Source organism: Canis aureus, chromosome X, assembly GCF_053574225.1.
Source record: "Canis aureus isolate CA01 chromosome X, VMU_Caureus_v.1.0, whole genome shotgun sequence".
In the NCBI taxonomy this organism is placed as follows: domain Eukaryota; kingdom Metazoa; phylum Chordata; class Mammalia; order Carnivora; family Canidae; genus Canis; species Canis aureus.
In genome coordinates, this window is record NC_135649.1 from 5,756,402 (window position 1) to 5,970,777 (window position 214,376).

General features: G+C 49.2%; 5 protein-coding genes, 1 long non-coding RNA gene and 1 pseudogene across 13 annotated transcripts; 4 read left to right on the forward strand and 3 right to left on the reverse strand.

Annotated features, from left to right (window-relative positions):
• The first annotated feature begins 10,357 nt into the window (after positions 1–10,357).
• On the forward strand, positions 10,358–213,041 carry LOC144308597 (melanoma-associated antigen 10-like). Of its 8 annotated transcripts, none has more exons than XM_077889347.1 (4): positions 10,358–10,382; positions 210,880–210,976; positions 211,219–211,312; positions 211,740–213,041. In XM_077889347.1, exon 4 carries the CDS (start codon positions 211,929–211,931, stop codon positions 212,376–212,378), a length of 450 nt encoding a protein of 149 aa, XP_077745473.1. In that variant the 5' UTR covers positions 10,358–10,382; positions 210,880–210,976; positions 211,219–211,312; positions 211,740–211,928; the 3' UTR covers positions 212,379–213,041. The 8 variants fall into 8 exon arrangements, with proteins under 8 accessions (XP_077745473.1, XP_077745476.1, XP_077745472.1 ...); XM_077889350.1 differs by lacking the exon at positions 10,358–10,382 and adding an exon at positions 208,988–209,365 and having other exon boundaries at positions 211,504–213,041; XM_077889346.1 differs by lacking the exon at positions 10,358–10,382 and adding an exon at positions 208,988–209,365.
• On the forward strand, positions 11,670–16,882 carry LOC144308592 (melanoma-associated antigen 1-like). The gene is made up of 3 exons (XM_077889331.1): positions 11,670–11,694; positions 14,810–14,903; positions 15,064–16,882. The coding sequence occupies exon 3, from the start codon at positions 15,085–15,087 to the stop codon at positions 16,117–16,119; it is 1,035 nt and encodes a 344-aa protein (XP_077745457.1). The 5' UTR covers positions 11,670–11,694; positions 14,810–14,903; positions 15,064–15,084; the 3' UTR covers positions 16,120–16,882.
• Positions 23,704–28,360, reverse strand: LOC144308350 (heat shock transcription factor, X-linked-like). Its single transcript, XM_077888713.1, has 5 exons — positions 28,342–28,360; positions 26,346–26,474; positions 25,989–26,099; positions 25,460–25,818; positions 23,704–24,494 (listed from the first exon to the last, which is right to left on the reverse strand). The coding sequence occupies exons 1-5, from the start codon at positions 28,358–28,360 to the stop codon at positions 24,276–24,278; spliced, it is 837 nt and encodes a 278-aa protein (XP_077744839.1). The 3' UTR covers positions 23,704–24,275.
• LOC144308352 (heat shock transcription factor, X-linked-like) lies at positions 65,677–67,761 on the forward strand. The gene is given in 3 exon segments (XM_077888714.1): positions 65,677–65,797; positions 65,800–66,005; positions 66,971–67,761. Coding segments are annotated over 3 exon segments (546 nt in total). The 3' UTR covers positions 67,190–67,761.
• Positions 74,583–79,794, reverse strand: LOC144307634 (melanoma-associated antigen 1-like). Its single transcript, XM_077887564.1, has 3 exons — positions 79,771–79,794; positions 76,562–76,655; positions 74,583–76,401 (listed from the first exon to the last, which is right to left on the reverse strand). Exon 3 carries the CDS (start codon positions 76,378–76,380, stop codon positions 75,346–75,348), a length of 1,035 nt encoding a protein of 344 aa, XP_077743690.1. The 5' UTR covers positions 76,381–76,401; positions 76,562–76,655; positions 79,771–79,794; the 3' UTR covers positions 74,583–75,345.
• On the forward strand, positions 138,748–139,562 carry LOC144308700 (proteasome subunit alpha type-2 pseudogene; annotated as a pseudogene).
• On the reverse strand, positions 206,925–209,327 carry LOC144308598 (uncharacterized). The gene is made up of 3 exons (XR_013375017.1): positions 208,914–209,327; positions 207,823–207,946; positions 206,925–207,361 (listed from the first exon to the last, which is right to left on the reverse strand). It is a non-coding gene; the product is annotated as an uncharacterized LOC144308598 (long non-coding RNA).
• Positions 213,042–214,376: the final 1,335 nt, after the last annotated feature.

A 214,376-nucleotide genomic window follows, 5' to 3' on the forward strand; every position in this document is an offset into this window, starting at 1 on the left:
GTGTATTTTATTTCATTATGACTGTCTCCACCAATTCTCATGGGGTCTTGGTCCAATTACTATTGGAGGACATCTCCGAGGGCATGACTTCCAGTTCACTCGTGAGCTGGACCCCAGCGATGGGAGGTTCCTCACCTCCTCTACTGTCTTTGGACTGTGCATTCTACTTACCTTCCCTGGTCCCAGAAGCTGCCAAAGGACGTAGCCCTGAGATAAAGCATGGTGTTGTGACCATCTGGATGGTAGTTGTGACTGAACCCAGTTACGGCTTCTAGATAAACTCTTGGGGGATTCTGGAGGGCAGATGTAGAGATCGACTCATCTTGCAGCCACCCAAGACAAGCCTTATATATAAGTTCCCTTGTTTATTATACCTGCTATCTCCTGATCTGGAGTGGCTTGCATCTTTTTTTGATCTCTCCCTGCCCTCCATATATGGGACCCAGTTTCTGATTATACCCAGGAATCTCCCGGAAAGGTTACAAACCAACAATTACCTAAACTCATGTTTCCTTAGTTTGCTCATCTCTTAGATAATTCTAGGGATATTCCCAACCTCTTGGGTTTTCAGGGAGGACGCCTTTTTCAACTCCTGTTACCAAACTTGCTTCCCCCAAAGGCTGCTTTCTGGTCCTCCCTGACTCCTGGTTCCTAAGCCCTTTCCCAGGGCTAACTACTCTTTGCCTATCCTTCAGCCTGCCACCCCAGCCTTCTGTCCTTTTATGTCCTGGTTCTTTGGATTCTGATCAGACCTCTCCACACTGCCATGCCCCAGCTTCTTGTAATAATAGGCAGCACAGACACTCACAGTGGCTTTTGCCTCTGTCTTGTCACCCCATTAATTTGTTCAGCCATTTACTCAACAGACTTTTTATAATTATAGTTAATGCGAACCAAGCAGTCTCTCTGTGCCAGGCACCATTCCAACTACTTTACCTGTTACTCGTCACAACATACCCAAGAGGAATTTTAAAAGTTTAAAAAGCATAATTTACTTTTGAAGCCGTGTGGTCCCGAGTGTTCTTGTTGTAGAAAAGGTTTTGATTTAAAAAAAAAGAAAAAAGAAAAAAAAGCAAGGTGTCTGATCAGTAATTCAATTTTTTACTTGTTATATAGGTCTATTCCGACTTGCTTCTTGAGTCAGTGTTGGTTCTCTGTGTCTTCTAGGAAACTCTACATTTATACCTGCCATCTCCTTTCTCAGCATACAGTTATGCATAGTATTTCCATCTAATCCTTTTTATTTGTATATTGTCTACTCCTTCATTCTTGATTTGAATAATTTGACACTTGTCTTTTCTTGAATGATCTGACTATAGGTATGCCAAATGTGTACCCCTGGATTATTCAGTCACTAGCTGGTCCTCGCTTTGAGAAGTGTGTGGTCCTGGCTACAACTCATTGCTTAGTCATTGACCAGGGGCCATCCTTAGAAGATTCTGACTTTGGCTGTATCGTAAAGACAGAACACATAGAAGCTAATAGGGACTATCAGCTAATCACAATATTTGAGGCAGGGCAGCAAGTCTTTTCTTGAAGGGGGAATCTTATAGGCAATGACTGGATTCCCCCTATGCCTTAGAGACTGTAGCTTAGCACTGTTGAAATGTGGGTAGGGTACCTGGGTGGCTCAATGGTGAAGCATGTGTCTTTGGCTCAGGTCATGATCCAGGGGTCTTGGAATCGAGTCCCGCATTGGTACTAATCACTCAGCAGGGAGTCTCCTTCTACTTCTGCCTGTGTCTCTGCCTCTTTCTGTAACTCTCATGAATAAATAAATAAACTCTTTAAAGCAAATAAAAAAAGAATTGCAGCTATAAGAGCATTGCTGCTCCTGCCTTACAAGGCAGCCCATCCACACACTCCCAAATGACATAAATTCAAATTTTTTAGTAGGAGACTGCATCTCATTCTTAGACCCCAAGTAGGAGAACCACCTTCTTTTTAATTAAAAATATTTTTGATTCAGGAATAATTCACATAACTAAATCCACCCCTTTAAAATATGTAATTTAGTGATTTTATTATATTCACAGGATTGTAAAACAATCACCACTGTCTGACTCCAGAATATTTTCATTATCCCAAAAAGAATCATTTCCTTTTAAGGAATGACTTAAAGGACTTCCATAGCCATTATAAATCATTCCTCTTTACACAAAACCTCTGGCAGTAGCTTATCTGCTTTCCACGTCGGTGGATTTGCCTGTTTTGGGGACTTTATTTTTTATTTTTTTATTTTATTTTATTTTTATAATAAATTTATTTTTTTATTGGTGTTCAATTTGCCAACATACAGAATAACACCCAGTGCTCATCCCGTCAAGTGCCCCCCTCAGTGCCTGTCACCCATTCACCCCCACCCCCCGCCCTCCTCCCCTTCCACCACCGCCAGTTCATTTCCCAGAATTAGGAGTCTTTTTTTTTAAAATTTTTATTTATTTATGAGAGTCACAGAGAGAGAGAGAGAGAGAGAGGCAGAGACATAGGCAGAGGGAGAAGCAGGCTCCATGCACCGGGAGCCCAACGTGGGATTCGATCCCGGGTCTCCAGGATCGCGCCCTGGGCCAAAGGCAGGCGCTAAACCACTGCACCACCCAGGGATCCCCAGAATTAGGAGTCTTTATGTTCTGTCTCCCTTTCTGATATTTCCCGCACATTTCTTCTCGCTTCCCTTCTATTCCCTTTCACTATTATTTATATTCCCCAAATGAATGAGAACATATAATGTTTGTCCTTCTCCGATTGACTTACTTCACTCAGCATAATACCCTCAAGTTCCATCCACGTTGAAGCAAATGGTGGGTATTTGTCATTTCTAATGGCTGAGTAATATTCCATTGTATACAAAAACTACATCTTCGTTATCCATTCATCTTTCGATGGACACCGAGGCTCCTTCCACGGTTTGGTTATTGCGGACATTGCTGCTATAAACATTGGGGTGCAGGTGTCCCAGCATTTCATTGCATCTGTATCTTTGGGGTAAATCCCCAACAATGCAATTGCTGGGTCGTAGGGCAGGTCTATTTTTAACTCTTTGAGGAACCTGAACACAGTTTTCCAGAGTGGCTGCACCATTTCACATTCCAACCAGCAGTGTAAGAGGGTTCCCTTTTCTCCGCATCCTCTCCAACATTTGTGGTTTCCTGCCTTGTTAATTTTCCCCATTCTCACTGGTGTGAGGTGGTTTCTCATTGTGGTTTTGATTTGTATTTCCCTGATGGCAAGTGATGCAGAGCATTTTCTCATGTGCATGATGGCCATGTCTACGTCTTCCTCTGTGAGATTTCTGTTCATGTCTTTTGCCCATTGCATGATTGGATTGTTTGTTTCTTGGTGTTGAGTTTAATAACTTCTTTATAGATCTTGGAAACTAGCCCTTTATCTGATAGGTCATTTGTAAATATCTTCTCCCATTCTGTAGGTTGTCTTTTAGTTTTGTTGACCGTATGCTTTGCTGTGCAAAAGCTTCTGATCTTGATGATGTCCCAATGGTTCATTTTTGCTTTTGTTTCTTTTGCCTTCGTGGATGTATCTTGCAAGAAGTTACTGTGGCTGAGTTCAAAAAGGGTGTTGCCTGTGTTCTCCTCTAGGATTTTGATGGAATCTTGTCTCCCATTTAGATCTTTCATCCATTTTGAGTTTATCTTTGTGTATGGTGCAAGAGAGTGGTCTAGTTTCCTTCTTCTGCATGTGGATGTCCAATTTTCCCAGCACCATTTATTGAAGAGACCGTCTTTCTTCCAATGGATACTCTTTCCTCCTTTATCGAATATTAGTTGACCATAGTTCAGGGTCCACTTCTGGGATCTCTATTCTGTTCCATTGATCTATGTGACTGTTTCTTAAAATACTTTGTCTAACTCTTCATCAAAAAACCAAAGCTGAAAAGGAACACAAGAACAGCTATTGCTGGTTTTTTGAAATAGAAGACGCTTCCTTTGATTTCAGAATCCAAACATATGTTCAATCCCACCCCCATACACATATATCTACAGTGCCATAGAGCTTCAAACTGCAACTAGGCTGCAGTAGCCATGAGTCCTTTATCCCTCGATACTTTACACTTGTGCTCCGTACATTCAAGACATTCTTGACTCTCCATCCAGGGTGTGTGTGTGTGTGTGTGTGTGTGTGTATAAAATCTATTTGGGTACTATGGTCTTTTTCTCATACTAAAAGGCAATTAAATGGACGCCTACAAGAACGCAATGGGTGCTTGAGATTACAGCCCCTCTCGATTCAGAACACCTCCTGTGGGCATTGGTGTTTTACTTATCACAACAGTTACTGCAAACAGTGTGTGGGAAACATGAAATTTCCCATTTTAGATAGTTTCTCAAGTTCTCAGAGACGTGAGGCAGTGTCCTCAAGATCTCACCTTAGAGAGCTGGCTCTGGGTGGGACCTCCCAGAGTCATCAATGGTTGGCAAAGGGTTTTGTGGAGGGAGAGTGGGAAGGACCCAGAGTCCAACTGGTGAAGAGAGTGAGGATTAGGGTGGTCCTTTCCTTGGATTCTGTGAACTTGGGCTTTGCTGTTCATTCAGGGATGGCAAGGGCTTTCAAAAGAAGAAAAAGTCTGCCAATTTAAAGAATCCAACTTAAAACATTTAAACAACCTGCGAAAGACCATAACCTGCAGACTACTTTCCAGAGTATCATATGAGACGCTGCAGTGGAGTTAGAAGGGACACAGTAACTCTTTAGGGATGTTTTAAGATTTTACTCTCAACTGTGCAGTCCTTCTTGCTGAGATCTGGGGGTGCCATCTGGGTGAATGAAGCCAAAACCGCAGTTAGGTTTGCTAAACAAAAGAAGCCTCGCTGGCTAGGAAGATGGAGTTCAAGCAAAAATGTAGTCTCGGATTACATGGCTCCAGGAGTGAAGAGGAGGTGAAGCTTGCGGGCAGCGGGTGGCAGTTGGAAAAGTGTCCCCTCCGAGGAAAGCAGTGGAGGGCTCGTGAGTACATTCTGTGTCTCTGTCCTCTCCACCCCCAGTCCCTGTCTTAGTCATGCTCTCAGCAGCTCACACCTGGACAGGTGATAGATTTTCTTTTTACTGATCGGTCTTGTCACCACCAGCCATTCTCTGCCTTGTGCCCTGTAGCAGAGAAGAGTGTCTTGGAATGTCCGGCTAGTCAAGACTCAGCCACACTTGAAAAATCTTCACTGGCCTCTATGTAAGTTTCTACCTCTAACCTGCGCCCAGCGGTCCATCTTCCCTGTGCGCATGGCCAGCAGCTGAATTAAACCCTCTCACCAGTATCCTCAGATCCCCTTGCTCCTTAAATTCATCTGTCACCCAGTTAACAGAAGGTCCAGGGTCAGTGCCACTGTGCCTGTTCTATGGACTCATCTGATCCTGTGTATATTTCTTGTAAGAACAGCCAGACCACATTGAAGGAGACACGAGTTCTGTATCCTAATTAGTATATCTGGATCACAGGAGTAGAAATTAGCAATTCTCTAATCACTCATATGTTTACTAGGTGGGAATGAATAGCAAGCGTAGTTGAGATAATGAGGACCCCGTTGCTCAATATCAGGGAAAACAGTTCCATGTATGGAAAGAGAAAGGCTACAGTGTGGTGGAAGGCAGAAAACGAGGCCAGACGAACAGGCTCGGGCTAGACCTTTAACCCAGCATGTTAGGCCGCGGAGCTTGACCCTAGGTTGAGGGCAAAGGGCCATTGAGAGAAGGGGAAGGTACTCCTTGTTTCCAGCAGATTCATGTTTTCTTGTTTCACAGCATTTATCAATAGTTTTTATTTATTTATTTATTTATTTATTTATTTATTTATTTATTTATTGTAAATACACATAACATGAAGTCATTCTATAGTGTCCAATTCAGTGCCATTTCGTACATTTGCGGTGTTGTACGAGTATCGCCTCTGTCTGGTTCCAAAGCACTTGCATCAGCCCAAAAGCAAACGTCGCATCCGATAAGTGGTCACTGCCCTTTCCCTCCTCCCTCAGACCCTGTCAACCGCTACTCTGCTTTCTCTATGAATATAGCCGTTCTGTGTATTTCATATAATCGGAATTTGCAATATGATATCTTTGTGTCTGGCTTCTTCAACTCAGCAGTTTTCAAGGTGCATCCTGCTAAAGCCTGTAACGGGACTTCATTCTTTTTTGCGGCTGAATATTTCTTTATAGGCCTATACATTTTGCTTATTCATTCTCAAATTGATGGATATTTGGGTCGTTTCATCCTTTTGCTATTGTGAATTTTGGTGAACATTTCTACACGGGTATTTGTTTGAATACCTGTTTTCCATTTTTTGAGCATATACATAGGAGTGGAATTGATAGTCATATAAATTAAAAGTAAAAAATATAAATATAATTTTAAAAAGTTTAACTTTTTGACAAACTGATACACTTTTACCACTGGCAAACATCTTTCACAAAAGCGGCACCATTTTTCATCCCTACCACCAATGTGCCAGACCATATATATATATATATATATATATATATATTCTTTATCCATTCATCTATTGATGGACATCTCGGTTCTTTTCTACGAGGTATTTACCCAACCCGAAGGATACCTACATAATTATCCAAAGAGGCATCTGCACTCCAAATACACTTTCTTTATTTCTTTCTTTATTTATTAGATTTTATTTATTTATTCATGAGAGACGCACAGAGGGAGGTGGAGATGTAGGCAGAGGGAGAAGCAGACTCCCTGCGAGTTTCAATCACAGGACCTTGGTTTCACCACCTGAGCCAAAGGCAGATGCTCAACCCCTGAGCCACCCTGGCGTCCCTCCATATACACTTTGGAATCAGCTTTTCCATTTCTTCAAACAGGATTGTTGGGATTCCTTTTAGGGATTGTACTGAATCTGTAAATTGCTTTAATACAACTGCTATCTTAAGAAAATTAAGTCTTCAACTCCATGAACGCAAGACATCTTTCCAAATACTGAAATCTTCTTAAATTCTTCGAGCAATATGTTATAAGTTGTAGTGTATATGTCTTATATTTCCTTGGATAAAGTTATTTTAAGTATTTTCTTCTGCTTTTACTTCTTTTTTTAAACTTTTTTCCCACTTTATTAGTCTTTATTATTATGACTATTTATTTATTATTTATTAAAATTATTTTTTTGCCTAATCACTCTGGCTAGCACTTTCAGTATAATAACATAAAAGAAGCAAAAGCAGGCATTGTCGGGTTTTAAAAGAATATTATTGGTTATTTATTTTAGAGAGAGATTGAGAGGGAGAGGAAGAGGAAGAGAGACAATCTCAGGCAGACGCCCCTGAGCATGGAGCCCAATGCAGGGCCTGATCTCACAATCCTGAGATCATGACCTGAGTAGAAATCAAGAGCCAGCTGCATAACCGACAGAGCCACCTAGGCGGCCCTTGCCTTCTTTCTTATTTCTTGGCTTAATGGGAAAATTTCAGTCTTTAACCATTCAGTATGTTAGATGTGGATTTTTCGTGAATGCCTTTTATCATGTTAAAGTCTTTTATTTCTAGTTTGTTGAAAGCTTTTTTTTTTTAATGAAAGAGTGTCAGTTTATTTTATTTTATTTTTTTGATGTCTTTGTCAGGCTTTACTACCTCAGTACTGCTGACCTCACAGAACGAGATAGGAAGTATTCCCTCCACTTCCATATTTTGGGAAGAAATTGAGGATTTCTTTCTTTCTTTCTTTCTTTTCTTTCTTTCTTCTTTTTTTTTCAAAGATTTTGTTCATTTATTTATAGAGACACAGAGAGAGAATGAGAGGCAGAGACACAGGCAGAGGGAGAAGCAGGCTCCATGCAGAGAGCCTGACGCGGGACTCGATTCAGGGTCTCCAGGATCACGCCCCAGGCTGCAGGCGGCGCCAAACCGCTGTGCCACCGGGGCTGCCTGAGGATTTCTTTCTTCTTTCAAGTATTGGTAGAATACAGGAGCGAAGTCACCTGGTCTTGGGATGTTCTTTCTTTGACGTTTCTGGTCACTGATTCATTCTCCTTACCTGTTAGATCTGATTGAATTTTCTTTTCCTCTTGAGTTACTTTTGGTTGTTTATGTCTTAAAAAATATATCCAGTTCTTTTAGGTTATACAATTTCTTGGAGTATAATTGTTCAGAGTACTCTCTTACATTCCTTTTTGTTTCCTTAAGACCTGTAATACTGGGGCGCCTGTAATACTGGGTGGCTCAGGGCTTGAGCATCTGCCTTTGGCTCAGGGCGTGATCCCGGGGTCCTGGGGTCCTGTCCCACATCAGGCTCCCCGCAGGGAGCCTGCTTCTCCCTCTGAGTATGTCTCTGCCTCTCAAATAAATAAATAAATAAATAAATAAATAAATAAAATCTTCTTTAAAAAAAAAAAGATCTGTAATACTACCCCGACTTCGATTTTTTTATTTTAGTAGTTGAGTCTGCTTTTTTCTCTCTGTCTTACTAAATGTTTCTCAAAATTTTTATCTTTTCACCAAACCAGCTTTGCTTAGTTGTCACCTCGTGATTTGGTGGAAGTTTCCTTCAAAGTATGGAATCAAAATTAAAATCCTAGTCTTTGCAGGTGTTCTTTTACTTTGTGTTAGGCCATACCACACTACACCACATCACAGAAGGTGACCTAGTATACTGTCTTCATGTCCGGACATTTTGAGAGTTTTTGTGATTACAGCAATACCTTCAACATTCAGCTAGTATTGTCACGGAAAACAATCACACTTTCCACCATAGCAGAGTTTCAAATAGGCAATTTTATGGTATTTATTTAAGGAACATCTTGAGAGTATCATTATTACTTGATTGATCATAATCAATCAAAGTATCAACTCATGATTTCCCATGATGTATCACCTTTAATCTGAGAACTTGGGCACATTTCTCATTTTCTAGTTAGGCTTTCCAACACTCACTGGAGAATGTATATCATTAAATAAGTCGGTTTTAAGGATGAGTAACATATAGCAGGGTTGTCAGCTGTCGAATCTGAGGGGTCTCAGTTTTTCATCCAGCTCTCCTGCCCTCTCTCTGGGTAGAGTCTAATTGCCAGCCTCGAGGAGCTTCCCAGTGACTATTCAAATACAGAATAGAGAAAAAGCACTGAGGCACCAAAAGCTCATATAACATGCCCTGAGTCATAAAGCTAAATAAAGGTGAGGAAACAAAGACTCATCTTGGGGTCCAGCTTACCCTGTAGCTCATGCTCTGGTAGAAAGAAATACTTTCCAGACAGATAAAGAAGACCATACTTAGTTACAGGTGATCTCAACCCCCAAAAGCATCAAAAGTTGAATTGTTCACCAGTTCAGACACTCAGATAACGGGTACTCTTGACCTTTCAAGAGCTCCATAGACAGGGGCCAGGTAGCCTTATCAGAGTCCAGAGGCTAGAGGGCAGGCATAGCTTTGATGAGGTTCCAGGGAGTTCTGGAGCTGAACAGATGCTTAGCCCATCCACAAATTCTATTTCAGCAGCTCCTTCAGAGATAACCATGATAACCCAGCAGAGACAACAGGACACTGACATATAAACAACGTCCAAATCTCAAGGTTTTTCACTGTAGAGGAGGAAGCTATAGTGATCTAGGTGGTGGTGGATTAGAGCCAAAAACATCAGTAAAAACTCTTATGTAGCTTAATGCACATATAGATGATTACATCTAAACTTTGTATATATATGTGAATACACACAGGGTAGTGAACACATGTGTAATTTCTTCCTTGTCAGCCAAGGAGCCCTAGGAGCAATGACCACAGATGCAATGTGTGTACGTAGTGCACAGACCTAGGTTTCGCATACTTTTCTACAGTAAATGGAACAAGGGCTCCATGGAAAAATTGTTGATTCTGGAAATGGGATAGGGAAATATGTAAGATGAGGCTGAAGCAACTTGTAGTGCCTGAAAATAAAGAAATGCTAAAAAAAATTACATTAAAAACAAACTAATGAAAACATTTCCAGGGGCGTGAGGCAGGTATACAAAAAGGGACCTAACAGGAAGAGCGCCCAGTGGCCAAACCTGGAACAAGTTAAACAACACAAATATATACAATTGTGTTGGATTTTAACCCAAAGTGTAATAGAAGTGCCCATGTGTCTGCACTAAGAAAAGAATTTGACTTATTAAAAACATAAATATGGGAAAATAGGCAGATCTCGCAAGTCCACGGAGGATCCGCGAGAGGACCTAGGGAGCCTCCCACAGGTGTCCTCCTACCCCCACCACGCAGAGCCCATCTCCCGCGGGCGTGCAACCAGCCCTTAGGGACCCCTGGCACGGGGTCCGGATGTGACGTGGGCCGACTTCCGCCTCGGAGGTCTGAGGGAGCGGAGGGCCTCGTGTGGGCGGCGCATTGGGGTCCCCTGGAAGGAGGCCAGGCCCGGGCCGGCGGCAGCCAGGCAGCAGGTAGCCCCGGGAGGGGGCTCCGAGGGCGGGGGAGGGGCCCCGGAGGGCGGCGGGGGGTGGGGGGGCCCTTTCTGAACCCTGAGAGACCACACGGGGGAAGGCGGGGCCGCGGCGTCGAGCTGAGGCCTGGATGCCGGGGCCTGGGGCAGTGGCCTGAGAGGGGCAGGGACACAGGGAGTGCCGGTGGGGACGCGGTGACACGGCGGGGACCCAGGAGCCCAGGACAGAGGGGACCCGGCGGAGGTCAGGGCCCATGGTGAGCCGGGAAGGCCGCGGAGGAGCCGGATGGGGCCGGATGGTGGCGGCGGGTGCGGAAGGCCTGGCACATCCGGGTACCCGAGAGCCTGAGGCCTGGTGTGGTGGGAGAAGACGCTGAGGGGGGAGGGGAGGGAGGGTCCCGGGGCTAAGGGGAGGCGAGGGATGGACCCTGAGGGGGACAGAGGGGACCCGGCGGAGGTCAGGGCCCACGGTGAGCCCGGGAAGGCCGCGGAGGAGCGGGATGGGGCCGGATGGTGGCGGCGGGTGCGGCAGGCCTGGGACATCCGGGTACCCGAGAGCCTGGGGCCTGGTGTGGCGGGAGCAGACACTGAGGGGGGGGGGAGGGTCCAGGGGCTAAGAGGAGGCGAGGGATGGACCCTGAGGGGGACAGAGGGGACCCGGCGGAGGTCAGGGCCCACGGTGAGCCCGGGAAGGCCGCGGAGGAGTGGGATGGGGCCGGATGGTGGCGGCGGGTGCGGCAGGCCTGGCACATCCGGGTACCCGAGAGCCTGAGGCCTGGTGTGGTGGGAGAAGACGCTGAGGGGGGGGGGAGGGAGGGTCCCGGGGCTAAGGGGAGGCGAGGGATGGACCCTGAGGGGGACAGAGGGGACCCGGCGGAGGTCAGGGCCCACGGTGAGCCCGGGAAGGCCGCGGAGGAGCGGGACGGGGCCGGATGGTGGCGGCGGGTGCGGCAGGCCTGGGACATCCGGGTACCCGAGAGCCTGGGGCCTGGTGTGGCGGGAGCAGACACTGAGGGGGGGGGGAGGGTCCAGGGGCTAAGAGGAGGCGAGGGATGGACCCTGAGGGGGACAGAGGGGACCCGGCGGAGGTCAGGGCCCACGGTGAGCCCGGGAAGGCCGCGGAGGAGTGGGATGGGGCCGGATGGTGGCGGCGGGTGCGGCAGGCCTGGCACATCCGGGTACCCGAGAGCCTGAGGCCTGGTGTGGTGGGAGCAGATGCTGAAGGTGGTGGAGGGAGGGTCCCGGGGCTAAGGGGAGGCGAGGGATGGACCCTGAGGGGGACAGAGGGGACCCGGCGGAGGTCAGGGCCCACGGTGAGCCCGGGAAGGCCGCGGAGGAGCGGGACGGGGCCGGATGGTGGCGGCGGGTGAGGCAGGCCTGGCACATCCGGGTACCCGAGAGCCTGGGGCCTGGTGTGGCGGGAGCAGACGCTGAGGGCTGAGGGGAGGGTCCAGGGGCTAAGGGGAGGCGAGGGATAGACCCTGAGGGGGACAGAGGGGACCCGGCGGAGGGCAGTGCCCATGGTCAGCCCGGGAAGGCCGCGGAGGAGCGGGATGGGGCCGGATGGTGGCGGCGGGTGCGGCAGGCCTGGGACATCCGGGTACCCGAGAGCCTGAGGCCTGGTGTGGCGGGAGCAGACGCTGAGGGGGGGCGGAGGGAGGGTCCAGGGTCTATGGGGACTGAGTGATGGACCCTGAGGGAAACAGACGGGACCCGTCGGAGGGTCACAAGGGCTGTGAAGCCCCCCCGGGGGATAGGGACTTGCCCTCACGTGGGAGTATGGGTGCTCAGGCTTCCATATCTGGGTCTCCCGAGACACTGGGGGCCCCTGGCGTCAGGAGGAGGGCCTAGGATATGTGCCCAGAGGGGAGGGCCCCGGGTGCTGCTGGGATTCCCGGTGAGGATGCGGAAGATGCCCAGGGGACCCTGCACCCCAGCCCAGAGTCGGTCCCGGGAAGGTCGTGGGTGCGGTTGGGAACACGTGGTGAGGCCCCCCTCCGCATCCGGGCTCTCAGAGACCAGGGGGCTGGTGTTCAGAGCAGGGCCTCCCTGAGGGGGCAGAGGGTGGGCTCATGTCCTGCTGGGTTCCTGGCGAGGATGTCCATGGAGGACGGAGGGACCCCGCACCCCGTCCACAGTCAGTCCTGGGAGGCAGGCCGAGTGGAGCCAGGCAGAGGCCCAGGCACCCAGGGAGCCCCGCCAGCAGGGGGGGAAGAAGGGCCCAGGGAGCCTGTCTCCCGCCCCCGAGCTCAGCCCCCTCTGTGAGCCCTGGGAAACCCCCGGGCTGGGTTGCGGTCTTGATGTTAAGACGGTCACTACCTGTCTCCGTTGGGGTCCGGGCAGAGGGGAGGGCCTGGGTGTGAGCGGCCCAGCCTCCGGACGGCTGCGCGAGGGGCCCGAGGTCTCCTAGGGCTGGAGGAAGGACCCCCGAGGGACTGAGACCCCCGAGGGAGTCGGTCCCCAGGGAGCCCCGAGCACCACCGCCCTGCCCCTGCTTCAGCCTCGGGAGGCTGCAGGGGGTGGACAAGTCCTGAACTTCATGGCCGTTGGTGCGATGGGGCCTCCCACACTGTGGCCATTGGGCTGGAGCACTGCCTCCAGGGTGTGGGCAGCGGTGGAGTCGGGTGGGGTGAGGGGCAATGGCCCACGTGTGGCTGGCGGCCAAGGCCAGTACCACAGGGGCACTGAAGCCCTAGGGACACAGACTAGACTGGGTCCTGGGAGCCCCCGGGCCCGATGACCACCTTGGGCTGTCCTGGCTTGCCAGCCAAGTCTCTCGGAAGGAGCTGGGTAGGAGCCCGCTCACAGCCAACCTGGGGCCTAAAGGGATTGAAGGTAAGGACCACAGGGAGGAGTGACGGACCCTGGGTCCCAGCACATGCAGTCCAGGGAGGGACCCTGGGCCCCAGCACATGCAGTCCAGGGAGGAAGGAGGCCCCCATGCAAGACGAGCCCATGCTTCCATCCTGATGTCCACGTCTGGGTGTTAGAGCCTGAGGGCTTGTGCTTCAGTGGAGCAGGGCCTCGGGGGGTGGTTGGGGTGAGGGTGTGTTTGGAGGGCACTCGGCCTGTGAGGAGTCAGGGTGAGGACCCTGGGGACGCCTGGCTGGCCCCACCCGGCCCGTGACCAAAGAAGCCAGTGCAGTGGAGGGAGGCCCTGCCCTGTGGGTAGCCCACCGAGGATGGGAGAGCGCTGGCCCTCAGTGGCATGCTCACTTGTCCCTGGGGCGGGTGGGCGGCAGGAAGGTGGCCTCACCTGGGGTTGGTATGGTCTTGGTGTGAGGGTCACGTGTCCTCTATGGGAGGATGGGGGACCGGAGGAAGAGCAGGTCCTGGCAGGATAATGCTGAGGACCCTCCCGGGAGCCTGAAGGCATCTGCGCCCCAGGACAGAGGGGCCAGTCTCCAGGCCAGCCCTTCCTGATATTGCTGAGGGATTGGGGGCGGGGGGGCTTTGCGGCTGTGACCTGCCTGGCAGAGGACACAGGACAGGGTGGGGACATAGGACATAACAGGGTACCTCTCCCTGCTCCTCTCCTAGTTCTCAGGGTGTTGAGGACCCCGCTGGGAGAGGTCCCAGTCAGAGTGTGGGAGGAGGCCCACCTGGGTGATAGATGCCTAGGAGTCCCGGGGCCTGCCAAGAGTCTTCTGAGGAACCCCGCCCACCCCACATTGAAGGGGTATATGGCCCCAAAGACAGCCATCAGGCCCAGGAGGTGATGGCCCCAAATATGGGTGCCCTTCCCTGGCAGCCCTAGGAAGGGAACCCGTGGTGCAGCCTGTCCCACGGAGCCCCTGCTCCTCTCCAGATCCCTGGGCTCAGGGAGGGGCGGGCCTGGGCCTGAGGGACTGGATTCAGGTCAGCAGAGGAGGCGGGTGCCCTGCCATGGCCCTGGTCCAGGACCTGGCGGGGATCGAGGTGAGAAATGAGGGGATGCCTCCCACAGCAGGATCCCTAGGGACCATGTGTGGGCCATGGGGAGAGGCGGGACCGGTGGCCCAACTGATTTCTCTGGACTTTGGCTGGTGGGGGGTCGTGGCAGGGGCCCTTGCAAGGAAGGTGCAAAGAGGGTGGCCTCAGGGTTAGCCGGAGGGTCTTCCCAGGCCTTGTGTGGGGTCCAGGTGAAGACACAGAGGCACCCCATCCCAGCCCAGATGGAAGCCAGAGCTGGCCCTGGACTTTGGCAAGTGTGGCCTGGGCTTGGGCCCTGGCTTCCTCCTGTGGAGTGTCGAGGCCCTGTTTTCTTGCAGGGATGTTTGGCCTGAGAAGGACAGGGCCGGGGCAGACCCTTGAGAGGCCTGGGGGGGAACGTCCCACCTGGGCTGCCGGGGACCTCCCAGACTGTAAGCCAACCGTCCTGTACACACTGGGCCCCAGGGCTGGGCTGGCAGTCTGCACCCTGAGGACCCTCCTCCTTCCCTCCTGCAGGGACTTCAAGAACTGGCAGCGGAGGCCTCGGTCTGAGGCGGGCGTCCCTCGGGACACAGAGCTGAGGAGGCACGGGCCAGAGCCACTTGTCCAGGTGAGGTGCATGCTCTCTCTGAGCCTGGTGTCAGGGGCTCTCCCAGCCCAACACGGGAGCCCTCTGCAGGGGAGCCCGGCACGGCCCCCTGTCAGCCCTGGCACCTCGGGGTATCTTGGCCGGGCTGCCCTCTGACAAGCTCTCCCAACTCTGTCTTCAGGTTCAGCCCGAATCTGACACCATGCCCCTGAGGAATAGCAGCGAGCTTTGGAAGCAGGGAGACCTAGAGGAGGCCCAGGGCCTGGTGGATGCTCAGCTGTCTGGGGCTGAGGAGGAGGAAGAAGGGGAGGAGGAGGCTCCACCTACCCCCTCTCCCCCATCTCCCCCGGACCCCCTATCTCATCTCTTTCTGTCCTCTTCCTCCTCCTCCTCCTCCTCCTCCTACTCCTCCTCCTTCTCCTCCTCCTCCTCCTCCTCTTCCCCTTCCTTGTCCTTCTGTGGCATGGTCTGTGGCCCCCCAGAGGAAGGGTGTGCTGCTGCCGGGGCCCTGAGTGCTCCCCAGAGCTCTCAGAGTGCCGACCCCTCCCCCAGTGGTGGGGCAGCTGGTGGCCTTGGCCAGCCCGAGCCTCCTGGCCCCAGCGGCCCAGGGGAGGCGGGAGATGAGGAGCTCTTGGTGGAGGGCAGTTTCCGCATGAAGACGGCTGCCCTGGTGGTATTCCTGCTCCTCAAGTATCGCAACAAGCAGCCCATCAGCAAGGCAGAGATGCTGGAGGTCTTCTCCCCAGAATACCAGGATGACTTCCCCGCCATCTTGAGCCAAGCGTCCATCTGCTTGAGGCTGGTCTTTGGCCTAGATGTGGTTGAAGTGGATCCCAGCGAGCACTCCTACGTCCTCAACCCCATCCTGGGCCTCACCTGGGATGGGATGCTGAGCGATCAGTGGGGTATCCCCAAGACCAGCCTCCTGGGGCTGATCCTGGGGTTTATCCTACTTCAGGATGGATGTGTCCTTGAGGAGGAGGTGTGGGAGACTCTGGGGTTCACGGCAGTGTACGATGGCCAAGAGAACACCATCTATGGGGAGCCCGTGGATCGCCTCACCAATGTCTGGGTGCAGGAAGGCTACCTGGAGCGCCGGCAGGTGGCGGGCAGTGACCCTGCCCGCAATGAGTTCCTGTGGGGGCCCAGGGCCTACGAGGAAACCAGCAAGGTGCAGGTCACGGACTTTCTGCTCCAGATCGGTAGCAACAACCTGGGGTCCTCCCTGGTCCTGTGAGAAAAGATTCTGAGATAAGGAAAAGGGGCCACAGCCCCAGGGGCAGCCAGTCCCTTTTCAAGCTTTTGTGGTTCCGGCATGAAGGGAGGCCTTAGGGTGCTTCCTCCCGGTGTTGTCTCGTTGGATTTGTAAAGAGAAAGTCCTGGGCGTTCTCAGGGGTTAAGGGCCAGGGCATTTTGGGGGAAAGCAGGGCCAAGAGCCTCTCTGGGGGCCTGGGCTCTACAATGACCCCGACATCCAGAGCTTGGTTTCTTTGAGGAAGCTCTCCCTGTTTGTTCCTTGGGATAGAAGGTTCCCGCAGCCCAGTGCGTGAGTGACACACACCGCTTCGCGTTCGTACTTCCCCGGTTCAATATATTTTTAAATATTTATTATTTATTTATTTATTTATTTGTTTGTTTGTTTGTTTGTTTGTGAGAATACACAGTGCAGAGAGAGAGAGAGGCAGAGACACAGGCAGAGGGAGAAGCAGGCAGAGGGAGAAGCAGAGAGCCTGACATGGGGCTTGATCCCGGATCTCCAGGATCATGCCCAGGGCTGAAGTTGGCACTAAACCGCTGAGCTACCCTGACAGCCCCCCAGTTCAAGAGTTAAGAGTTTTGTCTGCCCTGGATACAAGTTGGGAGACCCTCTCTCCTTGTTTGGGTTCTGGATGAAAACACAGGGCAATGGCGTTGGAATCTGTTGGAAAGGCCAAGAGTGGAGCAGGCAAGTGCTGGAGGGTGGAAATAGGAAAATAAACCTTGTTCACTTTTGCTTCTTACCTGTGCCGTGTGCCTATTTTCCAAAGTAACGTGATGTGCGCTCATGCATTCACTTGGTTTTGCTGGAATGGGAGAGAAGGTTCCTGACTGAGGCCAGAGAGCCCTGCTGGCGGCTCCCTCACAGCCACACAGCGGCTGAGCTCTGCTCCCTGCAAGGCCCTGTGTGTGAGCACGGGGGACACGGGGGCCCGTGGTCACACCGCCTTCAGGGACTCTGTCTAGCAGCCACTATCCCACAGGAAGGCAGGGAGGGGTGCCCTGAGACCTGCACTAGCCCACCAGCCCAGAGCTTTTCCTGAAATTGTGGGAGGTCTGCGTTGCCCCCAGTGGGGCAAGAAGCCTGCCCCAGCGTCAAGGCCATTGAATCCTATGTGGTCTGGGAGGGTCGTGTGCAGACAGCTCATTCTGCTCAGTTTCTCTTCGGTTTCCCTTGCTCTCCCATCCTGGGATATGTCACGGGAACAGGAAATTCTTAGGGCAGGGGGTGTGGTGGGGGACGTCACAATAAGGCTGGACCTTCTCCCAACCACTAACGGTCCTCATTTGCCAGTGGTCCCGTGTGCCGGTCTCTCCTGAAATGGGACAGTAACAGAGACTGGCAGGTGGCAGTGCATCAGGGGAAAGAGCACATTGTCAGCCCGTGGACATTTTCGAGGTTCCTGCCATGGGAATTGCAGCAAGGTGCTAGGAGTGAGGAGGGATCGCTGCCCCTGAACCACCACAGCAATGTGAGTGTGCAAAGTAGTGACAATCAGATGTGATCCTGCCTTGGAAGCACCTGCCCCACAGCTGGTGGCTGCTTGGGGGAATTCTGCAGAGGAGCCTCTGTGCCCCGCAGAGAGGGCCGGTGGGCAGTCCTTCCTGCCACCTGACCCTTGGGTCCCCGAGACACGGCCATCAATCCTCTCAGGCCCCGCACAAGGTTCCTTCGGGAGGCCGGCAGCCCGCTGCCCAGTGGGCGGGCCGGGATTGGGGGTGTCCTGCTCCTGGGGCCCAGCCGGCAGCCCCCATAGCCCCTGCTGCCCGCCCTGCCCTGTCTCTCCTGACCGTGGCCTCAGCCTGCAGACCTTGGGTCTTGGTCCTGTCTCCCCACTTCCAATCGCTCTCTCCCCAGTGCTGCTGTTCACGGATGCTCATCTTGCTGTGGGGGTCCCCAGATGGGGATGCCCTCTCTGCCTACCTGTGCTCCCAGGGGTGCTGACCAGGCTGTGCTGCTGGCGGTGCGTGTCCTAGGGGCCAGAAAACTACCCTCCTAGCTGGTGACCCTGGCGACTGTGCCAGGTGGGTATTGTCAGAGAACTCCTGGGTCATAGCCATCGTTCTGTGAAGCTGGTGTCCTCGTGATGGCCACTGCGAGGTTGGCTCTCTGAAGCTGAGGCAGAGACGGGGTGTGTACCTATCAGCCATCCCCAGAGCCGCCGGGACCCTAGGGTCCCGAAATGGGCACTTTGAGCAGAGGAAAGTGTAGTGGGTGACGGCGGTGGTAACCGGGATGCTCCCCCACACCCTCACAGGCCCCCTGGCTCACATGAGGATTTTGCAAGCAGCCGGGCAGGAAGGCCTTTGGGGACCCTGGAGGCAGGCAGTGCAGAAAGTCAGTTGCCCCACGAGAGGGGGGAGGAGGAGCACCCGCCATCCTGAGGCTGGTGGCCTTGACACAAGTCCCAGGAGCAGGCCCTGTGGGACAGTTGCGGCTGGATGCTGGGACCCTGCATGGTGTCCTGGGAGGGAAGTGACTGCTGGGGCCCGGGGTTTGATCCAGGCCACCATGGACTGCTCGCACAGAGCACTCAGGATGTCTGAGAACCAGCATGTGGGTCCTCGGGGAGGCATCTCCGGGGTGCCAGGTCCTATCCCACAATGTATTCACACACAGAGGCTAGGTGTCTGGCAGTTGTCACCAGGCCACGGCCGATTATGCACAACGTTCCCTGTCCCCAGCAGGAAGTCCTGACGTTATGTAAATGCCCTGAGCTGCTGCCCTGACAGGCTGGCACAAGGCACCTTGGCCATGGTCCTGCTCCTCAGGAGACCTCGTTGCTGAGCCATGGCCAAGCCTTCTCTGAATGCACCCTTTGGCTGCTCTCTGACCTGCTATCTGGCCTCCACCTGCCTGCCCTGTGTGACAAATACCACTGGCACCTGCCCTGGGGCCATTCCTGGGCCCGACTTGGGCCTCCCTGCCTGTCTTCAGGCCCGGAGCTGGCCAAGGCAAGCTGGCCCCGCCCCCAGAGAGAGGGGGTGTGCCAAGGGTTCCCAGGTCCACCCCCTGTGGGGATGCAGTGCGGGTCCTGAGACCCCCTGGGTGGGGTATTGACGTGCTGGCCTGCTGGGTGGCTGACGTGCGGCCTGCCTAGGGCAATGAGCCTGCGGGATGACATGGGGCACCAGTCAGCTGGGCGACAAGGGGCCAGACTGGGCCAGGGTCAAGCCTGAACCCCAGGGAGGCCCTCGAGGGGCCACAGCTCCTCCAGCCCCATGCGTGTGGGATCCTCTCCCTCCTCCCACACTCGGTCCTGCCTCCACACGGCCCCGGGGCCTGGCATCCAAGTAGAAACGATGGTGACCCTGAGGCGCTGCTAAGAGGCCGCGTGGGCGGGGGTCCATGTCAAGCTGCGGGTGGCATCGGTGCCCGGCACTCCCACGGTCCCCCAATCATGGGACGTGGAGCGTTGGCACGATGTCCTCCGCGGAGGACAGCTGGACTCCTACTGACGGCAGGGAGGACCCTGAGGCCTAAGCCACCAGGTTTCGCCCTTGGAAGGTGCTCAGCTGAACGGGGCGTTGTACTGCTCCCCCTGCCCCCGATGGACGCTCCACGAGTCTGACCCTGTGCACGGTCACACGGGTCACACGGTCGCAAGGGTGACACGGGGATAGTCTCCCTGCAAGGTCAAGCATTGCTGTGCGTTAGGCAGGGTGACGCCCGGAAGGACAAGGCCCGGTCCACATCGGCGTCCACAGACCCCGCAGTCGTTAGCGTCTGTCTTGCGCCTGCTTTCCCCGGGTGTGGAGATTGGGAACCAGGCAATGCTTGTCTTCTGATCCCCGTGCCTGGGGCGGGGGGAGGTCCTGCTCTCCCACTGAGGATGTGTTACCCAGGCCTGTTCCCCTCCCAGGTCACAAGTGAGCAACGTCTGCCCTGCCCAGGAATGCGATCAGGGGGCGCTACTGGCCTGTGTGCGGAGGGGCAAGGGGTCTGAGTGCTTGAGCTCCAAGGGGCCGGACAGGAGCCCCGTTCAGGGCAGAAGCAGAGGCCGCAGTCACCAGGTGTACAGCCTGTCCCACAGGCACCCAGTGCCGACACACCCCAGGGTCTCCTGTCCCGGTGCCTCCTGCCCCCTGGTGCTCCTCACAGGCACTTACAGCAGGAGGCGCGGGGGCCCTGCATGGGACGAGCGGTCAGCACGGGAAATGCATGACCGCTCTGGGGAGGAGGAGGCTCCTCTGCCCGGAAGCTGGGGGAGCACAGTGGGCCCGGCCCTCTGGGGACCCAAGGCGAGGTCCATCCCGGGAACTTGGCACCCCGCCCATTTCTGAGGACCTGCGCCGGGCCGAAGGCTGTGGCCCAGGGCGCATCCCTGCCCCTGTCACCTCGCCTCTGACCGTGCTGGAGCTGGAGATATGGACGAGACGCCGGCGGGGCCTCTCCGATGCTTACCTACTGGTCCATGGCGCCTGCTTCCCGCAGAGGAAGCAGAGGTCCTAAAATCTTGGCTCCTACCCTACCCCTCTTCTATCCTCCCTGCCAAGAAAAGCCCCACACTCTGAAGAAGCAAAGAACACTTCCTCCCTCCTTCCCCATCTCCTGTGTGGAGACCATTGCTGGGTGTGACTCATACTAATACACTTGTATTTGCATGGAGCGAACCTGCTTTAGTCTCCGGTCTGACGGTAGAGGGAAGCAGAAGCAACGAGGGGAGACTTGCATGTACACAGGAGGTGCGGAAGACCCAGAAAGGGGAGCTGAAGGTATACTCAGGTCACGCAGGAACTTTTACGCAGGTGCTAGAAGCTTCTGTCAGAGTGGCCACAAGGCCCTTTAACAGGCACGGGCCCATGTAACTCCCTGTGGACTGCCACAAACCAAAGCTTTGTGTGAAATCTCCAATTTCTTGGGGTGGTCGGGGCGTGCGTCGGGAAAGCTGTAGCTCCCTGCTCTGAGCCTGCTCCATTCCCCTCAGCTCTGAACTGCAGGACTCTGGGCCCTACGGGGCTGGAGCCCCTCCAGCTCTGGGGAGAGTTTATTTGCTGGGTGATGTTGCTGGGTGGGCACTTCCTTTCTCACCTGCTAGTGTGGTGTAACACACATGATGACCTTTTTCCCTCCTCTCTTCACCCCGGGAAAATACAATAAAAACCTATTGGTACTGGAAAAAAAAGAACCTCAGAAAGTTAGCAAAGAACAGAGGAATGGGACGCCAGGGAGGCTCAGGGTTTGGGCGCCTGCTTTTGGTTCGGGGCGTGATCCCGGGGTCCTGGGATACAGTCCCACATCAGGCTCCATCCAGGCAGCCTGCTTCCCCCTCTGCTGTGTCTCTGCCTCTCTCTGTGTTTGTCTCTGATGAAAAAATAAATTTTTGGGAAAAAAAATAACAGAGCAACCCTCGTATCTGTGACGCCTGCCATGCACAGTTTGCAGGGGCCGGTCAGGGACTCAGGAACCCCAGCAGTGTCCTCCTGTGTTTTGAGGGGCCCCGGAATGTGTCTGAAATGGCATTCCTCAGAGTGACATGGATTCTGTCGCCGTGGTGACCTGGAACAACCATATTGTAACCAGAACTATCATCATGCTTAGCTAGTGAACTGTTCGGTTGGATTTCATCCTTGGGAAGCGGGGGCTGTTCTCCTCCCAGAGGCTCCTGTGCAAACTGAGGCCTCAGGAGCTTCGTGGTATCTAGTGGAAGCAGGACGCGATCCATCGGGTGGGGGTGGGACGGGCCACACTGCAGGCCAGGGTCAGCACCCAGGGCCAGGGAGCCACGGGGGCAGGGTCCTCCTTTGCGTGTGTGTGGGGGCGCTGTGCTGGGCCACGCGGGCTGTTGAGCAGCGCCCCTGGTCTCTGTGCTCCGGCGGCATAGCACCCCTCCTCCTCCGGCCCGCTCCCCAGTTGGGACACCTAGTGTCTCTAGACCCCGCCCCGTATCTCCAGGAGGGAGACCTTCCCTGTGTGGATGGCTGTCTTAGGTGGACCACTGCTTTTGGGGACCGATCTGGGGATTTCGAAGGCCTTGGTGGGGACCGAGGTCTCAGCTCTTGCTGCCAAGGGTCCCGGTGTCGGGTGCTGCTTCGTCTGCCCTTGCGGAACCACGTGACAACCCATGCCTACCTCTGGGGTGACAGCCCGGGCACCCAGTCAGTCCCTATGGCGCTGGTGTTGCACACGGTGACTCTCGTGATGAGCGGGCGCCCCCATCGTCCCCCAGCCCTGAAGGGACCCTGGGACGAATGTGGCGGGCCTGTGTCCACAGAGCATGCACTCCAGGACAGGCGATGCCCGTGCTTTCCTCACCTGGGCTTGGCCATTCAGTGGCCGAAAGGCTCCGATTCCTTCACCTTCCCCCCGTCACCCTTTGGCGCCTTCACCCAAGAAGGCACAGAGAGAAGGGGGGCCTGGGGCTGCTGCGCGGGGGGTCCATCTCCATCCTACGGCCATGCCCCCATGGAAAAGCAGGTGATCCTCCTGATGCTTGTCCCTGCTGGGCCTTTCCCTGTGGCCTTATATGTCAGCCAGGTTCCCCCTGCTGATGTTTATAGGAAAGTGGTTTTCCCAATTGGGTGTTATCTGGCTCGGGGGGCATGTGGAAGACCCAGATCCAGAGGCCAACCCAATGTACCACCTATGAGCTGAGGACTCCCCGGGGTAAGGAATCTTAGGAAAGATGAGGATGTGGGTGTGAGCGTCAGTTCCGAAGGGAGCGGGCTGGGCCGGAGTGATTCGCCGTGGCCAGAGCAGTGCTACACTCAGGGGAATGAGGGCTCAGTGACCACGTCGGACCGTGTGCATGTCCTACGGGCTCTTGCCCCTTCTTGGGGGGACACCCTACCTGCCATGCAATGGAAAAGAGGAGAGGGATGCCTTGTGGTTCTGGCGGGAGGCACCCCTCACTATCCCCTTCTGCCTGATGTCGGAGGCCTCCTGGGGTCCAGGACACTTAATTGCTCTGGGGAGATTGTGGACGCTCATTTCCTAGGCTCCTTCAGACAATCGCCTTTTAAAGAGGTTCATCGCTAAAACAGTGCGTTGTATAGAAGAGGGACACCCCGGCAACCGGGGCTTTGTCCTTCCAGGTTTGGCCCAGAGCACCCTTGAAACATTTCATTCAAGAGAGAGAGAGAGTCCCAGGTCCAGTTCTTGCAGCAAAAGCCAAGCGTAGATGCTGCTGCCCGGGCACCCACGAGCACCCCTGCACAGCAACGCTGGAGGGCTCTGGGGGCGCTTGTCCCCATCCGTACCTGGGCGCTGCATACTGGGGGGCCGCCTTTGAGCCCTCTGCCCTGGGGAGAACTGACCTCTTGGTGTGGGGAACGCGAAGGCCCCGTGGGACCCAGGCCCCCACCGGAGAGGGAAATGGGCCTGCTGGGCAGGAGCACAAGGCCCCGGTTACCCCTGGGGCCCCGATGCTCGGTTCTCATGCCTGCCCAGTGCCTCCACGGGCCTCTGTAGGAGCAGAGGCGGGACCCCGGGCACCTAAGTGCGCACAGGGCCCCGCACACGGCAGTGGCAGGCTGTACTCCATCTTCACCCAGGGCAGCAGACGGAGCTGAGGCCTCCCAGCTGCTCGAGAAGAAACGTCCCAGAGGCCGGGAGTACCTGGCTTCAGCAGACAACAGCCCGGTCACCGTCCGGTTTATTGCCCCGCCCGAGGTGGGAGCCCTCTAGCTGCGGTAGGGAGCGCTGTAGGGGCAGTCTGGGCGCCCAGCCATAGGTGGCAGGTATCCCAGGAAACAGTGGCAGACCAGGCAGTAGGGGAACGGGGCCAGGGAGGAGGAATGGAGGGCATGGGGTCAATGGGCCCTGCGGCCTCGACAGGCACCCACGGGTGGCACAGAGGCATCATCCCGGGGAACACAAGGGAGGAAGGTGCAGCAGCACAGGGGGAACAGCAGCCAGGTCCACGGGCGGCGGTGGATGAGGGTACATATGCAGGGGCGGCAGGGCGAGGCACAGCACGGGCAAGGGCGGGGCACCGCCACGGGTACGGCCACGTCAGCCACGAGAGCCACGGGCGCACCGGTGTCCTAGGGCTGGTACTCGGCACCGCGATGGGTCGGGGGGGCGCTCAGCAGCCGCCCCGAGGATGGCGGGAGGGGCGGACTCGCTCTTGACTGGGGCGGGAGGGGCAGACTTGCTCCTGTCCTGGGCAGCGGGACGGCGATGATCCTGGCCGCTCACCAGCTCCTGTTGCTGCTCCCGCTGCTGCTCCGGCTGGTGCTCCGCAGGGGACAGGAGCTCCTCTGGTGCCCGATGGCGGGATCCGCCTCCGCTGGGCTTCCCAGCCCTTCAGCCTTGTCCTCCTCCTGCCTTTGGGCCGCCTTCACGCCCGCTCTCCTCTTCTTCAGCAGGTGGGGGCAGTCCTTCCTGAAGAGAGGGCTGCTGTAGAACTGTAACTGAGGTTCCGAATGGAAAGGGGGACAGAAACTCCAGGTCACGACAGGGCCCGGGGCACCGGCAAGGCCGCTCTGGGTGCCTCCGGGCTCCGAGCCAGGGGTTCCAGGGCCTCCCTCTCCAGAGGTCGCAGCCCCAAAGGGAAGCTGTGCCCCTGCTTTCCCTAGGCCACATTCGCTGACTTGAAAGCCCCAGTGCCCTTGGGGGAGGACAAGAGCCACCTGCGCTGGGGATGCGGACAAGCCCGCAGGGGAGAGGGGTAGGGGCTTCCTGAAGGAGCATCAGGGCCATCCGACTACCCCCTGGCTGGGTGTCCCTGGCTCTCGGCCTCCGGGGCCCATCCTTCCACCCTCGGCCGGCTGCCCACGGTGCTCGGGGATGACACTGCCCTGGCCAGGCGACCCGGCCCCCACAGAGCTCTGACTCGGAGCTACAGGACTGGGGTGGGTGTGCACAGCCACCGAGGACCTTGTGTGGCGGACCCCCGCAGGAGGGCAGGAGGGCGGGGCTTCTGGGAGTGAGGGGTGGAAGGGCCGGGTGGCACTCGGGGTGGCCCTCCACCCCCAGGGGTTGCGAAGCCATGGGCACGGCCAGTTGAGCCGGTGCCCCTCATCTCACAGGGACACCAAACCGAATGAGAAACAAAGAAATAGGAAAGGTGGGGCAAGGGGGGATAGTGTTTCCTGGGGAGAACCCTGGGGGCCTCCTTCCTTGCCCACTCTCCCTCTCCCGCATCTGCTCCAGGTCACACATGTCCCTCATGGGGTATCTGAACACAACGCCCCACCCACTGGGCACTGTCCTGGGACCTCATCCAGGGCTCGCTCCCCGGTGCCGCCCCTCGGCCACTGGGGGACACGGGCCCTGATTCCCTGGCGGTGGTCCCGGGGTTCCCAGCCCCCCGTCCCTGGCCCCAGCGCCCCAGTGCCCACGGCTCTGCTCGGCGGGGCCCGAGGGGTGCCGTTACCTTGCTCAGGACACGGACCGGCCCCGGTCCCACTCCCCCGGTGAAGCAGTTGGTGAGGCAGAAGGATGTGTGCACGTCCTGGCGCAGTTTGCTGAATCCATAGAGGTTCAGCTGCCGGATGAAGCTCTTCGTGCAGTCGGTCTCAAACACCTTGTCGGGCCCATCCCGCTCCAGAATCTCCTTCTGAAACAGCTTCTCGTTGAGGCCGATGCTCGTCCCGTCCTTCTCCCACCAGATGGACGTGAACCGGCTGCTGTTGAGGAGCCTCCACAGCTTCTTGGGAAAGGGCAGACAGAGCAGGTTGCCGCCTGCCACCAACAGCGCATCCTCCACGGTGCGGGGCCTCTTGAGCAGAGGCTCTTGGGCCAGGGCTTAGAACGTGTTCTCTTCCAGGAGCAGCCTGAAGCTGGGGTCCTCGGCCGCCAGGGGACCGGTCGGGGCGACTCTGCTGCAAGAGCACTGCTCTGCCAGGTGGCGGGAGCCGCGGCTTCTGGCGGAGGTGGCTCCCTGTGCTGGCCCGGCCCCGGGCCTGTCGGATGGCGGTCCTCCTCGCGAGCCATCCTGAGCAGTGGCCCGTCCTTCATCTCTGTACACAGGACAGTGTGGCATGGCCAGCAGTCCCCGCTGACGGCAGGGCTGCCTGGGACAGCACAAAGGGGCTGAGGACACTTGGGGGTGACATCACCAACAGCCAGCCAGTGACATGACAAAGGGCTGGCCGCACGGGCCACCTGGCTGCTCGCCACCCTTTGGGGCCCACAGGGTCGTCCACCGCTTTACAGAACGCGCCTGACGATCGAGCCGAACACTCGCGGGCCCTCTGCCCCCCATCCGGGGGCGCGGCTGCCCCGCACCCACACATGCACATGCTGACTGAGTGGCTCACGGCTCATTCCTTGGGCCCCTGGGCCCCTGGGCCCCTGGGCCTTCTGCACCTCATCAAGTTTCAGGCTTTCCAGCAAGGAACACGCGCCCCGCTGGTTGACCAGGGTCAAGGCCGCGGCCACGTGCTCCTCTTAGCAGGGTCCTAGCCAGGGCGGCAAGGTCCTCCACGGGGACCCTTCCGCACCACCCACTGTGGGTCCCCGGAAGGCACATGGCCAACTGCTCCTCAGGTGCGTGGCCTGGCCAGGTGCCCCGCCTACACCCTGCAGACTGAGGAGGAGGATGCAGAGGCCGCCTTCTCCGTGACTCACACGGCCTGCACAGGTCCTTCCTCCGCACCCCGCCACTGACTCCCAGGAAGGTCCTGGGCTCTCCGTGACAGGGTGGGGGCCGCTGGCCTCACACCGGGCTTACATCACTTGACTAACATAGCAGGGACACCAGTCCTGACTAGTGCCCGGGGTATGAGCTCCGAGATCCTTCTCTGGGCTGTGCAGCTGGGAGGATCAGTAAGAGGTGGCCAGGCAGAGAAGCCTCTCTAGCACATTCTCCCCCTCGTGCACGGCCAACTCCTCCCCAACTCGATTCTGGCTTGGCACTGGATGACCTCCGGAGATTTCTGTGTCTCCAGACTTGAGAGCATTTTTTCTAAAGCAAGTCCTAAATAGTCTGTGGCCACTGACTTCTAGTAAGGCACATTCCGTCACCAGTGGGTGAAAACCCTAGGCTGAAATGCCACCTGAGTTGGCGCAGAGCCAGCCAGGGCGAGCTAGCCAGAAATCACAGGGCATTTTACGACAACGTAAGCGGTCCTCAGCCCCTGGTGTCACCGGGCAATGCCTCGGGACCACCAAAGTGCCCATTTCAGGGTAAACTGTCTCAAGACTCGAGAATCCTCTCAGCAGGCTCCTCAGCTGTAACAAATGGGTCTGTGGTCCCCAGCCAGAGGTCGAGTCTCCAGGGTGTCTGTGTTTCACTCTAAACTCTGTCCGTTCAGGCTGTACCTGAGGATTTATTAGAGATGTTTGGCCTCCTGTGGCTGCCCGAGGCCATGTGCACGCTGGCTGGGAGTTCCTGTATCCTGGACCACGTCTAAAGTACGATAGACACGGTAGCATGTAAATGGAGGAATCGGTTTATTGAACAGCTGCAGGGAGCAAAACTAGTGGACTGTGCCACCTTTGTCACACACCAGGCAGGGAAGGCTTTGCCACTCCAGATGCTCCTCCTCTCTCCCGGAGACAGCAGGTTGCCGGGACCCAGGGACCGGTCGTACTGGGGTGCTGGGCGTCAGTGGGGCCAGGCTGAGACACATCTGCCGCCCCCTGCATTAAACCCTCCCTCCTCTCCTGGATGAGTCCATCGGTGCCCCTGTCCCTCCTATAACAAACGACTGCTTGTTCTCAGGCAGGAGACTCTCAGCCTGGAGGATCTGCGTCCCTCTGTGCTCACTCGCGGCTCTCCCAGCAGCTCTCGGAGCCCGAGGTTTCTTTGGTGGATCGGAAGAGACAGCTGCAGGAGGGAAGAGATGTTACAGCCTCCCGTGTCTATAGCATAAATGTAACTCCAAGCACATCCCCAAGTTCTGACTAAGTCCTGCAGTATAGGTAATGATGTTCCCTGCGCTACAGCCATGAAACCTGTCCACCTGGAGCCATAGTACCCTCCTAACCTTGCCTCCATCTCACCAACGAGTCAGAGGCAGACCACGTTGAGGAACCTGGAGTCCTTGCTCAGGGCTTCAGTGAAAACAGAGCCTACCTAATTTCCCCTTTGCTGACTAATGTCCTAAGGAGTACACACCTCCCCAAGTCCCTTCGGTGGAGGGTCCTGCCCACCAGAATCCAGCTGTGATCCAAGTCCTAGGCGTCTCTTCAATCTTCCCATGTCCCCATTATTCCCCACCTTGAATTCGTACCTTGAAACACTTGAGGTTGACTACCAAATTCCAGAATCCAAACTGTCAATTGACTGTCTTAGAGCAGAATGCTGCCTACCTACCAGGCCATCAGCCATCCCTAAAGAGACATACGTTCATCTGTTGTTCCTTGCTCTGTCCTTGGAGGGTCTGTCTGGTTTCCCCACGCCAGTCATATCAGGACAGTTCATCTTGTGACATCGACCCTGTTACAAAACCTTTGTGAGCTGAGAATATAGTTCTGCTTATGAAAATGTAGGTAAAACCCCACCAGATCCTCAGCAGTACATTTATTGTCTGCCTGAAAAGTTTGTTCCATGTCACAGAACAGTGTATGTCCATTCCTTGGAGCAGTGAGCTTTCAAGGTTATGTTCACTTCAACGCCTGAGATATAATACACATTTAGATATTGGTAAAAATTTGGTATTTCAAAGTCAGACAAATTCTATGGAATAACTTATGAGATGAATCAGATCATTCACTGGAAATCATTGCAATCAGTCTCCCAAGGAGAGTTACCAATGATGATTAGAGGGCTTTCCAAATGCATTTAACGGCCACATAAGCAATGACACAAGCAATGACATCAGCAAAATGTTAAAGAAATAACCTCCTAATATCCCTCTTCCATGAAAGTAATGAGAAAACCGCCAAAATGTTCAGAATCAGGGATGAAAGAGAGACATTACTAATGACCTTACAAGAAAAGAAGGATAAGAGAGTCTACAAACAGCATAGCGAGAAATTAGCTAGGATGAAAAAATGGACGAAGTCCTAGAACAAATGTCCAAGATACAAAGTAGAAAAATTAGCTCAAAAAGAAGTAGAAAAACCGAATGGACCTACAACACAAGATATTGAATTAGTCACCAAACACTTCCACCAGAGAAGCTTCAAACCATATGGCTTCACTGGTGAATCCCATGAAGTGTTTACAGAAAGATGAAAAGAGAACACTTCCTAACTCATTATATGATGCCAGAACTACTCCAAAAACTAACCTAGAAAAAGGTATCACAGGAAAAGAAAGTATAGATCAATATTTTTATGAGTATAAATGCAAATATCCTCAACAAAATCCTCTCTAATTGAATCCGGTAGCATATAAAAAGGATTTTACTGATATTTCCCACTCATTTTTTCTCCTTTCCCCTTTATTCCCTTTCACTATGTTTTATATTCCCCAAATGAATGAGACCATATAATGTTTGTCCGAACTAGGGGTGGTGGAAGAGGAGGTGGGCGGGGGATGGGAGTGTCTGGGTGACGGGCACTGAGGTGGGCCCTTGACGGGATGAGCACTGGGTGTTATTCTAGATGTTTGCAAACTGAACACCAATAAAAAATAATTTATATATATAAAAAAAAGGATTTTACATCATACTGGAATGGGATTTATCCCTGTCTACCTGGAGCCTTGTTACCCTCCCTACCTTGACTCCCGCAGGCCTATGAGTCAGAGGTTGGACCACTTTAAGGAACCTGGAGATTCTAGCTTGGGGCTTCAGTGAAAATTGAGCCCACCTAAATTTCCCCTTTGCTGACTACCAGCAGGATTGTTTCAACACATGAAAAGCAATCAAATAGGGTATATCCACAGAATGAAGGAGGGAAGACACATGATCATCTTAAAAAAAAAAAAAAAAAAAAAAACAACAACTGAAGAAGCCCTTGACAAAATCCAACACCCTTCAGAATTAAAATATTCAACAATTGAGGAATAGAAATTAATTAACTGGAGAAGAAATCGACTGCATGTAATGTTGCAGCTTTGGTAGTTAGAAAGTTCTAACAGTTTGTGGGCTGAAACCTGGACCGAAAGGTGGCCTATAATGAGTGGGTTGGAAATGCCAGGACTGTCTTGGTTTAATATAGAGGAAGGGACACAAAGCTCCAGGGGGATTGTCATCTAAGACCTATCCACATACTGCGAGGTCCAATGGACATGCCCTTCACCAAAGCTGTGAGAAATAAATTTATGAAGGGAACCCCAGCATCCTTGAAGGGCTCTGTGATTGTTCTTCTCCACAGCCCAGACTTTAAGGTGGGACGTGGAGTCACTAAATTGGGAAACCTAAATGCATAGGACTCCTCAGGTGGCAGGGGTCAAGGGGCAGCCCCCAAGTGCCGAAGGCCAGGTGAGTGTGGTTATGGTACTGGACAGCAGCGTCAAGGCAGCTATCAGAATAGTCTGACATGTGCAGATCTATGTGCTGGCTAGTTGATCATGCTGTTCTGACAAGTGAAATAGATAGAAAGCCCGGTAAATTGTCACTTGATTTACAAAACCAGAAAAGTTCTAGACCAAGTCAACGAAAGCAAATCACGAAGTCACAGAGTCATGGCCTCTCAATTCCCAGACTTCAGCCATTAAGAATTTTAGAAAGAGTACAACTCCCGTACCATCCAGCAACTCCGTTGTAGGGAATATATCCAAAGGAAATGAAAACACTGTGTTGACAAGATATCTGCACACCCCTCCCATGTTCGTAGAAGCATTTTTTCACAATAGCCAAGACGCAGAGACAACCTATGTGTCCATCAGTGGGTCAATGGATAAAGAAAGTACAGGATCACCTGGCTGGCTCAGTTGGTTAAGCGTCTGCCTTCAGCTCAGATCATGATCCCAGGGTCCCGGGATTGAGCCCCACGTCGGGCCCCCTGCTCTCCCACCGCCCCTTCCATTCCTACTCATGATCTATCTCTCTCTCAAATAAAAATAAAATCTTTTTAAAACAGAGTATAGAATGTGGTATATACAAACGGAATATTTTTTTAAACATTTTATTTTTGTATCCCTGAGAGGCATGCACAGAGGGAGGCAGAGACACAGGCAGAGGGAGAAGCAGGCTTCCTGCAGGGAGCCCTGTGGGGGACTCGATCCCAAGACCCCAGGATCCCGCCCTGAGCCAAAGGCAGATGCTCAACCACCGAGCCACCCAGGCGTTCCTCCATCCACTCCTTCCCATCTACCACCTGTTACGCACAAATGCCACCTCTGCCGGGCACCACATGGCCCCAGGATGCAGAGGGCAAGGAAAAGCAGAGGGAGTCCCATGTGGGGAAACAGGGAAGGGGCATGCCAGTGTGGGAGATAAAGACTGGATACCTTATCATTTCCACAATGATCACCAGCATTTAAAATTGGGAGATGCCACATCAAAGTCTGGAATGACAGCTTGAGCTCTCTCAAAAGTTAGAAGCACTGACAACACTTGGCCCCCGCTGGCTCAATGTTTCTGCCACAGTTGAACACCTCCCTTCATTTGTATAACCCACCCGGCCCCTTCCAGGACAGCACTCCAGTGATCCTTTCGCCATGCTCTGTCCCATGCACTCTGGGTCCTGGCCACAGAGGGCCCCATCACCACTTCCAAATAGGACGGCCCTTTGCACTTAAATTTTGCTTGGATATTTTTTCCCCCTGCGGCGACCTTCCCCCTCTCTCTCCTATGGCTGCCTCTTCCATGGAGCCTTCCCCTGTTCTGCCACGGAGACCCAATCTCACCCTTCCACCTCTCATCTGCACACCTCTTTTGGGGTGCCTCTGCCCTAGGTGTTCGCGTGCTTTTCTTTGGACTCCACTAGACTCGAATCCTACATTCTGTCTTAGCAATCGCTGCTTTGCCTGCCGCAGCCTCTTGGTTCCCTGTACATAGTGGGCACTTAATATCTAACAAAGTGGATTGTCCCTGGACTGGCCTGATGCGGAGGAAGGGCAGTGGCTATATAAATGGGAAAAGATTCAGTCCAGAAAATCAAGGTAAACTGACTCAGGAAAGCAGCGAGGAATCCAGGAATATGACAGCAGAGACCAAGGAAAAATAACCCTGGCTTGAACTGAGCTCGCCCTGTTGGGAGACATCCACTCTCACAACAGAGAGATCGCATCCGACATCCCAAAAGCGACAGTGGTCTTGGCCCTTCCGACGGCAATGCTCTCCCCACAGTCACTGCTACCTCTCAGGTTGGCAGCTGTGGGAGCGACAGGGGATCTGGCCTGTGCAGCTCATATCCTCAAATCTGACGCTCCTGTTTCTGCCGTCTCCATTTGTAAAATGCCACGTTCCCCACCTGCTACACTAGGCTAGATCGAGTGTGCGGAGTACAGAAGTCACAGATTATTTATTTGCCTGTCTCCACCTGAGAAAGCACCTGGAGAGCAGGAGAAAACCAAGAACAGAGCTTTCAGGAAGGGGGTGGAGGTGGGACTAGAAAGGTTCATTCCCTTTTGGCTGTAAGCTGGTATTTGTTATTCAGCCCTGAAAAAGTTTCTCCTGAAGAGCGGAGAGAATCGTGCTCAGAAGGGATGGAGAAACTCTGGCTTGTAGCACAGGCTCAGTAATGGGACTTTCTACAAAGTCTCCACTCAAGAAATCCTGCCTGATGACTCCTGACCATTGAAGACACAAGGCCCCTATATTCAGCACATCACAAGCTACAGTGGGCAGGGTGTAGATGTGGGGGTGGGGCTAGCTTGTGACCTCCCTGATAGGTTTGTTCCCGAAGTGCTGGAGAGAGGAGGGGAATCGTCTTTTAGGGACACTCTGGGGCAAACGGGGGATACCCTACCATTCTTCGCAGCCTCGGGTCCTCAAGGAGATGCCGAGCCCACTCTGGAGGTGCCCTTCCAGTTCCTGCCAGTCCTCTTTCGGCCCTTAGCTCCTTTAATTCCGACTGGCCCACCCCTCCCAGAGGGTCTCTGCTAGGGGAAACGGAGACTTCTATGTGCCCTAGCCTGCACTGGCCAAGCCTTTGGCCCAGGGCCTTGGGGTGCTGCGCAGGCACTGCTGCTGCCAGGAACGCAGCTGGGCAAGATTCCTCCCCGCCAGGGCTCCTTGCCTGTGCAGGTGCAGGTGGCACCTGGTGCTTCTCTGGTCCTGGTCCCCCCTTCAGGGCCATGGGACACCCCCTTGGCTGGACCATGCAAGACCTGTTCTCCCCCGTGACCAAGGCCATCTTCGTGGCTCTGCTCTTCTTCGCGATCCTGCTCATCCTCTATGTGATCGTCTGGTACATTTCCTGGGAAGTGGACAAGGACTACATCTGAAGCAGGTGAAGTGCTGACTCAGTCCCCTAAGGTCCTATACCTGCGACTTCGTGCTCCTCAGGAATCTGAGTCCCTCCTCAGGACCCCGAGCTTCTACTCTGGACTCTGTTTCTTCCTTTCCTGGGTCCTCAACCCCTGTCCCAATTCCACGTCCCTCCCCACGCTCTGTGTGTGCCCTGCTTGGATACTGTACTCCTTCCCTAGACCCGAGTCCTTCCCTGGATCCGGTCAGTTGTCCCAATGCCAAGCACTGTCTCTCACCCTGTGCTCCTGCCCCAAGCCCCAAGCCCCTCCCCAGGACCCCCTGCCCTTCTGCAGGCTGTTCCTGGATCACATCGCCCTCCCCACCTCCCTCCCAGGTCCTCTTCAAATCCCCAGGACCCTGTGCCCCGCCCAAGACTCTGCTGCTCTCTCCTGGTCCGGTGCCCTTTCCCCAGATCCCGTTCCCTGCCCCTCTCCCAGAAATCTGCTCACTGCACTTTACCCTGCACCCCTCCATCCCACCTCCTCTTCTGACCTCAGACCCTGCAGCTTTCTCCAGACACAGGAGTGCCCCGCTGCCCTACCCTATTCGCAGCCCCTCCTCAAACTGAGCGCAATTCTCCCCAGACCCTGTGCCCTCTCAGGATCCTTGGCCTTCTCCCGAGCTCACACTCTTCCGCTGATCCTGTGCTCTTTTCCAGGACCCCAACCCCAACCCCGTCCCCCAGTACCCGTCTCTAGCTCCTGGCAGGTGCCAGCGGCCAGGCTCACTGTACTGCTCGCATCCCCACTCGCCCATTGGGTTTTGTGTCTGAGCAGTGGGTGACAGAAGGGCAGTGCAGGGACTTTCGATGGCCAACAGGTCTCCTGCAGCCCAGTGCCTGCTGAGTCCCTGCTGCCCTTAACTGTCCTGGCACAGAGGTGTTTTCCTCCCTCCCACAGGCAGGACACCTGGCTTGCTTGAGCCTACAAACCAGCAAGCAAATAATCATTTGACATGTCACTCCTGTTCCCTGAGTTTCCTGGAACGATGTTTGGGCCCACAAAAGGCAACTGGTGTTGGGGTGGGGCGCTGCCCTGGAGATGGGAGAGCACGCCATAGCCCAGCCTGTGGATGTGGAGAGAATACAGGCCAGGCCTTGCTAGGTGGACCCAACTGCTTCCGGTTTTCATTTAGATGGGGCTGGTCCATCTGGGGGCAGGTGGTTAGTCAGGACTTGACCAGGTGGACACCTGCAGCATTAGCCACCAAGGTTGCTTTGGGACAGGGTGGTGGAAGTGTGGGCAGGAGGTGTAAGGTTGCTGCCTTTGGACGTGAAGATGACCCCTGAATACACAGTTGCAATGAATTCACCGCAGATTCTCCCCAGAGGCCAAGGGCGTCAGCAGCAAACACAGCCCCGAGGGATGGAGTGCACCATCTCACGTGGGCCATGTCGATGGGCATTTAGAGGGTGGTTCAGGGGCGGGATGTCACACGGTCGTGAACTCAAATCCCAGATCAGCTGCTTAGCAGTCACATGGGTGGGCAAATTCCATCTCTGAGCATCTGTTCTTTCATCTGTAAAATGGTGTTGATGACACTATCAAGCTCACCATGAAATACTGTATGTAAGCTGATAAACAGGCTTATGCTCCAGAAATCCTCAATTAGAAGTGGTAGTTGCTCGTGAACAATTAACCTTCTGGCGGTACTTATTGTTTTACTAACTTTTGGAGACGTAATTGAGAGACATAATTGACTATCACCATTTTTTATCGTGCAGTTCTGACTTTTGACATTAAACCATGTAACTATCACCACAATCAAGATATAAGAAACTTTAATTGAAAACATATCATTAAAAATCTTTTCCTTTCAATATCTTTCAATTTGAGACACACAGCGTCTCAAAAACAAATATAATATTAGTCTATATTATATTCAATATAAATGTTCAGTACTATCTCGGGGGTTTGAGTTCTTTTGTGTTATGGAATGCCGTTGACATGCCATTTTATATTGTTTCGGGTGTACAACGTAGAGGTTTGACATTTCTGTGAGTCACTCAGTGCTCTCACCATGATAAGTGTGGTCCCCTTCTGTTGCCATGCGCGGTTATTAGAGTATTATCGACTGTATTCCCTATCCTGCACTTTTCATCTCTGTGACTCATTTATTTCGTAACTAGAAAGTTGTACCTCTTCAACCCCTTTGCCCGTTTCTACTGTCTCCCACCCCTTTCCCCTCTGGTGGTCACCAGTTTGTCCTCTGTTTTTATGAGTCCATCTCGGTTTTTCTTGGTTTATTCATTGGTTTTGTTCTTTAGATTCCTCATAAACGTGAAGCCATACAGTTCGGTACTAGTATACTACCTGTCAAAATTCTTCACTACTCTTTTCACCAGTATTCATATTTGCTGTTATTAAGAGATTGCTTTTTGCTATTACCTAAGCCCTAAATAGCTATACCTTCTTGCTAAATAAATAAATAAATAAATAAATAAATAAATAAATAAATAAATAAATAACAAAGTAAAAACTCGTACAGCCCAGAAGTGAATGGAGGAACCATTAACCATTCTAGCCCCATGCTCACTCTCCCAGAGGGGGTAATAGCCACGGTTAACCATTTGGTTCTTCTACGTTCTGCCTTTCTTTGTCACTCCCCACCCCCTTTCTCTCTCTCATACGAGATGCTGTTACTTTTCTTCTTGTTCAATGGGGTTCTACCTGGGATTTCAGGGAGCCAGGAAGGAATTCAGATGCGACATGAAAACCTCCCAAGGAAGGGCCAGAACCCGGTCTCCTCCCTTCCTGAGCCCCTGCGTGGGCATTGCTCAGACAGGGATGTGGCTCAAGAGTCTGTGAGGAAAAGGTTTTGAGCTCCTTTTGTGAGACCCTCTGATGAAAGGTGGTATATATGAAGTGGAAACACTATTTTTAAGAGTTGGAAAGCACTGAGCATTTGCATAGAGGACAGAGGAGGAAAGAGGCCCGCATTTCTTGGGGCTTCCATAAATGGAAGCTTCGCTTCCAGTGAAGCACTTTGCTTCATTGCCCACTTCTTGGCTTCTGACTCCCTCTCAGGGTGGCAGCATGCAAGCCCTGTTGGGGTCCTCTGGAGAGTAACAGAGTCCCCACACAGAGTAAAGGTTCATGTGGGCTGGTCTTCCACTGGAGACGTCTTCCCCTTACCTATGAAAAGTCCAAAGCCTATCTCAGTGGTCCTGTCAGGGCTTCTAAAATTTCCCCAGCTGGTGTGTGGAGGAACATTGCAAGAGCCTGAGAGAGGAGACCAGTTAGAAGGCAAGGAATGATCAGGGCCTGAATGCAGACAGTGCCCAAGGGAGGAAGAGAGCTAGAGATGTTTCTGAGGTAGAATTGGTGGACCCTGATGACTGAGTGAGGTGGAGACACAGGGACTGAGGCGGGTAGGGAAGACGAGAGGGGACCAAAGCTAATACTGTACTGTCTAGCCTAGCAGTGTATGAGGCTCCTGGTGTCGTTCAAACTCAGTGGGTGCCACTGGACAGACCTGGGCTCCCAGATGCCAGCGTTACCAGGCTGCTGGCATTGCCACCTTGATTTCCCCTTCCTCCCATCCCACACCTTGACATGGGCAGATCTATCCAAGGGCCGGGCCCATGGGCAAAGCTCATAAAGTGGTAGCCTCTTTGTATCTCCTGCGCTTTCACCTGTAGGTTTGGTCTCCGTTGGGGCCACCTGGCTTTGTTCTCGTGTGTTGAGGACGTCTGTGCTTGCCCGCCGACGGGGTCTGCACAACGTTTGTGGCACCTGATTAGAAGACGGGTGGAAGTCTGCTCAGAGAGACAGAGCCCTGCCCAGCTCTCCAGGCCATAGCTGCCTCCCCCCGCCCCCCCCCCCCCCCGCAGTTTACAGAGCGGCACCCAAACACAACACGACCCCGTGTCCCAGCTTTGGGCTCTGAGGTGGACTATGCGCCTTCTCTTCCTTCCAACTACGCCTCAAGGACAAACTCATGCCTTGCAGTATTCCACGGGGGATCTGAGTCCCCTAAGCAGGTGGGTCGGGGCAGAACCTCGGCCCGCCCGCCCCCTTGCTCTTTGCCGCAATGTGGTGATCCGAGACTGGCCCCAACCACTTTCCGTCGGTGTGCCTTTCAGGCAGGTCGCACGCACGGTGGCTGATGGGGACCCCGCGTGTTGGGGTGTGGCAGCGCTCCTGACACCTCACTCCAGAGCAATGGGCAGGTGCGTCGCGGCGGCCTTAGGGAGACGCACGCTCTCCGTACTTGCCCTGAGCCACCCAGCAGGCATTACGCACATGGAGAAGCCGCGTGGCCGCCAATTCTGCTGCCCTTTCATGGATCAGAATCCCAGGTGAGCTGCAGCTGTCGCACATGCAAGCAAACTCCCGAAGCACAAGGTGGTGTAGGTTAAACATGAGGAGGAGTATTCTGAAAGGAGACTGTCACCTACGTGGTTGGAATCCTCCTGGTCTCTGTCAGCATCATGTTTCCCTTCCTCAGTAACTTGTGAGCCACTGGGGGAAGTAAGGCTCAGAGTCAGGCACTGGACCACAGAAAAGTGGGAAGGCTGATCTCTCCTCCTCAGGACTCTAGGGGTTGGTTTAGTTTCCTAAGATCTTATTCATTCCTGAAAGACAGGAGGAGACACAGGCAGAGGGAGACGCAGGCTACTCGCGGGGGCCTGATACAGGACTCAACCCCGGGACCCTGGGGTTACCCCCTGAGCCGAAGGCACACGCTCAACTGCTGAGCCCCCAGGCACCCCGGGACTTTAGAGTGTTGTCAGTGCGGCAGGAGAGAAAGAGAGGGCAGGGGAGAAGAGCGGAGGTCAGAGGCTTAGCACCCCCGTGGTCTGGCGGGTGTAACCCGGTCTCTGGCAAGGACAGTGGACACGCTGGCCTCCCTGGGACAGGACCCTCTTTGCACCTCATTTGACCCAGCCTCACTGTTGACTCCATTCCTTTCACTCCCTCAAGTCACTGCGAGGCTTTAGAAATGTGGTCAGTGTTCCTCTGTCCGGGCTGGAAACAGAAAGTCTCTTCGCCCATCGGACCCTGGGAGCCCTTAGGGGCCTGGGATAGTTGTTTTCTGGGTCCGCTAAGAAGGGGTGTAGCCGTGATTAGTGGGGGCCACAGACAGCGGCTCACAGACCAGGAAGGGTCATTTCTCTCTCAGGTGGAAGCCACAGGTAGATAGCTCAGGGCTGGTTTGCTGGTTCTGTTTGCCCACCGAGTGCTTTGGAATGCTGAGTCCTTCTGGCTTCTTGCTTTGTTTTCTCTTTAAGATTTCATCCATCTAGGATCCCTGGGTGGCGCAGCGGTTTACCGCCTGCCTTTGGCCCAGGGCACGATCCTGGAGACCCGGGATCGAATCCCACATCAGGCTCCCGGCGCATGGAGCCTGCTTCTCCCTCTGCCTGTGTCTCTGCCTCTCTCTCCTCTCTCTCTCTCTCTCTGTGACTATCATAAAAAAATAAAAAAAAAATTTAAAAAAAAAAAATTTAAAAAAAAAAGATTTCATCCATCTATTCACGAGAGACAAATACACACACACACACACACACACACACACACACAGGGAGAGAGAGCGAGGCAGAAGGAGGGGGAGAGGGAGAGGCAGAGACACAGGCAGAGGGAGAAGCAGGCTCCATGCAGGGAGCCAGATGTGGGACTTGATCCCGGATCTCCGGGATCACAACCTGGCCTAAAAGCCTGAGCCACCCGGGCTGCCCGGCTTCTTTCCTTAACCATTCATCGGCAGGGTTCCCAAGGTTCCCTCATGGTCCAAGGTTCTGTTCTAGCTCCAGCCATCCTGTAAGCGTCCCAGCCAAGAGGAGTGAGGAGCAACTGAAGAAGCAGGTTAAAGGGCACAGGCCACAGGCTCTTCCAGGAAGGCTGCTGCACGTTTTCCCGAGACACTTTCATGACACCAGTGTCTCCTTGGCCAGAGCTTAGTCCCATGGCGACATTTAACTTACAGGAAGCTGAAAGGGAAGGCTTGAGATTATGGAGGAAGAGGAAAGTGGCTCTTAGGGGGCAGTGCAGAGTCTCCCCTTCATCTTAACACTTGCCCCCAAGCAATGATGAAGTTCTCCAAGATTCTGCTGCACTGTCTCTGTAAGACGAGGTTGTGGTGGCCGTGTCCAATTTGGAAATACTGTCACACTGCCCCTACAATGACTTTTTGCAGAGGTAGGGCTCGCAAAACATTGCTCTTCTTCGTTGCTTCTCTAGGATTTAGTAAGACAATCTCTTTCTTTTTCCTTTTAAGATTTAATTATTTATATGAGAGAGAGAGAGAGAGAGAGAGAGAGAGAGAGAATGGGAGAACATGAATGGGGGTAGGGGCAGAGGGAAAGGGAGAGAGAGAATCCCAAGCAGGCTCCACACCCAGCACTGCAGCCTGACACAGGGCTTGATCCCACAACCCCCGAATCATGACCTGAGCCAAAATCAATACTCAGACGCTCAATCGACTGAGTCACCCAGGCGCTCCAGTAATGCAATTTCTTATAGCATCATTGTTTAATCTTTAAATGTGTGATTTGGGGATCCCTGGATGGCTCAGCAGTTTAGAGCCTGCCTTCAGCCCAGGGCATGAACCCAGAGTCCCGGGATCGAGTCCCACATCGGCCTGCTTCTCTCTCTCTCTCTCTCTCCCATTTAAATAAATAGAATCTTTAAAAAAAATAAATGTATAATTTATGAATGTTTCCTCTTAGGGAACTTTGGAACTTCAGTCAGTCGATCATGGGCTCTTAGCTCCAAGCTTCCCTCCCCCATCCCAAGCCACCTTTCATCCTTCCTGCCTGTCTCAGAGAAGGAGCTGCCCCTAACCTGTTGGCAGTAATCCTGCCTCTGCCCTGGTTCAAAGCTCTGCCAACCTCTCGAGGGACCTTCATGACAAAATTTTTTTGATTTCATATCTTGAACCTTCTTCTATTTCCGCGCAGTTTTCTACCAAATCACATATTTTTCCCTCTGGCCCATGCGTGTTTTCTTTCTCCTCCATCTTCTGCTTTGTTCACAGCTTCTGCTGCATCACTGCTCTTCAGTCCATTGCATTTAATATTTCCACCATTCATATATATGTGAATTACCTGAAGAGAATAGATAATTGGAAACTATTGCAAAGGAATTAAGATGGGATGAGTTTTGAATATTCATCACCTTTGTGTCCAGTGTATTTTATTTCATTATGACTGTCTCCACCAATTCTCATTGAGGTCTTGGTCCAATTACTATTGGATGACGTCACCGAGGGCATGACTTCCAGTTCACTCGTGAGCTGGACCCCAGGGATGGGAGGGTCCTCACCTCCTCCCCTGTCTTTGGACTGTGCATTCCGCTTACCTTCCCTGCTCCCAGAAGCTGCCAAAGGACGTAGCCCCGAGATACCGCGTGGTGTTGTGACCACCTGGATGGTAGTCGTGACTGAACCCAGTTACGGCTTCTAGATAAACTCTTAGGATTCTGGAGGGCAGATGTAGAGATCGACTCATCTTGCAGCCACCCAAGACAAGCCTCATATATAAGTTCCCTTGTTTATTAAACCTGCTACCTCCCGATCTGGAGTGGCCTGCACCTTTCTTTGATCTCTCCCTGCCCTCCATATATGGGACCCAGTTTCAGACTATACCCAGGAATCTCCCGAAAAAGTTACAAACCAACAATTACCTAAACTCATGGTTCCTTAGTTTGCTCATCTCTTAGATGGGTTAGGGATATTCCCAACCACTTAGGTTTTCAGGGAGGACGCCTTTTTCAACTCCTGTTACCAAACTTGCTTCCCCCAAAGCCTGCTTTCCGGTCCTCCCTGACTCCTGGTTCCTAGGCCCTTCCCTAGGGCTAAACACTCTTTGCCTATCCTTCAGCCTGCCACCCCAGCCTTCTGTCCTTCTATGTCCTGGTACTTTGGATTCTGATCAGCCCTCTCCACACTGCCATGCCCCAGCCTCTTGTAATAATAGGCAGCACAGACACTCACAGTGGCTTTTGACTCTGTCTTGTCACCCCATTAATTTGTTCAGCCATATAGTCAACAGACTCTTTATGATTATAGTTAATACGAACCAAGCAGTCTCTCTGTGCCAGGCACCATTCCAACTACTTTACCTGTTACTCGTCACAACATACCCAAGAGGAACTTTAAAAGTTTAAAAAGCATAATTTACTAGTGAAGCCGTGTGGTCCCCAGTGTTCTTGTTGTAGAAAAGGTTTTGATTAAAAAAAAAAAAAAAGAAAAAAGAAAAAAAAAAAAAGCAAGGTGTCTGATCAGTAATTCAATATTTTACTTGTTATATAGGTCTATTCCGACTTGCTTCTTGAGTCAGTGTTGGTTCTCTGTGTCTTCTAGGAAACTCTACATTTATACATGCCATCTCCTTTCTCCGCATACAGTTATTCATAGTATTTCCATCTAATCCTTTTTATTTGTATATTGCCTACTCTTTCATTCTTGATTTGAATAATTTGACACTTGTCTTTTCTTGAATGATCTGACTATAGGTATGCCAAATGTGTACCACTGGATTTTTCAGTCACTAGCTGGTCCTCGCTTTGAGAAGTGTGTGGCCCTGGCTACAACTCATTGCTTAGTCATTGACCAGTCTCCATCCTTAGAAGATTGTGACTTTGGCTATATTGTAAAGACATCTCCCATAGAAGCTAATAGAGACTATCAGCTAATCACAATATTTAAGGCAGGGCAGCAAGTCGTTTCTTGAAGGGGGAATCTTATAGTCAATGACTGGATTCGCCCTATGCCTTAGAGGCTGTGGCTTAGCACTGTTGAAACGTGGGTAGGGTACCTGGGTGGCTCAATGGTTGAGCGTCTGCCTTCGGCTCAGGTCATGATCCTGGGGTCCTTGAATCGAGTCCCGCATCAAGCTCACCACTCTGCAGGGAGTCTGCTTCTCCCTCTGCCTATGTCACTGCCTCTTTCTGTAACTCTCATGAATAAATAAATAAAATCTTTAAAACAAATAAAAGAAGAAATGCGGCTATAACAGCATTGCTGTTCCTGCCTTTAAAGGCAACCCATCCACACACTCCCAAATGACATAAATTCAAGTTTTTGAGTAGGAGACGGCATCTCATTCTTAGACCCCAATAGGAGAACAAACTTCAATTTTTATTAGTAATATTTTTATTTAGGTATAATTCACATAACTAAATCCACCCCATTAAAATATGTAATTTTGTGATTTTAGTATATTCACAGGATTGCAAAAACATCACCACTGTCTGACTCCAGAATATTTTCATTACCCCAGAAAGAGTTATTCCCTTTTAAGGAATGACTTAAATGACTTCCATAGCCATTAGGAATCATTCCCTTTTACCCACAAATTCTGGCAGTAACTGATCTTCTTTCTATGTCTGTGCATTTTCCTGTTTTGGGGACTTTAACTTAGCACAATATTTGAAACTTTGATCCATGTGGAAGCAAGTATCAGTACCTCCTTCTTTTTCTTTATCTTAAGTGTTTAGTTCATTCCTTTTGAATGCATGAGTAGTAGGTCATTGTACGACATAGTACGACATTTTGTTTACCCATCTGTTGATGTACACTTGGGTTGTTTCTGCATTCAGGGTATTATGAAACACTGCTGTGAATATTCAAGCACACAATTTTGTGTGGACGCGTGTTTCAGTTCTCTTGCGTATCTATGTAGGAATGGAATTGTTAGGTCATATGATAACTTTGTGTTTAACTTTCTTTGGATCTTTCTAAGTGTTTTTCAAAGTAGCTGCATCCTTTTGCATTTACATGGGCTCAATCAAAAGCCAGAATCTAAGCCTATTGTGCCTTGTTCCTTGCTTTAGCAAATGAGATTATCTCCATGACGCTTTGTATAAATTGAAAAGTTCTACCAAGAGGTTGCCATTTTTATTGTGATGACAGCAATATACGTATCCTGCAGTAAGTCGGGGTGGTCGTGGACAATCAAATTGCCCGGGATGCTTTAGAGCTCCAGTGAGAAAATGCCTGTGACCCCTACACTGATGAACAGTGCCATGTGATGATGGCAGAAGCCGCTCCAGACATGAAGGAATTTTATTAGAACTGGCCACTGGATCATGGCAAAGGGTGATATTTGACAGATGTTATAGTGCCCTCTGGAGCATTGGGGGATCTAAGGGAGGAGTTCAGGGCCAGCCCCAAAGATGACAGTAACTACAATACCATGTGCTGCAGGAGGCTAAGGGCTTCAGGTTCACCAGAGCTCTATGAAGTACAAGTTTTACCCCCACTTTCCGAACTCTCTGTGACTTGACTGACTTTATCTTGAGGCCATACCTGAGTGTCGAGTGAGGCCAGGATTTGCAACTTTAACGAGTACTCACTTGGCATTTACAATGTGCCAGGACTGTTGTATGTGCTCTACATGGATGACTTGACTTTGTCCTCCTGACGGCCCCATTAGCTAGGTACAACAGTTATGCATGGTTTATAGATAAGGGAACTGAAGCACAGTGAGGTCAGGAGCTTCCTCAAGATCCCAAAGCTGGGAAGTGGCAGTCAGGATTCAAACCCCGGCACCTGGGTCCAGAGCCCCTGCTCTCAGCCATGTACTTGGTTGTGTCCTTTATATCTGAGTCTGATTAAATAAACTATTCTCTCTCAGAAGTAAACACATTTGTAATTACAAATTTTTGTTGTCGAGAAGGATGGGGCAAGATGGCAGAAGAGTAGGGTCCCCAAGTCACCTGTCCCCACCAACTTACATAGTTAACTTTCAAATCATACTGAAAACCTATGACATAGGCCTGAAATTTAAAGAGAGAACAGCGGGAACGCTACAAAGAGATGAGTTTGCAATTCTAACAAGGTAGGAAAATGCAAAAAAAAAAAAAAAAAGACTAAATAAAAAAGAATCCATTTTGGGACTGGCCTCCCGAGGAGCTGGGCTAAGGGGGGTGGTGAAAGACCCTGGGACATGAAAGCCCAGTTCCAGGGAAGCAGAAACTTTAACAATATTCCCTGATGGAAAGGCTCTCGCAAGGAACACGTGGAGGATCCCAGGAGGTGCAGTGGAGGCTCCAGGTTCCTGGGGTCACTAACTGAGGAAGTGCACCCCAGGGGGAGAACTCCCCACACCCCGCAGGCTGAGCGGGGTAAAGGGCAGGAGTGTGCACTTGTCGGGGCCTTGGAGCAGCTCAGGAGGTGGCTCCACGCAGAGGGGGCTATGCGGCACCGGGAGTGGGATTCCAGCAGCGCGAGCCCCGGAGCCCAGGGCAACGGGGGACACAGCCAGGATTCTGCACTACCCCCGGGACAGGCGGAGGCCGGGAGGGGCCAGGACAGGCGGGGCCGGGAGGGGCCAGGACAGCGGGGATATCCACTGGTGCCCCCGAGCTGTGCTGGTCAGCACCCCCAATCTCGGGAGCATCCAGGCCAGTGCGGACTGGGAGCTGTGGTCGTTACTGCGGGAAATGACACCAGGGCTGGAGAGCTGGATGCAGCAAGTGTGGTTGTTCCTCCTGGTGTCACCTGCGACTGGGAGGGTCGGGTTGGCCAGTGGACAGAGTCTTCACCAGGTCAACAGCTCCCACTGAGCCATGCTCCTGGCAGGGGGCACGGCAGCTCCCCCAGGTACACACACCTGAGAATCAGCACAGCAGGCTCCTCCTCAGAAGACCAGCTGGAGAGACAGGGGAAGAGCAAGTTCTCGACCCAGCAGCGCTGGAAAGCTCCAGGGCCAGTCGAGGGATTTACAGTATACAGAACCACAGGAAACCCTGCCTTTTTGTTTGTTTGTTTTGTTTCTTTCTTTTTTCTCTCTCTTTTTTTTCCTTCCTTTTTCCAATTCAACTCATTTTTAGCCACTCTTCACTGAGCAAAATGACTAGAAAGAAGAACTCACCACAAAAGAAAGAATCAGAAACAGTACCCTCTCCCAAAGAGTTACGGTTTTTGGATTACAGTTTAAAACATTATATGTTCTCATTCATTTGGGGAATATAAATAAAAGACATTTAGACAATTAGAGTACTCACCCCTAGTTCGTTTCCCAGAGTTAGGAGTCTTTCATGTTCTGTCTCCCTTTCTGATATTTCCCACTCATTTTTCTCCTTTCCCCTTTATTCCCTTTCACTATTTTTTATATTCCTCAAATAAATGAAACCATAAAGTTTGTCTTTCTCTGATTGACTTACTTCACTCAGCAAAATACGCTCCAGTTCGGAGAGAGAAAATCTTTTTTTTTTAATTTTTATTTATTTATGATAGTCACAGAGAGAGAGAGAGGCAGAGACACAGGCAGAGGGAGAAGCAGGCTCCATGCACCGGGAGCCCGACGTGGGCTCGATCCCGGGTCTCCAGGATCGCGCCCTGGGCCAAAGGCAGGCGCCAAACCGCTGCGCCACCCAGGGATCCGGAGAGAGAAAATCTTAAGCAGACTCCCCACTGATCTCAGGGCCTGACATGAGGCTCAGTCTCATGACCCCGAGATCATGATCTGAATCGAAATCAAGAATAGGATGCTCAACTGACTTAGCCCCCCAGGTGCCCCTGTATTGCTCAAATTTTTAACAAGTCGACTAGATCATTCTATTACTTATGCTACTGGAGGATTTTTATCCTGGTTAGTGTTTCATGAGCTAATTGGATCTGTGTGTGTATTTTGTCTTTTGCTGACGTTAGAAAATCCTTGCCTATCAGCTCTTCAGATATATGGTCTCCCCTGTTCTTTACCTCTTTCTTATTCTGGAACTCCAGAATAACATACAAAATACATCATTTCATATTATCTCACCACTTTTGGACACTCTATTCTATTTTTCAGTTATTGTCTTTCCTCTTTGTATTTCATTTGAATAATTTATCATTTAATTTATTTTAGTTTTACTAAAGTGATTTCTTTGGACAATAGTTCACACAATGAGGCTTTCTGGTAATATGGAAGGTCAAAATGCATATATATTATATATATATATATATCTTTATATGATTTATTTGTAAAATATGTATATACTCAAAAATTACCTCCTAGACACAAAACGGATATGTCTTAAATAATAGTGAAAGGGAATAGAAGGGAAGGGAGAAGAAATGTCTTTTATTTGGCTAAAAATGAGTTGAATTGGAAAAAGGAAGAAAAAAAAAAGAGAGAAAAAAGAAAGAAACAAAACAAACAAACAAAAAGGCAGGGTTTCCTGTGGTTCTGTATACTGTAAATCCCTCGACTGGCCCTGGAGCTTTCCAGCGCTGCTGGGTCGAGAACTTGCTCTTCCCCTGTCTCTCCAGCTGGTCTTCTGAGGAGGAGCCTGCTGTGCTGATTCTCAGGTGTGTGTACCTGGGGGAGCTGCCGTGCCCCCTGCCAGGAGCATGGCTCAGTGGGAGCTGTTGACCTGGTGAAGACTCTGTCCACTGGCCAACCCGACCCTCCCAGTCGCAGGTGACACCAGGAGGAACAACCACACTTGCTGCATCCAGCTCTCCAGCCCTGGTGTCATTTCCCGCAGTAACGACCACAGCTCCCAGTCCGCACTGGCCTGGATGCTCCCGAGATTGGGGGTGCTGACCAGCACAGCTCGGGGGCACCAGTGGATATCCCCGCTGTCCTGGCCCCTCCCGGCCCCGCCTGTCCTGGCCCCTCCCGGCCTCCGCCTGTCCCGGGGGTAGTGCAGAATCCTGGCTGTGTCCCCCGTTGCCCTGGGCTCCGGGGCTCGCGCTGCTGGAATCCCACTCCCGGTGCCGCATAGCCCCCTCTGCGTGGAGCCACCTCCTGAGCTGCTCCAAGGCCCCGACAAGTGCACACTCCTGCCCTTTACCCCGCTCAGCCTGCGGGGTGTGGGGAGTTCTCCCCCTGGGGTGCACTTCCTCAGTTAGTGACCCCAGGAACCTGGAGCCTCCACTGCACCTCCTGGGATCCTCCACGTGTTCCTTGCGAGAGCCTTTCCATCAGGGAATATTGTTAAAGTTTCTGCTTCCCTGGAACTGGGCTTTCATGTCCCAGGGTCTTTCACCACCCCCCTTAGCCCAGCTCCTCGGGAGGCCAGTCCCAAAATGGATTCTTTTTTATTTAGTCTTTTTTTTTTTTTTTTGCATTTTCCTACCTTGTTAGAATTGCAAACTCATCTCTTTGTAGCGTTCCCGCTGTTCTCTCTTTAAATTTCAGGCCTATGTCATAGGTTTTCAGTATGATTTGAAAGTTAACTATGTAAGTTGGTGGGGACAGGTGACTTGGGGACCCTACTCTTCTGCCATCTTGCCCCATCCTTCTCGACAACAAAAATTTGTAATTACAAATGTGTTTACTTCTGAGAGAGAATAGTTTATTTAATCAGACTCAGATATAAAGGACACAACCAAGTACATGGCTGAGAGCAGGGGCTCTGGACCCAGGTGCCGGGGTTTGAATCCTGACTGCCACTTCCCATCTTTGGGATCTTGAGGAAGCTCCTGACCTCACTGTGCTTCAGTTCCCTTATCTATAAACCATGCATAACTGTTGTACCTAGCTAATGGGGCCGTCAGGAGGACAAAGTCAAGTCATCCATGTAGAGCACATACAACAGTCCTGGCACATTGTAAATGCCAAGTGAGTACTCGTTAAAGTTGCAAATCCTGGCCTCACTCGACACTCAGGTATGGCCTCAAGATAAAGTCAGTCAAGTCACAGAGAGTTCGGAAAGTGGGGGTAAAACTTGTACTTCATAGAGCTCTGGTGAACCTGAAGCCCTTAGCCTCCTGCAGCACATGGTATTGTAGTTACTGTCATCTTTGGGGCTGGCCCTGAACTCCTCCCTTAGATCCCCCAATGCTCCAGAGGGCACTATAACATCTGTCAAATATCACCCTTTGCCATGATCCAGTGGCCAGTTCTAATAAAATTCCTTCATGTCTGGAGCGGCTTCTGCCATCATCACATGGCACTGTTCATCAGTGTAGGGGTCACAGGCATTTTCTCACTGGAGCTCTAAAGCATCCCGGGCAATTTGATTGTCCACGACCACCCCGACTTACTGCAGGATACGTATATTGCTGTCATCACAATAAAAATGGCAACCTCTTGGTAGAACTTTTCAATTTATACAAAGCGTCATGGAGATAATCTCATTTGCTAAAGCAAGGAACAAGGCACAATAGGCTTAGATTCTGGCTTTTGATTGAGCCCATGTAAATGCAAAAGGATGCAGCTACTTTGAAAAACACTTAGAAAGATCCAAAGAAAGTTAAACACAAAGTTATCATATGACCTAACAATTCCATTCCTACATAGATACGCAAGAGAACTGAAACACGCGTCCACACAAAATTGTGTGCTTGAATATTCACAGCAGTGTTTCATAATACCCTGAATGCAGAAACAACCCAAGTGTACATCAACAGATGGGTAAACAAAATGTCGTACTATGTCGTACAATGACCTACTACTCATGCATTCAAAAGGAATGAACTAAACACTTAAGATAAAGAAAAAGAAGGAGGTACTGATACTTGCTTCCACATGGATCAAAGTTTCAAATATTGTGCTAAGTTAAAGTCCCCAAAACAGGAAAATGCACAGACATAGAAAGAAGATCAGTTACTGCCAGAATTTGTGGGTAAAAGGGAATGATTCCTAATGGCTATGGAAGTCATTTAAGTCATTCCTTAAAAGGGAATAACTCTTTCTGGGGTAATGAAAATATTCTGGAGTCAGACAGTGGTGATGTTTTTGCAATCCTGTGAATATACTAAAATCACAAAATTACATATTTTAATGGGGTGGATTTAGTTATGTGAATTATACCTAAATAAAAATATTACTAATAAAAATTGAAGTTTGTTCTCCTATTGGGGTCTAAGAATGAGATGCCGTCTCCTACTCAAAAACTTGAATTTATGTCATTTGGGAGTGTGTGGATGGGTTGCCTTTAAAGGCAGGAACAGCAATGCTGTTATAGCCACATTTCTTCTTTTATTTGTTTTAAAGATTTTATTTATTTATTCATGAGAGTTACAGAAAGAGGCAGTGACATAGGCAGAGGGAGAAGCAGACTCCCTGCAGAGTGGTGAGCTTGATGCGGGACTCGATTCAAGGACCCCAGGATCATGACCTGAGCCGAAGGCAGACGCTCAACCATTGAGCCACCCAGGTACCCTACCCACGTTTCAACAGTGCTAAGCCACAGCCTCTAAGGCATAGGGCGAATCCAGTCATTGACTATAAGATTCCCCCTTCAAGAAACGACTTGCTGCCCTGCCTTAAATATTGTGATTAGCTGATAGTCTCTATTAGCTTCTATGGGAGATGTCTTTACAATATAGCCAAAGTCACAATCTTCTAAGGATGGAGACTGGTCAATGACTAAGCAATGAGTTGTAGCCAGGGCCACACACTTCTCAAAGCGAGGACCAGCTAGTGACTGAAAAATCCAGTGGTACACATTTGGCATACCTATAGTCAGATCATTCAAGAAAAGACAAGTGTCAAATTATTCAAATCAAGAATGAAAGAGTAGGCAATATACAAATAAAAAGGATTAGATGGAAATACTATGAATAACTGTATGCGGAGAAAGGAGATGGCATGTATAAATGTAGAGTTTCCTAGAAGACACAGAGAACCAACACTGACTCAAGAAGCAAGTCGGAATAGACCTATATAACAAGTAAAATATTGAATTACTGATCAGACACCTTGCTTTTTTTTTTTCTTTTTTCTTTTTTTTTTTTTTTTAATCAAAACCTTTTCTACAACAAGAACACTCGGGACCACACGGCTTCACTAGTAAATTATGCTTTTTAAACTTTTAAAGTTCCTCTTGGGTATGTTGTGACGAGTAACAGGTAAAGTAGTTGGAATGGTGCCTGGCACAGAGAGACTGCTTGGTTCGTATTAACTATAATCATAAAGAGTCTGTTGACTATATGGCTGAACAAATTAATGGGGTGACAAGACAGAGTCAAAAGCCACTGTGAGTGTCTGTGCTGCCTATTATTACAAGAGGCTGGGGCATGGCAGTGTGGAGAGGGCTGATCAGAATCCAAAGTACCAGGACATAGAAGGACAGAAGGCTGGGGTGGCAGGCTGAAGGATAGGCAAAGAGTGTTTAGCCCTAGGGAAGGGCCTAGGAACCAGGAGTCAGGGAGGACCGGAAAGCAGGCTTTGGGGGAAGCAAGTTTGGTAACAGGAGTTGAAAAAGGCGTCCTCCCTGAAAACCTAAGTGGTTGGGAATATCCCTAACCCATCTAAGAGATGAGCAAACTAAGGAACCATGAGTTTAGGTAATTGTTGGTTTGTAACTTTTTCGGGAGATTCCTGGGTATAGTCTGAAACTGGGTCCCATATATGGAGGGCAGGGAGAGATCAAAGAAAGGTGCAGGCCACTCCAGATCGGGAGGTAGCAGGTTTAATAAACAAGGGAACTTATATATGAGGCTTGTCTTGGGTGGCTGCAAGATGAGTCGATCTCTACATCTGCCCTCCAGAATCCTAAGAGTTTATCTAGAAGCCGTAACTGGGTTCAGTCACGACTACCATCCAGGTGGTCACAACACCACGCGGTATCTCGGGGCTACGTCCTTTGGCAGCTTCTGGGAGCAGGGAAGGTAAGCGGAATGCACAGTCCAAAGACAGGGGAGGAGGTGAGGACCCTCCCATCCCTGGGGTCCAGCTCACGAGTGAACTGGAAGTCATGCCCTCGGTGACGTCATCCAATAGTAATTGGACCAAGACCTCAATGAGAATTGGTGGAGACAGTCATAATGAAATAAAATACACTGGACACAAAGGTGATGAATATTCAAAACTCATCCCATCTTAATTCCTTTGCAATAGTTTCCAATTATCTATTCTCTTCAGGTAATTCACATATATATGAATGGTGGAAATATTAAATGCAATGGACTGAAGAGCAGTGATGCAGCAGAAGCTGTGAACAAAGCAGAAGATGGAGGAGAAAGAAAACACGCATGGGCCAGAGGGAAAAATATGTGATTTGGTAGAAAACTGCGCGGAAATAGAAGAAGGTTCAAGATATGAAATCAAAAAAATTTTGTCATGAAGGTCCCTCGAGAGGTTGGCAGAGCTTTGAACCAGGGCAGAGGCAGGATTACTGCCAACAGGTTAGGGGCAGCTCCTTCTCTGAGACAGGCAGGAAGGATGAAAGGTGGCTTGGGATGGGGGAGGGAAGCTTGGAGCTAAGAGCCCATGATCGACTGACTGAAGTTCCAAAGTTCCCTAAGAGGAAACATTCATAAATTATACATTTATTTTTTTTAAAGATTCTATTTATTTAAATGGGAGAGAGAGAGAGAGAGAGAAGCAGGCCGATGTGGGACTCGATCCCGGGACTCTGGGTTCATGCCCTGGGCTGAAGGCAGGCTCTAAACTGCTGAGCCATCCAGGGATCCCCAAATCACACATTTAAAGATTAAACAATGATGCTATAAGAAATTGCATTACTGGAGCGCCTGGGTGACTCAGTCGATTGAGCGTCTGAGTATTGATTTTGGCTCAGGTCATGATTCGGGGGTTGTGGGATCAAGCCCTGTGTCAGGCTGCAGTGCTGGGTGTGGAGCCTGCTTGGGATTCTCTCTCTCCCTTTCCCTCTGCCCCTACCCCCATTCATGTTCTCCCATTCTCTCTCTCTCTCTCTCTCTCTCTCTCTCTCATATAAATAATTAAATCTTAAAAGGAAAAAGAAAGAGATTGTCTTACTAAATCCTAGAGAAGCAACGAAGAAGAGCAATGTTTTGCGAGCCCTACCTCTGCAAAAAGTCATTGTAGGGGCAGTGTGACAGTATTTCCAAATTGGACACGGCCACCACAACCTCGTCTTACAGAGACAGTGCAGCAGAATCTTGGAGAACTTCATCATTGCTTGGGGGCAAGTGTTAAGATGAAGGGGAGACTCTGCACTGCCCCCTAAGAGCCACTTTCCTCTTCCTCCATAATCTCAAGCCTTCCCTTTCAGCTTCCTGTAAGTTAAATGTCGCCATGGGACTAAGCTCTGGCCAAGGAGACACTGGTGTCATGAAAGTGTCTCGGGAAAACGTGCAGCAGCCTTCCTGGAAGAGCCTGTGGCCTGTGCCCTTTAACCTGCTTCTTCAGTTGCTCCTCACTCCTCTTGGCTGGGACGCTTACAGGATGGCTGGAGCTAGAACAGAACCTTGGACCATGAGGGAACCTTGGGAACCCTGCCGATGAATGGTTAAGGAAAGAAGCCGGGCAGCCCGGGTGGCTCAGGCTTTTAGGCCAGGTTGTGATCCCGGAGATCCGGGATCAAGTCCCACATCTGGCTCCCTGCATGGAGCCTGCTTCTCCCTCTGCCTGTGTCTCTGCCTCTCCCTCTCCCCCTCCTTCTGCCTCGCTCTCTCTCCCTGTGTGTGTGTGTGTGTGTGTGTGTGTGTGTGTATTTGTCTCTCGTGAATAGATGGATGAAATCTTTTTTTTTTAAATTTTTTTTTTTTAAATTTTTTTTTTATTTTTTTATGATAGTCACAGAGAGAGAGAGAGAGAGGAGAGAGAGGCAGAGACACAGGCAGAGGGAGAAGCAGGCTCCATGCGCCGGGAGCCTGATGTGGGATTCGATCCCGGGTCTCCAGGATCGTGCCCTGGGCCAAAGGCAGGCGGTAAACCGCTGCGCCACCCAGGGATCCTAGATGGATGAAATCTTAAAGAGAAAACAAAGCAAGAAGCCAGAAGGACTCAGCATTCCAAAGCACTCGGTGGGCAAACAGAACCAGCAAACCAGCCCTGAGCTATCTACCTGTGGCTTCCACCTGAGAGAGAAATGACCCTTCCTGGTCTGTGAGCCGCTGTCTGTGGCCCCCACTAATCACGGCTACACCCCTTCTTAGCGGACCCAGAAAACAACTATCCCAGGCCCCTAAGGGCTCCCAGGGTCCGATGGGCGAAGAGACTTTCTGTTTCCAGCCCGGACAGAGGAACACTGACCACATTTCTAAAGCCTCGCAGTGACTTGAGGGAGTGAAAGGAATGGAGTCAACAGTGAGGCTGGGTCAAATGAGGTGCAAAGAGGGTCCTGTCCCAGGGAGGCCAGCGTGTCCACTGTCCTTGCCAGAGACCGGGTTACACCCGCCAGACCACGGGGGTGCTAAGCCTCTGACCTCCGCTCTTCTCCCCTGCCCTCTCTTTCTCTCCTGCCGCACTGACAACACTCTAAAGTCCCGGGGTGCCTGGGGGCTCAGCAGTTGAGCGTGTGCCTTCGGCTCAGGGGGTAACCCCAGGGTCCCGGGGTTGAGTCCTGTATCAGGCCCCCGCGAGTAGCCTGCGTCTCCCTCTGCCTGTGTCTCCTCCTGTCTTTCAGGAATGAATAAGATCTTAGGAAACTAAACCAACCCCTAGAGTCCTGAGGAGGAGAGATCAGCCTTCCCACTTTTCTGTGGTCCAGTGCCTGACTCTGAGCCTTACTTCCCCCAGTGGCTCACAAGTTACTGAGGAAGGGAAACATGATGCTGACAGAGACCAGGAGGATTCCAACCACGTAGGTGACAGTCTCCTTTCAGAATACTCCTCCTCATGTTTAACCTACACCACCTTGTGCTTCGGGAGTTTGCTTGCATGTGCGACAGCTGCAGCTCACCTGGGATTCTGATCCATGAAAGGGCAGCAGAATTGGCGGCCACGCGGCTTCTCCATGTGCGTAATGCCTGCTGGGTGGCTCAGGGCAAGTACGGAGAGCGTGCGTCTCCCTAAGGCCGCCGCGACGCACCTGCCCATTGCTCTGGAGTGAGGTGTCAGGAGCGCTGCCACACCCCAACACGCGGGGTCCCCATCAGCCACCGTGCGTGCGACCTGCCTGAAAGGCACACCGACGGAAAGTGGTTGGGGCCAGTCTCGGATCACCACATTGCGGCAAAGAGCAAGGGGGCGGGCGGGCCGAGGTTCTGCCCCGACCCACCTGCTTAGGGGACTCAGATCCCCCGTGGAATACTGCAAGGCATGAGTTTGTCCTTGAGGCGTAGTTGGAAGGAAGAGAAGGCGCATAGTCCACCTCAGAGCCCAAAGCTGGGACACGGGGTCGTGTTGTGTTTGGGTGCCGCTCTGTAAACTGCGGGGGGGGGGGGGGGCGGGGGGAGGCAGCTATGGCCTGGAGAGCTGGGCAGGGCTCTGTCTCTCTGAGCAGACTTCCACCCGTCTTCTAATCAGGTGCCACAAACGTTGTGCAGACCCCGTCGGCGGGCAAGCACAGACGTCCTCAACACACGAGAACAAAGCCAGGTGGCCCCAACGGAGACCAAACCTACAGGTGAAAGCGCAGGAGATACAAAGAGGCTACCACTTTATGAGCTTTGCCCATGGGCCCGGCCCTTGGATAGATCTGCCCATGTCAAGGTGTGGGATGGGAGGAAGGGGAAATCAAGGTGGCAATGCCAGCAGCCTGGTAACGCTGGCATCTGGGAGCCCAGGTCTGTCCAGTGGCACCCACTGAGTTTGAACGACACCAGGAGCCTCATACACTGCTAGGCTAGACAGTACAGTATTAGCTTTGGTCCCCTCTCGTCTTCCCTACCCGCCTCAGTCCCTGTGTCTCCACCTCACTCAGTCATCAGGGTCCACCAATTCTACCTCAGAAACATCTCTAGCTCTCTTCCTCCCTTGGGCACTGTCTGCATTCAGGCCCTGATCATTCCTTGCCTTCTAACTGGTCTCCTCTCTCAGGCTCTTGCAATGTTCCTCCACACACCAGCTGGGGAAATTTTAGAAGCCCTGACAGGACCACTGAGATAGGCTTTGGACTTTTCATAGGTAAGGGGAAGACGTCTCCAGTGGAAGACCAGCCCACATGAACCTTTACTCTGTGTGGGGACTCTGTTACTCTCCAGAGGACCCCAACAGGGCTTGCATGCTGCCACCCTGAGAGGGAGTCAGAAGCCAAGAAGTGGGCAATGAAGCAAAGTGCTTCACTGGAAGCGAAGCTTCCATTTATGGAAGCCCCAAGAAATGCGGGCCTCTTTCCTCCTCTGTCCTCTATGCAAATGCTCAGTGCTTTCCAACTCTTAAAAATAGTGTTTCCACTTCATATATACCACCTTTCATCAGAGGGTCTCACAAAAGGAGCTCAAAACCTTTTCCTCACAGACTCTTGAGCCACATCCCTGTCTGAGCAATGCCCACGCAGGGGCTCAGGAAGGGAGGAGACCGGGTTCTGGCCCTTCCTTGGGAGGTTTTCATGTCGCATCTGAATTCCTTCCTGGCTCCCTGAAATCCCAGGTAGAACCCCATTGAACAAGAAGAAAAGTAACAGCATCTCGTATGAGAGAGAGAAAGGGGGTGGGGAGTGACAAAGAAAGGCAGAACGTAGAAGAACCAAATGGTTAACCGTGGCTATTACCCCCTCTGGGAGAGTGAGCATGGGGCTAGAATGGTTAATGGTTCCTCCATTCACTTCTGGGCTGTACGAGTTTTTACTTTGTTATTTATTTATTTATTTATTTATTTATTTATTTATTTATTTATTTATTTAGCAAGAAGGTATAGCTATTTAGGGCTTAGGTAATAGCAAAAAGCAATCTCTTAATAACAGCAAATATGAATACTGGTGAAAAGAGTAGTGAAGAATTTTGACAGGTAGTATACTAGTACCGAACTGTATGGCTTCACGTTTATGAGGAATCTAAAGAACAAAACCAATGAATAAACCAAGAAAAACCGAGATGGACTCATAAAAACAGAGGACAAACTGGTGACCACCAGAGGGGAAAGGGGTGGGAGACAGTAGAAACGGGCAAAGGGGTTGAAGAGGTACAACTTTCTAGTTACGAAATAAATGAGTCACAGAGATGAAAAGTGCAGGATAGGGAATACAGTCGATAATACTCTAATAACCGCGCATGGCAACAGAAGGGGACCACACTTATCATGGTGAGAGCACTGAGTGACTCACAGAAATGTCAAACCTCTACGTTGTACACCCGAAACAATATAAAATGGCATGTCAACGGCATTCCATAACACAAAAGAACTCAAACCCCCGAGATAGTACTGAACATTTATATTGAATATAATATAGACTAATATTATATTTGTTTTTGAGACGCTGTGTGTCTCAAATTGAAAGATATTGAAAGGAAAAGATTTTTAATGATATGTTTTCAATTAAAGTTTCTTATATCTTGATTGTGGTGATAGTTACATGGTTTAATGTCAAAAGTCAGAACTGCACGATAAAAAATGGTGATAGTCAATTATGTCTCTCAATTACGTCTCCAAAAGTTAGTAAAACAATAAGTACCGCCAGAAGGTTAATTGTTCACGAGCAACTACCACTTCTAATTGAGGATTTCTGGAGCATAAGCCTGTTTATCAGCTTACATACAGTATTTCATGGTGAGCTTGATAGTGTCATCAACACCATTTTACAGATGAAAGAACAGATGCTCAGAGATGGAATTTGCCCACCCATGTGACTGCTAAGCAGCTGATCTGGGATTTGAGTTCACGACCGTGTGACATCCCGCCCCTGAACCACCCTCTAAATGCCCATCGACATGGCCCACGTGAGATGGTGCACTCCATCCCTCGGGGCTGTGTTTGCTGCTGACGCCCTTGGCCTCTGGGGAGAATCTGCGGTGAATTCATTGCAACTGTGTATTCAGGGGTCATCTTCACGTCCAAAGGCAGCAACCTTACACCTCCTGCCCACACTTCCACCACCCTGTCCCAAAGCAACCTTGGTGGCTAATGCTGCAGGTGTCCACCTGGTCAAGTCCTGACTAACCACCTGCCCCCAGATGGACCAGCCCCATCTAAATGAAAACCGGAAGCAGTTGGGTCCACCTAGCAAGGCCTGGCCTGTATTCTCTCCACATCCACAGGCTGGGCTATGGCGTGCTCTCCCATCTCCAGGGCAGCGCCCCACCCCAACACCAGTTGCCTTTTGTGGGCCCAAACATCGTTCCAGGAAACTCAGGGAACAGGAGTGACATGTCAAATGATTATTTGCTTGCTGGTTTGTAGGCTCAAGCAAGCCAGGTGTCCTGCCTGTGGGAGGGAGGAAAACACCTCTGTGCCAGGACAGTTAAGGGCAGCAGGGACTCAGCAGGCACTGGGCTGCAGGAGACCTGTTGGCCATCGAAAGTCCCTGCACTGCCCTTCTGTCACCCACTGCTCAGACACAAAACCCAATGGGCGAGTGGGGATGCGAGCAGTACAGTGAGCCTGGCCGCTGGCACCTGCCAGGAGCTAGAGACGGGTACTGGGGGACGGGGTTGGGGTTGGGGTCCTGGAAAAGAGCACAGGATCAGCGGAAGAGTGTGAGCTCGGGAGAAGGCCAAGGATCCTGAGAGGGCACAGGGTCTGGGGAGAATTGCGCTCAGTTTGAGGAGGGGCTGCGAATAGGGTAGGGCAGCGGGGCACTCCTGTGTCTGGAGAAAGCTGCAGGGTCTGAGGTCAGAAGAGGAGGTGGGATGGAGGGGTGCAGGGTAAAGTGCAGTGAGCAGATTTCTGGGAGAGGGGCAGGGAACGGGATCTGGGGAAAGGGCACCGGACCAGGAGAGAGCAGCAGAGTCTTGGGCGGGGCACAGGGTCCTGGGGATTTGAAGAGGACCTGGGAGGGAGGTGGGGAGGGCGATGTGATCCAGGAACAGCCTGCAGAAGGGCAGGGGGTCCTGGGGAGGGGCTTGGGGCTTGGGGCAGGAGCACAGGGTGAGAGACAGTGCTTGGCATTGGGACAACTGACCGGATCCAGGGAAGGACTCGGGTCTAGGGAAGGAGTACAGTATCCAAGCAGGGCACACACAGAGCGTGGGGAGGGACGTGGAATTGGGACAGGGGTTGAGGACCCAGGAAAGGAAGAAACAGAGTCCAGAGTAGAAGCTCGGGGTCCTGAGGAGGGACTCAGATTCCTGAGGAGCACGAAGTCGCAGGTATAGGACCTTAGGGGACTGAGTCAGCACTTCACCTGCTTCAGATGTAGTCCTTGTCCACTTCCCAGGAAATGTACCAGACGATCACATAGAGGATGAGCAGGATCGCGAAGAAGAGCAGAGCCACGAAGATGGCCTTGGTCACGGGGGAGAACAGGTCTTGCATGGTCCAGCCAAGGGGGTGTCCCATGGCCCTGAAGGGGGGACCAGGACCAGAGAAGCACCAGGTGCCACCTGCACCTGCACAGGCAAGGAGCCCTGGCGGGGAGGAATCTTGCCCAGCTGCGTTCCTGGCAGCAGCAGTGCCTGCGCAGCACCCCAAGGCCCTGGGCCAAAGGCTTGGCCAGTGCAGGCTAGGGCACATAGAAGTCTCCGTTTCCCCTAGCAGAGACCCTCTGGGAGGGGTGGGCCAGTCGGAATTAAAGGAGCTAAGGGCCGAAAGAGGACTGGCAGGAACTGGAAGGGCACCTCCAGAGTGGGCTCGGCATCTCCTTGAGGACCCGAGGCTGCGAAGAATGGTAGGGTATCCCCCGTTTGCCCCAGAGTGTCCCTAAAAGACGATTCCCCTCCTCTCTCCAGCACTTCGGGAACAAACCTATCAGGGAGGTCACAAGCTAGCCCCACCCCCACATCTACACCCTGCCCACTGTAGCTTGTGATGTGCTGAATATAGGGGCCTTGTGTCTTCAATGGTCAGGAGTCATCAGGCAGGATTTCTTGAGTGGAGACTTTGTAGAAAGTCCCATTACTGAGCCTGTGCTACAAGCCAGAGTTTCTCCATCCCTTCTGAGCACGATTCTCTCCGCTCTTCAGGAGAAACTTTTTCAGGGCTGAATAACAAATACCAGCTTACAGCCAAAAGGGAATGAACCTTTCTAGTCCCACCTCCACCCCCTTCCTGAAAGCTCTGTTCTTGGTTTTCTCCTGCTCTCCAGGTGCTTTCTCAGGTGGAGACAGGCAAATAAATAATCTGTGACTTCTGTACTCCGCACACTCGATCTAGCCTAGTGTAGCAGGTGGGGAACGTGGCATTTTACAAATGGAGACGGCAGAAACAGGAGCGTCAGATTTGAGGATATGAGCTGCACAGGCCAGATCCCCTGTCGCTCCCACAGCTGCCAACCTGAGAGGTAGCAGTGACTGTGGGGAGAGCATTGCCGTCGGAAGGGCCAAGACCACTGTCGCTTTTGGGATGTCGGATGCGATCTCTCTGTTGTGAGAGTGGATGTCTCCCAACAGGGCGAGCTCAGTTCAAGCCAGGGTTATTTTTCCTTGGTCTCTGCTGTCATATTCCTGGATTCCTCGCTGCTTTCCTGAGTCAGTTTACCTTGATTTTCTGGACTGAATCTTTTCCCATTTATATAGCCACTGCCCTTCCTCCGCATCAGGCCAGTCCAGGGACAATCCACTTTGTTAGATATTAAGTGCCCACTATGTACAGGGAACCAAGAGGCTGCGGCAGGCAAAGCAGCGATTGCTAAGACAGAATGTAGGATTCGAGTCTAGTGGAGTCCAAAGAAAAGCACGCGAACACCTAGGGCAGAGGCACCCCAAAAGAGGTGTGCAGATGAGAGGTGGAAGGGTGAGATTGGGTCTCCGTGGCAGAACAGGGGAAGGCTCCATGGAAGAGGCAGCCATAGGAGAGAGAGGGGGAAGGTCGCCGCAGGGGGAAAAAATATCCAAGCAAAATTTAAGTGCAAAGGGCCGTCCTATTTGGAAGTGGTGATGGGGCCCTCTGTGGCCAGGACCCAGAGTGCATGGGACAGAGCATGGCGAAAGGATCACTGGAGTGCTGTCCTGGAAGGGGCCGGGTGGGTTATACAAATGAAGGGAGGTGTTCAACTGTGGCAGAAACATTGAGCCAGCGGGGGCCAAGTGTTGTCAGTGCTTCTAACTTTTGAGAGAGCTCAAGCTGTCATTCCAGACTTTGATGTGGCATCTCCCAATTTTAAATGCTGGTGATCATTGTGGAAATGATAAGGTATCCAGTCTTTATCTCCCACACTGGCATGCCCCTTCCCTGTTTCCCCACATGGGACTCCCTCTGCTTTTCCTTGCCCTCTGCATCCTGGGGCCATGTGGTGCCCGGCAGAGGTGGCATTTGTGCGTAACAGGTGGTAGATGGGAAGGAGTGGATGGAGGAACGCCTGGGTGGCTCGGTGGTTGAGCATCTGCCTTTGGCTCAGGGCGGGATCCTGGGGTCTTGGGATCGAGTCCCCCACAGGGCTCCCTGCAGGAAGCCTGCTTCTCCCTCTGCCTGTGTCTCTGCCTCCCTCTGTGCATGCCTCTCAGGGATACAAAAATAAAATGTTTAAAAAAATATTCCGTTTGTATATACCACATTCTATACTCTGTTTTAAAAAGATTTTATTTTTATTTGAGAGAGAGATAGATCATGAGTAGGAATGGAAGGGGCGGTGGGAGAGCAGGGGGCCCGACGTGGGGCTCAATCCCGGGACCCTGGGATCATGATCTGAGCTGAAGGCAGACGCTTAACCAACTGAGCCAGCCAGGTGATCCTGTACTTTCTTTATCCATTGACCCACTGATGGACACATAGGTTGTCTCTGCGTCTTGGCTATTGTGAAAAAATGCTTCTACGAACATGGGAGGGGTGTGCAGATATCTTGTCAACACAGTGTTTTCATTTCCTTTGGATATATTCCCTACAACGGAGTTGCTGGATGGTACGGGAGTTGTACTCTTTCTAAAATTCTTAATGGCTGAAGTCTGGGAATTGAGAGGCCATGACTCTGTGACTTCGTGATTTGCTTTCGTTGACTTGGTCTAGAACTTTTCTGGTTTTGTAAATCAAGTGACAATTTACCGGGCTTTCTATCTATTTCACTTGTCAGAACAGCATGATCAACTAGCCAGCACATAGATCTGCACATGTCAGACTATTCTGATAGCTGCCTTGACGCTGCTGTCCAGTACCATAACCACACTCACCTGGCCTTCGGCACTTGGGGGCTGCCCCTTGACCCCTGCCACCTGAGGAGTCCTATGCATTTAGGTTTCCCAATTTAGTGACTCCACGTCCCACCTTAAAGTCTGGGCTGTGGAGAAGAACAATCACAGAGCCCTTCAAGGATGCTGGGGTTCCCTTCATAAATTTATTTCTCACAGCTTTGGTGAAGGGCATGTCCATTGGACCTCGCAGTATGTGGATAGGTCTTAGATGACAATCCCCCTGGAGCTTTGTGTCCCTTCCTCTATATTAAACCAAGACAGTCCTGGCATTTCCAACCCACTCATTATAGGCCACCTTTCGGTCCAGGTTTCAGCCCACAAACTGTTAGAACTTTCTAACTACCAAAGCTGCAACATTACATGCAGTCGATTTCTTCTCCAGTTAATTAATTTCTATTCCTCAATTGTTGAATATTTTAATTCTGAAGGGTGTTGGATTTTGTCAAGGGCTTCTTCAGTTGTTGTTTTTTTTTTTTTTTTTTTTTTTAAGATGATCATGTGTCTTCCCTCCTTCATTCTGTGGATATACCCTATTTGATTGCTTTTCATGTGTTGAAACAATCCTGCTGGTAGTCAGCAAAGGGGAAATTTAGGTGGGCTCAATTTTCACTGAAGCCCCAAGCTAGAATCTCCAGGTTCCTTAAAGTGGTCCAACCTCTGACTCATAGGCCTGCGGGAGTCAAGGTAGGGAGGGTAACAAGGCTCCAGGTAGACAGGGATAAATCCCATTCCAGTATGATGTAAAATCCTTTTTTTTATATATATAAATTATTTTTTATTGGTGTTCAGTTTGCAAACATCTAGAATAACACCCAGTGCTCATCCCGTCAAGGGCCCACCTCAGTGCCCGTCACCCAGACACTCCCATCCCCCGCCCACCTCCTCTTCCACCACCCCTAGTTCGGACAAACATTATATGGTCTCATTCATTTGGGGAATATAAAACATAGTGAAAGGGAATAAAGGGGAAAGGAGAAAAAATGAGTGGGAAATATCAGTAAAATCCTTTTTATATGCTACCGGATTCAATTAGAGAGGATTTTGTTGAGGATATTTGCATTTATACTCATAAAAATATTGATCTATACTTTCTTTTCCTGTGATACCTTTTTCTAGGTTAGTTTTTGGAGTAGTTCTGGCATCATATAATGAGTTAGGAAGTGTTCTCTTTTCATCTTTCTGTAAACACTTCATGGGATTCACCAGTGAAGCCATATGGTTTGAAGCTTCTCTGGTGGAAGTGTTTGGTGACTAATTCAATATCTTGTGTTGTAGGTCCATTCGGTTTTTCTACTTCTTTTTGAGCTAATTTTTCTACTTTGTATCTTGGACATTTGTTCTAGGACTTCGTCCATTTTTTCATCCTAGCTAATTTCTCGCTATGCTGTTTGTAGACTCTCTTATCCTTCTTTTCTTGTAAGGTCATTAGTAATGTCTCTCTTTCATCCCTGATTCTGAACATTTTGGCGGTTTTCTCATTACTTTCATGGAAGAGGGATATTAGGAGGTTATTTCTTTAACATTTTGCTGATGTCATTGCTTGTGTCATTGCTTATGTGGCCGTTAAATGCATTTGGAAAGCCCTCTAATCATCATTGGTAACTCTCCTTGGGAGACTGATTGCAATGATTTCCAGTGAATGATCTGATTCATCTCATAAGTTATTCCATAGAATTTGTCTGACTTTGAAATACCAAATTTTTACCAATATCTAAATGTGTATTATATCTCAGGCGTTGAAGTGAACATAACCTTGAAAGCTCACTGCTCCAAGGAATGGACATACACTGTTCTGTGACATGGAACAAACTTTTCAGGCAGACAATAAATGTACTGCTGAGGATCTGGTGGGGTTTTACCTACATTTTCATAAGCAGAACTATATTCTCAGCTCACAAAGGTTTTGTAACAGGGTCGATGTCACAAGATGAACTGTCCTGATATGACTGGCGTGGGGAAACCAGACAGACCCTCCAAGGACAGAGCAAGGAACAACAGATGAACGTATGTCTCTTTAGGGATGGCTGATGGCCTGGTAGGTAGGCAGCATTCTGCTCTAAGACAGTCAATTGACAGTTTGGATTCTGGAATTTGGTAGTCAACCTCAAGTGTTTCAAGGTACGAATTCAAGGTGGGGAATAATGAGGACATGGGAAGATTGAAGAGACGCCTAGGACTTGGATCACAGCTGGATTCTGGTGGGCAGGACCCTCCACCGAAGGGACTTGGGGAGGTGTGTACTCCTTAGGACATTAGTCAGCAAAGGGGAAATTAGGTAGGCTCTGTTTTCACTGAAGCCCTGAGCAAGGACTCCAGGTTCCTCAACGTGGTCTGCCTCTGACTCGTTGGTGAGATGGAGGCAAGGTTAGGAGGGTACTATGGCTCCAGGTGGACAGGTTTCATGGCTGTAGCGCAGGGAACATCATTACCTATACTGCAGGACTTAGTCAGAACTTGGGGATGTGCTTGGAGTTACATTTATGCTATAGACACGGGAGGCTGTAACATCTCTTCCCTCCTGCAGCTGTCTCTTCCGATCCACCAAAGAAACCTCGGGCTCCGAGAGCTGCTGGGAGAGCCGCGAGTGAGCACAGAGGGACGCAGATCCTCCAGGCTGAGAGTCTCCTGCCTGAGAACAAGCAGTCGTTTGTTATAGGAGGGACAGGGGCACCGATGGACTCATCCAGGAGAGGAGGGAGGGTTTAATGCAGGGGGCGGCAGATGTGTCTCAGCCTGGCCCCACTGACGCCCAGCACCCCAGTACGACCGGTCCCTGGGTCCCGGCAACCTGCTGTCTCCGGGAGAGAGGAGGAGCATCTGGAGTGGCAAAGCCTTCCCTGCCTGGTGTGTGACAAAGGTGGCACAGTCCACTAGTTTTGCTCCCTGCAGCTGTTCAATAAACCGATTCCTCCATTTACATGCTACCGTGTCTATCGTACTTTAGACGTGGTCCAGGATACAGGAACTCCCAGCCAGCGTGCACATGGCCTCGGGCAGCCACAGGAGGCCAAACATCTCTAATAAATCCTCAGGTACAGCCTGAACGGACAGAGTTTAGAGTGAAACACAGACACCCTGGAGACTCGACCTCTGGCTGGGGACCACAGACCCATTTGTTACAGCTGAGGAGCCTGCTGAGAGGATTCTCGAGTCTTGAGACAGTTTACCCTGAAATGGGCACTTTGGTGGTCCCGAGGCATTGCCCGGTGACACCAGGGGCTGAGGACCGCTTACGTTGTCGTAAAATGCCCTGTGATTTCTGGCTAGCTCGCCCTGGCTGGCTCTGCGCCAACTCAGGTGGCATTTCAGCCTAGGGTTTTCACCCACTGGTGACGGAATGTGCCTTACTAGAAGTCAGTGGCCACAGACTATTTAGGACTTGCTTTAGAAAAAATGCTCTCAAGTCTGGAGACACAGAAATCTCCGGAGGTCATCCAGTGCCAAGCCAGAATCGAGTTGGGGAGGAGTTGGCCGTGCACGAGGGGGAGAATGTGCTAGAGAGGCTTCTCTGCCTGGCCACCTCTTACTGATCCTCCCAGCTGCACAGCCCAGAGAAGGATCTCGGAGCTCATACCCCGGGCACTAGTCAGGACTGGTGTCCCTGCTATGTTAGTCAAGTGATGTAAGCCCGGTGTGAGGCCAGCGGCCCCCACCCTGTCACGGAGAGCCCAGGACCTTCCTGGGAGTCAGTGGCGGGGTGCGGAGGAAGGACCTGTGCAGGCCGTGTGAGTCACGGAGAAGGCGGCCTCTGCATCCTCCTCCTCAGTCTGCAGGGTGTAGGCGGGGCACCTGGCCAGGCCACGCACCTGAGGAGCAGTTGGCCATGTGCCTTCCGGGGACCCACAGTGGGTGGTGCGGAAGGGTCCCCGTGGAGGACCTTGCCGCCCTGGCTAGGACCCTGCTAAGAGGAGCACGTGGCCGCGGCCTTGACCCTGGTCAACCAGCGGGGCGCGTGTTCCTTGCTGGAAAGCCTGAAACTTGATGAGGTGCAGAAGGCCCAGGGGCCCAGGGGCCCAGGGGCCCAAGGAATGAGCCGTGAGCCACTCAGTCAGCATGTGCATGTGTGGGTGCGGGGCAGCCGCGCCCCCGGATGGGGGGCAGAGGGCCCGCGAGTGTTCGGCTCGATCGTCAGGCGCGTTCTGTAAAGCGGTGGACGACCCTGTGGGCCCCAAAGGGTGGCGAGCAGCCAGGTGGCCCGTGCGGCCAGCCCTTTGTCATGTCACTGGCTGGCTGTTGGTGATGTCACCCCCAAGTGTCCTCAGCCCCTTTGTGCTGTCCCAGGCAGCCCTGCCGTCAGCGGGGACTGCTGGCCATGCCACACTGTCCTGTGTACAGAGATGAAGGACGGGCCACTGCTCAGGATGGCTCGCGAGGAGGACGGCCATCCGACAGGCCCGGGGCCGGGCCAGCACAGGGAGCCACCTCCGCCAGAAGCCGCGGCTCCCGCCACCTGGCAGAGCAGTGCTCTTGCAGCAGAGTCGCCCTGACCGGTCCCCTGGCGGCCGAGGACCCCAGCTTCAGGCTGCTCCTGGAAGAGAACACGTTCTAAGCCCTGGCCCAAGAGCCTCTGCTCAAGAGGCTCCGCACCATGGAGGACGCGCTGTTGGTGGCAGGCAGCAACCTGCTCTGTCTGCCCTTTCCCAAGAAGCTGTGGAGGCTCCTCAACAGCAGCCGGTTCACGTCCATCTGGTGGGAGGACAGGAAGAGCATCGCCTCAAAGAGAAGCTGTTTCAGAAGGAGATTCTGGAGTGGGACAGGCCTGACAAGGTGTTTGAGTCCGACTGCACGAAGAGCTTCATCCGGCAGCTGAACCTCTATGGATTCAGCAAACTGCGCCAGGACGTGCACACATCCTTCTGCCTCACCAACTGCTTCACCGGGGGAGTGGGACCGGGGCCGGTCCGTGTCCTGAGCAAGGTAACGGCACCCCTCGGGCCCCGCCGAGCAGAGCCGTGGGCACTGGGGCGCTGGGGCCAGGGACGGGGGGCTGGGAACCCCGGGACCACCGCCAGGGAATCAGGGCCCGTGTCCCCCAGTGGCCGAGGGGCGGCACCGGGGAGCGAGCCCTGGATGAGGTCCCAGGACAGTGCCCAGTGGGTGGGGCGTTGTGTTCAGATACCCCATGAGGGACATGTGTGACCTGGAGCAGATGCGGGAGAGGGAGAGTGGGCAAGGAAGGAGGCCCCCAGGGTTCTCCCCAGGAAACACTATCCCCCCTTGCCCCACCTTTCCTATTTCTTTGTTTCTCATTCGGTTTGGTGTCCCTGTGAGATGAGGGGCACCGGCTCAACTGGCCGTGCCCATGGCTTCGCAACCCCTGGGGGTGGAGGGCCACCCCGAGTGCCACCCGGCCCTTCCACCCCTCACTCCCAGAAGCCCCGCCCTCCTGCCCTCCTGCGGGGGTCCGCCACACAAGGTCCTCGGTGGCTGTGCACACCCACCCCAGTCCTGTAGCTCCGAGTCAGAGCTCTGTGGGGGCCGGGTCGCCTGGCCAGGGCAGTGTCATCCCCGAGCACCGTGGGCAGCCGGCCGAGGGTGGAAGGATGGGCCCCGGAGGCCGAGAGCCAGGGACACCCAGCCAGGGGGTAGTCGGATGGCCCTGATGCTCCTTCAGGAAGCCCCTACCCCTCTCCCCTGCGGGCTTGTCCGCATCCCCAGCGCAGGTGGCTCTTGTCCTCCCCCAAGGGCACTGGGGCTTTCAAGTCAGCGAATGTGGCCTAGGGAAAGCAGGGGCACAGCTTCCCTTTGGGGCTGCGACCTCTGGAGAGGGAGGCCCTGGAACCCCTGGCTCGGAGCCCGGAGGCACCCAGAGCGGCCTTGCCGGTGCCCCGGGCCCTGTCGTGACCTGGAGTTTCTGTCCCCCTTTCCATTCGGAACCTCAGTTACAGTTCTACAGCAGCCCTCTCTTCAGGAAGGACTGCCCCCACCTGCTGAAGAAGAGGAGAGCGGGCGTGAAGGCGGCCCAAAGGCAGGAGGAGGACAAGGCTGAAGGGCTGGGAAGCCCAGCGGAGGCGGATCCCGCCATCGGGCACCAGAGGAGCTCCTGTCCCCTGCGGAGCACCAGCCGGAGCAGCAGCGGGAGCAGCAACAGGAGCTGGTGAGCGGCCAGGATCATCGCCGTCCCGCTGCCCAGGACAGGAGCAAGTCTGCCCCTCCCGCCCCAGTCAAGAGCGAGTCCGCCCCTCCCGCCATCCTCGGGGCGGCTGCTGAGCGCCCCCCCGACCCATCGCGGTGCCGAGTACCAGCCCTAGGACACCGGTGCGCCCGTGGCTCTCGTGGCTGACGTGGCCGTACCCGTGGCGGTGCCCCGCCCTTGCCCGTGCTGTGCCTCGCCCTGCCGCCCCTGCATATGTACCCTCATCCACCGCCGCCCGTGGACCTGGCTGCTGTTCCCCCTGTGCTGCTGCACCTTCCTCCCTTGTGTTCCCCGGGATGATGCCTCTGTGCCACCCGTGGGTGCCTGTCGAGGCCGCAGGGCCCATTGACCCCATGCCCTCCATTCCTCCTCCCTGGCCCCGTTCCCCTACTGCCTGGTCTGCCACTGTTTCCTGGGATACCTGCCACCTATGGCTGGGCGCCCAGACTGCCCCTACAGCGCTCCCTACCGCAGCTAGAGGGCTCCCACCTCGGGCGGGGCAATAAACCGGACGGTGACCGGGCTGTTGTCTGCTGAAGCCAGGTACTCCCGGCCTCTGGGACGTTTCTTCTCGAGCAGCTGGGAGGCCTCAGCTCCGTCTGCTGCCCTGGGTGAAGATGGAGTACAGCCTGCCACTGCCGTGTGCGGGGCCCTGTGCGCACTTAGGTGCCCGGGGTCCCGCCTCTGCTCCTACAGAGGCCCGTGGAGGCACTGGGCAGGCATGAGAACCGAGCATCGGGGCCCCAGGGGTAACCGGGGCCTTGTGCTCCTGCCCAGCAGGCCCATTTCCCTCTCCGGTGGGGGCCTGGGTCCCACGGGGCCTTCGCGTTCCCCACACCAAGAGGTCAGTTCTCCCCAGGGCAGAGGGCTCAAAGGCGGCCCCCCAGTATGCAGCGCCCAGGTACGGATGGGGACAAGCGCCCCCAGAGCCCTCCAGCGTTGCTGTGCAGGGGTGCTCGTGGGTGCCCGGGCAGCAGCATCTACGCTTGGCTTTTGCTGCAAGAACTGGACCTGGGACTCTCTCTCTCTCTTGAATGAAATGTTTCAAGGGTGCTCTGGGCCAAACCTGGAAGGACAAAGCCCCGGTTGCCGGGGTGTCCCTCTTCTATACAACGCACTGTTTTAGCGATGAACCTCTTTAAAAGGCGATTGTCTGAAGGAGCCTAGGAAATGAGCGTCCACAATCTCCCCAGAGCAATTAAGTGTCCTGGACCCCAGGAGGCCTCCGACATCAGGCAGAAGGGGATAGTGAGGGGTGCCTCCCGCCAGAACCACAAGGCATCCCTCTCCTCTTTTCCATTGCATGGCAGGTAGGGTGTCCCCCCAAGAAGGGGCAAGAGCCCGTAGGACATGCACACGGTCCGACGTGGTCACTGAGCCCTCATTCCCCTGAGTGTAGCACTGCTCTGGCCACGGCGAATCACTCCGGCCCAGCCCGCTCCCTTCGGAACTGACGCTCACACCCACATCCTCATCTTTCCTAAGATTCCTTACCCCGGGGAGTCCTCAGCTCATAGGTGGTACATTGGGTTGGCCTCTGGATCTGGGTCTTCCACATGCCCCCCGAGCCAGATAACACCCAATTGGGAAAACCACTTTCCTATAAACATCAGCAGGGGGAACCTGGCTGACATATAAGGCCACAGGGAAAGGCCCAGCAGGGACAAGCATCAGGAGGATCACCTGCTTTTCCATGGGGGCATGGCCGTAGGATGGAGATGGACCCCCCGCGCAGCAGCCCCAGGCCCCCCTTCTCTCTGTGCCTTCTTGGGTGAAGGCGCCAAAGGGTGACGGGGGGAAGGTGAAGGAATCGGAGCCTTTCGGCCACTGAATGGCCAAGCCCAGGTGAGGAAAGCACGGGCATCGCCTGTCCTGGAGTGCATGCTCTGTGGACACAGGCCCGCCACATTCGTCCCAGGGTCCCTTCAGGGCTGGGGGACGATGGGGGCGCCCGCTCATCACGAGAGTCACCGTGTGCAACACCAGCGCCATAGGGACTGACTGGGTGCCCGGGCTGTCACCCCAGAGGTAGGCATGGGTTGTCACGTGGTTCCGCAAGGGCAGACGAAGCAGCACCCGACACCGGGACCCTTGGCAGCAAGAGCTGAGACCTCGGTCCCCACCAAGGCCTTCGAAATCCCCAGATCGGTCCCCAAAAGCAGTGGTCCACCTAAGACAGCCATCCACACAGGGAAGGTCTCCCTCCTGGAGATACGGGGCGGGGTCTAGAGACACTAGGTGTCCCAACTGGGGAGCGGGCCGGAGGAGGAGGGGTGCTATGCCGCCGGAGCACAGAGACCAGGGGCGCTGCTCAACAGCCCGCGTGGCCCAGCACAGCGCCCCCACACACACGCAAAGGAGGACCCTGCCCCCGTGGCTCCCTGGCCCTGGGTGCTGACCCTGGCCTGCAGTGTGGCCCGTCCCACCCCCACCCGATGGATCGCGTCCTGCTTCCACTAGATACCACGAAGCTCCTGAGGCCTCAGTTTGCACAGGAGCCTCTGGGAGGAGAACAGCCCCCGCTTCCCAAGGATGAAATCCAACCGAACAGTTCACTAGCTAAGCATGATGATAGTTCTGGTTACAATATGGTTGTTCCAGGTCACCACGGCGACAGAATCCATGTCACTCTGAGGAATGCCATTTCAGACACATTCCGGGGCCCCTCAAAACACAGGAGGACACTGCTGGGGTTCCTGAGTCCCTGACCGGCCCCTGCAAACTGTGCATGGCAGGCGTCACAGATACGAGGGTTGCTCTGTTATTTTTTTTCCCAAAAATTTATTTTTTCATCAGAGACAAACACAGAGAGAGGCAGAGACACAGCAGAGGGGGAAGCAGGCTGCCTGGATGGAGCCTGATGTGGGACTGTATCCCAGGACCCCGGGATCACGCCCCGAACCAAAAGCAGGCGCCCAAACCCTGAGCCTCCCTGGCGTCCCATTCCTCTGTTCTTTGCTAACTTTCTGAGGTTCTTTTTTTTCCAGTACCAATAGGTTTTTATTGTATTTTCCCGGGGTGAAGAGAGGAGGGAAAAAGGTCATCATGTGTGTTACACCACACTAGCAGGTGAGAAAGGAAGTGCCCACCCAGCAACATCACCCAGCAAATAAACTCTCCCCAGAGCTGGAGGGGCTCCAGCCCCGTAGGGCCCAGAGTCCTGCAGTTCAGAGCTGAGGGGAATGGAGCAGGCTCAGAGCAGGGAGCTACAGCTTTCCCGACGCACGCCCCGACCACCCCAAGAAATTGGAGATTTCACACAAAGCTTTGGTTTGTGGCAGTCCACAGGGAGTTACATGGGCCCGTGCCTGTTAAAGGGCCTTGTGGCCACTCTGACAGAAGCTTCTAGCACCTGCGTAAAAGTTCCTGCGTGACCTGAGTATACCTTCAGCTCCCCTTTCTGGGTCTTCCGCACCTCCTGTGTACATGCAAGTCTCCCCTCGTTGCTTCTGCTTCCCTCTACCGTCAGACCGGAGACTAAAGCAGGTTCGCTCCATGCAAATACAAGTGTATTAGTATGAGTCACACCCAGCAATGGTCTCCACACAGGAGATGGGGAAGGAGGGAGGAAGTGTTCTTTGCTTCTTCAGAGTGTGGGGCTTTTCTTGGCAGGGAGGATAGAAGAGGGGTAGGGTAGGAGCCAAGATTTTAGGACCTCTGCTTCCTCTGCGGGAAGCAGGCGCCATGGACCAGTAGGTAAGCATCGGAGAGGCCCCGCCGGCGTCTCGTCCATATCTCCAGCTCCAGCACGGTCAGAGGCGAGGTGACAGGGGCAGGGATGCGCCCTGGGCCACAGCCTTCGGCCCGGCGCAGGTCCTCAGAAATGGGCGGGGTGCCAAGTTCCCGGGATGGACCTCGCCTTGGGTCCCCAGAGGGCCGGGCCCACTGTGCTCCCCCAGCTTCCGGGCAGAGGAGCCTCCTCCTCCCCAGAGCGGTCATGCATTTCCCGTGCTGACCGCTCGTCCCATGCAGGGCCCCCGCGCCTCCTGCTGTAAGTGCCTGTGAGGAGCACCAGGGGGCAGGAGGCACCGGGACAGGAGACCCTGGGGTGTGTCGGCACTGGGTGCCTGTGGGACAGGCTGTACACCTGGTGACTGCGGCCTCTGCTTCTGCCCTGAACGGGGCTCCTGTCCGGCCCCTTGGAGCTCAAGCACTCAGACCCCTTGCCCCTCCGCACACAGGCCAGTAGCGCCCCCTGATCGCATTCCTGGGCAGGGCAGACGTTGCTCACTTGTGACCTGGGAGGGGAACAGGCCTGGGTAACACATCCTCAGTGGGAGAGCAGGACCTCCCCCCGCCCCAGGCACGGGGATCAGAAGACAAGCATTGCCTGGTTCCCAATCTCCACACCCGGGGAAAGCAGGCGCAAGACAGACGCTAACGACTGCGGGGTCTGTGGACGCCGATGTGGACCGGGCCTTGTCCTTCCGGGCGTCACCCTGCCTAACGCACAGCAATGCTTGACCTTGCAGGGAGACTATCCCCGTGTCACCCTTGCGACCGTGTGACCCGTGTGACCGTGCACAGGGTCAGACTCGTGGAGCGTCCATCGGGGGCAGGGGGAGCAGTACAACGCCCCGTTCAGCTGAGCACCTTCCAAGGGCGAAACCTGGTGGCTTAGGCCTCAGGGTCCTCCCTGCCGTCAGTAGGAGTCCAGCTGTCCTCCGCGGAGGACATCGTGCCAACGCTCCACGTCCCATGATTGGGGGACCGTGGGAGTGCCGGGCACCGATGCCACCCGCAGCTTGACATGGACCCCCGCCCACGCGGCCTCTTAGCAGCGCCTCAGGGTCACCATCGTTTCTACTTGGATGCCAGGCCCCGGGGCCGTGTGGAGGCAGGACCGAGTGTGGGAGGAGGGAGAGGATCCCACACGCATGGGGCTGGAGGAGCTGTGGCCCCTCGAGGGCCTCCCTGGGGTTCAGGCTTGACCCTGGCCCAGTCTGGCCCCTTGTCGCCCAGCTGACTGGTGCCCCATGTCATCCCGCAGGCTCATTGCCCTAGGCAGGCCGCACGTCAGCCACCCAGCAGGCCAGCACGTCAATACCCCACCCAGGGGGTCTCAGGACCCGCACTGCATCCCCACAGGGGGTGGACCTGGGAACCCTTGGCACACCCCCTCTCTCTGGGGGCGGGGCCAGCTTGCCTTGGCCAGCTCCGGGCCTGAAGACAGGCAGGGAGGCCCAAGTCGGGCCCAGGAATGGCCCCAGGGCAGGTGCCAGTGGTATTTGTCACACAGGGCAGGCAGGTGGAGGCCAGATAGCAGGTCAGAGAGCAGCCAAAGGGTGCATTCAGAGAAGGCTTGGCCATGGCTCAGCAACGAGGTCTCCTGAGGAGCAGGACCATGGCCAAGGTGCCTTGTGCCAGCCTGTCAGGGCAGCAGCTCAGGGCATTTACATAACGTCAGGACTTCCTGCTGGGGACAGGGAACGTTGTGCATAATCGGCCGTGGCCTGGTGACAACTGCCAGACACCTAGCCTCTGTGTGTGAATACATTGTGGGATAGGACCTGGCACCCCGGAGATGCCTCCCCGAGGACCCACATGCTGGTTCTCAGACATCCTGAGTGCTCTGTGCGAGCAGTCCATGGTGGCCTGGATCAAACCCCGGGCCCCAGCAGTCACTTCCCTCCCAGGACACCATGCAGGGTCCCAGCATCCAGCCGCAACTGTCCCACAGGGCCTGCTCCTGGGACTTGTGTCAAGGCCACCAGCCTCAGGATGGCGGGTGCTCCTCCTCCCCCCTCTCGTGGGGCAACTGACTTTCTGCACTGCCTGCCTCCAGGGTCCCCAAAGGCCTTCCTGCCCGGCTGCTTGCAAAATCCTCATGTGAGCCAGGGGGCCTGTGAGGGTGTGGGGGAGCATCCCGGTTACCACCGCCGTCACCCACTACACTTTCCTCTGCTCAAAGTGCCCATTTCGGGACCCTAGGGTCCCGGCGGCTCTGGGGATGGCTGATAGGTACACACCCCGTCTCTGCCTCAGCTTCAGAGAGCCAACCTCGCAGTGGCCATCACGAGGACACCAGCTTCACAGAACGATGGCTATGACCCAGGAGTTCTCTGACAATACCCACCTGGCACAGTCGCCAGGGTCACCAGCTAGGAGGGTAGTTTTCTGGCCCCTAGGACACGCACCGCCAGCAGCACAGCCTGGTCAGCACCCCTGGGAGCACAGGTAGGCAGAGAGGGCATCCCCATCTGGGGACCCCCACAGCAAGATGAGCATCCGTGAACAGCAGCACTGGGGAGAGAGCGATTGGAAGTGGGGAGACAGGACCAAGACCCAAGGTCTGCAGGCTGAGGCCACGGTCAGGAGAGACAGGGCAGGGCGGGCAGCAGGGGCTATGGGGGCTGCCGGCTGGGCCCCAGGAGCAGGACACCCCCAATCCCGGCCCGCCCACTGGGCAGCGGGCTGCCGGCCTCCCGAAGGAACCTTGTGCGGGGCCTGAGAGGATTGATGGCCGTGTCTCGGGGACCCAAGGGTCAGGTGGCAGGAAGGACTGCCCACCGGCCCTCTCTGCGGGGCACAGAGGCTCCTCTGCAGAATTCCCCCAAGCAGCCACCAGCTGTGGGGCAGGTGCTTCCAAGGCAGGATCACATCTGATTGTCACTACTTTGCACACTCACATTGCTGTGGTGGTTCAGGGGCAGCGATCCCTCCTCACTCCTAGCACCTTGCTGCAATTCCCATGGCAGGAACCTCGAAAATGTCCACGGGCTGACAATGTGCTCTTTCCCCTGATGCACTGCCACCTGCCAGTCTCTGTTACTGTCCCATTTCAGGAGAGACCGGCACACGGGACCACTGGCAAATGAGGACCGTTAGTGGTTGGGAGAAGGTCCAGCCTTATTGTGACGTCCCCCACCACACCCCCTGCCCTAAGAATTTCCTGTTCCCGTGACATATCCCAGGATGGGAGAGCAAGGGAAACCGAAGAGAAACTGAGCAGAATGAGCTGTCTGCACACGACCCTCCCAGACCACATAGGATTCAATGGCCTTGACGCTGGGGCAGGCTTCTTGCCCCACTGGGGGCAACGCAGACCTCCCACAATTTCAGGAAAAGCTCTGGGCTGGTGGGCTAGTGCAGGTCTCAGGGCACCCCTCCCTGCCTTCCTGTGGGATAGTGGCTGCTAGACAGAGTCCCTGAAGGCGGTGTGACCACGGGCCCCCGTGTCCCCCGTGCTCACACACAGGGCCTTGCAGGGAGCAGAGCTCAGCCGCTGTGTGGCTGTGAGGGAGCCGCCAGCAGGGCTCTCTGGCCTCAGTCAGGAACCTTCTCTCCCATTCCAGCAAAACCAAGTGAATGCATGAGCGCACATCACGTTACTTTGGAAAATAGGCACACGGCACAGGTAAGAAGCAAAAGTGAACAAGGTTTATTTTCCTATTTCCACCCTCCAGCACTTGCCTGCTCCACTCTTGGCCTTTCCAACAGATTCCAACGCCATTGCCCTGTGTTTTCATCCAGAACCCAAACAAGGAGAGAGGGTCTCCCAACTTGTATCCAGGGCAGACAAAACTCTTAACTCTTGAACTGGGGGGCTGTCAGGGTAGCTCAGCGGTTTAGTGCCAACTTCAGCCCTGGGCATGATCCTGGAGATCCGGGATCAAGCCCCATGTCAGGCTCTCTGCTTCTCCCTCTGCCTGCTTCTCCCTCTGCCTGTGTCTCTGCCTCTCTCTCTCTCTGCACTGTGTATTCTCACAAACAAACAAACAAACAAACAAATAAATAAATAAATAAATAATAAATATTTAAAAATATATTGAACCGGGGAAGTACGAACGCGAAGCGGTGTGTGTCACTCACGCACTGGGCTGCGGGAACCTTCTATCCCAAGGAACAAACAGGGAGAGCTTCCTCAAAGAAACCAAGCTCTGGATGTCGGGGTCATTGTAGAGCCCAGGCCCCCAGAGAGGCTCTTGGCCCTGCTTTCCCCCAAAATGCCCTGGCCCTTAACCCCTGAGAACGCCCAGGACTTTCTCTTTACAAATCCAACGAGACAACACCGGGAGGAAGCACCCTAAGGCCTCCCTTCATGCCGGAACCACAAAAGCTTGAAAAGGGACTGGCTGCCCCTGGGGCTGTGGCCCCTTTTCCTTATCTCAGAATCTTTTCTCACAGGACCAGGGAGGACCCCAGGTTGTTGCTACCGATCTGGAGCAGAAAGTCCGTGACCTGCACCTTGCTGGTTTCCTCGTAGGCCCTGGGCCCCCACAGGAACTCATTGCGGGCAGGGTCACTGCCCGCCACCTGCCGGCGCTCCAGGTAGCCTTCCTGCACCCAGACATTGGTGAGGCGATCCACGGGCTCCCCATAGATGGTGTTCTCTTGGCCATCGTACACTGCCGTGAACCCCAGAGTCTCCCACACCTCCTCCTCAAGGACACATCCATCCTGAAGTAGGATAAACCCCAGGATCAGCCCCAGGAGGCTGGTCTTGGGGATACCCCACTGATCGCTCAGCATCCCATCCCAGGTGAGGCCCAGGATGGGGTTGAGGACGTAGGAGTGCTCGCTGGGATCCACTTCAACCACATCTAGGCCAAAGACCAGCCTCAAGCAGATGGACGCTTGGCTCAAGATGGCGGGGAAGTCATCCTGGTATTCTGGGGAGAAGACCTCCAGCATCTCTGCCTTGCTGATGGGCTGCTTGTTGCGATACTTGAGGAGCAGGAATACCACCAGGGCAGCCGTCTTCATGCGGAAACTGCCCTCCACCAAGAGCTCCTCATCTCCCGCCTCCCCTGGGCCGCTGGGGCCAGGAGGCTCGGGCTGGCCAAGGCCACCAGCTGCCCCACCACTGGGGGAGGGGTCGGCACTCTGAGAGCTCTGGGGAGCACTCAGGGCCCCGGCAGCAGCACACCCTTCCTCTGGGGGGCCACAGACCATGCCACAGAAGGACAAGGAAGGGGAAGAGGAGGAGGAGGAGGAGGAGAAGGAGGAGGAGTAGGAGGAGGAGGAGGAGGAGGAGGAAGAGGACAGAAAGAGATGAGATAGGGGGTCCGGGGGAGATGGGGGAGAGGGGGTAGGTGGAGCCTCCTCCTCCCCTTCTTCCTCCTCCTCAGCCCCAGACAGCTGAGCATCCACCAGGCCCTGGGCCTCCTCTAGGTCTCCCTGCTTCCAAAGCTCGCTGCTATTCCTCAGGGGCATGGTGTCAGATTCGGGCTGAACCTGAAGACAGAGTTGGGAGAGCTTGTCAGAGGGCAGCCCGGCCAAGATACCCCGAGGTGCCAGGGCTGACAGGGGGCCGTGCCGGGCTCCCCTGCAGAGGGCTCCCGTGTTGGGCTGGGAGAGCCCCTGACACCAGGCTCAGAGAGAGCATGCACCTCACCTGGACAAGTGGCTCTGGCCCGTGCCTCCTCAGCTCTGTGTCCCGAGGGACGCCCGCCTCAGACCGAGGCCTCCGCTGCCAGTTCTTGAAGTCCCTGCAGGAGGGAAGGAGGAGGGTCCTCAGGGTGCAGACTGCCAGCCCAGCCCTGGGGCCCAGTGTGTACAGGACGGTTGGCTTACAGTCTGGGAGGTCCCCGGCAGCCCAGGTGGGACGTTCCCCCCCAGGCCTCTCAAGGGTCTGCCCCGGCCCTGTCCTTCTCAGGCCAAACATCCCTGCAAGAAAACAGGGCCTCGACACTCCACAGGAGGAAGCCAGGGCCCAAGCCCAGGCCACACTTGCCAAAGTCCAGGGCCAGCTCTGGCTTCCATCTGGGCTGGGATGGGGTGCCTCTGTGTCTTCACCTGGACCCCACACAAGGCCTGGGAAGACCCTCCGGCTAACCCTGAGGCCACCCTCTTTGCACCTTCCTTGCAAGGGCCCCTGCCACGACCCCCCACCAGCCAAAGTCCAGAGAAATCAGTTGGGCCACCGGTCCCGCCTCTCCCCATGGCCCACACATGGTCCCTAGGGATCCTGCTGTGGGAGGCATCCCCTCATTTCTCACCTCGATCCCCGCCAGGTCCTGGACCAGGGCCATGGCAGGGCACCCGCCTCCTCTGCTGACCTGAATCCAGTCCCTCAGGCCCAGGCCCGCCCCTCCCTGAGCCCAGGGATCTGGAGAGGAGCAGGGGCTCCGTGGGACAGGCTGCACCACGGGTTCCCTTCCTAGGGCTGCCAGGGAAGGGCACCCATATTTGGGGCCATCACCTCCTGGGCCTGATGGCTGTCTTTGGGGCCATATACCCCTTCAATGTGGGGTGGGCGGGGTTCCTCAGAAGACTCTTGGCAGGCCCCGGGACTCCTAGGCATCTATCACCCAGGTGGGCCTCCTCCCACACTCTGACTGGGACCTCTCCCAGCGGGGTCCTCAACACCCTGAGAACTAGGAGAGGAGCAGGGAGAGGTACCCTGTTATGTCCTATGTCCCCACCCTGTCCTGTGTCCTCTGCCAGGCAGGTCACAGCCGCAAAGCCCCCCCGCCCCCAATCCCTCAGCAATATCAGGAAGGGCTGGCCTGGAGACTGGCCCCTCTGTCCTGGGGCGCAGATGCCTTCAGGCTCCCGGGAGGGTCCTCAGCATTATCCTGCCAGGACCTGCTCTTCCTCCGGTCCCCCATCCTCCCATAGAGGACACGTGACCCTCACACCAAGACCATACCAACCCCAGGTGAGGCCACCTTCCTGCCGCCCACCCGCCCCAGGGACAAGTGAGCATGCCACTGAGGGCCAGCGCTCTCCCATCCTCGGTGGGCTACCCACAGGGCAGGGCCTCCCTCCACTGCACTGGCTTCTTTGGTCACGGGCCGGGTGGGGCCAGCCAGGCGTCCCCAGGGTCCTCACCCTGACTCCTCACAGGCCGAGTGCCCTCCAAACACACCCTCACCCCAACCACCCCCCGAGGCCCTGCTCCACTGAAGCACAAGCCCTCAGGCTCTAACACCCAGACGTGGACATCAGGATGGAAGCATGGGCTCGTCTTGCATGGGGGCCTCCTTCCTCCCTGGACTGCATGTGCTGGGGCCCAGGGTCCCTCCCTGGACTGCATGTGCTGGGACCCAGGGTCCGTCACTCCTCCCTGTGGTCCTTACCTTCAATCCCTTTAGGCCCCAGGTTGGCTGTGAGCGGGCTCCTACCCAGCTCCTTCCGAGAGACTTGGCTGGCAAGCCAGGACAGCCCAAGGTGGTCATCGGGCCCGGGGGCTCCCAGGACCCAGTCTAGTCTGTGTCCCTAGGGCTTCAGTGCCCCTGTGGTACTGGCCTTGGCCGCCAGCCACACGTGGGCCATTGCCCCTCACCCCACCCGACTCCACCGCTGCCCACACCCTGGAGGCAGTGCTCCAGCCCAATGGCCACAGTGTGGGAGGCCCCATCGCACCAACGGCCATGAAGTTCAGGACTTGTCCACCCCCTGCAGCCTCCCGAGGCTGAAGCAGGGGCAGGGCGGTGGTGCTCGGGGCTCCCTGGGGACCGACTCCCTCGGGGGTCTCAGTCCCTCGGGGGTCCTTCCTCCAGCCCTAGGAGACCTCGGGCCCCTCGCGCAGCCGTCCGGAGGCTGGGCCGCTCACACCCAGGCCCTCCCCTCTGCCCGGACCCCAACGGAGACAGGTAGTGACCGTCTTAACATCAAGACCGCAACCCAGCCCGGGGGTTTCCCAGGGCTCACAGAGGGGGCTGAGCTCGGGGGCGGGAGACAGGCTCCCTGGGCCCTTCTTCCCCCCCTGCTGGCGGGGCTCCCTGGGTGCCTGGGCCTCTGCCTGGCTCCACTCGGCCTGCCTCCCAGGACTGACTGTGGACGGGGTGCGGGGTCCCTCCGTCCTCCATGGACATCCTCGCCAGGAACCCAGCAGGACATGAGCCCACCCTCTGCCCCCTCAGGGAGGCCCTGCTCTGAACACCAGCCCCCTGGTCTCTGAGAGCCCGGATGCGGAGGGGGGCCTCACCACGTGTTCCCAACCGCACCCACGACCTTCCCGGGACCGACTCTGGGCTGGGGTGCAGGGTCCCCTGGGCATCTTCCGCATCCTCACCGGGAATCCCAGCAGCACCCGGGGCCCTCCCCTCTGGGCACATATCCTAGGCCCTCCTCCTGACGCCAGGGGCCCCCAGTGTCTCGGGAGACCCAGATATGGAAGCCTGAGCACCCATACTCCCACGTGAGGGCAAGTCCCTATCCCCCGGGGGGGCTTCACAGCCCTTGTGACCCTCCGACGGGTCCCGTCTGTTTCCCTCAGGGTCCATCACTCAGTCCCCATAGACCCTGGACCCTCCCTCCGCCCCCCCTCAGCGTCTGCTCCCGCCACACCAGGCCTCAGGCTCTCGGGTACCCGGATGTCCCAGGCCTGCCGCACCCGCCGCCACCATCCGGCCCCATCCCGCTCCTCCGCGGCCTTCCCGGGCTGACCATGGGCACTGCCCTCCGCCGGGTCCCCTCTGTCCCCCTCAGGGTCTATCCCTCGCCTCCCCTTAGCCCCTGGACCCTCCCCTCAGCCCTCAGCGTCTGCTCCCGCCACACCAGGCCCCAGGCTCTCGGGTACCCGGATGTGCCAGGCCTGCCTCACCCCCCGCCACCATCCGGCCCCGTCCCGCTCCTCCGCGGCCTTCCCGGGCTCACCGTGGGCCCTGACCTCCGCCGGGTCCCCTCTGTCCCCCTCAGGGTCCATCCCTCGCCTCCCCTTAGCCCCGGGACCCTCCCTCCACCACCTTCAGCATCTGCTCCCACCACACCAGGCCTCAGGCTCTCGGGTACCCGGATGTGCCAGGCCTGCCGCACCCGCCGCCACCATCCGGCCCCATCCCACTCCTCCGCGGCCTTCCCGGGCTCACCGTGGGCCCTGACCTCCGCCGGGTCCCCTCTGTCCCCCTCAGGGTCCATCCCTCGCCTCCTCTTAGCCCCTGGACCCTCCCCCCCCCCTCAGTGTCTGCTCCCGCCACACCAGGCCCCAGGCTCTCGGGTACCCGGATGTCCCAGGCCTGCCGCACCCGCCGCCACCATCCGGCCCCGTCCCGCTCCTCCGCGGCCTTCCCGGGCTCACCGTGGGCCCTGACCTCCGCCGGGTCCCCTCTGTCCCCCTCAGGGTCCATCCCTCGCCTCCCCTTAGCCCCGGGACCCTCCCTCCCCCCCCCTCAGCGTCTTCTCCCACCACACCAGGCCTCAGGCTCTCGGGTACCCGGATGTGCCAGGCCTGCCGCACCCGCCGCCACCATCCGGCCCCATCCCACTCCTCCGCGGCCTTCCCGGGCTCACCGTGGGCCCTGACCTCCGCCGGGTCCCCTCTGTCCCCCTCAGGGTCCATCCCTCGCCTCCTCTTAGCCCCTGGACCCTCCCCCCCCCCCTCAGTGTCTGCTCCCGCCACACCAGGCCCCAGGCTCTCGGGTACCCGGATGTCCCAGGCCTGCCGCACCCGCCGCCACCATCCGGCCCCATCCCGCTCCTCCGCGGCCTTCCCGGGCTCACCGTGGGCCCTGACCTCCGCCGGGTCCCCTCTGTCCCCCTCAGGGTCCATCCCTCGCCTCCCCTTAGCCCCGGGACCCTCCCTCCCCTCCCCCCTCAGCGTCTTCTCCCACCACACCAGGCCTCAGGCTCTCGGGTACCCGGATGTGCCAGGCCTTCCGCACCCGCCGCCACCATCCGGCCCCATCCGGCTCCTCCGCGGCCTTCCCGGCTCACCATGGGCCCTGACCTCCGCCGGGTCCCCTCTGTCCTGGGCTCCTGGGTCCCCGCCGTGTCACCGCGTCCCCACCGGCACTCCCTGTGTCCCTGCCCCTCTCAGGCCACTGCCCCAGGCCCCGGCATCCAGGCCTCAGCTCGACGCCGCGGCCCCGCCTTCCCCCGCGTGGTCTCTCAGGGTTCAGAAAGGGCCCCCCCACCCCCCGCCGCCCTCCGGGGCCCCTCCCCCGCCCTCGGAGCCCCCTCCCGGGGCTACCTGCTGCCTGGCTGCCGCCGGCCCGGGCCTGGCCTCCTTCCAGGGGACCCCAATGCGCCGCCCACACGAGGCCCTCCGCTCCCTCAGACCTCCGAGGCGGAAGTCGGCCCACGTCACATCCGGACCCCGTGCCAGGGGTCCCTAAGGGCTGGTTGCACGCCCGCGGGAGATGGGCTCTGCGTGGTGGGGGTAGGAGGACACCTGTGGGAGGCTCCCTAGGTCCTCTCGCGGATCCTCCGTGGACTTGCGAGATCTGCCTATTTTCCCATATTTATGTTTTTAATAAGTCAAATTCTTTTCTTAGTGCAGACACATGGGCACTTCTATTACACTTTGGGTTAAAATCCAACACAATTGTATATATTTGTGTTGTTTAACTTGTTCCAGGTTTGGCCACTGGGCGCTCTTCCTGTTAGGTCCCTTTTTGTATACCTGCCTCACGCCCCTGGAAATGTTTTCATTAGTTTGTTTTTAATGTAATTTTTTTTAGCATTTCTTTATTTTCAGGCACTACAAGTTGCTTCAGCCTCATCTTACATATTTCCCTATCCCATTTCCAGAATCAACAATTTTTCCATGGAGCCCTTGTTCCATTTACTGTAGAAAAGTATGCGAAACCTAGGTCTGTGCACTACGTACACACATTGCATCTGTGGTCATTGCTCCTAGGGCTCCTTGGCTGACAAGGAAGAAATTACACATGTGTTCACTACCCTGTGTGTATTCACATATATATACAAAGTTTAGATGTAATCATCTATATGTGCATTAAGCTACATAAGAGTTTTTACTGATGTTTTTGGCTCTAATCCACCACCACCTAGATCACTATAGCTTCCTCCTCTACAGTGAAAAACCTTGAGATTTGGACGTTGTTTATATGTCAGTGTCCTGTTGTCTCTGCTGGGTTATCATGGTTATCTCTGAAGGAGCTGCTGAAATAGAATTTGTGGATGGGCTAAGCATCTGTTCAGCTCCAGAACTCCCTGGAACCTCATCAAAGCTATGCCTGCCCTCTAGCCTCTGGACTCTGATAAGGCTACCTGGCCCCTGTCTATGGAGCTCTTGAAAGGTCAAGAGTACCCGTTATCTGAGTGTCTGAACTGGTGAACAATTCAACTTTTGATGCTTTTGGGGGTTGAGATCACCTGTAACTAAGTATGGTCTTCTTTATCTGTCTGGAAAGTATTTCTTTCTACCAGAGCATGAGCTACAGGGTAAGCTGGACCCCAAGATGAGTCTTTGTTTCCTCACCTTTATTTAGCTTTATGACTCAGGGCATGTTATATGAGCTTTTGGTGCCTCAGTGCTTTTTCTCTATTCTGTATTTGAATAGTCACTGGGAAGCTCCTCGAGGCTGGCAATTAGACTCTACCCAGAGAGAGGGCAGGAGAGCTGGATGAAAAACTGAGACCCCTCAGATTCGACAGCTGACAACCCTGCTATATGTTACTCATCCTTAAAACCGACTTATTTAATGATATACATTCTCCAGTGAGTGTTGGAAAGCCTAACTAGAAAATGAGAAATGTGCCCAAGTTCTCAGATTAAAGGTGATACATCATGGGAAATCATGAGTTGATACTTTGATTGATTATGATCAATCAAGTAATAATGATACTCTCAAGATGTTCCTTAAATAAATACCATAAAATTGCCTATTTGAAACTCTGCTATGGTGGAAAGTGTGATTGTTTTCCGTGACAATACTAGCTGAATGTTGAAGGTATTGCTGTAATCACAAAAACTCTCAAAATGTCCGGACATGAAGACAGTATACTAGGTCACCTTCTGTGATGTGGTGTAGTGTGGTATGGCCTAACACAAAGTAAAAGAACACCTGCAAAGACTAGGATTTTAATTTTGATTCCATACTTTGAAGGAAACTTCCACCAAATCACGAGGTGACAACTAAGCAAAGCTGGTTTGGTGAAAAGATAAAAATTTTGAGAAACATTTAGTAAGACAGAGAGAAAAAAGCAGACTCAACTACTAAAATAAAAAAATCGAAGTCGGGGTAGTATTACAGATCTTTTTTTTTTAATGAAGATTTTATTTATTTATTTATTTATTTATTTATTTATTTATTTATTTGAGAGGCAGAGACATACTCAGAGGGAGAAGCAGGCTCCCTGCGGGGAGCCTGATGTGGGACAGGACCCCAGGACCCCGGGATCACGCCCTGAGCCAAAGGCAGATGCTCAAGCCCTGAGCCACCCAGTATTACAGGCGCCCCAGTATTACAGGTCTTAAGGAAACAAAAAGGAATGTAAGAGAGTACTCTGAACAATTATACTCCAAGAAATTGTATAACCTAAAAGAACTGGATATATTTTTTAAGACATAAACAACCAAAAGTAACTCAAGAGGAAAAGAAAATTCAATCAGATCTAACAGGTAAGGAGAATGAATCAGTGACCAGAAACGTCAAAGAAAGAACATCCCAAGACCAGGTGACTTCGCTCCTGTATTCTACCAATACTTGAAAGAAGAAAGAAATCCTCAGGCAGCCCCGGTGGCACAGCGGTTTGGCGCCGCCTGCAGCCTGGGGCGTGATCCTGGAGACCCTGAATCGAGTCCCGCGTCAGGCTCTCTGCATGGAGCCTGCTTCTCCCTCTGCCTGTGTCTCTGCCTCTCATTCTCTCTCTGTGTCTCTATAAATAAATGAACAAAATCTTTGAAAAAAAAAGAAGAAAGAAAGAAAAGAAAGAAAGAAAGAAAGAAAGAAATCCTCAATTTCTTCCCAAAATATGGAAGTGGAGGGAATACTTCCTATCTCGTTCTGTGAGGTCAGCAGTACTGAGGTAGTAAAGCCTGACAAAGACATCAAAAAAATAAAATAAAATAAACTGACACTCTTTCATTAAAAAAAAAAGCTTTCAACAAACTAGAAATAAAAGACTTTAACATGATAAAAGGCATTCACGAAAAATCCACATCTAACATACTGAATGGTTAAAGACTGAAATTTTCCCATTAAGCCAAGAAATAAGAAAGAAGGCAAGGGCCGCCTAGGTGGCTCTGTCGGTTATGCAGCTGGCTCTTGATTTCTACTCAGGTCATGATCTCAGGATTGTGAGATCAGGCCCTGCATTGGGCTCCATGCTCAGGGGCGTCTGCCTGAGATTGTCTCTCTTCCTCTTCCTCTCCCTCTCAATCTCTCTCTAAAATAAATAACCAATAATATTCTTTTAAAACCCGACAATGCCTGCTTTTGCTTCTTTTATGTTATTATACTGAAAGTGCTAGCCAGAGTGATTAGGCAAAAAAATAATTTTAATAAATAATAAATAAATAGTCATAATAATAAAGACTAATAAAGTGGGAAAAAAGTTTAAAAAAAGAAGTAAAAGCAGAAGAAAATACTTAAAATAACTTTATCCAAGGAAATATAAGACATATACACTACAACTTATAACATATTGCTCGAAGAATTTAAGAAGATTTCAGTATTTGGAAAGATGTCTTGCGTTCATGGAGTTGAAGACTTAATTTTCTTAAGATAGCAGTTGTATTAAAGCAATTTACAGATTCAGTACAATCCCTAAAAGGAATCCCAACAATCCTGTTTGAAGAAATGGAAAAGCTGATTCCAAAGTGTATATGGAGGGACGCCAGGGTGGCTCAGGGGTTGAGCATCTGCCTTTGGCTCAGGTGGTGAAACCAAGGTCCTGTGATTGAAACTCGCAGGGAGTCTGCTTCTCCCTCTGCCTACATCTCCACCTCCCTCTGTGCGTCTCTCATGAATAAATAAATAAAATCTAATAAATAAAGAAAGAAATAAAGAAAGTGTATTTGGAGTGCAGATGCCTCTTTGGATAATTATGTAGGTATCCTTCGGGTTGGGTAAATACCTCGTAGAAAAGAACCGAGATGTCCATCAATAGATGAATGGATAAAGAATATATATATATATATATATATATATATGGTCTGGCACATTGGTGGTAGGGATGAAAAATGGTGCCGCTTTTGTGAAAGATGTTTGCCAGTGGTAAAAGTGTATCAGTTTGTCAAAAAGTTAAACTTTTTAAAATTATATTTATATTTTTTACTTTTAATTTATATGACTATCAATTCCACTCCTATGTATATGCTCAAAAAATGGAAAACAGGTATTCAAACAAATACCCGTGTAGAAATGTTCACCAAAATTCACAATAGCAAAAGGATGAAACGACCCAAATATCCATCAATTTGAGAATGAATAAGCAAAATGTATAGGCCTATAAAGAAATATTCAGCCGCAAAAAAGAATGAAGTCCCGTTACAGGCTTTAGCAGGATGCACCTTGAAAACTGCTGAGTTGAAGAAGCCAGACACAAAGATATCATATTGCAAATTCCGATTATATGAAATACACAGAACGGCTATATTCATAGAGAAAGCAGAGTAGCGGTTGACAGGGTCTGAGGGAGGAGGGAAAGGGCAGTGACCACTTATCGGATGCGACGTTTGCTTTTGGGCTGATGCAAGTGCTTTGGAACCAGACAGAGGCGATACTCGTACAACACCGCAAATGTACGAAATGGCACTGAATTGGACACTATAGAATGACTTCATGTTATGTGTATTTACAATAAATAAATAAATAAATAAATAAATAAATAAATAAATAAATAAATAAAAACTATTGATAAATGCTGTGAAACAAGAAAACATGAATCTGCTGGAAACAAGGAGTACCTTCCCCTTCTCTCAATGGCCCTTTGCCCTCAACCTAGGGTCAAGCTCCGCGGCCTAACATGCTGGGTTAAAGGTCTAGCCCGAGCCTGTTCGTCTGGCCTCGTTTTCTGCCTTCCACCACACTGTAGCCTTTCTCTTTCCATACATGGAACTGTTTTCCCTGATATTGAGCAACGGGGTCCTCATTATCTCAACTACGCTTGCTATTCATTCCCACCTAGTAAACATATGAGTGATTAGAGAATTGCTAATTTCTACTCCTGTGATCCAGATATACTAATTAGGATACAGAACTCGTGTCTCCTTCAATGTGGTCTGGCTGTTCTTACAAGAAATATACACAGGATCAGATGAGTCCATAGAACAGGCACAGTGGCACTGACCCTGGACCTTCTGTTAACTGGGTGACAGATGAATTTAAGGAGCAAGGGGATCTGAGGATACTGGTGAGAGGGTTTAATTCAGCTGCTGGCCATGCGCACAGGGAAGATGGACCGCTGGGCGCAGGTTAGAGGTAGAAACTTACATAGAGGCCAGTGAAGATTTTTCAAGTGTGGCTGAGTCTTGACTAGCCGGACATTCCAAGACACTCTCTCTGCTACAGGGCACAAGGCAGAGAATGGCTGGTGGTGACAAGACCGATCAGTAAAAAGAAAATCTATCACCTGTCCAGGTGTGAGCTGCTGAGAGCATGACTAAGACAGGGACTGGGGGTGGAGAGGACAGAGACACAGAATGTACTCACGAGCCCTCCACTGCTTTCCTCGGAGGGGACACTTTTCCAACTGCCACCCGCTGCCCGCAAGCTTCACCTCCTCTTCACTCCTGGAGCCATGTAATCCGAGACTACATTTTTGCTTGAACTCCATCTTCCTAGCCAGCGAGGCTTCTTTTGTTTAGCAAACCTAACTGCGGTTTTGGCTTCATTCACCCAGATGGCACCCCCAGATCTCAGCAAGAAGGACTGCACAGTTGAGAGTAAAATCTTAAAACATCCCTAAAGAGTTACTGTGTCCCTTCTAACTCCACTGCAGCGTCTCATATGATACTCTGGAAAGTAGTCTGCAGGTTATGGTCTTTCGCAGGTTGTTTAAATGTTTTAAGTTGGATTCTTTAAATTGGCAGACTTTTTCTTCTTTTGAAAGCCCTTGCCATCCCTGAATGAACAGCAAAGCCCAAGTTCACAGAATCCAAGGAAAGGACCACCCTAATCCTCACTCCCTTCACCAGTTGGACTCTGGGTCCTTCCCACTCTCCCTCCACAAAACCCTTTGCCAACCATTGATGACTCTGGGAGGTCCCACCCAGAGCCAGCTCTCTAAGGTGAGATCTTGAGGACACTGCCTCACGTCTCTGAGAACTTGAGAAACTATCTAAAATGGGAAATTTCATGTTTCCCACACACTGTTTGCAGTAACTGTTGTGATAAGTAAAACACCAATGCCCACAGGAGGTGTTCTGAATCGAGAGGGGCTGTAATCTCAAGCACCCATTGCTTTCTTGTAGGCGTCCATTTAATTGCCTTTTAGTATGAGAAAAAGACCATAGTACCCAAATAGATTTTATACACACACACACACACACACACACACACACACCCTGGATGGAGAGTCAAGAATGTCTTGAATGTACGGAGCACAAGTGTAAAGTATCGAGGGATAAAGGACTCATGGCTACTGCAGCCTAGTTGCAGTTTGAAACTCTATGGCACTGTAGATATGTGTGTATGGGGGGGGGGGCTTGAACATATGATTGGATTCTGAAATCAAAGGAAGCATCTTCTATTTTAAAAAACCAGCAATAGCTGTTCTTGTGTTCCTTTTCAGCTTTGGTTTTCGGTTTCACTTGCAAACCGCCAGACACATCCCACACAGCCAGCCACCACAGACATGTGAAGACTCTTCCTACCATCTCCTGTTGGGTTCAAAAGAACTTCATGGAATGAATCCTGTCTTCTTTTAACCAGAGAAGCACTTCTTTGGAATGCTTCATTCTTCCCTTTCTGCCTGTCTCTGCCACAGGCAAGTTTCATGCTTACGGAAAAGCATTGGCGTAAATCTTCATGAAATCATGTTAGGTGATAATTTCTTAGATATCATAGAGTCTCAATCTGTTTGAGCTACCATAAGGAAACACTATAGCCTGGGTGGCTTAAACAATAGTAATTTATTTCTCATGTTTCTGGAGACTGGAAGTCCAAGACCAAGGTCTGTCAGGATGAAATTTTCAGTTGAATCCCTCTCTTGGCTTGCAGATGGGCACTTTTGTTCTGCATCCTCTATGGCCTTTTGTCCATGCTCACACAAAGAAAGATAGTATAAGTACACTAATCCCATCATGGGGGATCCCACCACCATAAACTCATCTAATTCTGTCTCCCGAAGGCCTATCTCCAAATACCATCACATGGGGAGCTGTCACATAAATTTGGGGGTAGGGACACAGATCAGTCCATAGCAGATATCAATACCCAAATGACAAAAATATAGATAACTTAAATTTCATAAAACTTAAAAATGCTTGTGCTTCAAAGGACTCATTTTTAAAAATACCACCCACAGATTGGGAGAAAATACTTGTTCATCATGTATAAATGTGTAGTATACAGAATATACAAAGAACTGTTATGCGGATCCCTGGGTGGCTCAGCGGTTTTGCGCCTGCTTTCGGCCCAGGGTGTCATCCTGGGGGTCCTGGGATCAAGTCCCACACTGGGCTCCGTGCATGGAGCCTGCTTCTCTCTCTGCCTATGTCTCTGCCTATGTGTGCGTGTGTGTGTCTCATCAATCAATAAATAGAATAAATAGAAACTTAAAAAAAAAGAACTGTTACAACTCAACAAAGAAGAGAAAAATAATCCAATTTTGAAAGGAGCAAAAGATTTGAATAGAGGTTTCTGCAAATAAGGTGTATCAGTAACCAATAAGCACATGAAGAGATCTCAACAGAATCGTTAGGGAAATGCAAATCAAAACCACTATGAGTAGGGACTTCAAACTTGCTGGCTAAAAGAAAAAGATACAAAGTAACAACTATTGGTGATGATATGAAGAAATTGAAATCTTCATATATTGTTAGTGGTAACATAAAATGGCGCAGTCACTGTACAAAGCAATCAGCAGTTCCTCCAAAAGTTAAACAGAGTATAACCATGTGACCCATTGATACCACTCCCAAGTATATATCCAAGACAAATGAAAATATATGTCCACACAAAAAACCTATCCACAAATGTTCATTGTACCATTCCTTACACATATAACCCAAATCAGGAAACAATTCCAACGTCCATCAACTGATGAATACATAACAGTATGGTCTAGCTACATATTGAAATATTATTTGCCGGTACGAAAAGATGAAACACTGATACATGGTATAATATGGGTGAACCTTGAATATTGCATTCTTAGGCAGAAAAACTAGACACAAAAGACCACATATTTTATTATACTATCCATATGAAATATCCAGAATATGCACATCACTAGACACAAATAGTAGAGTAATACTTGCCTAGGGCTAGGGAAAAGGATAATGAGAAGTCACTCCTAAAGTTGAGAGCCTTTTGAAGTGATGAAAATGATCTGGAGTTAGATAGTGGTGATGGTCCACAGTCTAGTGAATATAGTAAAAGGCACTGAACTGTACACCTGATTTTTATCATTTAGGAAGGTTTTATTTATTTATTTGAGATGGAGAGAAAAAGAGAGAGAGGACACAGGCAGGGTAGAGGGGAAGAGGAAAAGGAAGAAGCAGACACCCCCTCATCTCCCACTGAACAGGGAGCCTGATGTGGGGCTCGATCCCAGGACACCCGGATCATGTTGTGAGCCGAAGGCAGACACTTAACCAACTGAGCCACCCAGGTGCTCCTGAATTGTATACTTTAAAATGGTAAATTAGATGGCATGTGAATGAAATCTCAATAAAGAATAAGAAAGTGAAAACAGGAGAGGAGAGGGAAAGAGCACAGATGGAGAGACCCTGGGTGGTGCAGCCTGCTGAGACTGCTGGCAGCTGAGACAGCAGGGACTCGGGGAAAACCCTGACATCACAGGCCCTGCAGTTAGCACAGGGAAAGGCAGCTCACCACTGGAAGATTTTGAAACTCGTAGCAACAACAAACCTTGGACCCAGCTAAATTGCGGAGTAGAAGTGCTACTCCCCACACACTAACAAAGAAGAGGCATGCCAATTTCCAGTCTTAAGTGCTATTCACCTCATTCTCTGCTGTACTCCTACAGATGATGTCTGGCTGCAAATCAATAAAAAATATTACAAAAAACCAACACTCCAAAATCAAGAACAGTCAACCTACTGCTAATAGCAAAAACAGCAAATAGAACAGTACTCCAAGGTGATCTATATTCTAGCTATATTAGGAAGAAAGTTTTATTTTATTGTTTTAAGATTTTATTTTTTTATTCATGAGAGACACAGAGACAGGTGGAGTCACAGGCAGAGGGAGAAGCAGGTTCCCTGCAGGCAGCCCGATGTGGGCTTCGATTCCGGGACCCTGTGGAACACAACCTTAAACGAAGGCACACAGCCAATTGCTGAGCCACCCACGTGCCCTAGGATGAAACTTTAAGTCACCAATGATTAACATATTAAATAATCTAGAAGAAGAGGTGAATAACATGCATGAAGAGATTGGTAATTTTAACACAGATGTAAGCAATAAGACAACCAAATTTAAAAGCTAGAATCGGAAAACAATATCTGCTAAAAGGATTATAAACAGACTGAACATGGTAGAGGAAAGACAGAATCAACTTGAGTAAGTAAATTAGAAATCGAGGCGAGGCCAGATGGTGGAAGAGTCGGGTCCCCAAGTCACCTGTCGCCACCAAATTACCTAGATAACTTTCAAATCACCCTGAAAACCTAGGAATTCGGCCTCAGATTTAAAGAGAGAACAGCTGGAATGCTACAGTGAGAAGGTAGGAAGACAGAAAAATAATAAAGAAATAAAGCAGCATCCAAGGGGGAGGGGGACCCGCGAGGAGCTGGGAGAGAGACCCCAGGACAGGAAAGCCCTGACCCAGAGAAGCAGGAGCTTTACCAATCTTTCTGGACAGGTGGCATTCGCAGGGAACTCGGGCAGGATCACAGGAGGGGCAGGGATGCCCTCAGGTTCCCGGGGGCACTTACAGAGGACCTGTGCCCTGAGGGAGAGCACGCCACACACCTTGAGCCGAGCTCCTTATAGGGCTGGACAGTGTGCCCGGCAGGGCCTCGGGAGCAGCTCAGGCGGCACAGGTCCCGGAGCCCAGGGCACCGGGGGACACAGCCCAGGACTGGTGCTCTCCCAGGGACAGGCGGAGGCTGGGAGGACACAGAGCAGCAAGGACACTCCTGCCACCGGGCAACCCCGAGCTGTGCAGGTCCACTCCCGCCGGCCCCCGAGGCATCCAGGCCCCTACAGACTGGGACACTGTGGTAGTTACTGGAGGAGCTGACTCTAGAGATGGAGACTGGCCGCTGCCACTGTCGTTGTTCCTCCTAGTGTCGCCTTGTGCCTGTGACTGAGCAAGGCCACTAGGGAGGAGGGGCCTCAAAGGATAAACACCTTCCACTGAGTCGTGCACCTGGTAAGAGACTGGGCACCTCCCCCAGTTGCACACAACTGAGAATGAGCACCGCAGGCCCCTCCCCCAGGAGACCAGCTGGAAGGACAGGGGAAGAGCAAGTCCTTGACCAAGCAGACCTGGAAAGTTCCAGGGGAATTCGAGAGATTTACAGTATATAGAAACAGAGGATACCCTTCCTTGTTTATTGTTTTCTGTTTCCACTGCCCCCCTTTTTTCTCTATTTTGTCCTTTATCCAGTACAACTTGTTTTTGGCCTCTCTTCACTGAGCAAAATGACTAGAAGGAAAAACTAACCACAAAAGAAAGAATCAGAAACAGTACTCTCCCACAGAGTTACAAAATTTGGATTATAATTCAATGTCAGAAAGCCAATTCAGAAGCACAATTATAAAGCTATTTGCAGCTCTGGAAAAAAGCACAAAGGATTCAAGAAACTTCATAACTGCAGAATTTAGATCTAATCAGGCTGAAATTAAAAATCAATTAAATGGGATGCAATCCAAACTAGAAGTCCTAACAACGAGGGTTAACGAGGTGGAAGAACGAGTGAGTGACATAGAAGACAAGTGGATGGCAAGGAAGGAAACTGAGGAAAAAAGAGAAAAGCAATTATAAGATCATGAGGATAAGTTAAGGGAAATAAATGACAGTCTCAGAAGGAAAATTATATGTTTAATTGGGGTTCCAGAGGGTGCCGAAAGGGACAGAGGACCAGAAAGTGTATTTGAACACAAATCATAGTTGAGAACTTCCCTAACTTGGGGAGGGAAACAGGCATTCAGATCCAGGAGATAGAGAGATTCCCCCCCCCAAAAAAAAATCAATAAAAACCGTTCAACACTTCGACATTTAATGCAAAACTTGCAAATTCCAAAGAAAAAGAGATTATCCTTAAAGCAGCAAGACACAAGAGATGCCTAACCTTTATGGGGAGAACTATTAGGTAAACAGCAGACCTCTCCACAGAGACCCGGCAGGCCAGAAAGGGATGGCAGGATATATTCAGAGTCCTACAGAAGAAAAACCTGCAGCCAAGAATATTTTATCCAGCAAGGCTCTCATTCAGAATACAAGGAAAGATAAAGAGCTTCCAACATAGGAAGAAACTGAAAGAATATATGACCACCAAACCAGCTCTGCAAGAAATAATAAGGAGGACTCTGTAAAAGAAAGAGGAAGTCCAAGGAAACAATCTACAAAAAGGGAACTGAATAGGTATCATGATGACACTAAATTCATATCTTTCAATAGTAACTCTGAATGTGAATGGGCTTAATGATCCCATCAAAAGGCGCAGGGTATCAGACTGGATAAAAAAGCAAGACCCATCTATTTGCTGTCTACAAGAGACTCATTTTAGACCTAAGGACACCTCCAGCTTGAAAATAAAAGGTTGGAGAACCATTTACCATTCCAATGGTCCTCAAAGAAAGCAGGGTTAGTGATCCTTATAGCAGATAAATTAAACTCTATCCCAAAGACTGTAGTAAGAGATGAAGAGGGACGCTATATCATACTTAAAGGATCTATCCAACAAGAGGACCTAACAATCATGAATGTTTATGCCCCGAATGTGGGAGCTGCCAAGTATATCAATCAATTAAGAACCAAGGTTACGACTTACTTAGATAATAATACACTTATACTTGGAGACATGAACACAGCGCTTTCTACAATCGATTGATCTTCCAAGCACAACATCTCCAAAGAAATAAGAGATTTAAATTATAAAGTGGACCAGCTAGATTTCACAGATGTTTCCAGAATTTTACATCCAAATGCAACTGAATACACATTCTTCTTCTGAAGAGCACATGGAAGTTTCTCCAGAATAGAGCACATACTGGGTCACAAATCAGGCCTTAACTGATACCAAAGGATTGGGATCATCCCCTGCATATTTTCAGACCATAATGCTTTGAAACTAGAACTCAACCATAAGAAGAAGTTTGGAAAGATTTCAAACACATGGAGGTTAAGGACCATCCTGCTAAAAGATGAACCAGGAAATTAAAAAGATTAAATTAAATTAATTTAATTAAATTAAATTAAAAGATTTAATTAAATTAAAAGATTTCAACCAGGAAATTAGAGAAGAATTAAAAAGATTCATGAAAACTAATGAGAATGAAGATACAACCATTCCAAATCTTTGAGATACAGCAAAAGCAGTCCTGAGGGGGAAATACATCACAATACAAGCATCCATCCAAAAACTGGAAAGGAGTCAAATACCAAAGCTAACCTTGCAACTAAAGGAGCTGGAGAAGGAACGGCAAATGAAACGTTCACCCAGCAGAAGACAATTAATAAAGGTTCGAGCAGAACTCAATGAAATAGAGACCAGAAGAACTGTGGAACAGAACAACAAAACCAGTATTTGGTTCTTTGAAAGAATTAATAAGATAGGTAAACCAGGAGCCACGCTTATTAAAAACAAGAGAAAGGACTCAAATTAATAAAATCATGAATGAATAAACGAGAGATCACCACCAACAACAAGGAAATACAAACGATTTTAAAAACGTATTTTACACAATGATACACAAATAAATTACACAATCTAGAAGAAATGGACACATTTCTGGAAAACCACAAACTACCAAAACTGGAACAGGAAGAAATAGAAAACCTGAACGGGCCAATAACCAGGGAGGAAATTGAAGCAGTCATCAAAACCTCCCAAGACACAAAAGTCCAGGGCCAGATGGCTTCCCAGGGGAATTCTCTCAAACGTTAAAGGAATGAACCATACCTATTGTACTAAAGGTGTTTGGCAAGATATAAAGAGATGGAATACTTCCAAACGTGATCTATGAGGCCAGCATCACCTTAATTCCAAAACCAGACAAAGACCCAACCTAAAAGGATAATTATAGACCAATATCCCTGATGAACATGGATGAAAAATTCTCAACAAGACACTAGCCAATAGGATCCAACAATACATTAAGAATATTATTCACCATGGCCAAGTGGGATTTATGCCCGGGATGCAAGGCTGGTTCAACACTCGTAAAGCAATCAATGTGATTCATCATAACAGCAAGAGAAAAAACAAGAATCATATGATCCTATCAATAGATGCAGAGAAAGATTTTGACAAAATACAGCATCCATTCCTGATCAAAACTCTTCAGAGTGTAGGGATAGAAGGAACATTCCTCAGCATCTTAAAAGCCATCTACAAAAAGGCCACAGCAATTAACATTCTCAAAGGGGAAGCACTGGGAGCATTACCCCTAAGATCTGGAACACGACAGGGATGTCCACTCTCACCACTGCTATTCAACATAGTACTAGAAGTCCTAGCCTCAGCAATCAGGCAACAAAAAGAAATAAAAGCATTCAAATGGGCAAAGAAGGCAAACTCTCCCTCCTCGCCAATGACATGATATTCTACATAGAAAACCCAAAAGCCTCCACCCCAAGATTGCTAGAACTCATACAGCTATTTGGCAGTGTGTCAGGATACAAAATCAATGCCCAGAAATCAGTGGCATTTCTATACACTACCAATGAGACTGAAGAAAGAGAAATTAAGGAGTCAATCCCATTTACAATTGCACCCAAAAGCATAAGATACCTAGGAATAAACCTAACCAAAGAGGTAAAGGATCTATACGCTAAAAACTATAGAATACTTCTGAAAGAAATTGAGGGAGACACAAAGAGATGGAAAAATATTCCATGCTCATGGATTGGCAGAATTAATATTGTGAAAATGTCAATGTTACCCAGGGCAATATACACGTTTAATGCAATCCCTATCAAAATACCATGGACTTTCTTCAGAGAGTTAGAACAAATTATTTTAAGATTTGTGTGGAATCAGAAAAGACCCCGAAGGGCCAGGAGAATTTTAAAAAAGAAAACCATAGCTGGGTCATCACAATGCCTGATTTCAAGTTGTACTACAAAGCTGTGGTCATCAAGACACTGTGGTACTGACAAAAGAACAGAAACGTAGATCAGTGGAACAGAATAGAGAATCCAGAAGTGGACCCTCAACTTTATGGTCAACTAATATTCTATGAAGGAAGAAAGACTATCCACTGGAAAAGGTCTCTTCAATAAATGGTGCTGGGAAAATTGGACATCCACATGCAGAAGAATGAACCTGGACCATTCTCTCACACCATACACAAAGATAAACTCAAAATGGATCAAAGATCTAAATATGAGACAAGAATCCATCCTAGAGGGGAGCTTTTTGAACTTGGCCACAGCAACTTCTGCAAGATACATCCATGTAGGCAAGAAAAACAAAAGCAGAAATGAATTATTGGGTCTTCCTCAAGATAAGAAGCTTATGCACAGCAAAAGAAACAGTCAACAAAACTAAAAGAACTTACAGAATGGGAAAAGATATTTGCAAATGACCTATCAGATAAACGAGTGGTATGTAAAATCTATAAAGAAGTTATTAAACTCAACAGCAATGAAACAAAAAATCCAATCATGAAATGGACAAAAGACATGAACAAAAATTTGACCAATGAAGATATAGACATAGCCAACAAACACATGTGAAAATGCTCTGCATCACTTGCCATCAGGGAAATACAAATCAAAACCACAATGAGATACCACCTCACACCAGTGAGATTGGGGAAAATCAACAAGACAGGAAACCACACATGTTGGAGAGAATGTGGAGAAAGGGGAAACCTCTTGCACTGTTTATGGGAATGTGAACTGGTGCAGCCACTCTGGAAAACTGTGTGGAGGTTCCTCAAAGAGTTAAAAATAGATCTTCCCTAGGACCCAGCAATTGCACTACTGGGGATTTACCCCAAAAATACAGATGCAGTGAAACGCTGGGACACCTGCACCCTGATGTTTCTAGCAGCAATGTCCACAATAGCCAAACTGTGGAAGGAGCCTCGGTGTCCATCGAAAGATGAATGGATAAAGAAGATGTGGTCTATGAATACAATGGAATATTACTCAGCCATTAGAAATGACAAATACCCAGCATTTGCTTCAGCATGGATGGAACTGAAGGATATTATGCTGAATGAAATAAGTCAATCGGAGAAGGACAAACATCATATGGTCTCATTCATTTGGGGAATATAAAATTAGTGAAAGGCAATAAAGGGAAAGGAGAGAAAATGAGTGAAAATATCAGTGAGGGTGACAAAACATGAAAGACACCTAACTCTGGAAAAAATGAACAAGGGGTAATGGAAGGGGAGGTGGGCGGGGGGTTGGGGTGGCTGGCTGATGGGCACTGAGGAGAGCACTTGGCAGGATGAGCACTGGGTGTTATGCTAAATGGTGGCAAATTGAACTCCAATAAAAAACATTTTAAAAATATAGTTACAATTGCTCAATGAAAAAAATAAAGTTCTGATGAATGGAATTGAGACTGCTGGAAACGATAAGGTAACTGTATATTGGAATACAGGAGATGTCTAAGAAGGTATGAGGAATAAAATGCATTTTTGTTGAGGGAAAGAAAGTATTTTTTCCCAAAATGAGATTGGCTATTTATAGAGAGATGAAGTTTATGAAATAATTTGAGTTAAAAAAGAAGTTGGAGGAAGGTTATAAACAGGAATCTTGGGGAAAAAGTATGCATGATCTGGACTCACTATGATTGGAATATATGAATTTTTAAAATATGCTGATATAAAATTGGAATTTTTTTTCCTGGAAATTGGCTTAACTTTGTTAAAAACACAAAAGCTTCTTTTTTATTTGGTCTGTTCTGGATAAGAAATTATAAACAAGCTATTTTATCTTTATCTGCCCAGAAAAACAAGATTTCTCTGTTTTTATTAGGTCTTTGATTACTAAATCTTCTCAATATTTAAAGAAGCTGTTTTGTTAACAATCAAGTAACCCTCTGTTTTTGCCTTTGGGATCTTTTATTGTCACCGTGGTTAAATACATGATAAAGTATTAAATTTTACAGTGACCTATGATCCTATTTAGGCATACCATCTAGAATCTTCTGAGGTTCTTAACAAACTTCCTAAAAATTCAAATTCTAAATAATAATTTTGACTAATTAGGTTTGTTTATTTGGTATGTTAAGTTACATTGGAACTATTGTCAAACAAATAATGATTAATTTTATGATATATTATGTGGGTAAATGTTATGATGTGTCTAAAAGTTATGTAAAATTCTTAAAGTTTTAATATGTCCTGACATAATGTCATTACATGTAATTCTAATTAATAAAACATTGTGTGCCATAGAAATAACTGGATTTCCTTGTGAACCAGATTATAATGAAGTATTATCAGGTTTTTTAAAAAAATTGGATATATATGACATGGTTGTCCTTTTGTGTAGGGGGTAATTTTTGAGTATATATAATTATTTCCAAATAAAGATATGTATATGCATTTTGACCTTCCATATTACCAGAAAGCCTCATAGTGTGAACTATTGTCAAAAAAATCACTTTAGTAGAACTAAAAAAAATTAAATTAGAAATTATTCAAATGAAATACAAGGAGGAAAACCAATAACTGAAAAATAGTATAGAACATCCAAAAGTGGTGAGATAATATGAAATGACGTAGTTTGTGTGTTATCTGGAGTTCCAGAATAAGAAAGAGGTAAAAAACAGGGTAGATGATATATAGCTGAAGAGCTGATAGGCAAGAATTTTCTAAAGTCAGCAAAAGACAAAATACACACACAGATCCAAATAGCTCATGAAACACTAACCAGGATAAAAAGGACACACAAAACTCAAACTGTTGAAATGAAAGAGAAGTTTCCATGAAGGAAACAAGTGCCACAAGAAGAAAAAAAATATTACATACAGAGAAAAATGAGGATTATGGTAGATTTCCATCCAGAAGGCAAAAGAGTGATTTTTAAAGTGTTAAAAGGAGGGGAACATACCTTCTAACTCCAGATTCCCGTATCTAGTGAAATTTTTGCTCAAAACTCAATGGGGGATGGTGACCTGGGTGGCTCAATCAGTTGAGCATCCAATTCTTGGTTTCGGCTCAGCCCATGATCTTGTGGGTACTGGGATCCAGCACCACAGTGGGCTCCTCACTCAGCAGGGAGTCCGCTTGAAGGATTCTCTTCCTCTACCCCTCCCCCCACTTTTGCAGGAGCACTCCCTCTCTCTAAAATAATTAAATGTCTCTAAAAAAGGGATGATGTGGGATCCCTGGGTGGCGCAGCAGTTTAGCACCTGCCTTTGACCCAGGGCGCGATCCTGGAGATCCGGGATCGAATCCCGCGTCGGGCTCCCTGCATGGAGCCTGCTTCTCCCTCTGCCTGTGTCTCTGCCTCTCTCTCTCTCTCTCTCTCTGTGACTATCATGAATAAATAAATAAAATCTTTTTTAAAAAAAGGGATGACGTATCTCTCAAAAAAAATTTACAGACAAAAGCTGAGAAAATTCATTGCCAGAAATACACAAAAGAAATGTGAAAAACAGTTCTTCATGCAGATGGAGTATACTAATATGTGTAAATGTGGATATATACAAAGGAATAACAAGCACCAGAAATTGTAAAAATGAGGGTAAATATAAAAGACATTTTCTTCTTATATTTAGATACCTTAAAAGATAATTAACTGTCCAAAGCAAAGGTTGGCCAACTGCCACCTCAAGGTCAAATCCAGACTGCGGCATGTTTGTATTCAGCCTTTGAAATCAAAATAATTTTAAAGGCTTATATCTTTAATGGACCTTGCAGTCTGCAAAACCTACAATATACACTGTGTATCTTCTTATGGGAAAAGTATGCTGACTTCTGGTATAAAGCAAGAATAGCAACAATATATTGAAGCCTTTACAAAATATGTACAAAGAAAACTTGTGACCATAGTCTAAGGGATGAGAGGGAGGAAATGGAATATCCTTAATTTTTTAAAAATATTATATTGTGCTTAAATTGGTATAATATTATTTGAAGGTACGCTAATAAGTAAAATTTGATACTGCAAAAACAGAACTACAAAAACCCAAAAGATATACAACTATTAACCAATAGCATGCATATAATGGAATAATAAAAAGTAGGCAATTTATCAGAAAAAGTTTGCAAAAAAGGGAGAAGGAACAAAGACAAGATGGATGAATAGAAACCAACAAGCAAGTGGTACATTTAAAACAACCCTCTCAATCATTAAATGGAAATGATCTAGGGTCAAGATGGAGTAAGCATATTCTTCCTTGTCTATTCAATAGAAAGCAATTATAAACCTTAGAGAAAAAAATATGGAGCAGCCACCTGAGAACAATAAAAAGTAAGTATTATATACAGGCATGTATTTTCTTGCTCTGTCAGCTGGGAGACCGAGAAATAAGGACATACCAGGAGCAATGGGCCCCTGCAGCATCAGTTTCTATCTTATTTCCCAATAAAGAAAACTGGGGATCCATAAAGAAATGAAAGATTCTAAGGCTCATGCAGAAAATAGACAAGATAAGCCTGGGACATCTTGTCATGCCAGAATATAAGGAAATGCTCAAACGGAACGAACAAATAAAACAATGATGAACATAGGACAAAGGGCCACAGTAGTCAATGGAAAAAGCTCCCAGTGGCCAAATCTGGAAAAATTTGAGCAAATAAATAAAATTTTACTGCATTATAACCCAAAGCATAAAATAAATATCCGTGAGGACAAATTTCTTATGACAAAGAATTCCAAATCCTTATTAATATAGATAGTCTCTCACTCAAGGAGATGAAACCTAATCCTTACTCTCTAACTGTGGCCTGCACATAGTCACTTCCTTCCAGATAATGGCAGAGAGAGAAAGAAAAAAAACATTTGGTGGAGAAGCCTAACCAACACCATCTCAGCCAGATGATCAAGATCACCATCCCCAGGGATGAGTCATATTGATAGAATGTACCCTTGATAGGATGTGATGAGAAGAGCACTTGACCTTCAAGGCTTCCTCCCCCAAACTCATAACAACAGTTGATTTATGAGAAAGACACCAGACAAATTCAAATAGAGGGATATTCTACAGTATGCCTAACTAGTACTCAAAATTGTCATCATCAGAAGGAATGGAAAGACGGAGAAACTGTCACTGCAAAGAGGATCTTAAGGAAACATGACAGTTACATGTAATGTGATTTATGGGACAGGATCTTGTAACTGGAAAAGGACATGGTAAAAACCAAATATAAAAATATAAAAAATAATAATATAAATATTAAATAAATTAACAATTTAATGATTGGATTAACTGTAAATGTTAAATAGAAATATACCTGGAACATCAAATCGATATGAATATGCATATCATATGAAAATAAAATATAAAACCTATCTATCTTAGAGAGGGTTTGGTCTACAATGCCAAAAATTTTTATAGTCTAGCCTTTTATAGGAAATATATGTAGACTACAGTATAGAGCAAACTAGCATGAAAGTACTAAGGGATTTAAAACTTAGTTCGAAGGAAAGCCCCCGGCCCAAAGCTGAAACCATGTGGTGGAGCCTCAGCAACAGCAGGGCAGATACCTTAAATGTGGAGGTAATGTAATGTGTGTGTCTCTGCAAAGAAAAGCTTTGGTACCAAAAAGTGGGAGGTAACTATTTTGCTATTTTTCTCTCAATTATCCCACCACTTGGCTACCAAAGGCCAATCCATTGAAGGGAGAACTCAACAAAGTGGGGAGACTATAGATCCCCTCCTAGTTAGAGGACCAGGAAAGGAATGTCCTGGTTAGCCAGGGGAGGGGGAAATGGAAAATGGGGCAAATACAAGCAAGGGATAAAGTTCCCTAGGAAGTCTTGATTTTACCTGAGTTGCTCATGCTGGAATCTCACCACAAGGATGCCAAAAGCTTGGAGAACGGAACCATCAGCCAGAGCTCAGTTTGGCCCTGGGTTAGTCAGAAACACTATGGATCCAAATATCACTGCTGCATCACAGCAAAATGCATGTTTATTTCAAGTACATACGGAGCATTTCCCAGGATGGACTACATCCTGTGTCATTAAAATGTTTTAAAAAATAATAATAAAAAAATAAAAAATGTTTTTTAAATTTAAGTGATACAGGGGCACCTGGTGACTCAGCAGTTGAGCATCTGCCTTCGGCGCAGGTCATGATACCAGGTTCCTGGGTTCGAGTCCTGCATCAGGCTCCCCACAGAAAGCCTGCTTCTCCCTCTGCCTGTGTCTCTGCCTCTCTCTCTGCATCTCTCATGAATAAATAAATAAAATATGTTTAAAAAAGTCAAGCAGAAACGGTGAGAATCAATCTCATTAGGACTCTGGAAAACAGATTTGTAGCAACCCTGCCTGCCACCAGAATTGTGAGCTAGTTGGAACTGGGGTCACATGTCATACTCTGTATTCCTGGGCCCAGCGTGGGCCTTGGGCACTCAGTAGAAAATCAGGAAATGTTTGGAAAATAACATCATCTCAATCAAAACACACAATTTTGTTGGACCAATTTTATTTGGCCTCTAATATGAACAACATATCTACACACCCATAAACACAGGATTAGTAACACAAGTACATGTCTCTAAACAACTTTAGGAGAGGTACCTAATCTTAATACACCCAACAGTAGACAGAACCATTTTAGTCTATGTGTTGCTTTAAAAAGTCATATTTTCCATGAAAATCAGTAAAATGCTGTGAATGTGTGTGTGTATAAAATCTATTTGGGTACTATGGTCTTTTTCTCATACTAAAAGGCAATTAAATGGACGCCTACAAGAAAGCAATGGGTGCTTGAGATTACAGCCCCTCTCGATTCAGAACACCTCCTGTGGGCATTGGTGTTTTACTTATCACAACAGTTACTGCAAACAGTGTGTGGGAAACATGAAATTTCCCATTTTAGATAGTTTCTCAAGTTCTCAGAGACGTGAGGCAGTGTCCTCAAGATCTCACCTTAGAGAGCTGGCTCTGGGTGGGACCTCCCAGAGTCATCAATGGTTGGCAAAGGGTTTTGTGGAGGGAGAGTGGGAAGGACCCAGAGTCCAACTGGTGAAGGGAGTGAGGATTAGGGTGGTCCTTTCCTTGGATTCTGTGAACTTGGGCTTTGCTGTTCATTCAGGGATGGCAAGGGCTTTCAAAAGAAGAAAAAGTCTGCCAATTTAAAGAATCCAACTTAAAACATTTAAACAACCTGCGAAAGACCATAACCTGCAGACTACTTTCCAGAGTATCATATGAGACGCTGCAGTGGAGTTAGAAGGGACACAGTAACTCTTTAGGGATGTTTTAAGATTTTACTCTCAACTGTGCAGTCCTTCTTGCTGAGATCTGGGGGTGCCATCTGGGTGAATGAAGCCAAAACCGCAGTTAGGTTTGCTAAACAAAAGAAGCCTCGCTGGCTAGGAAGATGGAGTTCAAGCAAAAATGTAGTCTCGGATTACATGGCTCCAGGAGTGAAGAGGAGGTGAAGCTTGCGGGCAGCGGGTGGCAGTTGGAAAAGTGTCCCCTCCGAGGAAAGCAGTGGAGGGCTCGTGAGTACATTCTGTGTCTCTGTCCTCTCCACCCCCAGTCCCTGTCTTAGTCATGCTCTCAGCAGCTCACACCTGGACAGGTGATAGATTTTCTTTTTACTGATCGGTCTTGTCACCACCAGCCATTCTCTGCCTTGTGCCCTGTAGCAGAGAGAGTGTCTTGGAATGTCCGGCTAGTCAAGACTCAGCCACACTTGAAAAATCTTCACTGGCCTCTATGTAAGTTTCTACCTCTAACCTGCGCCCAGCGGTCCATCTTCCCTGTGCGCATGGCCAGCAGCTGAATTAAACCCTCTCACCAGTATCCTCAGATCCCCTTGCTCCTTAAATTCATCTGTCACCCAGTTAACAGAAGGTCCAGGGTCAGTGCCACTGTGCCTGTTCTATGGACTCATCTGATCCTGTGTATATTTCTTGTAAGAACAGCCAGACCACATTGAAGGAGACACGAGTTCTGTATCCTAATTAGTATATCTGGATCACAGGAGTAGAAATTAGCAATTCTCTAATCACTCATATGTTTACTAGGTGGGAATGAATAGCAAGCGTAGTTGAGATAATGAGGACCCCGTTGCTCAATATCAGGGAAAACAGTTCCATGTATGGAAAGAGAAAGGCTACAGTGTGGTGGAAGGCAGAAAACGAGGCCAGACGAACAGGCTCGGGCTAGACCTTTAACCCAGCATGTTAGGCCGCGGAGCTTGACCCTAGGTTGAGGGCAAAGGGCCATTGAGAGAAGGGGAAGGTACTCCTTGTTTCCAGCAGATTCATGTTTTCTTGTTTCACAGCATTTATCAATAGTTTTTATTTATTTATTTATTTATTTATTTATTTATTTATTTATTTATTTATTTATTTATTGTAAATACACATAACATGAAGTCATTCTATAGTGTCCAATTCAGTGCCATTTCGTACATTTGCGGTGTTGTACGAGTATCGCCTCTGTCTGGTTCCAAAGCACTTGCATCAGCCCAAAAGCAAACGTCGCATCCGATAAGTGGTCACTGCCCTTTCCCTCCTCCCTCAGACCCTGTCAACCGCTACTCTGCTTTCTCTATGAATATAGCCGTTCTGTGTATTTCATATAATCGGAATTTGCAATATGATATCTTTGTGTCTGGCTTCTTCAACTCAGCAGTTTTCAAGGTGCATCCTGCTAAAGCCTGTAACGGGACTTCATTCTTTTTTGCGGCTGAATATTTCTTTATAGGCCTATACATTTTGCTTATTCATTCTCAAATTGATGGATATTTGGGTCGTTTCATCCTTTTGCTATTGTGAATTTTGGTGAACATTTCTACACGGGTATTTGTTTGAATACCTGTTTTCCATTTTTTGAGCATATACATAGGAGTGGAATTGATAGTCATATAAATTAAAAGTAAAAAATATAAATATAATTTTAAAAAGTTTAACTTTTTGACAAACTGATACACTTTTACCACTGGCAAACATCTTTCACAAAAGCGGCACCATTTTTCATCCCTACCACCAATGTGCCAGACCATATATATATATATATATATATATATATATATATATATATATATATTCTTTATCCATTCATCTATTGATGGACATCTCGGTTCTTTTCTACGAGGTATTTACCCAACCCGAAGGATACCTACATAATTATCCAAAGAGGCATCTGCACTCCAAATACACTTTCTTTATTTCTTTCTTTATTTATTAGATTTTATTTATTTATTCATGAGAGACGCACAGAGGGAGGTGGAGATGTAGGCAGAGGGAGAAGCAGACTCCCTGCGAGTTTCAATCACAGGACCTTGGTTTCACCACCTGAGCCAAAGGCAGATGCTCAACCCCTGAGCCACCCTGGCGTCCCTCCATATACACTTTGGAATCAGCTTTTCCATTTCTTCAAACAGGATTGTTGGGATTCCTTTTAGGGATTGTATTGAATCTGTAAATTGCTTTAATACAACTGCTATCTTAAGAAAATTAAGTCTTCAACTCCATGAACGCAAGACATCTTTCCAAATACTGAAATCTTCTTAAATTCTTCGAGCAATATGTTATAAGTTGTAGTGTATATGTCTTATATTTCCTTGGATAAAGTTATTTTAAGTATTTTCTTCTGCTTTTACTTCTTTTTTTAAACTTTTTTCCCACTTTATTAGTCTTTATTATTATGACTATTTATTTATTATTTATTAAAATTATTTTTTTGCCTAATCACTCTGGCTAGCACTTTCAGTATAATAACATAAAAGAAGCAAAAGCAGGCATTGTCGGGTTTTAAAAGAATATTATTGGTTATTTATTTTAGAGAGAGATTGAGAGGGAGAGGAAGAGGAAGAGAGACAATCTCAGGCAGACGCCCCTGAGCATGGAGCCCAATGCAGGGCCTGATCTCACAATCCTGAGATCATGACCTGAGTAGAAATCAAGAGCCAGCTGCATAACCGACAGAGCCACCTAGGCGGCCCTTGCCTTCTTTCTTATTTCTTGGCTTAATGGGAAAATTTCAGTCTTTAACCATTCAGTATGTTAGATGTGGATTTTTCGTGAATGCCTTTTATCATGTTAAAGTCTTTTATTTCTAGTTTGTTGAAAGCTTTTTTTTTTTAATGAAAGAGTGTCAGTTTATTTTATTTTATTTTTTTGATGTCTTTGTCAGGCTTTACTACCTCAGTATTGCTGACCTCACAGAACGAGATAGGAAGTATTCCCTCCACTTCCATATTTTGGGAAGAAATTGAGGATTTCTTTCTTTCTTTCTTTCTTTCTTTTCTTTCTTTCTTCTTTTTTTTTCAAAGATTTTGTTCATTTATTTATAGAGACACAGAGAGAGAATGAGAGGCAGAGACACAGGCAGAGGGAGAAGCAGGCTCCATGCAGAGAGCCTGACGCGGGACTCGATTCAGGGTCTCCAGGATCACGCCCCAGGCTGCAGGCGGCGCCAAACCGCTGTGCCACCGGGGCTGCCTGAGGATTTCTTTCTTCTTTCAAGTATTGGTAGAATACAGGAGCGAAGTCACCTGGTCTTGGGATGTTCTTTCTTTGACGTTTCTGGTCACTGATTCATTCTCCTTACCTGTTAGATCTGATTGAATTTTCTTTTCCTCTTGAGTTACTTTTGGTTGTTTATGTCTTAAAAAATATATCCAGTTCTTTTAGGTTATACAATTTCTTGGAGTATAATTGTTCAGAGTACTCTCTTACATTCCTTTTTGTTTCCTTAAGACCTGTAATACTGGGGCGCCTGTAATACTGGGTGGCTCAGGGCTTGAGCATCTGCCTTTGGCTCAGGGCGTGATCCCGGGGTCCTGGGGTCCTGTCCCACATCAGGCTCCCCGCAGGGAGCCTGCTTCTCCCTCTGAGTATGTCTCTGCCTCTCAAATAAATAAATAAATAAATAAATAAATAAATAAATAAATAAAATCTTCATTAAAAAAAAAAGATCTGTAATACTACCCCGACTTCGATTTTTTTATTTTAGTAGTTGAGTCTGCTTTTTTCTCTCTGTCTTACTAAATGTTTCTCAAAATTTTTATCTTTTCACCAAACCAGCTTTGCTTAGTTGTCACCTCGTGATTTGGTGGAAGTTTCCTTCAAAGTATGGAATCAAAATTAAAATCCTAGTCTTTGCAGGTGTTCTTTTACTTTGTGTTAGGCCATACCACACTACACCACATCACAGAAGGTGACCTAGTATACTGTCTTCATGTCCGGACATTTTGAGAGTTTTTGTGATTACAGCAATACCTTCAACATTCAGCTAGTATTGTCACGGAAAACAATCACACTTTCCACCATAGCAGAGTTTCAAATAGGCAATTTTATGGTATTTATTTAAGGAACATCTTGAGAGTATCATTATTACTTGATTGATCATAATCAATCAAAGTATCAACTCATGATTTCCCATGATGTATCACCTTTAATCTGAGAACTTGGGCACATTTCTCATTTTCTAGTTAGGCTTTCCAACACTCACTGGAGAATGTATATCATTAAATAAGTCGGTTTTAAGGATGAGTAACATATAGCAGGGTTGTCAGCTGTCGAATCTGAGGGGTCTCAGTTTTTCATCCAGCTCTCCTGCCCTCTCTCTGGGTAGAGTCTAATTGCCAGCCTCGAGGAGCTTCCCAGTGACTATTCAAATACAGAATAGAGAAAAAGCACTGAGGCACCAAAAGCTCATATAACATGCCCTGAGTCATAAAGCTAAATAAAGGTGAGGAAACAAAGACTCATCTTGGGGTCCAGCTTACCCTGTAGCTCATGCTCTGGTAGAAAGAAATACTTTCCAGACAGATAAAGAAGACCATACTTAGTTACAGGTGATCTCAACCCCCAAAAGCATCAAAAGTTGAATTGTTCACCAGTTCAGACACTCAGATAACGGGTACTCTTGACCTTTCAAGAGCTCCATAGACAGGGGCCAGGTAGCCTTATCAGAGTCCAGAGGCTAGAGGGCAGGCATAGCTTTGATGAGGTTCCAGGGAGTTCTGGAGCTGAACAGATGCTTAGCCCATCCACAAATTCTATTTCAGCAGCTCCTTCAGAGATAACCATGATAACCCAGCAGAGACAACAGGACACTGACATATAAACAACATCCAAATCTTAAGGTTTTTCACTGTAGAGGAGGAAGCTATAGTGATCTAGGTGGTGGTGGATTAGAGCCAAAAACATCAGTAAAAACTCTTATGTAGCTTAATGCACATATAGATGATTACATCTAAAATTTGTATACATATGTGAATACACACAGGGTAGTGAACACACATGTAATTTCTTCCTGTAATAGAAATGCCCATGTGTCTATATTGTGAAAAGTATTTGACTTATTAAACACATAAATATGGGGAAATAGGCAGGTCTCCAATGGAGAACAATTCTGGTTTACGCAGATACTCTCACTTGAAGGTAGTACAGCATAAGTCCCTGCGTTGAGGTGTGGGCCACATATGGTGACTTTCTTCCAAAGGGGACAGTATGCAAAGGGGGCTGACACCAGTAAGTTTACAGTGGAGACACCTAAGAGGTATTAACTCAGTCAGGTGGTGAAGGTAAACCACATCAGTGATAAATCAAGCTACTGGTATGTAGTGTTGATAGGATGTCATGACAGTAGCACTTCACCGCTATGGTCTTCCTTCCTAAAACACAGAACTCCAGACTAATCATGAGTAAAACATCAGAAACATTGCGAGTGAGAGACAATGTACAAACTATCTAATCACTCCTCCCGAAAAGAGTCAAGCTCCTCAGAAACAAAGAAACTGCCACAGCCAAGGAAACACTACAAATAACGTAAGGCGGTATGTTGACGGGGATCCTGGACAGAACACAGATTCTGGGTAAACACTGCCGAAGTCTGAGTAAAGTGTGGCTTCAGTTACTAATAAATGAAGTGTCAAAATTATCCCATTAATTGCAACAAATATACCACATTGACAGAAGCAACCGCTTCCGCTTTCTGTCATAATGGGAAACTGAGTGAGGGGCATATAAAAACTCTGTACTATCTTTGCAAACTTTTTACAAGTCGAAAAAAAAATAGTTTAAAATTAATAGATCATTAGATTTTTTTTAAAATAAAAGGGGCAAAGAGCAACTGAACAAAAGGTAATGGCTAAGTTTCTGAAAAAGAAAGAAAGATTCAAAGGAAAAGCAAACACAAGCACACAAAACCAGGTAGTGTGAAACACAACCTTCCTGAATCTTCTTCACTTCTTTCCCCTCCTCTAACTTCCAAGCCAGCATCATACACTAGTCTGCATTTTTCCATCTCAATACACATTTCTGGAATCCATTCCTTCCTCGAGCCCTGCAACCCCTGCGCTAGCCCTGCCTCCCAGCTGTCTTCCCCGGATTTTAGCAGGAGGCTCTCAGTGATGCCAGATGGAGACCTGCAAACACTTATTTGCCCACGAAGGGCCTTAAGGCACCTGCATGGGTATCTGCCACAGGGCAGGTCTGGCAAGAGCCAGGCAGCAGCTCAACTCCTCGCAAAGGAGACCAGAGTGTAGAGCAGGCCTTTTGCTCAGCCTGGGAAAAAGCAGAGGCTTCTCAGATCCGGAAGACAAGGACCGAGAGTGAGTCCTCAAGGCCAGTGAGCTCCTGTCTGACTTGCTTTGCCCTGCAATGACAGTTCAGGGCCTGGGTGGATGTGTCCACACAAGAGGCTGTGGCTAAAGAGATGCTCCCCAGAATGACTCCAACAAAGGGGGAAGAGGCCCGGGGGTGTCCTGGCTGCTACAGCCCAACAGTCCTTCTCAACGCTGAGTAAGAACACTGTGGGACCCACCAGTTCCCCACAGCAAGCAACATTAGCAGAGGTGTCCCCGCGTCCAGCCGCGACTGCCCCACAGAGCCTGCTCCTGGGACTTGTGCCAAGACCACAGCCCTGGGATGGCAGGTGCTCCTCCAACCCCATCTCATGGGACGGCTGACCTTCTGCACAGCCTGCTTGCCACCTGGGGACCCGAAGGCCCTCCTGCCCGGCTGCTTCCAAAATCCTCATGTGAGCCCGAGGGCCTGCGGGGTGTGGCAGAGCATCCCGGTGACCACCGCCGTCACTCACTACACTTTCCTCTGCTCAAAGGGCCCGTTTCGGGACCCTAGGTTCCCAGGCGGCTGTTGGGATGGCTGACAGGTCCACACTCCCACTCTGGCTCAGCCTCAGAAAGCCAACCTCGCAGTGGCCTTCACGAGGGTCCCAGCTGCACAGAGCGGTGGCTATGACTCAGGAGTTCTCTGACAAGAACCACCGGGGACAGGCAGCTTCCTGTGGGGCAGCTCCTCTTTTGAACACCTCCACCCCAGCCTTGCACCTTAAGGTGCAGAATCCGGAGTCTTGCACCTAGGAAAACATGTGTGCCTGAATTATGTCCCCTAGTAAGAAAAGACAGTGGACTGTGCTCTGTGAGCTCACAGTGTGGTAACGAATCCCTTGGCTCCCGAGGCTTCTGTAGAAACAGCTTCATGCAGTTTCCTACACCCCCAGCTTCGTGCTGGCCATTCTCCAACTGTCAGGACCCAGCCCCTCAACCTTGTCCCTCAGTTTCTCTCACTGTGGGGGATAGGATGCTTGATCCTGCAAAGAGGAATGTGGGGGGAGGCATGCACTGTCCTCATGGGTGGTCTTGTCTCTCCAGCTCAGCCGCAGACTCCTGTGTATGTCCCAATTGGGCACCTGCAATTGTCCAGAGTGGTGGTACAGTCGGAGGGACCATAAAGTGGCCAAGGGGCCAAGAGCCCTGGGGTCAAAGGGGTAGAAATGTACTCTTTTTCTTTGCAACCCTGGATGGCACATTACATGCAGTCATTATGTCTGCTTCATGTCCTCCAATGTGAGATAGCTCCTTCGTATTTCCTGTTTTTTTTGAAACTTTATTACTTTCCCACAGCTGTTGTTGTTGTTTTTCTTTTTAAAGATTGATTGATTGTTTGATTGATTGATTGAGAGAGAGAGAGAGAGAGAGAGAGAGAGAGACAGGCAGAGGGAGAAGCAGGCTCCATGCAAGGAGCCCGACTTGGGATTCAATCCCAGGTCTCCAGGATCACACCCCGGGCACCAGATGGCACTAAACCGCTGTGCCACCGGGGCTGCCCTCCTATTGCTGTTGTAACAGATCACCACAAAGTTAGTGGTACAGCACAAATTCATTAATGGAACAACACAAATGTTGGAAGTCAGAAGCCCCAGAAGAGTCTCACTGGGCTAAAATCAAGCCATCAGCAGGGCTGTGATGCTTTGGGAAGTCTCCACGGAGAAATGTGTTTTCATGACTTTTCCAGCACCCAGAGGGTGACCACCATCTTTGGCTCAGAGACCCTTCCTCCATCTTCAACGCCAGCAATGGGCAGTTGAGTCTCTCACATGACCGTCTCCTTCCACATTTGGAGCATTGTATTTACATTGGGTCTACCTGGATTATCTTGAACAATCTCCCTATCTTCAGGTCAGGCAATTGGTAATTTCAATTCCATCTTCTGCGTTAATTCCACTTTGATGTGTAACTTAACATATTCCAGCTGTGAGCATTAGGATGCGGACATCTCTGGAAGGCCAGTGTTCTGCTTATATCTATGGCCTTGACATTTCTGAGGAGTACTGGTCCAGTTGTAGTAGAATGTCCCTCTGAGTGTGTCTGATGCCTTCTCACGAGAAGGCTGGCCTTTGGCATTATCAGGAAGGACAGCACCGACAGCAAGAGCCCTTCTCATTGCAAGTAAAGTATCTCCGATACCTCAAGATGCAGGAACAGTATGTGCAAAGGCAAGGAGCGCACCTGCATTCTGGAAATGGGGAGAAATCCTAGTGGTTGGAGTGTTTTGGGTTTGAAAGTAACCTTGCAAACCATCTTAGTTACCCTCCTTTCTACCTTCGCTAGGGAAGTCTTCTTATGGTCATATGTGAACATGGGTGTGCCCTCTGGAATCAATGGGCATGCGCTGTGTGAACTGGCTATCTGTAAAACCTTCTGTGGCCCAACCCAAACCCCAGGACACGTGAGTCCTTGACTGTAGCAACTTATAGATCGAAGCCAACAAGAAGGAAGAGCAGAGCATAAGGGTGAAGGCCATAGCTGCCTGCTGGCAGGAGAGAGTGTGCAGTCAGCCATAGTTGTTTGGAATCCTACTACGCTGACTTCTGCCAGAATACCAGGAGCACAAACCAGGGACTGGGGCTAGGGGTCTCCAGAGTCCCCGGTAAACTCAGTGGCTTACCTTGTCCATGAGCCAATAAGTAGAGCATGGACGGGAGCATTAAAACTTTGCCTGTTTGGATAGTTGTGGGGGTTAGAGATGCCAAGGGGGTTTAGGGACGAGAGGCTCCAAGGACCAAGACCTTGGAGCTGGCAGTTCTTTATTCATTCTCAACATGAGTAGTAAACATGTACCATGTGCCAGGCGCTGCTCAAAGCTCTAAGAATACAACATTGAACAGATTCGTTGCCTCTGTAGTGCTCATAGCCTAGCATGTGTAGCGGTGTACACTGAAGTGAATCATGAAATGAAGTGAAAGGTGAAGTGGGCTGAGTAGTTTTCAATGCTATGGAAACAAATCGAATCCACAGAGCTGAATACAGAGTGTTGGGGATGGGGTGGGAGGAGGGGTTGCAATTTAGGATTGGGTATTCATAGAAGGACTCATGGAAAAGGTGACATTGAGGGCGAGACCTGAGGATGTCCCAAGAGGACCACTAGCAGCGTGGCAAAAGCAAATGCCCAGGGAAGGACAACAGCATGCAGTAGCTCAGGGCTCTGCAACAGAGAGCAGGAGGCAGAGGTCTAGAGAGGCTAGTCTGGAGGGCCTGATCCTCCGAGCCTAGAGCAGCCTTGCACCAAGATCAGTGGCACGGGTACAGTGAACTGGCTTGTCAGATCCAGGATTTTATCCTAGCTTTCTGACTTGACCTAAGGGATAGGGAGCAAATGCAGATCTAAGCATCCAGGGGCCATTCTCCCAGGATAAAGGGAAAGGCAGGCACCATTGGCTTGGAATAGGCAAGGCTGCTGGGCAGTGTTGTGGCATCACTGTGGTAGGCAGGGAAATGGTGCCTTTCTTGAGCAGACTGGATGCAAAACAAAGCAAACACGTTCCTGCAGATACCCAGAGCTCTCGCCACAGAGCAGACCCTGTGCCTTCTTCTCCTGAAGAGAGCTGTATTTCCTGTCACTATACGTTCACCCCAGTTGGAGGCCAGAAGCAAGTTCAACTTTCTCGGGAGAACATTACTCCTCGGTGGTACTGTGTGCTTCTTAGTGCTTTCTAACAGAAGGCATGCCACTTCTGGCTCTTCCAGTGTGTGTGTTTTTTTCAGATTTTATATACTTCTTTATGACATACAGAGAGAGAGAGACAGAGGCTGAGAAACAGGCAGAGTGAGAAGCAGGCTCCCCACAGAGATCCTGATACTGAACTCAATCCCAGGACCCCAGGATCACGACCTGGGCCGAAGGCAGACGCTTAACCACTGAGCCACTCAGGGGCCCCTACAGTCTTTGCTTTAAAATCTAGTCTGTCTGGGGGCACCTGGGTGGCTCAGTGGTTGAGCATCTGCCTTTGACTCAGGTCTTGATCCCATTGTCCCGGGATCAAGCCCCACATCAGGCTCCCTGCAGGGAGCCTGCTTCTCCCTCTGCCTGTGTCTCTGCCTCTCTCTCTGTCTCTCCTTAATAAATAAATAAATAAATAAATAAATAAATAAATAAATAAATAAATAAAATCTTTTAAAAAATCTAGTCTGTCTGATATAAAGATTGCCAGCCCAGCTTTCATTTTACGTCCGTTAGCATGATAAATCTTTCTCCACCCCATCACTTTAAATCTGGAGGTGTCTTTGGGCCTAAAATGAGTCTCTTGATTCAGCATATCAATGGTCCTTATTTTTTTTATCCAACCTGATACCCTATAACTTTTGATTGGGGCTTTTAAAAACGATTTTATTTATTTATTCATAGGACGCAAATACAGAGAGAGGGACCCGTCGGAGGGTCACAAGTTCTGTGAGGCCCCCGGGAGATGGGGACCTGCTCTCACGTGGGAGTATGGGTGCTCAGACCTCCACATCCGGGCGTCCTGAGGCACTGGGGGCCCCTGGCGTCAGGAGCAGGGCCTAGGACACGTGTGCAGAGGGGAGGGCCCCGAGTGCTGCTGGAAATCCCGGGGAGGATGCGGAAGAGACCCGGGGGACCCCGCACCCCAGCCCAGTGTCGGTCCCGTGAAGTTTGTGGTGGGGGTTGGGAACACGTGGTGAGGCCCCACTTCTGCATCGGGGCTCTGAGAGACCAGGGGACTGGTGTTCAGAGCAGGGCCTCTCTGAGGGGGCAGAGGGTGGGCCCAGGTCCTGCTGGGTTCCTGGCGAGGATGTCCATGGAGGACGGAGGGACCCCGCACCCCAGTCCACAGTCAGTCCCGGGAGACAGGCCGAGTGGAGCCAGGCAGAGGCCTAGGCGCCCAGGGAGCCCCGCCAGCAGGGGGGGAAGAAGGGCCCAGGGAACCTATCCTCTGCCCCCCAGCTCAGCCCCCTCTGTGAGCTCTGGGAAGCCCCCAGGCTGGGTCCTGGTCCTGATGGAAAGACGGTCACTCCTGTCCCCGTTGGGGTCTGGGTAGAGGTGAGGGCCTGGGTGAGCGGCCCAGCCTTGGGAGGCTGCCCAGGGTCAGCTAGGGCTGGAAGCGAGGACCCCCGAGGGACTGAGACCCCCGAGGGAGTGGTTTCCCAGGGAGCCGCCAGCAACTCAGCCTCGGGAGGCTGCCGGGGGGGGGGACAAGCCCCGAGCTGTGTAGCGGCTGGTGCAACGGGGACTCCCACACTGTGGCCATTGGGCTGGAGCACTGCCTCCAGGGTGTGGGCAGTGGCGGGGTCAGGTGTGGTGGGAGGCAATGGCCCACGTGTGGCTCGTGGCCAAGGCCAGGACCGCAGGGGCACTGCAGCCCTAGGGATGAGACTATACTGTGTCCTGGGAGCCCCCAGGGCCCAATGACCCCCTGAGATGTGCCCTGGCTTGCCAGCCCAGTCTCCTAGAGCCTGGGAGCTTGGTGGAAAGAGCGGGGTTGGAGCCGCCCCAGGGCTGACCTGGGACGTGAGGGGATTGAACGTGAGGACCACACCGAGGACTGAGGTACCCTGGGCCCCAGCACGTGCAATCCAGGGAAGAAGGAGGACCCCGTGCAAGATGATCCCATGCTACAGTCCTGATGTCCACCTCTGAGTGTTAGGGCCTGAGGGCTTGTGCTTCAAAGGAGCAGGGCCTAGTGGTGGTTGGTGAGGGTGTGTGAAGGGCGCACGGCCTGCGGGGAGTCAGGGTGAGGACACTGGGGACGGCCTGGCTGGCCCCCCCGGCCCGTAAGCAAGGAAGCCAGTGCAGTGGAGGGGGGCCCTGTCCTGTGGGCAGCCCACTGAGGATGGGAAAGCACTGGCCCTCAGTGGCATGCTCACTTGTCCCTGGGGTGGGTGGGCGGCAGGATGTTGGGCTGACCTAGGGTTGGTATGATCTTGGTGTGAGGGGCACGTGTCCTCTATGGGATGTTGGGGGCCCAGAGGAAGAATAGGCCCTGGCAGGATAATGCTGGGGACACTCTCAGGAGCCTGAAGGCATCTGCACCCCATGGCAGAGGGGCCACTCTCCAGGGCAGCCCTTCCTGATATTGCTAGGGGACTGGGGGGGCGGGGCTTTGCGGCTGTGACCTGCCTGGCAGGGGACACAGGACAGGACGGAGACATACGACATAACAGGGTACCTCCCCGTGCTCCTCTCCCAGTTCTCAGGGAGTTGAGGAGCCCCCTGGGAGAGGTCCTAGTCAGAGTGTAGGAGGAGGCCCACCTGGATGATAGATGCCCAGGAGTCCCGGGGCCTGCCAAGAGTCTGTGTGAGGAACCCCGCCCATCCCACATTGAAGGAATGAGTGGCTCCCAAGCCAGCCCTCAGGCCCAGGAGCAGAGGGTCCTGAAATCTGGGTGCCCTTCCCTGGCAGCCCTGGGAAGGGAACACGTGGTGCAGCCTGTTCCACGGAGCCACTCCTCCTCTCCAGATCCCTGGGCTCAGGGAGGGGAGGGCCTGGGCCTCAGTGACTGGAATCAGGTCAGCAGAGAAGGCGGGTGCCCTGACGTAGCCCTGGTCCTGGCCCTGGGGGGGCGTCGAGGTGAGAAATGAGGAGATGCCTGCCACAGCAGGATCCCTAAGGACCATGTCTGGGAAATGGGGAGAGGCGGGATGGGTGGCCCAACTGATTTCTCTGAACTTTGGCTGGTGGAGGGTCGTGGCAGGGGCCCTTGCAAGGAAGGTGCAAAGAGGGTGGCCTCAGGGCTAGCCGGAGGGTCTTACCAGGCCTTGCGTGGGGTCCAGGTGAAGACACAGAGGCACCCCATCCAAGCCCTGATGGAAGCCAGAGCTGGCCCAGGACTTTGGCAAGTGTGGCCTGGGCTGGGGCCCTGGCTTCCTCCTGTGGAGTGTCGGGGCCCTGTGTTCTTGCAGGGATTTTTGGCCTGGGAAGGACAGGGCCTGGGCAGGCCCTTGAGAGGCCCAGGGGGGACCGTCCCACCTGGACTGCCAGGGACCTCTCAGAGTGCGAGCCAGCCCTCCTGTCCACACTGGGCCCCAGGGCTGGGCTGGCAGTCTGCACCCTGAGGACCCTCCTCCTTCCCTCCTGCAGGGACTTCAAGAACTGGCAGCACAAAAGCAGTCCTAAGGGGGAAATACATCGCAATACAAGCATCCATCCAAAAACTGGAAAGAACTCAAATACAAAAGCTAACCTTACACATAAAGGAGCTAGAGAAAAAACAGCAAATAGATCCTACACCCAGCAGAAGAAGAGAGTTATTAAAGATTCGAGCAGAACTCAACGAAATCGAGACCAGAAGAACTGTGGAGCAGATCAACAGAACCAGGAGTTGGTTCTTTGAAAGAATTAATAAGATAGATAAACTATTAGCCAGCCTTATTAAAAAGAAGAGAGAGAAGACTCAAATAAATAAAATCATGAATGAGAAAGGAGAGATCACTACCAACACCAAGGAAATACAAACGATTTTAAAAACATATTATGAACAGCTATACGCCAATAAATTAGGCAATCTAGAAGAAATGGACGCATTCCTGGAAAGCCACAAACTACCAAAACTGGAACAGGAAGAAATAGAAAACCTGAACAGGCCAATAACCAGGGAGGAAATTGAAGCAGTCATCAAAAACCTCCCAAGACACAAGAGTCCAGGGCCAGATGGCTTCCCAGGGGAATTCTATCAAACGTTTAAAGAAGAAACCATACCTATTCTCCTAAAGCTGTTTGGAAAGATAGAAAGAGATGGAGTACTTCCAAACTCGATCTATGAGGCCAGCATCACCTTAATTCCAAAACCAGACAAAGACCCCACCAAAAAGGAGAATTACAGACCAATATCCCTGATGAACATGGATGCAAAAATTCTCAAGAAGATACTGTCCAATAGGATCCAACAGTACATTATGAAAATTATTCACCATAACCAAGTAGGATTTATCCCCGGGACACAAGGCTGGTTCAACACTCGTAAAACAATCAATGTGATTCATCATATCAGCAAGAGAAAAACAAGAAGCATAGGATCCTCTCATTAGATGCAGAGAAAGCATTTGACAAAATACAGCATCCACTCCTGATCAAAACACTTCAGAGTGTAGGGATAGAGGGAACATTCCTCAGCATCTTAAAACCCATCTACGAAAGCCCACAGCAAATATCATTCTCAGTGGGGAAGCACTGGGAGCCTGTCCCCTAAGATCAGGAACAAGACATGGATGTCCACTCTCACCACTGCTATTCAATATAGTATTGGAAGTCCTAGCCTCAGCAATCAGAAAACATTAAAGACATTAAGAGAATTCAAATGGGCAAAGAAGAAGTCAAACTCTCCCTCTTCACAGATGACATGATACTCTACGTAGAAAACCCAAAAGCCTCCACCCCAAGATTGTTAGAACTCATACAGCAATTTGGTAGCGTGGCAGGATACAAAATCAATGCCCAGAAATCAGTGGCATTTCTATTCGCTAACAATGAGACTGAAGAAAGAGAAATTAAGGAGTCAATCCCATTTACAATTGCACCCAAAAGCAGAAGATACCTAGGAATAAACCTAGCTAAAGAGGTAAAGAACCTATACCCTAAAAACTATAGAACACTTCTGAAATAAATTGAGGAAGACACAAAGAGATGGAAAAATATTCCATGCTCATGGATTGGCAGAATTAATATTGTGAAAATGTCAATATTACCCAGGGTAATTTACACGTTTAATGCAATCCCTATCAAAATACCATTGACTTTCTTCAGAGAGTTAGAACAATTTATTTTAAGATTTGTGTGGAATCAGAAAAGACCCCGAATAGGCAGGGGAATTTTGAAAAAGAAAACAATTGCTGGGGGCATCAGAATGCCAGATTTCAGGTTGTACTACAAAGCTGTGGTCATCAAGACAGTGTGGTACTGGCACAAAAACAGACACATAGGGGATCCCTGGGTGGCGCAGCGGTTTGGCGCCTGCCTTTGGCCCAGGGCGCGATCCTGGAGACCCGGGATCGAGTCGCACATCGGGCTCCCGGTGCATGGAGCCTGCTCCCCCCTCTGACTGTGTCTCTGCCTCTCTCTCTCTCTCTGTATGACTATCATAAATTAAAAAAATAAAAAAAAACAGACACATAGATCAATGGAACAGAATAGAGAACCCAGAAGTGGACCCTGAACTTTATGGTCAATTAATATTCCATAAAGGAGGAAAGAGGGATCCCTGGGTGGCGCAGCGGTTTGGCGCCTGCCTTTGGCCCAGGGCAGGATCCTGGAGACCCAGGATCGAGTCCCACGTCGGGCTCCTGGTGCATGGAGCCTGCTTCTCCCTCTGCCTGTGTCTCTGCCTCTCTCTCTCTCTCTCTCTCTCTCTGTGACTATCATAAATAAATAAAGAAAAAAAAATTAAAAAAAAAAGGAGGAAAGACTATCCACTGGAAGAAAGACAGCCACTTCAATAAATGGTGCTGGGAAAATTGGACATCCACATGCAGAAGAATGAAACTAGACCACTCTCTTTCACCATACACAAACATAAACGCAAAATGGATGAAAGATCTAAATGTGAGACAAGAGTCCATCAAAATCCTAGAAGAGAACACAGGCAACACCCTTTTTGAACTCGGCCACAGTAACTTCTTGCAAGATACACCCACAAAGGCAAAAGAAACAAAAGCAAAGATGAACTATTGGGACTTCATCAAGATAAGAAGCTTTTGCACAGCAAAGGATACAGTCAACAAAACTCAAAGACAACCTACAGAATGGGAGAAGATATTTGCAAATGACGTATCAGATAAAGGACTAGTATCCAAGATCTATAAAGAACTTCTTAAACTCAGCACCAAAGAAACAAACAATCCAATCATGAAATGGGCAAAACAGATGAAGAGAAATCTCACAGAGGAAGATATAGACATGGCCAACATGCACATGAGAAAATGCTCCGCATCACTGGCCATCAGGGAAATACAAATCAAAACCACAATGAGATACCACCTCACACCAGTGAGAATGGGGAAAATTAACAAGGCAGGAAACCACAAATGTTGGAGAGGATGCGGAGGAAAGGGAACCCTCTTACACTGTTGGTGGGAGTGTGAACTGTTGCAGCCACTCTGGAAAACTGTGTGGAGGTTCCTCAAAGAGTTAAAAATAGACCTGCTCTACGACCCAGCAATCGCACTGTTGGGGATTTACCCCAAAGATACAGATGCAATGAAACGCCGGGACACCTGCACCCCGATGTTTCTAGCAGCAATGTCCACAATAGCCAAACTGTGGAAGGAGCCTCGGTGTCCATCGAAAGATGATAGGAAAAAGAAGATGTGGTTTATGTATACAATGGAGTATTCCTCAGCCATTCGAAGCGACAAATACCCACCATTTGCTTCATTGTGGATGGAACTGGAGGGTATTATGCTGAATGAAGTAAGTCAGTCGGAGAAGGACAAACAGTATATGTTCTAATTCATTTGGGGAATATAAATAATAGTGATAGGGAATATAAGGGAAGGGAGAAGAAATGTGTGGGAAATATCAGAAAGGGAGACAGAACATAAAGACTCCTAACTCTGGGAAATGAACTAGGGGTAGTGTAAGGGGAGGAAGGCGGGGGTGCGGGTGAATGGGTGACGGGCATTGAGGGGGCACTTGACGGGATGAGCACTGGGTGTTATTCTGTATGTTGGCAAATTGAACACCAATAAAAAGTAAATTTATTATTTAAAAAACAACAACAACAACAAGAAAAAATAAAACAACAACAACAACAACAAAATAGATCTGCCCTACGACCCAGCAATTGTACTGCTGGGGATTTACCCCAAAGATACAGATGCATTGAAACGCCGGTCCACCTGCATCCCAATGATTATAGCAGCAATGTCCACAATAGCCAAACTGTGGAAGGAGCCTCGGTGTCCATCGAAAGATGAATGGATAAAGAAGATGTGGTTTATGTATACAATGGAATATTACTCAGCCATTAGAAACGACAAATACCCACCATTTGCTTCAATGACGATGGAACTGGAGATTATGCTGAGTGAAATCAGTCAATCGGAGAAGCACAAACATTATATGGTCCCATTCATTTGGGGAATGGAAAAAATAGTGAAAGGGAATAAAGGGGAAAGGAGAAAAAATGAGTGGGAAATATCAGAAAGGGAGACAGAACATGAGAGACACCTAACTCTAGGAAACGGACTAGGGGTGGTGGAAGGGGAGGTGGGCAGGGGATGGGGATGGGGGTGCGGGTGGGGTGACTGCGTGACAGGCACTGAGGGGGGCACTTGACCGGATGAGCACTGGGTGTTATTCTATATGTTGGCAAATTGAACACCAATAAAAAAATAAATTCATAGGAAAAGTGCTCGCAGGGAGTTGGAGCCGGATCCCAGGAGAGGCGAGGATGCCCTTAGGCTTCCTGGGACACTAATAGAAGACCTGCGCCCCAGGGAGAGTCCACCACACACCGCAGCCGAGCTCCCCAAAGAGCTGCATTGCGTGTCCCACTGGACCCGGGAGCAGCTCGGTGGTGGCTCAGGTTGCAGCTCCGCGGGGAGGGAGCTGCTCGGCCCTGTTCCAGCAGCGCAGTCCCCGGAGCCCAAGGCACTCGGAGACACAGCCCAGGGGCCGGCGCTCCCCCCGGGACATGCAGAGGCCGGGAGGGCACAGGACAGCAAGGACACTCCTGCCGCCAGGCAGCCCCGTGTTGTGCAGATCAGCGGCCCCCAGCCCTGGAGCATCCAGGACCCTGCAGACTGAGAGCTCTGGTAGTTACTGTGGGAGCGGACTCCAGGGCTGGAGAGCTGGGCGCCACCACTGTTGTTGTTCCTCCTGGGGCCTCACAGGATAAACAACCCCCACTGAGCCTCATAGTGGCCTCACAGGATAAACAGGATCAACAACTTTCACTGAGCCCTGCCCCAGGCAGGGGGCTGAGCATCTCCCCCAAGTGCTCACCCCTGACAATCAGCACCGCAGGCCCCTCCTGCAGAAGACCAGCTAGACGGACAGGGGAAAAACAGGTTATTGACCAAGCAGCACTGGAAAGTTCCAGGGGAGGTTGAGGGATTTACAGTATACAGAATCAGAGGATGCTACCCCTAGTTTTTTTGTTTTGTTTGCTTCCCCCCCTTTTGTTTTTTTCTTTCATTTCCTCTCTTCTCTTTTTTCCTTCTTCTTTTTTTTCTTCTTCTTCTTTCTCTTCTCTCTTTTTCTCCTTTTCCCAATACAACTTGTTTTTGGCCACTCAGCACTGAGAAAAATGACTAGAAGGAAAAACTCACCTCAAAAGAAAGAATCAGAAACAAACCTGTCTCCCACAGAGTTACAAAATTTGGATTACAATTCAATGTCAGAAAGCCAATTCAGAAGCACTATTATAAAGCTACTGGTGGCTCTAGAAAAAAAGCATAAAGGACTCAAAAGACTTCATGAATGCAAAATTTAGAAATAATCAGGCAGAAATTAAAAACCAATTAAATGAGATGCAATCCAAACTAGAGGTCCTAACGATGAGGGTTAACGAGGTGGAAGAACGAGTGAGTGACATAGAAGACAAGTTTATGGCAAAGAGGGAAACTGAGGAAAAAAGAGAAAAACAATTAACAGATCATGAGGATAGATTAAGGGAAATAAATGACAGCCTGATGAAGAAAAATCTACGTTTAATTGGGGTACCCGAGGGCACCAAAAGGGACAGAGGTCCAGAATATGTATTTGAACAAATCATAGCTGAGAAGTTTCCTAATCTGGGGAGGGAAACGGGCATTCACATCCAGGAAATAGAGATATCCCCCCCTAAAATCAATAAAAACCGCTCAACACCTCGACATTTAATAGTGAAGCTTGCAAATTCCAAAGATAAAGAGAAGATTCTTAAAGCAGCAAGAGACAAGAAATCTCTAAATTTTATGGGGAGAAATATTAGATTAACAGAATACCTCTCCACAGAGACCTGGCAGGCCAGAAAGGGCTGGCAGGATATATTCAGGGTCCTAAATGAGAAGAACACGAAGCCAAGAATACTTTATCCAGCAAGGCTCTCATTCAGAATAGAAGGAGACATAAGAGCTTCCAAGATAGGCAAAACTGAAAGAATATGTGACCACCAAACCAGTTCTCCAAGAAATATTAAGGGGGACTCTGTAAAAGAAAGAGGAAGTCCAATGGAACAATCCACTAAAAAAGGGACTGAATAGGTATCATGATGACAATAAATCCATATCTTTCAATAGTAACTGGGGGATCCCTGGGTGGCGCAGCGGTTTGGCGCCTGCCTTTGGCCCAGGGCGCGATCCTGGAGACCCGGGATCGAATCCCACATCGGGCTCCCGGTGCATGGAGCCTGCTTCTCCCTCTGCCTGTGTCTCTGCCTCGCTCTCTCTCTGTAACTATCATAAATAAATAAAAAAATTAAAAAAAAATAAAAATCAATAGTAACTGAATGTGAATGGGCTTAATGATCCCATCAAAAGGCGCAGGGGTTCAGACTGAATGAAAAAGCAGGACCCGTCTCTTTGCTGTCTACAAGAGACACATTTTAGACATAAGGACACCTACAGCCTGAAAATAAAAGGTTGGAGAACCATTTACCATTCAAATGGTCCTTAAAAAAAAGAGCCTAATATCAGATAAGCTAAAGTTTATCCCGAAGACTGTAGTGAGAGATGAAGAGGGACACTATATCATACTTAAAGGATCTATCCAACAAGAGGACTTAACAATCATCAATATATATGCCCCGAATGCGGGAGCTGCCAAGTATATCAATCAATTAAAAACCAAAGTTAAGATAGACTTAGATAATAATACACTTATACTTAGTGACTTCCATTGAGCGCTTTCTACAATCGACAGGTATTCTAAGCACAACGTCTCCAAAAAACAAGAGCATTAAATGATACACTGGAACATATGGATTTCACAGATATTTACAGAACTTAACATCGAAACGCAACTGAATACACATTCTTCTCAAGTGTACATGGAACTTTCTCCAGAATAGACCACATACTGGGTCACGAATCAGGTCTTAACCGATACGAAAAGATTGGGATCGTCCCCTGCATATTTCAGACCGTAATGCTTTGAAACTAAAACTCAACCACAAAGAAGTTTGGAAGGATTTCAAACACGTGGATGTTAAGGACCATTCTGCTAAAAGATGAAAGGGTCAACCAGGAAATTAAGGAAGAATTAAAAAGATTCATGGAAACTAATGAGAATGAAGATACAACCATTCAAAACCTCTGGGATACAGCCAAAGCAGTCTTGAGGGGAAAGTCGATCGCAATACAACCATCCATCCAAAAACTGGAAAGAACTCAAATACAAAAGCTAACCTTGCACCTAAAGGAGCTGGAGAAAAAACAGCAAATGGATCCTACACCCAGCAGAAGAAGAGAGTTAATAAAGATTCGAGTAGAACTCAATGAAATCGAGACCAGAAGAACTGTGGAACAGATCAACAAAACCAGGAGTTGGTTCTTTGAAATGATTAATAAGATAGGTAAACCATTATCCAGCCTTATTAAAAAGAAGAGAGAAAAGGCACAAGGTAAAAAAATCATGAATGAGAAAGGAGAGATCACTACCAACACCAAGGAAATACAAACTATTTGAAAAACATATTATGAGCAGCTATACGCCAATAAATTAGGCAATCTAGAAGAAATGGACGCATTCCTGGAAAACCACAAACTACCAAAACTGGAAAGGAAGAAATAGAAAACATGAATAGGCCAATAACCAGGGAGGAAACTGAAGCAGTCATCAAACTCCTCCCAAGACACAAAAGTCCAGGGCCAGATGGCTTCCCTGGGGAATTCTATCAAAAGTTTAAAGAAGAAACCTTACCTATTCTACTAAAGCTGTTCGAACAGATAGAAAGAGATGGAGTACTTCCAAACTCGATCTATGAGGCCAGCATCACCTTAATTCCAAAACCAGACAGAGACCCCACCAAAAAAAAGGAGAATTACAGACCAATATCCCCGATGAACATGGATGCAGAAATTCTCAACAAGATACTAGCCAATAGGATCCAACAATACATTAAGAAGATTATGCACCATGAGCAAGTGGGATTTATGCCCGGGATGCAAGGCTGGTTCAACACTCGTAAAATAATCAATATGATTGATCATATCAGCAAGAGAAAAAACAAGAGCCATATGATCCTCTCAATAGAGGCAGAGAAAGCATTTGAGAAAATACAGCATCCATTCCTGATCAAAACTCTTCAGAGTGTAGGGATAGAGGGAACATTCCTCAGCATCTTAAAAGCCATCTACCAAAAGCCCACAGCAAATATCATTCTCAATGGCAAAGCACTGGGAGCCTTTCCCCTAAGATCAGGAACAAGACAGGGATGTCCACTCTCAACACTGCTATTCAACATAGTACTAGAAGACCTAGCCTCAGCAATCAGACAACGACAAAAAATAAACGGCATTCAAATGGGCAAAGAAGAAGTCAAACTCTCCCTCTTCACCGATGACATGATACTCTACCTAGAAAACCCAAAAGACTCCACCCCAAGATTGCTAGAACTCAAACAGCAATTTGGCAGTGTGGCAGGATCCAAAATCAATGCCCAGAAGTCAGTGGCATTTCTATACACTAACAATGAGACTGAAGAAAGAGAAATTAAGGAGTCAATCCCATTTACAATTGCACCCAAAAGCATAAGATACCTAGGAATAAACCTAACCAAAGAGATAAAGGATCAATACCCTAAGAACTACAAAACACTTATGAAAGAAATTGAGGAAGACACAGGGAGCTGGAAAAATATTCCATGCTCATGGATTGGTAGAGTTAATATCGTGAAAATGTCAATGTTACCCAGGGCAATTTACACGTTTAATGCAATCCTTATCAAAATACCATGGACATTCCTCAGAGAGTTGGAACAAATTATTTTAAGATTTGTGTGGAATCAGAAAAGACCCAGAATAGCCAGGGGAATTTTAAAAAAGAAAACCATAGCTGGGGGCATCACAATGCCAGATTTCAGGTTGTACTACAAAGCTGTGGTCATCAAGACAGTGTGGTCCTGGCACAAAAACAGACACATAGATCAATGGAACAGAATAGAGAACCCAGAAGTGGACCCTGAACTTTATGGTCAACCAATATTCAACAAAGGAGGAAAGTGGGAAAAAAGACCATCTCTTCAATAAATGGTGCTGGGAAAACTGGACATCCACATGCAGAAGAATGAAACTAGACCACTCTCTTGCACCATACACAAAGATAAACTCAAAATGGATGAAAGATCTTAATGTGAGACAAGAGTCCATCAAAATCCTAGAGGAGAACACAGGCAACCCCCTTTTTGAACTTGGCCCCAGTAAATTCCTGCAAGATACATCCATGAAGGCAAGAGAAACAAAAGCAAATACCAACTATTGGGACTTCATCAAGATAAGGTTTGCACAGCAAAGAAACAGTCAACAAAACTAAAAGACAACCATCAGAATGGGAGAAGATATTTTCAAATGACGTATCAGATAAAGGACTAGTATCCAAGATCTATAAAGAACTTATTAAACTCAACAGCAAAGAAACAAACAATCCAATCATGAAATGGACAAAAGACATGAACAGAAATTTCACAGAGGGAAATAAAAATTAAAAAAAAAGAAATTTCACAGAGGAAGACATAGACATGGCCAAAAAGCACATGAGAAAATGTTCCGCATCACTGGCCATCAGGGAAATACAAATCAAAACCACAATGAGATAGCACCTCACACCAGTGAGAATGGGGAAAAGTAACAAGGCAGGAAACCGCAAATGTTGGAGAGGATGTGGAGAAGGGGGAACCCTCTTGCCCTGTTGGTGGGAATGTGAACTGGTGGAGCCACTCTGGAAACCTGTGTGGAGGTTCCTCAAAGAGTTAAAAATAGACGTGCCCTACGACCCAGCAATCGCACTGCTGGGGATTTATCCCAAAGATACAGATGCAGTGAAGCGCCAGGACACCTGCCCCTGATGTTTATAGCAGCAATGTCCACAATAGCCATACTGTGGAAGGATCCTCGGTGTCCATCGAAAGATGAATGGATAAGGAAGATGTGGTTTATGTATACAGTGGAATGTAACTCAGCCATTAGAAACGACAAATACCCACTTTTGCTTCGATGTGGATGGAACTGGAGTTTATTATGCTGAGTGAGATAAGTCAATCAGAGAAGGACAAACATTATTTGGTCTCATTCATTTGGGGAACATAAAAAATAGTGAGAGGGATTAAAGGGGAAAGGGGCAAAAATGAGTGGGAAATATCAGAAAGGGAGACAGTACATGAGAGACTGCTAACTCTGGCAAATGAACTAGGGGAGGTGGAAGGGGAGGTGGGCGGGGGGTGGGGGTGACTGTGTGACGGGCACTGAGGGGGGGCACTTGATGGGATGAGCACTGGGTGTTATTCTATATGTTGACAACTTGAACACTAATAAAAATAAGTTTATATAAAAAATGAAAAAAGCAGTTAAGACCAACTAACAAATGCCAGTTCTTCGAAAATACTCAGAAAACAGACATTTTTTTTGCAAAAATGACCAGATACTAAAGAACAAAATCTCAAGTAAACAATGTCAGTTAAAACTGTAGAAAATATAGATGCAGAAGATATTTAAATGATGTAAAGATACAGAACAAATACATGATCCTCTCAGGATAACCAAATGATGGACGAGGAAATCTTTCTACATATGGAAATTTTTCAGCTAATAAGCTAAGAACAAATGAGAGAAGTAGAAAATTCCCATTATGCAACCCCGAGCATACAAATAAAATTGATGATCATCAATGATTGCCAACTTCAGCACAAAGGACAATATATAATATGTTCCTCATAATGGAAGTACGTAGCATTATCTATGTAGCAATCTTGGTTTTTTTTTTTTTTAAAGAAAATACAGCAGAAAAACAAGCATGCAAACTTAATTTGATCAAGTGTCTATTTGGGACTATCAATTTAAGGAACTAGGACGCCAAAGTACATGTTCAAGGACACCAAAATGTTTTGTTCAACATAATTCAGATTATGGGAAATGTCACAAAATTTGACCTGCTTTTTTCCCTCAAGAACAATAACTGCAAGGGGAGAAAAGAGTGATGTGGGAGGAAATCTACTGATTAAAAAAGACTAAAGGGATATAACCAAAAAAGTCACAGAATATAGGCCATATTTGTGATTCCAATAAACTTAAATTTTTTTTCCAGATCAGTTAAATGTGAAAAGTAACTGGACATTTGATACTAACAACTTCTTTAGATTTGTAGGAATGATAATTGTATTGCATTTATGTGTTACCAAAGTTTTTTTTTTCGTCTTTTGGAAATGCATATTGAAATACTGATGAGATGAGATGAAAAAGCAGTGTATCAGATGATCCTCACGTTAATCCATTGGCAGAGATGTGGGGAAGGTGAGGGTATATTGGAACCAGACTGGCCATGTACGAAAGATGATTACTGCTGGCCATTGGGTTTGTTATACTCTTCACTACTATTGTATGTGTTTTAGACTTTGTGTAATTAAGGTTTTATTATAATTATCATGCAATTGCTTTAGAAATCCTGGGTGAAATGGACAATATATTTTTAAAAGAATTATTTATTTATTCATGAGACACACACAGAGACAGAGAGAGACAGAGAGAGGCAGAGACAGGCAGAGGGATAAGCAGGCTCCACGCAGGGAGCCTGACACGGGACTTGATCCTGGATCTCCAGGTTCAGGCTGTGGGATGAAGGCAAGCGCTAAACCGCTGAGCCACCCGGGCTGCCCAAAATGGACATTATTTTTAAAAAGAAAAGGACCATATCAGCCCATAGAGAAATAGAAAATTTAATTAAACAATACAAACTGAAACCATAGTCAACACCTAAACTATCCTTAGTTCCTGGACAGGCAGTATGGGTGGCCAAAGCTGAATGTTGCCAAATTTAACTCCAATTAAAGAAATTAAAAAATAAATAAAAAATAAAATGAGAAAAAAAGAAAACCTTATCTCCATCTTAACTCAAGTCTCCTGAAGCATACAAAAATATGGGGTTATTTAACTCGTTTTTCCAGGCTAGCTCTCTATACTTCTCATACCAGATGAGCACCCCATTTCCACACCGAAAACACTTGAGCCAAGTTCATTCTTACAGTAGCAAATATCCTAAGTAAATTGATACCATATTCATTATAGCAGTGAATTGACTGAACAAGCAGGCTTGGCTAAGAAGTGAAGAAATGATTTAAAGTAGAAAATACTTTGAATTTTATTTGGCCATGCTGACAAATTAAAGGGAAACATTATATCATGCCAATGGGTATGATAATAGCGCTTGAAAAAAATTCACCATGAGTACAAGACAAAAACTTTTAACAAATTTCCTAATAGCTACTCCAAATATACTTAAATGTGAAATGCGAGGTGCATTCCCAATGAAGACACGGATAAGACACAGATGTATGCTTTTACCTGTACCATTCAAAAGTACACTAGAACAGGGCAGCCCCGGTAGCTCAGTGGTTTAGCACCGCCTGCAGCCCAGGGTGTGATCCTGGAGACCCAGGATCGAGTCCCACATCGGGCTCCCTGCATGGAGCCTGCTTCTCCCTCTGCCTGTGTCTCTGCCTCTCTCTCTCACTCTGTGTGTCTCTCATGAATAAATAAATAAATAAATAAATAAATAAATAAATAAATAAATAAATATTTAAAATCTCTATAAAATAACAAAAACAACAGTACACTAGAACAGAGCCAGAACTATGCAAATCAAAATAAATGACTATCAAAAAGGAAGATAATGTTGCATGACAATATGATCATGTATATAGAGAATTCAGAGAAATAGGTATATGGGATATCTGAATTAGTAAGAGACTTCAGAAAAATTGTGTATGCTACATCACTATTGCAAGATCAAGGGCCTTCTACACACGCAAAAGTAATAACTATTTTGAAGATGTCATAGAACATATCCTGATAGATTGAGGTGAAAAAAAAAGCCCTGAATAAAAGGAGCACTAAACCCTATTCATTGATGGGGAACAAAATGTTGTAGAGATGTCAATTCTGCTTAAAATTACTTTATTATTTTCTTTTCTTTTCTTTTTTACAGATTAGATGCCTTACCTGTAGCTGGCAAGATGACGGTGAAGTGCAGGCTACTGTCTTCTGTTTCCAAAATCAAACCAGGAAAACTAGAGAAGGGAAAACAAAACTAATAAAAAAGCACAATATGAACAACAAAAACTTAACAGCAAAACATGAGAAACCCCTGGGGTAGACGGAAGACTGTGCTGAACTGATGAACAACAACAAAATCCCAGAGGAGAGAGTGCGAGGCTCTGCGTTAAGGGCAGCATTCAACATACCTGCCGTTCATCCAGATTCCAATATATGCCAGGCGCTGTGCAAGGTGCTTCTCATCCCTGACACATTCCTGTCGTCCTACGGGGCAGGGCGGCTCAAACCCACGTACTTCACCGATGACAACCCCAATGCTCTCAGGGTTGGTCCTTCTCCCAGGATCCCATGGCTGGTGAGTGACAAGGCAGAGACTGGAACCCTGGTGCGAAGTCATGTCCAGTCCACAATGTTCCCATCCCACCCATCCTGTGGCCAGGCTTCTGACTCCTACTTCAGGAGTGAGGACAGCGTGGTGTCTCCCAAGTGACAAAAGGAAGGATGCCGTGGCGAAGGTACTGAGACCTGGGCTAAGGAAGGCAGGTGACACTGAGAATCAAATACAGTTTGGAGATTGTCTGAGTTTTGTTCAGAGTAGACTGCAGATGCCACCATTTCTGTCCAGTTGCAGCACTTTCCCACGTGACAACATCCTTCCCTGGTCTTCCCCCATGTGTCCTCCTGTCCACCTCTGGTACCTGGCCTGCTGGCCAGCTTATCACTGCTACCTCCTCTCCAGGATGCACAGGGTCTTCTGTCCTCCCCTGACACAGAGCGTGCCTACCCCCTGCAAAAGCACCCCCTGGATACTCACCTTGGAATGACTCTGGTAGCCACAGTCCCTTTGACTTTGGGTAGGGACCTTTAAACCCTGGCAGTCCCTTTGGGCAATTTCAACACATTCTGAAAATGTTTCCCCAAGTGGGTGTGTGAGTAGACTGATTGGCTGCATAATTGACTAGATCTTTGGATACAAACTGGACTTTAAAGAGAGGGTTTTGGAACCTCCCTGATATTTGCAGTAAAATTTTAATGGGATGTGCTATTGGAAACTGGCTACTAAACACATATGCAGAGAAATGAACTTACCTAGGTGATCAAAACCCAGAGTTCCCCTCAAAAGTTGTAGTGAGAGAATACCATGGAAGGCAATGCGGAGCAAACATCTATTAGATTGAACTCTTAAAAACCCTACTACGAGGTGAAAAATGGTGCCTTAGTGGACGTGCTAGCTCAGATTAAAAGGGAAAAATAACTATCCTTCTTTGCGTACCAGCCCACAGGAAAATCCTGGCTTGCATTGTGCCTATTGGCCCTGGTGCAGGTGTTAAGGCATGTTCAGTCATGTGGAGGGCAGCAGATACTCAAAGGTTAAGATGTGACTCGTGGATCAAAAGGAAGGAGAAAATTCTCAGCCTACTGACATGATAGTTGCAAAGGGCAGCATAGAAAGGTACTATTGATTAAAGAATGGCAAATCCACCCACTGACATTTACATGATCCTCTTAAAATTACGTGATATTGTATTTGAAAGCATCTGAAATTTGGAGACTATCCAAGCAAACCTGGCCTTCTCAGAAAGTCCTGCAAGAAGTGAAGAAGCTTGTGGTCATCACAAATTACAAGGGTCACTCTTAATTGAGCACCACCTACTGTGTAACAGTGTGTGGGAGAGACTACAAGTACTCACCACAACTCATCTTCCTTTCCCTCCTGGATACAGGGACACTACATTTCCAGTTGGCTTGTAGGTAGGAAGAGTCATGTGACTAGCTATTGTCACTGAGATATGAGCAGAAGCATTGTGTGTCCCATCTGAAGCCAGCATGCCATTTCTGTGCTTTCTCTTTTACTCAGCAGCCGACACGGTAATCTTTTTTTTTTCCCAAAGATTTTATCTACTGGGGCACCTGGTGGCTCAGTCAGTTAAGTGTCTGCCTTTGGCTCAGGTCATGATCTCAGGGTCCTAGGATCAAGCCCTATGTTGGACTCCCTGCTCAGCGGGAGTCTGCTTGTCCCTCTTCCTCTGCCTGTCTCCACCGCTCATGCTCTCTTTCTCTGTCTGAAATAAATAAATAAAATATTTTAAAAATATTTGATCTATTTATTTCCAGAGGGAGAATGAGAGCGTGAGAGAGCAGGGCTTGTGGGGTGGGAGTCGGAGTGAGAGGAAGAGAGAATCCCAAGCAGACTCCATGCTGAGCACAGAGCCTGACCAGGGGCTCAACCTCACGACCCTGACACCATGACCTGAAACAAAATCAGGAGTCCGATGCTAACCCAAATGTTCTTCCCAGGTGCCCTCAAACATGACAATCTTATGCTGAGATGGAGGCTCTTCAAAACAGCCTGGAAATTTGGGTCCCTTGAGAGTGGTGAGACCCTGCCAAACAGCATCAAAATTTAGGTGCACAAAAAACCAAACCTCTGCTGCGTTAAGCCATTCAAAGTTCGGGTTTTGCCTATTGCATCAACTAGAATTTGCATTAGCTGGCAAATACTCAGATGCTTTTATAGAGAATGACAAAAGCTTGCCACCCAGAAGGGGAAGGAGACAAGGGAACTCCCAGAGGATAGGGAAATCAGCGTGCTCTCACCCATCAGCACAATATAAATTCTCTAGGTCAGAGAACTGAGAAAGACAGCAGTGGCTTGGAGGTCTGAAAGCCCTAGAATTACCTTATCTATGCCCAGCAGATGTTGGGCACAGTTTTCTAGGGTATGCAAAGCAGGCAGTCCCTAAAAGGCTAAAAGTCAGCTTATTTGGAATACATTTAAAGCAACTAGATGTGTAAAAATTTGAGTGTGTTTGAGGATATTTTAGGAAAGGCCTTGGTTTCACATTTCTGCAGTCATCAAGAAACTGTGGAACACTCTGTCTCCGGCCCTCCACTCTGAGAGCTTAATTTGCCTTCCTATTGTGCTTGGTTGGCCATTTCATCCTGAATGGTAGAGCTGTCCCTCTATGACTTGGCGGATACTGGTTCAGCTCGCTCTCCTTGTGAGGAAATCTCTCCTGCCACTATTTTGTTCTTTCACATCATTTTACTGATTTCCATGAAAAACGGGACTTTTAAAGTTACACATAGACTGGAATGGTTCCGTCTGCCATTGAGTGTGTAATCATTAGGCATCTCTCCTACAGATGTTTTATTTTATTTTATTTTACTTATGAGAGAGAGAGAGAGAGAGAGGCAGAGACACAGGCACAGGGAGAAGTAGCAGGCTCTATCCAGGGAGACGGACCCGGGACTTGATCCCAGGTCTCCAGGATCATATCCTGGGCTGAAGGGGGCACTAAAACACTGAGCCACCGAGGCTGCCCTCCTATAGATGTGTTAAGATATGCCATTTGTGTTACTTATCCTGCTTGTGCTTATGTTGGTGTTGACACGTTATGTGTACTGGAGGCCAGATTAAGTTGATCCAACATGATTGTGTGAGTTTTGAATAAGATATTGTTTAACACACATTTCCAGGTGTCAGGAGTATGATGAGTCAAGATACATGACTCCTGCCTTGCCTGGCTCACCCTCTGATAGGGTGGAATGGGCACATAATGTAATTTATCTCTGTTTCCAGAAGTGCTACAGCACATGGAAAACAACAACTTTTTTTTTTATTGGAGTCTCATTTGCCAACGTATAGCATAACACCCAGTGCTCATCCTATCAAGTGCCTTCCTCAGTGCCCATCACCCAGTCACCCAACCTCCCCGCCCACCTCCCTTTCCACCACTCCTTGTTCGTTTTCCAGAGTTAGGAGTCTCTCTCATGTTCTGTCACCCTCACTGATATTTCCCACTCATTTTCTCTCCTTTCTCCTAAATTCCCTTTCATTATTTTTTATTCCCCAAATGAATGAGACCATATATTCTTTGCCCTCCGACTCTGCCTTTGACTTACTTCAATCAGCTTAATACCCTCCGATTCCATCCACGTCGAAGCAAAAGGTGAGTATTTTTCCTTTCTGATGGCTAAGTAATATTCCATTGTATCCATAGATGACAGCTTCTTTATCCATTCATCTTTCGATGGACACCAAGGCTCCGTCCACAGTTTGGCTATTGTGGACACTGCTGCTAGAAACATCGGGGTGCTGGTGTCCCGGCATTTCACTGCATCTGTATCTTTGGGGAAAATCCCCAGCAGTGCGATTGCTGGGTCGTAGTGCAGATCTATTTTTAGCTCTTTGAGAAACCTCCACACAGTGTTCAGAGTGGCTGCACCAGTTCACATTCCAACAGGGTTCCCCTTTCTCCACATGGTCTCCAACATTTGTTGTTTCCTGTCTTGTTAATTTTCCCCATTCTCACTGGTGTGAGGTGGTATCTCATTGTGGTTTTGATTTATATTTCCCTGATGGCAAGGGATGTGGAGCATTTTCTCATGTGTTTGTTGCCCATGTGTATGTCTTCTTTGTGGAATTTCTTTTCATGTCTTTTGCCCATTTAATGACTGGAATGTTTGGTTCCTTGCTGTTGAGTTTAATAAGTTCTTTATAGATCTTGGATACTAGCCCTTTATCTGATGGGTCATTTGCAAATATCTTCTCCCATTCTTTAGGTTGTCTTTTAGTTTTTTTGACTGTTTTCTTTGCTGTGCAGACACTTTTTATCTTGAATAGGTCGCAATAACTCATTTTTGCTTTTCTTTCCCTTGCCTTCATAGATGTATCTTGCAAGAAGTTGCTGTTGCCACATTCAGAAAGGGTGTTGCCTGTGTTCTCCTATGGGATTTTGATGGAATCTTGTATCACATTTAGATCTTTCATCCATTTTGAGTTTATCTTTGTGTATGGTGTAAGAGAATGGTCTCGTTTCTTTCTTCTGCACGTGGCTGTCCCATTTTCCCAGCACCATTTTTTGAAGAGACTGTGCTTTTTCCAGCGGATAGTCTTTCCTGCTTTGGAATGAAGGTGATGCTGGCCTCATAAATGAGTTTGGAAGTACTCCATCTCTTCCTATCTTTCGGAACAGCTTTAGTTGAATAGGTATAGTTTCTTCTTTAAACGTTTGACAGAATTCCCGTGGGAAGTCATCTGGCCCTGGACTTTTGTGACTTGGGAGGTTTTTGATGATCGCTTCAATTTCCTCCCTGGTTATGGGCTTGCTTCGGTTTTCTATTTCTTCCTGCTGCAGTTTGGGAGTTTGTGGTTTTCCAGAAATGCGTCCATTTCTTCTAGATTGCCTAATTTATTGGTGTACAGTTGCTCATAACATGATTTTAAAATCATTTGTATTTCCTTGGTATTGGTGGGGATCTCTCCTTTTTCATTCATGATTTTATTAATTTGAGTCATTTCTCTTTTGTTTTTAATAAGGCTGGCTCCTGGTTTACCTATCTTATTAATTATTTCAACGAACCAACTCCTGGTTTTGTTGATCTGTTCTACAGTTTTTCTGGTGTCTATTTCATTGAGTTCTGCTCGAATCTTTATTAACTCTCTTCTTCTGCTGGGTGTACGTTTTATTTGCTGTGTCTTCTCCAGTTCCTTTAGGTACAAGGTTAGCTTGTGTATTTGAGGATTTTCTCCAGTTTTTTTCGGGGATGCTTGTATTGTGATGTATTTCCTTCTCAGGACTGCTTTGGCTGCATCCCAAAGATTTTGAATGGTTGTATCTTCATTCTCATTAGTTTCCATGAACCTCTTTGATTCTTCTCTAATTTCCTGGTTTACCCTTTCATCTTTTAGCAGGATGGTCTTTAACCTCCACGTGTTTGAATTTCTTCCAAATTTCTTCTTGTGATTGAGTTCTAGTTTCAAAGCATTATGGTCTGAAAACATGCAGGGGACAATCCCAATCTTTTCGTATCGGTTAAGACCTGATTTGTGACCCAGTATGTGGTCTATTTTGGAGAAAATTCCACATGCACTTGAGAAGAATATGTATTCAGTTGCGTTTGGATGTAAAGTTCTGTAAATATCTGTGAAGTCCATATGGTCCAGTGTGTCATTTAAAGCTCTTGTTTCTTTGGAGATGTTGTTCTTAGGAGATCTGTCATTTGCAGAAGGCACCAAATTGAAGTCTCCCAGTAGAATGTATTATTATCTAAATATGTCTTAACTTTGGTTATTAGTTGATTGATATACTTGGCAGCTCCCACATTACGGGCATAAATATTCATGATTGTTAGGTCTTCTTGTTGCATAGTCGCTTTAAGTATGATATCGCGTCCCTCTTCATCTCTTACTACAGTCTTTGGGATAAACTTTATCTGAAATGAGGATGGCTACCCCTGCTTTCTTTTGTGGGCCATTTGAATGGTACATGGTTCTCCAACCTTTCATTTTCAGGCTGTAGGTGTCCTTAGGTCTAAAATGAGTCTCCTGTACACAACAAATAGATGGGTCTTGCTTTTTTGTCCAGTCTGAAACCCTGCGCCTTTTGATGGGATCATTAAGCCTATTGACATTCAGAGTTACTATTGAAAGGTATGAATTTAGTGTCATCAAAATACCTATTCAGTCCCCGTTTTTGTCGATTGTTTCTTTGGGCATCCTCTTTCATTAACAGAGTCCCCCTTAATATTTCTTGCAGAGCTGGTTTGATGGTCACATATTCTTTCAGTTTCTGCCTATCTTGGAAGCTATTTATCTCTCCCTGTATGCTGAATGAGAGCCTTGCTGGAAAAAGTATTCTTGGCTGCCTGTTCTTCTCATCTAGGACCCTGAATATATCCTGCCAGCCCTTTCTGGCCTGCCAGGTCTCTGTGCAGAGGTATGCTGTTAATCTAGTTGTTCTCCCCATGTAAGTCAGGGATCTCTTGTCTCTTGCTGCTTTAAGGATTTTCTCTTTATCTTTGGAATTGGCAAGTTTCACTATGAATGTCGAGGTGTTGAAAGGTTTTTATTGATTTCAGAGGGGGATCTCTCTATCTCCTGGTTCTGAATGCCTGTTTTCCTCCCCAAGGTAGGGAAGTTCTCAGCTATGATTTGTTCAAATACATATTCTGGTCCTCTGTCCCTTTTGGCACCCTCTGGAACCCCAATTAAATGTAGATTTTTCCTTCTGAGGCTGTCATTTCTTTCCCTTGACCTTTCCTCATGATCTTTTCATTGTTTTTCTCTTATATCCACAGCTTCCTTCCTTGACATCAACCTGTCTTCTATGTCACTCACTCATTCTTCTACCTCCTTAACCCTTGTCGGTAGGACCTCCAGTTTGGATTGCATCCAAACTGCATCCATTTAATTGATTTTTACTTTCGGCCTGATTAGATCTAAATTCTACGTCATGAAGTCTCTTGAATCCTTTATACTTTTTTTCCAGAACCACAAGTAGCTTTATAATTGTGCTTCTGAATTGGATTTCTGACATCAAATTGTAATCCAAATCCTGTAACTCTGTGGGAGAGGGTACTGTTGCTGATTATTTTGTGGTGAGTTCTTTTTCTCGTCATTTTGCTCAGTGCAGTGGCTAAAAATGAGTTGTGTTGGAAAAAGGAAGAAAAAAAAGATAGAAAAAAATAAAAAGCAAACAAAGAAACAAAGAGAAACAAATAAACACAAAAACAAGGAGGGGTATCCTCTGGTTCTATATACTGTAAACCCCTGGAATTGCCCTGGAGCTTTCCATTGCTGCTTGGTCCACAACTTGCTCTTCCCCTGTCCTTCCAGCTGGTCTTCTGTGGGAGGAGCCTGCTGTGCTTTTTCTCAGGTGTGTGCACCTGGGGGAGCTGTGGAGCCCCCTGCCAGGTGCACGGCTCAGTGGGAGCTGTTTACCCTGTGAGGCCTATATCCCTTGGCGGCCTCAACGCTCCCAGGCACAGGTGACACCAGGAGGAACGACCACACTGGTAGCGGCCAGCACTCCAGCCCTGGAGTTAGCTCCTGCTGTAAGGATGGCAGCTCCCAGAATGCACTGGCCTGGATGCCCCGGGGGTGGGGGGCGCTGTCGTGCACAGCTCAGCGGGGCCAGGTGGTAGGAACATCCCCGGTGTCCTGGGCCCTCCCGGCCTCCGCCTGTCCCAGGGAGACCACAGGATAGGGGGCTGTGTCCCCCGTCACCCTGGGCTCCAGTGCCTGCACCACTGGAATCATGCTCCCAGGGCTGCCAAGTAACCTCCACCAGAGCCACCACCTGAGCTGCTCCCGAGGCCCCACTGGACACCCGCTCCAGCCCTTTACCTTGGACCGGGGGTGTGGGGTGCTCTCCCCAAGGCACTCCTGTTCTGTGAGGGACCCCGGGAACCTGGGGGCTCCACTGCCCCTCCTGGGATCCTGCCCGAGGTCCCTGCCAGCACCTTTCTATCCGGGAAGAATCCAGGTGGATTTTTTATCATTCCTGCTTCTCCAGGACTGGGCTTTCCTGTCCCAGGGTCTCTCGCTACCCGCCCCCCTTAGCCCAGCTCCTTGTGGGGCCCCTCCCCCACCGAATTCTTTTTTATTTTTTTTCCCATGGTCCAACCTTGTTAGAAGCGCAAACTCCTCTCTCTGTAGCATTCCCGCCATTCTCTCTGTAAATCAGGGGATGATGTGGGTTTTCAGGACGATTTGAAAGTTATCTAGGTAAGTTGGTGGGGACAGGTGACTTGGGGACCCTACTATTCTGCCATCTTGCCCCGCCCCTCTCGACAACAACAATTTATAATTACAAATGTGTTTGCTTCTGAGAGAGAATAGTTTATTTACTCAGACTCAGATATAAAGGACACAGCCAGGTACATGGCTGAGAGCAGGGACTCTGGACCCAGGCAATGGGGGTTTGAATCCTGACTGCCACTTCCCAGCTTTGGGATCTTGAGGAAGCTCCTGTCCTCACTGTGCCTCAGGTCCCTTATCTATAAACCATGGATAACAGTTGTACTTACCTAATGGAGCCGTTATGAGGACTAAGCCAAGTAATCCATGTAGAGCACATATGACAGACCTGGCACATAGCAAATGCCAAGTGAGTACTCGTGAATGTTGCAAATCCTGGCCTCACTCCACACTCATGTATGGTCTCAGGATAAAGTCAGTCAAGTAACAGAGGGTTCGTAAAGCAGGGGTAATACTTGTACATCACAGAGCTCTGGTGAACCTGAAGCACTTAGCCTCCTGCAGCACATGGTATTGTAGTTACTGTCATCCTTGGGGCTGGCACTGACATCCTCCCTTTTATCCCTCAATGCTCCAGAGGGCACTATTACATCTATCAAATATCGCCCTTTGCCACCATCCAATGGCCAGTTCTAATAAAATCCCTTCATGTCTGGAGCAGGCTTCTGTCATCATCACACGGCACTGTTCATCAGTGTAGGGGTCACAGGCATTTTCTCACTGGAGCCCAAAAGCAGCCTGGGCATTTTGATTGTCCATGACCCTACCGACTTACTGCAGGATACATATATTGCTGTCATCATGATAAAAATAGCAACCTCTTACTAGAACTTTTCAATCTATACAACGGGTAATGGAAATGATCTCATTTGCTAAAGCAAGCAGCAAGGAACAATAGGCTTTGATTCTGGCTTTTGATTGAGCCCAAACCCAACACCTAGGGGGCTGGAGGTCTGGAATTTCTGTCAGAAAACATGGATGGCCCCTTTACCTCTGACTTAAGCTTCCAGTAGCTAAATCTCAGAGTCTAACTTGAATTTCCTCCTGCCATTCGCTTCTGCCACCATTCCAGAATGAAGTGGTCACAAGGAATAATTTGAAACCGGATGTTGACCACTCAGTAGGCTCTTCTCATTTAGATAAATAAGTAGATCAGGCTGTGCTCTGGCACTCCAGGCAAAGATGGTGGAGCGCAGTTACAGCTTTTCACTGACTACATTCAGCCCATCTGGTAAACTTGTCCAGATTGAATATGCATTGGCTGCTGTAGCTGGAGGAGCCCCTTCAGTTGGAATTAAAGCCGCAAATGGTGTGGTATTCGCAACTGAGAAGAAACAGAAATCTATTCTGTATGATGAGTGAAGTGTCCACAAAGTGGAACCAATTACCAAGCACATAGGCCTGGTGTATAGTGGCATGGGCCCAGATTACAGAGTGCTCGTGCACAGAGCTCGAAATCTTGCTCAGCAATACTATCTCGTTTACCAAGAACCCATTCCCACAGCTCAGCTGTGGAATCCTGTGAATATACTAAATTACTAAATTACTAATTACAGAGTTGCTTAAGTGATGCAAGAATACACTCAGTCAGGTGGTGTTCGTCCATTTGGAGTTTCCCTACTAATTTGTGGTTGGAATGAGGGGCGACCGTATTCATTTCAGTCAGATCCATCTGGAGCTTACTTTGCCTGGAAAGCCACAGCAATGGGAAAGAACTATGTGAATGGGAAGACTTTCCTTGAGAAAAGATATAATGAAGACCTGGAACTTGAAGATGCCATTCATACAGCCATATTAACCCTAAAGGAAAGCTTTGAAGGAAAAATGACAGAAGACAACATAGAGGTTGCAATCTGCAATGAAGCTGGATTCAGAAGGCTCACTCCGACTGAAGTTCAGGATTACCTGGCTGCCATAGCATAATAACCAAGTGACTGAGAAATCTGGAATTTCAGATAATCCCTCTACTTAAATATGTTTAAAGTATGTTTTGTTTTGCAGACTTTTTCATACTTATTTCTACATGGTTTAATGGACTGATGTTTTTTTTTGTTCGTTTTACTATCTTTTTATTTTTTTAATTTATTTTTTATTGGTGTTCAATTTATAACATACAGAATAACCCCCTGTGCCCGTCACCCATTCACTCCCACCCCCTGCCCTCCTCCCCTTCTACCACCCCTAGTTCGTTTCCCAGAGTTAGCAGTCTTTACGTTCTGTCTCTCTTTCTGATATTTCCCACACATTTCTTCTCCCTTCCCTTATATTCCCTTTCACTATTATTTATATTCCCCAAAAGAATGAGAACATATAATGTTTGTCCTTCTCCGACTGACTTACTTCACTCAGCATAATACCCTCCAGTTCCATCCACGTTGAAGCAAATGGTGGGTATTTGTCATTTCTAATAGCTGAGTAATATTCCATTGTATACATAAACCACATCTTCTTTATCCATTCATCTTTCGTTGGACACCGAGGCTCCTTCCACAGTTTGGCTATCGTGGCCATTGCTGCTATAAACATCGGGGTGCAGGTGTCCCGGCGTTTCATTGCATTTGTATCTTTGGGGTAAATCCCCAACAGTGCAATTGCTGGGTCGTAGGGCAGGTATATTTTTAACTGTTTGAGGAACCTCCACACAGTTTTCCAGAGTGGCTGCACCAGTTCACATTCCCACCAACAGTGTAAGAGGGTTCCCTTTTCTCCGCATCCTCTCCAACATTTGTGGTTTCCTGCCTTGTTAATTTTCCCCATTCTCACTGGTGTGAGGTGGTATCTCATTGTGGTTTTGATTTGTATTTCCCTGATGGCAAGTGATGCAGAGCATTTTCTCATATGCATGTTGGCCATGTCTATGTCTTCCTCTGTGAGATTTCTGTTCATGTCTTTTGCCATTTCATGATTGGATTGTTTGTTTCTTTGGTGTTGAGTTTAATAAGTTCTTTATAGATCTTGGAAACTAGCCCTTTATCTGATATGTCATTTGCAAATATCTTCTCCCATTCTGAAGGTTGTCTTTGAGTTTTGTTGACTGTATCCTTTGCTATGCAAAAGCTTCTTATCTTGATGAAGTCCCAATAGTTCATTTTTGCTTTTGTTTCTTTTGCCTTCGTGGATGTATCTTGCAAGAAGTTACTATGGCCGAGTTCAAAAAGGGTGTTGCCTGTGTTCTTCTCTAGGATTTTGATGGAATCTTGTCTCACATTTAGATCTTTCATCCATTTTGAGTTTATGTTTGTGTATGGTGAAAGAGAGTGGTCTAGTTTCATTCTTCTGCATGTGGATGTCCAATTTTCCCAGCACCACTTATTGAAGAGACTGTCTTTCTTCCAATGGATAGTCTTTCCTCCTTTATCGAATATTAGTTGCCCATAAAGTTCAGGGTCCACTTCTGGATTCTCTATTCTGTTCCACTGATCTATGTGTCTGTTTTTGTGCCAGGACCACACTGTCTTGATGACCACAGCTTTGTAGTACAACCTGAAATCTGGCATTGTGATGCCCCCAGATATGGTTTTCTTTTTTTAAATTCCCCTGGAAAAAAAAATAAAAATAAAATAAAATAAAATTCCCCTGGCTATTCGGGGTCTTTTCTGATTCCACACAAGTCTTAAAATAATTTGTTCTAACTCTCTGAAGAAAGTCCATGGTATTTTGATAGGGATTGCATTAAACGTGTATATTGCCCTGGGTAACATTGACATTTTCACAATATTAATTCTGCCAATCCATGAGCATGGAATATTTTTCCATCTCTTTGTGTCTTCCTCAATTTCTTTCAGAAGTGTTCTATAGTTTTGAGGGTATAGATCCTTTACATCTTTGGTTAGGTTTATTCCTAGGTATCTTATGCTTTTGGGTGCAATTGTAAATGGGATGCAAAAATTCTCAACAAGATACTGGCCAATAGGATCCAACAGTACATTATGAAAATTATTCACCATGACCAAGTAGGATTTATCCCTGGGACACAAGGCTGGTTCAACACCCGTAAAACAATCAATGTGATTCATCATATCAGCAAGAGAAAAACCAAGAACCATATGATCCTCTCATTGGATGCAGAGAAAGCATTTGACAAAATACAGCATCCATTCCTGATCAAAACTCTTCAGAGTGTAGGGATAGAGGGAACATTCCTCGACATCTTAAAAGCCATCTATGAAAAGCCCACAGCAAATATCATTCTCAATGGGGAAGCACTGGGAGCCTTTCCCCTAAGATCAGGAACAAGACAGGGATGTCCACTCTCACCACTGCTGTTCAACATAGTACTGGAAGTCCTAGCCTCAGCAATCAGACAACAAAAAAACATTAAAGGCATTCAAATTGGCAAAGAAGAAGTCAAACTCTCCCTCTTCGCCGATGACATGATACTCTACATAGAAAACCCAAAAGACTCCACCCCAAGATTGCTAGAACTCATACAGCAATTCGGTAGCGTGGCAGGATACAAAATCAATGCCCAGAAGTCAGTGGCATTTCTATATACTAACAATGAGACTGAAGAAGGAGAAATTAAGGAGTCAATCCCATTTACAATTGGACTGATGTTTTTAAAACGATACTTATAAATCATAATAAACTGTTAAATCCAACTTCTAGCTTTTTAGGAGTTAGTAAAATTTTAAAATAGTGATTTCCTGCTTTTTATCACATTGACTTCTGGAAACTACACTGCAGAGCAGAAGGGTGAACTCATTCTTCATGCAATTTTGGTTCAGTCAAGTCTTGGTATATTCTTTACTGTCAGATATTGTCTGTCAGTAAAGCAGAACTGCTTTTAGTAAACATCATTGCATTTACAGCTGAGAGAAGCTCTAGGATTCATGAGATAAGACGGATAGCATAGGTGTTTTGTAGGCATCGTTAGATGTGGATCAGTGAAACCCCAGGACAGTGACATTGTACTAGAGCTATGAAGGGTGCTAAGCTGAAGGGTTTCCTATGGGAGATCCGTGATGTAAGTAAATAAAAAATGGTTTATTGGTTGGTTTGTCCATCACAAGTAGGTAAATATTTAAAAGGAGCCCCTCAGGTTCTATTAGACTTCTTACACCCAAGGATGAACCTTAAGTGCTGGAAATAAAATCCTAATACTTAAACATCAAAAAAAAGATAAATAATAAGTAGATCAATAGCCTGATATGTGCGTGTCACACCCAAATACTCATGCATATCTTTCCACCACCCCGTCATGATTTATGAGTCAAGCAGCACAAGCCACGTGTTATGTTTGCTGACCTTCAAACACATCCTGTGGTTACTTGAGATATAGTTGGGAGCCTTGGCCTAGATGGAAAATTGATGTCAACAGGATTCTCATATTTGGGATCAGCCTCTAAATAGTTCTATCATGTCTCTCTTCTTCTAAACCTACACTTGGGTTTTCCCATACATCTGCTCCCCTCGTATGTGAGGATGCATGCTGCTTTCTGGTCCTTGCTGTTATCCCAGAACAGACAAAAGAGCTCAGCACCTGAAAAGGCAGTTCCCTGCAGGGAAGAGGTACCAGTAAGAGGAGCCAGACAGGCAGCTCTCTGTGAGGTTTCCAGAGAAACAGCTGTTGCAAGTCATTCCAATTCTGTTTAAGGGACCCCAAACCAGTTGCTTTCAAATTAGTTGTAAATACATTAAAACTGTTTGCTACTCAAAATTTCCCAGCATCTTAAGGAACCTTCGCGAGTCCTGCCATGAGGTTTCATTCCTGAATCGTGTCAAGTGCTGCCACACTGCCTGGCACATTGGAGGGAGCAGATAAACTGTGACCCAAGTTCATGGGAGATGCCAGCTCATGGAAGAGCTAAAGGAAACAAAGAGCATCTTGGTAGATGTGCCCACAACTTAGGCTTTGTTTCACTTACAGAATGTAAACTGCTTCTTTCACCGTCTCTACCACCTTGGTTTCTAGATGTGTATGATGTTAGACCTGGAAGAGCCCTTAGAGACTGTATCAGTTGGGAAAGCCTACATTATGCTGTGCCCCTCACCCCGTGCATTTTCTGACCCAACCTTCTATTGTTCTGCTGCTCACTCCTGATTTATCTACTATTTATATACTACTGGTTCTCTTTCTCTGGTTGAACTCTTAACTGCTACAACACCTATAGGATGGGTAAAATAAAATAGGATAAATGTTGGAAGGAAGCGAAGACATTGGAACCCACATATATTGCTGTTGGGAATGTAAAAGAATGCACCTACTTTGAAAAGCACTTAGAAAGATCCTAAGAAAGTTAAACACAAAGTTATCACATGACCTAGAAATTCCATTCCTACGTATATACGCAAGAGAAGTGAAACACACGTTCACACAAATTTGTGTGTCTGAATATTCACAGCAGTGTTTTTCATAATATCCTGAATGCGGAAACAACTCAAGTGTACATCAACAGATGGGTAAAGAAAATGTCGTACTATGTCATAAAATGACTACTCATGCATTCAAAAGGAATGAACTAAACACATAAGATAAAAAAAAAAATGAAGGCGGGACTGATACTTTCTTCTACATGGATCAAACTTTAAAATATTCTGCTAAGTTAAAGTCCCCAAAACAGGCAAATCCACAGATGTGGAAAGGAGACCAGTTACTGCCAGAAGTTTTGGGTAAAAGTGAATGATTCCTAATGGCTATGGAAGTCATTTAAGTCATTCCTTAAAAGGAATGACTCTTTTTGGGGTAATGAAAATATTCTAGAGTCAGACAGTGGTGATGGATTTAAAATCCTGTGAATATACTAAAATTACTAAATTACATATTTTAAAGGGGTGGATTTAGTTATGTGAATTATACCTAAATAAAAGTATTATTAATAAAAAAAGAAGGTGGTTCTCCTACTTGGGGTCTAAGAATGAGATGCAGTCTCCTACTCAAAAACTTTAATTTCTGTCATTTGGGAGTGTGTGGATGGGCTGCCTTTTATGGCAGGAGCAGCAAGGCTCTTATACCTGCAATTCTTTTTTTATTTGTTTTAAAGATTTTATTTATTTATTCATGAGAGTTACAGAAAGAGGCAGAGACACAGGCAGAGGTAGAAGGAGACTCCATGCTGAGTGATGAGTACCAATGTGGGACTCGATTCCAGGACCCCGAGATCATGACCTGAGCCGAAGGCACATGCTCCACCATTGAGCCACTCAGGTACCCTACCCACGTTTCAACAGTGCTAAGGCATAGGGGGAATTCAGTCATTGACTATAAGATTCCCCCTTCAAGAGACGACTTGCTGCCCTGCCTCAAATATTATGATTCGCTGATAGTCCCTATCAACTTCTATGTGTTCTGTCTTTACGATATAGCCAAAGTCAGAATCTTCTAAGGATGGCCACTGGTCAATGACTAAGCAATGAGTTTTAGCCAGGACCACATACTTCTGAAAGCGAGGACCAGCTAGTGACTGAATAATCCAGGGGTTCACTTTAGCAAACCTATAGTCAGATCATTCAAGAAAAGAGAAGTGTCAAATTATTCAAATAAAGAATGAAAGAGTAGACAATATACATATAAAAAGGATTAGGGAAGAGGAGGGGCAAGATGGCGGAGGAGTAGGGTCCCCAAATCACCTGTCCCCACCAAATTACCTAGATAACCTTCAAATCATCCTGAAAATCTACGAATTCGGCCTGAGGTTTAAAGAGAGACCAGCTGGAATGCTACAGTGAGAAGAGTTCGCGCTTCGATCTAGGTAGGAAGACAGGGGGAAAAAGAAACAAAGAAACAAAAGGCTTCCAAGGGGGAGAGGCTCTGCGAGGAGCCGGGCTGAGGCCGGGGCGAGTGTCCCCAGGACAGGAAAGCCCCGTCCCTGGAGAAGCAGGAGCTGCACCGACCTTCCCGGGCGGAAAGGGGCTCGCAGGGAGTTGGAGCAGGACCCAGGAGGGCGGGGATGCCCTCGGGCTCCCGGGGACAGTAACAGCAACTGCGCGCCCAGGAGAGTGCGCCGAGCTCCCCAAGGGCTGCAGCGCGCACGGCGGGACCCGGAGCAGCTCGGAGGGGGGAGGGGGCGGCTCCGCGGAGGGGGCTGTGGGGCGGGAGCAGCTCGGAGGGGCTCCGGCGGCAGCTCCACGGAGGGGGCTGCGCGGCCCGGGAGCAGCTCAGAGGGGCTCGGGCGGCGGCTCTGTGGAGAAGCAGCTGCGCGGCCGGGAGCGCGAATCCAACAGCGCAGGCCGGGAGCACAGGGCGCCAGGACACAGCCCAGGATCCGGCCTCCCCCCGGGACAGGCAGAGGCCGCGAAGGCCCAGGACAGCAAGGACGCTCCTGCCCCGAGCTGAGCAGATCAGCGGCCCCGCCCCCGGAGCCTCCAGGTCCTGCAGACGGAGAGCTCTGTAGTTACTGTGGGGGCTGAATACAGGGCTCCAGAGCTGCCGCAGCCACTGGGGTTGTTCCTCCTGGGGCCTCACGAGGTAAACAACCCCCACTGAGCCCTGCACCAGGCAGGGGGCAGAGCAGCTCCCCCAAGTGCTAACACCTGAAAATCAGCACATCAGGCCCCTCCCCCTGAAGACCAGCTGGACAGACAAGATCCAGGGGAAGTCAAGGGACTTAAAGTATACAGAATCAAAGATACTCCCCCGTGTTTTTTGTTTTTTCTTTTGTTGTTTTGTTTTTGTTTTGTTTTTGTTTGTTTGTTTTTATTTCTGATTGCGTCCCCCAGCCCCTTTTTTCCCTTTCTTTCTTTTTCTTTCTCTTTTTCTTCTCTTTTTTCCTTTTTTTCTTCCTTTTTTCTTTTTTCTTTTTCTCTTTTCTTTCCTTCTTTCTCTCCTCTCTTTTGCTCATTTTCCAATACAATTTGTTTTTGGCCACTCTGCACTAAGCAAAATGACTAGAAGGAAAACCTCACCTCAAGAGAAAGAATCAGAAACAGTCCTCTCTCCCACAGATTTACAAAATCTGGATTACAATTCAATGTCAGAAAGCCAATTCAGAAGCACTATTACACAGCTACTGGTGGCTCTAGAAAAAAGCATAAAGGATTCAAGAGACTTCATGACTGCAGATTTTAGATCCAATCAGGCAGAAATTAAAAATCAATTGAATGAGATGCAATCCAAACTAGAAGTCCTAACAACAAGGGTTAACGAGGTGGAAGAACGAGTGAGTGACATAGAAGACAAGTTGATGGCAAAGAGGGGAACTGAGGAAAAAAGAGACAGACAATTAAAAGACCATGAAGACAGATTAAGGGAAATAAACGACAGCCTGAGGAAGAAAAACCTACGCATAATTGGGGTTCCCGAGGGTGCCGAAAGGGACAGACGGCCAGAATATGTATTTGAACAAATCATAGCTGAAAACTTTCCTAATCTGGGAAGGGAAACAGGCATTCAGATCCAGGAAATAGAGAGATCCCCCCCTAAAATCAATAAAAACCGTTCAACACCTCGACATTTAATAGTGAAGCTTGCAAATTCCAAAGATAAAGAGAAGATCCTTAAAGCAGCAAGAGACAAGAAACCCCTGACTGTTTTGGGGAGGAATATTAGGGCAACAGCAGACCCCTCCACAGAGACCCGGCAGGCCAGAAAGGGCTGGCAGGATATATTCAGGGTCCTAAATGAGAAGAACATGCAACCAAGAATACTTTATCCAGCAAGGCTCTCATTCAAAATGGAAGGAGAGAAAAAGAGCTTCCAAGAAAGGCAGGAACTGAAAGAATATGTGACCTCCAAACCAGCTCTGCAAGAAATTTTAAGGGGGACTCTTAAAATTCCCCTTTAAGAAGAAGTTCAATGGAACAATCAACAAAAACAAGGACTGAATAGATATCATGATGACACTAAACTCATATCTGTCAACAGTAACTCTGAACATGAATGGACATAATGACCCCATCAAAAGGCGCAGGGTTTCAGACTGGATAAAAAAACAGGACCCATCTATTTGCTGTTTACATGAGACTCATTTTAGACAGAAGGACACCTACAGCCTGAAAATAAAAGGTTGGAGAACCATTTACCATTCAAAAGGTCCTCAAAAGAAAGCAGGGGTAGCCATCCTTATATCAGATAAACTAAAATTTACCCCAAAGACTGTAGTGAGAGATGAAGAGGGACACTATATCATACTTAAAGGATCTATCCAACAAGAGGACTTAACAATCCTCAATATATATGCCCCGAATGTGGGAGCTGACAAATATTTAAATCAATTAATAACCAAAGTGAAGAAATACTTAGATAATAATACACTTATACTTGGTGACTTCAATCTAGCGCTTTCTACCCTCGATAGGTCTTCTAAACACAACATTTCCAAAGAATTGAGAGCTTTAAATGATACACTGGACCAGATGGATTTCACAGATATCTACAGAACTTTACATCCAAACTCAACTGAATACACATTCTTCTCAAGTGCACATGCAACTTTCTCCAGAATAGACCACATACTGGGCCACAAATTGGGTCTGAACCGATACCAAAAGATTGGGATCGTCCCCTGCATATTCTCAGACCATAATGCCTTGAAAGTAGAACTAAATCACAATAAGAAGTTTGGAAGGACTTCAAACACGTGGAGGTTAAGGACAATCCTGCTAAAGATGAAAGGGTCAACCAGGAAATTAAGGAAGAATTAAAAAGATTCATGGAAACTAATGAGAATGAAGATACAAAGGTTCAAAATCTTTGGAATGCAGCAAAAGCAGTCCTTAGGGGGAAATACATCGCAATACAAGCATCCATTCAAAATCTGGAAAGAACTCAAATACAAAAGCTAACCTTACACATAAAGGAGCTAGAGAAAAAACAGCAGATAGATGCTACACCCAGCAGAAGAAAAGAGTTAATTAAAATTAGAGCAGAACTCAACGAAATCGAGACCAGAAGAACTGTGGAACAGATCAACAGAACCAGGAGTTGGTTCTTTGAAAGAATTAATAAGATAGATAAACCATTAGCCAACCTTATTAAAAAGAAGAGAGAGAAGACTCAAACTAATAAAATCATGAATGAGAAAGGAGAGATCACTACCAACACCAAGAAAATACAAACTATTTTAAAAACATATTATGAACAGCTATAAGCCAATAAATTAGGCAATCTAGAAGAAATGGACGCATTCCTGGAAAACCACAAACTACCAAAACTGGAGCAGGAAGAAATAGAAAACCTGAACAGGCCAATAACCAGGGAGGAAATTGAAGCAGTCATCAAAAAACTCCCAAGACAAGAGTCCAGGGCCAGATGGCTTCCCAGGGGAATTCTATCAAACGTTTAAAGAAGAAATCGTACCTATTCTACTAAAGGTGTTTGGAAAGATAAAAAGAGTTGGAGTACTTCCAAATTCGTTCTACGAGGCCAGCATCACCTTAATTCCAAAACCAGACAAAGACCCCACCAAAAAGGAGAATTACAGACCAATATCCCTGATGAACATGGATGCAGAAATTCTTAACAAGATAATAGCCAATAAGATCCAACAGTACATTAAGAAAATTATTCACCATGACCAAGTGGGATTTATCCCCGGGATGCAAGGCTGGTTCAAAACTCGTAAAGCAATCAATATGATTGATCATATCAGCAAGAGAAAAAACAAGAGCCATATGATCCTCTCAATAGCTGCAGAGAAAGCATTTGAGAAAATACAGCATCCCGTCCTGATCAAAACTCTTCAGAGTGTAGGGATAGAGGGAACATTCCTCAACATCTTAAAAGCGATCTACGAAAACCCCACAGCAAATATAATTCTCAATGGGGAAGCACTGGGAGCCTTTCCCGTAAGATCAGGAACAAGACAGGGATGTCCACTCTCACCACTGCTATTCAACATAGTATTGGAAGTCCTAGCCTCAGCAATCAGACAACATAAAAGACATTAAGGGAATTCAAATGGGCAAAGAAGAAGTCAAACTCTCCCTCTTCACTGATGACATGGTACTCTACATAGAAAACCCAAAAGCCTCCACCCCAAATTGCTAGAACTCATACAGCAATTTGGTAGCATGGCAGGATACAACATCAATGCCCAGAAATCAGTGGCATTTCTATACACTAACAATGAGACTGAAGAAAGAGAAATTAAGGAGTCAATCCCATTTACAATTGCACCCAAAAGCATAAGATACCTAGGAATAAACCTAACCAAAGATGTAAAGGATCTATACCCTCAAAACTATAGAACACTTCTGAAATAAATTGAGGAAGACACAAAGAGATGGAAAAATATTCCATGCTCATGGATTGGCAGAATTAATATTGTGAAAATGTCAATGCTACCCAGGGCAATTTACACGTTTAATGCAATCGCTATCAAAATACCATGGACGTTCTTCAGAGTGTTAGAACAAATTATTTTAAGATTTGTGTGGAATCAGAAAAGACCCCGAATAGCCAGGGGAATTTTAAAAAAGAAAACCATAGCTGGGGGCATCACAATGGCAGATTTCAGGTTGTACTACAAAGCTGTGGTCATCAAGACAGTGTGGTACTGGCACAAAAACAGACACATAGATCAATGGAACAGAATAGAGAACCCAGAAGTGGACCCTGAACTTTATGGCCAACTAATATTCGATAAAGGAGGAAAGACTATCCATTGGAAGAAAGACACTCTCTTCAATAAATGGTGCTGGGAAAATTGGACATCCACATGCAGAAGAATGAAACTAGACTAGTCTCTTGCACCATACACAAAGATAAACTCAAAATGGATGAAAGATCTAAATGTGAGACAAGATTCCATCAAAATCCTAGAGGAGAACACAGGCAACACCCTTTTTGAACTTGGCCACAGTAACTTCTTGCAAGATACATCCACGAAGGCAAAAGAAACAAAAGCAAAAATGAACTATTGGGACTTCATCAAGATAAGTTTTGCACAGCAAAGGATACAGTCAACAAAACTCAAAGACAACCTACAGAATGGGAGAAGATATTTTCAAATGACGTATCCGATAAATGGCTAGTTTCCAAGATCTATAAAGAACTTCTTAAACTCAACACCAAAGAAACAAACAATCCAATCATGAAATGGGCAAAACAGATGAAGAGAAATCTCACAGAGGAAGATATAGACATGGCCCACATGCACATGAGAAAATGCTCTCCATCACTGGCCATCAGGGAAATACAAATCAAAACCACAATGAGATACCACCTCACACCAGTGAGAATGGGGAAAATTAACAAGGCAGGAAACAACAAATGTTGGAGAGGATGTGGAGAAAAGGGAACCCTCTTACACTGTTGGTGGGAGTGTGAACTGTTGCAGCCACTCTGGAAAACTGTGTGGAGGTTCCTCAAAGAGTTAAAAATAGACCTCCCTATGACCCAGAAATTGCACTGTTGGGGATTTACCCCAAAGATTCAGATGCAATGAAACGCCGGGACACCTGCACCCCGATGTTTCTAGCAGCAATGTCCACAATAGCCAAACTGTGGAAGGAGCCTCAGTGTCCATCGAAAGATGAATGGATAAAGAAGATGTGGTTTATGTATACAACGGAATATTACTCACCCATTAGAAACGACAAATACCCACCATTTGCTTCAACGTGGATGGAACTGGAGGGTATTATGCTGAGTGAAGTAAGTCAATCAGAGAAGGACAAACATTATATGTTCTCATTCATTTGGGGAATATAAATAACAGTGAAAGGGAATAGAAAGGAAGGGAGAACAAAAAGACTCCTAACTCAGGGAAACGAACTAGGGGTGGTGGAAGGGGAGGAGGGCGGTGGGTGGGGGTGAATGGATGACGGGCACTGAGAGGGGCACTTGAAAGGATGAGCACTGGGTGTTATTCTGTATGTTGGTAAATTGAACACCAGTAAAAAATTAATTTATTTAAAAAAATAAAATAAAAGAGAATCAAGAAAGAAGAAAGATAAATAAAATAAAATAAAATAAAATAAAATAAAAAGGATTAGATGGAAATACTATGAATAACTGTATGCTGAGAAAAGAGATGGCATGTATAAAATGTAGAGTTTCCTAGAAGACACAGAGAAACAACACTGACTCAAGAAGGAAGTCGGAATAGACCTATATAACAAATAAAAAACTGAATTACAGATCAAACACCTTGCTTTTTTTTCTTTTTTCTTTTTATTTTTAAATCAAAGACCTTTCTACAAAAAGAAGACTCGGGACCGGATGGCTTCACTAGTAAATTATGCTTTTTAAACTTTTAAAATTCCTCTTGGGTGTGTTGTGATGATTAACAGGTAAAGTAGTTGGAATGGTGCCTGGCACACAGTGACTGCTTGGTTCATATTAACTATAATTATAAAAAGTCTGTTGACTAAATGGCTGAACAAATTAATGGGGTGACAAGACGGAGGCAAAAGCCACTGTGAGTGTCTGTGCTGCCTATTATTACAAGAGGCTGGGGCATGGCAGTGTGGAGAGGTCTGATCAGAATCCAAAGTACCAGGACATAAAAGGACAGAAGGCTGGGGTGGCAGGCTGAAGGAAAGGCAAAGAGTAGTTAGCCCTGGGAAAGGGCCTAGGAACCAGGAGTCAGGGAGGCCCAGAAAGCAGCCTTTGGGGAAAGCAAGTTTGGTAACAGGAGTTGAAAGCAGGCGTCCTCCCTGAAAACCCAAGAGGTTGGTAATATCACTAGACCCATCTAAGAGATGAGCAAACTAAGGAACCATGAGTTTAGGTAATTGTTTGTTTGTAACCTTTCCGGGAGATTCCTGGGTATAATCTGAAACTGGGTCCCATATATGGAGGCCAGGGGGAGATCAAAGAAAGATGCAGGCCACTCCAGATCGGGAGGTGGCAGGTTTAATAAACAAGGGAACTTATATATGAGGCTTGTCTTGCGTGGCTGCAGGATGAGTCAATCTCTACATCCACCCACCAGAATCCTAAGTCATTATCTAGTGGCCTCAGTCACATCTACTATCCAGATGCTGACCACACCACGCTGTAACTGGAGGCTACATCCTATGGCAGCTTCTGGGAGCAGGGAAGGTAAGCAGAATGCACAGTCCAAGGACGGGGGAGGAGGTGAGAAACCTCCCATTGCTGGGGTCCAGCTCAGAAGCCAACTGGAAGTCATGCCCTCGGTGATCTCCTCCAATAGTAATTGGACCAAGACTCCATGATTATTGGTGGAGACAGTCATAATGAAATAAAATACACTGAAAACAAAGGTGATGAATACTCAAAACTCATCACTTCTTAATTCGTTTCTAAGTTTCCAATTATCTATTCTCTTCAAGTAATTCACATGTATTATATACAAATGGTGGAAATATTAAATGCAATGGACTGAGGAGCAGTGATGCAGCAGAAGCTGTGAACAAAGCAGAAGAGGGAGGAAAAAGAAAATACATACGGGGGGGGCGGGAATATCTGATTAAGCAGAAAGGTGAGCGGAAATAGAAGAAGGTTCAAGATATGAGATAAAAAAAAATTGTCATGAAGGTCCGTCGAGAGGTTGGCAGAATTTTAAACCAGGGCACAGAGGCAGGATTAGCGCCATCAGAGTAGGGGCAGCCCCTTCTCTGAGACAGGCAGGCAGGATGAAAGGTGGCTTGGGATGGGGGAAGGAAGCTTGGAGCTAAGAGCCCATAATCGAATGACTGAAGTTCCAAAGACCCCTAAGAGGAAATATTTAAAATCATACCTTTATTTTTTAAAGATTCTGTTTATTTAAATGAGAGACACACGCACACATGCAGAGAGAAAGAAATAGAGAGAGAGACGGAGAGACACAGGCAGAGGGAGAAGCAGGCTCCATGCAAGGAGGCTGATGTGGGACTCCATCCCGGGACTCTGGGATCACACCCTGGGCCGAAGGCAGGCTCTAAACCGCTGAGGCACCCAGGGATCCCAAAATCATACATTTAAAGTATAATCAATGATGCTGTAAGGAATTGCATTACTAGGGCTTCTGGGTGACTCAGTCGATTGAGCGTCTGAGTATTGATTTTGGCTCAGGTAATGATTCTGTGGTTGTGGGACCAAGCCCTGTGGAGCTTGCTTGGGATTCTCTCTCTCATTTTCCCTCTGCCCCTACCCCCACTCATGTCCTCACATTCTCTCTCTCTCTCTCTCTCTGTGTGTGTGTGTGTGTCTCTCTCTCTCTCTTTCTCAAATAAATAAATAAATCTTAAAGGGAAAAAGAAAGAAATTGTATTACTAAATCCTAGAGAAGCAACCAAGAACAGCAATGGTTTACCAGCCCCACCTCTGCAAAAAGTCATTGTAGGGGCAGTGTGACACTATTTCCAAATTGGACACGGCCACCACAACCTCATCTTGCAGAGACAGTGCAGCAGAATCAGGGAGAACTTCATCATTGCTTGGGGGCAAGTGTTAAGATGAAGGGGAGACTCTGCACTGCCCCAAGAGCCACTTTCCTCCTCTTCCATAATCTCGAGCCTTCCCTTTCAGCTTCCTGTAAGTTAAATGTCGCCATGGGACTAAGCTCTGGCCAAGGAGACACTGGTGTCATGAAAGTGTCTCGGGAAAATGTGCGGCAGCCTTCCTGGAAGAGCCTGTGGCCTGTGCCCTATAACCTGCTTCTTCAGTTGCTCCTCACTCCTCTTGGCTGAGACGCTTACAGGAACAGCAGCTTGGACCCTGAGGGAACCTTGGGAACCCTGCCTATGTACAGCGGAGGAAAGAAGCCTGGAAGCCCGGGTGGCTCAGGTGTTTAGGGCCACCTTCAGGCCAGGTTATTATCCTGGAGAGCCGGGATCGAGTCTCACGTCGGGCTCCCTGCATGGAGCCTGCTTCTCCCTCTGCCTGTGTCTCTGCCCTCTCCCTATCCCTCTGCCTCTGTGTTTGTGTGTGTTTCTCTCTTGAATAGATGGATGAAATCTTAAAGAGAAAACAAGGCAAGAAGTCAGAAGGACTCAGGATTCCAAAGCACTCGGTGGACGAACAGAACCAGCAAACCAGCCCTGAGCTATCTACCTGTGGCTTCCACCTGAGAGAGAAATGACCCTTCCTGGTTTGTGAGCCTCTGTCTGCGGCCCCCGCTAATCACAGCTACAGCCCATCTTAGGGGACCCAGAAAACAACTATCCCAGGCCCCTAAGGGCTCCCAGGGGCCCGACGGGCTAACAGACTTTCTGTTTCCAGCCCAGACAGAGGAACACTGACCACATTTCTAAAGCCTCGCAGTGACTTGAAGGAGTGAAGGGAATGGAGTCAACAGTGAGGCTGGGTCAAACGGGGCGCAAAGGGGATCCTGTCCCAGGGAGACCAGGGTGTCCGCTGCCCTTGCCAGAGACCGTGTTACACCCACCAGACCACGGGGGTGCTAAGCCTCTGACCTCCGCTCTTCTCCCCTGCCCTCTCTTTCTCTTCTGCTGCACTGACAACACTCTAAAGTCCTGGGGCGCCTGGGGGCTCAGCGGTTGAGTGTGTGCCTTTGGCTCAGGGCGTGACCCCGGGGTCTTAGAGCTGAGTCCTGCATCACGCCCCCCGCGAGGAGCCTGTGTCTCCCTCCGCCTGTGTCTCCTCCTGTCTTTCAGGAATGAATAAGATCTTAGGAAACTAAACCAACCCCTAGAGTCCTGAGGAGGAGAGATCAGCCTTCCTACTTTTCTGTGGTCCAGTGCCTGACTCTGAGCCTTACCTCCCCCAGCGGCTCACAAGTTACTGAGGAAGGGAAACACGATGCTGACAGAGACCAGGAGGATTCCAACCACGTAGGTGACAGTCTCCTTTCGGAATACTCCTCCTCATGTTTATTTTTTAGTTTTATTTTTTATTTTTTTTTAATTTTTATTTATTTATGATAGTTACAGAGAGAGAGAGAGGCAGAGACACAGGCAGAGGGAGAAGCAGGCTCCATGCACCGGGAGCCCGATGTGGGATTCGATCCCGGGTCTCCAGGATCACGCCCTGGGCCAAAGGCAAGCGCCAAACCGCTGCGCCACCCAGGGATCCCTCCTCCTCATGTTTAACCTACACCCCTCGCTCTGCTTCAGGAGTTTGCTTGTCTGTGCGACAGCTGCAGCTCACCTGGGATTCCATCCGTGACAGGGCAGCAGAATTGGTAGCCACACGGCTTCTCCATGTGCGTAATGCCTGTCACGCGGCTCAGGGAAAGTACGGAGAGCGCAGGTCTCCCGAAGGCTGCCGCGACGCACCTGCCCATTGCTCTGGAGTGCGGTGTCAGGAGCCCTGCCGCCCCCCCAACACGCGGGGTCCCCATCAGCCACCCTGCTGGGGACCTTCCTGGAAGGCACACCGATGGACAGTGGTTGGGGCCAGTCTCGGATCACCACGTTGCGGCAAAGAGCGCCAGGGTGGGCGAGTCGAGGTTCTACCTTGACCCACCTGCTTCGGGTACTCAGACCACCCGTGGACTACTGCAAGGCATGAGTTCGTCCTTGAGGCGTAGTTGGAAGGAAGAGAAGGCGCATAGTCCACCTCAGAGCCCAAGGCTGGGACATGGGCTCGTGCTGTGTTCGGGTGCCGCTCTGTAAACTGCAGGAGGGGTGGGCGGGTAGAGGCAGCTATGGCCTGGAGAGCTGGCATGGCTCTGTCTCTGTGAGCAGACTTCCACCCGTCTTCTATTCAGGATGCCACAAACGTTGTGCAGCCCCCGTCGGCGGGAGAGCACGGACGTCCTCAACACACGAGAATGAAGCCAGGTGGCCCCTAGGGAGGCCAAACCTACAGGTGAAAGCGCAGGAGGTACAAAGAGGCTACCACTTTATGAGCTTTGCCCATGGGCCCGGCCCTTGGATAGATCTGCCCATGTCAAGGTGCGGGATTGGAGGAAGGGGAAATCGAGGTGGCAATGCCAGCAGCCTGGTAATGCTGGCATCCGGGAGCCCAGGTCTGTCCAGTGGCTCCCACTGAGTTTGAATGACACCAGGGGCCTCGTACACTGCTAGGCTAGACAGTACAGTATTAGCTTGGTCCCCCCTCCTCTTCCCTATGCGCCTCAGTCCCTGTGTCTCCACCTCATTCAGTCATCAGGGTCCACCAATTCTACCTCAAAAACATCTCTAGCTCTCTTCCTCCCTTGGGCACTGTCTGCATTCAGGCCCTGATCATTTCTTGCCTTCTGACTGGTCTCCTTTCTCAGGCTCTTGCAATCCCTCCTCCACACTGCTGCTGGGGAACCTCAAGAAGTAGTAACAGGACCACTGAGATAGGCTTTGGACCTTCCATAAGTAAGGGAAGATGTCTACAGTTGAACACCAGCCCACATGAACCGTGCTTCTGTGCGGGGACTCTGCCGCTCTCCAGAGGACCCCACGGGTCAGGACAACAGGCACCTTGCAGTTTGCCATCCTGAGAGGGAGTCGGAAGCCAAGAAGTGTGCACTGAAGCTAAGTAGGAAACCCAGAAATGTGGGCCTCTTTCCTCCTCTGTCCTGTATGCAAATGCTCAGTGCTTTCCGACTCTTAAAAATAGTCTTTGCACTTCACATAGCACCTTTCATCAGAGGATATCACAAAAGGAGCTCAAAACCGTCTCCTCACAGACTCTTGAGCCGCATCCCTCTCTGAGCAATGGGCACCCAGGGGCGCAGGAAGGAAGGAGACCCGGTTCTAGGGCTTCCTTGGGAGGTTTTCATGCTGCTTCTGAATTTCTACCTGGCTCCCTGAAATCCCAGGTAGAACCCCATTTAATAAGAGGAAAAGAAACAGCATCTTGTATGTGGGAGAGAAACGGGGTGGGGGTGGCAAAGAAAGGCAGAATGTAGAAGAACCGAATGGTTATCCATGGCTACTACCTCCCCTGGGAGAGTGGGCAGGGGCTAGAATGATCCCTCCATTCACTTCTGGGTTCCACGGGTTTTTGTTGTGTATATCTTTTTGCAAGAAGGTATAGCTATTTAGAGCTTGGGTAATATCAGAAAGCAATCTCTTAATAACGTCAAGTATCATGAATACTGGTGAAAAGAGAAGTGAAGTATTTCGACGGGTAATATATTAGCACCGAACTGTATGGCCTCACGTTTTTGAGGAATCTAAAGAACAAAACCAATGAATAAACCAAGAAAAATCCGGGATGGACTCATAAAAACAGGGGACAAACTGGTGGTCACCAGAGGGGAAGGGGGTAGGAGCCGGATGAAATGGGCGGAGGGGTTGAAGAGGTACAACTTTCTAGTCACGAAACAAATGAGTCACAGAGATAAAAAGTGCAGGATAGGGAATAGAGTCGATAATACTCTAATAACCACCCATGGCGACAGACAGGGACCACACTTATCATGGTGAGAGCACTGAGTGACTCACAGAAATGTCGAAGCTCTACGTTGTACACCCGAAATAATATAACGTTGCATGTCAACGGTATTTCATAACCTTAAAAAAACTCAAACCCCCGAGATAGTGCTGAATATTTACATCGAATATAATATAGATTAATATTATATTTGTTTCTCCAAAACAAGTGTGAGATACTGTGCGTCTCAAACTGAAAGATATTGAAAGGAAAAGATTTTTAATGATATGTTATCAGTAAAAGGTTCTTATATCCTGTTTGTGATGATAGTTACATGGTTTAATGTCAAAAGTCAGAACTGTACAATACAAAATTGTGATAGTCAATTATGTCTCTCAATTACATCTCCAAAAATTAGTAAAACAGTAAGTACCACCAGGAGGTTAATTGTTCACGAGCAACTACCACTTCTAATTGAGGATTTCTGGAGTATAAGCCTGTTTATCAGCTTCCATACAGTATTTCATGGTGAGCGTGATAGCGTCATCAACACCATTTTACAGATGAAAGAACAGATGCTCAGAGATGGAATTTGCCCACCCATGTGACTGCTAAGCAGCTGATCTGGGATTTGAGTTCACGACCGTGTGACATCCCGCCCCTGAACCACCCTCTAAATGCCCATCGACATGGCCCACGTGAGATGGTGCACTCCATCCCTCGGGGCTGTGTTTGCTGCTGACGCCCTTGGCCTCTGGGGAGAATCTGTGGTGAATTCATTACAACTGTGTATTCAGGGTTCACCTTCACGTCCAAAGGCAGTAAACTTACACTCCCTTCCCACACTTCCACCACCCTGTCCCAAAGCAGCCTTGGTGGCTAATGCTGCAGGTGTCCGCCTGGTCAAGTCCTGACTAACCACCTGCCCCCAGATGGACCAGCCCCATCTAAATGAAAACCGGAAGCAGTTGGGTCCACCTAGCATGGCGTAGCCTGTATTCCCTCCACATCCATAGGCTGGGCTCTACGGTGTGCTCTCCCATCTCCAGGGCCGCGCCCCACCCCAACACCAGTTGCCTTTTGTGGGCCCAAACATCGTTCCAGGAAACTCAGGGAATAGGAGTGACATGTCAAATTATTATTTGCTTGCTGGTTTGTAGGCTCAAGCCAGCCAGGTGTCCTCCCTGTGGGAGGGAGGAAAACACCTCTGTGCCAGGACAGTTAAGGGCAGCAGGGACTCAGCAGGCGCTGGGCTGCAGGAGACCTGAGGCCATTGAAAGTCCCTGCACTGCCCTTCTGTCACCCACTGCTCAGACAGAAAACCCAATTGGTGAGTGGGGACGCGAGCAGTGCAGTGAGCCTGGCCACTTGCACCTGCCAGGAGCTAGAGAGGGGTACTGGGGGACGGGGTTGGGTTTGGGGTCCTGGAGAAGAGCACAGGATCAGCGGAAGAGTGAGCTCAGGAGAAGGCCAAGGATCCTGAGAGGGCACAGGGTCTGGGGAGAATTGCACTCAGTTTGAGGAGGGTCTGCGAATAGGGTAGGGCAGCGGGGCACTCTTGTGTCTGGAAAAAGCTGCAGGGTATGAGGTCAGAAGAGGAGGTGGGATGGAGGGGTGCAGGGTAAAGTGCAGTGAGCAGATTTCTGGGAGAGGGGTAGGGGAGAGGGTTCCCCGGAGGGGAACGGGATCTGGGGAAAGGGCACAGGACCAGGAGACAGCAGCAGAGACTTGGGCGGGGCACAGGGTCCTGGGGATTTGGAAAGGACCTGGGAGGGAGGTGGGGAGGGCGATGTGATCCAGGAACAGCCTGCAGAAGGGCAGGGGGTCCTGGGGAGGGGCTTGGGGCATGGGACAGGAGCGCGGGGTGAGAGACAGGGCTTGGCATTGGGACAACTGACCGGATCCAGGGAAGGACTCGGGTCTAGGGAAGGAGTGCAGTATCCAAGCAGGACACACACAGAGCGTGGGGAGGGACGTGGAATTGGGACAGGGGTTGAGGACCCAGGAAAGGAAGAAACAGAGTCCAGAGTAGAAGCTCGGGGTCCTGAGGAGGGACTCAGATTCCTGAGGAGCACGAAGTCGCAGGTATAGGACCTTAGGGGACTGAGTCAGCACTTCACCTGCTTCAGATGTAGTCCTTGTCCACTTCCCAGGAAATGTACCAGACGATCACATAGAGGATGAGCAGGATCAAGAAGAGGAGCAGAGCCACGAATATGGGCTTGGTCACGGGGGAGACCAGGTCTTCCATAGTCCGGCCAAGGGGGTGCCGTGTGGCCCTGAAGTGGTGACCAGGACCAGAGCAGCACCAGCTACCACCTCCACCTGCACAGACAAGGAACCCTGGCGGGGAGGAAACTTGCCCAGCCACGTTCCTGGCAGCAACATCGCCTGTGCAGCGCTCCAAGGCCATGGGCCAAAGGCTTGGCCAGCACAGGCCAGCGCACACAGAAGTCTCTGTGCCCCTGGCAGTGACCCTTTGGTGGGGGTGTGCCAGACCGAATTAAAGGAAATAAGGGTTTGAAAGAGGACTGGCAGGCACTGGCAGGGCACCTCCAGAGTGGGCTCGGCATCTCCTTGAGGACCCGAGGCTGCGAAGAAGGGTAGGGTGTCCCCTGTTTACCCCAGAGTGTCCCTAAAGGACGATCCCCCTCCTCTCTCCAGCACTTCGGGAACAAACCTATCAGGGAGGTCGCAAGCTAGCCCCACCCCCATTTCCACACCCTGCCCACTGTAGCTTGTGATGTGCTGAATATAGGGGCCTTGTGTTCAATGGTCAGGAGTCATCAGGCAGGATTTCTTGCATGTAGGCTTTGTAGAAAGTCCCATTACTGAGCCCGTGTTAGAAGCCAGAGTTTCTCCGTCCCTTCTGAGCATGATTCCCTCCTCTCTTCAGGAGAAACTTTTTCAGGGCTGAATAAAAAATACCAGCTTACAGCCAAAAGGGAATGAACCTTTCTCTTCCCCCTCCACCCCCTTCCTGAAAGCTCTGTTCTTGGTTTTCTCCTGCTCTCCAGGTGCTTTCTCAGGTGGAGACAGGCAAATAAATAATCTGACTTCTGTAATCTTCACACTCGATCTAGCCTAGTGTAGCAGGTGGGGGACATGGCATTTTACAAATGGAAACGTCAGAAACAGGAGTGTCAGATTTGAGGATATGAGCTGCACAGGTCAGATCCCCTGTCGCTCCCACAGCTGCCAACCTGAGAGGTAGCAGTGACTGTGGGGAGAGCATTGCCGTCAGAAGGGCCAAGACCACTGTCGCTTTTGGGATGTTGGATGAGATCTCTCTGTTGTGAGAGTGGATGTCTCCGAACAGGCCGAGCTCAGTTCAAGCAGGGGTTATTTTTCCTTGGTCTCTGCTGTCATATTCCTGGATTCCTCGCTGCTTTCCTGAGTCAGTTTACCTTGATTTCCTGGACTGGATCTTTTCCCATTTAGATAGCCACTGCCCTTCCTCCGCATCAGGCCAGTCCAGGGACAATCCACTTTGTTAGATATTAAGTGCCCACTGTGTACAGGGAACCAAGAGGGTATGGAAGGCAAAGCGGCGATTGCTAACACAGAATGTAGGATTCGAATCTAGTGGAGTCCAAAGAAAAGCACGTGAACACCTAGGGCAGAAGCACCCCAAAAGAGGTGTGCAGATGAGAGGTGGAAGGGTGAGATTGGGTCTCTGTGGCAGAACAGGGGAAGGCTCCATGGAAGAGGTAGCCATAGGAGAGAGAGGGGGAAGGTCGCCACAGGTGGAAAAAATATCCAAGCAAAATGTAAGTGCAAAGGGCCGTCCTATTTGGAAGTGGTGATGGGGCCCTCTGTGGCCAGGACCTAGGGTGCATGGGACAGAGCATGGCGAAAGGATCACCGGAGTGCCGTCCTGGAGGGGGCCGAGTGGGTTATGAAAAAGAAGGAAGATTTTCAACTGTGGCAGAAACATTGAGCCAGCGGGGGCTCAGTGTTGTCAGTGCTTCTAAGGTTTGAGAGAGCTCAAGCTGTCATTCCAGACTTTGATGTGGCATCTCCCAATTTTAAATGCTGGTGATCATTGTGGAAATTATAAGGTATCCAGTCTTTATCTCCCACACTGGCATGCCCCTTCCCTGTTTCCCACATGGGACTCCCTCTTCTTTTCCTTGCCCTCCGCATCCCGGGCAGTGCGGTGCCCGGCAGAGGAGGCATTTGTGGGTAACAGGTGGTAGATGGGAAGGAGTGGATGGAGGAACGCCTGGGTGGCTCGGTGGTTGAGCATCTGCTTTCGGCTCATCTGCTTTCCTGTGTATCTGCCTCCCTCTGTGCGTGCCTTTCAAGAATACAGAAATGAAATGTTTAAAAAATATTCCATTTGTATATACCACATTCTATACTCTGTTTTAAAAAGATTTTATTTTTTGGGGGAGAGAGATAGTTCATGAGTAAGAATGGAAGGGGCGGTGGGAGAGCAGGGAGCCTGACGTGGGGCACAATCCCGGGACCCTGGGATCATGATCTGAGCTGAAGGCAGACGCTTAACCAACTGAGCCAGGCAGGTGCCCCTGTACTTTCTTTATCCATTGACCCACTGATGGACACTTAGGTTGTTTCTGTGTCTTGACTATTCTGAAAAAATGCTTCTACGAACATGGGATGGGTGTGCAGATATCTTGTCAACACAGTGTTTTCATTTCCTTTGGATATATTCCCTACGATGGAGTTTCTGGGTGGTACGGGAGTTGTACTCTTTCTAAAAGTCTTAATGGCTGAAGTCTGGGAATTGAGAGGCCATGACTCTGTGACTTCGTGATTCGCTTTCATTGACTTGTTCTAGAACTTTTCCGGTTTTGTAAATCAAGTGACAATTTACCGGGCTTTCTATCTATTTCACTTGTCAGAACAGCATGATCAACTAGCCAGCACATAGATCTGCACATGTCAGACTATTCTGATAGCTGCCTTGACGCTGCTGTCCAGTACCATAAACACACTCACCTGGCCTTCGGCACTTGGGGGCTGCCCCTTGGCCCCTGCCACCTGAGGATTCCTATTCATTTAGGTTTCCCATTTCAGTGACTGAACTTCCCACCCTAAAGTCTGAGCTGTGGAGAACAATCACAGAGCCCTTGAAGGATGCTGGGGTTCCCCCCATAAATTAATTCTCACAGCTGTGGTGAAGGGCATGTCCATTGCACCTTCCCAGTGTGTGGATAGATCCTAGATGACAATCCCCCTGAGGCTTTGTGTCCCTTCCTCTATATTAAACCAAGGCAGTCCTTGCATTTCCAACCCACTCATAGGCCACCTTGCGTTCCAGGTCTCAGCCCATGAACTATTAGAACTTTCTAATTACCAAAGCTGCAACATTAAATGCAGTCGAGTTCTCCTCCAGTTAATTAATTTCTATTCCTCAATTGTTGAATATTTTAATCCTGAAAGGTGTTGGATTTTGTCAAGGACTTTTTCAGTTGTTGTTTTTTTAAGATGATCATGTGCCTTCCCTCCTTCATTCTGTGGATATATCTTATTTGATTGCTTTTCATGTGTTGAAACAATCCTGCTGGTAGTCAGCAAAGGGGAAATTTAGGTGGGCTCAGTTTTCACTGAAGCCCCAAGCTAGAAGCTCCAGGTTCCTTAAAGTGGTCCCGCCTCTGACTCACAGGCCTGACAGAGCCAAGGTAGGGAGGCTAACAAGGCTCCAGGTAGACAGGAATAAATCCCATTCCATTAAATGTGGAATCCTTTTTATATGCTACCGGATTCAGTTAGACAGGATTTCGTTGAGGATATTTGCATTTATACTCATAAAAAATATTGATCTATGCCTTCTTTTCCTGTGATACCTTTTTCTGGGTTAGGTATTAAGGTAGTTCTGGCATCATCGAATGAGTTAGGAAGTGTTCTCTTTTCATCTTTTGGTAAACACTTCGTGGCATTTACCAGTGAAGCCGTATGATGTGAAGCTTTTGTCTGGTAGAAGTGTTTGGTGACTAATTCAATGTCTTGTGTTGTAGGTCCATTCAGATTTTCTACTTCTCTTTGAGCTAATTTTTCTACTTTGTATCTTGGACATTTGTTCTAGGACTTCGTCCTTTTTTCATCCTAACTAATTTCTCGCCATGCTGTTTGTAGACTCTCATCCTTCTTTTCTTGTAAGGTCATTAGTAATGTCTCTCTTTCATCCCTGATTCTGATCATTTTGGCTGTTTTCTCATTGCTTTCATGGAAGAGGGATATTAGGAGGTCATTTCTTTAACATTTTTCTGATGTCATTGCTTGTATAATTGCTTATGTGACTGTCAAATATATTTGGAAAGCCCTCTAATCATCGTTGGTAACTCTCATTAGGAGACTGATTGCAATGATTTCCAGTGAACGATCTGATTCATCTCATAAGTTATTCCATAGAATTTGTTTGACTTTGAAATACCAAATTTTTACCAATATCTAAATGTGTATTATTTCTCAGGCATTGAAGTGAACATAACCTTGAAAGCTCACTGCTCCAAGGAATGGACACACACTGTTCTGTGACATGGAACAAACTTTTCACAGCAGACAATAAATGTACTGCTGAGGATCTGGTAGGGTTTTACCTATATTTTCATAAGCAGAACTATATTCTTAGCTCAAAAAGGTTTGTAACAGGGTCATTGTCACAAGATGAATCGTCTTGATATGACTGGGGTGGGGATACCAGACAGACCCTCCAAGGACAGAGCAAGGAACAACAGATGAACGTATGTCTCCTTTAGGGATGGCTGATGGCCTGGTAGGTAGGCAGCATTCTGCTCTAAGACAGTCCACTGACAGTTTGAATTCTGGAATTTGGTAGTCAACCTCAAGTGTTTCAAGGTATGAATTCCAGGTGGGGACCGCGGGTTTTGGCTCGATCGTCAGGTGCGTTCTGTAAAGCGGTGGACGACCCTGTGGGGCCGAAAGGGTGGCGAACCGCCAGGTGGCCCATGCGGCCGGCCCTTTATCCACATCACTGGCTGGCTGTTGGTGATGTCACCCCCAAGTGACCTGAGCCCCTTTGTGCTGTCCCAGGCGGCCCTGCCATCAGCGGGGACTGTTAGCCATGCCACACTGTCTTGTGTACAGAGATGAAGGATGGGCCACTGCTCAGGATGGCTCGCGAGGAAGACGGCCATCTGAGGGGCCCGGGGCTGGGTCACCACAAGAAGCCGCCTCCCCCAGAAGCCACGGTTTCTGCCACCGCCTTGCAGAGCAGTGCTCCTGCAGCAGAGCCACCCGGCAGGCCAGCCGGGCCCCCGGTGGGCTGCTCCTGGGGGAGAACGCGTGCCAAGCCCTGGCCCAAGAGCCTCTGCTCAAGAGGCTCCGCACCATGGAGGACGCGCTGTTGGTGGCAGGCAGCAACCTGCTCTGTCTGCCCTTTCCCAAGAAGCTGTGGAGGCTCCTCAACAGCAGCCGGTTCACGTCCATCTGGTGGGAGGACAGGAAGAGCATCGGCCTCAAAGAGAAGCTGTTTCAGAAGGAGATTCTGGAGTGGGACAGGCCTGACAAGGTGTTTGAGTCCGACTGCACGAAGAGCTTCATCCGGCAGCTGAACCTCTATGGATTAAGTAAACTGTGCAAGGACGTGCACACATCCTTCTGCCTCACCAACTGCTTCACCGGGGGAGTGGGACCAGGGGCGGTCCGTGTCCTGAACAAGGTAACGGCGCCCCTGGAACTCCGCTGAGCAGAGCCACGGGCACTAGGGCGCTAGGGCCGGGGATAGGGCGCTGGACACCCGGGACCACTGCCAGGGAATCAGGGCCCGTTTCCCCCAGGGGCCGAGGGGCGGCACCGGGGAGCGAGCCCTGGATGAGGGCCCAAGACAGTGTCAAGCACGTTGGGGCACTGTGTTCATATACCCCATGAGGGACACGTGTGCCCTAGGGTGGATGCGGGGTAGGGGGGGTGGGCAAGGGAGGAGGCCTCCAAGGTTCTCCCCGGGAGACACTGTCCCCCCTTGCCCCACCTTTCCCATTTCTTTGTTTCTCATTCGGTTTGGTGTCCCTGTGAGATGAGGGGCACTGGCTCAACTGGCTGTGCCCATGGCTTCGCAACCCCTGGGGGTGAGGGGCCACCCCGAGTGCCACTGGCCCTTCCGCCCCTCACCCCCAGCAGCCCCGCCCTCCTGCCCTCCTGCGGGGGTCCGCCACGCAAGGTCCTCGGGGGCTGTGCACACCCACTCCAGTCCTGTAGCTCCGAGTCAGAGCTCTGTGGGCGCAGGGTCCCCTGGCCAGGGCAGTGTCATCCCTGAGCACCGTGGGCAGCCGGCTGAGGGTGGAAGGATGGGGCCCCTGGAGTTCGAGACCAGGGACACCCAACCAGGGGGTAGTCGGGTGGCCCTGACGCTCCTTCAGGAAGTCCCGACCCCTCTCTCCCCTGGGCTTGTCCGCATCCCCAGCGCAGGTGGCTCTTGTCCTCCCCCAAGGGCACTGGGGCTTTTAAGTCAGCGAATGAGGCCTAGGCAGAGCAGGGGCACAGCTTCCCTTTGGGGCTGCGACCTCTGGAGAGGGAGGCCCTGGGACCCCTGTCTCAGAGCCCGGAGGCACCCAGAGCGGCCTTGCCGGTGCCCCGGGCCCTGTCGTGACCTGGAGTTTCTGTCCCCCTTTCCATTCGGAACCTCAGTTACAGTTCTACAGCAGCCCTCTCTTCAGGAAGGACTGCCCCCACCTGCTGAAGAAGAGGAGAGCGGGCGTGAAGGCGGCCCAAAGGCAGGAGGAGGACAAGGCTGAAGGGCTGGGAAGCCCAGCGGAAGCAGAGCCCGCCAGCGGGCACCAGAGGAGCTCCTGTCCCCTGCGGAGCACCAGCGGGAGCAGCAGCGGGAGCAGCAACAGGAGCTGGTGAGCGGCCAGGATCATCGCCGTCCCGCTGCCCAGGACAGGAGCAAGTCTGCCCCTCCCTCCCCCGTCAAGAGCGAGTCCGCTCCTCCCGCCATCCTCGGGGCGGCTGCTGAGCGCCCCCCCGACCCATCGCGGTGCCGAGTACCAGCCCTAGGACACCGGTGCGCCCGTGGCTCTCGTGGCTGACGTGGCCGTACCCGTGGCGGTGCCCCGCCCTTGCCCGTGCTGTGCCTCGCCCTGCCGCCCCTGCATATGTACCCTCATCCACCGCCGCCCGTGGACCTGGCTGCCGTTCCCCCTGTGCTGCTGCACCTTCCTCCCTTGTGTTCCCCGGGATGATGCCTCTGTGCCACCCGTGGGTGCCTGTCGAGGCCGCAGGGCCCATTGACCCCATGCCCTCCATTCCTCCTCCCTGGCCCCGTTCCCCTACTGCCTGGTCTGCCACTGTTTCCTGGGATACCTGCCACCTATGGCTGGGCGCCCAGACTGCCCCTACAGCGCTCCCTACCGCAGCTAGAGGGCTCGGACCTCGGGCAGGGCAATAAACCGGATGGTGACCGGCCGTTGTCTGCTGAAGCCAGGTGCTCCCGGCCTCTGGGACGTTTCTTCTCGAGCAGCTGGGAGACCTCAGCTCCTCACCCCCACCCCATGGATCGCCTCCTGCTTCCACTAGATACCACGAAGCTCCCAAGGCCTCAGTTTGTACAGGAGCCTCCGTGAGGAGGACAGCCCCCGCTTCCCAAGGATGAAATCCCACCGAAGAGTTCACTAGCTAAGCATGATGACAGTTCTTGTTACAATGTGGTTGTTCCAGGTCACCACGGAGACAGAATCCATGTCACTCTGAGGAATGCCATTTCAGACACATACCAGGGCCCCTCAAAACACAGGTGGACACTGGTGGGGAGCATGAGTCCCCGACAGGCCCCTGCAAACTGTGCATGGCAGACGTCGCAGATACGAGGGTTGCTCTGTTATTATTTTTTTCAAAAATTTATTTTTTCATCAGAGACACAGCAGACGGGGAAGCAGGCTGCCTGCATGGAGCCCGATGTGGTACTGGATCCCAGGGCCCCGGGATCACGCCCCGAGCCGAATGCAGGCGCCCAACCCCTGAGCCTCCCCGGCGTCCCATTCCTCTGTTCTTTGCTAAGTTTCTGAGGTTCTTTTTTTCTCCAGTGCCAATTGGTTTTTATTCTATTTTCCCGGGGTGAAGAGAGGAGGGAAAAGGGTTATGATGTGTGTTACACCACACTAGCAGGTGAGAAAGGAAGTGCCCGCCTAGCAACATCACCCAGCAAATAAACTCTCCCCAGAGCTGGAGGGGCTCCAGCCCCTTAGGGCCCAGGGTCCTGCAGTTCAGAGCTGAGGGGAAAGGAGCAGGCTCAGAGCAGGGAGCTACAGCTTTCCCGACGAACCCCCCCCCCCCCGCCCAACCGCCCCAAGAAATTGGAGATTTCACACAAAGCTTTGGTTTGTGGCAGTCCACAGGGAGTTACATGGGCCCGTGCCTGTCAAAGGGCCTTGTGGCCACTCTGACAGAAGCTTCTAGCACCTGCATAAAAGTTCCTGTGTGACCTGAGTATACCTTCAGCCCCCCTTTCTGGGTCTTCCGCACCTCCTGTGTACATGCAAGTCTCCCTTCGTTGCTTCTGCTTCCCTCTACCGTCAGACCGGAGACTAAAGCAGGTTCGTTCCATGCAAATACAAGTGTATTAGTATCAGTCACACCCAGGAATGGTCTCCACACAGGAGATGGGGAAGGAGGGAGGAAGTGTTCTTTGCTTCTTCAGAGTGTGGGGCTTTTCTTGGCAGGGGGGATAGAAGAGGGGTAGGGTAGGAGCCAAGTTTTTAGGACCTAAGACCTGGCCTCTGCAGGAAGCAGGCGCCTCGGACCAGCAGGTAAGTGTCGGAGAGGCCCCGCTGGTGTCTTGACCACACCTCTAGCTCCAGCAAGGTCAGTGGCGTGGTGACAGGGGCCACAGCCTTCGGCCCGGCGCAGGTCCTCAGAAATGGGTGGGGGCCAAGTTCCTAGGATGGACCTCGTCACTGGGTCCCCAGAGGGCCGGGCCCACTGTGCTCCCCTAGCCTCCGAGCAGAGGAGCCTCCTCCTCCCCAGAGCGGTCCTGGCAAAAAGGCCAAGCTGCTCTTCGGGAGCCCCCAGGCTCCTCCAGGACCTCCGCCATCTGGGATGCAAAGGGGCCCAGGCAGGGGAGTGGGGGCCCCGGGCCTCCATCAGGAGGGTCCTTGCAGGGTTCATCCCAGGTCTAGGTGAGAGGAAGCCCAGGCCTCCCAGGAACCCCTGTGGACAGGCACGGGGAGGCCGGAGCCCCTCCTAGGTCTCCCGCCACCTGGAGAGGGAGAACCACACACGCAAGGATCAGCCCCCAGCCGCTCACCTGCTCTTGCCCCACCACACACACACCTGCGACCATCTCGTGCCATGAGGGCCAGGGGGCCAGGAAGGATCCCTCAGGACCCCGAGGGAAGGAAGCGCCCAGGGGACTCACCCTTTCTCTTCCCGACTGCAGTGGGGTGTCGCGCCCACTCGGAGTGCTCAGGGCAGCCCTGGCCGTTCTTGCTGGCCCAGGGGATGGGAGCCGGACTTGCATTTCCCGTGCTGATCGCTTGTCCCATGCAGGGCCCTGCGCCTCCTGCTGTAAGTGCCTGTGAGGAGAACCAGGGGGCAGGAGGCACCGGGACACGGGACCCTGGGGAGTGTAGGCACTGGGCGCCTGTGGGACAGGCTGTGCACCTGGTGACCGTGGCCTCTGCTTCTGCCCTGAACGGGGCTCCTCTCCGGCCCCTTGGAGCCCCTCCGCACACAGGCCAGTAGCATCCCCTGACCACATTCCTGGGCAGGGCAGATGTTGTTCACTTTTGACCTGGGAGGGGAACAGGCCTGGGTAACAGTTCCTCAGTTGAAGAGCAGGACCTCCCCAATTCCCAGGGCCGGGAATCAGAAGACAAGCATTGCCTGGTTCCCAATCTCCACATTCGGGGAAAGCAGGCCCCAGACACAGGCTAACGACTGAGGGATCTGTGGACACCAATGTGCACTGGGCCTTGTACGTCCGGGCGGCACCCTACCCAACGCACAGCAATGCTTGACTTTGCAGAGAGACTATGCCCATGTCACCCTTGTGACCGTGTGACCTGTGTGACCGTGCACAGGGTCAGCCTCGCGGAGCGTCCATCGGGGGCAGTGGGAGCGGTACAACGCCCTGTCCAGCTGAGAGCCCTCCAAGGGCGAAGACTGATGGCTTGGGCCTCAGGGTCCTCCCTGCCGTCAGTAGGAGTCCAGCTGTCCTCCAGGGAGAACCTGGTGCCAACGCTCCACATCCCTTGATTGCTGGACCGTGGGAGTGCCAGGCACTGATGCCACCCGCAGCCTGACAGGGACCCCCCCCCACGTGGACTCTTAGCAGTGCCTCAGAGTCACCATTGTTTCTACTTGGATGCCAGGCCCTGGGGCCGTGTGAGGGCAGGACCGAGTGTGTGAGGAGGGAGAGGATCGCACACACACCGGGCTGGAGGAGCTGTGGCCCCTCGAGGGCCTCCCTGGGTTTCAGGCTTGACCCTGGCAGTCTGGCCCCTTGTCTCCGAGCTGACTAGTGCCCCACGTCATCCCACAGTCTCATTGCCCTGGGCAGGGCGCATGTCAGCCACCAAGCAGGCCAGCAGGTCAATTCCCCACCCAGGGGGTCTCAGGACTCCCACTGCATCCCCACAGGGGGGCGGACCCAGGAAACCTTGGCACATCTCCTCTCTCTGGGGGCGGGGCCAGTGTGGCTTGGCCAGCTTCGGGCCTGAAGAGAGGCATGGAGGCCCAAGTCGGGCCCAGGAATGACCCCAGGGCAGATGCCAGCGGTATTTGTCACACAGGGAAGGCAGGTGGAGACCACATAACAGGTCAGAGACCAGCCAAGGGGGTGAATTCAGAGCAGGCTTGGCCATCTCTGGGCACAGGGGCTCCTCAGGAGCAGGACCGCAGCTGAGGCACCTCTTGCCAGCCTGTCAGGGCATCTAGAGAATGTCAGGACTTCTTGCTGAGGACAGGGGACCTCGTGCATAATCCGCCGTGACATGCTGACAACTGCCAGACACTTGGCCACTGTGTGTGAACACAGACATTGCGGGACAGGACCTGGCATCCCGGAGATGCCTCCCCGAGGACCCACATGTTGGTGCTCAGGTGCCCTGAGTGCTCTGTGCCAGCAGTCTATGGTGGCCTGGATCAAACCCCCGGCTCCAGCAGTCACTTCCCTCCCAGGACAGCATGCAGGGGCCCCGCATCCAGCCACGAATGTCCCACAGGACCTGCCCCTGGGACTTGTGCCAAGGCCACCAACCCCAGGACGGCGGGTGCTCCTCCTCTCCCCTCTCGTGGGGCAACCGACCTTCTGCACTGCCTGCCTCCAGGGGACCCAAAGGCCCTCCTGGCCGGCTGCTTGCAAAATCCTCATGTGAGCCAGGGGGCCTATGGGTTGTGGGGGAGCATCCTGGTGACCACTGCTGTCATCCACTACACTATCCTCTGCTCAAAGTGCCCATTTCAGGACCCTAGGGTCCCGGCGGCTCTGGGGATGGCTGATAGGTACACACCCCGTCTCTGCCTCATCCTCAGAAAGCCAACCCTGCAGTGGAATTCATGAGAACACCAGGTTCTCTATTCTGTTCCATTGATCTATTGTCTGTTTTTGTGCCAGTACCACACTGTCTTCATGACCACAGCTTTGTAGTACAACCTGAAATCTGGCATTGTGATGCCCCCAGCTATGGTTTTCTTTTTCAAAATTCCCCTGGCTATTCGGGGTCTTTTCTGATTTCACACAAATCTTAAAATAATTTGTTCTAACTCTCTGAAGAAAGTCCATGGTATTTTGATAGGGATTGCATTAAACGTGTACATCGCCCTGGGTAACATTGACATTTTCACAATATTAATTCTGCCAATCCATGAGCATGGAATATTTTTCCATCTCTTTGTGTCTTCCTCAATTTCTTTCAGAAGTGTTCTGTAGTTCTTAGGGTATAGATCCTTTACCTCGTTGGTTAGGTTTTTTCCTAGGTATCTTATGCTTTTGGGTGCAATTGGAAAGGGAATGACTCCTTAATTTCTCTTTCTTCAGTCTCATTGTTAGTGTATAGAAATGCCATTGATTTCTGGGCATTGATTTTGTATCCTGCCACGCTACCAAATTGCTGTATGAGTTCTAGCAATCTTGGGGTGGAATATTTTGGGTTTTCTACATAGAGTATTATGTCATCGGCAAAGAGGGAGAGTTTGACTTCTTCTTTGCCAATTTGAATGCCTTTAATGTCTTTTTGTTGTCTGATTGCTGAGGCTAGGACTTCCAGTAACTATGTTGAATAGCTGTGGTGAGAATGGACAACCCTGTCTTGTTCCCGATCTTAGGGGAAAGGCTCCCAGTGCTTCCCCATTGATCTCACAGAGGAAGACATAGACATGGCCAACAAGCACATGAGAAAATGCTCTGCATCACTTGCCATCAGGGAAATACAAATCAAAACCACAATGAGATACCACCTCACACCAGTGAGAACGGGGAAAATTAACAAGGCAGGAAACAACAAATGTTGGAGAGGATGCAGAGAAAAGGGAACCCACTTGCCCTGTTGGTGGGAATGTGAACTGATGCAGAAAACCCTGTGGAGGTTCCTCAGAGTTAAAAATAGATCTGCCCTACGACCCAGCAATTTCACTGCTGGGTATTTACCCCAAAGATGCAGATGCAATGAAACGCCTGGACACCTGCACCCCGATGTTTATAGCAGCACTGTCCACAATAGCCAAACTGTGGAAGGAGCCTCGGTGTCCATCGAAAGATGAATGAATAAAGAAGATGTGGTCCATGTATACAATGGAATATTCCTCACCCATTAGAAATGACAAATATCCACCATTTGCTTCAACATGCATGGAACTGGAGGGTATTATGCTGAGTGAAATAAGTCAATCGGAGAAGGACAAACATTATATGGTCCCATTCATTTGGGGAATATAAATAATAGTGAAAGGGAATAGAAGGGAAGGAAGAAGAAATGTGTGGGAGACAGAACATGAAGGGAGACAGAACATGAAGACTCCTATCTTTGGGAAACGAACTAGGGATGGTGGAAGGGGAGGAGGCCGGGGGGTGAGGGTGAATGGGTGACGGGCACTGAGGGGGGCACTTGACGGGATGAGCACTGGGTGTTATTCTGTATGTTGGCCAATTGAACATCAACAAAAAATAATTTTCGTATTAAAAAATAATAATAGCTGAGTAATATTCCATTGTATACATAAACCACATTACTCAGCTATTAGAAATGACAAATACCCACCATTTGCTTCAACGTGGATGGAACTGGAGGGTATTATGCTGAGTGAAGTAAGCCAGTCGGAGAAGGACAAACATTATATGTTCTCATTCATTTGGGGAATATAAATAATAGTGAAAGGGAATATAAGGGAAGGGGGAAGAAATGTGTGGGAAATATCAGAAAGGGAGACAGAACGTAAAGACTGCTAACTCTAGGAAACGAACTAGGGGTGGTAGAAGGGGAGGAGGGCAGGGGGTGGGAGTGAATGGGTGACGGGCACTGGGGGTTATTCTGTATGTTAGTAAATTGAACACCAATAAGAAATAAACTTAAAAAAAATAAAAATAAATAAAAAATAAAAAATAATAATAATAAAATGAAAATCTAAAACAAAAACAAAACAAAAAAATACCAGGTTCACAGAACGATGGCTATGAACTAGATGTCTGACAATACCCACCTGGCATAGTCACCAGGGTCACCAGCTAGGAGAGTCGTTTACCAGCTCCTAGGTCACAAACCACTGGCGCAGCCTGGTCAGCACCCCTGGGAGCACAGGTAGGCAGAGAGGGGATCCCCGTCTGGCAACCCCCACAGCAAGATGAGCACCCGTGAACAGCAGCACTGGGGAGGGAGCGGTTGGCAGTGGGGAGACAGGACCAAACCCCAAGGTCTGCAGGCTGAGGCCACGGTCAGGAGAGACAGGGCAGGGTGGGCAGCAGGGGCTGTGGGGGCTGCCGGCTGGGCCCCAGGAGCAGGACGCCCGCAATCCCGGCCCGGCTACTGGGCAGCGGGCTGCCGGCCTCCCGAAGGAACTCATGCGGGGCCTGAGGGGATTGGTGGCCGTGTCTCAGAGACCCAAGGTCAGGTGGCAGGAAGGACTGCCCACTGGCCTTCTCTGTGGGACACAGAGGCTCGTCTACAGAATGCCACCAATGCCCACCGGCTGCGGGGCGGGTGCTTCCAAGGCAGGATCACATCTGATTGTCACTACTTTGCACACTCACCTGGCTGTGGTGGTTCAGGGGCAGCAATCCCTCCTCACTCCTAGCACCTTGCTGCACTTCCCATGGCAAGAACCTCGAAAATCTCCTCGGGCTGACAATGTGCTCTTTCCCCTGATGCACTGCCACCTGCCAGTCTCTGTTACTGTCCCATTTCAGGAGAGACCGGCACACGGGACCACTGACAAATGAGGACCGTTAGTGGTTGGGAGAAGGTCCAGCCTTATTGTAATGTCCACTGCCACACCCTTGCCCTAAGAATTTCCTGTTCCTGTGACATATCCCAGGATGGGACAGTAAGGGGAACCGAAGAGAAACTGAGCAGAATGAGCTGTCTGCACTCAACCCTCCCAGACCACATAGGATTCAATGGCTGTGACACTGGCATGGGCTTCTTGCCCTGCTGGGGGCAACTCAGAGCTCCCACAATTCCAGGAAAAACTCGAGGCTGGCGAGCTGGCGCAAGTCTCAGGACATCCCTCCCTGCCTTCCTGTGGGATAGTGGCACTAGACTCAGTCCCTGAATGCAGTGTGACCATGGGCCCGCTGTCCCCAGTGTTCACACACAGGGCCTTGCAGGGAGCAGAGCTCAGCCGCTGTGTGGCCATGAGGGAGCCGCCAGCAGGGCCCTCTGGCCTCAGTCAGGATCCATCTGTCCCGTTCCTGCAAAACCAAGGGAATGCAGGAGCGCACATTGATGTTATTTGGAAAAATAATACATGGTAAAGGTAATAAGCAAAAGTGAACAAGGTTTATTTTCCTATTTCCACACTCCAGCACTTGCCTGCTCCACTCTTGGCCTTTCCAACAGATTCCAACGCCATTGCCCTGTGATTTCATCAAGAACCCAAACAAGGAGGGAAGGTCTCAATTTGTATCAAGGACATGACAAAACTCTTAACCTTTGAACTGGGGGGCTGCCAGGGTGGCTCAGCGGTTTAGTGCCACCTTCAGCCCAGGGCATGATCCTGGAGACCCGGGATCAAGCCCCATGTCAGGTTCTCTGCATGAAGCCTGCTTCTCCCTCTGCCTGTGTTCTGCCTCTCTCTCTCTCTGTTGTGACTATCATAAATAACTAAAAATTTAAATAAAAAAAAATAAATAAATAAATCTTTAAAAAATATGTTGAACTGGAGAAGTATGAACGCGAAGGGGTGCGTGTCACTTACACACTGGGCTGCGGGAACCTTCTTTCCCAAAGAACAAACATGGAGAGCTTCCTCAAGGAAAACAAGATCTGGATGTCAGGGTCATCATAGAGCCCATGCCCCGAGAGAGGCTCTTGGCCCTGCTTTCCCCCAAACTGCCCTGGCCCTTAACTCCTGAGAATGCCCAGGACTTTCTCTTTACAAATCCAATGGGACAACACCGGGAGGAAGCACCCTAAGGCCTCCCTTCATGCCGGTCCCACAAAACCTTGAAAAGGGACTGGCCGCCCCTGGGAATGTGGCCACGTTTCCTTATCTCAGAATCTTTTCTCACAGGACCAGGTAGGACCCTAGGTTGTTGCTACTGACCTGGAGCAGAAAGTCCATGACCTGCAACTTGTTGGTTTCCTTGTAGGCCCTGGGTCCCCACAGGAACTCGTTGCGGGCAGGGTCACTGACCGCAACCTGCCGGCGCTGCAGGTAGCCTTCCTGCACCCACACGTCGGTGAGGGGGTCCCCGGGCTCCCCATAGACGATGTGTTCTTGCCATCATCCACCCCCGTGAACCCCAGAGTCTCCCACACCTCCTCCTCGAGGACACATCCGTTCTGCAGGAGGATCAACCCCAGGACCAGCCCCAGGAGGCTGGACTTGGGGATACCCCACTGATCGCTCAGCATCCCATCCCAGGTGAGGCCCAGGATGGGGTTGAGGACGTAGGAGTGCTCGCTGGGATCCACTTCAATCACATCTGGGCCAAAGACCAGCCGCAAGCAGATGGATGCTTGGCTCAAGATGGCGGGGAAGTCGTCTTGGTATTCTGGGGAGAAGACCTCCAGCATCTCTGCCTTGCTGATGGGCTCCTTGGTGCGATACTTGAGGAGCAGGAATACCACCAGGGCAGCCGTCTTCATGCGGAAACTGCCCTCCGCCAAGGGCTCCCCCTCTCCTGCCTCCCCTGGGCCGCTGGGGCCAGGAGGCTCGGGCTGGGCATGGCTCTCAGCTGCCCCACCACTGGAGGAGGGGTCGGCACTCTGAGAGCTCTGGGGAGCACTCAGGGCCCCAGCAGCAGCAGACACCTACTGGGGGGGGGGGCCAAAGACCATGCAAGAGAAGGACAAAGAAGGGGATGACTACAAGGAGGAGGAGGAGGAGGAGGAGGAGGAGTAAGAGGGTCACACCCCAGGTTGGCCCTGGGCCGGCTCCAACAGCGCCCCTTCCATCAAGCCCCCAGGCGCTAGGAGACATGGCTGGCAAGCCAGGACACGCCCCAGGCGGTCATCGGGCCCGGAGGCTCCCAGGACCCATTCTAGGCTGCGTCCCTAGGGCTTCAGTGCCCCTGCAGTCCTGGCCTTGGCTGCCAGCCACATGTGGGCCATTGCCCCTCACCCCACCTGACCCCACCGCCGCCCACACCCTGGAGGCAGTGCTCCAGCTCAATGGCCACAGGTGTGGGAGGCCTCGTTGCACCATCCAATAAGCAGCTCGGGACTTGTCCACCCCCCGGCAGCCTCCCGAGGTTGAAGCAGGGGCAGGGCCGCGGTGCTGGCGGCTCCCTGGGGACCCACTCCCTTGGGGGTCTCAGTCCCTCGGGGGTCCTCGCCTCCAGCCCTAGCTGACCCTGGACCCCTCGGGCAGACTACCGAGGCCAGGGCGCTCACACCCAGGCCCTCCCTCCTCCCAACCCCACCGGGGACAGGGAGTAACCGTCTTTCCATCAGCACGATGATCCAGCCTGGGGGCTTCCCAAGGCTCACAGAGGGGGCTGAGCTGGAGGGCGGGGGACAGGCTCCCTGGGCCCTTCTTCCCCACCCCTGCTGGCAGGGCTCCCTGGGTGCCTGGGCCTCTGCCTGGCTCCACTCGGCCTGCCTCCCAGGACTGACTGTGGACTGGGGTGCGGGGTCCCTCCGTCCTTCATGGACATCCTCGCCAGGAACCCAGCAGGACCTGGGCCCACCGTCTGCCCCCTCAGGGAGGCCCTGCTCTGAACACCAGCCCCCTGGTCTCTCAGAGCCCAGATGCGGAGGGGGGCCTCACCACGTGTTCCCAACCGCACCCACAACCTTCCCGGGACCGACTCTGGGCTGGGGTGCAGGGTCCCCCGGGCCTCTTCTGCATCCTCACCGGGATTCCCAGCAGCATCCGGGGCCCTCCCGTCGGCCCACGTGTCCTAGGCCCTGCTCCTGACGCCAGGGACCCCCAATGTCTCGGGAGGCCCGGATGTGGAAATCTGAGCACCCATACTCCCACGTGAGGGCAAGTCCCCATCTCCCGGGGGGGCTTCACAGCCCTTGTGACCCTCCGACGGGATCCTTTTTGTCCCTGTCAATGGTCCATCCCTCAGTCCCCTTAGCCCCTGGACCCTCCCTCCGCCCCCCTCAGTGTCTGCTCCCGCCACACCAGGCCCCAGGCTCTCGGGTACCCGGATGTGCCAGGCCTGCCGCACCCGCCGCCACCATCCGGCCCCATCCCGCTCCCCCGCGGCCTTCCCGGGCTCACCGTGGGTCCTGACCTCCGCCGGGTCCCCTCTGTCCCCCTCAGGGTCCATCCCTCGCCTCCCCCTAGCCCCTGGACCCTCCCTCCGCCCCCCTCAGCGTCTGCTCCCGCCACACCAGGCCTCAGGCTCTGGGGTACCCGGATGTGCCAGGCCTGCCGCACCCGCCGCCACCATCTGCCCCTTCCGCTCTTCCGCGGCCTCCCCGGGCTCACCGTGGGCCCTGACCTCCGCCGGGTCCCCTCTGTCCCCCTCAGGGTCCATCCCTCGCCTCCCCTTAGCCCCGGGACCCTCCCTCCACCACCCTCAGCGTCTGCTCCCACCACACCAGGCCTCAGGATCTGGGGTGCCCGGATGTGCCAGGCCTGCCGCACCCGCCGCCCCCATCCATCCCCATCCCGCTCCTCTGCGGCCTTCCCGGGCTCACCGTGGGCCCTGACCTCCGCCGGGTCCCCTCTGTCCTGGGCTCCTGGGTCCCCGCCCTCTCACCGCGGCCCAACCAGCACTCCTTGTGCCCCTGCCCCTCTCAGACCACTGCCCTAGGCCCCAGCATCCAGGCCTCAGCTCCAAGCCGAGGCCCCGCCTTCCCCCGCGTGATCTCTCGGGGTTCCGACAGGCCTCCTCCCGCCCCCCCGCCGCCCTCCGGGGCCCCTCCCCCGCCCTCAAGCCTCCTCCGGGTGCTACCTGATCACCTGGCTGCTGCAGGCCCGGGCCTGGCCTCCTTCCAGGGGACCCCAGTGCGACCCCCACACGAGGCCCTCTGCTCTCTCAGACCTCCGAGGCGGAAGTCGGCCCACGTCACATCCGGACCCCGTGCCAGGGGTCCCTAAGGGCTGGTTGCACGTCCGCGGGAGATGGGCTCCGCGTGGCGGGGGTAGGAGGACACCTGTGGGAGGCTCCCTGGGTCCTCTCGCGGGTCCTCCCTCCCTGGACTCGCGAGATCTGCCTATTTTCCTGTATTTTATGTGTTTAATAAGTCAAATTCTTTTCTCAGTACAGACACATGGGCACTTCTATTACACTTTGGGTTAAAATCCAACACAATTCTATATATTTGTGTTTCACTTGTTGCAGGTTTGGCCACTGGGCGCTCTTCCTGTTAGCTCCCTCTTTGTATACCTTCGTCACGCCCCTGGAAATGTTTTCATTGGTTTGTTTTTATCTATTTTTTTTTTAGCATTTCTTTATTTTCAGGCACTACAAGGTGCTTCTGGCTCTACTTGCATATTTCCCTGTCCCATTTCTAGAATCAGCATTTTTTCCAGGGAGCCCTGGTTCCATTTACCGTAATAAAGGGTGACAAACCTAGGTCTGTGCACTAAGTTCGCTCATTGCATACGGCGTCATTGCTCCTAGGGCTCTTTGGCTGAGAGGAAGAAATTACATGTGTGTTCACTACCCTCTGTGTATTCACATATGTATACAAATTTTAGATGTAATCATCTATATGTGCATTAAGCTACATAAGAGTTTTTACTGATGTTTTTGGCCCTAATCCTCCACCACATACATCACTATAGCTTCCTCCTCTACAGTGAAAAACCTTGAGATTTGGACGTTGTTTATATGTCAGTGTCCTGTTGTCTCTGCTGGGTTATCATGGTTATCTCTGAAGGAGCTGCTGAAATAGAATTTGTGGATGGGCTAAGCATCAGTTCAGCTCCAGAACTCCCTGGAACCTCATCAAAGCTATGCCTGCCCTCTAGCCTCTGGACTCTGATAAGGCTACCTGGCCCCTGTCTATGGAGCTCTTGAAAGGTCAAGAGTACCCGTTATTTGAGTGTCTGAACTGATGAACAATTTGGCTTTTGATGCTTTTGGGGGTTGAGATCACCTGTAACTAACTTTGGTCTTCCTTATCTGTCTGGAAAGTCTGTCTTTCTACCAGAGCCTGAGCTACAGGGTAAGCTGGACCCCAAGATGAGTCTTTGTTTCCTCACCTTTATTTAGCTTTATGACTCAGGGCATGTTATATGAGCTTTTGGCGCCTCAGTGCTTTTTCTCTATTCTGTATTTGAATAGTCACTGGGAAGCTCCTCGAGGCTGGCAATTAGACTCTAACCAGAGGGAGGGCAGGATAGCTGGATGAAAAACAGACACCCCTCAGATTCGACAGCTGACAACCCTGCTATATGTTACTCATCCTTAAAACCAACTTATATAATGATATACATTCTCCAGTGAGCATTGGAAAGCCTAACTAGAAATTGAGAAATGTGCCCAAGTTCTCAGATTAAAGATGATACATTATGGGAAATCATGAGTTGATACTTTGATTGATTATGTAAGTAATAATGATTCTCTCAAGCTGTTCCTTAAATACATAACATAGAATTGCCTATTTGAAACTCTGCTATGGTGTAAAGTGTGACTGTTTTCCATAACAATACTAGATGAATGTTGAAGGTATTGCTGCAATCACAAAAACTCTCAAATTGGCTGTAAGTGAAGACAGCATACTAGGTCACCTTCTGTGATGTGGTGTAGTGTGGTATGGCCTAACACAAACTAAAAGATCACCTGCGAAGATTGGGATTTTAATTTTGATTTGATACATTGAAGAAAATTTCCATCAAATCAGTATGTGACAGCTAAAAAAAGCTGGTTCGTTGAAAAGACCAAAAATTTTGACAAACATTTAGTAAGAGAGAGAGAAAAAAGAAGACTGAACTACTAATATAAAAAATAAAAGTCGGGATAGTATTACAAATCTTTTTTTTAAAGACGGTTTTATTTATTTACTTATGAGAGAGGCAGAGACATAGGCAGAGGGAGAAGCAGGCTCCCTGTGGGGAGACTGATGTGGGACAGGAAGCCAGCACTCTGGGATCATGCCCTGAGCCAAAGGCAGAAGCTCAACCCCTGAGCCACCCAGGCTCCCCAGTATTATAGGTCTTAAAGAAACAAACAGGATAGTAAGAGAGTACTCTGAACAATTATACTCCAAGAAATTATATAACCTAAATGAACTGGGTATATTTTTAAAAACATAAGCAACCAAAGTAACCCAAGAGGAAAAGAAAATTCAAACAGATCTAACAGGTAAGGAGAATGAACCCGTGATCAAAAGTGTCAAAGAAATAACATCCCAAGACCAGGTGACTCCATTCATGGATTCCACGAATACTTGAAAGAAGAACTTATACAAATCTTCAATTTCTTCCCAAAATATGGAAGAGGAGGGAATACTTCCTATCTTGTTCTGTGTGTGAGGTCAGCAATACGGAGGTAGTAAAGCTTGACAAAGACATAAAAAAAAAAAAAAGAAGTGACACACTTTCATGATAAAAAGAAAAAACTTTCAACAAACTAGAAATAAAAGAAAACTTTAACACGATAAAAGACATTCACGAAAAATCCACATCTAACATACTGAATGGTCAAAGACTGAAATTTTCCCATTAAGCCAAGAAATAAATAAACCAACGGGCACCTACGTGGCTCAGTCGGTTAAGCAGCTGGCTCTTAATTTCTACTCAGGTCATGATCTCAGGATTGTGAGATCAGGCCGTGCATTGGGCTCCATGCTCAGGGGTGTCTGCCTGAGATTCTCTCTCTTCCTCTTCCTCTCCCTCTCCCCCACTCTCTCTCCCTAAAATAAATAATGTTCTTTTAAAAGCCTAGAATGCCTGCTTTTGCTGCTTTTATGTTATTATACTGAAAGTGCTAGCCAGAGTGATTAGGCAAAAAATATTTTTTAATAAATAATAAATAAATAATCATCATAATAAAGACAAACAATGTGGGGAAAAAAGTAAAAAAAAAAAAGAAGTAGAAGCAGAAGAAAATAGTTAAAAATACGTGTTTCCAAGGAAATATAAGACACGTACACTACAACTTACAACATATTGCTCGAGGAATTTAAGAAGATTTCAGTATTTGGAAAGATACCTTGTGTTCATGGAGTTGAAGACTTATTTTTCTAAAGATAGCAGTTGTATTAAAGCAATTTACAGATTCAATACAATCCATATAAGAAATCCCAACAACCTGTTTGAAGAAATGGAAAAGCTGATTCCAAAGTGTTGAGCATCTGCCTTTGGCTTAGGTGGTGAAACCATGGTCCTGGGATCAAGTCCCGCAGGCAGTCTGCTTCTCCCTCTGCCTATGTTTCTACCTCTCTCTGTGTGTCTCTCATGAATAAATAAATTAAATAAATAAATAAATAAATAAATAAATAAATAAATAAATAAAGTGTATATGGAGTGCAGATGCCCCTTTGGGTAATTATGTTGGTATCGTTTAGGTAAATACCTCATAGAAAAGAATCAAGATGTCCATCAATAGAATAATGGAAAAAGAAGATGTGATATATATATATATGGAATATTGGAATATTACTGCCTGGCACGTTGGTGGTAGGAATAAAAAATGGTGCAGCTTTTGTGAAAGATGTTTGCACTGGTAAAAGTGTATCAGATTGTCAAAAAGTTAAACTTTTTAAATTTATATTTATATTTTTTACTTTAATTTATAGGACTATCAATTCCACTCCTATCTATATACTCAAAAAAATTGGAAAACAGGTATTCAAACAAATACCTGTGTAGAAATGTTCACCAAAATTCACAATAGTAAAAGGATGAAACGACCCAAATATCCATCAATTTGAGAATGAATAAGCAAGGTGTATAGGCCTATAAAGAAATATTCAGCCGCAAAAAAGAATGAAGTCTCAATACAGGCTTTAGCATGGATGCACCTTGAAAACTGCTGAGGGCAAGAAGCCAGACACAAAGTTAGCATATTGCAATTTCCGTTTATATGAAATACACAGAACAGGTATATTCATAGAGAAAGCAGAGTAGCGGTTGACAGGGTATGAGGGAGAGGGAATGGGCAGTGTCCACTTATCAGATTCGACGTTTGCTTTTGGGGTGATGCAAGTGCTTTGGAACCACACAGAGGCGATAGTTGTACAACACCACAAATGTACAAAATGGCACTGAATTGGACACTATAGAATGACTTCATGTTATGTGTATTTACCTTAAAATAAATAGATGATAGATAGATAGATAGATAGATAGATAGATGATAGATAGATAGATGTTGATAGACGCTGTGACACAAGAAGGCATGAATCTGCTGGAAACCAAGGAATGCCTTCCCCTTCTCTCAGTTGCCCTTTGCCCTCAACCTAGGGTCAAGCTCCGCGGCCTAACATGCTGGGTTAAAGGTCTAGCCCGACCCTCTGCGTCTGGCCTTGTCTTCTGCCTTCCACCACACTGTAGGCTTTCTCTCTCCGTACATGGAACTGTTTTCTCTGATACGGAGCAACGGAGTCCTCATTATCTCAACTACGTTCACTATTCATTCCCACCTAGTAAACAGATGAGCAATTAGAGATTTACTAAGTCCTACTTCTGTGAAACTAAGACATACTAATTGGGGTATAGAACTCGTGTGCCATTCAATGCGGTCTGGCTCTTCTTATAAGAAATATACACAGGAACGGATGAGTCCATATAACAGGGACATTGGCATTGACCCTGGACCTTCTTTAACAGGGTGACAGATGAATTTAAGGAGCAAGGGGATCTGAGGATACTGGTGAGAGGGTCTATTTCAGGCTGCTGGCCATGTGCATGGGAAAGATGAACCACTGGTCACATGCTAGCGGTACAAACTTACCTAAGGGCCAGTGAAGAAGGGCCCACAAGCTTCACTTCCTTTCACTACTGGAGCCATGTAATCCAAGACTACATTTTTGTTTGAACTCCATCATCCTTGCCAGCGAGGCTTCTCCTTTAGTTTAGCAAACCTAACTGCGGTTTTGGCTTCATTCACCCAGATGGCACCCCCAGATCTCAGTAAGAAGGATGGCACAAGTGTGAGCAAATTCCTAAAACATCCCTAAAGAGTTACTGTGTCCCTTCTATCTCCACTACAGCGTCTCATATGATACTCTGGAAAGTAGTCTGCAGGTTATGGTCCTTCTCAGGCTGTTTAAATGTTTTAGGTTGGATTCTTTAAATTAGCAGACTTTTTCTTCTTTTGAAATTCCTTGTCATCTCTGAATGAACAGCAAAGCCCAAGTTCACAGAAACCAAGAAAAGAACCACCCTAATCCTCACACCCTTCACCAACTGGACTCTGGGTCCTTCCCACTCTCCCTCCACAAAGCCCTTTGCCAACCACTGATGACTGTGGGAGGTCCCACCCAGAGCAAGCTCTCCAAGGTGAGATCTTGAGGACACTGCCTCACCTCTCTGAGAACTTGAAAAACTATCTACAATGAGAAATATCATGTTTCCCACATACTGTTTGCAGTAGCTGTTTTTTTAACCATTTTATTATTATTTTCTTTAATAATAAATTTATTTTTTATTGGTGTTCAATTTACCAACATACAGTATAACACCCAGTGCTCATCCCGTCAAGTGCCCCCTCAGTGCCCGTCACCCATTCACCCCCCACCCCCGCCCTCCTCCCCTTCCATCACCCCTAGTTTGTTTCCCAGAGTTAGGAGTCTTTATGTTCTGTCTCCCTTTCTGATATTTCCCACACATTTCTTCTCCCTTCCCTTCTATTCCCTTTCACTATTATTTATATTCCCCAAATGAATGAGAACATACAATGTTTGCCCTTCTCCGATTGACTTACTTCACTCAGCATAATATTTTTTTTGTATAAAAAATATATTTTTTGATTGTGAAATGGTGCAGCCACTCTGGAAAACTGTGTGGAGGTTCCTCAAAGAGTTAAAAATAAACCTGCCCTATGACCCAGCAATTGCACTGTTGGGGATTTACCCCAAAGATTCAGATGCAATGAAACGCCGGGACACCTGCACCCCGATGTTTATAGCAGCAATGTCCACAATAGCCAAACTGTGAAAGGAGCCTCAGTGTCCATCGAAAGATGAATGGATAAAGAAGATGTGGTTTATGTATACAATGGAATATTACTCAGCCATTAGTAGCTGTTGTGATAAGTAAAACCCCAATGCCCACAAAAGCTGTACTGAATCAAGAGTGGCTGTAATCTCAAGCTCCCATTGCTTTCTTGTAGGCATCCATGGAATTTTCTTTTAGCATGAGAAAAAGACCATAGTACCCAAATAGGTTTTTACACACACACACACACACACACACACACACACCCTGGGTGGAGAATCAAAAATGTCTTGAGTGTACAGAGAAGTGTAAAGTATCGAGGGGTAAAGGACTCATGGCTACTGCAGCCTAGTTGGAGTTTGAAACTATGGCACTGTAGATATGTGTGTATTGTGGGAGGCTTGAACATATGATTGGATTCTGGAAACAAAGGAAGCATCCTCTATTTCAAAAAACAAGCAATAGCTATTCTTGTGTTCCTTTTCAGCTTTGGTTGTCGGCTTCACTCTCAAACTACCAGACACATCCCACACACAGCCAGCCAACCACAGACATGTGAAGACTCTTCCTACCATCTCCTGCTGGTTTCAGGAAGAACTTCATGGAATGAATGCTCTCTTCTCTTACCCAGAGAGGCACTCGCTTTGGAATGCTTCATTTTTCCCTTTCTGCCTGTCTCTTCCCAGGCCAGCTTCATTAATGTTACTGAACCTAAAATTAGTCTCAAGTATACGTAAGTATGCTAGATGGTTGTGAATAATAGTTACAGAAAGGCATTGGCGTAAATCTTCATGAAATCATGTTAGATGATAATTTCTTAGATATGACACTGTCTCGATCTGCTTGAGCTACCATAACAAAACACTATAGACTGGGTGGCTTACACAATATTAAGTTATTTCTCATGGTTGTAGAGACTGACAGTCCAAGACCAAGGTTTGGCAGGATTCAATTTCCAGTCAGAATCCCTCTCTTGGCTTGCAGATGGCCACTTTCATTCTGCAACCTCCTAAGGCCTTTTGTCTGTGCTCACCCACAGAAAGATAGTATAAGCACACTAATCCCATCATGGGGATCCCACCACCATAAACTTGTCTAATTCTATCTCCCAAAGGCCTATTCCAAATACCATTGCATGAGGGGCTTTAACATGAATTTGAGGGTAGGGACACAGATATGTCCATAGAAGATATCAATACCCAAATGGCAAAAATATAGATAACTTAAATTTCATAAAAATTAAAAATGCTTCTGCTTCAAAGGACATCATTTAATAAAATACCACCCACAGATTGGGAGAAAATACTTGTTCATCATGTATAAATGTGTGGTATACAGAATATATAAAGAACTGTTACGGGGATCCCTGGGTGACTCAGCAGTTTAGAGCCTGCTTTCAGCCCAGGGTGTGATCCTGGGGGTCCTAGGATCAAGTCCCACATGGGGCTCCCTGCATGGAGCCTGTTTCTCCCTCTGCCTATGTCTCTGCCTCTGTGTGTGTGTGTGTGTCTCTCTTATCAATAAATAAATAGAAACTAAAAAAAGAACTGTTACAACTCAACAAAGAAAAGAAAAATAAACCAATTTTGAAAGGAGCAAAAAAAAAAAAAAGAAAGGAGCAAAACATTTGAATAGACATTTCTGAAATAAGATATATAAGTAACCAATAAGCACATGAAGAGATACTCAACAGGATCATTAGGGAAATGCAAATCAAAACCACAATGAGTAAGGATTTCAAACTTGCTGGCTAAAATATAAATCTACAAAGTAACAACTATTGGTGATGATATGAAGAAATTGAAATCTTCATATATTGCTAGTGGGAACGTAAAATGGTGCAGTCACTGTGCAAAGCAGTCAGCAGTTCCTCCAAAAGTTAAACATAGAGTATAACCATATGACCCATCAATAACACTCCCAAATATATATCCAAGACAAATGAAAACATATGCCCACACAAAAACCCTATCCACAAATGTTCATAACAGCGTTCCTTACACATAATAACCCAAATCAGGAAACAATTCCAACGTCCATCAACTAATGAATACATAAAAGGATGGTCTAGCTACAGAATGTGTATTATTTGTCAGTACGAATAGATGAAACGTTGATACATGGTATAATATGGGTGAACCTTGAATACTGCATGCTTAGGCAGAAAAACTAGACACAAAAGACCACATATTTTATTATAGTATCCATATGAAATATCCAGGCTATGCACCTCACTAGACACAAATAGTAGGATAATGCTTGCCTAGGGCTAGGGAAAAGGGTAATGGGAAGTCACTTCAAATGTTGAGAGCCTTTTGAAGTGATGAAAATCTTCTGGAGTTAGGTAGTGGTGATATTCCACAATCTAGTGAATATAATAAAAAGCACTGAATTGTTCACTTTATTTTATCTTTTAAAAAGGCTTTATTTATTTATTCGAGATGGAGAGAGAAAGAGAGAGAGGACACAGGCAGGGTAAGGGGCAGAGGAAGAGGGAGAAGCAGACACCCCCTCATCTCCCACTGAACAGGGAGCCTGATGCGGGGCTCGATCTCAGGACACCCGGATCATGACCTGAGCCGAAGGCAGACACTTAACCAACTGGGCCATCCAGGTGTCCCTGAATTGTATATTTTAAAAAGTTAAATTAGATGGCATGTGAATTATATCTCAATAAAGAATAAAAAGGAGAAAACAGGAGATGAGAGGGTAAGAGCACAGATGGAGAGGCCCTGGCTGGTGTAGCTTGCTGAGACTGCTGGCAGCTGAGACAGTGGGGACTCGGGGAAAACCCTGACATCACAGGCCCTGCAGTTAGCACAGGGAAAGGCAGCTCACCACTGGAAGATTTTGAAACTCGTAGCAACAACAAACCTTGGACCCAGCTAAATTACGGAGTAGATGTGCTACACCCCACACACTAACAGCCCAGCGAAGAATAGGCATGCCAATTTCCAGTCATAAATGCTATTCACCTCAGTCTCTGCTGTACTCCTACAGATGATGTCTGGCTGCAAATCAATAAAAAATATTACAAAATACCAACACTCCAAAATCAAGAACAGTCAACTCACTGCCAATAGAAAAAACAATAAGTAGAACTCTACTCCCAGGTGATCTATATTCTAACTATATTAGGAAGAAAGTTTTATTTTATTGTTTTAAGATTTTATTTATTTATTCACAAGAGACAGAGAGACAGGCAGAGACCCAGGCAGAGGGAGAACCTGGCTCCCTGAAGGGAGCCTCATGTGGGCCTTCATCCTGGGACCTCGTGGATCACAACCTGAGCCGAAGGCAGACACCCAATCGCTGAGCCACTAGGTAACCCAGAAGAAACGTTAAGTCACCTATGATTAACATGTTGAATAATCTAGAAGAATAGATGAATAACATGCATGAAGAGATTGGTAATTTTAACACCGATGTAAGCAATATGACAACCAGATGGAAACGCTAGAATTGGAAAACAATATCTGCTAAAAGGATTATAAACAGACTGAACATGGAAGAGGAAAGACAGAATCAACTTGAGAAAAGTAAATTAGAAATTGATGTGAGGCAAGATGCCGGAATAGTCCGGTCTCCAAGTCACCTGTCCACACCAAATTACCTAGATAACTTTCTTTTTTTAAATTTATTTTTTATTGGTTTTCAATTTGCCAACATATAGAATAACACCCAGTGCTCATCCCATCAAGTGCCCCCCTCAGTGCCCGTCAACTAGTCACCTCCACCCCCACCCACATCCCTTTCTACCACCCCTTGTTCGTGTCCCAGAGTTAGGAGTCTCTCATGTTCTGTCTCCCTTTCTGATGTTTCTCACTCATTTTTCTCCTTTCCCCTTTATTCCCTTTCACTATTTTTTATATTCTCCAAATGAATGAGACCATATAATGTTTGTCCTTCTCTGATTGACTTATTTCACTTAGCATAATATCCTCCAGTTCCATCCACGTTGAAGCAAATGGTGGGTATTTGTCATTTTTAATGGCTGAGTAATATTCCATTGTATACATAGACCACATATTCTTTATCCATTCATCTTTTGATGGACACCGAGGCTCCTTCCTCAGTTTGGCTATTGTGGACATTGCTGCTATAAATTTCAGGGTGCAGGTGTCCCGTCAGCCTGGGATTTAAAGAGACAACTGCTGGAATGCTATAGTGAGAAGAGTTAGCGCTTCTATCAAGGTAGGAAGACAGAAAAAAATAAAGAAATAAAAGAGCATCCAAGGGGGAGGGGACCCCTCGAGGTGCCGGGAGAGAGCCCCTGGGACAGGAAAGCCCCGTCCTGGAGAAGCAGGAGCTTTACCAATCTTCCTGGACAGATGGAGCTTGCAGGGAACACGGGCAGGATCCCAGGAGGGGCGGGGATGCCCTCAGGCTCCCGGGGGCACGAACAGAGAATTTGCACCCAGTGGAGAGCACGCCACACACCTTTGGCCGAGGTCCGTATAGGGCTGGAGTGAGTGCCCGGCAGGGCCCGGGAGCAGCTCAGTCGGCACAGGTCCCAGAGCCCAGGGCATCGGGGGGCACAGCCCCCGGGGACAGGTGGAGGCCGGGAGGACACAGGGCAGCAAAGACACTCCTGTTGCTGGGCAGCCCTGAGCTGTGCAGGTCCATGCCCGCTGGCCCCCAAGACAACGAGACCCCTACAGATGGGAGACTGTGATAGTTACTGCAGGAGCTGACTCTAGAGATGGAGAGCTGGCCGCTGCCACTGTCGTTGTTCCCCCTGGTGTCGACTTGTGCCTGGGACTGAGCAGTGGCCTCACAGGATAAACACCTCCCACTGAGCTGTGCACCTGGCAGGGGACTGGGCAGCTCCCCCAGGTGCACACAACTGAGAGTGAGCACCGCAGGCCCTTCCCCCAGGAGACTAGCTGGAAGGACAGGGGAAGAGCAAGTCCTTCACCAAGCAGCCCTGGAAAGTTCCAGGGGAAGTCGAGAGATTTACAGTATATAGAACCAGGGGATACCCCTCCTTGTTTATTTTTTTCTGTTTCCCCGCCCCCCCTTTTTTTCTCTCTTTTACTCCTTTTTCCAGTACAACTTGTTTTTGGCCACTCTTCACTGAGCAAAATGACTAGAAGGAAAAACTCACCACAAAAGGAATCAGAAACAGTCCTCTCTCCCACAGAGTTACAAAATTTGGATTATAGGGATCCCTGGGTGGCTCAGCGGTTTGGCGCCTGCCTTTAGCCCAGGGCATGATCCTGGAGTCCTGGGATCGAATCCCATGTCGGGCTCCCTGCATGGAGCCTGCTTCTCCCTCTGCCTATGTCTCTGCCTCTTTCTCTCTCTGTCACTCATGAATAAATAAATAAAATCTTTAAAAAAATTTGGATTATAATTCAATGTCAGAAAGCCAATTCAGAAGCACAATTATAAAGCTACTTGTGGCTCTGGAAAAAAGCATAAAGGATTCAAGAGACTTCATGACCACAGAATTTAGATCTAATTAGGCCAAAATTAAAAATCAATTAAATGGGATGCAAACCAAACTGGAGGTCCTAACGACGAGGGTTTACGAGGTAGAAGAATGAGTGAGTGACATAGAAGACAAGTGGATGGCAAGGAAGGAAACTGAGGAAAAAAGAGAAAAGCAATTAAAAGATCATAAGGAAAAGTTAAGGGAAATAAATGACAGCCTCAGAAGGAAAAAATCTATGTTTAATTGGGGTGCCAGAGGGTGCCGAAAGGGATAGAGGACCAGAAAGTGTATCTGAACACAAATCATAGCTGAGAACTTCCCTAACTTGGGGAGGGAAGCAGGCATTCACATCCAGGAGATAGAGACATCCCCCCCTAAAATCAATAAAAACAGTTCAACACCTTGACAATTAATTAGCGAAACTTGCAAATTCCAAAGATAAAGAGAAGATCCTTAAAGCAGTAAGAGACAAGAGATCCCTAACCTTTATGGGGAGAAGTATTAGGTTAAGAGCACACCTCTACAGAGAGACCTGGCAGGCCAGAAAGGGCTGGCAGGATATATTCAGAGTCCTAAATGAGAAGAACCTGCATCCAAGAATACTTTATCCAGCAAGGCTCTCATTCAGAATAGAAGGAGAGATAAAGAGCTTCCAAGATAGGCAGAAACTGAAAGAATATGTGACCACCACATCAGCTCTGTAGGAAATATTAAGGGGGACTCTGTAAAAGAAAGAGGAAGTCCAAGGAAACAATCTACAAAAATGGGGACTTAATAGGTATTATGATGACACTACATTCATATCTTTCAATAGTAACTCTGAACGTGAATGGACTTAATGATCCTATCTAAAGGCGCAGGGCTTCAGACTGGATAAAAAAGCAAGACCCATCTATTTGCTGTCTACAAGAGACTCATTTTATTTTATTATTTTATTTTATTCTTTTTTTAAATTTTTTTTTATTTATGATAGTCACAGAGAGAGAGAGAGAGGCAGAGAGGCAGAGACATAGGCAGAGGGAGAAGCAGGCTCCATGCACCGGGAGCCCGACGTGGGATTCGATCCAGGTCTCCAGGATCGCGCCCTGGGCCAAAGGCAGGCGCCAAACTGCTGCGCCACCCAGGGATCCCTATTTTATTCTTTTATTTTATTTTTTTAATTGGTGTTCAATTTGTCAACATATAGAATATCATCCAGTGCTCATCCCATCAAGTGCCCCCCTCAGTGCCTGTCACCCAGTCACCCCCAACCCCCGCCCACCTCCCCTTCAACCCCCCCTAATTCGTTTCCCAGAGTTAGTAGTTTCTCATGTTCTGAAGAGACTCATTTTAGACCTAAGGACACCTACAGCCTGAAAATGAAACGTTGGAGAACCATACCATTCAAGTTGCCTTCAAACCTTTCTGCCCCTGGACCCCGCCAAGTAAGCATCGTTAAAGTCTCCCCTCCCACCGCCATCATATCTAAGTCAGAGTCTTCCAAAGAGCTTGAGCAACTGCGGAAACCCTTCATTGGAGTTTTGAGCTTCGAAACAACGGATGAGAGTCTGAGGAGCCATTTTGAGCAATGGGGAACACTTATGGACTGTGTGGTAATGAGCGACTGCAACACCAAGTGCCCCAGAGGCTATGGGTTCGTCACCTACGCCACCGTGAGGAGGTGGACACAGCCATGAATGCTCGGTGGCACAAGGTAGATGGGAGAGTCGTGGAACTAAAGATGGCTGTCTCCCGAGAAGATTCTCAAAGACCTGGTGCCAACTTAACTGTGAAAAAGATTTTTGTTGGTGGCATTAAAGAAGACACTGAAGAACATCATCCAAGAGATTATTTTGAACAGTATGGGAAAATTGAAGTGATTGAGATCATGACTGACCAAGGCAGTGACAAAAAGAGAGGTTTTGCTTTTGTGACTTTTGACGACCAGGACTCTGTAGAGAAGATTGTCATTCAAAATACCATACTGTGAATGGCCACAACTATGAAGTAAGGAAAGCCCTATTGAAGCAAGAGATAGCTAGTGCTTCGTCCAGCCAAAGAGTCTGAAGTGGTTCTGGAAACTTTGGTGGTTGTCGTGGAGGTGGTTTTGGTGGGAATGACAACTTTGGTTGTGGAGGGAACTTCAGTGGTCAAGGTGACTTCGGTGGCAGTCGAGGTGGTGGTGGATATGGTGGATGGCCGTAAGGATGGCTATAATGGATTTGGTAATGATGGTAATGATGGAAGCAACTTTGGAGGTGGCGGAAGCTATAACGATTTTGGCAATTACAACAATCTATCCTCAAATTTTGGACCCATGAAAGGAGGAAATATTGGAGGCAGAAGCTCTGACCCCTATGGTGGTGGAGGCCACTACTTTGCCAAACCACGAAACCAAGGTGGCTATGGCGGTTCCAGTACCAGCAGCAGCTATGGCAGTGGCAGAAAGTTTTAATTACTGCCAGGAAACAAGGCTTAGCAGGAGAGGAGAGCCAGAGAGGTGACAGGGATGCTACAGGTTACAACAGATTTGTGAACTCAGCCAAGCACAGTGGTGGCAGGGCCTAGCTGCTACAAATAAGACATGTTTTAGACAATACTCATGTGTAGGGGCAAAAAAACTCAAGGACTGTATTTGTAACTAACTGTACAACAGGTTATTTTAGTTTCTGTTCTGTGGAAACTGTAAAGCATTCCAAAAAGGGCTTTAATGTAGTTTTTTTTTGCACCCATGCTGTTGATTGTTAAATGTAATAATCTGATCATGATGCTGAATAAATGTGTCTTAAAAAAAAGAAAGCAGGGATAGCCATCCTTATATGAGATAAATTAAAGTTTATCCCAAAGACTGTAGTAAGAAATGAAGAGGGACACTATATCATACTTATATATAGATCTCGTGGGATCTATCCCACAAGAGGACCTAACAACCATGAATATTGATGTCCCGAATGTGGGAGCTGCCAAGTATAGCAATAAATTAATAACCAAAGTTAAGACATACTTAGATAATAATACACTTGTACTTGGAGACTTGAACACAGAGCTTTGTACAATCCAGAGATCTTCTAAGCACATTTCCAAAGAAACAAGAGCTTTAAATGATACACTGGACCAAATGGATTTCACAGATATTTCCGGAACTTTACATCCGAATGCAACTGAATACACATTCTTCTCAATGGCACATGGAAATTTCTCCAGAATAGACTACATATTGGGTCACAAATCAGGTCTTAAACTATACCAAAAGATTGAGATCGTACCCTGCATATTTTCAGACCATAATGCTTTGAAACTAGAACTGAACCACAAGAAGAATTTGAACGGATTTCAAACACGTGGAGGTTAAGGACCATCCTGCTGAAAGATGAAAGGGTCAACCAGGAAATTAGAGAAGAATTAAAAAGATTCATGGAAACTAATGAGAATGAAGATAGAACAATTCAAAATCTTTGAGATACAGCAAAAGCAGTCCTGAGGGGGAAATACATCACAATACAAGCATCCATCCAAAAACTGGAAAGAACTCAGAATACAAAAGCTAACCAATCCAATCATGAAATGGCAAAAGACGTGAACAGAAATTTCACAGAGGAAGACATAGACATGGCCACCAATCACATGAGAAAATGCTCTGCATCACTGGGGATCTGGGAAATACAAATCAAAACCACAATGAGATACCACCTCACAAGAGCGAGAATGGTGAAAATTAACGAGACATGAAACAACAAATGTTGTAGAGGATGTGGAGACAGGGGAACCCTCTTGCCCTGTTGATGGGAATGTGAACTGGTGCAGCCAATCTGGAAAACTGTGTAGAGGTTCCTCAAAGAGTTATAAATAGATCTGCTCTACAACCAAGCGATTGCATTGTTGGGGATTGACCCCAAAGATACTGATACAGTGAAACGCGGGGAAACCAGCATCCCGATGTTTATAGCAGCAATGTCCACAATAGCCAAACTTTGGAAGGAGCCACGGCGTCCATCGAAAGATGAATGGATAAAGGAGATGTGGTCTATGTATACAATGGAATACTACACAGCCATCAGAAAGGACAAATACCCACCATTTACTTCGAAATGGATGGAACCGGAGGTTATTGTGCCAAGTGAAATAGGTCAATCGGAAAAGTACAAACATCATATGGTCTCATTCATTTGGGAAATATAAAATTAGTGAAAGGGAATAAAGGGAAAGGAGAGAAAATGAGTGAAAATATCATTGAGGGTGTCAAAACATGAGAGACACCTAACTCTGGGAAATGAACTGGGGTAGTGGAAAGGAAGGTGGGCGGGGGGTTGGAGTGACTGGGTGATGGGCACTGAGGGGGGCACTTGGTGGGATGAGCACTGGGTGTTATGCTATACATTGGCAAATTGAACTCCAATAAAAAAAGTTTGTTGTTTTCCATGTCTGTAGCGCTTCTGGAAGCAGAGAGAAATTACATTATGTACCCCTTCCAACCTATCAGAGGGTGAACCACGCTCAGGAGTCATATATCATGACTCATCATACTACTGGCACCCATGATGGGCTTTGTCACACAAGAGGAGATCAGGAAATGTGTGTTAAACAACATCTTATTCAAAACTCACACAATCATGTTGGATCAACTTTGTCTGGTCTCCAGTACACATAACGTGTCAACACAAACATAAGAACAAGCAGGGTAAATAACACAAATGGCATATCTTAAAACATTGTAGGAGGGCAGCCTTCGGGGCTCAGTGTTTTAGCGCTGCTTTCAGCCCAGGGTGTGATCCTGGAGACCTGGGATCGAGTCCCCCATCCTGCTCCCTGCATGGAGCCTGCTACTTCTCCCTCTGCCTGTGTCTCTGCCTCTCTCTCTCTCTCTCTCTCTCTCTCTCTCATGAATAAATAAATAAAATTAAAAAAAACATCTATAGGAGAGATGCCTAATGATTACACACTCAACAGCAGATGGAACCACTCCAGTCTATTTGTAACTTTAAAAGTCCCATTTTTCATGGAAATCAGTAAAATGCTGTGGAAGAACAAAATGGTGGCAGGAGAGAGTTCCTCATATGGTGATTGAGCTGAACCAGTATCCTCCAAGGGCTGGAGAGACAGCTTTACCATTTAGGAAGAAATGGCCAACCAACCACAATAAGAAGGCAAATTAAGCTCTCAGGGAGGGGCACAGAGACAGAGTGGGCTGCAGTTTCCTGATGACTCCAGAAATGTGAAACCAAGGCCTTTACTAAAATACCCTCAAACACACTCAAGTTTTTACACATCTAGTTGCTTTAAATGTATTCCAAATAACCTGACATTTAGCCTTTTAGGGTCTGCCTGCTTTGCATACCCTAGAAAACTGTACCCAACAACTGCTGAGCATAGATAAGGTAATTCTAGGGCTTTCAGACATCCAAGCCACTGCTGCCTTTCTCAGTTCTCTGACCTAGAGAATTTACATTGTGCTGATGGGTGAGAGCACGCTGATTTCCCTATCCTCTAGGAGTTCCCTTGTCTCCTTCCCCTTCTGGTTGGCGAGCTTTTGCCATTCTCTAAACAAGTAGCTGTGTATTTGCAGCTAAAGCAAATTCTAGTTGATGCAATAGGCAAAACCCGAGCTTTGAATGGCTTAGCGCGGCAGAGGTTTGGTTTTTTTGTGCACCTAAATTTTGATGCTGTTTGGCAGGGTCTCACCACTCTCAGGGAACCCAAGTTTCCAGGCTGTTTTGAAGAGCCCCCATCTCAGCATAAGATTGTCATGTTTGAGGGCACCTGGGAAGGACATTTAGGTTAGCATCAGACAATCTCAACTGTATTTGATTCTCAGTGTCACCTGCCTTCCTTAGCCAGAGTCTCAGTACCTTTGCCACGGCATCCTTCCTTTTGCCACCTGGGAGACACCGTGCTGTCCTCACTCCTGATGTAGGAGTCAGAAGGCTGGCCACAGGATGGGCAGGATGGGAACATGGTGGAATGGACATGACTTCGCACCAGGGTTCCAGTCTCTGCCTTGTCACTCACCAGCAATTCGATCCTGGGAAAAGGACCAACCCTGGGTCTCCAGGATCACACCCCAGGCGCAGGCGGGGTATTTTCTACTTTAAATCATATTTTCACTTCTTAGCCACAGACTGCTTGTTCACCCAATTCACTGCTATACTGAATATGGCATTAATTTACTTAGGATATTTGCTTCTGTAAGAGTGACCTTGGTTCAAGTGTATTCTGTGTGGAGATGGGGTGCTCATCACCCCATGAGCATGCTCATCCAGTTTGAGAGTTATAGAGAGCTACACTGGAAACATGAGTTAAATAACTCCCCATATTTTGGTATGCTTCTGGAGACTTAAGATGAAGATAAGTTTTTCCTGGTCACTTGTAGAACTGGCCACCCAAACTGCCTGTCCAGGAACAGGAGAGTTTGGGTGTTTACTATGCTTTCAGTTTGTATTGTTTAATTAAATTTTCCCTTTCTCTATGAACTGATTTTGTCCTCTATCTTTGTAAAAATATTGTCCATTTCACCCAGGATTTCTAATGTAATTGCATGATATTTATAATAAAACCTTTATTACAGAAAGTCTAAAACACATACAATAGTAGAGAATAGTATAACAAACCCAATATACATGATGGCCAGCAGTAATCATCTTTAGTTCATGGCCAGTCTGGTTCCAATACACCCTCACCTTCCCCACATCTCTGCCATTGGGATAACGTGAGGATCATCTGAGACATTGTGCTTTGTCATCTCATCTCATCAGTATTTCAAAATGCATTTGCAAACAAAGGATCTTTGGTAAAACATCAATGCAATACAATTATCATTCCCACAAATTTAAAGTAGTTATTAGTATTAAATATCCAGTTACTTTTCACATTTAACTTATCTGGAAAATTTTTTTAAGTTTCTTGAATCACAAAGATGGCCTATATTCTGTGATTTTTTTTTTTGGTTATATCCCTTAAGTCTTTTTTCATCAATAGATTTCCCCCCACATCACCCTTTTCTCCCCTTGCAGTTACTGTTCTTGAGGGAAAAAAGCAGGTCAAATTTTGTGACATTCCCATAATCTGAATTATGTTGAACAAAACATTTTGGTGTCCTTAAACATGTACTTTGACCTCCTAGTTCTTTAAATTGATAGTCTCAAATAGACACTTGATCAATTTAAGTTTGCATGTTTGTTTTTCTACTGTATTTTCTTTTTTAAAAAAACAAGATTGGTACATAGATAATGCTACGTACTTCCACTATGAGGAACATAATATCTATTGTCCTCTGTGCTGAAGTTGGCACTCATTGATGATCACCACTTTTATTTGTGTGTTGGGGGTTGCAGACTGGTAATTTTCTAGTTCTCTCATTTGTTCTTAGCGTATTAGTTAAAAAACTTTTATATGTATAAAAATTTCCTCATCCATCATTTGGTTATCCTGAGAGGATCACGTATTTATTTTATGTCTTTACATCATTTAAATAAGATCCTCTTTGCAGTGACAGTTTCTCTGACTTTCCATTCCTTTTGATGATGACGATTTTGAGTACTAGTTAGGTATACTGTAGAATATCCCTCTATTTGTATTTGTCTGGTGTCTTTCTCATAAGTAGGCTGTTGTTATGAGTTTGGGGGAGGAAGTCTAGAAATGTCAAGTGCTCTTCTCATCACGTCCTATCAAGGGTACATTCTATCAATATGACTCATCCCTGATGAGGGTGATCTTGATCATCTGGCTGAGATGGTGTTGGTTGAGCTTCTGCACCAAAGGTTTTTTTCTCTCTCTTTCCGTCATTATCTGGAAGGAAGTGACTATGTGCAGGCCACAGTTAGAGAGTAAGGATTAGGTTTCATCTCCTTGAGTGGGAGACTATCTACATTAATAAGGATTTGGAATTCTTTGGCATAACAAATTTGTCCTCGCGGATATTTATATTTACTCATCAGTTCAGACACTCAAATAACGGGTACTCTTGACCTTCCAAGAGCTCCATAGACAGGGGCCAGGTAGCCTTATCAGAGTCCAGAGGCTAGAGGGCAGGCATAACTTCGATGAGGTTCAATGGAGTTCTGGAGCTGAACTGCTGCATTACACATACACAAATTATATTTCAGCAGCTCGATCAGAGGTAACCAAGCCTTTGGGCTACCCAGCAGAGACAAAAGGACACTTGCAACTTCCAAATCTCAAGGTTTTTCACTGTAGAGGAGGAAGCTATAGTGATTTATGTGGTGGAGGATTAGAGCCAAAAACATCAGTAAAAACTTTTATGTAGCTTAATACACATATAGATTACATCTAAAATTTGTATACAAATGTGAATACACACAGGGTAGTGAACACACATGTAATTTCTTCCTTTGTCAGCCAAGGAGCCGTAGGAGCAATGACCCCAGATGCAATGTGCGTACTTAGTGCACAGACCTAGGTTTCTCATACTATTCTACAGTAAATGGAACATGGACTCCATGGAAAAATAGCTGATTCTAGATATGGGACAGAGAAATATGCAACTTGAGCCGGAAGCACCTTGTAGTGCCTGAAAATAAAGAAAAGCTTAAAAAAACCAAATACATAAAAACAAACCAATGAAAACATTTCCAGGGGCGTGACGAAGGTATACAAAGAGGGAGCTAACAGGAAGAGCGCCCAGTGGCCAAACCTGGAACAACTTAAACAACACAAATATATAGAATGGTGTTGGATTTTAACCTAAAGTGTAATAGAAATGCTCATGTGTCTATATTGATGAAAGAAGTTGACTTATTAAAAACATAAATATGGGGAAATAGGCAGATCTCAATTGGAGAACAATTCTGGTTTACGAAGATGCTCTCACTTGAAGATAGTACAGCATAACTCCCTAGAACTGAGGTGTGGGCCACATATTGTGACTTTCTTCCAAAGGGGACAGTATGCAAAGGGGGCTGACACCAGTAAGTTTACAGTGGAGACACCTAAGAGGTATTAACTCAGTCAGGTGGTGAAGGTAAACCACATCAGTGATAAATCAAGCTACTGGTATGTAGTGTTGATAGGATGTCATGACAGTAGCAATTCACCGCTATGGTCTTCCTTCCTAAAACACAGAACTCCAGACTAATCATGAGTAAAACATCAGAAACATTGCGAGTGAGGGACAATGTACAAAATATCTAATCACTCCTCCCAAAAAGAGTCAAGCTCCTCAAAAAAAAGAAACTGCCACAGCCAAAGAAACACTAGAAATAATGTAAGGCGGTATGTTGGCAGGGATCCTGGAACAGAAAATAGATTCTGGGTAAACACTGCTGAAGTCTGAGTAAAGTATGGCTTCAGTTACTAATAAATAAAGTGTCAAAATTACCCCATCAATTGTAACAAATGTACCACATTGACAGAAGCAACCGCTTCTGCTTTCCATCATAATGGGAAACTGAGTGAGGGGCATATAAAAACTCTGTACTATCTTTGCAAATTTTTACAAGTCGAAAATAAAATAGTTTAAAATTAAAAATTTATTGAAGTTTTTAAAATAGAAAGGGCAAAGAGCAACTGAACAAAATGTAATGGATAAGTTTCAGAAAAAGAAAGAAAGATTCATAGGAAAATCAAACACAAGCACACAAAACGAGGCAGTGTGGAACACAACCTTCCTGAATCTTCTTCACTTCTTTCCCCTCCTTTAACTTCCAAGCCAGCATTATACTCTAGTCTGCATTCTTCAATCGTATAGACATTTCTGGAATCCATTCCTTCCTCGAGCCCTGCAACCCCTGCGCTAGCCCTGCCTCCCAGCTGTCTTCCCCGGATTTTAGCAGGAGGCTCTCAGTGATGCCAGATGGAGACCTGCAAACACTTATTTGCCCACGAAGGGCCTTAAGGCACCTGCATGGGTATCTGCCACAGGGCAGGTCTGGCAAGAGCCAGGCAGCAGCTCAACTCCTCGCAAAGGAGACCAGAGTGTAGAGCAGGCCTTTTGCTCAGCCTGGGAAAAAGCAGAGGCTTCTCAGATCCGGAAGACAAGGACCGAGAGTGAGTCCTCAAGGCCAGTGAGCTCCTGTCTGACTTGCTTTGCCCTGCAATGACAGTTCAGGGCCTGGGTGGATGTGTCCACACAAGAGGCTGTGGCTAAAGAGATGCTCCCCAGAATGACTCCAACAAAGGGGGAAGAGGCCCGGGGGTGTCCTGGCTGCTACAGCCCAACAGTCCTTCTCAACGCTGAGTAAGAACACTGTGGGACCCACCAGTTCCCCACAGCAAGCAACATTAGCAGAGGTGTCCCCGCGTCCAGCCGCGACTGCTCCACAGAGCCTGCTCCTGGGACTTGTGCCAAGACCACAGCCCTGGGATGGCAGGTGCTCCTCCAACCCCATCTCATGGGACGGCTGACCTTCTGCACAGCCTGCTTGCCACCTGGGGACCCGAAGGCCCTCCTGCCCGGCTGCTTCCAAAATCCTCATGTGAGCCCGAGGGCCTGCGGGGTGTGGCAGAGCATCCCGGTGACCACCGCCGTCACTCACTACACTTTCCTCTGCTCAAAGGGCCCGTTTCGGGACCCTAGGTTCCCAGGCGGCTGTTGGGATGGCTGACAGGTCCACACTCCCACTCTGGCTCAGCCTCAGAAAGCCAACCTCGCAGTGGCCTTCACGAGGGTCCCAGCTGCACAGAGCGGTGGCTATGACTCAGGAGTTCTCTGACAAGAACCACCGGGGACAGGCAGCTTCCTGTGGGGCAGCTCCTCTTTTGAACACCTCCACCCCAGCCTTGCACCTTAAGGTGCAGAATCCGGAGTCTTGCACCTAGGAAAACATGTGTGCCTGAATTATGTCCCCTAGTAAGAGAAGACAGTGGACTGTGCTCTGTGAGCTCACAGTGTGGTAACGAATCCCTTGGCTCCCGAGGCTTCTGTAGAAACAGCTTCATGCAGTTTCCTACACCCCCAGCTTCGTGCTGGCCATTCTCCAACTGTCAGGACCCAGCCCCTCAACCTTGTCCCTCAGTTTCTCTCACTGTGGGGGATAGGATGCTTGATCCTGCAAAGAGGAATGTGGGGGGAGGCATGCACTGTCCTCATGGGTGGTCTTGTCTCTCCAGCTCAGCCGCAGACTCCTGTGTATGTCCCAATTGGGCACCTGCAATTGTCCAGAGTGGTGGTACAGTCGGAGGGACCATAAAGTGGCCAAGGGGCCAAGAGCCCTGGGGTCAAAGGGGTAGAAATGTACTCTTTTTCTTTGCAACCCTGGATGGCACATTACATGCAGTCATTATGTCTGCTTCATGTCCTCCAATATGAGATAGCTCCTTCATGTTTCCTGTTTTTTTTTTGAAACTGTATTACTTTCCCACAGCTGTTGTTGTTGTTTTTCTTTTTAAAGATTGATTGATTGATTGAGAGAGAGAGAGAGAGAGAGAGAGACAGGCAGAGGGAGAAGCAGGCTCCATGCAAGGAGCCCGACTTGGGATTCAATCCCAGGTCTCCAGGATCACACCCCGGGCACCAGATGGCACTAAACCGCTGTGCCACCAGGGCTGCCCTCCTATTGCTGTTGTAACAGATCACCACAAAGTTAGTGGTACAGCACAAATTCATTAATGGAACAACACAAATGTTGGAAGTCAGAAGCCCCAGAAGAGTCTCACTGGGCTAAAATCAAGCCATCAGCAGGGCTGTGATGCTTTGGGAAGTCTCCACGGAGAAATGTGTTTTCATGACTTTTCCAGCACCCAGAGGGTGACCACCATCTTTGGCTCAGAGACCCTTCCTCCATCTTCAACGCCAGCAATGGGCAGTTGAGTCTCTCACATGACCGTCTCCTTCCACATTTGGAGCATTGTATTTACATTGGGTCTACCTGGATTATCTTGAACAATCTCCCTATCTTCAGGTCAGGCAATTGGTAATTTCAATTCCATCTTCTGCGTTAATTCCACTTTGATGTGTAACTTAACATATTCCAGCTGTGAGCATTAGGATGCGGACATCTCTGGAAGGCCAGTGTTCTGCTTATATCTATGGCCTTGACATTTCTGAGGAGTACTGGTCCAGTTGTAGTAGAATGTCCCTCTGAGTGTGTCTGATGCCTTCTCACGAGAAGGCTGGCCTTTGGCATTATCAGGAAGGACAGCACCGACAGCAAGAGCCCTTCTCATTGCAAGTAAAGTATCTCCGATACCTCAAGATGCAGGAACAGTATGTGCAAAGGCAAGGAGCGCACCTGCATTCTGGAAATGGGGAGAAATCCTAGTGGTTGGAGTGTTTTGGGTTTGAAAGTAACCTTGCAAACCATCTTAGTTACCCTCCTTTCTACCTTCGCTAGGGAAGTCTTCTTATGGTCATATGTGAACATGGGTGTGCCCTCTGGAATCAATGGGCATGCGCTGTGTGAACTGGCTATCTGTAAAACCTTCTGTGGCCCAACCCAAACCCCAGGACACGTGAGTCCTTGACTGTAGCAACTTATAGATCGAAGCCAACAAGAAGGAAGAGCAGAGCATAAGGGTGAAGGCCATAGCTGCCTGCTGGCAGGAGAGAGTGTGCAGTCAGCCATAGTTGTTTGGAATCCTACTACGCTGACTTCTGCCAGAATACCAGGAGCACAAACCAGGGACTGGGGCTAGGGGTCTCCAGAGTCCCCGGTAAACTCAGTGGCTTACCTTGTCCATGAGCCAATAAGTAGAGCATGGACGGGAGCATTAAAACTTTGCCTGTTTGGATAGTTGTGGGGGTTAGAGATGCCAAGGGGGTTTAGGGACGAGAGGCTCCAAGGACCAAGACCTTGGAGCTGGCAGTTCTTTATTCATTCTCAACATGAGTAGTAAACATGTACCATGTGCCAGGTGCTGCTCAAAGCTCTAAGAATACAACATTGAACAGATTCGTTGCCTCTGTAGTGCTCATAGCCTAGCATGTGTAGCGGTGTACACTGAAGTGAATCATGAAATGAAGTGAAAGGTGAAGTGGGCTGAGTAGTTTTCAATGCTATGGAAACAAATCGAATCCACAGAGCTGAATACAGAGTGTTGGGGATGGGGTGGGAGGAGGGGTTGCAATTTAGGATTGGGTATTCATAGAAGGACTCATGGAAAAGGTGACATTGAGGGCGAGACCTGAGGATGTCCCAAGAGGACCACTAGCAGCGTGGCAAAAGCAAATGCCCAGGGAAGGACAACAGCATGCAGTAGCTCAGGGCTCTGCAACAGAGAGCAGGAGGCAGAGGTCTAGAGAGGCTAGTCTGGAGGGCCTGATCCTCCGAGCCTAGAGCAGCCTTGCACCAAGATCAGTGGCACGGGTACAGTGAACTGGCTTGTCAGATCCAGGATTTTATCCTAGCTTTCTGACTTGACCTAAGGGATAGGGAGCAAATGCAGATCTAAGCATCCAGGGGCCATTCTCCCAGGATAAAGGGAAAGGCAGGCACCATTGGCTTGGAATAGGCAAGGCTGCTGGGCAGTGTTGTGGCATCACTGTGGTAGGCAGGGAAATGGTGCCTTTCTTGAGCAGACTGGATGCAAAACAAAGCAAACACGTTCCTGCAGATACCCAGAGCTCTCGCCACAGAGCAGACCCTGTGCCTTCTTCTCCTGAAGAGAGCTGTATTTCCTGTCACTATACGTTCACCCCAGTTGGAGGCCAGAAGCAAGTTCAACTTTCTCGGGAGAACATTACTCCTCGGTGGTACTGTGTGCTTCTTAGTGCTTTCTAACAGAAGGCATGCCACTTCTGGCTCTTCCAGTGTGTGTGTTTTTTTTTTTAAAGATTTTATTCACTTATTTATGACATACAGAGAGAGAGACAGAGGCTGAGAAACAGGCAGAGGGAGAAGCAGGCTCCCCACAGAGATCCTGATACTGGACTCAATCCCAGGACCCCAGGATCATGACCTGGGCCGAAGGCAGACGCTTAACCACTGAGCAACTCAGGGGCCCCTACAGTCTTTGCTTTAAAATCTAGTCTGTCTGGGGGCACCTGGGTGGCTCAGTGGTTGAGCATCTGCCTTTGGCTCAGGTCTTGATCCCATTGTCCCGGGATCAAGCCCCACATCAGGCTCCCTGCAGGGAGCCTGCTTCTCCCTCTGCCTGTGTCTCTGCCTCTCTCTCTGTCTCTCCTTAATAAATAAATAAATAAATAAATAAATAAATAATATCTTTTAAAAAATCTAGTCTGTCTGATATAAAGATTGCCAGCCCAGCTTTCATTTTATGTCCGTTAGCATGATAAATCTTTCTCCACCTCCTCACTTTAAATCTGGAGGTGTCTTTGGGCCTAAAATGAGTCTCTTGCAGGCAGCGTATCAATGGTCCTTACTTTTTTATCCAACCTGATACCCTATAACTTTTGATTGGGGCTTTTAAAAACGATTTTATTTATTTATTCATTAGACGCACATACAGAGAGAGAGAGGCAGAGACACAGGCAGACGGAGAAGCAGGCTCCATGCAGGGAGCCCCACATGGGACTCGATCCCGGGTTTTCCAGGATCACGCCCTGGGCTGAAGGCAGGCGCTAAACCGCTAGGCCACCCGGGCTGCCCTATGTCACTAATTCTATCTTCTGCCTCAATTATCCGAGCAGTCAGAGCCTCCATTTTTTTTTTTTGCGCCTCCATTTTTTAATGCTTCTCATTGATAGCCTTTTTGAAATTTCAACTTGATTAGATTTTAGTTCTTTTATTTCTCCAGAAAGGCTTTGTCTAGTGTCTTTGATGCTTTATTCAAGCCCCGATAGTATCTTTATAATCATTATTCTGAACTTTAGTTCTACCATGTTACTTATGTCCATACTCATTAGGTTCCTGGCATTCAGTACTGCCTTTGGTTCTCTTTTATGAGATGAGGTTTTTTCCATCTGTGCAGAGAAGAATCGATGAATGAGAGAACAAAATACTGAAATGGCAACAATGTCCCCAGAGAAATATACACTACACAAATCACAAGAGACCCAGAACTGAAAAGAAAAATTAAAAAGAGAGAATATAATCAGACAGGTGAAGAGAATAGAGTAATACACTGGATCCTGTGTGTATTTTGGTCCGTTTGTTAGAAAACTAAATCCCAAAATTGTAACAAAAGGAAAACTTTTATAGGTACTAAACAAATTGAATAGAATACAAGGAAAGGATAGAATGCAATTGTAAAAATGAAAATTAGAAGAGAAAAAAAGAAGAAATATCAACAGACAGGTGAAGAAAACAGAGCAATACACTATATTCTGAGTGTATTTCCTTCGGTTAGAGGAAACTACATCTCAAAATTGTGAAGAAGGGCAGCCCCGGCAGCTCAGCGGTCTTCTCCCTCTGCCTGGGTCTCTGCCTCCCTCTCTCTGTGTCTGTCATGAATAAATAAACAACAAAATTAAAAAAAAAAAAAAGATGGCTTCAAAATTGTAAAGAAAAAAACCTTGCATATATATTATATATATTAAATACATTGACAGGATAGAATGTAACTGTAAAGATGAAAATTTAGAAAGACCTTATTTTTTTATTTTTTATAAATTTATTTTTTATTGGTGTTCAATTTGTCAACATATAGAATAACACCCAGTGCTCATCCCATCAAGTGCCCCCCTCAGTGCCCGTCACCCAGTCACCCCCACCCCCTGCCTACCTCCCCTTCCACCACCCCTAGTTCGTTTCCCAGAGTTAGGGGTCTTTGTCTCATTCATTTGGGGGATACAAAAAATAAGTGGGAAATATCAGAAAGGGAGACAGAACATAGAAAGAACTTAACAAGAAAGAAACAAAGAAGGAGAAAAAAAAAAAGCGATTTTGATGAGACAGGTGAAGAAAACAGAATCATATACCGTACACTACGTGTATTTTGGTCTGGTGGAAGAAACTGCACCGCAAGGGTGTAAAGAAAAAAAAAAAAAAAACTTACACAAATAAAATTAAAAACAATGGAAGGATAGCATGTAACTGTAAGAATGAAAACTAAAAAATATTTCCTAAAAGTTTGATAAAATAAGAAATTGGTTGCAAAAGGAAAGCGAAAAAAAAATAAATAAATAAAATGGAAAGACCAAAGAATCATGGGGGAAAACGCTATGAATTGTATATGTTATATTCCCCTAGCGCTGGAGTTTTGCGGTTCTCAGTGTTCGGTAAAGTTGGTCTGGGCCGCATGCTCTTGCTGACTTTCTGGGGGAGGGACCTGTTGCGCTGATTCTCAGGGGTCTTTGCCCCGAGTGGGCGTGCACCGCCCTTGCCAGGGGGCCAGGCTAAGTAATCTGGTCCGGATTGCTCTCTGTGGATTTTGTTCCGTGAAGGCCTTGCAGGCCTCTTTAGAGGCTGAGAGCGAAAGTGGTGGCCTCCTCATCCCCAGCCCCAGGGCCGAAAGCTCAGGGTCCCGCTCCTTAGCGCACCCCCAGTGAAAGGCAACCCATCACTCCTGTCTCCCTGGTACCGGACCGCACACTGTGCTCACCCAGCCTGTGACCAAGCATTTCCATCTCAGGCACGGACCCTGCTTCGCCTTCCAAACCCTGCGGATTCCTGCTGTGTGGGCATGTGCGCTGCTCCTCCCCAGGGGGAGCAAGGGGGGGCTTGCCGGTTCTGCCGCCTGCTGGGCTCCTGCTCGGAGAGCCTTCGCGCTGAGGGTGCTGGGACCCACTGACCCTGCTGGGTTCCAGGGCTACGGCCACCACTGGCCAAGAGCCCGCTGCAGCCGGCTTCCCTGCTCCGATGTCTGGGAGCTCTGCTGCACTCAGGCACTGTCAGTGTTCCTGTGACCCCGGGGGATCCTGAGACCACGCTGTCCCACCTAGGATTCTGCACCCGCTTCACTGTCTGAGCACCGGGCAGGCAGGGCCGTCCCTCACCGGAGCGGACTTCTAAAGGTCCGGATTCTGCGCTCTCTGCTGCTCCATCACTCTCTGGTGGAGGCTGCTGGAGCTCGCCCCCTTTTGGCTCCCCCGTATCTTCCCATGTATCGCCTCCCTTTTGCCCCCCCCCCCCCGCCCATCTTCCCATGTATCGCTTCCATTTCACTTCTCCACACCTCCTGTCTTGCAGAAACTGGATGCTTTTCTCTTTGTAGAGTTGCAGCTATTCTTTTTGTAGATCTCCGGTTCAGTTCTCAGAGGTTCAGAATGATTTAGTAGCTGTCTCGCTGAATTCCGGGGACCAGAGGAACTTAGGTCTCTCAACTCCTCGGCCACTTTGGACTCCCACCTTCCCCCCCCCACCCCCACCCCACCGCCCTGTGGTCTCATTCGGCCAAATGGTTGGGGAGAAGTCATCATCTTAGCAAAACTCCTTCAAACTAAAGAAAAATATGGGCATTGTTTTCAATTAAATGTCCCACGCTAGTGCTCCTGGATGTAAATGCTAGAGGAGAAATCCACCTTGAAAGAACGCTTAAGCCAAAAGCACTCATATAGCAGCAAATATCCTGAATAAGTATATGCATATTCAAAATCGTAGTGAACGAAACGGACGAGAGGCGGTGCCCAGTGAACAGAAATCTGCCTTAACGTCAGAAAAATCTTTCAACTGTATTTGGGCAGCCCTGGTGGCGCAGCGGTTTGGCGCTGCCTGCAGTCTGGAGTGTGATCCTGGAGACCTGGGATCGGGTCCCACGTTGGGCTCCCAGCATGGAGCCTGCTTCTCCCTCTCCCTCTGCCTGTGTCTCTGCCTCTCTCTCTGTGTCTATGAGTAAATAAATAAAATCCTTAAAAAAAAAAAAAAGAAAAATCTTTCAACTGTATTTATCTACATTGACAAAATAATGGAACTAAAAACATCTGATCACGACTGGGTATAGAAGACTCCTTTGTTTTTTTTGTTTTTGTTTTAATTTTTATTTATTTATTTATGATAGTCACAGAGAGAGAGAGAGGCAGAGACACAGGCAGAGGGAGAAGCAGGCTCCATGCACCGGGAGCCCGACGTGGGATTCGATCCCGGGTCTCCAGGATCACGCCCTGGGCCAAAGGCAGGCGCCATACCGCTGCACCACCCAGGGATCCCTAGAAGACTCCTTTGAAAGAAATTCAGCACTAGCTAATGGAAAAAGCTTCTATCAGAATACGATGAGGAAGGAATTTCCGTTTTCATTTCTGTGCAACTAAAACCTCACTTAAAAAAAAAAGGAAGTCTTGGGCAGATACTTGGTCCTGGAGAGCCTGGATCGAGTCCCGCATCGGGCTCCCTGCGTGGAGCCTGCTTCTCCTTCTGCCTGTGTTGCTGCCTCTCTGTCTCTCTCTGTGTGTCTCATGAGTAAAGAAATAAAACCTTAAAAAAAAAAAAAGAAAAAAAAAAGAAAGAAATGAAAGTCTTGAAAAACACACACAGAATAAACAACGTCCGAACAATAAATGAGGAGAAAGCCTTGGGGGACCCTGAAGACTGCTGAGCTGGATATTGAGTCTGGGTTGGGGATGCAGGGAACATCAGGGATGTGGGGAGGGAATGCAGCCTGCATCAATGCAGATGACAGGATTGATAGGCGGAGCAATTTCCAACTTCTGCTTCTGCTTCCCAGCATAAATCTGAGGCAAGGCCTCAGAGTACACATGACATTAGCCCTGGGGTGCTAAGAGGACACGGGGAAAGACAGGATGATTGAGGCATTGGACTCTAGAGTCTATGCAAATAAACCCCTGAAATCATCTTAGTGGCAAGGAATGCCCCTTAAAAAAATCACTTAAGTAGAATATACAGAATCAACCTGAAATAGAGTAGGGAGTATCAAAGCAATTCACACAGTAAGAAAAGGTATTTTTGATAAAGTATATATATAGTCTACACCTATATAAATACATATACAAACGCATGTATAACGGGAACACACACGCACATACGTGTGTCGCTGTCCGTATTTAGGTGATATGTACGTACATTTGCATACCAGCACCTATAATCTGCACACCTTATACATACGCGTGCACAGGACACACGCTAGGTAGAGAGGGACGGTGTGTTTCTCCCGATGACGCAGCATGTCAGGGGAAAACTCCCTGCAGTGGGCCCCGCAATACGGGACACCCCTAGACACCCTTGCAGCTGCTCGGCCGCCCCCAGGAAAGTAAACCTTTCACACGATGTCCCTAAAGTCTGGCTGCTGGCCAAGGGACCCCGTGGGAAGGGGCGCTTCCTCCCGGCCCCTGCCCCTGCCCCTGCCCCGGGGCTATGGGCGCTGCGGCTGCACAGCAGGCCTGTGTCCTGATGAGGGCCTCCTGGGTGAGGACTGAGAGCCGACCTGTGCCAGGACGCTGGGGGCCGCCGAACCCTGCTGTGCCCCTGCCGGCAGCCCTGGGCCACCCCGGGACCTGCAGAGCCGGTGGGGCCCGAGCCGCAGCAACCATCCCTCGGGCGCTCAGGGACGACACGTCGGGGCCTGAGAGGCTCGGTGTAAGGGGCACCGACTGAGGTCTGCAGAGAGCCGAGGCCGCAGCCCGCCCGAGTCCGGGGAGGGAGGACCCGCGAGAGGACCCAGGGAGCCTCCCACAGGTGTCCTCCTACCCCCGCCACGCAGAGCCCATCTCCCGCGGACGTGCAACCAGCCCTTAGGGACCCCTGGCACGGGGTCCGGATGTGACGTGGGCCGACTTCCGCCTCGGAGGTCTGAGGGAGCGGAGGGCCTCGTGTGGGCGGCGCATTGGGGTCCCCTGGAAGGAGGCCAGGCCCGGGCCTGCGGCAGCCGGGCAGCAGGTAGCCCCGGGAGGGGGCTCCGAGGGCGGGGGAGGGGCCCCGGAGGGCGGCGGGGGGTGGGGGGGCCCTTTCTGAACCCTGAGAGACCACACGGGGGAAGGCGGGGCCGCGGCGTCGAGCTGAGGCCTGGATGCCGGGGCCTGGGGCAGCGGGCTCGGGTCCCCGGAGGCAGGACGGGCCCGGGCCCTCCCCGGAGTGGGGTGAGGAGCTGAGGGAGAACTGCGGGGGTCCCCCACCCCACCTTCATGCCTCCACTCTTCCCTGCGAGGAGAGTCACTGGGCCCCCACCTCAGGGTTGGGGACGGCCCTGGGGAGGCCGGACACACACGGCCACCCGGGAAATGTGCTGGGGGGGGTTGGGGACCCGAGCCCAGGGAGCTCAGGAGCCCAATCCTAAGGGAAGTTTGCCAGGGCCTGAGGGGGGGAGGGACCAAGGAGCCCAGGACAGAGGGGACCCGGCGGAGGTCAGTGCCCATGGTGAGCCGGGAAGGCCGCGGAGGAGCGGGACGGGGCCGGATGGTGGCGGCGGGTGCCGCAGGCCTGGCACATCCGGGTACCCGAGAGCCTGAGGCCTGGTGTGGTGGGAACAGACGCTGAGGGGGGTGGAGGGAGGGTCCCGGGGTTAAGGGGAGGCGAGGGATGGACCCTCAGGGGGACAGAGGGGACCCGGCGGAGGTCAGGGCCCACGGTGAGCCCGGGAAGGCCGCGGAGGAGCGGGATGGGGCTGGATGGTGGCGGCGGGTGCGGCAGGCCTGGCACATCCGGGTACCCGAGAGCCTGAGGCCTGGTGTTGCGGGAGCAGACGCTGAGGTGGGCGGAGGGAGGGCCCAGGGGCTAAGGGAAGGCGAGGGATGGACACTGAGCTGCCAGAGGGGAACAGGCAGATAGTCGCCAGGGCTGAGTTCCCCTGGGAGTTGGGGATCTGCCCTCCAGCCTGAGGCAGGGCGGCCAGACTTCCACATCTGGGTCTCCCGAGACACTGGGGACCCTTGGGGTCAGGAGCAGGGCTTCCCTGAGGGGGCAGAGGGTGGACCCCTGCCCACCCCACACTGATGGGGTCGGTGGCCCCCTAGCCAGGCCTCAGGTCCAGGAGGTTATTGCCCCGAAATCTGGGTGCCCCTCCCTGGCAGCCCTGGGAAGGGAACCAGGGCCGGTCCTGTCTGGGGGAGCCCCTCCTCCTCTCCAGATCCTTGAGCTCAGAGAGGAGAGGGCCTGTGCCTGAGTGTCTGGACTTAGGTCAGCAGAGGAGGCGGGTGCCCTGCCCTGGCCGTGATCCAGGCCCTAGCAGGGGTCAAGGTGAGAAATGAGCAGATGCCTTCCTCAGCAGGATCCCTAGGAACCGGGCCGTCCCGGACGTTTGTGTGGACCATATGGAGGGGTGGGAGGGTAGACCGACTGATTTCTCTGGACTTTGGCTGGTGGAGGGTCGTGGCAGGGGCCCTTGCAAGGAAGGTGCAAGGAGGGTGGCCTCAGGGCCAGCCGAGGATTCTTCTCTGGCCTTCTGTGTGCTCCAGGTGAAGAGCGAGAGGCGCCCCATTCGAGCCCAGATGGAAGCCAGAGCTGGCCCATCCCTTGTGCATGATCCAGGACCAGTCCTGGAGACTTTGGCAGGTTTGGCCACAGCTGGGCCCCTGGCTTCCTCCTGTTGAGTGTTGGGGACCTGTGATCTTGCAGGGACAGTTTGGCCTGAGAAGGACAAGGCCGGGGCAGTCTTTTGAGAGGCTAAGGAGGGGACTCCCCACCTTGACTACTGGAGACCTCCCAGAGAATGTGCCAGCCCTCCTGTCCACACTGGGGCCCAGGGCTGGGCTGGCGGTCTGCACCCAGAGGCGCCTTCTCCTTCCTTCCTGCAGGGACTTCAAGAAGTGACAGCAGAGGAATCGATCTGAGGCAGGGGTCCCTCAGGTCACAGACCAGAGTTGACGCGGGCCAGTGCCACTTGTCCAGGTGAGGTGCACACTCTCTCCGTCCCTGGTTTCAGGGGTTCTCCCAGCCCAACACAGTGTAGCTCTCTGCAGGGGAGCCGGGCACAGCCCCCTGTCAGCCCTGGCACCTCAGGGTATCTTGGCCGGGCTGCCCCCTGACAAGCTCTCCCAACTGTCTTCAGGTTCAGCCTGAATGTGTTACCATGCCCCTAGGTAAGAGCATCGAACTTTGGAAGGTGGCAGAAGACCCAGAAGAGGCCTGGGGCCTGGTGGATGCCCAGCTCTCTGGGGCTGAGGTGGAGGAGGAGGGAAAGAAAGATGTTCCATCTTCCCCTTCTCCCCCTTCTCTTCCGTACCCTGTGTCTCCTCTCATTCTGTATTCCTCCTCCTCCTCCTCCCCCCCCCTCCTTCTCCTCCTTCTCCTCTTCCCCTTCCTTGTCCTTTTCTAGCATGGTCTTTGGCCCCCCAGAGGAGGGATCTGCTACTCCCACGGCCCTGAGTGTTACCCAGTGCTCTCAGAGTGCTGACCCCTCCCCCAGTGGTGGGGCTTCTGGTGGCCTTGATCAGCCTGAGCTTCCTGGCCCCAGCATCCAGCGGAGGGAGGAGATGAGGAGTCCTTGGTGGAGGGCAGTTTCCACATGAAGATGTTTGCCCTGTTGATGTTCCTGCTTCTCAAGTATCGCATCAAGCAGCCCACCACCAAGGTAGAGATGCTGGAGGTCGTCACTCCAGAATACCAGGACGACTTCCCCGTCATCTTGAGCCAAGCATCCAGATGCATGCAGCTGGTCTTTGGCCTAGACGTGATTGAAGTGGATCCCAGGGAGCACTCCTACGTCCTCAACCCCATCCTGGGCCTCACCTGGGATGGGATGCTGAGCGATCAGTGGGGCCTGCCCAAGACCAGCCTCCTGGGGCTGGTCCTGTGGTTGGTCCTCCTGCAGGACGACTGTGCCACCGAGGAGGAGGTGTGGGAGGCTCTGGGGGTCACAGGGGTGTACGATGGACAAGAGCACATCATCTATGGGGAGCCCAGGGACCTCCTCACCAATGTCTGGGTGCAGGAATGCTACATGCAATGCCGGTAGGTGGCGGGATCGATCCTGCCTATTACGAGTTCCTGTGGGGTCCCAGGGCCTATGAGGAAACCAGTAAGTTGCAGGTCATCGACTATGTGCTCCTGGTCCGTAGCAGTGATGTGAGTTCCTCCCTGGCCCTGTGAGAAGAGGTTGGTGGGTAAGGAAGATGGGGCCAGAGCCCCAGGGGTAGCTAGGCCCTTTCCAAGCTTTGGTGGGGTCGGCATGAAGGGAGACCTTAGGGTGCTTCCTCCCTGTGTTTTCCTGTTGGGTGTGTAAAGAGAAAGTCCTGGGTGTTCTCAGGAGTTAAGGGCCAGGGCAGGTTGGGAGAATGCAGGGCCAAGAGCCTCTCTGGGGCCCTGGGCTCTGCGATAACCCCAACATCCAGTGTTTGGTTGCTTTGAGGAAGCTCTCCATGTTTGTTCTTTGAGATAGAAGTTTTCTGCAGCCCAGTGTGAGTGACATACACCCCTTCCCATTCGTACTTCCCCAGTTCAAGAGTTAAGAGTTTTGTCATGTCCTGGATACAAGTTGGGAGACCTTCCCTCCTTGTTTGGGTTCTGGATGAAATCACAGGGCATTGGCATTGGAATTTATTGGAAAGGCCAAGAGTGCAGCAGGCAAGTGCTGGAGTGTGGAAATAGGAAAATAAACAGTGTTCACTTTTGCTTCTTATCTATGCCGTGTGTCATTTTTCCAAAGTACCGTCGATGTGCGCTCCTGCATTCACTTGGTTTTTCAGGAACGGAAGAGAAGGGTCCTGTCTGAGGCCAAGGGAGCCCTGCTGGCAGCTGCCTCATGGCCACAGAGCAGCTGAGCTCAGAGAGGACATGAGGGGCCCGGGGTCACACTGCCTTCCAGGACTGTGTCTAGCGGCCACTATCCCACAGGAAGTCAGGGAGGGGTGCCCTGAGACCTGAGCCAGCCAACCAGCCCTGAGCTTTTCCTGGAATTGTGGGAGGTCTGAGTTGCCCCCAGTGAGGCAAGAAGACTGCCCCAGCGTCACGGCCATTGAATCCTATGTGGTCTGAGAGGGTCGTGTGCAGACAGCTCATTCTGCTCAGTTTCTCTTCGGTTCCCCTTGCTCTCCCATCCTGGGATATGTCACAGGAACAGCAAATTCTTAGGGCAGGGGTGTGGTGGTGGACGTTACAATAAGGCTGGACCTTCTCCCAACCACTAACGGTCCTCATTTGCCAGTGGTCCCGTGTGCCGGTCTCTCCTGAAATGGGACAGTAACAGAGACTGGCAGGTGGCAGTGCATCAGGGGAAAGAGCACATTGTCAGCCCGTGGAGATTTTCGAGGTTCTTGCCATGGGAAGTGCAGCAAGGTGCTAGGAGTGAGGAGGGATCCCTATTCCTGAACCACCACAGCCAGGTGAGTGTGCATAGTAGTGACAATCAGATGTAATCCTGCCTTGGAAGCACCTGCCCCACAGCTGGTGGGCACGTGGGGGCATTCTGCAGAAGAGTCACTGTACCCCACTTAGAGGGCCGGTGGGCAGTCCTTCCTGCCACCTGACCCTCGGGTCCCCGAGACGCGGCCATCAATCCCCTCAGGCCCCACACGAGGCTCCTTCAGGAGGCCGGCTGCCCGCTGACCAGTTGCCTGGCTGGGATCAGGGGCGTCCTGCTCCTGGGGTGCAGCCGGACAGCCCCCACAGCCCCGGCTGCTTGCCCTGCCCTGTCTCTCCTGACCGTGGCCTCAGCCTGCAGACCTTATGGTTTAGTCCTCTTTCCCCACTGCCAACCGCTCCCTACCCAGTGCTGCTGCTCACTGGCACTCATCTTGCTGTGGGGGTCCCCAGACAGGGATCCCCTCTCTGCCTACCTGTGCTCCCAGGGGTGCTGACCAGGCCGCGTCGGCAGGGCCGGTCCTAGGCCCAGGCCTGGGTCCCGGGTCCTAGGTCCCAGGCCGTGTCCTAGGGGCCGGTAATGACACTCCTAGCCTGGTGACTGTGGAGACTGTCCCTGGTGGTTCTTGTCAGAGAACTCCTGGGTGATAGCCAT

What these genes read in the sequence shown, in the direction of transcription:
- LOC144308592 (XM_077889331.1), top strand. Translation starts at nt 15,085, where the DNA reads ATGCCCCTGAGGAATAGCAGCGAGCTTTGGAAGCAGGGAGACCTAGAG.
- LOC144308350 (XM_077888713.1), bottom strand. An exon ending in GGAGGACCGCCATCCGACAG is followed by an intron (nt 25,819 to 25,988) that starts GCCCGGGGCCGG and finishes CCCTGGCCCAAG; the next exon opens with AGCCTCTGCTCAAGAGGCCC. An exon ending in CGGTCCGTGTCCTGAGCAAG is followed by an intron (nt 24,495 to 25,459) that starts GTAACGGCACCC and finishes TCGGAACCTCAG; the next exon opens with TTACAGTTCTACAGCAGCCC.
- LOC144307634 (XM_077887564.1), bottom strand. Translation starts at nt 76,380, where the DNA reads ATGCCCCTGAGGAATAGCAGCGAGCTTTGGAAGCAGGGAGACCTAGAG.
- LOC144308597 (XM_077889347.1), top strand. Translation starts at nt 211,929, where the DNA reads ATGAAGATGTTTGCCCTGTTGATGTTCCTGCTTCTCAAGTATCGCATC.